At 42.1% G+C, this 228991-nt stretch overlaps 2 protein-coding genes across 3 annotated transcripts; one reads left to right on the top strand and one right to left on the bottom strand.

Annotated features, from left to right (window-relative positions):
• The first annotated feature begins 76903 nt into the window (after window positions 1-76903).
• LTK (leukocyte receptor tyrosine kinase) lies at window positions 76904-181143 on the top strand. Its single transcript, XM_086614181.1, is given in 32 exon segments — window positions 76904-76965; window positions 76967-77205; window positions 77513-77515; window positions 124778-124888; window positions 129171-129326; window positions 129969-130191; window positions 137092-137231; window positions 139240-139377; window positions 140284-140436; window positions 140846-140946; window positions 142828-142994; window positions 148222-148316; window positions 153183-153284; window positions 155190-155367; window positions 155903-156053; window positions 158098-158164; window positions 158167-158228; window positions 158766-158922; window positions 162333-162515; window positions 163048-163146; window positions 163649-163801; window positions 164579-164689; window positions 165352-165538; window positions 166362-166452; window positions 168852-168916; window positions 171444-171573; window positions 174023-174120; window positions 176767-176859; window positions 177475-177576; window positions 179035-179169; window positions 179536-179626; window positions 180367-181143. Coding segments are annotated over 32 exon segments (4620 nt in total).
• A 5024-nt stretch (window positions 181144-186167) lies between these two features.
• ITPKA (inositol-trisphosphate 3-kinase A) lies at window positions 186168-226412 on the bottom strand. 2 transcript variants are annotated; one of them, XM_086613507.1, is made up of 8 exons: window positions 225909-226412; window positions 225470-225520; window positions 201467-201563; window positions 199554-199767; window positions 197625-197829; window positions 192883-192984; window positions 191759-191830; window positions 186168-190328 (listed from the first exon to the last, which is right to left on the bottom strand). In XM_086613507.1, the coding sequence occupies exons 1-8, from the start codon at window positions 226410-226412 to the stop codon at window positions 190125-190127; spliced, it is 1449 nt and encodes a 482-aa protein (XP_086469633.1). In that variant the 3' UTR covers window positions 186168-190124. The 2 variants fall into 2 exon arrangements, with proteins under 2 accessions (XP_086469633.1, XP_009981219.2); XM_009982917.2 differs by lacking the exon at window positions 225470-225520.
• Window positions 226413-228991: the final 2579 nt, after the last annotated feature.

Below are 228991 nucleotides of genomic sequence, written 5' to 3'. Positions count from 1 at the left end.
ATTTTTGCTCCTTCCTAGTTCTGCAAAGTTCTTGAAAAAGTCTCATCAATGAAGTGGTGCTGCCTCCAGCTGATAATTAAATTTGAGGCCACAACACATTTTCTTTCAGCTTACAGAAGCTCATACAAGCTCTCCATTCACAAAGCTGGCCCTCTGCTATCCGTTGTAAAAATAACTTTACAATAATTTACTGGCCTTTGCCCTAGTTTTTAAAAACTGCCTTTCTTTCCACTCTTTGAATGGAGAATGAGCTGTGAAGACATGCTCTCAGAACTGCTGTCGCTTTGCGTGATGAGTGGTGGTGTAAGCAGGGGTGAAGTGGCCACCGCATGCTCCCCTCCCTCCCTTTTTTGGTGGTAATCTTGAGTCTCAAAAACAGCTGTTGCAAAAATGCTGCATGTGGATTTCTGGCCAGCTCCAGCCCAAAGAGGAAAACAAAAGCCTGAAGAGAGCAAATTCAGCCTGACTGAAGTTGCCTGGTGTGAAAGGACCAGATGCTGCACTGGTGGTGCTGTGGAGAGCCTCCAGTGGACTCTGGCCCCAAGCAATAGCCCTGTGCAGGTTGCTAACCAACAAAGGACGTTTTACAGTGACACCTGGTCTGTCTTGGGGTCTGGTTCTTTATTTTCTTCTGGGGCATAACTAGCAGATACTGGCAGACACCTGTGGCTCCAGAGACCAGAGCAGGATCCTTTATTCTGGCCCAGGCAACTTTTTTACAGTACTCTGTTGTCTGTTGAGCAACCAGCTCAAAAGTCCTGTCAGGATGATGGATGTTTCCAGAAAGTACTGTATATGGTGATGATAGCAAAGTCTAAGGTATATGAGGAAGGCCAGGGGCATCCCTCTATGTCCCCCTGCCCCGGTCTAACACAGATAACAAACCGGATCACTGATGGTGTTTGTGAAGCAGCAGCTTTTCCCAGCCACAAAGAAAAGGGGGCTTGTGTGACCTAGAAGTGCAACCATGTTGAAGCATGGCCACGCGTGTGACAGGAGTGTGTGCTGAAATCTGAGGCGGGTGCATTAGTTGCATGTTAGGCTGGAAGGAATTTCTCCGGCAGAGCCGGGGTGCCAGGAGCCTGCCCTGTGGGGCGGCAGCTGTGGGAGCGGGAGGGGACGAGGGGCACCTGGGTACAGCCTCAGGCAGGATGGGCAGCTCCAGCCGTCAGAGCTTGTGGAGCGGCGACAGCAGCAGTGGCAGGGGAAACATACTGCGTTCCATCCGTTTATCTGTGTTCCTGGAGTGCCGGGTGGCTGGCAGGGACCATGGAAGGCCGCAGACCAGGTGGGTGGTGCTAAAACACGTTCCGTGTGCTGGGGCCAGGGCTGGTGAAGTCCTGTTGGGTCGAGGCTTTTGCCCAGCCGAGGCGGTTGCTGTGTTTTTGGGGCTACACTGATGGTTGCCTCATGCTTCCCCCAAGGAGGGAAGGGAAGGTCAGCAGGGTCTGCAGCCCTGTGCTTGTCTTGTCCTCAGTGGGGCTTTGCTTTGGGGTAGTTTGTGGTGCACTGAGGGGGCTCTGACAGGCCCCAGCCTCCTCCAGCCTCTTGGTGTGGAGGTGGGAGAAGCTCAGTCCTGGTGGTAGCTGAGGAGATGGGGGAGTGGGAAAGCAGGTACTGGAGGTCCCACGGCAGCACGATCTTGCTCCCCAACTGCAGTGACTGGTCTGAGGCTTTGGGGATGGACAAAGGGAAGGATTGGGCGAGCTGGTGAATGCAGAGGGTGGCTCAGCTTTTGGGTGCTGTTGTCTCTGTGCCTCTCATGTTGAGGTGAGGTTTGTGGTTTGCCCTCTCTACACAGTGTCCCCTTCTCCTAGTACTCCTTTCATGGGTTTTCTTCCGTGTCGCCGTTGTCCTTCACTAGGCTCTCCTTCCCTCCCTGTCTGTTTGCCTTTCTATTTTGAATTTTCCCCCATCATAGTAACTTCTGGTTCTTATCTTTTGTTTTTTCTCACTCTTTTGGCTGCTTGCAGAAGCAATCAGTAATTTAATAGTTAAACCAGAGAACTGAGATGCTGCCGCTGAGTTTGAGGTGGAAGCTTGCTTCTCTTAAGATGTTCATCTGAACATCTGAGCAGATGTCCATAAATAACATGTGTGACATGCCTGTTTGGAAACCTTACAGCAAAGAAGGCTATAACTTTACTTTTAAGACTCAAGTTGCCTGCTGCGTGGGTGGTGTAAGCACACTATGCTGTTTGGGTCTGATCTGTCAGATATTTGATGATACTTTAGCAGTTAATCTATTGGATCTGTCAGCAGAAAGGAAGACTGACACTTGTGTATCAAGTGACTTTTCTTCACTGTTAATTGCTTCCACCATGGTAAGTTTTTGCCTCACAAAATTAACGAGCATGTGTCTCAAACAATATTCCAGACTTCCTCAGCACAGGTGGGCTTCTGTTAGCAGTGTTCATAACAATGCATGTTCAGGGTGGCCCTTTGATCTCTTCAGAGCAGCAGGAAGTGCAAAGAACTCTGAATTAACTCCAGGTATCGTGTTGCTGGTAATGAATTGTAGTTTTGGAGGGGGATTGGTTTGTGTCACACAACAGTGATCCAATGACAGCCACACAAGTGTGCTGTGCAACTGTGAAGATATGTTGTTAGCATCCTTCAGGAAGAAGCAGCTTGCTACTCCTGGCATCAATATTTCTTTCAATATAGATTATGAAAAATAAATTTAGAATGATACAAAAGTTTCTGCGAAAGTATCATGCATCTCTTGTCTCTAACATGAGTGTCAGCTCACTCACGAAATGTTAGTTTTGCTGCCACCCAGAAGACGCCACAGATGGTGGCTCATTTTTGTTCCTCTTGGTACTGTCTGCCATAAGATTGATCAGGTTTGGATTGATGAAATTATTTAGGCAGAAGCTTCCATTGCTCTCCTATCTGTCCACTATGAAAAGGAGTGGGAGGGAAAGGAATGTAAAGTACACTTTTGAGTGTGTTTCTCTCTCTCTTTCGTACTGTTTCGTGAACACTTAAAATCTTTATGGAGAAGAGTATGGGCTTGCTGACCATGCTTCTTTGCAATGAGCTCCTATCAGCAAGTTTTATATTTCATAGCCATCTCTGAAGCTCAAATTTTGGTGGTGGTGATGGGGCTTATCCTTTTTGTAACGGTACAATTTGCAAGTTAAAAATAGTACGCAGAAGTTGAGTATTTGTATTCCTCAGTGACTGTGAATAGTTACTCCTGTGCATCATGAGTCAGCTTAATTCTCTGTGTGCATGGGTGCCATGAAGGCCCTGCATTGCACTGTCAGAAAAGTTAGCAGGTGTTCCCATGTGCATTTTGCAGACCTCCTCTAGAATTATTATGTAATTGCCAATATTATCTTAGGGACAATAAATTGTTTGTCTCCTTGTACTACCGTCTTCTGCTACAAAGATACTCTTAAGGTTAAGAAACTATTTTCGGTTTTGCAATGTAACTTTCCTTTCGAACCAGCAGTCTTTGCTCACTGCTTTCTGTAGCTATTTATTTCGGCCATTCCTATAACTAGCTGCAGATCAAAGAAAGAAGCGATAAGCTCGTAGCCAGCATGGAATTCTTGGCCTTTATATAAACAGAAAATGCGATTTTATAGTCATACTAAACCCTTGCCAGGAATATTTTCCAGATTGAAGTTTCTGGCCTAAACAAGAGGGGAAAAAATGATGCACCCCAAAAAAACAATAGCCTGAGGTTAGGATAAGCGCTTGTGATGTGGGAGATCTTAATTGCTGGACTAACAGCTGTTCTGATGTGAAAAGTGTTCCAAATTTTCCATGTTTCCACTTTGTTCTCCTGCTACAGTGAACCTAAATGTGACAGTGTCAAAATTGTACCCAAAGATGAATTCTTACTTTCTGTTTCATCCTCAACAGATTACTTGTGAAGAATTAATTGTTATAGGAACAAGGTTCTTAAAGTATGATAAATGTGGTTTGTGATTTAGTCAGTAACTGGAAAATGCTCCCACAATCTCCTTACTGCATACTGTAAGCTACACTTCACTAGTAGCTTCACTTTTTGGCTTGCCAGTTTTGTTCCCAGTGTGAGAGGAACCGGAAAGAGTGAGCTTGAGAGTCCTACTGGGGTTGTGCTCTCTTGACTTCAGTGCACAAGGTTTTACCAGAAAGTTGCGTGCATTAAACTGTCATATGCTCTTATTCTGCAGGCTCATCAAAGAAGCCAGCTTCACCATGAGAAACATCTTGTTCTGGGATTCTTTTTCTTAAGTTGTGTTTGGCTTTTGGTTAGGTAGTGAGACCGTTCAGGTAAATTGATAGCAAAGACCAGGAAAATGGTAACCTAGAAGGCTTTCCTGGTGGAGAAAACTTCAATGTTCTGCTTTGGGAAGATGCAGGTGAGAACATCTCTGAAATCACCTGCAGATTAGTCTTGATCTTTTCCCTAGGAAATCTCTTCTTAGATTTTAATGGGAATGGAATCACAGCCTCTGTTTAGTAATGCCAAAGGGTTATGAGAGGTAAGTGCTGTAAGTAACCATAATTGAGTGCTGCTTTGATAATGAGCTCTACTTTTTGTCTAGCTGCAAAATAATAACCTACTCGCCTTGACAGTTGTGAGTAGAGAGCTCAATTCAACATCAGCCTTTGCTGTTAGTATCCAAAGGCACACCCTGACCCACGCGTTCTTCTATGTGTGTGCAGGCATGCTCGTGCTAAGGCACTATGTCTCTCAAAGCTTCATCTTTCTGGTGACAGATGTGATTGCCCTCTTAAATTTTTATTAGAGTAAAAAATCCACATTATTTTACTACACCCATATTTCATGTCTTCTGTAGCTCACGCTCTGTGTGCCTTCAGGATTTTATTGCTGCTTTAGTCCTCTAAGAGATAATTATTGAGTACATTGGGAGACTAACTCCTTACTGAGTAGCATAGCTGATGCTTCTGTTTTTTGTTTCTTGTCTACTCTTTCATCCACTCTTACGGTTTTCCATTTTCAATGAACCCCAAGGAGTTTTGAGACCCCTGGTGGTGCTGTTTGTAAAGAAGTATTGAAAATGAGACGTGCTTATGAGCATCCTGGGTGGAAGCTGGAAGTTGTACTTGGAATGAACCTGTGTGTATTCCTTTAATGCCGGTCAAAAAGCCCTATCCTTACATTTTGAAGATTTACTGGTTTGGAGCACCCCTCATTTCACCTGCTGACCATCAATGTGTTCAATGCTGTAATTCGGGCAATATTGAGCTGTCCTGGTCTTGTCTCTGTCTCTTTTTGAATATTGTCCGATAGGCTTGTTCAGTGGCAAAGGCGTAAGCATTCTACTCTTCTGCGTTTGTAGTTTATCTGTTAGCACTCCAAATTTGGGAAGCTCCAACTACTCTACTGTGGAAAGGGTTTAGTGAAAATTGAACTGTGTTGAACATGTAATAAATTTATTATCCGTTGTACTATGCATCTCCAAGTTCCTTAGCAAACGTTAAGGTTCATAATCCCCTTGTAGTTGCAGCAGTGAGTGCATATACAATGATTGCTTCACCTAACGCTGAGACAGGGAGGACTCTTTTAGTCATGTATTAGAGCACACAGAAATGCCACATGCTGTTTTAGCCTGGAGAACAGAGAAGAATACTGTATTTAGATGAATCTGAAAGATTGATTTAGGTAGTTACCTAAATTGGATTGTTTCCAGACCAGTGAGATTAACAACCCTCGTTTTGCAAAAAGCGTTGTGAGATCTTTAATGATCACACAAGGTCAGAACCCGGTTTTATGTCTCTTCTGAAAGATCATGAACTTATAACTACTGATCTGTCATTGTCTGATCTGACTATCTATTCTAGAGATTGCTTTATTTTAGAAGAGATTTGTGTAGCCAGGAGTCTGAATGCCATCAAAGCTTTTAGTTCTTGCTGTATTCCTTGCCTGAGGAGGTTTTGAACAAGTTTTTGTTATGATGTATCTTTTTGATTTGTTTTTTCCTTTCCATGGCAGGCCTAAGCGAGACTGCAAAGAATGTTTTGCAGTTCGTGTGTCTGTCATTTGGTGCTATGCACAGAACCGCTAACTGATCTAGACCTGAAAATCAACTAATTCCTGGGTTGTCCAGGAGGGTATCGAGTTCCCAGTGGTGGTTTTTTTTGGGTGAACTTGTCTTTCTGTCTACATGGCCACCTCTCTGAAAGGCCCCTTATTCCCACTTACTGTAAAACTGCAGTCGTAGCAAACTCTAAATGCAGCAGGTGTGTATTCCATGCCAGTCCTGCTTCGAGCATTTCACAGTTAACTGTGTTTTGTCTGTGCATGTGTACACACATTAAAAAGCCTCTAGGAATCTTATAAGCAGAACCTGTTTGATACCCTAGCTCCACTCTGAAGAGGCTTATACTAGGAAATTAGAGGAGCTCTCCCTCCCAACTATTCTTACCATATTATGTTTAACTTAGCAAGGTGGTGTTCTTTATAGCAGAGGTATAGAGTATGGACCCAGCTCACAACTTCATTGTATGGTGTGGTCATCTGATTTCCACCTCCTTGCATGCACATTCATATGTGACTATGTGATTTCCATGTCACCCACAAAAGCACACTCGCTGTAGTGTTGTTTGATAGCACAGAAGTGTGTATTCATGTGGTTGCTGTCAAGGGCCTGTTTGGCCTGCAGCAAGGAAATGTGTCTCTGCAGTAAGTTCTCTCTGACCAGGCTAGGTGTTATCTGAGATGGTGGTGAAGCACTGAAACAGGTTGCCCAGAGAAGTTGTAGATGCCTCATCCCTGTGTTCAAGGCCAGGTTGGATGAGGCTTTGGGCAACCTGGTGTAGTGGAGGGTTTCCCTGCCCATGGCAGGGGGTTTGGAACTAGATGATCTTTGAGGTCCCTTCCAACTCTAACCATTCTATGATTCTATGAGATGGGAGAAAATGGACAAAGGGAAATGCTCTCCTATTTCAGGATGCCCAAGGAATGAGCTGTGCCAAGTCCTTCTATCTGTTTATTATGAAGTTTTTGTTTAACCCGAGAGAACATTGGTGCACGTCATCTGTGCTTTTAGCAGCTTCATTTCAGCAGCAGCAGAGGAGGTGAAATGGAAATCAGAAGGTCTTAATTTCAGAGAGAAATAAGTTTGTTCAGAGACAAAAGGCTTTTCTCTCTTGGCTCACCAATATATTATTACCCTTGATTTGATTTGGAAGCTATTTAGGATGCTGTAGTCGTATGGTTGGCTGACAGTCTGGGTAACCTCATCACTGATGTGCCCATGAATGCCAGACTGTGAGTTGGTCACACCATACTGTTTGACTCATGGGCTCTGAAGGTCAAATGCAACAGCCTTGTTTGAGGAACTTGGTTGGCATCAGCAGTGAAAAGAGATTCATGAGGTTGTAGTGATACTTAGAAGCAAATCAGTCCTTTCCAAAGAAGTCGGTAGAGAAGGAAGGCAAGTACAAAAAATGAAGATATCACTGGTGGTATTGTATATGAGTCAGAGTTTCTGAATCATTGGGGAAGGTAAGTCAGCAAGGCCTACTTGTCTAGAGGAAACTTCTTGTCCCAAAGTTCTGAGCTGGCACAGCAGACTTGAAAGGCTCGCTTCATGCTTTTGTTGCCTGTGTGCTCTGCTCTTTAGAATAGACTAAACTGTTTCAGTTGGAAAGGACCTACAACAATCATCTAGTCCAACTGCCTGACCAGTTCAAGGCTGACCAAGGTAAAGCATATTGTTAAGGGCATTGTCCAAATGCCTCTTGAACACTGACAGGATTGGGACATCGACCACCTCTCTAGGAAGCCTGTTCCAGTGCTTGACCACCCTCTCGGTAAAGAAAAGCTTCCTAATGTTCAGTCTAAACCTCCTCTGGTGCAGCTTTGAACTATTCGTACACGTTCTAACACTGGATACCAGGGAGAAGAGATCAGCACCTCCCTCTCCACTTCGGCTCTTCAGGAAGCTGTAGAGAGCAATGAGGTCACCCCCTCGGCCTTATTTTCTCCAAACTAGACAAGCCCCAAATCCTTAGCCACTCCTCACAGGACATTCCTTCCAGCCCTTTCACCAGCTTTGTTGCTCTTCTCTGGACACATTCAAGGACCTTCGCATCCTTCTTGAATTGTGGGGCCCAAAACTGCCCATAGTATTCAAGATGAGGCCACACCGTTGCTGAATACAGCAGGACAATTGCCTCTCTTGACCGGCTGGTTTTGCTGTGTTTGATGGACTCCGTGATGTGATTTGCCGCTTGGCTGCCAGGGCACACTGCTGAATCATATTGAGCCTGCTGCTGACCAGCATCCCCAGATCCCTTTCTGCAGGGTGACTCTCCAGCCATTCCTCTCCCAGTTTATACTTGTGCCCAGTGTTACTCCATCCTAGGTGCAGAATCTGGCATTTCAACTTGTTAAATTTCATCCCATTAATCATAGACCAATGCTCGAATCTATCTAGAACCCTCTGCAAGGCATCTTGACCCTCAAGAGGGTCAACAGCATCTCCCAGTTTGGTATCATCAGCAAGCTTGCTAATGGTGCGTTCAGCACCTACTTCCAGATCATTGAAAAATATGTTGAACAGAACTGGCCGTAAAATTGAACCCTGAGGAACACCTTTAAAGTTGATGCCTCTGAATTTCATCCTCAACCCTTCCCCCAAGGTTTTGGGTTTTTTCTCCCCCGTCAGTATATCTCAAAGTGGTCTACAGACGCTCATGCACCAAGCAGCCTGATGACTGCTTGAAATGGTCTGTTTCTCTTTCTTGTTTGACAAATGGGAAAATACAGCACAGACTACAAAGGTAGATGGCCAAGGTCTCACTGAAAGTATGTGTCAGGGGAGAATAATCCCTGTGCAAGTCTTTCCCTCTTTTCCTCTCCTGTTACCATGACCAGTTCCCCCTCACTGCTTTTGTGGAGGTTCAGCCTTCACAGCTTTTGGGTTTGCCAGTGACTGTTAGGCTGTGAAGCCCAAATAAGGTCTTTTGACACCACCTTACCTCAACAAACGTTCACCTTTTAAAATATATTTTTTATCCAAACTTTAGTCCCTGACCTCGCACAGAGCTTGACTGCAGGGACCACTCTTGCTGAGCCTCTAGGATCAGCCACTGTGACTCACCCTCAAATGACTGTTGCTGCAAGCGCACACATATGCAGACTAAGGCAAATATGTTTTTAGGCTGGTTCCTTCAGGAATGAGGTCTTGGGGAATCCTGCTACCCTTCAGACCTTCTCTAGTAATATATGAACCCACAGGTCAATTTGAAGCTGATGTAACAGAACAGAAAGCAAATATATCAAATTCCTGTGTGTTTCATGGGAACGGGTAGCTGAATGGAAGAGAAGTGGGCATCTGTTAGTGCCTCTACTGAGACAACAGCTCAGCTATTTCTGCTCAGTCTGGTTGGAGCCAGCTGGCCAGTTAACACATGCCTACTGGCAGGCCATTCATTAGCTCTGTGGGTCCAGACTGGCCATGGAGCATCCTGCCCTTCTGGCATGTCACTCCATGAAACAGGGAAAGGTGCAAGAGCCTGAAACTACCAGGTTACGTTTAGGAGATGTGGATGAGAATGTAGCAGGAGATAATGCCAGAGAAACTGAACTTCCTCCACCCCACTGTTTATGAAATAAGATTTTTTTATTATTATTTTTTCCGTAGCAGTAACTGCTATATCTGTGCTATTTATATATATATCTCAAGGAAAACATGATGCTATTTGATTGGCTGGCAGAAATAAAGAATCCCAAACACTTGGGATTCTGTTAAAGCGTTTTGTACACAGGGAAAGCAATGAAATATGCATTTGCATTTTGTATGCATGAAGGTGCGATCCCATGGTCTGCGAGTGAGCAGGAGGGCTGTATATGTAAGAAAATGGTGAATGGTAGCAATGAAGCTGAGAAGCAGCGTCTGTGTCCTGAGCAGAGATGAGTATTGCTGAAGGGCTTGTTCTGTTCAAGGCCTTGACTAATGATCTGGGAAATAACGAATAGCCCATTAGTTCACTGATGCTGCTAATGTGCAAAGTGTTGTGAGCACCAGATAAATACAAAGGCAACTAAAAGTCTCAAAATCTGGACAGAAGTCAGTACAGCGGAAGTCAAACAGAGGAAATCATATGAAACATGGCGTAACTGGAGAACTAAACCTGTACAAAAGAGGTTGAGAGAGATCAGCTCGGGCTCCTTGGGTACAAAGTGCCAGTTGGAGTTGTTGGGCTTGAGTGTGCACAGACAGGGGCCTCTTCCCAGGGATCAAGGTGATAATAAGCTGTATCACTTTATATGATTTGGAGCTGACTTCCAAGTGATGACCCATGGCAAAACTCCCTCAAACAAATCTACCCTCTGAATGAGTGGAGTTTCAAATGCAGAGTGCGGTGTAATATTTGAAATGTGGTGATGCGATCTTTAGAGCAGAGTTCAGAAAAGAGTCAGATAGATTGAAGAAACAGGAAGACCTGTTTAGAAAGGCTGGAAAGAACAAAGGTTATTGCTATTACAAAAAATAATGAAAATAAAATGAAAAGAGCAGCTTTATATTAGCTTGTATGCAAAACGGGGAGAAATAGTAAAGAGAGAAACTGTTTTGGGAGAAGTGTTCCCAGAAGAGTGATGGGGATTAATAGGAGGAAAGTGCACACAGAAATCATCCCTGTTATTTTGTTTTGAATAATAGACTTGTACAGAGAAGGCCTAAGGCATCCACACTACAGTGGTCAAAGATCCAGGAATTCTCTGCTTAGCTTGGGACTCAGAGGAAACTTGAAGATGCGATTTCCTTATGTGCTTGGAGGCATTCTCCTCTTCTGCTTGAGGAAAAAAAAAGAGCAATGGCTCCTCTCTGATCCTTCACGTTTGCACTTTGATTGCGTTTGTTTTCAGTCTCTTTCTGGCAGGAACAATTCCTCACCTTCAGCTCTCAGTATATATTTTGTACACATGTATTTTCCCAGAAAACCTCAGGCATGTCAAGATGTACCATGCTGTGGTACCAGATTGTGTGACACTGAATCCTTTCTGGACTGAAGTACACAGTTAATGCTAATTTGCCTGAATGGATCCTGAAGGCAATCCAGAGTCTTCAGAGAGTGTGCTGGTAAGTTAAAGCACTTCATCTCTTCAAAGAATCATGGACATATTTGGTTTTATAACAAGTTATTTTCTCTCACTAGGAAGGGCAGTGCTTTCTTTCCTTCCCTCAGCTATTGGTCGATTCCTGGCAATCTGTTTCCCAGAGATGATCTTACAGCGCTTGGCCCCTCTCAGGTTTCTCTGCCCCTTGTAGTCTCCTCTGTGGAGTGCCAGGATGAAGGATAGCATCTTTGTGCCCCCAAATACCTTTCTTTCTATCAGTCTGGTCCCTCTAATTGTTGCAGTTGTTTTGTTTGATGGAATAATTTTGAACTCACTATGCCTAGGGGAGGAGCAGGAAGAAATCAATCTTTTATGTCATTAAAAGTACCGACCAAAAAAAAAAAACCCCAAAAACAGATTCCCTTGCGGGTATCTGTGGCTTTTAATGTCCTTTACATGTAGCTTGATTTTTGCTAATGAGCCAGCTGTTTGTTTAGGGCTCTTAAATAAAGCTTTAGCTTCAAGGGTTGCTGCTGAGAGAAGGGATGAGAGAAAGGAAAGGGGTGGAAGAAGAATGTGTAATGCTATGAGGACACTCTTATAAATTGTAAGTTTGGTGTGGGTTTTTTTTTTTTTAAAGCTATTGGAGCTGCTCTACTTTGTGATCCTCAAGCAGCTCCTCTGTCATTTGCAAGGTCAGGATTTTCTGGCTCGCTTGGAGAGGATGCTCTCTGACCAATGAGGCATGAAATAGCACTTGGAGAAGGGCTTGATAAATATTGATTCAGAAATTGCCATGGCTGCTGACTCTGCGATTGGCCTGTTTACCCAGCAAATGGAAGAGGAATGGAAAGAAGTTGTCCATTTTTCAGGGATGGTGGCACATGCATTTTTCAAGACTGTCCTAGATATTTAAGAGGAAAGGAGCTGGAAGCTCAGCCCAGCGTGTTTTTCAGGACAGCATTAATCCATTACAGCAAATTAGATTTTGCAGTCCTTTCTCCCAGCAGGAGCCTTCCCTTCTCAGTTTCGTTAAACTCCATAAGGATGGTTACACTGTCCCACCAGGAGCAGGAAAGTTTTCCAATGCAAGCAGGATAGGCATTTTGATCCTTTGGGGATTATCTGTACAGCTTTTGGACAAAAATGAGTACATGCTGTCTGTGCTCTAAACTGAATGAATTATGTCTCTGTTAGCCAGCTATGAGCCTGAATCTGCAGTTCCCCACTGAGTAGTCTGTGCCTCTTACCCTGCTGGGTCTCAGCAGTATAAAATGTGAACTAGCAGAGTGATATCATACCACTTCAGTATTTTGCATTGTGCGTTTGTGCCACTACTAACCTGCTATGAGGAATAAAAAATTCAACTTTCTTGTATTGCCAACCAAAACCTGAATTAAAGCCAGAATTGGGATAATTAATTCAAGCTCAGTGCTGTGCTAATGCAGTTACCAGATTTTTGGGTTGTCTCAAAGTACAGGTAAAAATGAGCTCAAAATCTGCCAGCTGTACTCAGTGGAGGCATCCCCTGGGTGAGCTGTTCCCAAATGCCACTTGAGCTTAGGGGAACCCTGGCCAGTGTCACAGAGTTGCCCCTTTCCTATACACTTGAACGGAACCCTATGCTTATGCAGGACTTCCATCCATGCTTTTCCTTTTAAACATCAGGTTTGAATATGTGTTCTTTTGAAAATACCTACCATCGAAATTGTAAGAGACGATCACTGAGTCTCTTCTGGCACAGGAATTTTAACACCTTATCTTTCTGATGGCTGTACTTTCAGTGGCTTCAAACCTCTGTAAGGTGAATAGGAGCTGTTTTGTTTCCTTTTAATTTCTGTGGCTTAACAAAGTTACTTCAATTAGAGAGGTGCCTGGGGACTCTTGTCAGAATCAGGAGCCCTCCAGGCTAAGTGTGGTGAATGCATGTAGTACTACGGAGAAGGCTGAGAAGAGACAGCTTTTTTTCTGAAGAGCCTGTGGCCTAGGCAAAACAAAAGAGAAAAGGAACGGGAGAGAGGAGGTATTTGATAAACTGAGACCTAAGTTCAGCTGTGTGGAATCTTTTTGTGAGTAATGAATTTGTTGGAAAAAAGTGCATTTTCTTTATAACATCGTAATTAGTCAGCTTGTCTGAATTTGCCAGTGTGTTTTGACTAGATTTGTTGTTTGAAAGCCCTAAATTCACAAATAACTGACAGTGGTGAGGTCCGAGGGCTTGCTCCTCAGCACTCTCCCATCCAATAGCTTGGTTGTCCTGTGAAAGCGGTAAGTCCCATTTCCATCTGTTTCTCTGTGCTCTCAATGCCGGAGCGCAGGGCCCAGAGAAGAGTTCTTCGCAGCAATCTGTGCGTAGCCCTATGACAACTCTTCTGGCTCAGAGTAACCATGGACTCTTCACCAGTCTTCAGTAGTACCAACTCACATGGGCCTCCTTCTGAGCCAGTCTGGCCCTTTCATGATGGGGCCCCAGCCCCACAGGGACAGAGCTGAGGTCACTTCCTTTCACCACAGCGTGTCAGGATGGTCGCAGAGCTCCCTTTGCTTAGCCCGTTTGACCTGGCACACAGGTGTTCCCTGCCTCTCCCATAATGGGTGTTGTCGGCAAGGCGCTGCCAGTCTCTCTGCCCTTGCACCTTGCCTCTCATTGCCCAGGCAGAGTTAGGGCAATAGACCTGCAGGGAGCTTCATCCTGACCCTCCGGGGAAGAAAGACAACTGAGGAACGAAACAGCTTAAAGCAGGTGTTGCCTGCATAGTGACAGGACTCTACTCTGCCACAAGCATCTCCTCATGACCTCCTGTCTTGGAGTAATAACCTTCACAGGTCACTGCACAGTAATACTGCCTTTCTGATAACCTCCTCAAACTTGCTTGGGGAATGAGTTGCTTCTACAGAGGGACACCATTTTATTAACATCTGACTGTAAAAAAGTATTGCTGTGGGTGGGGGCAGAGGCAGTGGTGTACGGTGAAAACGGATTCAGGAGGCTTATGGATGTGTCATTCAAAAAAGCACAGGGCGTACAAAATTACCACTGGAATAAATGACACATACATTTTTGGGAAACCCAGGCTGTTAAAACATAGATGCTGTGACACTGCCTGGCTCCTGCCTTCTAAAAGAATGATTTAAAAAAAAAATAAAATTTCTATTTTGCATTGCCCGGAGGTCAGAACACTATATTCAAACCAAGCTATCAGTTTTATTTGAGCTTTCTAATTTGCTTCACATTTAAGCAGGCATGGTTCTAGCTGATATATGTTGTACTCAGCTGTGTGAAAAATTAATATAGTATTGTCCTCCATCACTACTAGTCTGTGCATGCTGAGTTCTTGTGTGGGTTATGCTGTACTTTGTGTTTTAAAAAAAAAAGATCACTGAAAAAACAAAAGAAATCTTTACTTTCTACAAAGCAGAAAGAATGGAGCTGTGTATTGCTTTTGAAATTGTCTGGTTACTTTTTTATAGCTACACTAACATGTGTCCCATAGTTGGTGTTTTTGTACGTGAGCCTGTTAGAGGAGAGGTGTCTTACGACTAGGTATTTCTGTAAACCAGCTAGGTGATGTTTTACAGCTTTCTAATATTGCTTATCAGATACTGTAATATTGCGACACCACTTCTGATCCAGTTACTTATTCTCTGAAATGGAAAAGAGAGTTTTGGGACCCTGGCTGATACAATGTTATGGTCTAGGAACAATGGTAGGAATGGATTAGTCTACTTAAGACTTCCTGCCTGGAGGCTGCGAGACTACAGACTAAGCAGCAAAAGCTGAAGAAATGGCCTCTATCAGACAAAGATGGTTCAGATGAGTTGATTATTCCTGGAGTGTAAGGAGAATGGTAATACAAGAAGTGGAGGACCTTTCTAACCAGGGAACTAGGTGGTTCTTGTCTTCATAGCTGGGACAGTATCAGATTTGTTCTCAGAATCTGTATTTTTCCAAGAAGTTCCTGTCCTTTATGCTAAAGGCTCACTGGAGTTATAATCTCCTGTCCATTGCTTTCCATTCCTTTCTTTGGAGTTGTTAGTTCATTATGAATAGGGTAACAATGTGCTGTTCCCTTGACAAACTGAGACAGGAAAATGAGGAAGTGGCCAGAAGCTGGTTGTCTCATTGGACCATAAAGGTTGGGACCTTACTCAAGCTTTTGACACTAGTAAAGATTTGTGTGGTCAGTCTGAAATGGTCACCTCTGAGAAAGAGACACTAGAGGAGAGTGAGTGGGTCTCTCTCAGTTCTGGCTCAAAGCCTCATCAAGGCACTTGGTCATTCCACACTTTGAATTGATTTTAAAACCTGGTATTGATTTGCCTGAGCTCAGCCCGGTTTGAAATACGAGGTTTCCCACCGGTTGCATAGCAGTGCTGTTCTGGCTTGTTGTCTCTGCCCGTTCTACGTCTGTAGTAACTGTGGTCTGAAGGGTCTCAGCAACTATGCTGACTCTGAATGCATACATGCTGAGTGGACGGTTATGTTGCAACTAATGTGTTCCTCGTTTGCTACTGTGCGTACCTGAACATTATACCTTAAATATACATACATGAACAACGCTATATGTCTGTTAGGAGGGTGTGCTTGGATATGCTTCCCAGGAGTACTGTTATTGGACACTTATTATAAAACACTGATTTTCAGTATATCTCAAAGAATTTACAAAGGAGGTTGGTTTCATCATCCCTCTTAAGAGCAGGAAAGGGACCTGCCTATAGTTACAGAGGAAATTGAGGCCAGAGGCAGGCTTAGATTTCCAGTTTTCCTCATGCAAGTTCACCGGTTGATCCAGCAGGCCTTGCTGCAATGGATGGTGTTTCTATGGATCAGTCTTTCTGGGGATCTTGATCATTTGATTATTGTGATCTAGTTGTTATATTAAAAAGAAACTCTTATTAGTATATATCCAAGTTCCAGATGTTGTTCACATCAAGGACTTCATAGCACTAACCTTTCTGAAGAAGCTCTGACAGATGCCTGTGCAGTAGTACTGTCTCTGCTTTTAGAGAGTAGGAAGCCAAGGCAGGGAATAACAAAGTGACTTCCAAAAATCAGGTTTGGAGGAAGTAGCAAGTCAGTGCCGTTTGCTGGGAGTAGTTTCCAGGTGTAACACAATGACGTGCTTCTTCAAGTGAAGTGTACACACTCACTTCTACCCATAAGAGAACCAAAAATGGCAGATGGTGATGGAGCACACATGCTCACAGACTGTGGTGGTGCTTCCTAATCATTCTTAACACACAACAAAGAGGAAATGGTGGAAGGACCATGGAAACAAAGGAAAAAGACTCTGACTGGTGTATGTATCAGAAGCACCTGGTCCACGTGTCCAGCTGGAGGCTGACTGCATGTCCCTGTACTTTGGGACAAGGCAGCGGGGAGGGAGATGTTAGTGCTCATCAATACTGTACAGCAGCTGGTTCAATTTCGACCCTTGATTGCCTGTAACTCTGGAGCTGTTGAAGCGTGTGTATGTTTGCACGCAGCCTAATTAGTGCCATTATAATTGTCATTAATGGCTTTTAATGAAGAACAGATGGTTCTGTCAAGGTTTCAAGCTGTGAAGTTCACTGACCCATTTTGTGTTAAAAAGAGGGGAAAGAAAAAAAAAAAACCCTTCATTCCAAATTGTGGTGGTAGAGAGGAGTGAAAGCAAAGATTGCCCAAAGGTAAACCTTATGCTTTCCTATGCAGCTTGATCTGAAGGCATGTGCAGATGCTTACAAAAGTCCTGCTTTCACTGGGGAAAACAGGATTTCCTGGCGCGTGTCCTCATGAGGCTCCGAGGCGTCAGTTATCTTTTGATAACCAGTCGCGTTTGAACTGAGACTTCCCTGAAGAAGAATGGAGGAAGGGAAGGGATTAATATGAAAAAAAAAAAGCCTTGGAAAGGGTCATCACTAGCAGGACAGGTCAGTACTGGGGAATAAAGGAAGCAGAGAAGGGGAACATATATTTGGAAAGATTCTCAGTAGTGTTCAAGTAACCCATGTCAAGAATCTTTAAGAATTTTAACTTTACCTTCTTATTCTCTTTCACCGTTGCCTTAGGTTTGACTGTCACTCAGACATAGAATCATAGAACGGTTTGAGTTGGAAGGGGTCTTAAAGATCACCTAGTTCCAAACTCCCTGCCATGGACAGGGACACGTTCCACTACTACAACAGGTCGTTCAAAGCCTCATCCAACCTGAACGCTTCCACAGCTTCTCTGGGCAACCTATGCCAGTGCATCATCACCCTCAGAGTGAATTTATTCCTTATCTCTAGTCTAAATCTCCCCTCTTTGACTTTAAAGCCATTGCCCCTTGTCCTATCACTACACACCCTTGTAAAAAGTTCCTCTCCAGCTTTCTTGTAGGCCCTCTTTAAGTACTGGAATGCTGCTCTAACCTCTTCCTGGAGCCTTCTCTTCTCCAGGCTGAACAACCCTAACTCTCTCAGCCTGTTTTCGTAGGAGAGATGTTCCAGCCCTCAAATCATCTTTGTGGTCCTTCTCTGCACTCGCTCCAGTCCTTCTTATGTTGGGGACCCCAGACTTGAACGCGGTACTCCAGATGGGGTCTCCTGAGAGCATAGTAGAGGGCAGCCGAGGATACAGTTGGCTTTCTGGGCTGCAGGCGCACATTGCTGGCCCATGTTGAGTTTCTCATCAACCAACACTCCCAAGTCCTCCTCAAGGCTGCTCGCAATCCATTGTCCACCCAGCCTGTACTTGTGCTTGGGATTGCCCTGACCGATGTGCAGGACCTTGCACTTGCCCTTGTTGAACTTCATGAGGTTTGCATGGGCCCGCCTCTCAAGCCTGTCAAGGTCCCTCTGGATGGCATCTCTTCCTTCCAGCATGCCTCCAATAGACACTTCTCTTCAGGGCTATAGCTTCAGCTTTTTATTTCAGAAGATGGAATGCTGCTGTTCCTCATTAGGAATTCAGATGGTCAGCAGTAAACATGGGATCATGGTGGAGACCAACTAGAAAAGGTAAATCTCAAGCACAAATAATTTGGCATGATGTAACTGTCTGTCCTGTCCGCAGCTTTTTCTCATCTCCTAATTATTGAGCAAAAGGGGATGTATACACTATAAACTCACATTGATCAGTACAAAGTCTGGCTTAATGAAAATAAATTAATTTTCTCATTTAATTGTGAGGGAAGCTTTTAGTCTGCCTGTGATTTAAGATTAGCTGTCTCCTTTTAGCATGGTGTTCATCTGGATAAGCGCTGTGTTATGTGCGTATAGTATGGGGTGTATTTTTAGTATTTGCTTCTGTCTTCTGCTATTGAATGTACTCCTTTTATATGGATCATTCCAGAGTATCTGCACAGCACCTGAATGGCCTGATCAAAAATCTTATCAGCCTCTTGGTCACATTCAAAAGGTTTCCTATCACAATTCCAGTTAGAATTGCCAGTGTAATGAGCACAAGTCATATTGGTACTGTTGTAGATGAGTTTCATATAGGACTGACCATGTGTTTGTCACACCAGACCCATGGAGGTCCTACTCTTAGGTGTGGATAGATTGGATTTTGGGTATGAAATAGATATTGGCTCAACTTCAATGTCCTTAAGTTGAACTGGCAATCTCCCCATTTCTTTGAGAATTTGGAAGAGTTTAAAGAGATTCGCGGGAAGTATAATAAGTAAGAATAATAAATAATGTTGTCATGATGTTGGAGGAATATACCACAAGAATAAACAGTAGTTGGAAATACTTCTTCCCCCTCTGCCACCCTCCCCAGCCCGCCTTTTTTTTTTTTTCCTTTCTATCTTCATTTGGAAGAAAGAAGACATTAAGTTCATTAGCACTGATCCAGTGCCATATCTAATTAGCTGCAGTATGGGGCACTTCTGTAATCTTGTGTCATGAGTACAAATATCTAAGAGGTTTTTTTCTCTTTCCTCTGCACCAGCATCTAATAAGGATAAAGTAGTGATATGCCTGATTACTTTACATTGCCTGTATCAGGCTGTGGAAATAATTATCTCTCACTGGGAGAGTTTTCAAACAAACACGGTCATGTCCATGAAGTAGTCTCCCAAGGAGGCTCTCTGGAGCTGCAAAAGGATATTTAGAGTAATAAGAAGCACAAATTCTACTTCTCTTCCCTGGCTCCTTCCCAGCAGTTTCACAAAGCTTCACCTGCCCTCCTGCCTGGTCCCTGCCTACCAGGAAGAGGTGAGGCTTGTACAAATGAAGACCTCTTATTTTACTAAATGGGTGGGTGACTTGCCGCAAGCCCTTAAGTGTGCTGTGTTTTAGATGTGTGCTTGGGAGAAGTCCTCTGGTTGTAGCATGCCCTTTAATATAGTCTGTCCTGTGGAAGTTTAGAGAGGGTGGTTTGGGAAGGCAAATGGAACCAGCAAAAAAAAAAACGGAGAAAAGGCACAGTACTTCTCCCCATATATCCCAATACAAATACAAGTTATTATTTGGGTCCCTTAGAGACACAGATATACAGTCCCAGCCTATACAAGTACACTCCTCTCAGGTGCCTCTGAGCCATTCAAAGATGCTCTGCTCTGGCGCAGCATCTGTATGCGATTGCTTTAGGTGCTTAAGCTTTCTTATGCAAACACGCATAGGAAGTGTGGCCAGTTATCTCATTAGTTCCCATACAAGGCAGTAGCTGAAGATGGAGGGTGAAGAGGAAGCATGGCAAGCTTCATTAGGCTGAGTGGAAACATTTTCACAGGAGTTTATGGGGAGTGGAAATGTCATACTGGTTCTGCAATCAGCAAAAGATTTAAAAGCTGCAAATGTCTGCCCATGGGGAAAAGGTCCACCCCTATCCCATCTCAAGCCAGGCTGGAGGATTCTTTCTTTCTCTCCTTCCTCTTATTTAATAGATGCTTTGTTATTTATCATAGAATCATAGAATGGCATAGGCTGGAAGGGACCTTAAAGATCGTCTAATCCAACCTCCCTGTCATGGGCAGGGACGCCTCTCAACTAGACCAGGCTACTCAAGACTCTGTCCAACCTGGCCTTGAACACCTTCAGGGAGGGGGCATCCACAACTTCTCTGGGCAATTTATTCCAAAGTCTTACCACCCTCGTACCGAAGAATTTCTTCCTAAAATCTAATCTCAATCTGTTCTCCTTCAACTTAAACCCATTTCCCCTTGTCCTATCAGTGGACACTCTTGTAAAAAGTCCCTCCTCAGCCTTCCTGTAGGTTCCCTTCAGGTATTGGAAGGCAGTTATTAGGTCCTCCCAAAGTCTTCTCTTTTCAAGGCTGAAAAATCCCTGCTCCCTCAACCTGTCCTCGTAGCAGAGGTGCTCCAGCCCCTGCATCATCTTTGTGGCCCTCTTCTGAACACGCTCCAACAGATCTATGTCTCTCTTATGGTGGGGACACCAGAACTGGATGCAGTATTCGAGGTGGGGTCTCACAAGAGCAGAGTAAAGGGAGAGAATCACCTCTCTTGACCTGCTGACCACACTTCTCTTGATACATCCCAGGATGCAGTTGGCCTTCTGGGCCGCGTGAGCGCACTGCCAGCTCGTGTTGAGCTTCTCATCTATAAACACTCCCAAATCCTTATCTTCAGGGCTACTCTCCACCCACTCTGTGCCCAGTTTGTATTTGTGCCTAGGATTGGCCCGACCCAGGTGAAGGACCTTGCATTTTGACTTGTTGAAGCTCATGCAGTTTGCACTGGCCCATTTCTCAAGCCTATCAAGGTCCCTCGGGATGGCATCTCTTCCCTCAAGTGACTCCATGGCACCACACAACTTGGTGTTGTCAGCAGACTTAGTGAGGGTGCACTCAATGCCATCATCCATGTTGCTGACAAAGATGTTGAACAGCACTGGACCCAGAACAGACCCCTGAGGAACACCGCTTGACACTGGTCTCCATGTAGACATTGCGCCATTGACCACAACTCTTTGAGTGCGACCATCCAGCCAGTTCTTTATCCACCGAGTGGTCCATCTGTCAAATCTGTGTCTCCATTTTAGAGGCAAGGATGTCATGTGGGACAGTGTCAAACGCCTTGCACAAGTCCAGGAAAATGACATCCGTTGCTTTATCCATGTCAACCAGTGCTGTAGCTTTGTCATAGAAGGCCACTAAATTAGTCAGGCATGACTTGCCCCTGGTGAAGCCATGTTGGCTGTCACCAACCACTTGGTTATTTTTTTATGTGCCTTAGTACAGCTACCAGGAGAATCTGTTCCATGATTTTATCTGGCACAGAGGTAAGGCTGACTGGTCTGTAGTTTCCTGGGTTGTCCTTGGTCCCTTTTTTAAAGATGGGGGTTATGTTCGCCCTTTTCCGATCTGTAGGAACCTCACCAGACTGCCAGGACCTCTCAAATATGATGGCTAGTGGCCTTGCAACTTCAGCTGCCAGTTCCTTCAGGACCTATGGATGTGTCTCATCAGGTCCTATGGACTTGTGCACCTTCAGGTTCTCTAGGTGTTCCTGGACCTGATCTGCTCCTACCCTGGGTGGTTCTTCCCTCTCCTAGACCCAGCCAACATCCTCTGTGATTTGGGTGGTGTGGTTTGAGTGGTTGCCAGTGAAGACTGAGGCAAAATATTCATGTATACAGCAAAGCTTTTTAAGGCTTATTTTTAGTATTTCCTATGCCTATCTATTAATTTTGGTTTTCCTGCCTTTTGAGGCAGTCAGGGGTGTTTGTGTGTTTTTTAAGAAGCGTAGCCCATATGGGAAAGTGAAACATTTTCCAGGCAGGAGCCTACAGGAGAGACGGACAAGGAGATCTTGACTGACAGCTGTGGCCGGAGGAAAGCAACGTTGACTCCCGGTGGCAGGTAGGAGCTAGCCAGGAGGAGAGGGTTAGGTCTGAAGTGAGGGTAGCAGTCTTGTCCATGCAGTGTGAAAAGAGGACAGGCTGACGTGAGACAGTTTTGAGAAGCATCTGCTTGGATGGGTTGGAAAGTTCAAATAGGTGAAAGGAAGGAAGGATTTCTGGGTGAGACAGCTAAAGAGGTGGAGGCTTCCTAGGAGGGAGGCTTGGAAAGGCAGGAGAGAGAGAGAGGTGGGTGAAAAGGGGGTTTAAGGAAAAAAGTTTGGGAAGAGTCAGGATGAAGGAAGCTCTTGCATGGGGTAGTGCAATGTGTGGAAAGCAAGGTAGTTCCTGAACAGCTTTGGATGGATCAATGCAGGAGTGTGACCACAATTTTTGTGAGAAATTGCTAGCTCTGTTCACTGGCATCAACATGTGGTGCTTTATTTCAGTCTCAGGTGCTTTTGCTTAGGCATTTTAACATCTTAGCATTTGTTCTGAGAGGCTTTCCCACCCCTAACTAACGCCTGTATTCAAAAAGCATATTTTCAGTACGCTGTACTAGTGGTTTTGGATTAGCATTTGGTTTTAGTCCCAATGTGAGTATTAGGAATATGATTTTAAAGTTTAACATTACTTAGTGTATCAACACCAGTTATGGCCTTGATTGTTCTTTAGTGCTGTTTGTTCTTTAGTACTTAAGCATTTAGACAAGAGTGTGAATACATGATCTCCAAAACTTGCTCTTCCAAGGATTCATCACTTTACAGTGTCGGCAAATCGCTTTTCTAAAGTATATCCTAGGGCAATGATTGTCAGTTAAGATCTAGCTAGCTTACGCCATTTATTGTTTTAGATCTTTGATTTCTTTCAAAACTATGCCATCATTATCGTTTACCACATTTAATGTTAAAAAGATGTTCAAATACATAATGGTCTGAATGTAAATGTGTCCTCTTGTATTTTTCTGCATTTTCTCTCCTGCTTTGAAATGCATAGACCATTAGTTTCAAAGGAAACAATTAAGTTTTGATGTAGAATTCATGGCTTTATAGCAGTTTCCATAGGAACCAAGTATGAGATACAAAGGCTGGACATTTAGCTCACCTGTCAGCTCTATCCAGGGAACTTGTGCAAGTGACAACGAACAGACAATGCCACTTGACTGTCCTCGCATCAGGATTTAAGCTATAACCAGGCACATGCAATATTTACAGAGAAATCTGAACCCAGAACCAGTTTGGATGGCTTTGTATTTTGTTACAAATCAAATTACCCACCAGTTTAAACTTGCCAGTTTCATGTACAAAAATGTCAGGTTACAGCTGGGTTCGCAGAATTGCAATAGGAAACAGCACTACTAAAGCTGTTTCTGAGATTTACTGAGATACTGAGATTGTGTAACTGCAAATATCATTTGATATGTTTAAGATACTTGACATTTTTTTCAGGCCATCTGTAAAGTGCATCTGAATGTCCACCTAAATTTAAGCCATCTCTTGAGAGCCCTAGACCCAGTTTTCAATGCAGTCCTATTTTAAGATGTTGTACTGTAACTTACATGCAAATACTATCCACATCCCGTTTTGAAGGAAAATCCAGGAACAATCTGACAGTGGTCAGAAAGGTTAAGCATATGGCTTGTATTTAGAAATCACTGGAGTTTCATTTACCTGTACTTGGTGCCTCTTATGACTGTGAAGTGAGTGAATAGAAATGTGTGTGTAAATGTGAGATTTAAGGTTATGCTTTTAAGGTTATTCCATGCTGAAGTGTAGGGTCTACAGTGGAAGGAATTTTCCTCTTTTTTTTCTTTTCTTTTTTTAAATGAGAGTATGCATTTGCAGAAACTCTTGTTTGTTAGCCTCCTAAATTTCTTTGGTTTCAGCTGCTCCTCTTTGTGGAGTGCCATGAATCTTTGTTGAAATTACATCTACATGACAGATACTCACTGATACTAGACCATCCGTATCAGCTTGCTTTACCATCCGTAAAGCTATCTGTTTACGCCTGCTTGGTGTTGGGTTCTTTTCGTTGTGTGTATGTTGACTACCTGACTCAATTTAAATACTGGGTTTCTTTGCCTTCTCTTTCATTCTTTTTTCTTTCTATGTTGGACTGTACATCCAAACCAGCAGTGTCAACATACAACAGAGGTGACAAATTTTGGTACTCTCCCACTGAAACCGGGCCATTCTAGATAACAGGCCGGCTCCATCTATGGCAAATCAGTGTATCAGGGGAAGGGCCATAAAGTTGTCTGGCAGGGTCTGTGGTTACCTGGAGCAGAAGCTGTTCTACCTTTCCCTCAGCTTTCGCTGTGAAAGTGGCTGAGGACTCCTTAGCAGGAGTCTGATAAGTAAAGGCTCTTCTGCTTATGTGAACACAGAAAACATCCAAGAAAGTAACTGCTGTGAAATTTCTTACTAATTTCCACTCTCTGCATTATCTATCCTTTGTCCCTTAAGCAAATGGCAACTGAGTAAGAAAACTTTCTTTTTAACTCTGTATCTGTTTGCAGTTGACTTGTGGGAGTCACTGTGGCAACTTTAAAGGGAGATGGGACACATTTGAGAATTTGGATCACAGCATCTTTCAATCCCTATCTCAGGATGCATCAGATATTCTGCACTGAAGGGCAGAATAACTGCCTTAAGGTCCCAAAGCTATAGACAGTGCCTGTTGTGATATCGCATGTGTTTCAGATGCTCACTGGGACAAGAGTGAATTGGAAAGCAGTGGGAGCAAGCTGGTGTGCTGGGGAAAGGGGTTTTGATGGGTTTCAGAGTAGGAAGATGCTGTGCAGAACAGAGCAAGGGACAGAGCCAGCACAAACACGAGATATTTGACTACGAGGTTGAGGGATAAGCTCATTGCTGGAAGAGCAACAAGAGTTAGAAGGAAAAGGAGAGAACAGTCAAAGCCATAAGGACCAAAACCGTGGTTTTGCATAGAATGGTTTGAGTTGGAAGGGACCTTAAAGATCATCTAGTTCCAACCTGCTTGCCATAGGCAGAGATGCCTTCCACTAGACCAGGTTGTTTAAAGCCCCATTCAACCTGGCCTTGAAAGCTTCCAAGGGTGGGGCATCCACAACTTCTCTGGGCAACCTGTTCCAGTGCCTCCCTACCCTCATAGTGAAGAATTTCTTCCTTGTTTCTAATCTAAATAGTAACAGACTTGCACAACAGGTCAGAGAGAAGTCAGAAGACACAAGAAACACAGTAGAATTGCTTTAAGAAAAACAAACCCATACAAGTAACAAAATCCCTTCATCATTTTCCCAGATAAACAAGTGTTGTGGTTTAGCCCAGCCATCAAGTGAATGCCACACAGCTGCTCACTTGCCCTCCCCCACCCCCAGGGGATGGGGAAGAGAATTAAAGGAGAAAAAGGGAAAGAGACCCATGGGTTGAAATAAGAACAATTTAATAATAATAATAGTAATAAATGAATATATATATGTATAGTGATAAGAATATATACAAGCAAGTGATGCACAGTATAATTGTTCACCACCTGGTGACCAAGTCCTGTCCCATCCGGGCTAATGATCCTGAAGCAGATAAGTCCCAACACCGCAATCCTGGACAAGCAAGAGGCCTGAAAAGAGAGCAAGAGAGAGACAGCACTCCAAGAGTCCGAGTCCCTGGAAGAGCAAAGGCCTGTCTTTCTGTTCAACCCTCATCTATATACTGGGCATGACGCTGCGTGATATGGAATACTTCATTGGCCAGTTTGGCCCTCAATCCTAAATCTAAGCTCAAATCATAAGAGGAGTTGTGGACCCTTTGTCCTGGCTATGCTCCCCCCTATCCTGTTGTGCTCCTGCACACTGGCAAGAACACGGCAAGCTGAAAAGTCTTTGTGGTCTTTCTGCCAACTAAAAACATCAGCGTACTGTCAACATTCTTCTCATAACGAATCCCACAATGAAACCAAAACACAAAGCTCTTCTAGCTACTAAAAAGAACTAACACTGTCCTAGCCGAAACCAGGACAACAAGCTTCATGGGCACCTGACTCAGAATTCCCATGTTCTGAAGTGGGAAGCAATGGGAGTCTAGACTTTGCCCATTACCAGCAAATTGGAGTGTGTGGGATTCAACACAGCGGTTCTCCAACAACTGGTGAGTGTCCGGCATAGGGGGAAGGCAAACAAGTCTGATGCAGGACTCCTCACTGCTAGACATAGGCTGAAATTCTGACAGAAACATTGCAGTACATCACGGTGAGCCACTGAACCCATGCATACTTGTGTGAATAACCACAACCATACTTGTGTAATCAACTTCTAAACATGATATTCGAATTGATGTCTATCTTAATTAGTGTCAAAGCTTGAACCAGCCATGTTCATCTTGTCAGCCTAATGGACAAGCAGATGTGGCAGCTGTGATATGTCTTGATTTTAAGTAAGGCTTGGCACAGTGCTGTGTGGCACTCTTAGCTGCAAACTCAGGAAGCAAAATCCACGTAAGATTGGCACAACCAGTGGAAAAACTAGCCTGAGTAATCTATCAATAGTTCTTTGTCAAGATGAGAGAACATTCAAGAGTGGTCATCAGAAATCTGTCCTGGGTCCAGTACTATTCAATATTTTCATTTGTTATTTTGACAATGAGAGGACAAGTGTGCTTATAGGATTTGCAGATAATACTAAGCCAGAAAGGACTGTCGGTCTTTTGGAGGACAAAATTAGAATTCACAATGATCTTGGTAAATTGAAGAAATTATATAAAATCCAATGAGATGAAATTTAGAAAAGACAAATATACAAATACAAAAATATCTAGTTTTGGCGCCATGTTTTGAGAGTGATAGGCAAATGGGGGAGACACCAGAGTTTTAGAAAATATAACCTATGCAGAAAGCTGAAACAGACTGAGTGGAAAAGAAAATAATATGATTTAAAATATATTAATGTATGCCAGGTAGTTGCAGTGAAGATACTGATCAGCTAATTTCAGTATCTAACAAGGTAAGAATGTGATGAGTTGTGTTTGCAAGGAGAGATTTGGATTAGTTTTTAAGGGAAAGCTGTTTGTACAGTTAGGAAGATAGCACTAGAAGAAGAGCTATTTTGGGAGGTTATGAAATCTGAGATTTTTGAGTATCAATGAGATGAACATCTGTCTATGGTGATTTTTGCCTACCAGTCCTGCCTTATGTGAGGAGATGGATTAGGTGGAAGTTCTTTAATGAATCTATGCTAGACAGGGATGTAAAAGGGAATGAGAGTGTGGGAATGGATGGGTAAAAAATTTGAACTGTCTTTTTGTCTTGTAGTGTAGTTTCACCTTTGCTTTCATGCTGTTCCTCACGGGAGGCTGTCTTGTGTGTGTGGTCTTCAAATAATTTGGGGAAGACCCTGAGCAACCTTATTTAGCTTTGGAGTTATTTGTGCTTTGAGCAAGGTGAATTAGTTAACTCTTTCAGCCTCAGTTATTCTGCGAATCTGTTTTGTGCAGCCCAAGATCTACCAAAGGTCTTGCTGCCAAAATTATGAGGAAAAAGAGCCGACAGTTTCTACTGCCAAATAGGTAACAAGTTCTGAAAGGTTGATTTTGCTTGAGGTTGCTAGAACAGCAAAAGATAAATTGATGCTGAGTGTTTATCTCCTTTGTATTGTATGATAAATTTGTATGTTTTAAAACGCATAATTCCATTAGGAAATCGTAATGAACATTCTTTGAATATCATCGGCAGAGGCTGTATACAGTATTTGCATAAAAATTGACAGGTTCAAATTAATTCAGAGTTGTTTAAAAGATTTGGTAACTTTGCCAGCATGGAGAGAACATAGCAGTGGACAGTATGCAGAAATCATACTTGGTTGCAATTATAAGAAATGTGATGGCGTTCACTTGAGCACGTCTGCAGCAGATCAGGCAGTGTCAACTACGACAACTATATGAAAATGGTTGTACTTTGTGACCAGCTTTTTTCCATTAAATGACTTGAAGCTGATCCCGGATCAAGAGTATGTATATCACTGCGTTGGTGGACAGCTAAGTGTCTCCTATTCTAACGTAAATAAGGAGATTAAATTTATAGCAGGATATGGCACAGCACACTGTGTTGTGAGTCAGAGCAAGACAATGCATGAAGAGCTTGAAGGTCAAGAGACAGCAAAAATGTGTGATGGGATGATCTTCGTTCTTAGCTTACAGCTGGAGAAGTGAAAATTGCTTTTGTTTCTAAAAAACTATTTCACAGAGCTGCTTGAACCAGTAATACTGTATCTTTGCTTGTCGCTTCAAAAGGAAAATTGAGTTACCTGGGGACCTGTGTTTTGTGCATTCTCACACTGATCCACTGGCTGCGTAAAAGGGTTTTCTGCTGTGGCAACTGGCTGATTTCCTGGATAGCCGATAGACTTCTGTGACACTTCTTACCAGTGCACAACCATTAGAAGTTTTAGAAGTTTGATCTAGACTTTGAAGTTCTGAGATGGATAGTTGAGTGATTGTCTCATGGTGGAGAATGGCCTGCTCATCACTGCCATGCAACTTCCAATGGGGAAGCTCCATTTTAGTTCCCTGGGGAGGTTAAGATATTGGATATCATTGCTGATCCTCATGAAGAATGGAATAAACACATCAGTCAGTGGACTACACACCCAGGTGCACAGTCTCTTAACCACATGCAAATGAGAGACTTGACGTATTCTGTTGTTTCCAAGCAAAGGAGTTACAGGCCCTGTGTGCTGGTAGATAGCACAAGGTGAAAGAACAGTGTGCTTGGGAATGCAAGGCAGACTGCGAGGTAGAGAGACTGTGGCCTACGGGAGCATTGGAAAGCGGTGTTCATCTTGTCATATGTGTCCACCTGCAAGTTTCCTCTCCCCACCCCCATCTTGTTTCCTTCAAGGCAAGTTATAGGTCTATGAAGACCTTTTCAAGCAGGATATGGCTCAATTTCAAATCTTTTCTTTATTATGAATTGTGAGAAGGGAAACTGAAGGCAACCTCCCTACATGACTTTTGTTCAAGCAATACTTTTCCCTGACTGACTGCAGATTTCTCTGTCTCCCTGTGATATTTCCTTTTCCAGTGCTCCATGTAAGCTTTATTTAAGCTGTAGCAAGCATGGCAATGCATAGGTCCTTCATTTTCTTACACTCGTTGCTGGCCTGTAAGACAGTCTGCACTGTCCTTCAGTTGTGCTGCTCTAAATGTCTGTTAAATGTGGACTGTGGACCAGATGTACAATGTACAGTGAAGAAGTTAAACATTTATAAAAGGTGAGAGGACTGTATATTTACTTAGTATGCTGGTCCACTTTCAAAAACTTGCAAAGCTTCCTTCGTCCTGACATGCTGATGCGCCTCACAGGGGCATTAGTGCGGTTAATTAATCCAGACTCTGACTTCTTGAAATTATAGACAGTGTCTTTGTATTGCTTTTGCAGGCAGCTACGAACATCTCTCTATTGATTTCACAAATATTGTGCATAGTATCCAACACAGAGAAAACAGTAAACCACTGGGACTGAAAAACAGGGGTTTGCCCCAGCTTAAGGGCTCGAGGTTATGAGGAGGACATGAGAAGGCACAGCCTGCCCCATCTGTCCTGCAGTCTGCCACCTGACAGTAAGTTTGCAGAGTGTCTGTCTCCTTGTTATCATTGCTACTCTTTGCCTGTAGTAAGTTGGTGGCTTCACTGGCTGACCTGTGAACTACACTGATTAGGAGAGGCATGCACTGAACATTTTGTGGGATCTGCTGTGGGGAAGGAAATCACGGGTAGAGAGATATGGTAACAAACTGGAGATTGCTGTCCTTGTCACCACAGCTAGATCAATGTGAGTTTGTGAATCGAAGCCCTGTGCTAGCTTAAAGCTAGTGCAGTTTTCTTGTGTAGCAGAACCCTTAGGATTGCTTGCTTAAAGGCGAGTTTGTGGTGGCTTTTAAGTGGGTGTGAAGGTGTTCATTGTGGAAGACTGACTCCACTGTTGGATTTGCTAATTCAGTGCGTTTCACATACGTAAACAAGGCCTGAGTCTGTCTTCTTACTACACAACCTCAAGAATGTGGGAAACTTCAGTTCAGGAACTGCCTGTCCGCCCTATAGAGAACATGTGCTGCAGCCTCCAGTTGTTGTAACACAGATTGCATTCACGTGCTTACGTTGCTGCCTTGCAGTAATAAGCAAAATATGACTCGTCTCTCAAAGACTAGGTGAAGACATGCATTGCAAATGGCTCTAACTGGAACTCAGCTAAAATAGGGTTTGGTGGGATTTTTTTTCTTCTTTTCATGCCTACTGAGGGTGAAATGTTGTATCATTTCCTCTGTGTAACAGGACAACCTTGAGAGCACTGATTCCCAACATGGCTTTGCTTGCATTTGCCCCTTTAAGTTTAAAACCTCATTTCTATGGAAAAGAGGAAGAAAGTGCTGAATGGTGAGATGCTATGCTGTCAAAATGCTGACACAGGTGCAGATACCTGAGTTTTCAGCCTTGCTGCTGGCTATGCGGTCTCTGGCACATCATGTAAAATTGCAGCGTCTGCTTTGTGAAGCTGTGTGACGAAGCTGTGGTTTCCATGCCCCCTGTTGTCTGCCTGTTTTGTTTGTTAAGATGTTGCATTTTAAGTTCATTCTTTCTAATACAATTCGACATCTTGCATTCTTCCTGGCTTTGTGTCTCACTGCTGTTGATTACTCCTCTGCTTTCAGCTCCACATGTGGACATGCACATAGTATCATGAGCTGATGGCTGCTCAAACTAATAGGAAATATATTTCAAAAAATCCAGCTAGAGATTAAATTTTTTCTCTTTATCTATTTTGCTTCACAAAGCAACATTGAAACTTTTCCACAGCAAATTTATTGATCTCTTTCTGCTACAGCTTCCAGGCATGGGTATGAAGAAGAGCCATGAAAAAGGGAAGAAATCAAAGGAAATAAGAAACATACAGGACCAAAACAAGCCCCCAGAAATGCCTGGACTGAGGTGTAGCTCTGTTTGGCTTCTGGCCCTGAGGTTATCACTCCTACCAAATAAAGTCAAACTCTCGGTGGGACCTTTCCATAGCCTTGGCTTATATTTTGTGTAATATTTCAGTCTAGGTCTCATTTTACCTCAAGCCAGCATACCTCTATTTTCAAAGAACAGTTTTAAAGCAATTTGCTGCAGTTTTATAGCTGTCCTTCCTGGAGTTTGAACCACAAGCAGATATTTGCGTATCGTGATTTGGTTTGGTGTGTTTTGGTGTGGAAGAGAGTTTCTGTGTGTCAGGTGACAGAGGTGGCTGTGTGGGTTTGTGTTTACCCATCACTGTCACCCTGATCACATCTCCATCTGGGCCTTTTAAAACAATGCCCAGCTCACTGGCTGTCTCACTTCTTTGCTGACTCTCTCCCATGGCTGTAACAGCAGTTACCAAAAATTCAGTTTTCAAAACTGCCGTTTCCTGCCGGGTTAAACTTTACATCCCTGTGTTGACTGGCGTCCATCTGAATGAGGGGCCATTGACATCGGCCTCACTCTAACTGCATCGGTTGCTCCAAGCGCAGTAGTCATCATTCTGCCTGTTCCTCACAGCCCTTTTCCCAGCCAGCGTCTATTTGCTTAACCAGCCAGCACAGCTTGGCATTTGCATACGCATATCTGAGGGCCAGTTGCTAATTTCACTGCTGGCCCTGTCTAATCTCCTACACTTATTTTCAGTGGTGGTGAATGGGAAGAGGACAGAGAAATAGTGGAAATAAATGAAGCTGGATGGTGCCCCATTTTGGCCACTGGCAGTGTCCTGTTTGCAGGGATGAAACTTTCATAAGCTGTGAGGGTCTCCACTTGCAAGAAAGAGGCCTATGTGGTGGCAGAGTGTATGAACAGTGGAGAAAATATCATAGTTTTTTTAATGGTGTTTTTTTTTCTTGCTTGCTAGGTCTATAACACTGTATGCTTGACTAGTGTTTAATGTGGTAATACGCTTAGCTGATTCTGCGGTTTTTAAGCATTATGTGGAAACAAGGGACTGAGAGAAGCTCTCAGACTGACTGTACCGAATTTCTGAATGTCCGTACAGTTACTCTGGTGCTTTCCTCTGATGGTGGAAACTCACTGCTATCAGTGAGTCCTTCAATTTGTCGAATTCTGTATCATAGGTAGACTAATTGGGTGCTCAGCTTCCCCAAGGAAGAAACTAGTTTAGAAGAGGCCGATAGTCGTACTCATTGCCATAAGCATCTTTCTTAGTGACTCCTCACATTTGAATAAAGATGCTGTTCTCTTATAGTTGTCCTTTGAAGCACAGGGGAGCTACTATAATGTACATTTTACAGGTGAGAAAATAAAGGGACAAAGAAAGAGTTTTCTTTCAAAGATCCCATGACAACCATGAACTGAAATTAAATCGGAAACTTGGAAGCAAGTAAAACTCCCAAACTCTCAAGTGTTTCTGTTGCCGTGAATTTTAAACTAATAATTTGATTTTTTGGCAGCCCTGAGGGAAGTTTAGGACTTAAAAGATAAGACTTCGAGTCAGGAGATGGGATTTCTGCTCCTGCTTTGACCATTCTTTGTTGAAAAATGGGTTATATACAACTCTGTCTAGAACTTGCATTGGAAATACTACTTGCATTTTTCATCTGGAGAGAAGACCTCTCACTCATCCCATGTCTCGTTTCCATATAGAAGACTGGCATGTTACTACACATTTCTATGGTGTTTTAGAGTTGCTTCGTGATTGCATTTGGGAAGTAGTTTGATGTCATTGAAGGCAGAGAGACACAAAGTCATGTATTTTAACTTTCACAAGGACTAGTTTCTGTTTTGTCACTGCCTTGGGATGACTGACCAGAACTCCCTTTGGGTTTAGTTAATGACAGTCTAGCTGGATCAGCAGTATGATGTTTCAACATTTTTCCTTCCTCTCTCCAGGACTTGGATGTACTACTTTGTTCAGTAGACCTACGTTTTTACAGGTGGGGGAATGGGACAGGCAGACCCAAGAGCAAAAACATGGTTGGTTGACCAAAACCAAAAGTTATTTTGAACAACTCTTGGTGAAGTGTCTCAGTTGTAGGGGAAAATATATTTAACATCACCACTGCATTGGTGGTGATGAGAACAGAAGTGAACTCGTAGCTTGGTATCTTTTACCTAGGTTAGTCCAATACGCAACTCTGAGTGGGCTTTCTCATGAAAAGTGAGTGACTTAGTAATGAAATTCTACAAATTAGGAAGAAGGAAGGATCACAGGAGCTAGAGGTTAAGAACAGACAGCCAAGGCAGCTAGGGAGTGGGGCAGCATGATTGGCGTGGAAGAGGGTGGGCTCTCAGCATGCTGGTCTCTGGCTTAGTACCTTGCCTAACAGTGATTTCTGGCAGGATGGCAGGTTTCACCAGAAATCAGCATCAAATTGATGATTCATAGCCACTGCCTTTAAAACAGCCTGCTTGCTTCCAGCTGGAGTACGAGGAGATTGTGGTCCCTCTGTGTTTCCCTTCCTTGCCTGCAGGCGGGTCCTTCCTAACTTCTTACTGCTGGCCCTCGCTGACAGTGCAGCGCAGCGCTTCAGTCCCAGCCTAAAGTCCAGCCTAAAGACCACTTTCTGCCCCCTCTCCTCCTCTGTTACTTTCTTAGCCAGATCTCAAACTGTAAGGTGTGTTTCCTGGAAAAGTCTTGCTCTTTCCAGGCCTCTGGCATCTCCAGCTTTCAGATTGTGGCTGTTTTAAACTTTTTTTGGAGAGGGACTGTGCAACTGGGCCACACTGGGTCTTTTCTTCCTGCTCAGTTGGGGTGGAGAGGTGGTGTCTGGTAACGGACCAGCAGATCGCTTAGAGATATTGTCCATCACACAGACACACAGAAAACCTGCAGATTTTCTTACAGGGCTAAGGATTTCAGATGACGCTGAGTACATCAATGCTAATCCTGCACTGGGCAAAATGCCAGAGTCTGCCTAATGCCATTGCAGGTCTGACGTTTGAGTCTCCATCCTAATGGATGCCAAAGCAGATCCCTCCACCTCGCAGAGCCATTAATTAGAGCTTAATGACTTTCTGTGAGAAAGGCCTCGGAAATGAGATTCAGAGAATTTCCTACCGATAATACGTGGCGTGCATACCAGGTTGGCCTGCTTCGATTAGACTCTAAGGTCTCTTAAGCCATATGGTCTGTGATTCTGTTTACAGTATCTACCTTTTTTTTCCCCACCACCATCACCTAAACTGCAAAATCTGTCCTATGTAGTGTGACAGCTTCCCACATATCTGAAGCCATTTTGGGTCTTCTCTGGGCAGAAAATGAGTTTTAAACTCTGCTGATACTGGCATGGCTCTTGGAATGGCAAGTCTGTTTACATCCTGAAACTCTTTTTGGTCCCAGTTACCTGCAGTAGTGGTTTCTATGCATTTTTGCTTTATCCAAAGTTTGCTCTGATTGTACAAAGAACCCTTTTTTTATTATTTTTGAGAAAACAGCACGCCCTCTTTTTTTTTACTAGACATTAAATTCAGTGTTCGTTTTCAACCAGTTTAACTTTGACCTCATTTTCTTAGCAGAACTGGAATAGGGGCTCTCCAAAAGGTGTTGAGAACAGTTTTTCCTTCTTGATTTTGAATGTATCTGTTTTCTTTCATGTATATTCATTAAGATTCCTAGGCTTTAACCTCTGACTGTGAACTGCACTTGTGTGTTGATTGATGGTGGAGTATATTAATATGAAGTATCTGTTTTGTGAGAAGTCTGACCATGATTATGAGAGTTGGACAGTTCAGTGTTTCCTTTCAATGTCTTTGTAAGGTGATTGGAAATTCTGAGAAGCTTGAGCAGCACTGTTAGAAATCAAATATGTTTTCCCAGTAATTTTCTTGAAACTGGCGGTGTGCTCATCTACATAATGCTTTTGTCAGATCTCCATTTGGTGTTGCTACAGTGTGGTTAGTATTGGCTTGCACACGAGTTGGAGGAAAAAACTCCGAGTTTGAACTTGTTGGCACAATCATGTGCTTTTGCTGGTATCACCAGCAGTGATACTAACTTCAAAGTGGTTTTCCAAGCATTTGGGTTCAGTTAATGCATCAAGCCTTAATGGAGATTTGGCTCCTGAAGCAAACCTATTGCATTTTGGTTTACTCTGATTGGGTACACATGTCTAAAGGTTGGGTACAGTAGTGTCTCTCCTACAAGGCTATTTAGGACACATTATACCTCTTACACCATCCTCTGTTAAGAGTATGGAAGACTTTTGAATGTGTAAGACTTTTTTTATTTTCTGTACTTCAGTGCTTCTACCTATATTACTTTTGCCAAGCCAGACTCTTCAGTTTCATTATAAAGTGAACCAAAGCTGAAGAAAATTTGAATGATTACGGCTTTGTATTTTTTCATCATAGGACATTTTTTAATGTGAAAATTAAAATAAAGCTTTTTCAAATTTTTAGATTTATACTGAGAATAAAAAGATTTTTTGAGCTATTTTGAAAGTCCTGGTATAATCTTACAGTTGGAAAACCGGATAGGAAGAGAGGAAAACGAGAATGTTTTGCCCTTTTGCAGTACATTTTACATTTTGGCTAGTGCTAAACTTAAACTCATAAAAGAGAGGAAAGCTGTGTAGGAGCCACTGGGCATGCATGTGTGTACGTGTGCAAGGGGGCTGATTTAGCTAGAAGCAGAATGGGAGCTTTTAACTATGGGTAGGAGAAGAGGAGGTTCTGGGATATTTCTGAGGGTGTCTGCCACCTCCAAAATCCTCAAGGAAGGACATGGAGGTACCAGGGAGTTGTACCTTCTGTATCTGAATGATTCCTAGCATGTAATGCTAGGGGTCCCTCTTCTGTCCCAGCACTGCTTTGTGATTGCAAGGCTCAGTTTTACTGTCATCTTTGTTTCCGTCACCCATTTATTTCTTTTTTGTATGAATTAATCTCTGATTTTTGAGCTTAGGATGCCATAAATTTACCAGCGTGACTCACAGAATTAATGTCCCTCTCGGTGCTCTAAAGAAAGAGACTGGCGCCCCACAGCTTCAAGGCAAAAGGCTGATCGGACATGATGTCATGGTTTGATGTGGAGCGGGGGGTGGTTCTGGTGGCAGGAGAGGGGTTTTGGTCCCTGTGACCTCCCCGGTTTTGGAACCGGGTTAGGCTTAGTTCTGGCCACCAGATCAGACTGCCATCCCCCTCGGGGTTGAGCCAATAGGGCACCTCTGCGAATTGCCCTATTTAAGTCAGGACAAAGGAACCGGAAAAGGTGCTTCGCCCAGGATCGAGCAGAGAAGGGAGGAGGGCACTGCCCCCGCTCCCTGGCTCCCGGCCGGGTGGCTGCCTGCGTCGGGCTGGCTCCGCCCACGGAGAATGGCGGCGGTGGAGCCAGCTGGGGAACTCGGGGGCACCCCACTCCCGGGGTGCCCACTGGGCTGAGTTCACCTGGAGAGGACTGAGATCTGAGAGAAACAGCCGCATCGACAGCAGGTCAGTGAGGATGGAGCGGGAGGAGGTGTGCCGGAGCCGAGTTTCCCCTGCGGCTGATGGTGAGATAGCAGGCGGCCCCCCTGCAACCAGGACGGCCTCAGTGGAGCAGAGACCCACTCGCAGCCCGTGGGGAGAAGATGCCTGAGCCTGAGGATGGTCGTGTTGGGGTGCACGACAAGGCAGAGAGGCATCTGGAGTCTGCGTGACGACCCACGCCGGAGCGAGTGGCTACAGCTCCCTAAGTACCCGAGACTGTGGTAAAGCCCACACCGGAGCAATCTGTGGGGAAGGATTGTTTCCAGTGGGCTGGACTCACGCTGGAGAAGTTTGTGGATTTTTCCTCGTGGGTAGGGGATCCATTGGAGCAGGGGAAAAGGGTGTAAGGACTCCTTCTCCTTTAAGAAAGAAGCAGCAGTAACAGCACGGAATGAACTGACCTGCACTCCCCCAGTCCCTGCCCCCTGTGCTGCTGGGGGGAGGAGGTAGAGCCGGGAGGAAAAGGAAAGGGAGGGGGAAGGTGTCGGTTTTAAGATCTGGTTTTGTTTCTTTCTGTCCTCTCAAGTAATCGGTTTTTTGTTTCCCTTTGTCCTTCTAAGTAATCATTAATAAACTGTTTTGCTTTGAGAAAAGCCCTGTCTGTTGCCCAGGACCATGGTTGGTGGGTGTTCCCTCTGTTCTTGTCTCAACCCTCAGTCCCTTTGTTTTTTTTCCTCTCCTCTCTACTTTACTGGAGAAGGAGAGACTGTGTGAGTTTTAGTTGCTGGATCAGCCTAAAACCACGACACATGGCTTCATGGTGCGTTTGACAGGACACTGTGACTACCATGCACCAGTGACGGCCCAGCACACGGCTGACTGGAGAGGGGGCTGGTTCAGCAAGGCCTTTGGTTTCAGGCTTAGGAAGCAGCCTGGATGTCCAGGCTGTTGCTCACGTGTGTGTTCATCAGCTACATTAACCATTTTGTTGACTGCTGCTTTTGGTAGTGAGGTAGCCTCACTGTTTCTTTGGGCTAGGATAACTCTGTGATGGAACTAGAACAGAACTTGGTTTTTGAAGGCTGAATTGGTTCTAGGACTGGAAAACTGTAAATTTTGATTTGGTGTGTGTATTTAATAAGGATGGGAGACTGATTATTTGATAAGGATGGTAGATTGCTTCTTACTGAAGTCCATACAGACCTTTCAGTTTCCTAACGTGTAACACATGTAACAGATTGAATTGTTCTCATTAAAACCCAAGAAATTACTGGGGCTCACTTTTACTACATTGATACTGGGTCTATCTGAAATGCAGTGGTAAGCTGCGTCTGACCTGTGGGCTCTGAATTTCTCACCCGTACAATGTGAAAGCAGGGAAAAGCTCAAATTTGAGATTTCATGGCCCAGATCTATTTTGATCCAGTGATAGCAGTAGGGCCTGTTGCTGTGCAACATTTTGTTTGGACAGCTAGGAGTCAAAGTCTTCAAATTATATCTTCTGGCGGAGGGAGGAACAGATTGTGTAGATGTATGATTTTAATCATGTAGGAAAGTGGCAGGAGAGGAGGTGTTGTAAAACCCCAAACTTTCACACGGTTTCATTTAAAGATTGTAGATTTGACCAAATTTCTCTCTCTCCCTCTTCTCTTAGATTTTGAAAATAATATTTATTATTTTTTATCTCCTTTTCATAGCTTATTTTATTTATTTTTCAGCAATCCTTGAAAAATATTCAGGTTGTGTTTAAAAATAAATGCCTAATATTGTCACTTTGCTGCATTGTTGTAAAACTACAGATGAAGATGAAAGTCAGATCACTTGGAAGGACTGATGTCAGACTGGAAGTCTCTAGTACTTTAGATACTACTTGGGAACCCAGTATAAAAGTTAGGCTCCAGTCTCAAGGCTGGTGCCTTGAAGGACTATGGCTGCAGTGTAACTACTTCCTTCGAGGAACGTGAAATAATTCCTTCGGGGAAGAGAGAACATGAAATGATTAGACTGTGTTTCTTTGGTGTGGGGTGGGAATGGTGGGAACAGTTAAGTGCATACATACAAGGCCCTAATTCTTGGACTTTCAAATCCTTTAAGCTCAAGGAAGTAAGCTGGAGTAGATGTCATTTTAGAGAAGCATATGGGGGAGCGTTCACCAGGGACAACTTATACAAAACATTAAAACCAGTTTCCGATTCCCCTTTGGAAAGGGGAGAGGCGAGGGGGAGCAGAAAAGCTAAGAGAGGGTAGAGCATGGCATCAGAACAAGGTGAAGGCAGCAATTCACCAGTCAGCACTTCCCCATCTCCGGAGGCTTGCATTTAAGCACACCCATCCAGTGCAGCTGCAGCTTCATTTTAGGATTCAGGAAATAAGCTGAGTGGCAAAGAAAGATAGGAACTGACAGCTCTCACTCTTCAGGCTCTCCCCTTCGCACTGGGAGAGCAAGTAGAGAAGAGCTTTTCTCCTGCGGAAGTGTATACCATTCACCGTCAGGCATCATTGCTTAGCTGAGAAAATGGTATATATAGAGAGAAGGACTTGTGGAAGTGTATGGTCCCAGCTGCCTGGGTGAATTAAGCACGGTGCCTGTGAGTTTTGCTGACTGTGCCTCTGGGGCTGGGGGTGACATGGGATGGGAGAGCAAATGACAGGTGTGAATCTGCTGACATTTTGTTTCCAGTGGCTTTGCTAAGCTCATGCTTTCCACTTTAACAAAACCCTTTTAGAGTCCCATTAGTGCTGCCTTTGTTTTTTCTAGCCTGTTTCATATATAATTGTGTCTTGTTTATGGAAAATCCTGAGGTGAAGTGGAAGCAATTTCTCTTCATTCCAGGTGGCAGCAGAGTGGAAGCCAAATCCTGCTCATGCCAAAGACCAGTATGTTCCCGAGCCTTCGTGCTTCTTCCTTTTTGCTCTCCCGTTGTGTTGTTGCCAGGGCCAAAACCAACACCAGCTTAATGGGTAGTTCATCTTGAAATAACTGGAGATGGCCTATGGGCTCTTTCACACCATTTTGAATTGCACTGCCTTTTGTGGAGCCTGGGGTGAAAGGGGCCACCTGTATACAGGCAGATCATGTCCTTGATTGTGCTGTAGCAAGGTGCTGCCATCACATCTCTGCTTTTACAGTAGAATTTTTGGCAACTGTACATACCTATGCTCTGAGCATCTCTCTCTGCAGCTTCTGGTCTTCCGTGATTATCTGTCAGAGGTTTTTAAAAATGATAGTGATGGCACTATCAGCAGCCAAGGCTGATTACAAACTGTGTTCCCAATAGGTAACAGGTTAGCACTGTAGAAGTTTAGCACTCAGTGATACCTGCTCCTTGACTTCTTACAGCCTGTACATGGGCAGGACTAGCTACCTACCTATCTAGCTGTCAGCTAGTCCATAAATAATAAACATGTGTGAGACATTGAATGAGATATTGAATGTGCAAGCTAACTGAAGCGTAACCCCTGCCCTGATAATGCTTAGTTACAACAGCAACAGTAGAAATACTAGATTTAACATCTTCTTCTTCCTATGTTACTTTTGGTCATTTAGTTGGCCGTTAGGAAGTGCTTGTGTGAATTGTGAGTTACGAGGCTCACAAGAGACCAAAGAGGTGTAGTCTGCTCATCACGTGTATAGTGGCAGTGGGATATCTGTGTTGCTTCACTGAGAACCCTATACAATCCTGTAGTTTCTAAGAAGTGGTGTATAGAAATTGGCCGATTGATTAACACTGTTTTCAAATCCTAAGTCTCATGAAGCCAAACATTGGACTGAAGTAACTTTTATTTTTTCCCCACCCTACCCCCCAATTAGAAAGATAAAAACATTCATTTGGCTTCAATGTAATGTTTCTTTTACAACAAAGTATTTCATTTTCAGATAATGAGAGAGCTTGAGATTCAACTTGCTTTTCTGGATCAAGCAGATCTGGACTCAAAATTGCATTCTCTGCCTCTCTTCCCAGTACTGTGTTTTTAAGTTCCTCTGAGTTACTATTGCTGTACTTCAAAACTTTGGTAGTCTCATCTTCATTCAAACATGATCTGTGCTGTGAAGAGGCTTGCTAACCCTACCCTAATAGCTGTTTAAAGCCATGATACTCTGCCTTGCATGTGTGTTGTTTTTCGTCTTCCTTATAGATTAGTCCATCAGGAGCAGTTTCCCTAATGACTTCAGTGAAGCTAAAATCAGAGGAATGTTAATGTAAAGTGATTGAGAAAGAGTGATGGAATACCCTGGAGTTGTTAATCTGCTTTAAAAAAACAAATAGTCCTCCTAAACAGCCTCACTGCAGCTACTCCAACATCTACTTGTCACCCTGCTTCCCCTGCAGTCCCTTGATTTTAGCCCTGTTTGCTTCAGATTCTCTTCGACTTTAGGAGCATCTAAAATAACAGGAAAAATCCTGGAAGAAGTTGTGCCTTCTCTAATTACATCTTTTGTTCATACCTTGCCACCTCCTGTTGCTGCCTGACTTAGTACGTTCCCAATAGATCTATTTGGGAGACAACTTACCCTGAGAGATTCCCCGATACCCAGTATCAAGTCGTTATAACTGACTGAAGAAGAAACGGGGAAGCTCTCCTGTCTTGGGAGGGGAGTTCTGCAAGTACCTCTAGGAATTACTAGAATATCTAACAATTTCTAGAGAGAAACCATGTGCAGGGGATTAAATGTTTAGACATACTATGGAGACTCTTACACATAAAAAATTATGCATAATATGTGTATTTGCGTAGAGCATTTGAATGATAGAACTACTAACTTCCTTAGGCCAGTTGCAGTGCTGGTATATGGACAAGCACATGTTACCATGTGCTTCACAAGAGAGATGCTAGCAGAAGCAAGCTGTTACATAACGATTTTCATTTTCTTCTTGTGGGCAAACTGGCTAAATTATTGATACTTGACCTTGCCACCAACAGCTCACGTTATGGAGATGCAATAGCAGCTTCTCCTGCAGGTCACAGAGAAAGAGATCAAGTATCTTCATCTTCAAGAGATAAGTTTACTGTTTTGTCCTTTCCAGGTTATGTTTTTATTGCTTGATTCATGTGGGTGTCTGGTGTGTGCTGTACTGTCCCTGTTATTCTGTGTATATTTTGAGGGCTATCTTTACATTCAAAAAAGCCAGACTCGCTTTTCTTTTGTGGTGCACATACAAAAGTGCATGAACAAGAGTTCTGGCTTTGCAAGAGTGGATTTCCGTGGGTTGGTTTTGCTGTGTGTATCTGTATCATTCCATATTGCTTGCAAGTACACTGGTGCTTGGCTAGAGAGAAGTGTGTGCTTGCGTGTTTCTTATACCCAGCTTTGCTTCAGTTTTCTCTTTTTCATGTAATTTCTGCAGTATTGACCTCTCATCCCACCTGGTATTCTTCCATGCCCCCTTCTGTTTTGCATAGTCTCCCATCAGTTTCATCTCCCATCACGGTTTCCCCTCCTCTTGAAAGACGCTCACACTTTCTGTTCACTTGTCTGAACTTCTTCACTGATTTTAACTTAAAAATGACCTCTATCCCAAATAATTTTGTCTTAATCTCTTGACTAGTATTTTTTATTGGCTTTACTTTGGATTTATGTTGTGTTTGCTTGAAGTGTTTATTTTTAGTCTGTAATCCTATTCAAGGTGGAAAATATGCCTGCATTTAAAACCCACTGTGTAAATCCACAGTGCTATGTATACTTGATTTTAAGACTTGCTCAATATAATCCATGGATTCAATAAAGGAAGGCGGCACAACCACTGGGGCAAAGGCAGCAGCAGAAGTGTTCTGCTTCCAAAGCATATGGGCATAAGGAAAGGGACAAAATCAGTACCTCTGCTTCTCTCTCACTTCCATTTATGTTCCTTGGAAGTTATTTAGATTCATACTACAGCTGTGCAAGGGAAGGATTCAGATGATACTAATATGCTGGTGGAAACGCAAAAGCTGTCTAGGAAGGCTTCTTTTGCTGTCTTTTTATCATTACTAATTCATTACGTAGCAGATGCCAACTAAGACACTACACATCTGCATTGTGAATTGAATAAACCTATAGAAGGACCTGTGCATTGTTAGGGAGTAGACCTTCCTTTCTATAAAAGCTGGAGAGTATCTAGGACAGCATGTGCAAGGGATGGATCAAGGTAAGGACCAAGACACTTGACCTCCTTTGGTGAGTGATACTCCTTCAATTGTAGCCTTCAGACTCTTTTAAGGATTCTTTACTGTTGGTAGTGTACAGTGCATGACAGAAGTTTTCATAGCTGAAAGTCTGGAGCATGAGCTGGCTTCTTTAGGATTTGGAGTCTACTGTACTCCCCATTTAAAGTGCCTTTTTTGTGTTGTGGCTTCTTGTACTATGGGTAACCCATCAGCACTACCTGCCTGTTCCCCCAAGGCCAAATAGAAAGGGCTCGCGGTTGCTGTTGACCCATCCTGGATGTCAACTTAAAATGAAAAGTGAAAGCCTGATAGCCTGTTAATGATACCCTGGAATGTCTAATTATCCCGTGCATCATTTTATAGTAGTATCACAGAAGAAGTCTTGAATGTGTCACTGGCACCACTCAGAGAGGGTGCAGAACGAGATGATTCTGACAAGAACTGTGGCATTTGCAGCCCTGTTATTGTGACCTAATCGCATGATAACATGAATCATTTTAATGGAGATGTCATCTGCAGTTTAAGCTCTCACCATCCGGTCTGCCCCATCATTACATCCACCAAATACAGCAACATAACTCAATGATACTGTTCAAATTATACCAACAAAAAATGATTGAAATGTTGCTCTTGGTTTCTACTTTTACGTACGGTGTATTCATCTCCTCCAGCACAGACGTCAAGCAGAAGAGGATATTGAGGCTAGAGGTGCTGCTGTTCAAGAGCAATTCTTTTTTCCTGGCCAAGTAGTAATGGTTTCCCTTTCTTAGGGTCTTTCACTGCAATTAAAGGACAGAATTTCAGCTGTATGTGATTGTAAAATGTGAAAATTATATCAAAATGCTGGATACCACTTATTTTCTTCAATGAATCATTGGGGTATTTTTCCTGCTTTGTTAAATCTCCTGCCACAGTGGAAACTGTAGCAAATGTGAAAAGCTGAGTGATTGTGCATCAGTGTTGCATTTAAAGTCTGGAAAAAATAAAATAAAAGTAAAACCGAGATGTGCAATCAGATGAGAGTAGCTAATGGTTGCTACTGGAGGATCTCTGCAGACAGACAAAAGGGAGGTAGCTTAAAGAAAATGAAAAGCAGAATTCCACTGATCTGTGGCAGAATGAGATTCTCTCTTTTTCTATGTATATTTATGAGGTTTGCTTTTAAGAAGCTGTTCCTTTTAAGGCAAGAGAAAAGCTATGCTTTGATCAGGGAAGCAGGTAGAAGAGAATTTTTCAGCAACAAAGCGAGCAGAGATATGTTATTTCTTGGCTAATAAAACTTCCCCCTCTGAAAATAAATCGAGGTTCAGTTTAACTCTGTGTTGGTCGTGTGTCCAGAGAGCTCTTAGCCCACAGTTTCCACTGACTGACATTCTCATAGTCAGCCTCAGCACTGATGCTGGGGGCTGAACAGCCTCATACGCCAAGTCCCTCACCGTCATTTCTGCAGTTCTTTCCCCTGGTGAGGATTGAGATGTTTCAATATGAAGCAAAGAAGGTTTCCCTGATGATGCCTACTTTTAAGTGCATCTAGTGTGCATGTGTTTCTTGGGAATATCATAAATATCATACAGCTAGTGACTTGCTGGATGTAGAGTAATTGGAGAGCAAAGGTGATCTAAGGATGAAGCAGCTATCCAGGATTTCAGAGACCTTGAGCTCAGTTACTTACTCCACTACAAGCCATGTTCCTCTGGACTGCGTTGTAGAGATGTTTTGAAGATGACTTCGATGCTGCAGAACAAATAGTTACAGTCAGAAGTCTTTAATTAAGAATTGATATTAAAGAACTGAAAACTATTTAATACACTTTGTTGTGATGAGCCTGGAACTAATTAAAACTTCTGTCCTAGCATACACCATTTCTAGTTTATATTCCTCATGACAAAATAAATCTCCACTTCTCTTAAATGAGTGGTCAGGAATGTTGGGAAAATATTTTCAAGGCATTACAGCTTGGAAAGAAGGCTTTTTGTAAAGACTGCCTTCCTTTAGGGCAGACAGGCGTAAACAGTGTTAAACACCTATTTTATTATTACTATTACCATTAGCTGCTTTTTCTCTAAATTTAGCATAGGACAGGCTAAAAGTTGTCTATCCAGAGACAAGGCATGCTGTTTTTTGGTTGGGGTCTTTTGGCTGTACTAATTTTTGTAAATAACAGATTTTGTATTTGTTCCCATTAGCATGAAAAATGCTTTCTAGAGAGAACACAGATCTTGGAATAAAATTATGTCATTAATTCCAAGAGCCCAACAGAACACACCAAGACTGCATGGATGCTGTGGACTGGCACTGGTATTAAGCCAAACATGGCTTTAGGCTGAGTTGGAGCTGGTGTAGGTGCCTTGGACATCATTTTGGCCACTCTAACTCTATGTAACCTTGTGTTCCAATTGTAGAAGAAACTGTTCTGTATACCAGAGCAAAATCCTCTTCAGGATTCTGACAGTGGCCTGAAATTTAGCAATGTTATTTTCTTTAAATCAGTTTATTTTGTCTTCAACTGCTGGTGAACTAAGGTGTGGAAAACCTGACTCTAATCCTAGAGATGTTTATGAAATGGGGTACCTTCCTCTAACTGCTTCTCTGCTTCTAGCTCCCTCTCCAACAACTTAAAGGTGATTATAATTTAGAGAGTATGTAAGAGATGTTCACTTGTCTTTGTATTCTCTTTGTATTTGATGCATTGCCAAAAGTCAGGAAAAATCACAGAATTTGTTAATATAAGTGTTAAATGATTAGGATCCATCCTCCAATCTTCAGGAGTTATCTATACCCAGTTAGTTTCATTTACATCAATGGGATTATTTACATCAGTAATAGTTTCAGATTTAGATAAAGGCTTCAAATTATAAAAAGAAGAGGTTAGGAATAGAAGAGAGTGATTTCCTACTGTCATTATCAGTGAATGGGACAATTGTCATGAAGCATGGATATATAAAAGATCTGTTTCCTGTAGCTGGAAATGCAGAAGAGAGGGCTCTTAACACACACGCTCGCGCACGCACAAAGACAAGAAGGAAAGAATGATAAATAGAGTGGAAGCATCGGGAATGTGAGACAGAGTGTGAGAAAGTCAAGTTGGCTGCTCTGTGTACTTTCTATTGCCCTTCTCCTTTCCTTCTTCCTTGGTGCTCCGTGGATAACCAGGAGAGAATGAAACTGGCACCATAGCTGAAGACTTGGGGAAACTGGCCTGAAGGTTGCCGTGTGCAGTGCTCTGTAGGATTTACTTCTTATCATTTTGGTATGGTTATCTGCTCATGCAGGACATGTTATCTTGAGCTGTGGTGTCCTCTGGAGCAGTAGTCTGTGGAAAATGGCCAATTGCTACAAGTTATCTTTAAATTCTAACAGGATAGAGAATTGATGTGACCCAGTCTTTTTTCCCTGTGTTTAATTTATTAGCAATCCCTTTAATGGAGATGTTTAAAGCAAATAAGGATCTTGAAATATGCTACTGAATTTTGAGATGAACTCTATTTTTATTGCCCCTTTTTGTGGTGTGTGAGGATGAGAAGTCATAAAGTGTCTGTCAATCTTAGTTCCTTTCTGTGATAAGGGGAGAAAGTTCTGATAAGAACAGAGAAAGAGACCTTTAGCTGACAAAGAGATTTATATTTACCTATAGTCTTCCTTAGCCTCTTACAATATCCGGCATGAGTTTTGAAAACTTAGCGTATCCACTCCCAGGTGCAGGAAAATGTGCAGCCATGATTTCAGCTCTCACTGGAAAATGACGGATCAGTTTTAGTGCTTCAAAAATAAGGAGGGGAAAAAAAAAAAAAGGCAACTTCTCTTTAGCTGTGCCATTATTGCCATCCAGAAGGTGGCAAAAAGGTAATTTGGGAGGGAGGATGTCTTTTCGGCCCCTGCAGAGAGCTAGCACCTATATTTAAGCATTTCTACACTTCTGCTTCTTGGTGAACCAAAAAATGCAGCTAGGCCTTGAGCTGCTTTTGGACAAACAGCATATTAAGTTCTGCTCTAGGGTTGTTTGCGTAAACTAATTAAGCCCCTGAGACTGTGCAAGCTATGACTGAGTACAAATGCGAGCATCGAGGTGGCTGTGTGGATGGACGGGATTTCAGGATGATGGGCAAACTGCATGCCTGAGTGACTGTACATTCTGGAGACAAGAAGGACCCTCCAGGTTATCACAGTCCATCACTGGCCATCAATTCACTACTTTGTTGGCCATGTCTAGGCTATATTGCTATGTGGATTAGTTCAGGACGTGCATCTTTTCTTCCCATAGGCTGCCATGTGGATATTTCTGACCACAAAGTCCAGCAATTGTCATGGTTTGATGGGGGGAGGGGGGGGAGGGGAGGTTCTGATGGCAGGAGCTGGCCACCAGATCGGACTCCCATCCCCCTCAGGGCTTGAGCCAATCAGCACCTCTGCGAATTGCCCTATTTATGTTGGGACAAAGGAACTGGAAAGGTGTGCCTTTGCCCAGGAGCGAGGTGAGGGGAGGTGGGCACTGCCCCCACTCCCTGGCGCCCAGCTGGGCAGTGGCCCCCAGGCCAGGCCGGTGCCACCCACTGAGGATGGCCGCAGCGGAGCCGCTTGGGGAACTCGGGGAGAGCCCCACTCCCGGGGTGCTCACTGGGCCGAGTTCACCCAGAGAGGACTGAGATCTGAGAGAAACCGCCACACAGACACCAGGTCAGTGAAGATGGAACGGGACAAGGTGTGCCAGAGCTGAGTTTCCCCTGCAACCAGTGGTGAGACGGCAAGCGGCCCCCCTGCAGCCAGGCGGTCCCGGTGGAGCAGAGACCCACTTGCAGCCTGTGGAGAACCCACATTGAGAAGAGATGCCTGGGCCTGAGGACGGTACACATCTAGAGTCTGTGGGATGACCCCCGTCGGTGGGGAGGTGTTTTGTTTAAAGGAGATGCCTGAGCCTGAGGACAGTTGTGAAGCATTGGCACAGGTAGAGACGCATTTAAAGTCTATATGACGACCCACGCCAGAGTGAGTGGCAATAACTCCCTAAGAATCCGAGACTGTGGTAAAGCTCGCACTGGAGCAATCCAATGGGGAAGGATTGCATCCTGCGGGTAGGACTCACGCTGGAGAAGTTTGTGGATTTTCCTCGTGAGTAGGGGATCCACTGGAGCAAGGGAAAATGGTGTAAGGACTCCTTCTCCTTTAAGAGAGGAGTGGCAGTAACACCATGGATGAACTGACCTGCAACTCCCCCATTCCCTGTCCCCCTGCGCCACCTGGGGGAGGAGGTAGAGCCGGGAAGAAAAGGAAAAGGGGGTGGAGAGGTGTTGTTTTTAAGATCTGGCCTTTTTTTCTTTTTATCCTTTTAAGTAACTGGTTTTGCTTGTCTTTATTCTTTCAAGTAACTGTTAATAAATTGTTTGCTTTAAGAAAGCCGAGTCTGTTTTGCCCAGGACCATTGTTGGTGGGTGCTCCTTCTCTGTTCTTGTCTCGACCCTCAGTCCTTTTATTATATTTTTCTCCTCTCCACTTTACTGGAGTGAGAGACCGGCTGCATGGAGTTTAGTTGCTGGATCGGCCTAAAACCATGACAGCAATAAACTGGGTCTAGTTCCCAATAATGCTAATAGCAGAAGTTGATCAGGCAAGACTAGTCATTATACAGATATAAGAGACAGCATGTGACCATCCATCTCAATTTAGGCCAAGAAGTTCTATTTCATTAAATTCAAAGATTGATGTTACTGATCCTGATAACTTGTTCTCAAAATATTTATTATGAGCAAGCTTTCTAACACAGATGTTTCCACTTGCATGGCAGGGAAAGCTAGACAAAACAGGATGGTATTATGCAAGTAAGAAAACATCAGGAAGAGTAGCTCCCTATTAGCATTGCTAATTTACATCCCCATGAACATCCAGTGTGGTTTAACTTCTCAAGCCAAGGAAATCTGAGAAATGACACAGCAGGTGTAAAGCACAGCTCCTCACCTCAGCTGCTGCCTCCAGCTTCTCTGCCAGCTGTTATTACAGCTTGGATCAGGTGCTAAATGCTTACCTTGACGACTTTTCTATTCTCTTCCATTCACTGAGCCTCTTGCTCTAGAGAATAGCTGCAAGTGATGTTTGTTTTGCTTGTGTGACTCAAGGCCAGTAAAAGAATTTCTCTTTACAAGATACGATTCTCCCTAACAACACAGAAAATGCAGAAATAGTAGAAGGGACAGTGGAAACTATTCTTAGGTTTCTTGGATGCAATAATCTTAGGGAAAGGGCTTGGGAGAATAGTTGTCTCCACATCTGCATAGAAAATAGTCCACAGAAGTTTCCACCAAGCTCAGCTGATTGCAATGATGGTGCTTTCAGCTGTTTGCTTTCTGTCTTGGGCCGGGTGTGTCAGTGGAGTGGGTGTATACCTCACTGTACTCCCTGTTTATCTCAAAGATGGGAGAAGCTATGTCTCTGCTGACACTGAGGCCAAGTCTGGGCTAAGAGGGCAATTTGCACCTCATCCCAGAAACGTGGTCTGTCTGTTGTGATCCCTCCCTGCTTAGAGTTTTTGCCGCTGATTGTCCTGCCTAACTTTGTCTGTAATTGGTTGCATTGGATGAATATTTGGAAAGTATTCCTGATTTAATTACAGTGCACTGCAACTGAACAATTGCATCAAGCATTGATCTTCTTAAAGTATACAATAAAAGCTAAAGCCTGCAGGTGATACAACCATTGACTTTAGAATCAATGTCTCTAATGTGATCATCAGAAATATTCCCTGATTTAAAAGATCTTTCGCAAAGTTTCACAGAGGTTACATCAATTTTAATTTTTATTTAATTTGATTTTTGAAAGGTCATCAGATGCTACAGTTTTCTTCTAACTCACTAAGCTCCACTGTGATTCTTTGTGCACTTTCAAGCCTAGTTTTAGCTTAATTACTTTTTGTGAGAGGGTCTATGTAGGCAGAAAAAAGGTCAGTAAGTAGGCTGAGCTGAGGCTTACTTAAGTTTCTCAATTTTTGTAATTACGGTTTTCTAAAATTATTCCATTGCCAAGAAAATAAAGAAAATTGGGTTGTGCCTAAATTAGTAGAACTGTTTAGTAATCTATGTGCAGTGTGGGCTCTTACTTAATGAGTTAAAGATGTCCATGAAGAATTTAACAATTGATACAGCCAGTATTAAATAAAACCCATGTTTGAAGAAAACTCCATTCCTTATAATTGAATAAAAATATTGAGAAATGTCACTGCTTATCCCTATTTGTCATGAATATGCCTTTAGGGGTTTGGACGAATAGCAAAAGATCTTCTAAAGGGTGAAGTCATACACATGCCTATGAGAATGTGTCTGTCTGAAGGCAGTTTTGTTACTGATACTTAAAATTTTTGGTAATTAACGTTTGATCAATAGTTTTAATTACAAACTAGTTAGTAGTTGATTTTAATAATATAGAATTATAAGAAATCTTCTAATGAAAAGTGTGCTCGTATAGTAAACACATGCTGCTATGAAACTGCTGCTATGGAACTCTTGTATAGCCCTGTACCAGGACCAAAGGGATCGGTCAGAATCATCCAGTAAGGACATGTAGTACAAAGCACAAGTTGATTTGTAAACTGATTTATGATACCTACATAGAACTAGAAGAATGCATGTAGCTATCGAGATCTAGATTAATGAAGATGAGGAAAGCCAACCGTAACGGTTTCATAATGGTCTATGGGTACCTGCCAGAAAGTGTGAACTTAAGCAAAAGGTAATTCCGGCAGGGGGAGATCGCGACCACCAACTCACAGACCACCTACCTATATTGCACCCCAGACTCATTTCTCGATGATTCTAACTTTGATGGCACAGAATCAGAAATGGGAGGAGAATATGCTAATGATTTTCGGGAATTTATATGTTTATGTATGATTTCCTAATGGATTTGCATATGTCAGCTCTATATAAGAAGTTTGACTTCGGTGCAAGGGGCGCACGTTAGGAGGAGATATCCCCCGTGCACCCGGCGCCGCAATAAAGAAGTGTCTGCTTATCTACATCCCATTGGTGTTGATAAGTTTCTTATTCCGGATTTTCGGTAACAGTTTTAGTTGCAGTGTGTAGTAACTGGTTAATTTTAAACCTTGCTAAAGAGTAACTCTTAAATGAATGTATGAGAGAAATAATCCTGCCCATGACACGGGAGTTGGAACTAGATGATCTTTAAGGTCCCTTTCAACTCAAACCGTTCTATGATTCTATAATATTTTTATATTTGCTAGGAAGAGTTGACATTTCAAGCCCACAGGAGACAGTCTTTAACTATTAAGAGCTAAAATAACAGCATGCATAACCTTTCAGGTAACAAGCTAATTGAGCACAGTTTCATCTTGGAAATACTATTTTAGGGAGAACCAGTCTTTCATAACAGCTTTTGTGTTTTTTGTATGTGCAGCTCCGCTGTCAAATCAGGCATGATACTCAGTGTACAAGATAATATATTAGTTTTAGCCAGCACTCCGGCAGGAGTTCTTAGAGCCAACTGTTTCAATCTCAAAATGCTCAAAAAAAATATTTTTCTTTAAAGAAGAATTTTCCTTCCTGGAAGTGCATTTGAGATGTGCACCCCTCATGGCAAATCTCTGTTTTATACAGCAAGTACTTTTACAAATTTCTTTCAAAGGTCCAAAGTATTGCTATTTAAAAAGAGCAAAAAATGCAGTAGTCAGCACGAGAAGAAGCTTAAAATGTAGCTGTCTGGAAAATGTGTGATTTAGATGAGCAGATGAGAATCCTGTGATTGATTGTTTGATTATGGGCATCTAGGAGTGAATATCAATATGGTAGACTGTGCAGCAGCTTAGAAGATGGAAGACCTAATTTATTTGTGTTTGGGACACTAATTGCTGTGTGCCTTTGGGAGAAATGTCAAACTGTGGTGCCTGAACATGCCTATTGCTTTGAGTTGAACTTCACTTTGTACCAGATAAAGCACTCCATTTCCAATTCCAAAGTTGATATTACTGAGCATTGGGCTAATATCAGAGTTTAAGGGTAACTTTCTGCAGGCAGCCCTCCGCTGCTCGAACACTCTTAAGGGTTTTTTTTTTTGAGGACTGGTTATTTTATTTGTTCAATTTGTGTAGTGTGCTTTATTTGATGTCTGTAAGCTACTGAACTGTCTGGTATTTCAGCCTCTTCTACAGATACAAACATTATTCGAAAATAATTTAGTGAAACACCCTCCCTTACATGTATGTATTTTGAATGATGACTGGTTTCTGGGTTTGAAACAGCAGCCACTGTTCTCACCACTCCATAGTGTACCAGAGAAGCTGTTTTTTTATCACTGCTTTAACCACAGTTGACATTGGAAGCTGGTGGCTTGTGGAAAGCCTTAGATTTTGTGTATTGCATGTAGCTTTTTTTTTTCTTTTTTTACTTGAGTATGAAGAACTTTTTTTTCATATGCATCTTTTATAAAATGTTGATACAAACATAACCTTAAAAATGAATTAACTCTGCTCATAAGTGTTTCCTAAGGAAATAGAAATAATGCCACAATTTCAAAATTTGATGGCAATGTTTCGGTAAAGAAAAAGCAATAGTGTGTATCTTGTTTTGATTAAATGTGGTTAACTGGATTTTTAAATGCTAACAGTAAGAATAGGTCTTATTGATCATAGTAGTTTCACCAGGTGAACATGTAGTCCAGTATCAACAGTTGTCCTGAAGATAACAATAGATTTTAAATTAAAGAGATTTCAAGCCCTTATTCTCTATAGCTGTTCCAATGAAAACATCTGATTTCGTTAGCACTACTTTTGTTGGTGGAGAGTTGCAATCATGAATAAAAGATTATCGTGTCTGAAAAAGTGTCCTCAGGTAGAAACATTGTTTCTCAGCTCACAAAATTAGTTTGTAATTTAGTTTCATGTTGAGCTTTCATAGATTCTGAAAAAGTCACACAAGAACCGGAGAAAAGCAGCTGTTTGCCTCTCACTGGAGCGCAGACTCTCGGCAAGGTATTCCCTAAGAGATTTGTTGTGCAAACCTGTTAATAACTTAAATGATTCATGGATGAAGTTTTAGGAACTACCATTTAAATCAGACTGATACGAGAGACAAAAAAATGGATTTTTTTTTCACGAGAAACCATGTCAGTATGTTGTTAAAGATCCATCAAGTTTCTTCAGAGCAATGATACAACTGAATCTGCGTCCTTTATGCTTTAGAGACAAATTCCCAGTAAAATGAGGACCAGTGGGATAGCAATAATATCAATTGCACAAATTCTTTACAATTTAACAGGCTTTTTAAAAAGGATAATGTTCAGTGAAGGAAATTGTTCTGTGATGGTGTTGGACGATCTGGATGTACCTTATACTAATCATGTATTCTTGAGAGCTACATTTTCAAGTAATTTTCACAAAGTTGGTAGATGGTTTTATTTGTCTCTTCTGAGCTCATAATTGTACACTTCATATGCAAATACTACTCTACAGTGAAAGTCATTGAAAAAAGGGTGCATTAAATGAAAAAAGTGGGAGGGTTATTTAGAATGATCGATGAAATTTTCATCTTATCTCCTACTTATTGTGAATGATAGTGCTTGTCTTGTGCTTTTCACCTGCAGGTGTCCTCATCTTTGTAAAGCACATTTAGATATTTAAAGGAAAGTGATACCTAAAATTGCAGGCAGGATAAAGCTTAATCTTCAAACATGGATTGCAAAGGTTGATTTAAATGCCTCAGGTGTATAGTTCTCTGGTATATATGACCTTAATGTGGATTTCCCAGTCAGTGAGGGCTCTGGTTGTTACTTGTCACAGAGTGGTGCTGTTTTATTTTATCTTATCTTATTTTTCCTCCAAAAAAGCTGGTGCTGGCTCTGCACAAGCACTTGGCTAAGAGAGGCCTGTCTGGAGGCGAATGAGGTACCTGTGGTCCCTGGCAACTCCACCTGTTCCCAGAGGCTTAAATGACCTCTTGTATACAATGCACAGCATAGTCTACAGCCTTTTGGCCCAAGCCAAAGGGGTAGACTTTTGCCTTTTGGTAGACCAGGGGTACAATGCCTGGATGTCTGTCACTTCAGGCTGCTACCATGTTTGCCACCATGCCAGGAGCACACACAACATCCATGACTGGGATTTTTGTCTCTCAGAGGTGATGAACATGGTGTTGCTATCACCTCAGCCTCCTTTCTTGTGCAGCAGGTTTCAGCGGTGCTTGTGTGGAGCCCGCACTGGTAAGCCTGCCCAGCTCCAGCATGCACTGTGCCTCGTTCCTCATGTTGGCTTTGCCCATTGACTAGTCACATCCTAGGTTAGGGGCGTTGGACTTCTTGACCAGCTGGTAGGGAGCCTGGGCTTTTAGTAACGATAACTCTATTACATCTTTCTCAGTTTCTCAGGCAAATCAACAAGCTTTGACTTGGGAAACTCTACAGCCTTCAGTGTATGTGACTCATGAACATTTGCATGCTACAGGTTTCTGGGACCTTTCCCATGGATTCAGGATCTTACTTTTTTTGACATCACTTTGTTTTCAGTTTTGGTGGGGTCTGAGGTGTTTTTTTTTTTTTTGGTAGCCAGAAGACTGGAAGCTGGTCCCAGGGCTCAAATTCCTGGATCTTGGCTTCAAATGTGAGCTTTGATTTGAAACTAAGAAAGGAGGTAGGAAACCAACTGAAGGATTGGTGACGTTTCCCACATCCATGAAGTGATGCATTTTAAGCCCACAAAGATGGAAAACTGTTTCATTTCTAGAATATTTTCCAGTGCCTATTGGTGCTGAAGTGATCTGTTAAATCCTTCATCACCTGTAATAACCAGAGTCCTCTTTTTCAGAATCCTCTTTGAGACCGTTACCATAATCTCATTGTAGTGTTAGATGGTTGTACTTGCTCGCCTTGCATTTGCAACAATAATTCACTAAAATAAATGGTCCTGAACCAAACTCTGTGGTCTGGGGATTACCCCATGGATTGTAGGAAAGAGTATAGGCTCCAATGGCTGTGTTACACTGAGTCAAAGCTGTCAGTGCAACTTTCTTTGGAAGCAGATGTGTTTTCAAATCCGAGGCTTGAGAAAACAAACAACTTTAGGCTCTCTAAACAGATTTCCCTTGTCCTTTCCATTGTGCTACTGTATTCTTTTATGCCTATTTTGAGTGTGATGAAAAGTGATAAATGTTTTCTGTAGGACTGAGGCACAAGCACGTTTTGCTCTGCCCTGAACTTTCCAGAAGGAGAATCTGGATGGAGAAAAGGAGGATGTTGTCAAGGAACAATTCCCAGCAGTATTGACCGGCTTTAACACAAACTAGCTTTCAGAGTGTCTTTACCATCTGCACTATCACACTTTTTACTTTGTCTTTGGACTAATAAAAGTGTACAAGACTGTTTTTTATATCTATGCACTTGAATGTTAACTACTTTTTAATTATGCTGATTAGTAATGTATTGAATGATGAAAGTTTTCCATATCCTTTCTCAGGCCTGTTCCCCACTCCCCCATTTTTTAAAATTATGTCTAGTTAATTTCCTTATGTTTCATTATTAGAGTGATTTTATTTTTCAGCAAATATTTTATTCAACAGGGAATATAGCTTAGGTTTCCATAAATTTCAGTTCAACTCACTAATTATCTTTGGTCTGTAAAGAAAGATTAAAAAACAAAGGTTGGACCAGTCATAAACATAAAAATAAAAAATTGAGCCAGGTAGTCTGGGAGAAGAAAGAGGTGCTGGAGGTGATGGTATTGTCTCTCCCAGCTTTTGAGATATTGGAGACCTGAGACCAAATCCTATATTTGCCTTTGAAAGTGTGACTCTATGTCTCTCACAGGAGTGTTGTGACAACTGTACTACATCATATTGAGTTTGTTTCTCTGAGAATGTTATTGGGAGGATGTAGGCTGTTGCCTCCTCCTCACAGGGTCTGTGGCTGTTGCTGAGGATAACACAAAGTATACAAACTTAAGGGATGCCCCAAATCCAAACAGAACACTTTTGGAACTACTTGTACAAAATATTTTATTCTTCATAAAACAAAAAGTGCTTAAGTTCAGTGCTATCCAGATCCAATGTTTTCTTTGACAGGGAGTGAGGAAGAGTGGAGAGATATTATTTTGAAAAAAGTTAATTCACTGTGATAAATTAGAAACACCATCCTGTGTATGTCTTATTACTGCACTCCACTCACTTTTGGGACTATGTTGGTGCTTTGGATTTGACTCCCATTGATGTCTGGGAAAGCTTGGCACTAGACTGGAACCTCAGAGCTGGAGTCCTTCCTTCTGGTTTGCTAGCCATAGGCACCAAACCCAGATACTTCTGCGGTCTGGGAAAATGCAGATAGCTGCATCTGAATGCTGTAGCAATGAAGAGCCCTTGTCTACCACAAAGGTGCATTTGTGGACTTGTTACACCTGAGAATCTGGTTGCAGGAGAGACAATCTTTGCCAGGAAAGTTCTTTCACATGCTGCTGGCTTGCTAGTCTCCAGTGGTATTGGAAGCATACCGGTCACAGGTGAGTCTCTCAGATGTAAAGTCAACTGGCCTGATGATAAAATTAGGTTTTTCAGGGAGGTATCCACTATTTCTTGATGCAAGTAAAGCGGAAACTACCACAAGTAGAACATTTCTCGCAGTATTTCGGCATTTTTGCTTCTAATATTTTGTTTAGAATTTGGGTGAATAAACAGCTTAGGTTCTTACTACAGCCAAGCATTTCTTAAACAGTGAGCCTAATGATTTAGGGAAGTTGTTGTGTTCCTTTTGTTCAACAATGAGAGCTTAAGAGAAAGCTGGAGACAGCAGAGAGGTGAAAAAAAACAGTAATTTATTCTTCCTTGCTGGATAAGACTTAGTGGGATTCAGCTAAAGTAGAACCATCTGTCATACGCTAAACATTGAGAACATGTGGTTATAATTTTGCTGAGTATTAAGTGGGAAATGACCAAAAAATAAATGACCAGATGACCTTTCTTACCTAAAAACAATGCTTATAAACTTTACACTCCTAATAGAAAAACCTCAAACCCCAAAATATTTCCTTAAGCAGAAGTTTTACTCCCTGTTAGAAAATTATGAAAGACTAAAAATCTGACAGGACCTTTCCCATCTTTCCTGTTATTACTGCTTTTGCATGGGATCCATGGCAGTAATAGTGGGCTGGAGCTTGATGCCCAAACCAAATTAGAGACAATTTGGGAAGTCTCTGTTTCTGTATTCTCTTCACTGTCCTTTTGTCAACTGTTATTTGAGCTGGGAAAAGCTATTTATGATCTCTACGTGGTTTTGTGCCTGTCTATGTAAATGCATTAAAGCTATGTACCCACCTTACATTTTCTAATAGTGCAAAGCTTCCATGAAGTGTGAAGTTTAATAATTTACGAAGAATATACTTATACTGCATTGTGGTTACATGGGTTATTTGCTGTACTCCTGCAAGATAACTTCTCCCCTTCTGCCTCTACTGATACGAAACAAAACAACTCACAGTCTAGTTGCTCCCCTTTACTTCCCACAAAACCCGCTCACAAGGGCAAAAAGAAGGCAGATCTGGTACATCTCTGGTGGGATTTTTTGTGTCAGCTGTAGAAAAATTGCATCAGAAATAAATTTGGCCTTAGGAGACCCAGGGACACGAGGAGTAAAAGCTGCAATGTGAGTTTTACAAACTTGTAGTATAACCTTGATTTGCCACCTTTGGTTTATTTACTTACAGGCACAAACACGCACACTACCACCACCAGCAGCCTCTGACTAAAGTGGGTATCAGGAGTCCAAAATTCTGGTGCTTCTTTCTAAGCGGTGAGATTTGGATGTGTTATTGCAAGAGCTGTTGCAAAAGATGTGAGACTCTAATGTGAGAAAAGAAAAGCTTACAGATGTAGAAGCTATAGAAGAAGTTGGGGAGGAAACATGGCCAGCTGTTGAAGCCAATTTTTTGGGACCATAATTAGATTTATGGGGACAGAAAACTTGTATCAAAGTCAGCTTCAGAATAGAATCATAGAATCATAGAATGGTGAGGGTTGAAAGGGACCTTAAAGATCATCTAGTTCCAACCCCCCTGCCATGGGCAGAGAAATCCTCCACTACACCAGGTTGCCCAAAGAGAGGCCTTTGGTATGAATAAACCTATACTATAAGAATAGTCCTTACAAAATGAGGTGCAATCCATCCTAAAGATGCATTTAAACACCTTGCTGAAGGGAATCATTTGCAATAACAAGGAACCTTGGTTTTTGCATGCTGAATCAGACAATTTACTTTTGTAATTCTATAAATATTATCCACTGTGCTATCCTTCCATACCAAATTTTAAGGGATTGCAGGTGTACCTATGGTCTTATGCAGTGAAGTATAAAGAATCTTCAGAGAAACTGATAAGAAGCTTCACTCCTGTTTCAGTTAGTCCTTGGTTATGCAGGATCAGAAAAGTTCAGCAAAACCATCTCATTTCAGCTACCTGTTGTTGAAAGAAGTTTTGCTGTACCAAGTCTCTAGAAGTTTCTGCACTGTTTTCTTCACTGAGTCTATGTTCCCTCCCTTGCCTTTATTACTTGAGCAAGCTTATACCACATTAGTATGTTCCTGCAACTTTCTTCCTTAGGACTGACTTGGGAGATGGTTTTCAGTGGCTTATGTCCACAGGCAGCAGCTGATGCAACCCCTCAAACTGTTGTAGCTTCAGATGCTTTAACTTGCAGCAGGGCATACAGGAGATGATTTGGCATTGCTTGAGAGGTGTGGATTTTCTACATATTCAGGTGCCGTGGCCACAGATATCTTTCTGCACAAAACACTTCCAATTTTTTTTTTGTCTGTATTCCTTGTCTGCTGCCATTCACTGTGGAGCAGTGTCTTCTGGACAAAGTAAAGTCTCTGGATGGTTTGGCCTTTGTAAGTGATTACCTAAGTGATGCTGAATAATTATTTTCTCAACTGGCCTGAAATGTGGTGTACTTGAGTATCGTCTAACTTTAGTACCTGTAATGTACCTAGGCCACTGTCATTTGCTCATTAAAAGATGATCAAGAAGTTATAGGGTGTGGGTGCATGGCACTTGTGATCAAAATAATGAAGAAGATATAATCCCAAGCATTTAAGGAAATGCTTAACCCAAGATATTCTACCATTGAGAGGGAATATCATTTAAGCAGATAAATAGAGTTTCTGAGGATATTTTCCAGCCACTATGGCTTTTCCTAGTATTTGAAACCTTAGAAGACAGCACTGTATTTGCTTACTAATGCACGTGCTTTCTCACCTGACTTACCTACACCGGATACTTTTTTGAGGTAAAGCTATTGTTTGTGGTTCCTCAGCGTGAATGATGGTCTGCTACTTCTTGCTAATCAGATAGTCACCTTCAGAAAGCAATATCAGTGCATGTGGTAAATTCAGTGAAACCAAACTTGCAATGCAGACCCCTGTAATGTCTGTGGGTACGCAGAAAGTTGCATTTTAAAAGATGGAGTAGGAGCAGGCTTTATTTTCTGAGAGAATTCAAAGGAGGCAAGGGGGTGGTGGTGTATGGCCTTGCATTCTTCTGGTCCTCAAAAGGGAACACAGAGAAACTCTTATAAAGTCAGGATTATACAAATTTAAAAAATATTTTTTCTTGGCTATAGCCTGAATCTATGCCAAAGCACGTCTTGTGCAAGGCATCTTGCTCTCTGAGGAGATGGACCTGTTGAGTATTTGACTCTTGGCCAAATGATTTCTTGCTTTATAGTCACAGCTTTTGGGAAAGACTGTGGCTGATTATTCCATGCAAAGCACAAACCAGCCTTAACACACATTTTCTGCAATATATCTGAAAATGAAGTTGAATAGAAAATCATGAAAAAACAGAAGTTACAACAGAAGTTGACCTTATGGCCAGCTACATTTTCTTTTTGACACTTAAGTCTTTTTCTGGCGTGATAGAAAATTCTGGAATTCATTTAATGAGCTTAAGCATCTCATTTTGGTAAAATAAGCATGTAAAATATAAACACATGTCATTATGCTCACCAAGCACTTGAAACATAAGAGTAATTACTGACATCTCTTTTAATTCAGGAAGTTGCCAGGTTGTTGTAGTGACTTACCATAAGAATACGTTACAATAACTGTACTAATAGCCAATCTTCCACATGTTTCCAGGTTTCTCCACTGATTTAGGGGAGATATACAGACAATGTCGTTATCTCTGAAAACTGGAGGCCTACAATGGAGAGCAACAACAGTCAGTTTTTGCAGCTCACTAGAAGAATGCTGGAAATTAGCTTTTGGCAAAATAGAAAGTTGCTGCGGTACAGAATTATCATAGAGAAGAAGGTGGTTCTCTGAAAGTTTCTACTGAAGGAATTGTGCATGTAAACAAAGACAGATACATCAACTGTCAGTCATTTATATTGCATTCCAATCTTTACTTTTATATTTATTTTCAAGAAAGCCTATCTTGCATTATGCACGCTTGAACTCAAGAATTAGGATCCACCAGGAATGTATGCTCATATAGGGCAGTTTCTCCCAAGTAGGGAAACAGGGCCATGAAGGGATCTCTAACACAGCATAAAGCTTCGAGAGAGCTTTGACAACGCTGAAGTAAGGATCAGCTGAGAAAAGGTTTAGGATCTCAGTCTTGAAACTGAGTACTTTTCTCTTTCTTGATAGCGTATTTAGCATAGTCATGTGATACAGTCTGTAGTTTACTAGCTACATATATAGAGACTGTCTGTTACAATAATGTTGTTCTTCATCAAAGTGAAAATGAGTATTCTCAGCAGACATGAAAACAGCTATTGTATGTCAGACTGATGTTCTGCGTCCTTCAGTGTAGTGTCAATGAAACATTGACAGCTCTGTTAACAGCCAACCACCAGAAATCTGGTGCAACTCAATGTAGCGGAGGCATACATGACAAGCTGCAGCACATCTGTGGTGGATGCTCCAGGCCTTCATTTATGTAGCCTGGATTTCCACCCCTCCCCTAATTTAGCACAGCTTTGTTTGATGGCTGCCTCGCCACATTTACCTCTATAAACAAACTGTTTCAGCCTACCTGTGTACTATACAGAACAGGGACAGATGGAATGGCAGCAGCTGTTACTGCTTTTGGATGCCTTCCTTAGCATGAATTTATCATGATGCCCTGCATCAATTTATACTGTTGAAAGTTTATTTAATTTGTTTCTCTACGTGCACTTTTATAGTATAGCTGGTATAGCACAGTGTTCAAAATAGAGACTTCTCTCTGTGTCATGGTTTTCTCTGCAGTTCTTAAAAGTCATCACACTTTTAACCCAGAATATTCCCATCATCAAAGGCTTAGTGTAAATCATTATGGAGTTTGTTGGTGCAGTAATGTCAGTCAGTACCAGCTGAAGACATTAGACTATGTTCTCTGAAATGCTTATTCCAGAGTGGGCTTTCCTTTGTGAAAAATAATGATTAGCCATCTGTGAAGAATGATGTCATGATGAAAATTCAGAATTGGCTCCCAAGGTGCCTCTAGCTAGAAATTAGATGTCCTGCTCCAAATAAAGACCAGAAGGAATCTTTTAGTGCCTAAATCCTTTTAGGCCAGGATGAAGATAGCAGGGGTTTTGCCTAGATTTCCTCCTATGGCAAATAGGGGAGATTTGAGAAGATAAATGGACTCATGCTTGCCAAGTGTTTTGAGCTCCCACAGTGGAAAGCACCAAAACGAAGAGAGGTGAATAGAAAGTTTCTTTGTTTTTAATAATGTAAGAATAAAATATTTCAAAAGAAAAAGGAAAGAATGTGGAAGAGGTTAGGAAACACATATCAGAGAGAACCAATTATAAAAGCTTAAGAAGAACTAGGAGATATAAAGCTATACAAACAATGCCAAAAGGAAGAAGGTAGGAAAAGCTTGCTGTACAGCAGGTAATACAGCAGAAGCCCTGGGCTCCTCAACACTGTGGTAAAAAATAAGAGGAAAAATAAATGGGAGAGAAATTGCAAGTTAGAAAAGGCAAGGGGAAGAAATAGTACACAAAAAATATGTAGGGAAATGAACTGAGCAGGTTATCTATTATTTGCTGTGCAAGCCAGCTTAGCATAATTTTTTTTAGGCTGGTTAAGAGGAATTCTGAGTGCAGAAAACCTAGAGATTGTGCAAGTAGCTTGCAAGAAAGCCTTTGATTCAGTCTCAGACTCAAGGAGACAGAAAGCACTGAAAATATGTTTCATTTTAAATAGAATCACTGTTTTTTACAGCTTTTACGATGGTCATGGGAAGGACACATCTCACCATTCATTGTCAGCCTAGTCACCTTTATTTCCTGCTAGGATAGAAGCTTATGCATAGATAGGCTTCTGTAGCACAACTTTTTGTTGTTTGAGTCCTGCCACTCTCTTGAAAAGAAGTCCATCTGTGTAAAACATATCAGCTACCTCTTCTACAGTTACATGTTTTTTGGGGATTTCCTTTGACCTGTCTGGTCATGATGTGAAGCTAAGTAAACATCCTTTTAATTGTAAATCTTCAAGAAGAAAATCATTAAGTTATTGTTCTAGCTGAGCTATGAAATTCTACCTGAAATAGAAGAACAAAAGTGCTCCAAGTATCAGTTTTTGGAATTAGAAAGGATGGAAGGTAGTTCTGATTATGAAACATCTTGGGACTTGTCCAAGACTATGAGAAGTTGTATAAGTTCTACAGTCTTCAAGACTCTTGTTACTTTGAAGATACTTAATGTGACAACATTTTCAGTGCTAAAGATTGGGACATTCCAAAGCCAAGGACAAAGATGGCCAATCTGTACTCAATGACACCAGTTTGTAAGATTGTGATGAGAATTAAAGATTAAAATACAGGAAGAAGGGAAAAAACAATCAGGAGAGCCACAGTGAATAACACTAAACAAAACACAGAAAAATTTGCAGCAGCTAAGTTCTGTGGGATTCCCTCTATTGTGGTGTAGATCGTTTCCAACTCATTTCATGCTAACTGGTTCGATAATTTCCGTTAGGTAACTAGACTTTCTGAGCTAATTAACTAAAAGCATGTTAAATGAAATAGGAATGATTGGATCAGATGAATTCTTAGCAAATGTCTCTCTCTTGGAATTGCATATTGTTTTTTCAAAAATAGTATCAGGATTGCCTCTTTCCTCTGCCCTCTGTAAAATAAAGTACTTTACGTATCAGCAGGATAAGATCACTTTTGCTTGCATCCATCATATTTGGATCAATCTCACTCAGTGCTATTCTGAGATGCAGTGTTTCTGTCAGTTAGAAATGGAAAACAACCACCTAATACTGCAAATCCGTTTTATTCATTGTTGCTTACCTGCTCACATGGCCTAGATACTTAGCTGAGCCAAAGGAGGTCTTGTGAAGCCAAGACCACAGACTGTGAGATCCAAGACCATCTCTGCAAGGGGTTGATTCTCAGTGTAGATGAGAGCATTTTCGTGACCGTATCAAGCTGAAGGTCACCAGAAATCTCTACAGCCCTTCTAATGCCCCATGTGATTGTTGTAGTTAAAGCAGACAGTTTAGGAACCAAAAGACAACTCAATGCTCCAAGAGGTGCGAAAGAGGGAACTGATAAAAATCAGTTGTTTTAAAGCTGACGCTGTACCAGGAATCAAGCACAAAGCTGCATTCGCAGACTGCAAAAATAGCCCTATGTCTAGTCTTATTTTATAGAAATTTTGTAACAGATGAGATTTATTCTCTGTACTTTTGTGTGTTTGTCTGTGTGTATATACATACATATATAATAGCTTTTCCCTCAGAGGGAATGCAAACAGCTTAAAGGATAAGTATAGAAGATGGCTTTGAACTTACTTGAAGAGTGACTGAAACTCGTTGGCATCTGATGTCTGCTCAGTGCGGACAGATGCACATTTTTCCATCCTTCATCCTGTCCCAGGAGATGAACAGGACACGTCATGTAATGGCAGGACTGGATAGGAGTTTATTGCACCCCCAAAATGTGCATATTTCTCCATATTTAATTTCAGGTTGCAGAGCTGTGCCTTGCATTTAGAATGGAAAGTGTAAAACATATCTATGACTGATTAAAAACCACAGTAACCACTTAATATATTACCAAAGACTACATATTTACAGAGTAGGCAGAGAGGCCGGTGGTTGGATGGACCTAGAGACTAACCCTACCAGTCACTCCATCAGCATGCCTTATTATCACAAAAGTCAACAAGTTGTAAGATGCTAGTGTTGTTCAAGCATGTCTGGCAGGGTAAATCCTTTCCCAGTCCTAGCATCTGTAGAGAGCTGCTCTCTCCCAGGCTACCAATCCAATGCCCTTTAATTCAAGATCTGGCAGAAGCTGGGAAAATCCAAGGAGTCCTTCCATCAACGGACAGTAGCAACACCTGAAGGGTCCATTTTCATTGCTTGCCTTTTCTAAGGCCTAATTCCTGTTGATATTAGTGGGACCACTTCCATGAACAGTCATCTGTTTGTCTAGGTGTCTACATGCCTTTAAAACTTGGTTGTTCCTCTCTCTCTGCTCAGGTTCCTCTTTCTTCTAAGGGGCAAGAAAGAACAATAAGCACTTTCCTACCACATATTTAAACATCAAAGTTCTTGAGGACTATGAATATTTGCTTCTATTGGTGGAATGAGGAGGAAAAGAAACAAAGGAGGAAAAAGAAGCTTTTGAAGGACTCCACCCAGAAATTAAATATTTAAAAATGCTTTTTTTTTTCTAATGTCTATGCAGAGAGTGGGCTCTGTGATGTCAGTAGGAGGTGACTAATGAGCAGTCTGAGTCTACTCAAGTGTTGTTATAACAGGTGTATTAACAAACTCTAGAGGAAGAAGTCTGTAAAGGCAGAGAGGGATGTGTGTGTAGTACCAAAGCTACTGAAACACTTGTTTGAGGCAGGATGTTCTAGAGATCTCCAGGAGCCACCTCAAAGCCACCCTTGAAAATCTCAATAGTAACAGGTAGGCATCGCTTCTACATGTTTTGCTCTAACTCAAGAGGTAGGAGTGACGAGGATCTGGCAAGGAAATAACTAATCCTTGCCCTCACTGCTTTCTGCTTTTTGCTGATCCTCAGCAAAACAAGCTGTGAATACTGATCGTCTGCCATATCTGTCTCCTGGCACAGCCATGCACTTGATAACATTGCAGCAAATTGAGTGCTAATGACTCAGTTACAAATATTGAGCCACACACCTAAGAGTGAAGTGGCTAGTTGTCTCCTCATAGCCCAGAGAACAAATACTAGAAGAATTTCTGGAGGAATTCAGACATGACATAGATTAATAGCTATTCTTTAAGAAAATTTCAAGCATCAGCCTTGATTTCTTAGAACAGTGTGCAATTACAAGCCACTTAGCCACATAAACAGTTCAAAACAGCAAGTTTATGAAATCCTTTCTCTCTCTCTCTCTCCTTTTTACTACCATCATTGGAAAGTCCTTTTCTATCTTTTGGCCTGCAGTCACCAGATGCAAGGAAGAACAGCTTTTCCTTGGACCATAATGTGTCACACTCATAGTTGTTTTTTTCAGTCACAAGGCAGATAGGCAGGTGGACTCATATCAAGAGGGAGAGCGAGCAAAGACTTTCTGTTGTCTGCCTCCAAGCTGGGCTTGTACAACCTTAGGACATCAGCTTTTTGTAGTACCATGAACCCAGACACACAGCTACTGTATGTCTACATTACCGCTGATACTTTGCTATTGATAGTCTGATACTTTGCTATTGATAGTCTCACTGAGAAAAGTCTGAAGCTATAAAGTTTGTTTTACTCACCTGCTTAGACCTTTTTTCTGCTCTGCACTTGTGAATAAACAGAGTTTTGTGGGCTTTTCAGTATAGAAGCTGAATCTCATATGTGTCGTTAGACCTAAAGGAATAGATTGAGACTAAACCCATGGGCTTTAATAAGACATTTAAGGGGCTTAAAATTTGAGTTAGCAGCCTGCTGAAGGATAAGGGACTGACATGATTTTTTAGTGGAAAACCAAAAACCTGCTGAAATAATGAGCAATAAAGGAAACACAGTGCCATACTGTGAAAAGCATTTAAAGGAAATACTAATTCCTATAGCATGGCATTTATTTCTCAGGTGTTTTATTTTTATTGCCTTCAGGTATAAATATGGAACATATAAATTCAAATATAATCTTAAGTTTATTATTTAAACTGATAAATATCAGCTTGAATAAATTTTATTGTATCTCTTTAAAAAAACAAATTACTGAAATTTAACAGAACTAGAATTTCAAAGCAGACTATTGAACTATTTTGAAAAATAAAACAAATTTTACCATTAATCTTTCATTAAGATTATGTGTATAAGAATGCATTATGTCATGAACTTCAGTGTCTTTGAGATCTTTTTTTTTTCTAATTTTAGGATTATCTTAAAAATGTTTTTAGCACACTGTGAAAGAGAATAAAAGAATGTTTAAGTCAGCACAGTGTTAGCATTTACCAGCCTGGAATTTAGTGGAAAGTAATGATGCTTACCTGTTTAATTAGTAACATATGGAATCAATTCAAGAATACCCAAAGTTGGAACAGTAGATAAGATAAGCATGCTGGAATGTTGGAAATATGCATAAAATCTCAATAAATTATTAACATAGAAGGGCAATGGCACTACATCATCTGAAACTGTCAAAGATGCATGTGAAATACTTGAACAGTAATATGACTGGATATAGAAATAACTGACCGAATATACATGAAATTTTGTGACTGTATCATAGAGAAAAAAAATGTAATACAAATTCTCTTTGAACTCATGTAACCTGCCTAATCCACGCTGTTAGTCAACAAGACCACTTGGCCAATGTTGCTAATGAAATGCCAGTTTTGTTTAGAGTCACTGCATAGTCACTGTCTGCCTATTTAAATGGTTTTACAGCAGGTCTTGACAGTGTCTCTTTTTTTTTTAAAAAAAAAAGAAGTAAGCACAAGCAGTTAGCATTCATCAGTGGAAAAGTCTCTCCATTGTTACTCATCTTCAGTGTTCTTAAACAACTTCAGGGTTGCAACTAAGCCATATTCACTCAATATGAAGAAAATACATCTTAATTGCGGAGAAGTGTTTCAGTATCTTTTAAACTGCAGGGTATAAAGATTACAATTTTCAGGGACATGCCCCAATTTTTTATGTATGTAAGGCTGACAAATCGAAATCTCTAACTCTGATGCTCCTTTCGTAAATGAGGAAATATGACATAATGTCTTGCTGCACAACCTTCAAGAAAAAAGAATGGCTTACCTGTTGCTTGGTTTGCATGGATGTCCTAGGCAGTAAGCTGAAAGTAATTATTCATTCTCATCTTCCATTAATTTGTAGATGGTGTTGTAAATTCCACAGATAGAATTAACATTTATCACTATCATTTACAACATTAATATAATTGTCGGGCCCAGAGAAGTTGTGGATGCCCCATCCCTGGAGGTGTTCAAGGCCAGGTTGGATGAGGCTTTGAGCAACCTGGTGTAGTGGAGGATTTCCCTGCCTGTGGCAGGGGGGTTGGAACTAGATGATCTTTGAGGTTCCTTCCAACCCTAATCATTCTATGATTCTGTGATTCTATGAATTTTAGTTTAACATATTATTTACATTTTCATATGTTCTTAATGCAGTTCTATTGCTGTCTTGAGAACACTCAAGGAGATAGTGGATTATGCTATTTCGTCTGTGTGCTGACGAAACAATTAGCACAGATATTTTAATACTCTGTCACTTGAGAGATCAGAGGCTAAAGAGAAAAATACTTATTTTATGCAAATTCTTTAATTGTTTAATTAACAACAGAATGAGGAGTCAATCTACTGTCTCTAACACATTAAGGTTTTGATCTATCAGCTATATAATTTTTGTTATTGTTGAATTATATGTGCAAAAACATATCATTTCCTGCTACAATAATCTATATGAATAATTATAGATTATTTTATGGTAAACATCCTTTACTTTGAAGTGGCTACCAAAAAAATCTTTACGAAATCTTTGCTTTGCAGCTGTGCAGGAGTTACTGTCATGACCCACTTTGTATCCTATCTTTTCTCTGACAATCCACAAGGAGCAACTAGAAAGTTGTTTTCATGTGGACTGTAGTAGAACTTATGATATTTGTTGCTATCTTGACCACTCCTTGAAAAATCATTTCATCACTCCTGACAGAAAATGTCAAATCTTGTTTTCTTTTTTTTTGCTCCATATAACTGAATGGTGCACTGAGACACTGCCACAATAAGCATAAATCAGCTGAGGTTGTAAATATAACGCTTAGACTCAACCTAAGTCACAATTATTCTGTCTTATCTGTACTTCATATGCGTTGGGCCAAGAGATCCCAAAAACTGTACTTCTTACAACTGATGTTCACATCATAGTGGGTATGTATTAAAAAGATGAGATGTATAAGATACTTTCAATAATCTACAGGTATTCTAGAATTTTAACTGATACATTGTACTGATGACTAATATCACCTATATGTAAAGTTTGTAGAGAAAGTTAGGATCCTTTGGTTTTAAAGACATAGCTTAAATAGATACTGGTTTTGTTTGGGAAGTGTCCATAAGGTGGTTTAGAGAAATTAAATTGCAGATACCTGAAATCCAGTTATTCAGAATCCTACCAGGCAAGTCCGTACTCACAGTATATCACCAAAAATAATGTTTGGACAGGAAGAGTCTCAAACATGTAGATCACAATCGTGCCTTCTACTTGGGTGTGCAGTTCAGCCTCAGAGCATCAGAAAGACACCACTTTTTGAGCTCTGTGCTTCAACTTTCTTAACTGACGAGAGTTCCTTCAGGCTGAGTCCTGTTGTAAAAATACTGAATCAGCACTTTACCACTGCCTAGTGTTGTTCCACAAAGGTGTGTTTACTTGATTTAATTTTTCTCTTATTTATGATACAATTCCTAAAATAAGGAGTGAGTCAACAATCAGCATAGAATTCTCCTTCCTCCTTTATCCTGCTTGTAACACAGTGATGGAAATATTTGCAATGAAATTGCAGACTTGGCTGTTTTAGTTACAAAATAAATAAATTCCTCTGTAACAGGACTTTGAGGTGGAACTTTCTTTGAGATGGATCCTCCTGTCGCTTTTCATTACTGTATGGTAAACATGAGAAGGGCTTTCATGCAGTCAGATTATAGTAGAATATGAACTAGAAAAAGATGGTTTTCAGACCACTTAGATATATTTCATCAGACAGATGAAAATTAGAAGACTTCTAAACAAATTTCTCCTCATCCTCACACGGCCTTTCAGTGCCTTTCCTTCAGGCTTTCTCTTAGTCTGGTCATTTTTAGTCACTTTCTGAATTATAACAAAGTCCACAGAGTTCCCCAGATTGTTAGTAAATATCATTTTGCAGCCATCATTTCTGAGGCTTGCTTGCATGGTTTTTCAAACTGAGCTTCTTAGGGATCATCGAGCCTCTTCCCATATCAAAGACTCCAAGTTTGGGGCTCTGTTTCTTTCTGCCTGGCCTGGAATCCAGAAGGTTGCCCAGCTCCTCTGCATGCTCATTTTGAATTTACTTCTCCCTTAAGGTAGGGCACTAGCAGCTTGGATTTGGTCCTGCAGGCTTGTCTAGGTGGCATGAACAGCAATAAAAGTCTGCTAATTTACAGTTGGAGTTACCTCATAGACTGGATGTCATCATATGCCAACTGGTAGCCATGAGAGAGAGTATCCTGAGAAAACAATGTGAATTTGAAAGAAAGAAGTGAGATATCTGGACACTGGACAGGAACTCTGCTGCCCTGCGCAGGGAAGGATAAGGATGTTCAGGAACTGGAACACAGTTTATGTGGCCTCATGGCTACAGATGAAGTTTGTATGGGTATAAGGATCTTAAACTATTTTGTTTAACTTCATCCTGTTTGGAAGAGACTGTTGTATAAACATCAGATAGTCATATATCTCCTAAAATGTTGAAACCTCTAGGAGACGTGGTGTGTGAGAGCAGGGAGGGAGAGCAAATCGAAGCTCCTGTGATCCAAGAGGAATGGGTCAAGGATCTGCTTCTTTGGCTGGATGCCCACAGGTCTATGGGGCCTGATGGTATCCACCCGAGAGTCCTGAGAGAGCTGTCGGATGTCATTGCCAAACCCCTGTCCATTATCTTTGGGCAGTCTTGGCTCACTGGGGAAGTTCCACTGGACTGCAGGCTGGCGGATGTTACCCCCATTTACAAAAAAGGGTGGAAGGAGGATCCGGAGAACTACAGGCCTGTCAGTTTGACCTCGGTGACGAGCAAAGTCATGGAACAGGTTATCTTGAGTGCTATTAATGAGCACATACAGGTTAACCGGGTGATCAGGCCCAGTCAACATGGGTTTATGAAAGGCAGGTCTTGCCAATCAAACCTGATCACCTTCTATGACAAGGTGACCTGCCTGGTTGACGAGGGAAGGGCTGTGGATGTAGTTTTCCTTGACCTCAGTAAAGTCTTTGATACAGTTTGTCATAGTGTTCTGGTTGAGAAACTGATAACTGCTGGCCTGGATAGGTACACCCTCCTTTGGGTTAAAAACCGGCTGGATGGCCGGGCCCAAGGAGTGGTGGTAAATGGGGCTAAATCTGTCTGGAGGCCGGTCACCAGTGGGGTTCCCCAGGGCTCAGTGCTGGGTCCAGTTCTGTTTAACATCTTTATCAATGACCTGGATGAGGGGATTGAATGTACCCTCAGTAAATTTGCGGACGACACCAAGCTGGGAGGCTGTGTCAATCTGCTTGAGGGTAGGGAGGCCCTTCAGAGGGATTTGAACAGACTGGATCGTTGGGCTGAGGCCAATGGCATGAGCTTTAATAAGGCCAAGTGCAGAGTCCTTCACTTGGGGTATAAAAACCCCAAGCATCGCTATAGGCTCGGGGAGGAGTGGCTGGAGAGCTGCCTGGCGGAGAAGGACCTGGGGGTGTTGGTTGACTACCGGCTTGATATGAGCCAGCAGTGTGCCCAGGTGGCCAAAAAGGCCAATGGGATACTGGCGTGTATCAAGAATAGTGTGACCAGCAGGAGCAGGGAAGTGATCCTGCCCCTGTACTCGGCACTGGTGAGGCCACATCTGGAATATTGTGTCCAGTTTTGGGTCCCTCGCTTTAAGAGAGATATTGAGCTCCTGGAGCGAGTCCAAAGAAGGGCAACTAAACTGGTCAAGGGGCTGGAAAATAAAACTTATGAGGAGCGGCTGAGGGAGTTGGGGCTGTTTAGCCTGGAGAAGAGGAGGCTGAGGGGAGACCTGATTACAGCCTACAAATACTTAAGAAGGGATGGTGGGGAGGTAGGGGAAGGGCTCTTTACATTAGTGATGGGTGATAGAACAAGAGGAAATGGGTATAAGCTTAGTCAGGGGAGGCTCAGGTTGGATGTTAGGAAGTATTTCTTCTCTGAAAGGGTTGTCAGCCACTGGAATAGGCTGCCCAGGGAGGTGGTTGAGTCCCCATCCCTGGATGTGTTTAAGAATAGGGTGGATGATCTACTTAGCGATATGGTTTAATGAGGATTAAGGACAGTTGGACTCGATGATCTCTGAGGTCTTTTCCAACCTAGAAATCTATGAAATCTATGAAAATTTTGGCCTAAAAGGCAGAAAGCTCCATGCAGACATGACAGGAGAGTTTCTCATCTTCTAAAGCAGTGCTTCCAAAAAGTGCGGTAAAAATAAGCAAAGTGAAAGACAGTAATCAGAGGAACATAGAAACGTCTTCTTAAGCAGTATTACAGAAAGGGTGAATAAGGACTAGGGCATAAATCAGGCCTGTTTATGGCTGTTGGATCATCTGAAGGTTGCAGCCTTGACCTGGAGGGTCAGAAACAGCAGCTGGAAGCAAAGACTTATTAGGACACAAGCAGAAATGGGACACCTGCAATAGATCACTGAAGAGGGGAAAAGAGGCAGGTAGTGAAAAAAACAGGTGAAGCGGTGTCCAGGTTTAAGAGAAGGATAAATATTGATTCCCATGCCACACTTTCAGCTCCCTTACAGCTCAATGAAAAGTTGTTCTGTGGCCGGGCTTTGGTACATCACTGAGCTCCGGCTATCCCCCGCACCTGGTTCCTGTACTAGGTAACATTGGGCCCTTGTAGGAAACACCAAGTGCCTTCTCATGATGTTGCTGCAAGAGCAGATGGTCCAGCTGCTGCTGTGGGAGATGTCTTGTGATTTAAACCCAGGATCTAAATAAGAAATTGTGTGTCTTTCAGGTGGTCTGTGAGCTCAAGGTGCTATTGAAAGAAGAGTGCAGTGCTTTTGCATCCTCAGGCTCTTAATAAGTTGTGGTCATATATGTTGTCAGGCTCGTTAATTCTAATCGTACACAGCGGGCACTTCAGAAAGCACAATTTCCTAGGATTGTTACACAACAACTGACTCACAGGGTGGCCTTTTTCTTCATTGGGTTTCTTGTGTGACACACTCCTGTGACTTTCAAATTGTCTTGGCTGCCATCCTGCTGTTTTGCCTTCACAGTTATGAGCTTTCTGGCTTGGGCAAATGACAGGAGTTCCAGGTACTCCAAGTCATTTTTGGATTGCTGTTTTTCCTCATCTGTCTCATTAGATATCTACAAGTCCCTAAGGGCTCTTGACGTCCATTTCTAGCAGCACAGGCACTCTTGTTTTCAATTTTCCATTGAATGAAATGTCAGCACATGACAAACCATGCTTTGCTGGTGCCGTGCTCTGATTTAACAGTGCTGAATATGGCCTCTATCATTTTTCATTAGTAGGTGCTTTATTATTTTGACACTGCTTTCTACCGACCTGTTGTACTGGAAATAATGGGGACTTGTAGTGACATGTCTTGTACGTACTTCACTGCAAACTGCTAAAACTCATGTTCATTAAGGGTTGTCACACATTACTAACACAAGTACTCTAAAAAAGAGCAAGCATAGTACTGACATGTACAAACGACTCCTTAGATATATTTTCTTCTACACAGGAATGAATTTAATAGTCTGGGAGATAAATAAGTTGGTTTTCTCCCAGCCAGCAGTGACAAATCTATGCTTACTTTGCTCTGAGGGATTACTTCCCCCCGCCCCCCCCTTATACCACGTACATATTTACCTGTCCTTCTGGCCTACACAGCAAGCATAACAACAATTTCCTCAAACTTGCTGCTTATCTGAGGCTGGTGTAAAATATCACTGGTCCTACTTTTAGATTTTAAATCCCTACATGATTCTGTGCATGTCCTTTTTAACATTTTTTTCTCTGATGTCTGAGGTTCTCATATGGATTGAAACAAAGTAATATTTAACAGTTAAAAGTATCCCTTTGTTACCGATTATAATTTTAAGGGTTAAAGCAGCTCTATTAGCTGTTATGTACCATTTGGAGCAACTAGTGTTGTCTGTGGCACTGGCCATAACTACTTTCTGCAGGGGTTTGCACTCAGCAATGTCTCCAGCAATCAAAGTTCCCATTTTGTCTGACACCAGATAGATACTTTTTTTAAAGCCCTGTGTGTGTAACAGATATAAAATCTAGTTCTGGATATTTTTACTTCATAGTTCTTTTGTCAAGTACTCCAGGGACCATGTGTCTAACCATCATCAGATCTTGCTCAGTTTTTATGCAACATTGCAATCATATATTTGAAACCAAAATACTTCTGTAGTCTTTTTGCTTGTGGGAAAGGTTAGGATGAGAATTGCCAGGTCCCTTAGGCTGTAAAGCTGTTTTATGATCAGTTTTAGCTCACACAGCTCTTCCATGCATGAAGACGTGAAGCATTAATGGTTATGGAGTAAAGCCAAAGCTTCTTTATTTATGTACACTAACACCCAATTTCTTTTATGGATAAGTGACTGCTCTCCAAGTCTGACTATACAACTTCGAAAAAATTACCAATATTCTCAGTAGAAGAATCTGAGGATGAGTTAGTTTTGTATTTAGTTACCATAGCTCTGACTGGGCCATCTTTGGTTAATGCCTTTGGATTTCCATATGTTTTTGTAACAGATAATTCCTATATTTGTTAGACAGTTTTGTAGAGCGGCATTCAGGATGCTGAGGCAGGTAGACTGAGCACACATTTCTTTATGTACTTCATGTTCAAATGAGTCTGTACTCTTTTGTCTTAGTGTGGCTAGTCTGTATCATCTTGCCACACTCACCTTGCTCTGCTGGATATTATTTCGATGATAAGAATTTACGTGGTATTTGTTTAGCTGTTGCCCTACAGCTTGCTTTCCATGTCTTGTTTATGAAGTCTCTGATTGCATTTTTCTCATATTTTTCTCAGATCAGAGTGTCATGATACAGACTTTTGTACTGTATGTGCTATCAGAAACATGCTGTATCTTTCTATGAAGTGCACAGTCCTAACGCGAACAGTAACTCCCAAAGGTGTTGAAACTATGTGACCATTTGCTTTGCTTTGTGTCTCATGTAGAAATGCGTTCGGTATCAATCACTTCTCCAATGCTTTCTTCTGATATATGGGGAATATTTTCCACTGTTTAAAATTTGTATCTCCTGAGTGTACATGTGTCACGTGCCGGTCGTAGACTGGAGCGAGGTTTTTGCTCATATTCTCAGGAACAGAATTAAGACTCAAAATGGAGTCAAGCGCCAGGGGACTTTATTTGCCCGACAACAAGTTTGCAAACACAGAGGAAAGAAAGAAAGAGAGAAAGAAAGGAAAGAAAGAGTTAGTTGCAATAGCTACCACCACAGAGCTGCAGCGTCCTGACAGTCTGATTCATCTTCAAGTCTGATGGGGGAACGTTCCATCTGATGCTGGTCATTTCTGCTCTCTTATTGGGATTCATTCTTCTTCCAAGAATCACTTAGCATATTCCAAGAGCTGTTTTGCTTAACTGCACCCACCACCTGATGGTGATATGCATGCCCAATACTGTCACTAGGAGGTCTTCAGGGGTCTCCAGGCCCCTCTGTCCTCCAGGCCCTGGGTCTGGACTTGTGCGTGGGGAATTAAGTTAAATTTGTTAGAATCTGCTCCATCTTCAGGTTCATAAGAAGACAGGTGATCCAACTGTTGCTCCATTGATATGGCAGTGATATCAGTTGGCAATTTTTGTTCCAGCAATGTGCAATGTTGAGATAAACATTATGTCAGTTGGCAGTTTTTTGTTCCATCAATGTTGGGACAAATGTCTGACACAGTCCCTTACAACATATAAGTGAAAACTCCATCTTTTTTTCTGGCAGTGAAAAGATCCCCCATTGCTAGAGCTCTGCTTTCTTTGTTCTTAAGTGCTTCCACCTCATCTCCCTTCAGTTCTGAGGAATTTTCGTGGTAGCATGGTGGGAACTTGTCTTGCAACCCTGTTCTGGATGTTTTTTAGATGTTACAGGGTTAGATCACAGTTCTGTGCTGCCCTCTGTGTTGTGTCTGTAACAGGACAACAATGGATGCCCTCAGAAGAACTTAAGAATAGGATAAACATATCTGCATCCCTCTCCTGAGCTCCAGCAGGTTGTTCCTGAGTTGCTGAGTCAGAGATGGTATCATTATTTAAGACCAGTGGGTTTTCTGGCAGTGCTCTAGCTTGTGCATCAGTGCCCAACTTAAAAGCATGTAATCGTCACAGTTGCTTCCAGACTGACAGTTCAGTTCTCTGCTGATGCAGCATTGTCCATTGCTCCTAATTACTTCTACAGAGATTTCGTCTGAATTAGTGATGCTGCTGTCATTCTCTTGTTGTTGGGTTTTGTCTCTTGCTGTACATGCTCTTGTACCACTTGCAAACTGTTGGTGAGTGGCATTTCCTTGTAGTTCATGCACCTATTTCCAAATGCTGGGCATTGTTCTGACTTCCGTTGTTTTCACACTCGGTATATCTTCTTGTTTTTTTTCCATGTCTTGTCATTTTTCCTTAAAATCATCAGTTCCCTAAAATATCAGGTTTTGTCTGGATTGAGTGATTACTTTTGCTTGACAGATGTGGATTACCTCGCAGAGAATTAACTGCGGACCTTCCAGTAGAGCAAGGTTTACTTTTCTGAGCCAGGACTCAAACCCTCAAAACTGGCTAATGAGCCAGTTGGTCAGAGATTAGTCACCTTCTCCTCTCCTTTTACTCTCTGCTTAAAAGCATCACATGCATCTATTTCATTTTTATAGAATGCCTTGCATTTCTGTAATGAGCCTCAGAATTAATCTGTCTTGGCAAAACAAGCTGAAAACCCTGGAAAATATGAACTGCTTTAAAACTAAGTATTGTCAGAAACATTGTTATTTTGTCTGTCTCTGCTGCTGCTACCAGCTCCCTGGAGATACAGATTTTTTACATTTCTGTTCATAGGAGGGTTTAGGCAAATATAGAAATTCCTGGGGTGCCTCTACTTTTTTACCAATTGGAGTGAAAAATTACCTGCTTTGCAGTCCTAGAGCCTCAGCCAAGAAAGTTATTTATGAAGAGATGGCAAGCTGACAGCGTTTTTGGGGTTTTCTTGTGTGGTTTTTTTTGTTGTGTTTTTTTTTGTCTTGTGTTGGAACACCCACTATTTGTGGTCTATTACTTTGCTTGAGGGACAGTTGATATCAACTTAGTTAATAAGCAACCAATAACATCTGTTTTTCTTGCTACTATACTTTTGTAATTGATGTGGCCATAGAGGAAAGCCTCAGGATGATGCGTTCTTCCAAATCATCCAGTTTGTGTTCGGAAATATGCATCTCTAAATCTGTTGAAAATGGTAGTATGTTACTGAACAAAGCAAATTCAGAGATCCAAATGTATAGTTATGCATAACGGTTAAGCAAATTCTACCCTTGAGCAGCACATACTTTTTGTAGATATCAGTGGAAGATTCACAGAATGTTAAGTAGATTCACCAAATTTTTAGTCTAATCTATGAATCACAATTAAAATGGAATGCGGGCCTCTGCCTTGAAAGTGCCAGACCCTCCTATCAGGGCTTTATTTCTTGTGAGATCCAAATTTCTCCAGTGCCTACAGCGTGAAAGATATTTTACTCAAGACTCGGGTACTACCTGTTAAATTCACAACAGTTTCCAATCTGAATTATTGTAGCCCACAGCCACAACAAATTATGCTAATCTGGACTAAAGCACTCCTAATCCAAAATCAGAACAAATGTATTGTGATTATAAAAAGAATACCTGTTTTAAATAGCAGTTTTCCTTCACTCCCTGTGAAGGAAAAACCCACATGCAAACAAAGTGAAGGCAGAGTGAACTAATGTAATTGAAATGCTGATGGACCAGAAGAAAAAGGAGTTTAACAAGTCAAGTGATTAAAGAGCGAGTGCACAAGCTTACAGGCAGAGCACCTACGCCTGTGTTGCAGGTCCCCGGTGCTTGTCTCACCAACGGAGCCTGCCTTGCTCGGGAGATAAGTAGTTAGAAGTTAAGTTAAGCAAAGAAAGGTGGGAACCTAGGCCGTGTAAATAGCTCCGGTTTCTCTTTCAGGGCAACCAGTGAAAGGACTTCCAGGCCAAAGGAATCTTCTCTATCATTTAAATACGAGCTGAGTTTGGTCCAGGCAGCAAATGTGTCTCCTGTGTGTCATTGAGGCAGCTGTAAGGGAAGACTGAGAAGGGGGAACAACCCAGTAAGTTGCTGAACTCAGCTTTTCCTAGTGAATACTAACGCCTAAAAAATTTATAGATAGATGTGTTCATGTCTGAAGCAACTTCCTCACTGATTTGCTGATCTTAGAGGCGCGATATGCAAAGAACGGAGGAGGGAAGGAAGGGAGGGTGGATCTAGGACCCAGGCGAGCCTTCCTGAGCAGGAGGTGGGAATTCTCTTCCAAGGCAGCAGGAGCCCGAGCCCAGCCTCAGAGCTCCCGCGGAGCCCGCAGGAAGAGCCGGGCACGTCCCCTCCGGAACCGCGCACCCGGCTGGGACCTGCCCGCACCCCGCAGAGCCATGAACCGGCTCCCACAGCTCGTGCTGTGGGTCACCATGGTGGGTAAGTAACTCATTTTTCTTCCCCCATCTCCTTATGGTGCAAATTCCTTCCCATGCCCAGGAACTCAGACTTATTTCATTACTCGTTCCCTTTTACCGTTAAAACCAGGAAAGCATTGTTTTCAAAACAGTGGGGGAAAAAGGAGAGGGGGGAGAAAATACTGACATGAAACGTAGATAAAGTGGGTGACACGTGGGAAGATAAATCTTGATGGTTATTGATTCTGAGTAAATTTTGTCTGCTGAAATGGATAAGTGATCTGTAGTTTTAGAAAGCCTTCTGCTGGCCGAGGCTCTTATGCTGGAAGCAGGTGCTGTCATTGTACAAGAGTTCAGCATGAAATTAACAGCTATACCCCAGGACCATTCTGCTCTGATTACTGGATTACTTTCCCTGGGACTATTTTGGAGAGGTGGGACAAAGTAATGCTCCAGGAGTAGTGAAGGTTGCTTACAGGAAAAAGTGTAGTCTGGAGCAGATGCTTTGTCTAAGGAGAGAAATGAGGGAGAGAGATAAAGGGAGAAGAAGGTATCGGGTCCATGAAAGATGGAGTTATGAGCTCCCACCTAGACAGTGGTGCTCAGGCTGTTTCGAAAGGGATCTTTGTGCTGCCCTATTCGTCATTGTCAGCTTTGTTTCTGAAATGCAGCAAGAGGAATGAAATAACAGTAGAAGGAGGGAGATAGGAGGGAAGCTGCAGCAATAGGAGAGAAGTTGGGAAGAGGCAGCATTCACGCAAGCAAAGATGGGAGAAGAAGGTAGGAGTGGGATACATTTACTATATGTGCACAGTGGCAAGTAAACTCGTTATGAAAATTAGGAGAGAAAAACCGTATCAGGACATGCTGAACTTCTCAGAGACCTGAAGTTAAAATAGTACCCCCAGCACACAGACAAGGACATCACCTTGACCTTTAGAAAAGGATCAGGAGACATTTTTATATTTCTCAGTGTAACAAATCATACCATTTCCAGGCAGGGAAGGCTGTAAGGCAAACAGGCTGTTGGGTGCTACAGCTTGCTCTTGCTAGTGCAGTGAAATGCTCTGTCTCTGGCTAAATGCTGGACCTGTATATATTTTCTTTCATATGAAGACATGCTGAGACATCAGTTTTTAAGCAAGTTTTATCATTTAGTTCTATTTACAATTGAATGCCAAGGCATAGCACAGAGTTCTTGATTTCAGGCTTTTTCTGGCCTGTTATTCCTATTGGGAAGAGGTTGCTTTACTGTCAAAGGGTCCCAGGACAAGTGTAGTCCATGCAAACAGAGCTGTGTGTCTCCACAGCCTCGGTTCTCAGGGCATGTGGTCTCATCAAGAGCTGGTAAGTATCATTCCAGTGGTTTTGGTGGAGTGACTTTCAACATGCAAGTAAGGTTAGTGTAAGGAACAGTCATTATATTTGCTGTATCTCCGAGTCTCTCATTTGAGGCATGACTGTATGAGGATGGAGATAAAAAAAAAGGTGTGATTCAGAGAGAGCAAGTAAAGAACTAAATGAAAACAAACGTACGTTTTACAATCTCTGTCCATTCTTCTGCCAGAAATAATCTCAATCACCCAGGGAGAGACTTGGATGCATGAACATTTAACTGTGTAGCTGCTGTCACAATCTTCACATGGGGTTTGCTTGTCTCACTGAGTTGCTATGGTCAACTTTAAGACTCTGCAGTCAATTATTTTAAAAACCACTTGTGTTTCCACTGAGAAAGTTTTCCTGGAGCATATTCTCCGAGTGGCTTTACATTGCCTTCTTTATTTGGAAAGGCTGAGGTCTCAGTGATGAGGGAATTTACAGGTCTGCTTTTCTCTCTTTTGTTTTACTGCCTGGCATATGCCTTTCTAATGAGCTGTATCCTAAAAGAGTAATTTCAGAGTTCCCATCCATTGAAAATTTTTGGCACACCAAAACACTGGAGGAGGTCACAACTCCTTTTATTGCAAAAGGAAAAAAAGAGAAAATTCAGAAAGTTGTAGACAACAACAGCAGAAAAAAAAAACTCAGAAAAAGAACCCTAAAACCAACAACAAACCCGGGAAAGGACTCAGTGCACAAAGGTGCATTGTTCAGTATCAAAGCAACTTCACACTCATTCGGAGGCTGAGGTTGCAAACTGGCCTCGAGTCTCAAGAGATGGCTAGGAAGAAAGTGAAAAAAGCTACCAGATGAATGTGTGGAAGAATTTTCCTTTTATTTTAAGCGCAAGCATTGCTTTGAGTCTTCATATTGAATGATTTTCCTTTGATTACCTGAGCTCAGTGAAGGGGGTAGGTCAGTTCTTTTCTCCTCCACGAAAAGAGGGTTGTGCTTGACCAGGTGTTGTGCTCGGCCAGATTTTGTGCTCTTACCTCTGGTTGTTTAGAGCAAACTATCTGCAAAATTAAAGCAAAACTTATGTTCCGGGCAAACCTCAAACACTTTTCCAAAAGTGCAGTCATGTTCATGTCATTGTTCAGAGTTTAGCTATTGAGTATAGCCACGCTTCTTGAGATAATGTTAGTAGAGGCATTTTGTCAAGTCTTTCTTTACAGCCCTTTACAATGCTTGTAGTGGAGCTGTCACAGAATAAGATGTCTTCTGTTTAATTTCAGCCTGAGGAATAGCTATAGTTTTGGGTTTCGTCGAATCCTTTCTAAGGTGGAGAGGCATAGAGAGGTTGATGGCAGGTTTAGGAGTAAGATAGCCAGCCGTTTGTTTATGGAATGATATATCAGCATGGCGATGGTGAACGCCCCATTCCTGGGTGCAATTTCCTCCTTGCATTTGTCTTAACAAACTGTTTTCAGAAGCCTGTAAGGTTTTCTCCCTCTCCCTGGGTTTGTCTGCCTCTCACAATTGAGCTGGCCTGGTTTAGAGAGTGAGTATAAGCTGGTTTGAGTTTAATCAGCCCACACATGCATGAAGATGCTTATATAGCAGTACCTCATTTTGTTGTAAGCCAACTTAAAATAATCCAGCACATCTATCTCACTTACACAGAGCAGTGAAAGTTTGTCTATCCCTTTGTCTGTCTAGAGGAGAGCATGCCAAGCGTGGAAGGGATAGAGCCCTACATTCTCTTTCCTTCTTCAATGAAGAGCTTCCCTCTTACTTTCTTTTCCTTGTGCCTGTCTCCACTGAGTTCAAGTAGTGGTTTTAGTATTTTCACTTAAATAGTTGCAACCAAGACAGCAACCAAATGATCCTTGAAATTTTGGGAGTTAGGTCCATGGTCCTTTACTGTGCAAATGGCAGCATATCTACAGATACTGTGCCCAGTCTGCATATGCAATTCAAGGCACTATGACTGTCACTCAAAGTCAAACCTTGGGTGAATGCCTTGAAACAAAAAAAGACAGTTCTTTTCAAGTCACGGACATTACAAAGTTGAGGACCCTTTGAAATAAAATGGAAAAGGATAGGATAGACATATGACAATCCCACACTAAGGGAGCGCATGCAGACGAATACTGGGGATTTGTGGACTGCATCAAGAGGGAGGACTTAGGTGGAGAAGGAAGAAATCAGGTAGTGACCTGTGTATAATGTTACTTTAGAGCTGGAGACAACTTCTTGGGATCAGCCGTAAGAGAAATCCATCTTTCTGTCAGTCTTACATAGTTCACAGTTTCTAATTGGTCTGTAAGATAAAAATTGGAGAAAAGGATGTCCTGCTCCAGCTATGTTTCAAAAGCATTCCTCTCGTGCCCCACTGAATCCTAAACAGATATGCAGGAAGGACCTCATCTTGTATGTGTGATACGGTGCACACTGGCTGTGCTGGTGTGTAGAAGCGCATCTGTGATGTCTGTGACTAGAGTGGACAGAAATTTTCGTCTTGAATTAATTTTAGTGAAAAATGCTGATGTGACGACACTAAAATGCCTTATATAGCGGTCTAGGTTTTGAGCTGTTACGTATGGGGGTTTGTTTTGTGTGTGCACCAGTTCGTTCACATTGAGACATTCAAATGAGTCTACCTGGTTTAATATGTTGGGTATTTTTTCAAATTGAAACTTTTCCCTAAAGAAGTCTGTTATTCAAAAATCTTAAATCTTTGTTTAAAAATCTTAAAGCATGATTTAGTATCAAATGTTCAGTTTTGACTTGAAAGGTAGTTCAACTCTCCCTGAAATGTGTCGGTCTTTGCAATTTTATAAAACTTCTGAACAATTGTCAGGTTGACCTGTAACAGTTTTTCTTTTTTAATTTCTTTGAGCTTGATGGTGACTTGGAAAATACTGTATTAAAGCTGCTCAGTTATCTTGTAATATCACATAGCAATTTGTACCTGGATTTGTGCATGCAGGTGGTCGTCCTCAGGCTGATGTTCATTACTGCACATTTACACAGTTGCAGCTACTGTTGTTTGTAGCCTGGTATTGGATTGAATACCTCAGAAATAAAGGAAACGAAGACAACATGAACTTTTTGTAAACCTCTAGTAAAAGCAGAAGCACAGAGCAGCTGCTGAGAGGAGAGGCAGGTGAGCTCTTTCCAGAAATAAATGGAGAGGAAGGAATCCATGGGGTCCTTAGTTAATACAAATTGATAGATCTCTATAGGAGTACAGTTACAGCACTGCAACATCTTGCCTTCTGTATCTGGAGACTTTTATCTGAGACTCTTCCGAGTAAGCATGATTTCTGTATTGAATGCTTAAATCAGAGGAGGAAAATAATGACGTTAATTATGTTAATTAATTGGATCAGGCTTATAGTCTTTTCCTGTCTCTCAGCATCAGTCCTTCCTCTTACAATTCCTCTTCCTCCCATTCCATTATAATTGCTCCCCTGCTTTCTCCTCTCCTGGCAGGTAACAAACCCAGTGCTTTGATGTAGCCTGCTATCAGCAGGACAGCGTGTGCACAAAGATGAAATCCGTGGCAGATAGGATGGCAGGCCAGCTTGGAAAAGTGGTGACTTGAGGCGTTTGATAAGAGGTGAATTGCAGCTGGTCTGACAGATGTACTCTGAGTGAACAGGGAGAATCGAGATCTCTTGTGAGAGTGGTGGCAGATCACACTGGTGAGTTACGTGTGCACAAGAGGAATGTGTAGAGTGTTTGCTTCAGATTGGGACTGGTTCAGCACTGTTAGGGGTCAGAGGGGCTATGCCCGGGGGATGCCAGGTTCCTGCCTTTTAATGCCCAATGTGCAAGAAGGGAGCTCAAGGTGTAGGACCTTTACAACCAAGCCAATGTGGCATCAGGACATCCCTGGGTCTCTGCACTGCCTAAAGGACTGTAGCTCCTAAGCAAGTGGCAGGGTCTCACTGAAGCATTTTGCCTCCCTCAGGTGTGCTGTTTCTAAGACCTTTCTGCAAGGTGGTGTACCACCACACTGCAGCTTCTTCCAGTGTATGATAGCAGCACAACTGGGCCCATTAGGAATAATGAAAACAGAGAGAAATGACATAAAAAGAAACAGAGAAGATCTTCCAGTCTTCCTCACCTAGAAAAAGCAACTCTGCCATATGTGCTGATGAAATAAAGAACTTAGAATTTCAGTAAGATGTTCATCCACAGGCCAGGTTTTATCTTTTTGGGAGAATTTCAGGTTGATTTTTCTCTAGGCACTACTTGACATAAAGCTGGCTGGAAGAGCATGAAACTCCATGTAATTCTGTATGACCTTTTCTTCTATTTGTTGGTGAAAAATTCGTTAAGATTTCTAACTGGCTTTATATTTATTTTAGGCAGTTGGACTACATGATCGTTGTAGGTCCCTTCTGACTGAAATATTCTCCTCTGTATGAAGGAAAGATACTCCCTGAGAATGGCACTGACAGTTTAAAAAACCAGAAGAGATGCCTGTTAACACAGTAGGCTCATCAGAGTTAAGGGTAGTCAAGAATGAGACTGAAGTATAGAATTAAAAGCTGAAGTCTTTCCAAAAAGCACAAATCTATCCTCGCAACTCAGCTTAACTTTTGCCCTATCTAATGGGAGAGCCATGTCTGTTAATAAGACATCACAGATTTTCCACTAATTGCTGTCTGAAATCCCATAAGATTTGGCATATCAGCCAAGAATGATGCATTTATTCATACATTTCTGTTGCTCACTTAGTTGCGTGGTTTTGTTTTGTTTTTTTTCTTTTTTCCCCAGTTTGTAGGACAGCATGTGTTTGAAGGCATAGGCAGCCAAACTTTCTGGAGTTAAAGCATCCACACCTCTCCCCTATGTCTATGTTTATGGAGATACATATATAAATATTAAAAACATAGAAGTGATAAAGTAACTGAGAGTGAGCCACACTAGGATGTTGATGATACAGAGGGATGTGATGGTGTTTTGGTGCACAGAATAAAGCGCAGGAGTGTACCTGCATTGCTATGGGGAAGAGTTTTGTGCTATCCAGGGGCCAAACGAAACCCAAACTGGAACTTTTTTCCCACCTCGAATTAGAATTGAACCAATATTGGCAGTTGTACTGGAACCTCCATGAGAACTGAACCCAATAGGTTACTGGTTCAAAGTCACAGGTCGCTACAATCTTGCTTCCCACAGCAGAGATGTCATTGGCATGGGAGCAATCTTGAACCTTGGTGGGCTTCTGAGCAGTTTCACATCCAGCTTCCTCCTCCCCATGAGACCCTCACAAGTGCCTGCTTCCACACAGCGATGCAAAGCTGGTTTTGGATTTGGGCTGTCCAAATTCAAAGAGAATTCAAGCTGTGCTTTGTAAGTGCCTGCTGCATCTTTCTTGAGCTGGCTTTTGGTGGTTGCACTGGCACCTCTGCTCCTGCTGATGAGTGGGGGATGTTCAGTGTGCCAGAAGAAGTGGAGAATGCTGGAGAGATTTAGCTCCCCTCTCCTGCTACCCCATCACAGTGCAGTAATTCCCTGCTTCCCTTTTTAGCTCTGCCCCACAACTTTTGCTCCACTTTCCTGGCCTCGGGGAGGCAGGAGGAAGCTGTGGGGATACACAGAGGATAGGAGACGGCCAGGGCTGGGCAGAGTTGCAAAGGAACTCTTCCAGTTCAGACTATGTGCCCAGCCAGTGTGGTTTGGGATTACCAAAAAAAGTTAGCAGCTGTCAGTCTGAACCTGAGCAACTTCAGGCAAAGCTGAATTCAAACTGGAACTGAACCGAAAAACTGGTTTGCTTCACTGAGTAGTTCATACGACAGTTTTGCAGACTCTGGTGTCTTGACTAATATTTTAGACAATATAAGGATAATTATACTCACACACTTCTAATACCTTAGATGTCTTGATTTTTTTTGTTGTTTCTGTTGTTACATTTAAATGCACTTTTAATTTTCCAAGTATCTGCTATTTATATTTTTTTTTCCTGCTTAGCTCTGAATGATTAATACATATTTGCTACTTTGACTTCAGCAAATAGAGTGATAGAAAAGCAGGACTGCTTGAAATTTCCTTGATCTTTAACATGTTTTTAGAGTTTGCTCTATGGCATTTTGGTGTGTACTGTGCTGAAGTCCAGATCTCTTTACAAGAGTAACACTTTTAAAGTATGTAATTCACAACAGGAACATTTTCTCTGTTTACAATCACTACAGGAGTCTGAATCATATTTAAAACCTCTGAAAGAAGCTTTCTTTAACCCCATGCGGGCTAACATTTCAGCCAGATTTTACTGAGATACTGGACTTTCTGAATCTGATAAGCCCCGATAGCATAGGAGTTGCAGAATACTTGATATCATCGTGGGTTTTTTTTCGACTTTCCTGACGTCCCACATGCCTCCTGGCTCTTCAAGGTCCGTCAGGTCCTTAAGAGTTTAAACGTTCCCAGAGTTTGACAGAGTGTGTTTGTCAGTCTGTTGCAATCTTAGAGAGGAAATTTGAAAGTCAGTAAAAATTATAAAAAATAACTCTGTGAATTAATTGTAAGCAAAATGTGGTGAATAAACCAAGCTGGCTTTTATCTGGTCATTTCAAAAGGGCTTATATTGTGGCTATTCAGGTGGGTAGAAAAATGAAAGAATTAAGCATATCTAGCTCTTTTCACCTCATCTAGAACTGTGCTAGATTGGTCTCATTAGACACAAGCATTTAGCTTTCCCTCTAAAAGCTATTTTCGTTTTTGATTTTCTGATAAGTTTTGGACAGAGTGTAGCTTTTTTTATTCCTTCCCTCTCCACTGTAATTCCCAAACATTTTTTCCACTCTGTGTGCCTTCCTGCATATATGTGCATGAAAATTAATGAAAGGAAAAATCTGGTTAGTTTTTTCCCTGATGGAGAATACTTTTTTTCACTTATTTTAGGACCTGGAAAGATATGGAAAAAACCTTTGCTTTAAACAAGCTGTCTTCCACACTTTCCTCGGGGGATGCAGTTATCCAAAACTGTACAATACTCAGGGGTTGCTCATGACTGTTTGTGATAATATTTTAAATATATATTTAATATATAGATTACCGTTTTGCAGGGACTTACATGGTGTGTGTCTGTACAGGTTATCAGCTATGGTAAATCTAGCTAATGGTTATTTTTTAATAAAGCTTCAGCAGAATTTACATTCACTGCAGTACCAAGGTACATGTGGAAAAAGCTAGGGAAGTTATTTCACTACTGATAGAAACTGCTTTGTGGCTGCAAGAAGGAGGATTGACAAGAAGCAACAGCCCACTTAATAATGTTGGTGACATTCTTCCATTGAGAATGATGTCTAGTGCCTTATGTCAAGTAAATATAGAGTTTCAAACTTAAAGTGCTGATTCTTCTGTTAGATTTCTTAGGGCTCTTGAAACTGAGTGAACATGAAGAAGGTCAATGTTCAGGCAATGTTTAGCTCACCTCTCCAGTATTCATGCCCACCTCCCAAGTGGCAGCATGGTCCCATCTTAGCTCTATCAGTCAGACTGTAGGGATGCTTTGAAACTATTCAACTAAAAAGCTAGGTTCCTTTTTTTTTGTAAATCATTTTAATGGTACAGTTACAGTGTGACCCTTGACTGGCCAATACAACCCTGTACAGCTTGTGTAGGTACAATTAAGGAGATGGTGATTGCTAATGGGCAAGGACAAGAAGGGAGTCAGTTTTCCAGTGAGGCCAGAGGAAGGCGAGGAGGGGAAGGAAGTGTTTTGGGAAACTCTTAAGGTGTTGTTTTTTTTCTGAATCTCTCCCCCAGTCATTGAAATAAGTGTCTTCTGAAACTAACCCACAGGGTTAGATGCCCTAACTTAGACTATGTGAATACACCCTTATCTAGCTGAGTGATGTCTGCTTTCCATGTCTGCAAGGAAGAAATTGCTCGATCTCAGCCTTGTCAGCTAGATGTCAGTGAGCCCACAATCTCCATATGAGTTTATATCACTGTGAAAATACCTACAATCCTGTTTTACTTAATAGAAAAACATATTTATTAGCTGTCTAATTTTGTTTATGAGAATTTCTTATTTTTGGACCTTCTTAGTTTTTGGCATCCAATAATCAAAACTTTCAACAGTTTTAGGGGACACAAAATTCAGACTAGTAGTCTGAATCCTATCATTGATGCTACAGTACTGAGGAATAAGAGATATACCATGTTGTTGTGTGGCCTTCAAGTTTCCTCTTAGCCCTTCAGACAAAATAATCTGTTTTCAGCTTTGACCCATACCACGTGCAGACTGTTAGAGGAGGTGCTCTGAAACAATTAGGGATATGACTGAATCTGTTTTGAAGGTGGAGAACTGAGGTTTACATTTATCATCTAAAAGGGAGACAGTAAAATAGTTTTGAGGCCAGGCTTAAATTTTATATGCAGAATGTTTTATAAGCTCTAGCATGCACGGAATTGCTCCCCTGAGTTTTTGAAAAAAGGTCAACTACATTTAAGAGCACTCTTAAGCATATCCTTTTGTTCTTGGTGACCCAAACACACAAAGGAGCAAGAAACAGCTGGTGAGAAGTGACAGCCAAAAGCACCTTGCTTAGTCTTTCTGAGCTTGGCAGAGCGTAAATGTATAGAAAGCACTGTTTTTATGGGTACCTAAACTCTACAAGCTCAAGTTTCACATCACAAGACAGGGTTAAAAATAATCAAATTAAAACAAACGTATTTATGAGCCAGCTGGTTTCTGAGTCTTTCCATTTTGTGTTTTCTATCCTGGTTAATTATTAGGCAATTTTTGTTGCTGTAATTTTCATGTCATTACATGGCTCCAGAAACTATATGTTTAAGAAAAACACTGTAGAGAACTGAATTCAGAATAGAATTATAAGCACTGGCAGCACTGGAGACATTTGTCACTCTTTCAATTGTCCTAATATACTACTAAAAGTAAATATACAGAATAAATCCATTTTTCCTTTTAATGTGACTTTAAATTTAAGTTAGGCAAAGCGAACTGGAAGATTGTATTATCTGGCTCTTTTACAGTATGGTAAGGGGAGTCAGATTTCCTAGGGCTGGTTTCCAGTTCTGCCACAAGCTTTCCGTATGATTTGGGGAAGTCTACTTCGTCTTGGTGCTTTAATCCTTGTCCTATTTTACCCATTTTCTCTCACTTATTCAGATGTGGTGAGGCATAAACCAGTATGTTCTCATTCTTTTAAATAGATCCAGTGCATAATTTTTTTTGGCCTTTTTTTAATGAAATGTAATTAAGTAAAATCTATAATTCAGTTGGAAAAAAAAAAGTACATTTATTCTTTCACATTGAATGTTGGGTTACTGATAAGAGCTTTCTGACAGCATTGGCTTTTCCATTGGTGGAAGAAACAAAAGTGTTCTCCTTAAAGGTGTGCATTTGTATAATAAATAATGCATGGTTATCTGCTCCTGAGAAGGCACAGCACTGATGAGTAGAGGTAAAATTCCCTCCTTTCTCTAGTGACATGACTGATACTCTTCATGCCAGCTCAGTCAGTTATGACATTGAGTCAATTTTCAGAGCATGGTTTCATCTTAGGAAGCAAGAAAGGAGAGACTAGGTATAATTGCTGGTGTTGGGTTTCTAGATGCAACCTAGATTCTGGTGCTGTTCAAAAGTAACACGTTTTGAATGCTAACTAAAGTAATCGTTGTCCCTTTCTCTCTCTTTCTCATCTTTTTGATAGAGCTGTATGCTGAACATTAGCAGTTTTATTAAGTCAAATTTGTTTTTATGGGCCTTGGAACCTTTCTAACCATTTTGGCTGCTTTGCAAAGCTGTTCCTGATCCCCTGCACCTCATCAGCCCTACTGCTGCATCTTGCACTTTCTCCTGTGGCTTGGTATCACTACAACACAGTGAGTAGGAGCACCTGGCAGGTTGAGCTCAGTGAAGGAATGCACCGGTGTCTTTAGGTCTTGTAAGAAATACACAGCTTGTTTCTCTGCTTCTGTTACATCTGGTATGAGCCTTAAAAGAATGCAAAGCAATCACCCGCTGTCTCTATGCCTTTAGTTTCAAAGCCCAGATTCTCAGATGCATAAAGAGGAAGAAAGAAGTGTATGCAAAGAATAAAGTAGACATTACTCAGGGTGAGTGTCCTTTGGAAGCGAGCATTTACTTACAGCAGTAGAGAATGCTAGCCATGATGCAAGGAAGACATTTGAAATCTTGGCTTCTGAACTGTTAAATACCTTGCTGAAATCTGTGCTCAGTTTTGCATTCCACCTTCTTAGCCTCCTCTGAGTGTTTGTTTGACTGCTTTCCTCTTCTGGAGTCCAGCTGGCATTGAGAGGCTCAGGTGTTAGGAAGCCATTTGGGAGTCTCAGCTGGCACTGACAGACTCCACACACTGCTGGAGCACTTGCTGGCAAAGTTGCGGTCCCTACCTTGGAAGCTGGCAACAATTTCTAGCTGAGGCTGTGAGCAAGATGTTTGAAAGGTGCTTGACTCTTGCCTAGAGCTGACAGGGCTGTGCTGGGGAGATGGGAGTAGGGATAGGTGTTTGTCCACCTTTGCTGGCACGATAACCGCATCTCTTCTTCAGAGACACAGGCCTGGGCACTGCACTGTGTGCCCTCAGTGTGTTGATGTGGTGGTACAGCAGTGGCCACGACTGCCTTCAAAGCCAAGTGCAGGACTCCCTGCACCCAGCATGCTGCAGCCTGCTCCTTCACAGGGCTCCATCAATGAAGCCTACCTTACTAGTGTCCTGGTAGCTGAACTGGCTTTCCACCATGCCTCAGAGTAACTTTATAACCTAGTCTTGCTCTGAGTAGAAGGCAGTAAAGTAGGAATTCAGTGCCCCAACAGCAACTACTTTCTACTCAGTCCTTCCAAAATGTTGTGATGTAGAAGGATACAGTAACAGATTCTAGCTTGGATGATACTTCAGGTGTGGTTATAGCACTATGGTAGTTTAGATGGCTCTCTTCTTAAAGCAAGATGAAATTACTTCTTGCCAAAGCCATTTCTAGGTGAAAGGCAATGCAAATGCTTCAACATCTGCTTGCAAAAGAATTTGCTGTCTTCTATGTGTGCAGTTCCCTCCAACTGCATGTGTTGTACATTCTGTTTCACACTTTCTCATTACTGTAGATAAACTGGAGTTCATTCTCTGCTTGTGAAGAAGCAGAGGCTTTTATTGACCCAGTAGCTGACTGTTGTGGTGACAGGTATTCTTGGAAATGTTTGGGACACTTCTGGTATTTACAGAATCATTTGCAATGTCCTGATGCAGAGGAGTTGAGGCTTCTTCAGGGGGAGCTGGCGTAGAAGGGATGTTTTGAGATGTGTGATTCTGTGAGAGTTCTGGAAGAAGCTCTGTTGAGCACTGATAAGAGACTGAAATGAGACCAATGATTTTTCTGTATTACTCTCTCCTCCACTGGGATGATATCTAGTGGAGTACCAGGTGGGCAGTGGGAACTCTTGACAATGATATATAGAAAAGAACAGTACTACTCAAATATGTATTTGATCTTTTCCTGTGGATGATAATCTGCTAATTACAGCTACAATTTCAGGCTGTTTACAGCTGAAAAGGTAAAATGAGATACCGGATAAGCAGTCCAAGCATGATCTAAATGTACAGAAACCATGACAAGTGTGCTGCATTTGGTGGGCACAGTGAGTCAAGGAACCCATGCTTGGTCTGGCAGCTCCTTTCTGGATGTCAGAAGAGTGTGCACTGAAATTGTAGCAACTGTGTGAAATTAAAGAACCTTTCAGGCAGTCCCTGTGTTAACCGTTAAAAGCTACTAGCCACTGTGAGGCGTTTTGTCGCCTTGCGAGCTGCCTTATGTAAGGGACTCCACATTGATATACTGCACTGGGGGCAGAGCCAGGTTTGCTTTAGGACTTGTCATGATTCAGGCTTTTACTGGGGGCCAACAGAGAAGAAAACTGCACAAGCTTTTGACCTCATGTTGTTTGTTTTCCTCATTGTGCTGGCTCATGCGTGCTGGCTGGTGTCTGGGGAGCAGAGTGCTAAGGCTCTGTCTGATGTTCATCTTAGCTTGCTTGTTTGAGGGCTAAGGAATAGAAACCTTATTTTTCTCCCTTGTGTGGACAGATCTGGAGTGACTCCTTGCCAGTGAAGAAACTCCAGCCACAGGCCGCCAACAGTAGTCAGGCACTAATCTTTAGGGAAACTCTACTGATATATGTAGTCTCTTTTGTAATTCTCTGATAAAGACCTGGTTAAAGTGAGTAATTACTGAAAGGAGCTGATGGTCTCACACCATTTCCCTACTAACCACTTCCAGAGAGTTAGTGTTCTTCTCGTGATTCCAAAAGAACTTAGTACTTCAGAAGGTAAGTGGTGGTGGAGTAGGTCTGGACTCCAGTGGCCACATTGTTTCATGAATTCACTCTAATAGAAGATGTTTTTATTTTCTCTTGAACAAACATAAGAGCTTGAGTTGAGATATCCAGAGAATTCAACATTCAAGTATTCCATTTGTATCCAGTGTTTTTTGTGTGCTTATTTCTCCTGCATATAGACACTTTCCAGATATATCCAGAAATGCATCCAGTTGTATTTCCCTACTGTTTGCAAATGAAATAGCTTAGGACTGGTGGGAGGGACTGTCCCCAATTATTTTCCTTCAGGCACAATTTTGTTCATTAGTGTTTAATCAATTTTTTCATGGTCTAAAAGGAAGTCAGAAATTTTCCCAAGAATCTTTGTTTGCAGACACTCATTCTGGTTTCTTCTGCTTTGATGTCTGTGCACTGATTTCACACTAGGGTGGAGGTTTTTTTTTGTGACATTCTCATCTTCAGCATGAAGCTTAAGACAGGCTGAAACATCTTTGAAAGGAATGAATGAGAGGCCCCCTTGTCTTAAAATGGATCGTATCAGTGCTGGTATGATCTAGCTATCAGTCATTTGGGTTTTCTACTACTCATTCCCTTCCATAAAGCTGTCTGGATATAAGAGCTGGGGATATTTTCAAAGCGCAGTTTGTGAGTGTTGAGAATATCAGGATAGCCACAATACTGTTGGCTGTGCCAGTGTGCTAGACTCGTTCATAAAGTTGTTGAACCGTGAAGCTCATCCTTGCAGTAATGACAGAAAGTAATCTGGGGCCCTCTTCCTTGGGAGGAAAGAAACTGCTAATTTCACTGTTTCTATTTTGGCACTGATCCTGAAGTGGCCCTTTAAAGGAAAGGAAGGGCTCATTATATTTCAGGACTTCGTGTCAGAAGTAAAATTAAAACCTTCATATGAAATATCACCCCTCAGCTGCTTTCTAGTTGGGAAGCGTGGTATAGTAGCCCAAAGATCTCCTCTCTAAACCACACCTTACTCTCTTGGAAGCCAAAAATAAAATAAATGAAAAGGCAAGATAAGGAAGTAGTCTTCTAATCATAGCAATTCTTTACAACACAACTGTCTGTCTTCTGTTTTATATGTTCTGAGAACAGTGGGATCGTCTAGCTATCAGCCCCGTTTTCTTGTATGTTTTTTTACGGGAGGGGAAAACAAGCGGAAAAAAACTGAAATGCAGGTGACGGCTCTTCTGTTTGCAAAGTCAGTTTCCTACCAAAAGTGGACTGGTATGATTCATAAAACTTGGTTATGATGTTGTTTTAGGCCATGATCAAAAACTGTGTTGTGCTTTTTAAACCCAAAGGTGATTTTTTTGGATGCAAAAATAAAGTTCAGATCTTGGCACAAATGACAGAAACGTCTTTGAAAATGAAGAAACAATTTGCCAAACAGCCATAAGATAGTCTAAGTCATCCCTGACTTTTAGTCCATTCAGGAAGTCCTGAATACCAGGGCTCTCCCACCCACTGAGAATCTGTTACACAAAGTTCTTTGCTCACAACAGTGATCTGAGCTGCAGTTTGAAAAAAAGATTCTGCACCTCTTACATTATGCTGGCTGCAAGTTAAGGTATTTGTATGGGAGAGTTGTCTCTCAGGTGGCAAATATTTTGAACAGTGTGAACAAGCTTAATCCTAATCCTTTCCGTGAGAGGGATGTGCAGATTTTAGGAGACTGCCCAGACTCACCTTCCTCCAAAGGCTTGGCTTTCACGTTATTCTGAAACAGTTAGCAACGAAAACGTCACTCTTTTTAATGTTCAGCATACCATCAGGCCTCCATACTTATTAAATTGTCTCATTATTAAGAAGACGGTTTCTATGGGTGCTGTGATTTGAGTTAGCGTGCTAGCCCTCTCTGCACAGATTGATTTCCTGGTGAATACGCCAAATCTCTCCTTTTTTTCCTCAAGGTCCTTGGTAGTTCACATTTTTTTCTTTCTAACAAGCTTTTGCCAACCTCCTACATAGTATAACCTAGAAAGTGCCTTTCTTGCCATGTCACTGTGGCCTCTCAGGCCTCATTGACAAAGGACATCAACTGTGATCCCTAAACCAGTCTCCTACTTCTTGTTTGTTCTGTTGCTGTTCAGGAGCGACTTCTTCTTGGTCATTGCTGTCCTTCTCTAAGACACTCTTCCCTCCGGCTGAGACCTTTTCTTTGTCTTTCTGATTTTTGACCTCCTCAGTGTGGAAATGGTACCTGCCTGCCCCAACACCGTCATTGTCTTCAGTTTTGTCTGCATGGTTGTTTGGAGTCTGAGGTTACCTTGTAACCTGGTAATTGCTGCCTCTCACCACTGGTTTCTGTGGGCTGTTTTGTAGCTGTGCACAGACCTGCTCACGTGCATGTGGTATACTCGGGTCCACAACAAAGCCATGGTAGCGTGGCATCAGGCTTCTTGTGTATGCTGGCACTTCCCTTTTTTAAACTCTCCTGGGGTCATCTATTTTCCCCCTGGGCTGCAGCACACCGTGCCCATGGGGAGCAGGCTCAGTACTTTGGGACACTGATTTCTGCTCTCTACTTCTAAAAGGGTACGTTGTGATGATACAAAAATACCAACTAGTAGCACCCCCTCATTCTCATGTCTCTTTTTGCTTTTTGGTCATCGGTTTCTTGTCTCTCTAGTTATCTGTTGCTTTTGGAGCATCTTTCTCTAATTCTCTCTTGCAGTTAAATCAGTAGTATTTAGGACTAATGTGGCACAGTCTTTAATTTATTTGTGGCACTTTTTTTTGTCAATTGTGCTAGACTGTGCATGCAAAACGTTCCTCCAATTTCTTAATTATAATTCATGCAAATGTATCCAGTTCTGGAGAGAGGCTGGAGTAGCAGCCCATGGTGCTAACATAATTTCTGTCATTAAAAATAAAAAAAAACTAACCCCTTCCAACTTTTCCAAGCGTTGCGTTGGGATTTAAAGGGTTTGTAAACTGTTCTCTTGTTTGACGATTATATTATTTGTCTCTTATATTGTTCCATTTGTATCTTTAATAAAATACACGTGTCTGTATGTACACATTAGTCGTACTTATGTATGACTTTAAACATCTCCTCTCTCCTCTTTCATCCTTTCTTTCCATTCTCCTTCTCAATTCACATATTTTGATTTAGTCATAGCCTACCTTTCAGGGTTCTTTCAGAAATCAATAGATGTCTGATCTGGGGAGTCTCTATTCTAATTTTCAGCTTATGCACATGCTTACCATTTGTTTCTTTATGTCTCTTTGTTAATTGTCATGACTGGTTTTCATGATTCTGGTTTTTCTCTTCCTTGACATAATTTCCATCCGCTTCTCTTCATTCAATCAGCAGGAATGTCCTGGCTATTAGGTGGTTAGGGGTCAGTGTAGATTAACTGGAAACACTTTTCACTGCAGTTAACCCAGTGATCTACATAGTCATAGTTCACTAGACGTTATGTGAGCTCTTTTTCTTCCAGGTTTGCTAATTCCTTTGCTGGAGGCTGTGCCAGTGCTGATAAAACACTGCATTTCTCTGGACTGCATGTAGAAATCTTTTTTTAACTTCAAATTGCTTCCTAGACATCCATTTCCTTAGAAACCATTCTTTTTATGCCATGTGACTGCTGGACAGGGTCTGGTCCTTCGTCTACGTCTTTCACCTTCAGGAATATTCTTCAAAGTTACTAGTTGATGCCAAAGTTCTCCACAACGTAATATAAACATCCTCTCCCTTTTCCATGTCCTGATTATTTTTCTGTGGGGGAGGAGATGGCATGGAGAAAAAGAATAGGAAGTGATCCTGAAGAACTTACAGGAGACACCAAAGAATGAGCAGAACAAAAAGTTCTTCTGCTCTCTTTTTAGAGACGGCAGCCTGGGCACTAGCAGCACAAGCCTCAGGTAACACAAAGCATTGGTAGCGCACTCGGTAATTTAATCCAGGGTCCTGATCATGAAGAATGCAAGGGATACTGCCAGAAGATTCTGGTTTTAATCTTGTACTTTTCTCCAACCTAGTTTAGCCACTGAAGGGCTGATGCAGACAGCAGCCTTTTATTGTCGTGTCAAAGATTTTTAGCACATGTTAAGAGGTACAAAGTGAACTCAAGACTAACCAATTCACTGTGTAGCGCTTAGAATAGGATTCCTTTTGGCTAACTTGAGCCATTTTGTAGGTGAGCAGTTTAAGTGAGTCTTCTAGACTCTTCCTGTTATGCTTTTCTCTCTATATTAACTAGCTTCGATTTAACACTTAAGTACTAGGTGGCTGAAGTCGTAAATCCCAGTCTTATGTAAATACCGGACAATTTATGGTAAGAAATAGTTTAATCTCTTAACGGTACTCTTGTGCATCCCACCTTTTTACAATTTATGCCTATGAAAACTAAATTTTGGCATGAAGCAATTGGAATTTCTCCTTCTGGAACGGAATTTGGCAGATACTGAGGGGAGGCTTGTGGCAGTACTTCCATATTTTCCTGGCGATATTGAAGAGAAATTGTAGAGGATGGAATCTTCCATGCTGCTCCATATAGCTGCTGCCAAGGTGCTCATGGTAGGCATACTGTTAGATGAAGTTTAACAAAAAAATCCTATATTCATAATCTCATACGAAAATATAATTTGAGAAAGATGGCCCTGTCTGACAAAGGAAAACCACAAGACCACGAGCTCTGATACCACTGCATAAATCTGATCTGTTGACTGGAAAGCTAAATTAAAAATTGAAATACTTGTGGTGTAAGTGAAAAGTAGGATGAAGCAAGTTACTATAAAAATTGGCCGAGCACTAGAAGGAAAGTTAGCTAGCTGTTTGTAAGGTTGGTAGAAGCTGTATTTCCCTGATATTAGAATCAATGGCACACCTATTAATAACCTGTCCCTGGCACACAGACTGTAAACCAGAGTATGTAAAGGTCAGTGATCAGATTGTTGCAAATATGATGGCAAAGACTTTCCTCAAAAAAAAGAAGCAGAAAATGCAAAAGTTGTGTGCTTCTGAAACCTGCTGTCTGTGGACAGACCTAGAAGGTCCCTGTCAAAGGACTTCAGCTTATTATTCTTTTCTATTACATGCAAACTAGCTGAATATCACTGTGGAAGCCAGGCACTTGCTGCATTAACACTTCCCAGTCTATTCTCTGGAGACCTAGCATGTTCTTTAGTACCCGTACCACACAGTGGATTGTAAAGAATGCAATACCAACAAATAAACCAATGAATGCTATTAAAAAGAAAAATCCATGAAGGAAGGAAAGATACATTTTCATACAGATTTAGCCAAAAAGGTCGCAGAAGCAATTTTCTCTTGTGTTTTGAAAGCTGATGGAGTTTGTCCTTCCCATTAAAACCACACCTGCAGCTGGTGATTTTCTAAATTGGTGGGTTTGTTGCAATTTTAACATGTTGGAAGACTGAAAAGAGTTCAGAAGATGTAGGGGATGTTCATGTGAACAATGCTATTACAGCCTCTAAAGAACCATGTGGGTTTAAGATAACTTTTTATTCCATGAAACATTGTCTTTTTCATTATATTCCTATTATTAATGAATCTTAATAATTTTTTTCCATTATTTTGCTCACGTTCGTAGTCAGGATCCAGTGTATTATTTGGTTCCCCTTTTGCCCTTTTTAAACATCAAGAAAATGCTTGCTTTCTTTTCATACTGAGATGCTTACAACATTCTGAGTCTTTCTAAACTGAGTGTTATGGCAGAGGTACCACCAGCCAGTTTAAGGACTCTTGGGTTCAAGCTGTCTAGAGCTCTTGATTTTTAAATTGCCTATGCCTGAGGAGGTAGTGCTCTCACATTCCTATATGACATACACGTACTGTGTTGTTCCCACCTCCCCCCTCCTTGTAAAAACAGAATATACTGTTAATGGAACAATTTGCCTTTTCAGTATCATTATTGAGAACCTTATGATTTCTGTTTAGCAAATGGCCATGTCTGCCTTCCCTCTTGTGCTAATATTAAGCCATGTGCATTCAAATCCTGCAGGACTGAGGTAACAGTGGTGTAATATAGCATGTCACTGATTCATCTCTTCTTTTACACAGGCTATCCTTCCTATGCACATTTATAATCTCATAGCTTCCTTCATACCTCAAGGGTACTGGAAAGGTGTGTACCAAGATGCTAATTACAGAGACAGATATACCAGTTGCTGGTTCACTGGATATCTGTTAATAATTTGATACTTCTAACCTGACTGAATGACCTCAGATTCTCTTTCTTCTCTGTATTAGAGAACATCCATCCACTTCTTTTATTTCTGTACTGTGGTTATTTTATTGCTCATCTATACCCTTGTGGTTATCTGATATATATCACTGTCATATGAGAATAAAAGCATGGACCATGACTTCTTAAAATCAGTTGAGGAAATTTTGTGCATACATCAGCAAAGAAAAGGGTGAGGGGTTAATAAAAAATGTTGGTGGATTTGACAGATAATGCTTAGAGCTGTTACATACGTGATCAAAATAGATATCGGAATTGTGACAGCCTCTGAGGTGCGCAAAAACACCAGGTGTCTGATCGCTACAAGCTGTGCAACATGGAAATGAATGTTGATTCTTGACTGATGTAAGGAGGATGAATGCTGAATTCTGCTCTGCAGCATGCTACCCAAAAAGCTTTAAAGTGACTAGAAATGGTTAGATAGTACCTGCTATACTTTGTGACAGCAAAGTTGAAAAAACAGAGTTTACATTGAAGCAGCTGAATCATAGAATCATGGAATGGTTAGGGTTGGAAGAGACCTTAAAGATCATCCAGTTCCAAACCCCCTGCCACCAGCAGGGACAATCATCTCCACTAGATGAGGTTGCTCAAAGCCTCATCCAACCTGGCCTTGAACACTTCTAGGGACGGGGTAGCCACAACTTCTCTGGGCAACTTGTTCCAGTGTCTCACCACCCTCACAGGGAAGAATTTATTTCTTTTGTCTAATTGAAATCTCCCCTCTTTCGGTTTAAAGCCATTGTCCTTTTTCTGTCACTGCATGCCCTTGCAAAAAGTCCCTCTCCAGATTTCCTGTAGGCCCCCTTTACGTACTGAAAAGCTGCTAGAAGGTTTCCCTGGAGCCTTCTCTTCTCCAGACTGAACAACCCCAACTCTCTCAGCCTGTCTTCATAGGAGAGGTGCTCCAGCCCTTGGAGCCCTTCATGGCCCTCCTCTGGACTTACTCTAACAGGTCCATGTCCTTATGTTGGGGAGCCTTAGAGCTGAACACAGTACTGCAGGGGGGGGATCTCACAAGAGCAGAGTAGAGAGAGAGAATCCCTTCCCTTGAACTACTGGTCACACTTCTTTGGCTGCAGCCCAGGATACGGTTGGCTTTCTGGGCTGCAAGCGCACATTGCCAGCTCACGTTGAGCTTCTCATCAATCAACACGCCCAAATCCTTCTCCTCAGGGCTGCTCTCAATCCCTTCTCCACTCAGCCTGTATTTGTACTTGGAATTGCCTCAACCCATGTGTGGGACCTTGTACTTGGCCTTGTTGAACTTCATGCCGTTTGCACAGGCCCACTTCTCAAGCCTGTTAAGGTCCCTCTGGATGGCATCCCTTCCCTCCAGTGTGTCGTCTACACCACACAGTTTGGTGTCGTCCACAGACTTGCTGAGTGCACTCAATCCCACTGTCCATGTTGCTGAATTAGCAGAAAGATCTTAAAAGGAGGAGACAACAATGCAATGTGTGTTAACATATCTAAGTATGTTCATTCTTGGGTTACCATAATCAAAATTCCATAAAGAAGGATTTCAGACAGCACATAAAGGCTTTGATGTGACTGATTAAAGAAAAAGTTAAGTGATCTCTTTATTATTTTTTACAAAACTTGTGTAATGGGATAATTTTGAAGTTAGGGGAAAGTATTGAATGGATGATAGGGTATTAACTGTTTACTTCTTCATGAGGATAGGATTGTGACCAGGCTGAGAAAAGAAAACTTTAGAGACTGATTGGTAGGATTTTGTTTATGGGTAGAAATCACATAGCAGTAAATACTCAAATCCTATATTACAGCTACTGTAGCAGCACCTACACTTCAGAAAATAAACGTAACGTTGCAAAAGTATTTGCTGAGAATAAAGATTGTAAGTTCTCTTAGAGGCATGCTCTAAGAGCATTGTGTAATGAGGTGTAACCCCATCTTCTCCTTCCCAACCCCCAGGTCTGCCTCTGCCTCCCAAAATATATCGGTGTCTGAATGATGGAAACAAGCAGTTTAAATAGAAGACTTGGAAATATGGTTATTCCCAGCAGTACCCATTTCTGGAGAAAACGGCACCAAAAGAAACACAAAGTGATCAAACATAGGAGTTTAAGAGAATATTTTATGCAACTGGCCCCTTCCAAGCATGAAAACATAATGTGCCTGGCACTATTAAGTTGCTGAATGTTTAATGACGGTATACATACGATATGTCAAAATATAATATAGCATGCAATCAAAAATTTCATATCTCAACTTCAGTACCCAACTTATTACTGAGAAAAAGACGGAAACTTCTGAGTTTTGTCAGTGTAACTGTTGCCATTATAACTAAATATCAAGGTTAAGAAATATGTAGCCAATTCAGGAAGCTACATTAAATTCCTAGCAGTGTTAGCCCATAGCGAGTGTTAGTCTAATTGAAATAAACAGGAAAGATTTTCTTTTATTAGCTGTTATTCCATTTTTTTTTGAAACCAAATTGGAATAACTCTTATCCAAATGCATCTGGGTAAACTTTAATTTTCATAAATTAAATGACACTCACTGAAAAAGTTGAGGGCAAAATTTATTCTCATGCAATTCAGGTGAGGCTTTCTCTACTTCTCTCATTTTCTCAGAGTGCAGTGATAGGACAGTAGTTAAGAGGTTTATGAATGTGTATATGGGGGTTTTGGGTTTTTTTTGTTGCTTATTTTCAGAGCTGCTAGTAGACTATAAATTTGGGTGAGGAATGGAAAACAATGGTTCAGCTGTGAGTTATAGCTATGAAGATTCCAGAATCTTTTTAAATTAAGTTGGTACTGCCTGTACTGTCCAACCATTACCCCAAAGGGAGGAAAGGAGGGTCCCTGACAGTGTGTCTTGTTCACCTCAACTGAGTAATGTTATTATAACATTCAGTTCTGCTGGTTGCACCGTGGGCTCTTTTGAGTGTCATTGTCATTGGGCTTTGTTGTGGTGAAACAGGCCAGATTCTGAAAGGCAAATGCCAAGGTACTGTGGTTTTCTTGTTTTCAAATGCATTTTAAAACTCTGGCTAAGGTAGCCAAAAGCATGTGTCTTACAAGAGAATTAGACCACACCGCCTATTTCTGGGATGCAGAAGTCACTTAACTGTCCCTGGATTTCTGATGTAACAGGGTCCCTCAATCCCTGAGTAAGTGGAAGTCCATCCCAGTCCTGACATTTTTAATTTATTTTTATTTTTAAAGGAAAAAATAGGATTATTAGGAAGAGGGGTTCTTTCTTATGATTCACCAGTCCTATGAGCAGAAAAATATCTCCAATTCGCTTTTGAGTGGCTGGGAAGTGAAGACACTTGTCCTTGGCTATATCAGTGTAACAGTTCAATCCTGAAACTCTGGGATTCATCCCATATCGGCCATCCAGAGAGGATACAGTTCTATCACAAACCCACGACTGGTAGACATGCAGTGAACTGCTGTTCTTTTCTCTTCCTAGTGTCTATATGGGAAGCTCCTATACAGACCATGTCATTTGGACACCTTTCCATTTAGAGAAGAGTAGTCTCATTTTATTTCCAGTTTTGTTTGTTGGTTTTTTTTTTTTTTTTGGTCTTAACAAGCTGCTGCATTGTTTGGTGCCAGTCATTGCAGTCATCTGCATCAGAGCTTCCAAGATGTCAAAGCAAAAACCAACCCCAAATCTCATTCTCTGTTCCTTTAACCTTGAAGGAAGAAAGCTTCCTTGTTCATTACTCTATAGAATACATAGAGTGTGGGCATGGTTGAAATGGTGGCAAATAATGCTCTTAATAGTTCCCTGCAAATAAATGAGAACTGGATAGAACTTTTTGAAACTAGTAAGCAGGTGAAGAAGTGTTATTCAGAGCTATTACTGAGAGATACCAACCTGTTTCAATAATGACTTTAATTAAATGTTTGAGGTTTTGTATGTAAAATCAGAAGTAAGACTAATGGAGTAATAGTGTGCATAACAACAATGTGATGCAAGAAAGAAGCTTGCTGCACTCTATGGCACTAATCATTCTTATCCAGCTGGACTGAGTTGAGATAATGAACTACTAATGAACTAATTAACTACTCAACTCAAGGTACCTATCCTGCCCACAAGAGGCAGGCCATTTCCTCCTGGCTGCGGAAGATGCAACAGCGTCCCTGGTGCCGCAGCCCAGGCTGGTGAGCAACAACTGGTGACCCCGACGTGATACATCGATGAGACCCTGGAAAGCCCTGGGAAGCCCCGACTCCCTCGCCGAGCCGAGAGCCCGAGCCTAAGGAGCCCGAGCCAAAAGAGCCGGAGCCAGCGCCGGAGCCGGGAGCTCGAGCGAGAGTCCTTCGGGGAAGAAGGTAAAGCCGCAAGCCCCGACATGGTATTCGCGGAAGGGAAGCGTGCTGGAGTTGGATGAATGGGCCGGGTCTCTGCTCACCCTTAAAGCCTTTGTGAAAACAGAAAAAATGGTAAAACAAAAAGGGGGAATTATGGCACCAATCATTCTTATCCAGCTGGACTGAGTTGAGATAATGAACTACTAATGAACTAATTAACTACTCAACTCAAGGTACCTATCCTGCCCACAAGAGGCAGGCCATTTCCTCCTGGCTGCGGAAGATGCAACAGCGTCCCTGGTGCCGCAGCCCAGGCTGGTGAGCAACAACACTCTATTAAAACTTCTTTAAGAGTTTAAAGTCAGCCTGGAATGTCATGTCCCACAGCAGCTACACCAAGACCACTGTGCTTGATTGAAGCTGAGATGCAGCTTCAGACCAAGGGAAAACAGCCATCACTTTCAATCTCTTGGTAGAGGATTGATGAAAAGCAATTCTGTCTGTTCTAACCTTGTGATTTGATTTTATTAGCTGATGCATTCATTTGATGATTTCAGAATTTGATTATTTAAGACATCACCATTAACCCATTTGATTTATTGATCCAAATCCTTTGTGACCTAGACTTGGCTACAGTTAGATTTTAATTTAGAGAATTTAAACCAGTTTTGGCCTAGTGATATGTTGGTTTGTTCTTAATATTTTCTTGCTAATTTTTAGAAAGAAAGTCTATGCAGAGTGCACAGATCTGTGTTTTATATATTCTTCGTTCTTTTAAACCCAGAAGTCTTGAGGGAAAAAATGTAATTTAGCTTTGGTATTTGAAAGATATTTGGCTCACTTTAAATCCCTTTCCCCCATATATTGCACAATACTTCAAGCAGCAGTGAAACAATACCCTGTAAGTTTTAGTTTGCTCATTATAAGATCCAAAATTAGCTAATAACAGGTACTCATCTACAAACTGCTAGTTGCTCATTTCAGCAAATCTCTCCAATACATCAGTTCACATACGTGAAACAAAGTCCTAACTGTACTGTGAACTGAGTTAGCAGAAATGTCCATATAAATAGTAAAAGAAAAAACACCTAAACCCCCAACATTTAACTCCACTGAAGTATCATAATATTGTTCACAATGACTCATCAAATTCACATTCAGGGACCTGGTTGGAGGTCAAAAGTTTTTGTATTTAACAGGCTGCTTCAGTGAAAGTCAATTAATCCTGAAATGGTTATGACCAAGTACAGTGTGCTAAGGAGCTAGAAGAGAGGGAAAGATACAATAATGTCAAACTGTGGGCAGGAGTCAAGACTGGATTTTGGTAGAGAGGTGAAAGGCTCCTATAGATGAAGGTCTGTTCTGCAGGAAGCAGATATGAAATATCTAAACAGCCCAGGAGGACATCTTGACTCTCTATTGCTTGAGAAGATCCAGAACACTGTTGAAAAACATTACTGTGTCAGTGGTGCTAGAGCAGTCTTACAGCCTGATTTCTTCATGACTTTTTGTCTGGTTTAGTATTCACACCAGACTACTTGGACTTATGTAATGGTGGTTGTCGTGGTTTTAGGCTGATCCAGCAACTAAAACTCACACAGTCTCTCCTTCTCCAGTAAAGTAGAGAGGAGAGAAAAAAAAAACAACAAAAGGACTGAGGGTTGAGACAAGAACACAGGGAGCACCCACCAACCATGGTCCTGGGCAAAACAGGCAGAGCTTTTCTCAAAGCAAAGCAGTTTATTAATGATTACTTAGAAGGACAAAGGGAAACAAAAACCGATTACTTGAGAGGACAGAAAGAAACAAAACCAGATCTTAAAACCGACACCTTCCCCCCCCCCCGCCTTCCTTTTCCTCCTGGCTCTACCTCCTCCCCCCAGCAGCACAGGGGGCAGGGACTGGGGGAGTGCAGGTCAGTTCATTCCGTGCTGTTACTGCTGCTTCTTTCTTAAAGGAGAAGGAGTCCTTACACCCTTTTCCCCTGCTCCAATGGATCCCCTACCCACGAGGAAAAATCCACAAACTTCTCCAGCGTGAGTCCAGCCCACTGGAAACAATCCTTCCCCACAGATTGCTCCGGTGTGGGCTTTACCACAGTCTCGGGTACTTAGGGAGCTGTAGCCACTCGCTCCGGCGTGGGTCGTCACTCAGACTCCAGACGCCTCTCTGCCTTGTCGTGCACCCCAACACGACCATCCTCAGGCTCAGGCATCTTCTCCCCACGGGCTGCGAGTGGGTCTCTGCTCCACCGAGGCCGTCCTGGTTGCAGGGGGGCCGCCTGCTATCTCACCATCAGCCGCAGGGGAAACTCGGCTCCGGCACACCTCCTCCCGCTCCATCCTCACTGACCTGCTGTCGATGTGGCTGTTTCTCTCAGATCTCAGTCCTCTCCAGGTGAACTCAGCCCAGTGGGCACCCCGGGAGTGGGGTGCCCCCGAGTTCCCCAGCTGGCTCCACCGCCGCCATTCTCTGTGGGTGGCGCCGGCCCGAGGCAGGCAGCTGCCCGGCCGGGAGCCAGGGAACGGGGGCAGTGCCCTCCTCCCTTCTCTGCTCGATCCTGGGCGAAGCACCTTTTCCGGTTCCTTTGTCCTGACTTAAATAGGGCAATTCGCAGAGGCGCCCTATTGGCTCAACCCCGAGGGGGATGGGAGTCTGATCTGGTGGCCAGAACTAAGCCTAACCCGGTTCCAAAACCGGGGAGGTCACAGGGACCAAAACCCTCTCCTGCCACCAGAACCACCCCCCCCTCCACATCAAACCATGACAGTGGTGTAACCTGCCAAGGTAAGGAGTCAAGCGTGTGACTTACTGACAGCAGGTTCACTTGGACAGCCAAGCATGTTGCAAAAAACAGAGGACTATAGGACAAATTGGGTCCCTTGGATTCATGAGTACAGCCTGCCACGGTCCCAGGAGGCCCTGTCATGGGAATTTAGATGAGAAAGGACCACAAAACATTCACCCTGTTCTAGCAGTGCTGGAAACAAAAAAAAAAGCATGAGCTGACTGTGATGCTAAACTCTTAAATCTGTGGCAATGGAGCAGAGCTTTATTATGGGTTTTCTGACCCAGGCCAAGCATAGGAGCCAAGGATTAAGTCTGATCTCTTTTCCGTGTGCCATTTGCATCATTCCACCTGATAGCTGATATCATTAATAGATAGTTGCCTCATTAAGCGATGGCTTGGTTTGAACTGCATCACAAACACTGCTGCAGTGTTGCAGGAGGATCAACTGAAGTGGGTAACTGAACATGTGCTCTGTTTAATGCTTGTGGGACAAGCAAAAAGTAGTAGTATAAGTCCTTTTGCCTAGCTTGATCTTTCTGAACTTCTAAATTCAGTTTTGGACAGCTTAGATAACAGTGTACCACATGCTAAGATTCCTCCTGTTTAACAGAATATGCTGAAAGGAAATTACTTTGCTCAACATCTAAAATGCTGGTTCTAAATTTTCCAAGCAAATTGTCCTATGTACCAGTCCTACCTGCAAGGAAAGGAAGTACTAACCATGCAGTATGACTGCTGCCCTGATTTTTTTAGGTAATAAAGAGATTAAGGTCATTGTTCTTTGCTCCTCTAACTTAGTTATTAGGTTGATTTCTGAAGAAAGAGCGGAGTTAGGTTCTAACACCAATAACTATATTTCCTAGGGATGCCTCTACTAATGGCATAACACCATGAAAAGGTAACGTACTTTTAGGGTATTTGCTGATCCCCTTCATACGAGCTGCAAGTTCAATTGGATGTTCACTGATCTGCCTCTTTCTTTCTGAGTCTCAAATAGCCATATCACTGGAAATGACAGAAGTATGGGCAGAAGATATTTTGTTCAGTCTTGGCTTATGTGTTGAATGCAAAAAACATCAAAACAGGTCATTGTCCACAAAGTCTTACAGACACTAACAGATTGTGACTTTCTATTTTGTCTTAAGGTAGGGTCCTCTCTCGTTTCTAGTTCATCTAACACTGGTGTGCAATTCGTGAATGAAGCAGATGTGCAGAAAACTCTCCATCATGGACTCCAGGACCTTCTTTTATAGTCATTGGCCTTGTCTCCTCTGCTGATTCACAATAACAGAGCTCACAAGCTAGGTGGGAGAGGACATCTTTTTGAGAAGATATAGGATACAGGGTTGACTCTATTTTTCATTTCTTTCTTTTGCAACACCTGCTACCTTTTCCTGTCTTCTGGAAAAAACAAAACAAAACAAAAACCCAACTAATTGAGAAATAAAGCTTTTAAGATTTTCCTAGCTTATTTGAGGGTTTTTGAGCCTAAGACAAAGCAGTAGGTTTTCACACACACACAAACATGTCGGGAAAGGTAACTGAAGTGGTTGTTGAGTGTATATAGATTGTAGAGTGAATTTAAAAAGATGCTTAAGAAAATGAAGAGAGAAAAGCAATCCATTAAAAACATTACGACTTCAGGGAATGTGGGCAGAACAAGGGCTGCCCTTTTCAGGAGAGGGAGAGAGCTTCTTGGCCTGTCAGACATGTGATGGACATTAGCAGCAGGAATTACAGACAGTGCCCTGGAGAAAGAATCAAATTGTCTGTTGAAGAAGGGCATAAAATGTATATCCTTTCTTTTGACAAAAATAACTGCATTTTTCCTCCAAAAGAGCAAGCAAGTCAAGTGGCTTTAGTGTCTTTTTCTATCTATAGCCTAAACCAAACTTTCACAACTGCATGTAAAATTGGGAGACATTTTCTCCCATGATGTAGGGGAGTGTATCCTGTATATTCCTTCTCCTTTTGTATTCCTGGGCGACCATTTTCGGTACAGTGTTTGGCAGATTCTGAACATCTTTGATCATGATTTCAGTCAAGAAGAGAAATGGGATTTGTACCTAAGACTCCTGTACTCTGCAAACAGATGTTTTTTTCTAAGATTCCTGGTAATGATATATCCTTTTCTAAGAACTAGGATAAAGCATTCCAGGGAAGAGCAAGTCTGTCACACTTCAAAAGTTCGTATTGCCATCAAAACTCCTCTGCCCTCTTTCCCACTGCACAGTTCTTCTGTATTGTGCTATTCATATTCCAGCTTTGTTTCTTAAATTTAGCAGTATTTGGGCAAGCGTTTGCCAAAGACGCTTTTCTTGGGAACAGACTATTTCATATAAGGAACTGTTGCAGTCTCTGGCCCTTTGAGAAGAGCGGGTAAGTTCTTTGGAGCAGACAAGAGCAAGAGGTAAGGAGAATATGCAGTAGCAAAAGAGTTATTCTCTGCCCCTTGTGTGTTTACAACTTCTAAAACATGATTTTATGATATAAAAACTTATCTCACCCATAAAGGTACAAACTTTCTGGAATTAAGACCTTTGATTAACTCTTACTATTTCTGCTTAGACTTTCGGTCCACTTTTTTGCTGCCTTTGCTTATTGCCTTCACAAAAGTGAGCTTTTCTCCCTGTAGATTCAACAGCCTGCCCATCACGCACATTTGGGCCACATGGCAAGTGGAACAGCCAGCCAAAGATGCGTGGGAGTTGCACTAGGGCGGTATGAAAACAACTGAGGAAATCTGAATCTGTTACCTGAACTCCTAGTGAGACATACGTTGTAGTGACATAAGTTCAAGGTCTGAGCTTCTTGCCATAAAAATGCCTTGAGGAGTTTTTAAAAAATAATCAGTAAGGCTTTCCTAACTCAAAAAAAAAAAAATAAAAATCCTTGCACCAGCACAAGAAAAGTAAATTTTATCAGTCAGGGAAGCGTTGATCACATGACTAATAATAATCTTTGCATAATTGCACATTTTCATGACTCTCTCTTGCACAAAGTAAATCAAGTCCCGGTCACTAGTATATGCAGGCACACACACGTGCATATCCACATGCATGCTCAGTGGTACCTCTAGGTAAAGGCTGTAGTAATCTGTGTGAGCTGTAAGTATCAATATATATACTCAGATACTGCTTTTTTTATGTGGAAGCCCACCATAATTATGGTATGATGTATTTTTCCCTTGTCAGTGGGTTCAATAAAGAGCGGGGAGTGGGGCTTCTGGGTAAAATAATTGAGGAAGTCACTCTTTGATGGCAAAACACTAGTGCTGCTCCTCAAAAACGGCATAGGTCTTGTACTCCCTTGTGTGGTTACCCCAAGATGCAGCTGCAGCCTTTGGCTGCTCGTGAATGACAACCTAAAGAAGTGGCTTTGCTACAATGTAATAATAAGTTTTGTTAAGTATACTTTACTGCTGACAATCATGTTATATTCTCTAGTTTCCAGGAGGTACCATATCTAGTCAACTCAGTAAAGCAGGAATTGACAGCACAGCTCGTGACAGCTGAATACTTGCTGTCGGAGCCCAGTGACATTTCTCAAAACAATGGGTACTACCTAAGGTTGATAGCTTATTTCTCCAAGTTCTTAAAAAAACAAACAAACAAACCACATTTTGAGTGCAACTCATTTGTTTCTGTTTCTTCTCTCCTAGCATAAGTGTTTATTCCTCTTTTCTCCATGTGTCTTTATTTGCTGCGACATTTCTTCATTGTCTCTCATCTGAGAATGTGAGATCTTCTGATCAGGGATTTTGCCTTCCTCTACATTGGATAGAGCCTGGTCCTATTTATCTGTGTTATCTATGTGGAATGCATCACTGATCAGAGCTTCTTCCCATACCTAAACTGTTAATAATCAATGGAAGAGCTGAAAATTAGACCCAGTTCTTCAGGTCGTGAGGGTTTCTCTTCCCTTCCTGAATTTCATAAAAGATGTTTTACACAGCTCTAAGAAACCGCAGCCTCATATAGCTTAAAAAGAGGTGGCCAGCAGCCAACTTTCAAATAAACACTCTCTGCTCTTTCATTAAAAGAAAACATTATCATAATATTAAATTACAAGTCAAATGGTGGAGGTATCTTTCCTTGTGTACAAGATATTATCCTTTGAAGTCATAGAGCCCAGAGTGATTTTCACATAAGGGTGACCAAGTAGGAAAAAGGGAAAAAGTAAATAAAACAGTAACACTGGTTATTTTTCAAATTCCTCTCCTGGTTACAGAAACACATGTGTTTGGATAACGAGTTTCTCATTACCCACGACTTTTTCTTTCCCTGAACTCTGACACCCCTTATTCTTTATTCACTGTGTAGGATATGTTACTTTTCTGATATGCCTCTCCGTATTGACAAAAAAGGCTAACATTACACCTGTACCTTTGTGAAACATTTTGAAGTCAGATACGGTATTCAAACTCTTGTTGACTCTATTACAAGAAAGAGTAGGATGCTTGCCAGTGAACCTAGTTGAGGTAACAGAGAAATTTCATGATAGAAAAGGTCAGTTTTTGTCCTGGTCTATACTGGGTTTGTGTGGTGAGGTTTTGGTAGCAGGAGAGAGGCTACAGGGGAGGCTCCTGTGAGAAGCTGCTAGAAGCTTCCCTGTCTCCAAGTTGGACCCGCCTCTGGCCAAGGCTGAGCCAGTCAGCGACAGTGGTAACAGCTTTGTGATAATGTGTTTAAGAATGGAAAAAAAACCCAAAGCAACAAAAACCTGCTGCAGAACCTGCAGCAGAGAGAGGGGAGAGTTGTGCGCCTCAGCCCCGGCCTCCCGCATGGGAGCCACAGTGGTGCGGCAGGGGTGCCTTGCACGGCCCCAGGCTGGGGAGCAGCTCTCTGCAGCCCGGCAACGTCAGCCAAAGGCCTTCATTCCCCCTAAATCAAAACTTGAGAGGAGCGGGACGTGAGAGAAACAATTCTGCAGACACCAAGGTCAGTGAGGAAGGAGGGGGAGAAGGTGCACCAGAGTGGAGATTCCCCTGCAGCCTGTGGAGGTTAATGGTGGAGCAGAGATCCACCTGCGGCCCATGGAGGACCCCATGCTGGAGCAGGTGGCTGTGCCTGAGGAAGGCCATGAATCCATGGGAAGCCTGCACTGGAGCAGTCTATTGATGAAGGACTGCACCCTATGGGAGGGACCCACACTGGAGCAGGGAAGAGTGTGAGGAGTCCTCCTCCCAAGGAGGAAAGAGTGGCAGAAACAACATATGATGAACTGAATGCGACCCTCGTTCCCTGTCTCCCTGTGCCGCTGGGGAGGGAGGAGGTAGAGAAATCAAGAGTATTGAGCCCGGAAAGAAGGAAGGGGTGGTGGAAGATGTCTTTAAGATTTGTTTTTACTTCTCATTGTCCTACTCTGATTTGATTGGTAACAAATTAAATTTATTTTTTTCCCCAAGTCGAGTCTGTTTTGCCCATGACTATGGCTGGTGAGTGATTCCCTCCTTGTCCTTGTCTCTACCTGCGAGCTTTTTGTTATATTTTCTCCTTCTCATCCCACCAGGGGGAAAGAATGAGCGAGTGGCCTCGTGGTGCTTAGTTACCAGCTGAGCCTAAGCCATGACGTGGCCCTATAACAAACCTATTAGATGAAAGAGACTGCTAACAACTGGTCCTACTGCTTATTTCTATTTTTCTTCTTTTTAAAACAATGCAAAGGAAACTTCTCACTCATCGACTAGCACGCTAATGTTTTTAGAATGCAGAACTGAATGGTCAAGATGGAAAGTCAGGAAAGTGACCTGGCAAAGCAGCATGCGAGTCTGCCTCATTTTACGTTTGCGCCAACAACTATCTTTGGACTTTGTGATTACAGTTTCTTGTGCCCTGACCCCTTTCAGCTCAGTTGGGGGCTTTATCTGCTGCTGACTGGGGTTTTCTTTGGCAGCTGCTGACTGGCCGTCACTATCATCATGTATCACCATGTATTTAGCATTCTAGATGCTGCAAAAAACCCACAAAAATCTGTTTTGTCCTTGAGTTTACTTTGAATTTTTTTATTCTGAGCTCTCTTAACGAATTCCAGACAGTTACTCTTCATACAAATTGTGCAGTTGCTACCCGTTAAAGGTTGCTATTGACTGTCTCTTGGAAGTTCTGATGCTCACTCCTGCTAGCTTGATAACTGGGTAACATTCTTGGTGAAGTCTTGCTGTTCTGGTTTCCCAGTATGTTAGTGTTTTAACTACTTCTTGGTTAATTTGTCTTTAGGTATAAAGACATCAAGCGTAGGCGGTAACAGTTGCGTTCTCCTCTCTTTTGTGAGTCTGAATGAGTAAGTGCTGAATGGTATATTGTAATAACTAGTAAATTTGCGGACGACACCAAGCTGGGAGGCTGTGTCGATCTGCTCGAGGGTAGGGAGGCCCTTCAGAGGGATTTGAACAGACTGGATCGTTGGGCTGAGGCCAATGGCATGAGCTTTAATAAGGCCAAGTGCAGAGTCCTTCACTTGGGGTATAAAAACCCCAAGCATCGCTATAGGCTCGGGGAGGAGTGGCTGGAGAGCTGCCTGGCGGAAAAGGACCTGGGGGTGTTGGTTGACTACCGGCTTGATATGAGCCAGCAGTGTGCCCAGGTGGCCAAAAAGGCCAATGGGATACTGGCATGTATCAAGAATAGTGTGACCAGCAGGAGCAGGGAAGTGATCCTGCCCCTGTACTCGGCACTGGTGAGGCCGCACCTGGAATATTGTGTCCAGTTTTGGGCCCCTCACTTTAAGAGAGATATTGAGCTCCTGGAGCGAGTCCAAAGAAGGGCAACTAAACTGGTCAAGGGGCTGGAAAATAAAACTTATGAGGAGCGGCTGAGGGAGTTGGGGCTGTTTAGCCTGGAGAAGAGGAGGCTGAGGGGAGACCTGATTACGGCCTATAAATACTTGAGAAAAGATGGTGGGGAGGTAGGGGAAGGGCTCTTTACATTAGTGATGGGAGATAGAACAAGAGGAAATGGGCATAAGCTTAGTCAGGGGAGATTCAGGTTGGATGTTAGGAAGTATTTCTTCTCTGAAAGGGTTGTCAGCCATTGGAATAAGCTGCCCAGGGAAGTGGTTGAGTCCCCATCCCTGGATGTGTTTAAGAATAGGGTGGATGAGCTACTTGAGGATATGGTTTAATGGGGATTAGGGATGGTTGGACTCGATGATCTCTAAGGTCTTTTCCAACCTAGAAATCTATGAAATCTATGAAACTATCAGGTCAAATTACTCACTATTTGTCCAGCTCACTTACCTTGATACATTTGGACTTCTTTTTCAAAATAATTAACAAAAATGAGAACTGTAGCCATTACTGTAGTAATCAAAATGCAATTTACAGTGTTTTCTATGTTATTACTGTGAAACTCCACTTCACAAGAAAACTTAATAGTAGTAGCTCAGTAATAATACGTACCATTTCTGAATGGGTCTATAACAGCATCAGACCAAGAGCAACCAGCCATATTGTGGTCCTAGCAAATGTCTCTCATTCTACACTCTATGCTCTGTACCTACTGCTGACTCGTCCTGTGGATGTTTTTCCAACAGGATTATGTGTGTTATGTTAGAATAAGAGATTTGAGCCTTACATTTTCATACTCGGATCAGTACTTTAAATCACACATCATGCTTCTGATACTAAACTGCATTTCAATACTAGGAGGAAAATAACTGGGAGCTTTTCCTGCTGCAAAAATTTTTGCCACCTTTGCAGAGGCTCTTTGTGTACCAGCACAACATTAGAAGTAGCCAGGTAGTTGTAAGTGTCCTTATGTAATTGATGGTTTAACAGTGTTTTCCACAGTAGCCAAGGAAAAAATCGAATAGCTGGTACCTCTGCATCTTCCCCCCTTTATTAACTACCCTGCTGAAGTTGTATGTGGGTTGGTTGTTTTTTAAAAGTTGGGTTTGGGGTGGGAGTGGTTTCTTGGATTTCATTTGCTTACTTTTTTTTTTTTTTGATGATGAATTTGCAATAACTCCGAGTTTTCTTTTTGATAGATTTATTTAGACTTTTCCTAATCTCTTGCTCCTTCTTAGGTTGACACAAACACATCTCTGGTGCAGTCTCAGAACTGTGAAATAGAGGCTTTTGTAGTAGAACCAGCTAACTAGCGGGCTCTTTCAGTCTTCTTGTCTTTCTATAGGGGTGGTGTAACTCTTTCTTCTTTCCTCTTTATTATTCATTAGAAGGAAGCTGAGAGCAGAGCCTGTTTTAAAGCGAATAGGTAAAAGCAAGGATAGCCTTATCTTTGTAATAAAGCAGTCGATCATTAGTAAGGGTGTTGAATGAAAAGGAGCTAGAGGAAGTTCACAGTGTTGTATGTTTACTACTGGTTCCACAAGAGGGTTTTGTGATTTAGAAGAGAAAGTACAATATGCACAATAGCAGGAAATCACAAACAATGTTCTTGAAGTTTGGTATAGTCAAATGAAATGGGCCATTTACTGTTTGCAAATGACATTATGTGTATTAAACTGTCCCTTTTTTAATTAAACATGAGTTTTTCAGCTTAAAACATGGCATCTGGTGCTTTTCCAAAGGAGTAATTTCATTTTTTTCTGCTACATTTGTCACTGCTACATATTGGAAACCATGGTATATATTAAGCTGGTTGTTTTACATGTTCTCAATTTAATATCTGAGAGTTTTCTCATTATTAAAAATAGATGTGGCGAAATATTTTTCTTGTTTCACTGCTGGGCAGACTGTTGTGTAAATGGCTTTGTGTGTGTGAATACTACATTTGTGTGTGAGGGCACAGTGCAAAACCGTGCGTGCTCTCTTCAAGGCAAAACTATCTTGAGAAGCACTTTGCGTGCAGTTTGTAAACAGGGCTTTGAGTATTAGCATGGAAACCACCTGAAAGCATGCAAGTTTTTAGGTGTTTCTCTTCTGCTACCAGTAGCATCTCAGTATTGCAAAATTCACTGGTGGTCGTGTGCTCTTCAGCAGAGAGTGGATTTTGGTAGGTTTTAATGAAACTAGAAGATGACATTGTTTCTGATATGAAATTGCGAAAAGATGGAATTACCTGCCGTGTACGGATTAGTTTCCGATCCCTCAATAATCTCCTAACAGATTCATACAGAAGCTGAATATTGAAGAAAAGCTTGTAGGATTCCATGGCCAAGAGTCTTGGAGAAGGAAATGAGTGTTGGCTGTGATAGTTCTTCCTTCTCCTTTAGGTGAGCCAAGAGGGTTGATAACGAAGTCTTTACATCGCACTTGGTTTTGCTAAAAGCACCTTCCCCAAGAGGTTAATCCCACCATCTGTGTTGTTATACACAGTGAGTCAGGGCTAATAGCAGAGCAGGAATAAGAACCTTGCTCATGAGTCATGTCTGTACTAGACACAATGCTGTGACATGAGAGCCTCTCTTCCTATCTGGGAGGAGTTACCAGAGAAAGATGTGTATCTAATAAAACTGCTTTTAACGATGTGTGGAGCATCCTTATAGCTGATTTATGCTGGTATGCAAGGGTTAAGTTCTTAAAGGGGAATCCTTAGATGATGAAGAGCTGTTGGCAGTCATCCTTGTGTCAAAAGTAGATCAAAGAAGAAAAGAAATGCAGGAAATGTGCCTTTGTGCTTGGATAACCTCTGTGAGCAGAGCAGCCCCTGAGGGATTCTTGGAGCAGTACAGAGGTTTAGAGCATTCCTAAAGCTGCTCCTAGTAAAACTAGGATGGAAAGGATCATTAAGTAACCTCGAAAATCAAGGGAGCTCAAGGACAGCTTAAAGTCACTTTTATCTTCTCCATTTAAGTTATGTTGTGTGAAATCAAGTAGTTGAAAATAATTTTCTTTTTACTAAATTGAATTCTACAGGGTCAATTCCACATTCATTGTAATAATTCGTTCAAAACCTGGATCTGAAAATTATGTTTCTTTCATTTTCTTGCTGGCATACAATTTCTCTTTTGCTTCAAAGTGTTGCACTGCCATGCCATAGGAGCCAAAGTGCAGGGACACTGAACTCCTGCCACAGGCCACAAAATGCAGAGGCATCCAGAAGCTGGTAGCTGAACATCTAAAGTCTAGCAATTATGTCTCCCATCTCTCATTTGCCTAATTTTGTCGGTCACTCTGGGCAGCTCTCAGAGGGGTTTTTTGGCATCTTAACATGTGAGTTTGTTGAAAACTACATAGTCTGTCTCATAGGAAACTGATTTTGGAAATCTTGTTTCATTTCTAAGCATGATGAAGACTCAAAATCTTAACATTTTTCACAAACCAAATTGTTCCAAATTTATGCTTTGACTTAATCAAAATGAGTCATTCAGTATGGCAAACAGCTTGTTTTGAAAGCATTAAAATATTTTCTTTCAGCTAGGTATTACACTATTTTACTGTATTATTGTTACAAACTCTGAACTAGATTACAGAGTATGGAAGACGTATTCAATCTTAACAAAACACTGTAATAGTTTCCACGTGAATGTTTGGAAGATACTGGTATTTCCTATTAAGTAATAGAACTGGCATTTTCATATAAAAACATGCCATGAAAAAATAGTCACTGCTTAGCATTTTACAGTCATCAGCAGAAGGTGAGGCTATGGGTTGTCTTTTGAGGGAGCCCTTCTGTTCTGCTTTCTAACTCTCTCTGCATCTACAGTCATAATATCTTCCTTCACCTTCTCTTGTGACTAATTATGCCTTTCACATCTCTATATTTGAATTCACACATACATATCTCCTTTTAAGCTGCAAATGAGAAACTCTAATGAGTGCATTTCTGAGGGAATAAACCATTATATTTCTTTCTCTAAATTGATGCACAAGAGCACAACAATTTTGAAGTACTGTTCCCTTGGAAGGCAAAATGTATTTCCATCATATATTCCTTCTTGGTCCTTCTTTGGAGCTGCTTGAAAACCGCTATTAAGAGTTAGACACATGCTCCTTAATTTTATTCATCTCAGAGTTAGGTATCTAGTGCAAGCCAGTCATGCAAGCTATGTTCCCTCTGTGATGATGGCTTTTTGACAGTTTGTTTTAAAACAGATATCTTAGGGAGCAATTTCACATCCCTTTTCTCTAATGACAAAGCCACCTTGAAAGGCTTGCATCCTTCCTCTCCTTCAAACTTGTAATTCTTCTGGTTTTGACAACGTAACCATTTATGTGGCCTGACTGTAAATTAGATTGAAAATATTGAAAGGTTAACGTAAAAAATTTAGCCAGTGAGAAACGAAAATTTTCCTTAAGAATGGATGGTGGTTTTATTGCAGAGAAATGGAAAAGTGTTTTAAGGTTTGAAAAGGGAGTAAAAAAATTTTTTTTTCACTTTTTGGTTCATTGAACATTTCTGATATTCATCTGTCTTTTTTTTGGTCTTTTTCTTTTTTTTTTTTTCTTTTTTCCCTCACCTCTGTTTTGGCCAGTTTTTACAAGCCCAAGAAGATCTATATTCCCTGTGAGGCAAAACACAGTTATGGCACTCTCAAGTTATTTTAAATATTTGTTTCTCCATTAATATGTATGGAGGAGCAAGGGAAGAAGAAGTACCAGATTAAGAGTTCAGGATCTGTAATTCTGCTGTCTCCAACACAGATGTGATATAAGCAGCAAATGTGTGTTTTACATGCCATCAGTCTCGGGAACAGCCAACGTTCAGATACAATGCTGTAGTTCAAACCAATTAAATTCTACCAAGAAAAACAGAAGTTGACTTCCAGTGAAGCTTCAGGTCATTTGGACAAACCCCTCTTATTCAGAACCGACATTGGTACATGCTGTGTTAGCTGTCGGTATCATGTCTGTACACAGCTAGCAGAAATGGAGTAGATGCCTCTCCTGCTAGCAATCACTGCAGCCTGAACAGAGAAGAGAAGAGAGAGAAAGGAGACCAGACTGGATCTGCCCTGAACAGTGCATCAAAAAGGTCTTTGGAAAGCCTTCTGACAGTTGGGTAGCATAGGATTGATTCCTGGCAGCTTTAATAGAGGTGAGAGACAATGCAAAGCCAAGCCCTTGTTATCTGTGAGTAGTAAGCAGTTAGTATTAAAAACCAGACATACGAATAATGAGCAGCTGAGCTCTAAAAAGAGAAATCTTTCTATGTGAATGTGACAATATGTGCACACGTGAGTATGCGCATGTATACACTACGCAATTAGTAGATTAGGAGGATGCAGTAGATGGCATATTTTTGGATTTCAATAAGTGTTTTTGGCATGCTATTTCTCAACTGGAATTAAAATAGTCATTCAGATCTGTTTCAGTAGATGTACATGTACACTGGAAACTCAATAAGAAATTATAATTAGCAAGTTGCTATTCAAAGGCAACATGCCAAGTTAGGGAAGCAGTGTCAAGAGGAGAACACAAGAATTTCATCTTGTTTTTTATCTAATTGATGAGGCTTGTGAGAAAAATGTAGATGGCATGGGCAAAACTTTTTGGGTGATTTTGGTCTAATAGTTGTAGCATGGTGGTGGAAACCTGTGATGTACTGTATTTGATGCCAGAGCTTAAATAGTCTTTGTTTTTTAAGTGTAACATAGTGATTTTATTAGAAAGAAAGATTTGAGGCTTGAAAGGATGAGTATACACTCTATAAAGCATTGGAGAGGATAAAGTGTGTTTAGACAACATGATTCAGGAAACTTCACTATCCAGGGAAGGAACTGGCCACTGAGTGACCAAATAGAGAAAGCGAGGAAATGAGACACAAAGCAGCATTTTGTGTAACTAGGGGCAGCCAGGAAGCAGGCATACTGTGAGCAGTGGGAAAGAGGACTGCAGGAATTTTGTGCAACTGTAATTGTTTAGTCATTCTGTATGTCATGGAAACTACAGATGATCTTTGGCAATCCAAGTGAATATTATAATAGGGAGTTGCTCAGTGCCTGGTTGTGAAAAGCTCTTCAGACTGATCCACTCACCTCCTTAGAAGGAAGATTCTTGTCAGCAGTCAGCAGGTGGGCAAGGAGGTGGCATTCTCTCTTTTGTGGATGAGATACCAGATAGGATTGCAACAGCTGAGTAGGTTTTCTGAAGTAAATAAGCAAGGAACTACCAAGGATAGTCCTTACTAGCGTAAATAACTGATTTTAGTTTCGCAGAATGTAACTGTTTTTTAGAAATCTTCTAATGGTGCCAAAGAAGTATGTACAAGGTATGTTCTTAGAAGCCATTCCTGTTCAGCACATAAAACAATACAGAAAGTTAAAAAAAAAAAAGTCTAGAAGTATTCTGCTACCCAGAGAAGTTGTACAAGACTTGAGTCTATGAAATGCATGTCTATATTCTCTGGGGAAAAGAGGCTGTATGGTTTGACTGGCCTCCAGCTCACTGGAGGGGAAGTAACCTTGTAGACTTGCTAGGCCAGACTTGTTCGAACAGTGTTAAATTAGCAACCAAGGGAAATGATAGAAAAGCGAGGAATAAAAATCACTTGTTTAGGAGAGTCAAGGTGTTGAAAATAAAATTAATCAAGGCACCAAGGACTGAAAGAGGAGTTCTTTAATTGCCTACTGCTGACGTGATGAGGTTGACTAATAAACAAGCGGCAATGGAATGGAATTACTAATTTCTAAACCTAAATGCTGATAAGCTGGAATTTCTCAGACTAGGAGGGAGAATTCCTGTGATTAGAATCAAAGGACAGAAGTAAGTTGGGAACAGCATCGCATGGCAAAAATGACATTTCGTCTTTTCCCAGTCATTGAACTAAACGATTTTTAAGGCCAAAAGATCAATTATTACCTCAAATAAATGTTGATATGCTTGCTGATGACTGCTATAGACTGCCAAATCCAACTAAAGACCTGGATGAAATACTAACTAGCCTGTTGTGTGTAAGGGAAGGAAAAAAAGCTCTTTCGTGTGTGTGAGTGTGCAGCTTTCGGTACAAGTGGCATATTGGAGGCTTCATTCTGCCAGCATGAAAGCATATTTGCAAATGTTGAGTAAATGACAATATCTGAATGCAAATCCTCATATCACATATTAGGATATTGTCTTAGACCTATTCTAAGCAAATAAAAAATAGAGGTAAGAACTGAGCTCAGAACTAAACCCAGATGTTACACAAGTGGAAGTGATTGTGGCTTGAATACACACTTCTTTGAAATGGAATCAAATCTGAAGTGATCTGAGATGTACTTCAGCCTAGAGACTCAAATAAATGGAGTTTAGTGCCTCAATAACATCTGAATTGCTATATCTTGGTACTTCCAAAAGAGTTAAATCTTCCAAAGTTTAACACAATGTCATGCTAACTCGGTTGAAAGACTCTGGACAGAAAAATGCAGATAATAATTGGGTTGCTTGTATAAATGGCTAGAAAGCCACAAACCTATATCTGAAAGGGGAGGCTATGCTAGTGTAAAAACTAAGGAAAAAAGCACATTGTTTGCAGGAAAAGAAAGTTGAAAAGTCAAAAATTTAACAATAGATGAAGAAAACAGAATAAATTAAGAAGAACCCAGCAGCAGATGTAGGAAGTCTAAGGATGTTTTCCAAGTGCATTAGCAGCAAAAAAATATTAGCAATTATATGAGTCTGTCATAGATGTGTGTGGTAAGTTTGTCTATAACAGAAACTAAAAGAAAGAGAGTTCAATAAATATTTCTCTTCTAGGAAAAAAAAACAACAATTGATACTTCACTGTCACGTAGAAATAATGCAACAGTTTTCATAACAACACAAAGATGTTGTGAAAAAGCAGTTATTAAAATGCCTGTTTGTAAAACAACTCATCAAGATAGCTTGCATTCAAGAATTTTGAAAGAACTAACTAAGGAGCTTTAAAAGACATCCGTGTTGAATTCTTCAGTAAGTCTTGAGATACTGAAGAAATTCTGGAGAACAGGAAAAAAGTTAATGTTTCATTAGTATTTAAAAAGGGTAAATGGAATATGCTGGATGGCTGTATTTAATTACATGTGCTGATATACTCTCTACTCATGTGAATAAGACTACTTGGTAATACAAAGATTGCTGCCTTAATATTGGTCCGAGTAAAAATATCAAAATACTTGATATAGGATCAAAGAACTAGAAAAGAATTTAAAATTGCATGTCAAGCTAAAGGGCTTATTTGAAAAGACTTCTTGTTGCAGTGTCATTTTTTAAATGGCTTTACAAGTTTGACAAAAGTCATAGTAGGACATTCCGTCTTCAGTCACGTACTTCCATCGGTAACTCTTAATACGTAACTTAGTGCGTGCCTGGGCTGGTACAAATCACTTTGTTATATGTAGGTTTAAAACTAAAGTATAAATAGGAACAATTGTCGATTAACTCTGCCTGTAAGTTTCCTGTAAGGGTAAATTCTGGGCTATGTGCTTATTAACTGTTTTAGCAGTAAGTCAGAAGACAACATAAATGCTATACTGATGATCTGCTGATAACACAGAGATTAAAAATCTTTATTTTAAAATAAGAAATAAATAAGGTAGAGTCCATCTCACCAATGTAATAAAACCAGGTATCTCGAAGAGAAATAATATAGATAAAGAGGGTGGGAATACCTGTTCTGGAAGGAAATATGCCAGAGAGAGACTTGATGTTGTGGTGGATGACCAACTAAGAGGATTTATTTTGGCCAAAATGACTGATGAGATTATTGCATGGATAAACAGGAAGATCTCAAGAGGCAGCAGAATGGCCATTCTGCATAGCATGGCATTAGTGTGCGCTGATGTCTGCCTTTCTGCAAGAACCCTGAAAAAATAGAGAGGGCTCTAAGAAGATCCTAAAGTATCATCTTATATAATGAGTTTTGGCAAAACTACATTTTGTCATGTTGCTCCCCTTTTTGTCCATCACCTGCAATTTATCTGGACAAAGAGAGTGATGAAGTAAGCAAGGGACATGAGGACCAACCAACTAATGAGCAAAGAATAAAAGAGTTGAATAGCAAGCAGCAGGAGATCACAATGACATTTTCAAGGTGGAAGGTTAATAACTTAAAGCTGTAAATACTCATGAAGGAGATAGATTATTTATTGAACTGAAAGTGGAAGGTTTAGGAGTAATCGAAAAATACTAGGAGGGGTAGTAGACAAAGAGTCTTCTTTTTGTCTAGTCTGACTTCCTGACAGTCAGTTCTATTAGTCTGTACGTTAGTTTATCTTCTCAGAGAAGCAGTGAGAAATATTGAGTTGCTATTTTGATATTAGATGGGGAAAACACTAGAAAATGCTCTAAAGGATATTCCTGTTTTGGCAGGAAGATGGCTTGGCTAACCTGGATTTGATTTCCCATCATGAGTACTATAAGTACTTTCTGTAATTTTCTTCTCTTCTGCAAAGTTACATTAGGATTCAGGAAAAATTTCAGCCCTGCAGATGTCTGAATGCTTTTTTCTGTAAGATAGTGAAAGAAATGGAATTACCTTCTGAGTGCTGGAGGCTTCTGGTTTCACTGTGTTCAATTACAGAAAAAGCAATGGATTTGTGCTATGCTGTTGAAAGATCCCGTATTTTCACTGTGACAGTTGAATATTGTTACATTTACTATTTCTTCCTGATCGTTTTATGTTCCTTAACGGCAGACTTAGGTTAAAATCATAGATCTCCTTTCTCTCCATCTTTTATTTCTTTTCACTTAAATCATTGCGTTTTGCAGATCAAGACAGAGAAATCATGTAGTTGACAAGAGATAGTCATTATTATTTGTTTAATGCTGAAATTCATGTCATACAAGAATTACACACAAATGTGTGAGAGAGTATGATGTGGGGTTATTGGAAGCGTCTCTGGAATTCAGAGTTTCAAAAGGAAGTGAAGAAGAGTTCCTGTGAGTGACTGTGTGCACTAGGTTTTCAGTTTAATCAGAGAGGTTGTATGAGTGAGCAAGAAAAAAAATCCATAAGTACAAGTGTAGGCTGGACTAGAGTGTTACAAAACCACTATTCAGATCTCATGCGTGGATTCATCATACTGTGAGTCCTCTTCTGCCCAGTCATAGACAGAAATTCTTTGCTATGAGGAAATAAAAGAATGGGGGCATATTTCTGTGGGGGCAAATGAATAAGTTCCTTGCCTATCACTGGGTCTAGGGTCTCCTGTCCAAGTATATTTTGTCTCTCAGTGAACTCAGCTGTAATGGCGGCCTTTCCTTCCTCTAACATGCCCAGTTCAGTAAGGGGCATCTTCCCAGGGTAGGTGAGTAGGGTTGCTACCAGGCATTTGAATGAATCTTCTTGGCTTTTTGCCAAAATTGAATGGGATTGTGAGAAACGAGCCCACGTAAATAATTTTCAATAGTTTATTTGGGGACAAAGTCAGTGGAGCAAAATCACAGCGCTGGGCGCATGACCATAGCCAGAGGCACGCCGACACAATCGTCAGTGGGTGATTTATACTATAAGCCATTACGTGCTCATAAATGTTTTTACATATTCATTATTATCTCGGGGGACAGGGAGGAGATATTACAATTAGTATTTACATAAGTCGCCTTACTCCCCCCTCCCACCAGTCATGCGCAGTTTGTCCTGGTGGTCGTCCCGGGGTCGGTGTGGATGAAGTCAGGAGTCTTTGTCAGTGTGAACTTTTCACCATGGATGAAGTCAAGAGTCTTCATCAGCATGAACTCCCCCCCGCCCCCTCTGGTTCCAGCTGGCTTCAGTCCGTCACTTTCTTATCTCAAGTAGGGAGTTTACCATGCCGTCCCTCAGTTTCGTACCTCTGGTAGGGAGTTCACCGCGCTCAAAGATTTACAATGTACTTTCCACCGCTCTGGGGCATTATGTCTATTTTTATTTTTTTATTTTAACTATAACTGTCCTTGATGTGCAGTCTTAATTAAATCTAGGTGAAAGCAAAATTTTTTAACCACTTCCTTACTTCTCACAGGATGTTGCTGACAATCTGCACAGTGGATAATTTAATTAGCGGATCAAGTTTTATGCAGTGCTCTTTGTGGCAAAGCAGTAATTAAGTTTTAATATATCTTAATACCAGACCAGCAAACTTCAGAGACACTTATCTGAACAGTACAAAAAACGTTTGTACCCTGTTTGTCTCAGCCATCATCAATGGCAATGGCTATTTTTTTCATACTAAAGCAGTAAATTCATGTTTCAAGTAGCTTAGGCCTCTGTTCATGGCAGTCTGCCACTGGAACTTGTGTTTGCTAAGAGAAAGAAGAGGAAAATCCCAAAGGTGTTTATGTAATTGGGGGGAGGGAGGGGAGTGCAAGTTAAATGTTTTGACTAAGTTTTAGTTTTATCAAGAGGAATGTCTTTAGCAGAACTCCTGCCATGACTGTACTATGTTTTGTGGTTCCCATGATATTCAGGCTATTTCTAAAATACATGAGCAGCTTGGAGCATGTGAGGAGGTGAGTGGGTGGAACAGACTTTACAGTAAGCCCTGAGGGAAGGAAATACTAAAGCTGCTGCACTGCTTAACAAAGATTGGGAGATGAAGAACTGAACAACATCTCAACAGATACAAAGCATAAGTTGAGAGGAGCAGACTCAAGTTGTCAAAAGGCCTTGTTCTCTTTCCACAGCAGAATTTCTTTCAATGTGGTGAAATAGATCTGTTTGCAATATATGATTGATTTTTAGCATGAATTTTTTTGACAGTTTTATGAAGAGATTCCCCCATTGTTTTTCATAAGGCAAGCCAAGAAAGACAAGCCTTTCATGAGGCTGGCCAGACAAGAATTCACTTTCTTTTTGAGGATTTCGTTCTGTTGTTGAAGATACCTTACTTAGCAGACCAGTGTCTTATGTACAGTGCAGAATCAGCCTTTCAAACATTAATGTCCCTACATATTTGAACACAGAGGCAGGAAAAAAGTATTGTTTGACAATTGCTCTATGTAGACCACAGGCCTGTCATCGGTACAGCATGTGTCTGCTTCAGCATGATGCTGTTATGTTCGAAAGTTATCCTTTCCTTGGAATCCCATGAAGACTGATGCCTGTCTTTAGTATCATAATAAAAGATGGAAGAGTACAGCATTCTCCTGCTATGAAACATTTCACAGCATTTTACTCACTGTGTGATGCATATTGTCGTATGTATTAAAACGAAAATCATTTTAGCAGTTTGAAATCAGACCAGGTATTACTGAAAAACTAAAAGCAGTGGTAAGTTTGAAAAAGTTGAACATATGTTCAGGTCTGTTTTTTTTTTTTTTTCTGTTTTTCTTGTTCTAGATCCTTCTGTATGTTTTCATAACATCAGTGCTTGAATTAGTTCTGTTGAGAATCTCTCAGCTGTTTCTAATAGCATGTATATACATCTTTGTCTCAACTGCAATTCATGTGAACAGGATTTCTGTCTTCTTTGACATTATTTCACTTTTTTGTATTGGTGAGTTCATAACCCATATGGTTGAGGTTTGATGACAACTGATTTTTGCATCTCTCTGTCTTTGAACAGCTTTTGAAAACAAATATGTTTGTTCTGGTCAACTTGCTTATGATTCCTAGGAAAGAAAATACCTGGGACAGTCTTAAATAAAGATTATTGCATGTTTAGTTTGGGACTTATATATCTTCACATGCATGGATGAAATAAATAAAAAAGCCATTATTGGTATGAGTAGTTCCAAAGAGAAATCAGAAGGTACTAAATCTTTAATTGTCAGAAGTACCACAATGAGTAATAATTTTGGTAAATTTGTTTTACTTTGAATAACAAAAATTTGATCCAGAAGAACATCTCTATTTCAAATCAGCTAATCTTAGCATGCTGGATTTAATATTCACATTAGTGAAGTAGAAAATAATTTCCGTAGCCTTTTATATCTTCTTAGATTTTGATCTTTTTTTCCAGCACAGCCAAACTTTACATCAGGACTCTAAGATTCGATTTGAATAAAAATGCACAAATGTGTATATATTGGTGTCATAATTATGATCAAATATCACCATTACCAATGAAGGTTTTTATATATTTATGACAAGGAGATCCCTGAGATAGAGCAGTGCAGGCGGATTAATAAGAAGAGTGTTGGAGAGAGTATGTATTACTAGATATCAGATACAAGAAAGTTACCTGATTTGTTTGAAGATCCATGCTTCATGCCTGGCAGTAAGAAAGAAATCTCTTCTCTGAATGTGTGCAATGATGCAAAGACTTCATTAGCATTTGTTTCAGATGAGGGGTTGTTCTTCACAAAAGATCGCTGATAAATCCATGTCATGTATTGTAAAGCTAACATATTTTACAGTTGAACTCTTCTTCTAATCGTGGAATCATAGAATGGTTTGATCAGAAGTGACCTTTAAAGATCATCTAGTCCAATCCCCCTGCCATGGGCAAGGGCATTTTTCACTAGATCATGTTGCTCAAAGCCCCATCCAACATGAATGCTTTAGAGGTGTAGTTGTTGGCAGGCAGCTGGATGTACTGTTACTGCAACAAGGGCACTACCAGAATTTACAGGCTCTTTAGAGGTTATATACTGGTAAAATTGGAGGTGGATAAAGAATAGCAAATAACATATTAGTAAGTAAAGTATTTTGTTGTAGATACATTTCTGGAAAGTGGTAGGGCTGTTTTGAAGCATCATCAGGACATTACTGCACCGGTATGCTATAATGAGGATGGGTGTAATATAACAGGGCTTTGTTGAATATACATTCACTTTTAACAATATGGGAGCAGAGTTTTGTATTGAAACACCAAACTCTTCACCTGGTCTTTTTGTTTTGTTATAGTTGCCTCCTGTTCTGGATCACATGAAGAAAACTCTTCTTCACCAAATCCACCTCAGAAGATCTCCCTGTTAAAAACCAGGATTGTGTCATTGCATCAGCCTTCTGAACCAGGTACTACAAGTCCTCTTCCTTACATCCTTCTTATTTCTGCTTCAGAATCTAGGTGCAAAATAGATGCTGACAGTCACAATGACCCTTTGCCAAAAAGCCGTGGCATTGGCTTTCTGACTGGAAATGGAGCAATGACTCAGAAAGGCCAGTGTAACCTTAAGTGAATCCTTATTTCCTATTAAAAAAAAAACTCAAAACAAAACACAGAAAAAAAAAAAGAAAAAAAAAGGAAAATTAAAAGAATAATCTTCTCCATCAGCACAGTGAAAGGTTTGGGAGTTCTTGAAATAAAAGCTAATCAGTGGAGCTGCTTTCCAGCAACTATAGAAGATACTACCTTCCTTGATACCGAATTAAGTTTTTTTCCAACTGGAGTTTGCTTTTTCTAGGCATTGTAAAAGCCCAGTGAGCTGGACAAAAACTTGTGATATAGGAAAATTTTGGTCTTATTGTGGTGCCAGGACAGATGTAGCAAGCACTATACTTTGTCAGTGCCTAAAGAGAAATGAAACAGTTGCTATCCAGTGGTGCGGAAACTTGGAAATTGAAGTGACACCTTTTCATTTAGTGAGTTAATCAGAGAATGGTTGAAGTTGGAATGGGCCTCTTGAGATCATCTAGTTGAACCCCCCCGGCTCAGGCAGAGACAGCTAGAGCAGGTTGCCATGACGATGTCCAGATGGCTTTTGAATGTCTTCACAAATGGAGACTGCACAACTTCTCTGGGCAACCTGTTCCGGTGTTTGGCCACTCTCTGTGGTCAGTAAAGTGTGGTCAGCTAAGTATATGAGTGTTTTCTTGTGTTCGGGTTGAATTTCCTTTTTTAAAAATTTGTGTCCATTGCCTCTTGTTCTGTCAGTGGACAGGCACTACTAAGAAGTGTCTGGCTTCCTTTTCATTCCTTCCCATGAGGCGTTCGTACCACATTGATGAAATCCCCTTGTGCCTTCTCTTACATGGGTTGAACAGTCCCAGCTCTGTCCGCCTCTCCTCTTATGAAAGATGCTCCAGTCCCTCAATCATCTTTTTGTGGGCCTATGCTGGACTTGTTCCAGCAAGTTTGTATCTTTCTTGTATGGGGGAGCCCGGAGCTCGGCACGGTACTCCAGATGTGGTCTCACTGGTGCTGAGTATAGAATAGAGGAAGGATCACCTCTCTCAATCTGCTGGTAGTGCTTTTCCTAATGCATCCCAGAAGCTGTTGGCCTTCTTTGCTGCAAGGGTGCATTGTTGGCTCATGGACAGCTTGCTGCCCACCAGGACTCCAAAGTCCTTCTCTTCAGAGTTGCTTTGCAGCCAGTCAGCACCCAGCACGTACTGGTGCCAAGGGTTATTCCTCTCCAGGTGCAGGACTGGCATTTCCTTCTATTGAACTTCAAGAGGTTCCTATTGGCCTAATCTTCAGCCTGTTCAGGCTGCTCTGAATTGGCAGCACAGCCATCTGGTGTTTCAACTGCCCCTTCCTGTTTTGTATACTCTGTGAACTTGCTTGAGGTGCACTCTACCTCTTCTGTCCAGATCATTAATGAAAATGCTAAACAATAAAGAAAGGCCTGTGGATGCTGGAAAAGCCACATATGTTCCTCACAGGAGGCGACAAGGTGACTTAGACTTGCCAGAGAGGAGCTCCTTATAGTAACATCTTGCAGATGGTATCTAATTCTTTAAACCATGAACCTCCTTTTGGACATGCCCTGTCCATGACTCTCCATGAGCTTTCTTCAATCTAAGCTTCTTCAGAGCACTTTTGTAACACCTTAAAATGTCCTTTGCTGATTCTGGTAACACAGATATATTTCTCTCTCTATTTTACTTTTTGTCTTTTAATTTCTGTCACATTTTGCCTTTCTGTTGACCTGCGCTTGAAGTTCTCCAGGTCCATAGGTGCTAAGCAAAGTTGGATATGAAGCTTCTGTTAGGTGGTACCCAGTGATGTCAGAGGCTGCAGCTTTCAGTGTTCTCTTATACTGTGACCACATGAGGGTACCCAGTTCTTTTGCTCTGCCATTTATGCTAAACAACAGTTTCTTGCTGATTGATCTTTCCATCACAATGCATTGCACATGACCTGTTACCAGAAACCTCAGAGGCCCTTTTTTACCAGATGTCAACAACTTCCCTGATCTGTTTCAGACTCTTCATGCAGATATTCAGATCCTCTCAGGTCTCCAGTTGTGGCAGATAGGCTTTATATAACCTGGAGGGTATTGGAATTAGGTGCTTTTGAAGGAGAATGTTGTGTTCATTTATCTGAGCAGTGAACTGCCTTGTTATGTGAGGCGTGTTCTAAGGGTTAAGTCTGCATTGGTACAGTCCTTGCTGCTACAAGCAGGGGTATTGGTAAGATTTAATGAAATGATTTTGTCACAAATATTAGTTTCAAATAAACTTCTATTTAAAAAAGAAGAGGATTTTTTTTCTTTACTGAGCTCTCACTTTGCTCTCTTGCACTGTCCTGCTGTTGTTAGAGAAATTGCTTTCTGGATTTTATGACCAACTAGTTTTTTACCTGATAAAAATATTACTACTACTGGCAATAAGCCAGTGAGTACTGAGTTAACCTGTTGAACTTTAATAAATTTGAAACAACACAGCAGGTCTGGATCAGGACTCTTTGTCTCGTATAGCTGCGGAGTTTCTGAGCTATTGAGAACCCTAAAGCTGTTCTACTGGATCATCAAAACATAGCCTGAAGCTGCACACAGACATCTTTTCCTAGATCCAGCAGAGACAAGATAGTGGCTGTTATCTTCCTTTCCGTGTCTTGCTGGAAGCTGGCATTGTGTACACACACAGGTGCACATGCATATTTGCCAGCTCATCTGCTTGTGGCTTCTGTTTAAAAATGATGGGCTGAACGGTGCAGTAGAGCTTTGCTAAGCTGTATGGATTTGATGAGGTGGGCTGAGAAGCTGTTCAAGTGGTTGGCGCAGGTGTTAGGCTGAGAGAGGCGGTAACTACCAGCAGCGAGCAGGCCAGACAGGGCTGGGAAGCGTACGCAGGACCTGGAGGAGCATGTGTGTTCAGGTGGGAGTTCGCAGCCTGTCCCAAGGCAACTCTGTAACATCCGTGTTTCTCTTATCCCTGCACACTGGTTGCTGTTTTATAAAAACATAGTTACAATTAACTTCAAAAATTAGGGAAACTTGTCTACTTCAGCTGTTGCACTCAAAAGACGCTTCCGTTTCTTCTTTTTCTGAAAGTTTAGTTAAAGTACAGCCAACCTTCTGGAGGCTCTTTTTTTTGTTTGTTTCTGTCTCACCTGTGTTGCCTGTGCAATCACTTGTCCTTGTTATACCCTTGACCTTAATTCTGTTCTTTATACCTGTCTTTTTGCCTCCTCAGGAATAGGGCTACCAAAGGAATAACATTTTTCGCATGATCATGTCATGTTTGTCATTCATGTTTGCAAGATCTGAATACCGTCTGAACATCAGCATCCAAAATACGAATGTTTAGTCTCTTATTATTTCTCATATGGCCTGAGGGTCCCCCAGTTATTACTGTAATATTATTATTGCTACTGAAAATAAACATCATGCAAGTTAGTTTCAGCTTACCATATCTATTCAGCCCCACTCTGTGTGGGAGAGCTTCGTGCAGCTAACGTCCCTTCAGGGAGTTTATATTAGATTGATGAGAGAACAGTGAATTACTTCTTGTCTGGTTTATAACATGCTGATTATGAAAAATTGTGGCCAGGATGATCTAGTGTTCTCCGTGCTGCAAATGGACTCTGGAGTTTGTTAAGAGGATGTTCTTGCCCATCCTGTGGGAGGAAAGAAAAACTGTTTAAAAAATAATAACAAAATATGTAAAGCTTGCATTGCTCAGCTCTTCTGCTTGAGACTCTGTCAAGCTCTTTCTGTTGCTGAGATATGGTTGACTTTAGAGTTTCATCTGTTTCTCTCTGGCAAAATGCTGAATCTGTACGGTTTCAATATCCTTGCTGCACTAGGTGTTATTCTTATTCAGGATTTTATGTACATATGGGCTAGACCTTCTGCTGATGCAAATTCACTGTTGATACCACTGGGACAATGCTGATTTACACCTGCCAAGAATTCGCAGGATTGGTTTTCTTTCTGGTATGTCCCTTCACCCACCCTGGGAGAGACTGTTGTTATTGCACAAGACAAGCTTTCTTTTTTCCCTTGAACTCTTCCATTTCTTGGGAGAGAGAGCCCCAATACACTGTACATCTGCTCATTCATGTGCCTGCATCACCCCTGCCGCTTAAACTGGGGAAGGCCTCAGTGAAACCTTTGGTTTCTCATAACAGAGGTCTCTTGTGTCATCGGCTCAAGCTGTTCATGGGTGACGTCTACAGACAATTTTGGAAAACCGGACTGGGTGTTATCTTCAGTTGATGTCCTGGTGTCTCAGGAGAGGCAGCAGCTGCTTCTGGAAAACAGTTCCTCCCGTGGAGATGTTGAAGGTAGGCAGAGTTACAGTTCCTCTCAAAAGGACATCTGCTTTCTCCCAGCACTAGCAGCAGCTGTGGGTGGCAGCAGCAGGCTGAGACCTCAGGCAGATGTCACTAAAAATACTGTCATGTGCTGGTTCTGCTGTACAACTCAGAAGTATGCTGTCAATGCCCAAGAGTTGCTAAGAATCATATAATGGATGTGTACTGGCTGAGTTGCGTATGTATGTACCCTGTATACGGCCAGCACCTTTATATACTTAATTTGTATCTCTGTTTTAGGATAAGCTACTTTTGCTTACAGAGACTGGATTTTTCTTGGGAAGCTCAATGCTTTACAAACCAGGGCTGGCTCCACATGTCTGCTGTCTTACTTGCAAAGTCTTTGGCTTTTGGTTTGTTGGACATGTCTTCACTCTGCTTTGTTTGGTTTCTTCTCTTCTCATTCCTTCTATCACTTCTTTACTTATTTCTGTCATTTTTACTTTATTCTACTTTCTCTACTTTCTGTTATTTTTTGGTTTTGTGTATAGTCCTCTCCTTTCTTCTCATGATTCCTTTCTTCAAACTCCTTATCCATTTTCCTTGTATTATCTCTCTTCCATCCACACTGTATGTCTCTCTTTTTTTTTTTTTTTTTTTTTTCCCTCACAGGGGACATTTTCCTCCTGAACACCAGTAGGCTCCCAGACAGATGTGAATTCAGCCTACATAGCCCCATCCTGCCTGGGAGTTTGGACTCTTGCTTGCTGGAACTGGCCATATATTCACAGGATGCTGTTCCTCTCCTCCAGAGGTTCACAGTTGAAATCAGATATGTGGAGACAAACAGAAATATAATAATTTCTCTGAGAATTGGCCATGAAGAGGATGCCGGGTAAGACAATCAATTTGCAGCTGTTTAGACTTTGAATTGCAGGGTAGGGTGGAGTCGCTACAGCTTTAGCGACTATTACCGTTTAGCAATATGTTCTCCCTTCTTGAGATCCTTGCTTCTGTTACAGCAGAAAATAAAGGTAGAACTGTCAGGAGTGAAGTGTGCAGCTTCCTGACAGGATGTCTGTAACACAGCAGGTTTTTTGTATGCCTTTTGCAAAGAACACACTTGGTTAAGACTTGCTCTTCTTCCCTCACATTTGGAAAGGTCAAGAGCGGTTGGCTCTCTCACTGATGCTAGGACTGTAGCTGTAAAATTCACTCAGTCCAAAGACTTGCCTTGGCCACGTGACCGATATCTCTAAGTATTCAAAGGGTCCTGCCATTGTTACAAGGGTCACGTTTCTCATTTTGAGGTAGGGTTAACTTTACCTATTTTGTAATTTCCTCTTTCTGTCTGCAAAGTTCAGAAGCATCCTCTTTTGCTTCATTTATAGAGTTCAAGGAGAGGAAAACAGAAGCTGGAGGTGAGAAGAGTTGAAGACAAAAAAAAAGTGCAGCAACCCTGGATCTTGTCCTGTATTCTCTTTGATCTTCACAGTGTTTTACTTTTTCATTCCTGCGTGTAGCAGAATGCAGTAAGGAGGAGAAATGAGAAAAGGGAATGAATCACAACAGGAAAAGAAAGAGAAAAGTTTATGTGTCATCTGATTTTGCCATTTTCCATGTGCTTGTTCTTCTTCTGCTGCAATCTGCCTTGTAAGAACCTGGGTCAGGCACACAACAGAGCTTTTTATTTCCATCACCTGACTGACTCCCATGGAGAACTTAAGCAATAGATCCCAGGTCTTGTTTTCTTTGAATTCTTTGGCACTCCCCAGGCTGCCATGGAGATCTGTAGCCAAGACTTCTGATCAGCCAAAGATAGCAGAGTTTGACTGGAAAAACTTATTTATTTTCTTTCAGATCCCTCTCTCTCCTGCTTTTAGCTATTGCTCACTTCCTTCCTGACTACTCCTTCCTCTTCTTGCCAATTTCCCAAGGAATCTGTTGCCTTTCCTGGAGTCAGTTTCTAATGTCCTTTTTTACCTATAACTGCCCTTGCTGCTTTGAGTATTTGAAAAGCCTTTACAAGTGCAGCAACAGCTCCGTTCCCCTGTATTTATAAAATCTCTGGAGTGGATCATAGATGTTGCTTAACAGCTTATTGAGCACTGCAAAACAATTCTACATGAAATCAAGGTTATCATCTCTCCAAAAGTGATGGCATTTAGATTCATTAGAATGGAGTTAGCTTCTCTGGAAGTTGGCATAGACACTGGTATTACTTTTTCTTGCTGAGTGAAATGAAGCACTGGTAAGCTCTGAGGGTTTAGTATTAAGGTTTTAAAGATGGAAGGTGACTGATTCCTGATTTAAATCAATATAGAAAGGAGGGGAAGGAACGAAGACATAACAGAGTTAGGAACCATGTTAGGTCAAATATCCTTCCTTATCCCCCTATTTACAGGGAGACTCTTTAAAATGTCTGCACAACTCCTGAAAAATCTGAGCACGCAGGCAGGACAAAATTTATTTCTCACACAGTGGTGGAACTGCTTCTTACTAGGTGGATAGTCTGAAATGAACGTTCTCTCCATGATTAAGATTTTAACACCATTGTTTGTTAAGAAGAGAGACCATCCTGAAGCACTCCTGCTTTCCAGGGGCTTTCCATAGGGAGTGGGAGTTCTACAAGCTTTTCTGTGTTAATCAAACACTGCTGCACATTTTAGAGCAGAACAAGGAGCAAATGACCTTGAGGTAGATGCCTATGTGTTATACGTAGGTTGACCATTGACAATTACTACCAAGGGATTGTCTTGAGATCAGAGTAGAAATTCAGATATAGAAATAAGGCTGGATAATCAGGCATTCCAGGAAATGTTGCTTCAGTCCCTTCTGTCACCCCTCAATGCTAGATTAAAGCTATACTTCATGATAAATTCCAGCTGCACCAGACCACTTCAGTGAACTGTCCTCTTTCTGTACCTAGAAATCTTCTCCTGATGATGTTTCCTCCTCCAGGATCCACCAGCTACACAGTTCCCAAAAGCTTAAATGTAGATTATGATAGATATAGATGTGATATAGAATATGATAGAGATATACAGAATATGATGGATATATAGATATAGATATATAGATATGTCATGCATGAGAGAAAGTTACTGTCCTGTCCACCTCACTTGCTACTAGGATTTATCATAAAATCAATAGTATTGAAGCTGCCACTCATTTTTTCACACATGTACCTTATTAAAAGAACAAAGAAGCGGATGAACCTTCAGACACCATGTCCTCTGGACAAGTGGAGCAAAGTCACAATATTTATTGTTATATACCACACCTACAGGGCGTGATATATAACAATACCCTGTATTGTTAGAGGGAGAACCTCTACTGTTAGAGGGAGAACCACTGAGGGAGTGAGATGTTTGAAATTCTATATATTTACAAAATATCTAAAAAATTGTATTTCTCATTATCTCAGTAAAGCTCAAACATCAAGACCCTGTAGCTCTGCTTGCAAGTCCAAACCTTGTTCATATGGCACTTGGCTCAGAAAGCTGTCTTCACTTTCTCAGGGTTACAGTTACGGTGCTTGTTGAGGTCACATCTAATGTCTTTTTACTGTGTTGGTTATCCTACCTTTTCCCTCTTTACCATTGCAGACCCAGAAACAGTCACAGCTGAAAATTCTTCTGAGTGTGCTTTTGTTTTGAGTGGTTTCACATGCTTGTGCTGCTGACCACAATTATTTTAGTGTTGTCAGCCAAAGCTGGGTTCAGTAAGAAGTTCGTTTCGTTCAACTCTAAGTACTCACACTTCAATGAAAATAAAAAAGCATCACTTGGAGCAGGGACAATCTTTTCCCTTTCTGTGGTCAAAAAGCCAAGCTGGTTTTGTTCTGTTTTCTTGCTAAAGTATAAGGCGCTGGCCATGATAATCTTGGTAGGCCAAAAAGTAAAAAGTTCACGACCATGTACACACATGGGTTTTCAGTTAGCCAACCGCACAAAACTATTATTTCTTGGTTCGTTGTGCCTTCTCTCCTTTTTGGGGTGATGGTGGCCACTAAAATGCCCTGCCAGCTTCTAAGACGCTCACAGATACTTACCATCTTTGACACTTCTCCTAGGGTCATTTGGGTTACATAAATTAGGTGTCCAACTACATAAGCTTTTGACAGAGTAGCCTGGTAAGCGTCCCCAGAAAATGCCTAATATGTACTGACAACAATAAGCATAGCCATTTCGATTAAAAAGTGCAGCTAGAAAAGGAAAGGCTGCCCAGCTGTTATATAAGACAATGATTTTTGAAAACTAAGCTGGGAGTATAGTTTATTGCCCCTCATGCCTCTGTTGAAATTGCACCCAAAAATACACTGGGTCAAATACGAACCCGCTAGCTGGTTGGTGAAGGCAAGAGGGGTAGGCATGTGTTCTGCTCTCTCATCTATTTCCTGCTAAGTCCAATGACTAGAACTGAATGTTTGCAGAGACATGCAGATAACAACTTCCTGTATGCAGAAAAGTAATGTAAAGCTTCTAATTTGTATGTTCACTGACTGAGCCTAGAAGCATTTAGCATACATGCCTTTGTGCAGTAACCCATGCAGTGAGTCCCTCTAATTCAGAAAAGGTTTAAGCTTTCCTGTTCATCTTTGTTGAATTTTTCACTCTTAATGAAGAAATTGTTGTTCTTGATGTTAAAAGTCTTTCTTAAGATTCATGATGAGTTTCCTTTGTTGGATATGGAAAGGCATGGCATAGAAAGGATTGGTAAGGAGAGAGAGGTAGATTTTTGCTCAGCAGAGGAGATTGAGACACAAATGAAAAGTTGAAAATACAAATCAAAAGTCAAAATTATAGCAAGGTGAATCTTGAATTCTCTTGCCTTAAGCATCAGGTTGCTTGCAATTCCAAACTTTCTATCCATGCAAATTTCTCAAAATATGTCAGACTCTGATACCCCTTCCATACTTATAGATCGATTTTAACATCTCTATTTAGAAGAAGAGTAATATTACCTCATTACTTGAGATCTGGTTTGACGTAAAATCAATAGGAAAAATTTTGCCAAGCTTGGCTTATCTGGAAGCCTGCTGCAATGATCCATCTTCTGTTAGATCAACAATGGGCTTTGTTCCCAATTCCATTAAGAAAATGAAATTGGCACTGACTAGTCCCTGTTTGGATAGTGGGACCAAGCAAAGAGGGTGTAATTATTTACAGCATTAAAAATCTTGCTGCATTTGTATCTTGGGATGGAGGCTTTCTCTGAAAGGGAATACCTCAATGATGATGAGACTCCATACACAGAAGTATTCTGCATGATGCAAAGCCACTTGTCATTTTTAGCAGACTCTGGATGCTTGCCAGCTTTTCCTGTGGTGTTATAAATGGAGTTAAATTTCAGTACTAGAGATATTTCAGTGCAGAACTGGAATTTTTCATGGGACCTTAGGGCTCTGACTTAGAGGAGCTGCCAGTTCACACAAGTAGTGGTTTGAGATAGTGGCCTGGCTCTTCTACCAGATGCCACAGTTTTCCCAGCAGAGATGGCTGAATGCATAGTGTGTCTTTCTCAGCTGTGACGTTTCAGAGTTTGGTTTATCGACTTAGATCACCAGTGGTTCTCATTTATTTTGCTATGCCAAGCTATAAACAGCAAGTGCCAAAGTGTCTGGCTCATAAACCATATAGGATTAAGGTGCAGCCGATGAACTAGTCATTGTTTTCAGCTGTGGGGCAGTAATCTTTTTAGCTGCTACCACTAAATGTAACGCTGGCTGCGAATCAGAGGCTGTGTGCTACCGGTTCCTGCACTCAGGGGTGTGGTAGCACTGGCGGTACTCTGATGTCTCAGCTGGGAGGTGGGTTGTAACTTGGTGGAGGTACTAAAACTACGTCTCAGGGATTGGAAAGAAGTTCTAGTACACTCAACAGGAAAATTCAAAAGATTTAAAGACTCTTCTTGCCATCAGTGACTTGTTGAGCCAATTTGTTAAAGGCCCATTGATTTTTGTGGTCAACAGGATGCAATGGAGTGATGAACAAAGTTATGTCATGTAGAAGAAGTGACTCAGTTCTGGGTCAGTGCTGAATCCTCTCAGACATTGTGCCACAGTGTGGTAGGAGAGGATCCATCTATAAGTTTTTTTATAAGATATATTTGTAAGTGCTGGACATTCCTGAAGCTGCACTGTCATACAAAATGAAAGCAAATCAGTTGTTCTCCTTTGGGTAGTAGAGATGGTGCAGTTGTTGTTCAGGGTTGGAGATTTAAATTACATTAAACTATTGAATACAATATAATGGAACAGCGAACAGGAGAAATAGGGTAATCTTGATTAGATGAGCTCAACTTCAGATGAGTTTAGGATATCTGTGGGTATTTATGTGTGTATACAATGGTGAAAGTGAAAGATGGGGGATGCTGTACAAGTGATAGTAAGAAACTCTCACCAGAAAAAGGTATATAGTTCGTTTGTGGAGGGAAGAATGGGTTAGGTAACTAATCAATGACAAGCAAAAGTGGAGAGGATGATAAACGAAGTTGCTTTGAGTTTTTTGCAAGTTGCAAATTAGGTGATCTGTGATTTTCACATTGTGTCTGGTAGAGATGTGTTTGTTCTCCAGAAGTTGCCTTCCAATGTGTTTCTGGGGCAGGACATGGTCTAGATGATCACTTCATGGCAGATGAAGGCATTTTGCAAATGAAAAAGTAATACTAGGAGCAAAGCCTGAGGAACACATCTTAACTTTGTGGTCTGGCCTCCTTATCATCCCACTGGCACTGACTTAAAGTCACTCGGCCAGGGCGCCCCCAGCAACATCAGCAGTATGTAGGGTACAGGTAAATTTGTCTCAGTCCAGTACTCTTTTCTGAAAGGAGCTTAGAGCAAGGATTCCTTTGTCACTGTCCTTGCTGCAACCCTTTTACAAAATAATAACATATAGTTTTAACTGTATTTTACTGTCTCATTAACATGAGGTAAAAGGACAGTTTTTAAAAATAAAAATAAAATAAAATAAAAATATTTTTAAGAATCCTGCTGGATTTTTTTAGTGACACTTGGATACCCTGACTTCTGTCAGTCTGAGTGAGGTACTTTGAAAATTCTCATTTGGTATCTCTTTCTAGCTTTCAATGCCTAACAACCACCTTTAAAATTAGAGTGCATGGGACCATCTTTCTCTGAACTGCCACAAGTGCTGCACAGTTGAGAAACCTTTGCTGTCTAGGGGCTATGGCATTTGTTCTGTGGTGAAAGGTAAATTGCCAAGCAATCTGCGTTTTCTGGAACACCACACCACTTCTTCTCCTTGCTTTGGGGTGCGCTCTAGCTTGTTAAACTGGGAAATTAGATAGAGAATGCACAGAAAAAGGTTCTCACCCTTGACACAACCAAAAAACATTCAGGGCCAGACATTTACGTCTAGAACATACAATGTCAGTCTTAGCTTGAGGAGATCCAGAGACTTGTGCAGCTGCTTAGTTGACCTGTACTTGTAAAAGCAAACAGAACACAACAATGTATGTGGAAGGCACATATGGCAGTGTATGTCCAAAATTTTGGATATTTTAAGCCCCATTTTAGCTTAAGAATCATTAAGAATGGTCGAATCTTTTCATCATTAGCAATAGGATCTGCAGCAAAGATAACTTACCGTGAGCTTGTTAGGCTGGACATCTTAACTCCTATTTGCTATGTTGGAATTTACATTCATCAGTATTATATTCCCTATGTGAATACTATTACCTCTATTTGGTACAGTGCAGAATCTTTATGCTATAGACTTCAAGGATTCCAGCATGCTGTGTGTATGTTTGATAGCTACTTGTTGTCTTGTAGGATGAAATGGAAATCCCTGATGGCCCAGATTGGCCGAATAGAAAGACCATTTAAAATCACCTTGCTGTATTCAAACTGTGGATCACAAGAGGTTGGAGTACTGGCCGTGGGCTCCTTGCAACTCAGGAACTGCTTTCATGGTATGTCATAATACAGTCAGATTTAGAATAACCAAACGCAGTCAGAAAAGTGAACAGCACCCTCACCAAAACTGGTGAGTGTGATCAGAGAGTTGGTCAGATGAGAGATAAACGAAAGCTGAGTTTCCTCTGGGGTTTCTAGCAGAGCTTACTTGTCAAAGGTCACATTTGCATGTGCTTTATGTGTGTGCACACACGTGTACACATGTGCTCTGAAGGCAGGGTAGAAGCTCAGAATTATAGAACTGATTTAAGCGATATTCTCTGATTTCAGATTTGTTTTGCTTGATCTTTGTATGAGAAAACAAGGGGGCTTATGCTGCATGCAGCAACAGGGATGGAGAAAGTCTTTGCCTAGCTTATTTTAGCATTTAATATTTTTCTTTCTTAAATAATCAAGAACAAAAAACTACCCTGTGTTACCAAAGCCTTTTCCATACTGGGGGTCCATCTCCCAAATCTATAAAGAAAAGAAACATTGATCTGCACTCCATGGGGTCTGTTTTCTACTGCCAGGCTGAGAACTTCTGTCTAAAATGAAAATAATCAGAATGTGATAATTTTCTCCAAAATACTGAGTGCTCAGCTCAGAAATCCCCAGTTTTACCTGGCACTTACAGTTCTGTTGTGAATGTCTTGCAAATGATCCTCAGTAGCTGTGCAGAACCTTGCTAATGTCATTTAGACTTCTTGGAAGTACAAGAGTCTGGCGGCACAGGCAGCCTGCAGGTTGGAGACATAATCATCTTCACTTCCTGGTTTTCATGCTTTAATATAATGCTATTGCTTCCTTTTGCAGACGCTGTAGAAATAGCTTGGAATGTAAATGTAAAAAGCTTCAAATGTGAAAAGAGAATACTGGTTTCACAGAGCTGTTTCATAATATGTTATGAGACTGGTTTTGATTGTATTAAAGATTTAATTTAATTTTATTGCAGTTGTCAACCTTTGAGTTTAACAAACATTATGTTTTTAATGCAATGAGTTTTTTGACAATCATGGAGTTCTGAGGGGATGCATACAGTCTGAAGCACTATGGTAAAGCACCTCAGTCTCTAAATAAGCTGATGGCATGTACCCAGCACAACACAGTGCCATGAAGAAATACTATTTCAAACTGCGTACTTGAATTACTGCAGAGGTATCCTTTTCTCTTGCTTCTGGAGTTGGTTCCCTGACTTTTGCATTTTTTCCAGAGCAGTAACAATCCCAGTGGAACTTCTGTGCAGAGCTCTGCTAAAGGCGAGCAGGTCCAGAACAGACCTACAGAAACCTGCAGGTCCATAACAGGCTCTTGCACATACACATCCACAGGACAGGGTGGGTATGTTAAGAGTCATGCTTTTGGGAAGTATCCAACTTAAAAATTGTGGTCAGCCTGGTCACTGGGTACCTAGGCAGCCAGTTAAGTGCTCATGGAGTATAGCTGACTTGACTAACTAGGGTGCATGAGTGAAGTTCCTGTACAGTGAGCCAACTTGCTGGGGAAGCAGCTCTCTTCATGGGCTGGATGCCACAGAGCTGACACAGAAGTGTGTCAGCAGCATGAGTGTCAGTTAAGCCTGAGTCTCAATAGGGCATAGCAACATGTCTGTCGGGACGGGAGCTAAGTGGGTATCTCTGTCGCCAGCAGCAGGGTGTCATGCAGCATGGCGCCACTGCATGGCAGGTGCGGAGTCATGTGTGCAGAACTGAGGGGCACACCATAGTAGGAAACCATCAGGTCCTTCATTAAAAAAAAAAAAAGTGATTATCTAAAAATAACACAAACACAGCGGAAGACACTGCATGAGAGAGAAAGCGGCAATAAATTTGGTCTCCGTGAGAGCTGAAGTGATCTGCAGGAATCTCATGCTGCATAGAAACCTACATGGTAAAAAGTAGAGATGAGTACCATTTATCACCTAAAGGACACTTTCTCGGGTCCTGCGCATGAAGGCTGATACATGTGAAGGGTCATACACATTCTGCCAACTCATCTCTCTGGGCTTCTTTCTCTTTCCTTTAGATAAAGAAAACCAAGATCTTTCTATATATGACAAAGGCTCCACCTTCCCCTGCTTTCATGGAGTCTGTGTCAGCCACCTACAAATCTGTGAATTCATCACTGATTGCCCTGCCAAGGAACAGGAAGGAGTGAGGTGTGGTGAGTATGTGTCATGGCACTTTGTGGAAACCTTCATCTTGTTAGAAGAAATAATTTAGAATGAAAAATAAGTTAAATTTATTCTCTCTCTAGATTTATTCAGTATTTTGCCTCCTGAATTAATTTAGCCTATTTACATTAATTGGATACTAAGAATCTCTTTGAAAATTCACCCTATATACAATAAAATGGATTTGGACTTCTTGGTTTGTTTTCGTTTTTTTAAATATTGCAGTAAGGAGCTCAATGACGCGCCTTTCATAGTTGCTGCTACTTCAGAGAAAGGCAAAACCGTATTTACATGTCTGCAGCTGGGTGAGAAGTTCCTTCTGGAGCCAAGGTCTGAACTTCTCTTCAGTGGAAGGTGCTGATTGTGTTCCTAGTGCCAGCCACCAACATGATCAGTCACTAATCTGTCCCTCCAGGATCCCAGTTGAGAGCTCATCTCACACATCATGACTGAGAAATCCACTGGCTTAGTGTATGTGGTGCAAAGAAGCATTGAGCTTTGTTGCTAGCTATCTAAAATAGTCGTTGATTGGCCTTCCTTTAACTGAAACACAGAAAACTTTGTGATGCTTATAATTTCATATACAGCAAAGCCTTTACAAACATATGGCAGCGATTTACCATCCTTTAGCTTGTGGGAGCTGCAGTTTCGCGCAGTATCTATAGCAGAACAGAACTGCAAAGCCTCAAATACCTCCAGAAGCAAAGTATTGGCTTTCTAATGGTGACTCTGGAAATAAAAAAATGAGATCAATTGGTATTTTGACATGGAAAAACCATGTAGTGGAAGTTGGGTAGCTTAGCCAACTACAATGAATTTTGATTTTTGCTGCTGTTTGTGTTCTTCCATAATCAAGTTTCTCCTGTTTTCCTGCTTTTTCTTGTTCTCCATTGTAGACAGTCTCCCAGAGGGCTCACATTGCTCTTTTGAAGAGGGTCCATGTGGCTGGACACTGAATGAAACTGCAGCATCTCCTTGGTCTATTCGGAGCTTTACTGAAAAGACTCAAGATGACTCATTTGTAGGGTCTACCTTGCAAGCCACGGGAGGTAGGTTCCTCATAGTGTTCTTTCACTCTATCTGTGTATAAATAAGCTCTTCCAGGCCAGTGTTTGTCTCAGCAAAAGTCATTGATGCTAATGGTGTAAGAATTAGGGCTGATCAGGAGTTCACTGTAGATTGATGTGAGCCCCTGTATGGGAACATACTTGAGTAGTGTCTGAGATTTATGCACTCATGTTCCAGGAAAGGGTTTGGAATGTTGACTTTTGTGTTGCTGAAATCTACCAGAGTGCTTATTATATCCAACTTAACTGCCTCACTAATAGATTTGCTCTCAAGCAATGCTTGTCATCTTACTTAAGCTGTGCTTCAACACAATGATGTAAAATTTTTTCAAGAGAGTACAAAAATGGAAAACATCATCTTGTCTTTTCTGATTTGCTTTTCTGTTTGCAGGACATTTCCTCTACCTGCGAACACACAGCAATCAGACGAGTGGTGTGGCCAAGGCTTACAGTACCATCTTGCCTGCCAGTATTGCCACTGAAGACTACCAGGTATATCACTCTGTCTTAGCACCTTTGTGGAGTTAATCATCAGGCAATCTTTGCACAGTACATCCATTCTCCTGTGCCTCTGCACACTCTATGAAACACTGGAAAGCTGAAGAGCTGACTATATCACCTAGCTAGCTACTTGTTGAAGACTGGAAAGCAGACATGAGGTGCACCTCCAGTAAGTGAAAGCAGGAGCCCCAAAATAGCTCCTTGGTATGGAAAACTTCCCACCGTGGCTGTACTGGCCATTCCTCTAAAGGGGACCCAGCACCTGGATTGTATGAGGTGGCCTTGGTTTTTAGGACAGGGAGTGGGCTTTCTGGGCTGTTGAGACATTCAGTATACCTGCTGATGCTGAGACTTCTCTTCCTAAACTCTGCAATACTTTCATAGGAGTTAACAAACTTAACAGTTTCACTGAGAACAGAAGCGTGAAAATAGTAGGCATTAGATTTTTCCAGGAATAGATGAAGATAATAAACTTTTGTTCATATTCTTCAGAAATTTCAAAAGCTGAGGGCAGCCTGGCATGGATAAAACCACGTAACCTGCCTTCAGCTCAGATCTCTACAAAGAATAAGGGGAACTATGAGATGCTGGATTTAAAAATATTAAAAAATATAGCACACATAACACTTAGGAAAATTAGCTGCGAGTTTGAGTTGGAGTCCAGCCCTGATAGGTGAAAACAGAAAGCTTTGATGCCTCCTCATTAGAGCTGGCAAAAGAAATACAGTGCAGGTGCCAAAAATGTAACTTCAGTATTTATATTTATTTATAAATCCAGGTCAAGTTTGCTGGGTGGTTCCAACAAAATAAAATGTGCTTGGAGCTAGATTCACAAAACCAGGAAGAGAAAAAGCAGTAACTGTTAGTTATGGTCACAGGAGATCTGGACCCATTCTCTTCTCCACTGGCAAGGATTTGAACCCACATTTCAGGAGCAAGGAACCTCCTGTGGTTGTCATTTGCCTGTGTGTGCTCCCTTTGCTGCTGGTGCTCTCTGTAATATAAATAATAGCTGAGTGCTCAAAGAAGTGATGGAGATAGCAGTGCTCTCTTGCTCTATGGCAAAGTGGAACTGATTGCCCCAAAGAAAGAGGAACAAATCCTGCTTCAAAATATTCTTTGACTTGGTGATCAGGTTGCTCTCCTGTCATATGGGTGCTACAGTCCAGATGGTGCCTATGACTTGGAGCGAGTATGTGGGTTGAGGTTTCCTGCCTCTAGAGACAGCCTAATTCCTCATTTCAAGGACATTTGGGGCAGGGCAGCTCTCACCCTGGAGTACTTTTGTGATATATATATATATATATATATATATATATATATATATATATATATATATCAGTGCCTGGATATTGAGCCATATCAGTGCAACACATTAACCTGGGTGGTTACAACTGGAATCCTTAAAAGATTTAAACTGTGGTTCAAACCCTTTCACAGGAATCTCTAAGCTGTGAGAACACTGAAGAGGAATGCGGTTAGGATTGTCTTTCTGCAATAACCAAACTCTGGTGGAAGCATTGAATGATTAAGCATTTCTTGAGTTTAAGCCTGTGTTCCTCTGCTTTACTACTTTTTGTTCTTGAAGGAGACAACAAGGAAGCCAGTGCTGCCTCTCAGATGGTATGTGAGGCCATGGATGCCGTTTGTTAGTGGTTGGAGAACAGCTGCCTAACAGGAGTGTCAGTCAGGGTGTCCAGCGAGAACAATGAGTAATATACAAGCAGTGGGGTCCTTAGTGGTGTGTGTGATTAAACAGTTTCACCCAGGATCAAAGGCTTGGTGCCTCAAATCTCCAGTGAGAGGAAAAGTGAGTACCTTTCGCTTTTTATCACAGGATACCTTTCTTTTTCTCTTCTTCCACTATTACAGATCCAATTCTCAGTGCATGTTTTTGGCAGCTACAATGGTACCATCTCCTTCTCTGTCAGGGAAGAGATAAAGGGAGCTCCAATCACCTTGCCAATGTGGGAAAGAGCAGGGAGCTGGAGCGACCACTGGTTCCTCATCACCTTACCAATGCCAGTGCTTCAGAATCGGTAAGAGTTCCACTGGCAGCATCCAGGGTTATCCCTAAAGATTTACTAAATTGTTACTGTCTTTGTTGTGAAGCATCACTTTCATTCTTGCTTTCTTTCATGGCAATTTCTACTGAAAAAAATACAAGAGTCCTGCAATTCTGCTTGCTGAGAAAGCATTCTGTCATACATGCATATCTTCATGCACATACACAGCTTAGCTCAGCACAAGCACATACTGTGTGTCTGCACATACAAGCAGTCTTCAAACAGTGTTTAGGTATTGGGAATAGCAAGTGTCTGTACTAGAAACATTTTACCAATCCTCATGGTGACAAAGTGCTCCGAGTAGGGAAACAGCTGTATTAGCATAGCTGCACTTTGTACTCCCACAGCAAAAACCATGTGAGTCAAATGAGTGGTAAAACCACAGTTCAGCCAATATAACTGTCTAGCCTAGGATCTATACCAGCGCAGCCTAGGCAACTGGAGATCATTCATTGCCACATCACTAACGCAATAATCTCAGGAAAAGACCATTGCCCAAATCAACCTTGCACTAAAGTTTTCAGTTTTAGGTGTGAAAATACAGCGTGAAGTCAAATATTGAAGATCCAAAGAACTTCAACCCAATCTAAAATAATCAGATATTTCTCCTCCCTCACCCAGTGTCATTCTGTCTCAAGCCATGTAGCTGGTATTGGCAGCTGGTTATTTTACACAACATGAACGATTTTTAAATTACTCCCATCTGATTTTTTTGCGTCTTCCTCAGGAAAGCCTGTTTCACAAGACACTTAAAAAAAATCTCAAAGTCTATCCAGTGACTATTATAAATGGAAAAATATCTACATAATAATGTCTCAAAAAGTAATTCATGGATTAGAAGGTTTGAGGGGATTCCTTTTAACTTCAAATATTCTCTGCATCTTTGTGTAAAAGGCTAAAGGATGGAGTCTGGAAGTGATAGCAATTCAGACACAAGCAGCAGTAAAACTCAGAGAGAGAATGTTGTTCTACCCTCTTTCTAGTTTAATTTCACGGTTACCTTTGGTCTCAGCATTATCATGTGTTCACCATATGCACCTCTGCCATGAATTATTCCTTTAGAATAGGATAGGTCTGCATGCTGGCAGTGTATTTAATATTCCTGTCTGATGCAGTCTGGAGCCCTGTGGATTAGCATCTGTTTAGTTCTGCATATGTAAAGTGTGACCAGTGAATTTGTCCAGAATAGCTCTTTTCCCTAGGCATTTTCATGTGTGGGGACCACAGCAGAGTCCTAGGGGCTCTTCAGAGGTGTTTAAGACCTTCTGTCTTCTCTGATATGTGGTCCCTTATGCTTGTCCCCTGAAGCCTCTGATTTTTGCATGTCTCAGTTCTGAAGGGAAATGGATCTTCTGTGGCAGGAGGGAATGGATAGCAAGAGGCTTTAGGGAGCACTGGCCAGCACTGCATGAAAAAAATTGGTATTCAAATACTGTAACGTTTTAAAAAGTTGAGCACCTAGACAAAATGAAAGAAGTAGGTAGGTCATGCATACCTGTATTATCACAGTCTCTTTCAAGTAGTTCTGTCTTGTTTCACTTCATGTAACCTTTTCATATGCCATTTTCAAACAAATTTAAAACTGATGTGACACAACAGTGGCAATCACTGTGAGTGAGGCTGGAACTATTCGATCTAGCAAGCAGACCTGTGCTACCTGAGCTGGCCAAGTGACTGACAGCAGTAAGAAGTTGTCATTTGCTGCACTGATCTGTAACAGAAGCAGAAGCAGTGCACACTTTGCAGGAAGTGTTGCTATTTGCCCCAAGTGAGAAAACACTGGTCTTTGTGCTCCCAGGACACTTGGGCTCCATCCCAGGCCTCTTGTCTTGTTCCTTCCATGCTCTGTTCCTTCTGTCCCGTCTCACCTGCTTCTGTGAGCACTCAGTGCCTTTATTCTGTGTTTTCATATACTTGATCTCTCTTCCTTCTCCTTCAGGCTCTCATTTATGAACCTATTTATCTGTCTTATGCTTCCAGTCACAATTTCCCTCTCTGAACTCCTCCCTGATTCTTGTTTCTATCTCTCTTTCAGCAGGTGCTATGTCTGTCTGTGTTGGTTTTTTTATTAAGTCTGACTCCCTTCCCTGTGCTTCCATTCTCTTCTCCCAGTTGTCTCTTGTGCACTTTTATTTTGATGATCCTAGATCTACAGTAAAGGTTGATTTCCAGTCTTCGTGGTTGACTGGATATTTCTTTCTGTAGATCTCAGGCCCAAACCCCCGCACACCACGTCCAAACTCCTTAGCTGTACATTTCCCAGGGAGCTCCTCAACCCCTCCGAGATACCACCTTGTTCTCTTGGATTCAGTTTAGGCAGCTTCTCCTATTTGGCCAGGATCAGCAAAAGAAAGAAGGACTGGAGAAGAATGTGTATTCATTAATTTGGAAGGGCAGTCCTCAGTTCATGTAGCTGAAGCAAGACCTGACACAGTTCATAACAGCACTGCCATGGAAAGTATCATTTAGCCACAGATTTTAAGGTATCCAGGGAAGAGGAGACTTCAGGATGAAGAAAATTCTACCAGTCATAGAAGTGTCAGGGATTTAAAATTTTTAAGGACATTTTACTAACATTTGAATAGATTCTCATTCAAACGGAAAAAAAAAAAGCTCATCCCTGCCATGTGAGACTCTTCACAAATTTCAGGTCACGCTTCCAATACCTGGTAGCACAAAGCACTTAAAAAGTTGTCAGCATTTTCAAGCATGGTCAAAAATGATGAATCCCTGCAGTGCCTTATCCTCAACACTGGCAAAACATTTTGACTTCTAGGCAAGTCATATCAAATCACTCAAAATACAGAAGTTCAGCCTAAATTGGTTTAAGGTTGATGAAGTTGCAAACAATTGTAAACAGTGGTGTATGGTGAACATTGCTGAACAATCTTAGTACAGTTTGGTATAAACCTCCATGAGTGACTTTTCTGTATATTTATGGGTGCTACCTGCTTTCCTTGGTAATGGAAACTCCAGCAATGCTGTGCTTAGGGAAATTTTTAGTACAGAGTTTGGGCTGGCGTGTCATTTTCATGCATCCTGAATCTTCAGGAAACTCCTGTCCTTCTCTTGCTGTGTAAAAGGACTATATTTTCCCTTGAATCCTTGAAGGGATGATAGCCAGTAGCAGAGTGAGAGGGAGCAGGTCACACAAGGAGAAGGGATAGACATGAATTGCAACACAAATAGTTGCTGTAGCAGAACATGAATGGCTTGATGGCGCCAGAAATAGAGAAGCCTTAGCAGATAGAAGGAGGAGGCCATGGAGGGGCTACATAAGTAGTTTTTAGAAACAGCTTCCTCCAGTGAATTTGTTTCTTAGGAGAGAAGGAAGACAGACTATGCAGTTTGCTGATCAGCCTCCCAGTTGGAGATGCTATTTAGCATCTAGCTACTTGGAAAACTGCTTGTAGTGATCGGATGGCAAATTTATTCATTTGGTTCACACACAGAGGTAAAAAGGCTGCTATCAGAAGAAAATCAGACAGGCAGAAGATGACACATCAGATAGCTGGAGAGTGTAATACACTGGAATCAGCAAAATGAACTCAATGAGCTGGAACTCTGGAAACCCCTCTGGCTAGCACAGCACAGAGTTTAACAGGCAAATGCCTCCTCTTTTTCTGAAGTTATATCAGAAAGAGGAGGTATACGGAGCCCAGAGTTTAAGATGTCTGTTTTCATGCACTGGGGAAGGGAGGTCATTCCCTAGGCTCCCGCTTCTACTCAGCTGATACCTTGTAGTGCAGTGCCGTGGATCCTCTTCTGCTCTGACTCCATGGACCAGATACAGCAGATAGACCTGACCAAAGTCACGATCCCATGTGAGTGCCTTAAGTAAGGAGTAGGCTGTGGTGCTGTATCTATGGCTGTTGATCCTAGAAGTGCCCTAGTCCTGGGCTCAGGGTGCTGTGACTTTCTTTTCCATCAAAAGGCTGGAGGAATTACTGTCTTGTGTCAGTGGACTTACATACAAAGTCTGAAAAGGCAAAGTTATTGCTAAACCTGCTAATAAAGAGGCAAGTTTCTGTAGGAAGGGGATCTAGTGGCAAATTCCCCTACTGACCCCATAGCAAAGAGAGTGATCATTCAAGAGACCCTTGGTTTACATTTGATGCACCAACATCTACTCCCAGAGCACACAGGTCCTGTAGGCGTGAATGCTCTCGTTAAAGCACGAGGGGCCATTCCTGAGCTGGGGTAAAGCAGCTTATCCCTAAAGATTTTGATGCAGCTATGCAATGTTATATTAACTGTGGGTATGGACCAACATTTGGCTGGTGGGTGGAATATACACACATACTTTATTGCCACTAATTTAGGACAAGTGTGTTCCTAGACTGAATGATTAATGTGTTAGGCAGGTCAGTGCTTGATCTCTCATAAATCATCATTGAGCTTCACCAGTGACAGCAGTAGAAGTCCTCTCCACATGCTTTTAATAAGGTCTAAATGGACTGGGCATCAGACACATGTTTATTTCCGAAATTTAATGAAAAACAATTCAGTCCTATCTGTTAGAAGGAGATCCTTCAGCCCATTTTCTTTCCTTCTTGTGAATTCAGAACGTGGCAGCGCACATGACAGACCTCCTAGATAAGTAGCTAAACAACTGGTCATGGTGGATAAAGATGAGGTAGTACAGAAAGCAAACACTTCAGGGAGTTATGGCTGAAATTTTAAATGTCCTGACCTTCAGCTGAAATAAACTCATGTCACCTTGGTGAGTTACATTGGCTGAGGATCAGGCCCGAGATTCCTGTCTATTTGAATATTGTTGTTCTGTTTAGTTTTTATTCTGGCTGTCTCTTTGGGGATGGAAAGAAGGGGATTCTTTTTTCCCTTCCATTTTGCACATGTCTAATTCCCTGACTGTTTATAGCAATTGAATAAGGATGGTTGTCTGTGTGTAACTATTAGTGAGGCACAATAGCTTGTATTTCTATATGTGTGTGCAGATAGCAGGGGAAGTAGGGCTCTCATTCTTGTTGCCTATGAAATGTTGCACTATATGAATGTTGTTTGGTCCTTACTAACTGTTGATGTGTGGATAAGATTTCTAGCAAGCCCTTTTGTCTGTTCAGCAGGGCTTGTCTGGAGGAAACATAGTGATGATAAGGGAACACTGTACTCTCAAGGTTTGGTTTTTTCCCCCTACCCCTTTGTCTGTCTTCTCTAAAACTTCTGTCTTATTGCAAAGGTTTCAACTGCAACTCCTGGCAACCTGGGGCTGGAATTCGCAAGCAGACATTGCTATCGACAATATTACATTTGGACTGGACTGCTCCACTGATGGTGAGCCACAGATGTCGCAGAATCCTTAAAGCATTTGGGTAGTGTAATCAGCATCCCACAGATTCAAGACACATGCACACTCTGTTGCCCCCACAGAGTGCACATGGATCATTTGTGTTAGCTTTTACAGCACAATGACATTTTATCTCAGACCTACTGAAGATTGCTAGTAGAGGCAATTTTACAGTGTGTCAGAGTCTCCTAATGCTCTTTTTTTTCTCTAATCTGGGATATCCTGTATCACATAGTTGAGACCTGTCTATGTGTCTTGGCAAGAAACACTAGACTTATTCCTTAGCCTCTAAGTGGAAAGATTACATCACACTGCTCTTCAGCAGTCTCTGCTGACCTATGCACCCTGGCAATTGATAGCTGAAGGGAATTTGTTGAAATCAAAGGGGAAAGTCACTATATTTTAGTGGAGGAAAGGAAGAAAAGGAAAGGATAAAGTGACTCTCTGACAGTAAAGTTTAGATTATTGTGACAAGTTTGTTTTACCCTGCAAGGAGGTACATCAGCTGTCACTGCCAGATACATAATAGGCATGCTTTCCTTTGCTTCATTACTGAAAATGCACCTGATCATAATATATTCCACTGAAAAATTGAGCCATTTTTCAGAGGGTGCTACTCTCTGGAGCATGTTTGCAAGAGTTGTATTTTCTTAGACAAGTAGAAAGAGCTTGGATACTTGAAGAACTTGCAAATATTAGAAACTGTCTTCTTTTTGTCCCTGCAGAGAAGACTTATATGCTCTGCTGTAAAGGAACTGGAGAATATGCAGCACTTGAGTTGTGACTTCTGTTGCAGACAAAATGTGCTACCCTTCATGTGTCACTGCACCCAGTATGTCAGCATTTAGGGTAATAACATGTCCCTAGGGAGGCTAGCTGTAGCCTAACATAAGATGTGGGAAGGCTTATGTCAAAACAGATGTGTGAAAAGTTCTTCATCAGCAAAAGGTCCTTTTCCCTCCTGCCTTTGTCTGATTTAGTCTCCTGTACTCTTCTGTTCTGTGGGCACTGAAAACACTCTTCTATAAAATGCTGAGCATGCACATTTTCATTTGAAATTAAGAGAAAGAGATGTTCCTTAATGGTAATGTCATTTGTTCACTCTAGTTCCTTAACATCCCTGGTTCTCAAACCCTTTGGGACCTCCATGCTAACACTATGTTTTGAAACCTTTTGAGGAAACTAAAGGGAGTGATTCCAGATGTTCTTGTGCCAGCTGATATGAAGTCAACTGCTGGAGTTTACTGCCCTCCTGAGAGCAAATACAGCCCCCAGTTTACCTGCAGACACTTTGCTGGCTGTGGTGTATCCATTGACAAATATATGGGGCATGAATGCCGCTGCAGCAATGTTATCAGAGCTTGTCCATTAGACTGCCCAAGTTACTCCTCGTTTTCAATTAGTATAAATTGTACTGATGTCCAGGAGCAGCTGGCACTTACCCCATCTGAAGGTGTGACCCAGAGATGTGTGACTCATGCAGAAGACAGACATCACAAAGGAAACATGTTTCTCGGAAGCCTTGTGCTTGCCACCGTTCCTTGAATTCTCTTTGCAAATTGACGTTTTCTCGCCTCTGAAAGCAACTCCCTTGCATTTGTCTTCTCATGACTTTAATTCAGTTAGGTTGCAGAGGAGCCCAGCAGCTCTGCTGTGTTTTCAGTAATGAAATTATTTCTCTCTGGCAAGGAGAGGTTTCAGATGTCAGAGAGAGAGCCAATTAAGATCCAAGCAGTGAATTCTTTGCATGAGGGCAGCAGGAAGGATGTATGGCAGGAAGGAAGAATTCACTGCTTGCTAGGATCTATATATTATTTTCTCCATCTATTTCAATCCTCTCGTTCAATTGCTCGACCAAACCCAGTGCAGGCTTTGAAAGCACTGCTTGTCTGTATGCAAGCTCAGAAAGAAGGCAAGATTTTCAATATACCTCAAAATCAAGAGGAAAGATTCATTAAGATTTAGGAGGAAAACAAGTGGGTAGTGAGGGCGACTCAAGGGACATCAATAACGACAAAAACCAAACAGACCGTTCTTTGGATGGCAGATCCTGAGCAGTGACAGATGTTCTCCTGTGAAAAAGGGGAGATGAACCCACCTTCTGGTTAATACAATCACCTTGTGTAAGACAGTGGCAAAGACCAGATGACATGGGCCTGGTTTGTTGTGAGAACTTTTAGGGACAGGTGTAAAGGTATTTTATCGTTATAGTTAATTAGAGCTTTCATAGGAAGAGGTCTGAATTTTGAGTGTCTAAATATAGAAAAGTGGGCTGGCACGACAATTAGAGTACTGCTGCGTGATTGTTGCCCTCAGTGCTTGTGATCACTGCTTTTACTATTTATTACCTTTTGGTGCTCTGAGCATTATGTTGTTCAAATTAGGATAACAGGTCTGTGGTCTGTCAAAGTGCACTCTACTGCCCTGACCTAGAGATAACATTTTATTCTGTGCATCATTTACAATTTCCCAGAATACTGCTTTATAAATAGCAAGATTGTCCAAAGAGAGCACTTGTATAGCATATCTCTAGTTCTTGACTTTGCAGTCCCCCACTCAGCGAAGTCGGTTCTGTTGACCTGTCCGTCTCATTGCTTGAGGTGGACAGTGGGGGGTGGTTCAAGCCTCATTACTGCCTCATTTCCCTGATTTAAGGAGGTGTTGGCCAGAAATGCAATAGATCAACCACAGGGATGGGGAAGGGGGAAGCTGGTGCAGTTTCCTCATTCTCTGTCCCACTCCAGGACAAGGTGGAGAGGCTTCCAAGAATGCCCCAACCTGCATCAGTAAGGTGAGATCTCTGAGGAGACCATGCATACTCTGAGGATCCTGTGGGGCACCTTATTCTGATTAATCCTGGCCCTGAGATCATTATATCTTTTATCATTACAGCCCCAGAGACAGAAGTAGGAGTGGGTTAGGCTCTTTCCCTTTAGGAGATGCCCTGTCTTTCTTCTTTACACTTTGTTCTGTTCCTTTTCAGTGTGAAAATAAATAGCATTAGCTAAATCTTGGAGAAAGGAGTCCTGTGCTCTTCATATTTTTCTGATATAGGTACACCTTAATTTGAATTGTCTTGTTCCCTTCCGTTCACTTAGAGTCAACACGTTGGCTGTCAGAGAAGGAAGTAGAAGCTAAAATAGCTGGAGCACCATGTTTGTAGAAAATGCCACCTTACAAATTCATGTCTGACAGTGCATAAAATATCAGTCTTCTAAGAGTTAACAGCTCATGTGGACAGAGTGATGCTCAGCTTGACTTGCAGCTTGTCTGCTGCTGAGCAAGGAGACAGAAGCTTTCTTCCAGTGCATTGAGGGTTTGGGACTGTTTGAAGAAGGAGGAAAGACTGTTTGTTTGGAAGTGAGGCATTGCCTTAGGGATGCTGCAAAAAAATCCATGCAGACACACAGACTGACTCTATTTCAGAGAGTGATTTACATTCCTTCACTCTGGCAAACATAACTAGACTTCTTGTATGTCTCTAACTATCTGAAACTGTTGTGACCTTTGAGATTCATAATTCAGTGCAGGGCTTGGGAGACCAAGCATCTTTTCTGGCCATGCATTGTCTTTTTCATTTGGTTCTCCTTCTTGTCTTTGATCCAGATCATTTGTTTTGGGTTAATGTCTTGTTTTGGTCTGTACAAAGCTCCCTTTTACTTCCATCCATCAATGTGCTTTCAGCCAGACCTGGGGGGAATATTCTCAGGAGTAGAAGCTCAGCAAGGTCTCCATGCTTCAATTAGTTATTTGGCCTTTCTGACGCAGCTAACAAGGGTGTTAATTATCGTTCTTTGGAGCAGTGGCTTTGTGGCAGAGATAATTGTCCAGCTGGAGCTGAGTGAGTCTGTTTTGAATAGAGCATCAAACAGCTGTTAGATTCTCACAACTGGAACAAATTGAAATATTTGTAATATTTTTTGACTAATGAAAAATGTTAGGTATTAAATTAACTGAGGGCTCATAAAATGGAAGGAAGCGTCTCCCAGAGATTTTCCAATCAGAGATCTGCATCAAAATGGATAATTTAACTATTGAAACAAGATGCTTGCAGATTATAAGACAAGGGTTCCGTTATTACTTTTTCCTGTTGTAAGGGAGCTTTGGTTGTGTGGTGTTCTCAATGCATTCAGATGCTTTAGATCAGCAATTGCTTTGAAGTCCCTCCTCTCTGGGAAAGGACTTATTTCTAAAGACCTGTTTCACTGGTCAGAAATGTAGCATTTCGCTCTGTGTTTTTCCAAAAGGTTTGTTCAAAGATTTATAATTTGTGTTAAGGATATGCTACTGTTTTTTAACTGTGTATGTTAGTGAGACGTGATTTTATTCAGCGTTTTATTCTCTAAGCAAGGTCTGAGGTGTTCGAAGTTGGTTACTGAGATCTGTTTGGCTGGTTTACTTACCATGACACCATTCAGAACCAAAGAGAACAATTTTTCTCTCCTTTACACCTCCACCGCCTGTCCAGAATTGTCACCTGCGCTTTGACCAACAGAGCATCAATACCTGGTATCTGTTCTCCCTCTTCTGAAAGTCTCTTCTAATCACAGCCAGAGCAATTTGTTGGCCAAGGAGCTTATTCTGCAGCTGAACCTGCATGGGATAACATGGAGAGTTTGTGTTTGTGTGAAGACCCATCGTTTTCAGCACAGTTACAAGTAGCTAACACAAGACATGGGCCCAAAAGAATAATAAAAAATTATGATTGTTTAAAACACCTTTTCTGTGCAAGGTATTATTTATTTATTTTAACAAAATGGTTGTACTTGGTTCATTTATGTGATCTTTAAATTTTCCATCTCTCTTTTCTACCACTCTCCTGTCTCTCTCATTCATTCTACGAACTATTACAGGAAGACAACGAAATCATTTTGGTGGGAAACGCCAGTATCCACGGGAGGTTAGCATCCCGGATGAACATCTTCTGAACCCTCTGGAAGAGCCTTCCCTCCCAGGTACATGGAAAACCTGTCTCTTGGCTATAAAAGGTGTCTCCCTTCCCATCTTCTCGATGTGATCTGCCTACCCTACAGCAACGGGGCAACTAAATGTAATCCATCCTAAAGATAAGGAGACTATGTCAGGTTGTCCCTCTTTAGCTATAGGGCAGCAGTTTGCTGGAGCCCAACTCACCAGTCCTTAAATAGCAGGATGTCTTTAAAGAAAAGCAGAAGCTTTAAGTAAAAGCAGAAGCTGCTCAACTCAAGTTCGGAGTGTGCAAAAGCCAGCTCAGGAACGGGATGTGTAGACCGGTTCAGAAAGCTGGGCATAGAGATGTACTGGGACTTGGTGAGCGGTGAAGCTGAACCTAATGAGTGGAGATTAGGGATGTAAAGATAAAGATTCCACTGAGGATCTGGAAATCCACTGAGGAGAAAAACTGGATGAAAAACTAGGAGAACAAGAAACACTGAGGACCAGTTTACTGATAGAAGTAGAAGTTGCCACTCTGGAGGACAGTTAACAACTGTGTGGGTGAGAAGAGCCTGAGGAGGCTGCTTTGCTGCCAACAAACACCTGTGTGTGACTGCACCACCTCCTGAAGACTGTGTCCACTTGAATTGTGACAACCTGTACTGCTGTTAGTTCCTGCTGGCTCAAGAGGCAGAGATTTCTGTGATGTAGCTGACACTCTTACCCCAATAATGCATCTGTGTGTTCGCAGGATGACATATGTTGAGGATAGTTTTTCTTGACTTTTCCTTTAAACAAAATTAGAATTTTTTTTTAAAGGTTTGTGATTTTTACTGCTATTTTAATCATTCAGCTCTTGAATAGTTCTACTCTGACATTGGGCTTTGTGCATGCTCTGCATCATACAGTTTTCAGATTCTTAGGCCTCATCTCATTCACTGGACAAGACGGATATGTTTGGGTCTTAGACAAACGTTGTGAAATGGAGGAGACGGTTATCTGCTGCATTGTTGTAGAACAAAAGAATAATGCTTAATGAGAGCCAGGAAGAAGTTTGCTTGGAGGGAAATGTCCCCTGCTGAAAGTAGCAGGAGACTGTCCTCTGACTGTTGTTGCGGCCGCAGGGTCCTTGCGCAAGCCTGAGACCAGTCACTTCAAACTTTCACCATGTTTCACAGCTAGTCACTAGTAGTAATAGCAGATGTTTTCAACCTTTATTTCTGTGTATATGCTTCAGTTCCCATCTGGAAATTTAAATATCTCCTTGCTTCATACTGGCACTGAGAAGAGGAATTTGATAATGTCTGTGAGGAACTTGGATAAACCCCTCCTCAGAAGCCCTCTCCCCTCCTCCCCCAATTGATGGGGTTTATCTGCAGTCCATGATTTATTAAATAGTGTGCAGGAAGTAAGGTGAGAGGAGGGAAAAGCAAACGATGACTATATACAGAGCAGTAGCTGTGCTATGACTAGAATAAAGTTGGGATAATATAAGTACTCTGTGATCATATAATTAAGGTTGGTATTATATAAGAGCTGCATTAAAGTTGAGCAGATAAATCTAACTTTAGCATTTAAATTTAACATTTAGCATAAATTTAACTTTAGGCTTTCAAGTCCTCAACATTGTAAATGCAAATTTAAGCATTTTTTGGTACAATTATAATAATAAGCATTTGATCAAACTGACGTATTGAGTTTTAAAGCCTTGTGTATAGCATATACTGCTGCAACATGATCTTTCTCTTCATCATCATCTCATTTTTAAATAAAAATCATTAATATTCTTTGTGAATAATAACGTGAATTTGGTTATGGAAGGAGCATTAAGGAATGTATCAACAGGAACAGCTGTTTGTTTCAATGATACTTGTCCTTTGGTTATATAGTTATTGTGAGTTATAGGAAGCTCACATCTGCCCCACCTCTTGCTGTTTTGGTCACAGGAGACACATCTGTTGTTCTCTGGTGGTTCACAACATGTGGTGCCAGTGGCCCACACGGGCCAACTCAAGCTCAGTGTGACAGTGCTTATAGGAACAGCAACGTGTCAGTGACTGTGGAGAAAGAGGGCAGGCTCCGGGGAGTGCAAGTCTGGCGGGTGCCAGCTACAAACCGATACAGGTGAGTACCAGTGTGTGCTGGACAGGCAGCCACGTTTAACTGCTTCTTGTTCGTGGAGTTTCAGAAAGAGTGAAGTGTGGGACCAGCTGTACTGAATGGGTGGAAGGGCAGTGAAGTAAGAGAGAAATAGGAGCACCAGCTGTAAGCATTTGTCTGAGCTACTGTGAAGCATGGAAGGGTGGAGGGATGATTTAGAAGAGATCAGAACAGGAGTGACTGTGGGCACGCGGTCAAGTGGAAATGCTGCCATTATTTCAGCCTCAAAGCCTGGGTCTTCCAGATTTGGCTATACCAGGTCGTGCTGTTTGCTCCTGAAGTCTCTGTCTGCAGTGCTGTGGTGTAGTTGGTCTATCCTCTTGAGCAGCCTTGGCTGCATGGGTCTCAGACAAAGAATAACTGTGAAATGATGCAGCAGGGGAGCCTGCTCTGAAACAATGTCTGTTTGGGAGTGCAGGCTGGGGAGAACTTGCAGATGGAGTTGCTTTGGGGATGAGAAGTGAGATTTGTCTCTTTAATTGTTTCCTTTTTCTTCCAGGATTTCTGCCTATGGAGCAGCTGGAGGGAAGGGAGCCAAAAACCACAATAAGAGGTCCCATGGGGTCTTCATCTCAGCCACCTTCCAGCTGGAGAAGGATGAGCTGCTCTACATCTTAGTGGGGCAGCAGGGAGAGGATGCGTGCCCTGGGGTGAGGGCTGCACAAGCACCTGTGGGCAGAGACTTTGCAGATACAATTCAGTGAGATTCAGTGGGTGGCTTGGGGTTTGGTGATGAAAGATAGAAATCCCTGGATCCAGCAATGAAATCCAGTCAGGAGCTTGGGAAGAACCAATAAACCAAGTTAGAAAGAATCTCAAAACAAATATAAAGAACTCTGAAAAGAAAAACAATCCCAATATGCACAAACAAATGTGAAGCCCACAGGAACTTTGCTTTAAGGTCCTGGTATTTAAAATAAATTCCTCATCAGCTTTCTTCTGCTTATTTTAAGCAGGGAGCTAGTAGGCGATAGTTGCGTGCTACCTCTCTTATTATTCCACAGCCTAGGTTTCCTTCTGTCTGCCAGGATTTCAGATAATTTACTGTTATTTATGGAAGCATCCAGCAGCGTGGTGGCTGCACTGTTTTACTTTCTAAGCTTACAGACTAAGGTATGAATCCAAAGCCTATCAAAACCAGTGGGAATCTTGCCACTAACTACAATGACCCTTGGATTAGGCATTTGTAATGACGAAAAGCGCACTCATGACAAACCGAAACTGGTGACACAAATGCTTATATGTGTGTCCTCTAATGCTAGACCAAAAGATTTGAAAGTCTTTTTATCACTTAGGCTCAAAAGTTGCTTCTTTTCAGCATGAATTCTTTGGTATCGCCTCTTTCCAGAGGTGTAATCTGTCAGCCCATGACCAGGAACAAAGCTGTTTTCTCTTTTCCGCACAGATAGACTGCTGAGTTTTGGGACACATACGCTATTCTTGCAGGCATTCAAAGTTACTGTTTACCTTGCCTGGACGATATGATGCCTTACCCAGATACTGCAACAGATCCTAAAACGAGTCTTTCTTTACTTTCGATAGTACGAGAATTATATCTATCTAAAACATACATTTTTATATGTTCAGTTCCCCCTCCAGTGTACTCTCTAGGCCTAGGTCATAATCTGCAAAGTTGTCCATTACCCTCTTGCATTTCATGACTTGTTCTCCAAATTGCAAAGTATAACCCAGCACTAACTAGCTGTCTTTGGCAGATGCCATTGAAAAAAGCTTCCCTTCATTTTTCCCACTTCCAAAGCTTAGCTTTCTTTGGCTTCAGAACTCCTGCTGAATCTGTATGTTGGGTTACTAACGTTTGTTTTCCTTTCTCTGAAGAAGTTCTGTAGCTCCAAACCTTTATTCTCTCTCCTTAGATTTACCCCAGTTGCTTTTCCCTGGTCCTCATCTACCTTGTCATCTTTTGTCCTCTTCTTTGAATGAGAGGGCACAAGCAGTAAAACTGGCATCACGCTTCTGGCCTAGATACATTACATGACCCACGCAAGTAGGGATTTCACTTGCACTGAGACAACATAGCATTCAGACTTCATCACCTGAGTGAAGCTGGGCAGATTTACAAAGTCATTGAAACTCATGGAACTCAGTGTCACAAAAAAATAAAGTAAAATCTAAGATGACCAAACAATCATTACTTTTTCAACTGTTTCACTTTTCTCTAGTATTTAGCAGGAGTAGGAAGCTGAGACTCCAGATTTCTGTTCCAGGGTGTGTCAGTAGTTCGCTCTTAACTATTTGCAGGTCATTTCTGTCTGCTGTATGTGTTTATGACATTAAGAAATACCTAACAAGTACAGCACTAAGGAAGTTCTGAGAATTAATACATAATTCAACACATTTAAATGTTCTTGCGTATAAAAAGTTCTAAATATGCAAAATATGAGTTATGTGATATCAATTATGAGTTATTGCTGTATTGCTTTGTTTTTTTCTGTGAGCATTTGTATTTTTACTTGCATGTGTAATGTGAGTTTGCAAATCACAGATAATGGATCCTTCCCTCAGCTGTTGGTCCTTGTAGAAGAGTTCACTTTCCACAAAAATCATATGTATACTGATTTATGTATGCCTGATTATACATCTCAAACAATACAATATTATTATAATGAGATATGCAGACAACTCTCAAGAACTGGACTTTGCTGATATCTGAGTGTGTCTCTTGTCTCCTTTCAGGGCAATTCTGAAACCCAAAAGATCTGCTTAGGGGAGTCATCGCTCATTGAAGAAGATTACAAAAAAAAAAGGACCTGAAGGACTGGGCTGGAGGAGGTGGGGGTGGAGGAGGAGCAACCTACATCTTTAGAGTAAGTATTTCCTCTTTGCATCCTGCCTGAGAAGTGTCCAGCAGAGCAACTAGCTTTCATTGTCAATCATGGCATATAATAATCAGTTCTTGAAAAAAGATGATGAAAAAGGAGTCTCCCTCTCCTCTCTTTCTCTCACTCTCCCTCCTTATCCATTTCTCTTTGATTTTTTTGAATTTAAATTCTTTATCTCTTTTCATATCCTTGATTATACTTGTCGCTGTCACTAAGCTAGCTGAACTGGTTCCTCAGTTCTCAACAGCTCAGGTCTGGGAATCACACCAGGATCCTACTTTAATACTGGCAGCAGTCCTACCAAAAAAGGAGAACCCTGGCATTCAGTTAAACAGTTAGGTTTTGTACACAGAAGCACTGTTCAAAACATTTTTTGAATGCAGTTAGGAAACAAGCAATAGCGTTGCCCTGGCCTCAGGCCACTCTTCTTTGGCATGCTTTCACACTTTTTTATGAGTTTATGTGCGTTGACATATCCAAGGGATGTGAAGTTTTTCTGATGTTTGATGGGGGGTTTTCCAGCAGAAGGATGGGATTTTCGAACCTTTGCTCATCGCAGCAGGAGGAGGAGGAAAAGCCTACCTGAAGGCTCAGGAGAGCTCCCTGGATGACATACCCCTGGAGCAATTTGAGAACAGCACTGCAATACCTGGAGTCAGTGGGAGGACTGGAGCAGCAGGTGAGACACTAAAACCACACAAGATCTGAATCAGATGGCTGAATACACATTTTGTTCTGTAGGCATGAAGTGAGGAGCTTCTTTTTGATCTTTTGGAATTTTTCTGTGGCGGTAGTTGTTGGAAATATGGTGGTAGTCTATAAAGGATTGTCGTGGTTTTAGGCTGATCCAGCAACTAAAACTCACACAGTCTCTCCTTCTCCAGTAAAGTAGAGAGGAGAAAAAAAAATAAAAAATAAAGAGACTGAGGGTTGAGACAAGAACAGAGGGAGCACCCACCAACCATGGTCCCGGGCAAAACAGACTGGGCTTTCTTAAAGCAAAACAGTTTATTAATGGTTACTTAGAAGGACAAAGGGAAACAAAACCGGTTACTTGAAAGAACAGAAAGAAACAAAACCAGATCTTAAAACCGACACCTTCCCCCTCCCTTTCCTTTTCTTCCCGGCTCTACCTCCTCCCCCCAGCAGCACAGGGGGCAGGGACTGGGGGAGTGCAGGTCAGTTCATTCCATGCTGTTACTGCTGCTTCTTTCTTAAAGGAGAAGGAGTCCTTACACCCTTTTCCCCTGCTCCAGTGGATCCCCTACCCACGAGGAAAAATCCACAAACTTCTCCAGCGTGAGTCCAGCCCACTGGAGACAATCCTTCCCCACAGATTGCTCCGGTGTGGGCTTTACCACAGTCTCGGGTACTTAGGGAGCTGTAGCCACTCGCTCCGGCGTGGGTCGTCACGCAGACTCCAGATGCCTCTCTGCCTTGTCATGCATCCCAACATGACCATCCTCAGGCTCAGGCATCTTCTCTCCATGGGCTGCGAGTGGATCTCTACTCCACCGAGGCCGTCCTGGTTGCAGGGGGGCCACCTGCCATCTCACCACCAGCTGCAGGGGAAACTCGGCTCCGGCACACCTCCTCCCGCTCCATCCTCACTGACCTGGTGTCGATGCAGCTGTTTCTCTCAGATCTCAGTCCTCTCCAGGTGAACTCAGCCCAGTGGGCACCCCGGGAGTGGGGTGCCCCTGAGTTCCCCAGCTGGCTCCGCCGCCGTCATTCTCTGTGGGCAGCGCCAGCCTGACGCAGGCAGCTGCCCGGCCGGGAGCCAGGGAGCGGGGGCGGCAGTGCCCTCCTCCCTTCTCTCCTCACTCCTGGGCAAAGCACCTTTTCTGGTTCCTTCATCCCGACTTAAATAGGGCAATTCGCAGAGGCGCCCTATTGGCTCAACCCCGAGGGGGATGGGAGTCTGATCTGGTGGCCAGAACTAAGCCTAACCCGGTTCCAAAACCGGGGAGGTCACAGAGAGCAAAACCCCTCTCCTGCCACCAGAACCCCCACCCCCTCCATATCAAACCATGACAAAGATGTCTTCTTATACAGTGTGTCACCAGACAAAAGAGAATGCATAGGACAGGTGATGAGTGCTCCGGTAGAGGCTATTCCGTAGGAGGACTCCTCTCTTCTGTGAAATGACTCAGTGAAAATGATGTTTAGGGGAATGGAGCCCACTCCTGCACACTGTAACAATGGCCTTTGAAAAGAAGACTTTTTCCCTGTTACTCCTCTGAAACTCTAACAAGAAGAATGATGGTATGGGAATTATACCAAAAATGGAAGCTTATTTATAATCTTGTAACAGCTGTGCCTAGAATCGTAGAACCCAATCCTAAGAGAGAAAAAAATTCAATGGTTCTCCATCTCCTGCTGTAATAGCCTTATAGAGGGGCCACTAGAGGGAGATGAGGAAATCCGGTTTATTTTTTATTTCCTTGGGGGAACTCAGCATTTCACATGGCTTAAAGACCTACCAGTTATCCAGAAGGGGAGTAGTGGGCTCCTTATTTCCCTAATGCCACTAGAAAGTAGTGCTAAGGTGCTGGTTATGCAGCATGTACCACAGGTTGTGCATTAGATTTTTAGATTTCCACTTTGTTGTTATCTGTGTGTTGTGGTTTAGCCCAGCTGATAGCTAAGCTACCAGTGCTGCTTGCTCACCCCTCCCCCCAAGTGGGGTGGAGAGGAGAAAATCGTAACAGAAGGCCTGAGGGTTGAGATAAGAACAGGGAGGGATCACCCACTGACCATGGTCCCAGGCAAAAGAGACTGAGCCTGGGCACAAATCGATTTAATTCGTCAGCAGCTACTTCAGAGAGGATAATGAAAAACAAAATCAGATCTTAAAAACATCTTCTTCCTACCCCTTTCTTCTTCCTGGCTCTACATCCTACCCCCAGCTGCTCAGGGGGACAGAGAATGGGGGTTGCAGGTCAGTTCATCACATGATATTTCTGCTGCTTCTTCCCCCTCAGGGGAAGAACTCCTCACACTCTTCCCCTCCAACATGGGGTCCCTTCTTACAGGAGAAAATCCCCCACGAACTTGTCCAACATGAGTCCTTCCCATGGAATCCAGTCCTTACCCATCAGATTCTTCCAGCATTGGCTTTTCCCAACAAAGTCATGGCTTAGGGCACAGCCACCCACCTCAGTATGGGGTCCCTTCCCACAGACTGCAGATGCATCGCTGCTCCACTGCCAATCTCCAGCAGCATGGGGTCCTTTCCCACAGGAGACAGTCCTCTATGAACTCCTTTGGGCACAGGCATCTTTGCTCCAGTGTGGGGTCCTCCTCGGGCTGTGGGTAGATCTCTGCTCCTCTGTGTCTCTCATGGGCGGCAGGGGGGCTGCCTATCGTCCCACCACAGGCTGCAGGGGAATCTCAGCTCTAGCACACCTCCTCCTGCTCCGTCTTCACTGACCTCGGTGTCTGTGTAGCCGTTTCTCTCAGGTCTCAGTCCTCTCTCTGCTGCAGCTGCCCTGGGCCTGACCAGCCTGACGAACCTCAGCAGTCCCAGCAGGATGAACTCCGCCCAGTGGGCACCCTGGGAGCAGAGTGCTTCAGAGCTCTCCAAGCTGTGCCACCGTGGCCATCACCAGTCAAGTGGCAGCAGCCCAACATGGGCAGCCACCCACACGGGAGGCTGGAGAGGGGGCCAGCCCCCTTCCTCCTCCCTCTTTTCACTGCAGGTCCCACATGGCACAGGTTTCTTTGTCACCTTCTTAAATATGTCATTCACAAAAGGGCTGATTTGCTTAGCCCTGGTCAGAGGTGGGTCCAACCCAGCCAGAGATGGGTCTGACTGGTTTTGGAGCCAGGGCAGCTTCTCACATCTCCTTACAGAGAGAGCAGCCCCTCTCCTGCTACCAAAACCCCACCACATAAACCCAGCACATGTTGGCAACAAGGAGCTTGTCTGTGTATTCTCTTAACCTTAACAAAAGAGTTAACTTCAATCCAGGCACTTAAGAAATTAATAAGGGTCAATCTCTGTCTCTCTACAGTAGATCTCTTACTTTCCTCTGCTTGTGCTTCCCTCACCTGTTCTCGTTTTGTTCTCTCACTCTCTGACTGAAGGTGGAGGTGGTGGCTGGCAAGGTGATAGTCTGCTTCCTCAGGCTGGGAAGTCCCTTCTGGAAGGTGGAGAAGGGGGTCAAGCTTGTTCTCAAGCACTAGCCAAGCTCCAGTGGGCCACCTCTGGTGGTTTTGGCGGGGGAGGAGGAGCTTGTACTTCTGGAGGAGGAGGCGGAGGCTACAGAGGTAAGTCTGCTGGAGTCATGCTGTCTAATTTTGCAACCTTCAGAGCACCTGCAGTTACGGGCTAGAGCTGTTAGTACAGAGGTGCACTGCTGCAACAGGTGATTCACAGATACTTCAAGCTGAAGAGTATGAAACTCACCTTACTCTCTGTTATCTCTCTTTAATTGGGGCAATCAAGGTTATAGATATGTTCTACATGATTTAATATTTGGAAGGTGTGCTGGATCACCCCTTCATTCGTTCCCACGTTGCCTAGGGAAAATGTTCCATTTCTTTTTTCTGTTTAAAGCAAATATATTTTTACCTTGCTGAACTGAGAAACCTACATTGGAATAAGTCACATCACTAACCTTGGTACTGGCTGGGTCAAGTGAGCATGTATTCACTAAGGACATTGTACATACAAGTATCCCTGGAAGGCTGCAGAGTGACTCCAGGTGATAAGAGCCAGGAATGGATGCAACACTTCAGAGGCATCACATTTTTTGCAACATGCAGGACTGCTCGGCTAGCCATACTCTTCTTTCCCCAGGGGGGCATGCCTCCGATAATGATGATATCACAGCCAGTGGGCAGGATGGCATCTCTTTTGTGAACCCCATTGGAGAGATCTTCTTGCATCCCCTGGCAGGTACAATATACTTCTTATTGCTCTTAGTTCTTTTCTTCCTCCTTTTTCCTTCTTCCTCTCTATTTCCTCTTTCCTGGTCCCTCTCCTCCTGTCTTTGCTTTTTATGCATTTCATTCAGGCATGTTTCACTCTGCAGAGCAGATACTTAGCTGTGGACCTTTCTTTAAATATTTCTGTAGTGCTCTGGGATCTTTTTCCTCTCAATCTCTAAGCCAGGAGAGAGACCAGTCATCAGGTTCAACTGCACATACTCAGTCCCAGACGTTTCCAGGTCAATTAACTTCAAGACCTCTCTGTTTGCTTGAGGGACCCAATACCTTCTTGGACCCAATACTTTCTTTCCTTCTGGTCCCCATCAGATTTCTGACATGTCCACACTGTGTTGGACTATTTGCTGTCCTGCAGAGGCAAAAAGTCATAGGTGCCTGCTGGGTTTTGTGGTTTTTTTACCTTACTGGAACAAAATGGGAAAAACTGCTGTTGTTTCTGATTCCTTGTTCAGCCATGGAAAGTCATGGTGAGGTGGAGGTTCAGATCTATCTTAACTGCAGCCACTGCCACTCAGACAACTGTAAGCGGGATCCTGACACAAACCTGCCAGTCTGCCAATGTGAGATGGGGGCTGTGCTAGCCAACGACAATGTCACCTGCACTGGTAAGATGGGAAGTCTTATCCTCATTGGATAACGTCGATATTCTTTGTATTGTCTCTCCTCCTGACTTTTTTCATGGTCAATTCCCCAAGTTACAGCTTGTGGCTCCAGTGAACACAATGTTGTGAGAAATGTCAGTCAAATGTAGGACTGAAAATTCCTGATGTCCTTTCCTTACACGCTGAGCTGCATCTCTGTCACCATCTCCAACATTCAGGTTTGGATTAGGTAGAAGGTAAAATATCTGTAAAGAGACACAGTGTAAATGTCCTGAATGGGCACAGTGTACCAGATATTTAAGTGTAAATACCTCTCTGGTATGTTATACCACCTGCTGCTGAGTTATTTCAGCCACAAATTACTTCCTTTCACAGCAGTTTCCCACTGCGCCTGTTCAGCTGACGCCTGGTATTCACTGTTATTTCTTGACACAGTCTCTTGGGACTCCAAAGCATCAAGGCTGTAGACAGTTTTAACTTGTGAGCAGTGATGTTACCTATTCATAAAAAAATGAAGAATGGAAAAGAAATCTGTGTTTTATCAGTTAGTTTTTTATCTTCACAAAGTTTTTAAAATTATATTGTTGTTGGCTTTGTTGTTTGGTTTGTTTTTTTTTTTTCAACCTCCAGGGCTGTAGAGGGATTTGCTGTAATTTTTATAAGATGGTCTGGCCATGATCTCTGTGTTGTTTTCTGAAATAGGAGCAACCTTCAGAGGGATACTTTACAGCAGGTCTGGTTTTTTTTCTGATTTATACACCTCTGTTTTTCTTTTTCCAGTGCCCCAGGGTCCTATCCCAGAGGGACACCTGCCTCTTCCACTCCTCCTAGCTGTGGTGGCTGTGATTGTGGTGCTTGGAATCATCCTCACTTGTGGCAGCCTATCTATCAGTAAGAAATACTTACTCCTTACCCTTTGACTTGGCTTTTCCCAGTTAAATTAGACAAAAGGATATGACCCAATTGCATGCTACTACTTTTAATGCTTGGAGCCAGAGTGTTGTGGTCTCTCAAGTGGATCAGAGGGACCAGGATAAAGAAGTGATAGAAAACATCACCACACACCATAGCTAGGCACGAGCGTAGTCCCAAAGGATAAGGACTGTTCTGTCCTGGTATTTGCTACGGAGAAAAGAGCTTGGAAAGCCCTCTTAGCAGGCTTTTCTTCAGCAACCACTGTTACATAGGCTGAAGTCACAGTCTGCAATCAAACATGTAATTCATTCAGGGAGATGGTATGTATGCTTTTTGGGACTCGATGCCAGCAAGGTGTCTTGTGGAGCAGCCTTTCCTCAGCCGATGTACACAGAAGCAGAGGAAACCTAAGTTGCCCCCAGGTGATTAGGACTCTGCAGTAATAACATGGTTTGCATATCCAGTATTAAAACCCTATTAAAAGCATGGAGAAGATCCTGATACTGCGGAGCTAAAGATACTTCTTGAGCATTTAGAATTATGGAGTTGGTTTCTTTCTGTTCTGTGTGGCCAGCATTGTCTTTTCTCTCTGGGCGTTGATCTTGTTTCTGTATTTTCATTTGTTTCCCCACCCCCAGTTTATCACCTTAAGAAGCAGCAGCTGGAAGGAGCCAGAGCACGACTGCAGAGCCCAGAATATAAACTGAGCAAAATCCGCACGTCAGCCATTATGACAGATTACAACCCCAACTACTGCTTCGCAGGGAAGGCCGCTGCTCTGAGCGAGCTGAAGGAGATCCCACGGAAGAACATCTCTCTGCTTAGGTAAGGCTTGTGGCAGGGGTTGCACTCTGGCACGGGAGGGGAAAGGCAGCCTGAAGCGAGGGCAGAGGTGGGGCTCGCATGCTTGTTTTACTCATCATCAAGTATCCAGGACAAGAAAACGAGGGCCACATGTCTGACTAACTGGAAAGCACCTAGTTCAAGCCAGACAAAATATGACAGATGTGACGCTTATTATGTTCTCTAAGATATTTTGATTCCATAAAGTTCTTAAGCATAAGTGTAAGCTCATGAGTCTCCTGTTCCATGTTCCCACACAGAGCATAGGGTATTTCACCTCTGTGGTTTTTGTACTATGTGCTGGTTTACACTTGCCACCTGGCAGTAACTTCCTTCCAAATCTATAGCAGTATTTCTATTTCAGCATTTCCTGTTACAAGGAAATACATGCTAGGTTGCTCTTTGGCTCTATACCATCCAGATGATATTGAACAAAGTTATGTAAACTTCAGAAGGAAAAACTTAATCATTCTTATGTGCTGTCTTACACATCTCCTGAAGACATTAGCTTGCGGCCACCTTATTCTGTCGTTTTCCAGTTCTTTCTTGCCTTACTTGGTGAAAGGGACCTAAGATTGAGCAGGCTGCTTTATTTGTTCAGAACAATTAAGGATCCAACCTTCATGCTTTAGTGACAGTGACAGAAACTACTGCAAAGTTATTTTCAGAAGCTTTGAGATGAAAAAACACACTGTTATTGATTCCATCTCTTACAGAAGATTCTACTCCTATTCTGGATGAAGAGCTCAGCCAATGCTGGATCCAGAGGCATAGTAACATCTGTTTTCTCTTTTTTACCTTCCAGGGCACTAGGACATGGTGCATTTGGTGAGGTTTATGAGGGAACCGTGGTAGGCATTGCAGGGGATCCCAACCCTCTTCAAGTGGCTATCAAGGTCAGTACCGACAAATTTCTTATACAACAATAATTACCCAGAAGAGCCATATTATCTTATTTCTATTCCAGTTGGAGATTCACGTTCATCACATGCATAATGGTATATGCATGTCTATGATGCAGGTTTCCACATATTGCTGCATCCAGGAATTATAAACTTTGATTTTTAAGCTGTATGGCACTAGCAGCGGGTTGAAGTAAAGCATTTGTCTTTGCTGCATGCCTAGTGACTGTAATTTGTGATCTAACTAGGAGAAGAATCTAAAAAAGAGAATCTCTTTTGTGGGTTCCACTCCCATTGCTCAGGAGAGATAGAACCAGTGCCCTTAGACAGAAGGTTGTGTGAATTAGCCACCTAGAGACTGCATAATACTATCAGTTAAAAAAAAATAACAAGTTCTCTATCACACAAATAAATATAGCTCCCTTGAAATCAACACAGAACCATCAATTCACTCCAGCAGAGAATCTGTCACAACAGTTTTTCTGCCCTAATGATTTATAGATCTGAGTAGCCAAGAAAAAAAAGAAACTTAAGGGGAAAAAATAGCAACAAGGGGCATTGTAGACTAGAAGGAGATTTCTAAATCTTGTATAAAGAAAAAAAAGCCCTGGCAAATATTAGTATGACACATTTATGTGACAGCAAACAGTAAACGTTTATAGTAATGTGTATATATTATTACTTCACCATTTCAGTGATTTTGAGTGCTTTCTCCTAAGTTTTTCACATGACATTACCTTATTTCAAAAATTGTATTGTTTCTCAGTTACACTTCCTTTATGCAGAGAGTAGTGTTTGTCTACTATATCTGAAACTTTCAGGTAGTCTTTTAGTATTGCACAGTGTTAAATATGATGCTATGAATATATATTATGATATCATGCTGATTTCCATGTCATTAATAGCCAGAGATAACAGACTGGTTTTCGGTGAAATTACTGCTGTTGCCTCAAGATTTGTCAGTTACTCAGCCCTGAAGTTAAGGATACTCATAGCCTGCTTTTGTTCTTTTATAAGCTTGTGACTCAGCAAACCAAATCTATGAGTTCAAGCCAAAATGTAGATTTCCTTAACAAAAATAAGTTATATTGTTATTTGTCCAGTCTTTCAAAACCTCTTTTTAAAGAAAAAAAAAAAAAAAGGATCATGTATTATGGCATTTTGTTATGAACTTCACTGTGCCACTGAATGAATATGTATGAAAACCCAGAACAGACACTAGCAAGCTGTTTTAACTGCTGAACCCAGTTTTACTGCCCAGACTGGAAGAAGCACCACAGCACAGTGGCAAACAGAAGCAAATTGGTGTGCTGTCCGGTTGTGATAACCCAATGAGGATGTCACCAGTTTGAAAGTCTCAGCAATGATGGCTACTTGTTAGGGCGCTGTCTGTCCACCTGCCCACTTGTTCACTCAGTTCCCTGTAACATCACCAAAAAGCTGCTGTTCTGCTGACTGAAAACTGTCAGAATACCCATGGGGCCCAAGCTGTGACCGTGCTTGCCTTGCTTCATGATGGAGCGTAGCAGTCCTGAGCTGACTTTGCAGAAGAAGTAGGTGCAGACTGAGAATAAATTAAGAAATAGATTTGCAACATACTCCACGTATTGTTTGTGGGTATTGCGCCAATTTAATAGATCATCCGCACTGTCCTGTGTGAAGTAATGACTTATCTGAGATAGCAAAATGCAACCCTGTCTTCTGTAGCCCACACTACTGACGACAAGAACTGTTTCCATGCCAGCCTCACCACACTGAGCAGCAAGCGTCCCACCTCTCTGCATGCAGTTTGGCAGCAGGCACCATGCACAGCTGTGGCCAAACCATCCTGTGATGTTAAAACAGCGGGCACAGCAGCAGGCACTGCTTCTACTGCTGCCTGCGCTCTCAGTTCATGTTTATCAGGGGCAAATGCTGCCCAAATCTGCTGGCAGGAGACAAAGCTGTAAGGCCATGTGACCCAATTTTTTAAATCATTTGGCTGTATGTGTCATACAACATGGAAGCATATGCTGCAATGTGGATATATAGAAAAGGGAGAATAAATTAACATCTGTCATTTTAAAGTGTTTACTAGGTCTGTAATTCCCCACCTAGTGTCTGTCTTGAGGTGTACCTGAAGCTATTTTGCTCCAGAACACTGCATATAGTTAAATGCACACAAAAAATCTCCAAGTAGGTCACCAGTTTCCTGTTCTAACTTTAACTACCAAATGGGTCACATGCAGTCCAATAAACTGGACACTGAAAATAGGAACTCCTCCTCATAGATTCCTGGATTCATTCACGTTACGTGCTTGTTCTGTTCTTTTTTTTTCTTTTTCCTTTGGTGGTCACCTAAATGTTCTCAGTTCTTTGGCAGGATGGTCCTCACTGTCTTTATCTCTCAACAGACCCTGCCAGAAGTCTGCTCTGAGCAGGATGAAATGGATTTCCTGATGGAAGCATTGATTATCAGGTAGAGTTTAAGGTTTTTATGCTGATAGTGGGCAGAGGCAAAAAGAGTAATGCAGGTAATAAGAATCATTAATCCACTTGATTGCGTTCAGAAAAGAAATCCAGCCTTATTTTTCACCAGATGGCATTTTAGTAGCATATGAGTTACTGGTTTCAGCTACTTGATCATCTCAAACAAGGTAACGGAGATGCACATCTGTTGTGGTTTAATGCCAGTAGGCAACTTAGCCCATGCAGCAGTGGAATGGGGAAGAGAATTAGAAGGGCAAGAAAACTCATGGATTGCGATAAAAACAGCATAGCAGGTACAGCAGAAGCTGCGCACTCAAGCAAAGCAAAGTAAAGAATTCATTCACTATTTCGCATGGGCAGGCAGGCGTTCAGCCATCTCCAGGAAAGCAGGGCTTCATCATGCGTAACGGTGACTTGGGAAGACAAATGCCAAACTCTGAATGACCTCCCTCCTTCTTCTTCTCCAGCTTTTATTGCTGAGCACAAGTCATATGGTATGGGATATCCCTTTGGTCAGTTGGGGTCAGCTGTCTCAACTGTGTCCCCTCTCAACGTCTTGTGCACCCCCAGCCTACTCGCTGGTGGGGTGGTGTGAAAAGCCGTAACGTTGTATAAGCACTGCTCAGCAATAGCTAAAATATCAATGTGTTATTAACACTGTTTTGATCACAAATCCAAAACATAGCACCATATGAGCTACTGTGAAGAAAATTAACTCTATCCTACCCAAAACCAGTAAAATATCTCAACAAAAATTTCTGCTCATCGTGTTCAGAGGAGTAAAAAGACACATTTTTGTACAAACATGTTCTGCATTTGAAATGTTTTCCTTTTCAAAGAATTCCATTACCCTTTCACTAAGTATAAATCATGTCTCAAAAATAAATTTTCAATGATGAAATGGAAAGCAATAGGAAAGGTAAAGATTAGAGCCACCTATGCAGTGATGCAGAAGTTCAGCCTCTGCAAGACTAGCACCAAGGTGGTACAACACAAGCTGTGTGCCAGGGATGTATGCTTTCAGGATTGGATGCTAGCGCTTAAACTATATTACCTCTTGCAAATAAGAGTTTTTGTAAGAGCAGGTTTTGCAGCTGAAGAAGCCACAAACGGGAAACGCTTTCTCCTTTCAGTCAGTAGCTAAGCATACATGCAGCCTTTTTGCTTTTCCTGTCTGTAGACTTGCTTGCCGTAAGTAAATGCTTTTTGCAGTCAAGATCCTGGGCTTTTACGCTTTCTTTGCACAAAAATAGCTGAGTGGGACACTCTGAAACCTCTGCAGGGATAAGATAGTGAATAGGGCTCTATGTGTGTAGCTTCAACAGATGGAACACAGCCCTTCTCCCAGTGTGGCCACTTCTCTTAGATACGTTCTGGCTTTTGGTATCTTTGCAAGCTTGACAGAACCTTTATAATGTCTACATAGCCTTCTGACAGTGAACTATGAGATCTATAAAACCTGCCTGGAAAAGATAACAGATAGCCATTCCTATTACCACCTGTACTTTAAGTATTCCAGTCTCGGAATTTACTTTATTAACCCAAATCCATAACCTTAAACCAACAGTATAGTCATAGACTTTAAAACAATAATACAGTCAGAGTTGATTGTCAGTGATCAGAATGTATGCATTTTTAATTTTTGCAACATGAAGTTCCTCCTCTCGTTATCTGGCCCAGCTCATACCTAGATGCTGTTTTTCTGGTATTAAAGAATGAATCTCATGACAAACTGCCACTTCCTAAAGTCTGCGAGAACTTCGGCAGCTGAGCAGGAGGTAACACTGACACAGATTTTTTTTTAAAGGCAATTTCAATCAATTACAGAGTGCTTTGATTCACTTAGTGGCACATGACTCTTTCTTCTTCCCCAACTTCCTTTTCGTTTTTAGTTCCTGTATTATCCAGGTAGTCACAATCCAAGGGAAGATACTGCTTTCTAATGACTTACTGAGCTTCTTGACAATCTCAGCTTTATTTTGTAAGAGGCAGAAAGTCATCACATAAGCAGCTGCCGCAGTAGGTATTAGCTGAGTCCCTCTTTAACAGACCAGATACTGAACTGAGTCCACCAAACTGGACAGTAGTATATTTAAAATTATCAATGCTGAATTAAAATCCTCAATAGTCAGGATTTTGTTCCACAAATGCAATAATATTTCCATGTTTGAAGTGCTTAACTTTCCTTTCTCTCTTACATCACCCCCATCTTTCAGTCAGTGTGTCCATTAAATTCTCTCTTCACAGACAGAAGGCTGTGCTTTACTTTCAGCTTTTCATACCTTCTGTTGAAAGCTTTTCATGGGCAAAGCCTGGCATTATCCTGATCTTGGGACTGTCATAACCAGAAGGGCATTTTGATATGACCAAAGTAGGAATTTATTTGGTAACTTGCACTGCATCAGGATTTGCTTCAATCCAGGTTGTCAAAGCTCAAGGCACAGTGAGTGTGATGGATACTGGGCAGGTACTAATGCTGTCTTTCTCTTCCATATTGCTGCAATCTTGGCTTTCAGTAAATTCAATCACCAAAATATTGTGCAGTGCATCGGTGTTAGCCTACAGACGCTGCCTCGCTTCATTCTGCTTGAGCTCATGGCTGGAGGAGATATGAAGAGCTTTCTTCGGCAGAATCGACCCAGGGTGGTGAGATAACATCTCTTCTAGGCTTGTGGTTGATTTTAATGTGACTGTTTTTATTATTTCTATGAATCAGATAAAGGCACTGAAGCCAAGCAAGGCTGTGTATGTGTCCCAGTTCCTACAAACTTCTGGATACTGCTTGACGTAAGCAGATGTCAGAAAGAAAAAATGAAAATGGTGCCAGAACTCCGGTCTATTAGTAACTGAGGAGGAAAGAGTAAAATCCTGTCCTGTCATTCCAGAGTTCTCTGTCGACTGGACTACAAATTAAGGGGCTTTCTTTCCTCAATGTCTGCCTTGTTTTCTGTGCTCTGTGATGGTGTGTGAGGAGCTGAAGTTATAACTGATATGCAGTAATGAGAATTTGTAGCACTAGGTCCTCAGCAGGCATGCATCAGCACCATATGGAGATGCACAAATTTATACCAGTTGAAGAACTGAGCCTGCATGTGGCACTGTGACAGGGATTTAAATCAATGCAAGTGAAATTATCAAGTCAAATATTTTTGTTAAAAAAAAACCCACCTCTATAAAAACCTGTCATGTGGGTTTTTGCAAATTATCTCTGATCTCTAATACTATATCGATGCCAACCAAGTACAGTGAATATTTGGAATTAATTAGTTTCAATGTTCTTACAATAAATAGCTGATTCCAGATATGTGTTCTTGGTTCTTAACAGTGCGATCCTGGGCGCTTCTGTTAAACAAGTGTATATCTCTGCTTGAGTGGAGACTTTAAAAAAAAAAAAACAAAAAAGAAGAGGAGTCAGGACTGATTCTGCATTATTTGTTGTTATATTGTGATGCCTGTGCTGGCTGCCTACAGAGGCAGGAGGAGGCTGACCGATGCCTCATGTACTCCTACACCACAAGATGCAGTTGCACAGCTTCTCCTCCACACACACATACACTCCAAATAGTTATGACAATACAGTTTTATGTGTATGTACTAGTATGCTGGTGTTAACATGTTGTTTAAAGATCGAGCTTAATCTCTTCCTCATACAGGAGTAAGTATACTAATTAAATGCACTTACAGTGGTATAACAGCACCCAGATGGAGGAGTTTGTATATCTTAATTTTTGGCATTTATAGTGAAAGCAGTACAATTTCTGTGAAGAGATAAAGTCTGTGGGCAGCAGAGAATAATAAATACTCTTATTTGAATAATATGTATAGTTGTAATGTAAAGAACAGTTATCTTTTTTTTAAATATCATGTGAAAACAAACCTGCTGCTGTGTTAGCTGGTATGCTAGCAGACAGCAAATACAATAGTTGAAGTCCCCTTAGTCCTCAAAAAAATGTCCCTGTACACCTTTTCTGAAAACAGAACTAGCCCCATCATTATTTAATGACAAGTTTCCCTTACTGCAGAGAAAATGCATGTCCTTCACAGTCTTCTGACAGAGGGATCCCAAAGCAGAGATAAGGTCTGGAAGTCTGTGGTTATATTTCTCCTCCTTGCTCTTTGTTTCCTCTCCAGAAATGCCTACTTTATAACTACAGTAATTCTCCCTGGCAGATGTCCAAGAGCTTTGTACAATAATTTGCCTGGCCCGTAAAAATAGTGCTCAATAGCTGTAGTATATGTTATGTGGTTTGAGCATGAGAAATTACAGTGATAACAGCATCCATAAATAAATAAATAAAAGCATTAAGAAGAACAATTTATTTAATATCTCTTGGACTTTTGACCAGCAGTGTAGTAATTTCTCCCCACCCTTCCTGAGAGCAATACAGAAGCTCCTGGAGAAACACCGAGGAAATTTCCCTACGGGGAAATAAATGACAGGATGAAAATAAGCAGGAGTCCTGGAGAAAGACTTCTTTATTGTTCTTATTTAGGGAAGTGCAGATGGTGAAGGGCTAGTACCAGTCCCAGAGTCCTGTGGTAAAGCATGCCTTTCTGGCATACTGGTCCTGAGGGTAATCTCTGTCCTTCCACAAGAACGGATAAGTTGATGAATGCTGACTGCTGGTGCAGAGATGTGCACTCGTGCATCCTTGCTCTCTCTCTGAGTTCATGTGCTAATTTCTGTTGATAATTTATTAACTCACTGTTTAAAAGTGGGTGGGGGTTTTTCTCTCCCATCTCGCCTTTTAAACCTGCTTCTCTTTTGATTTCACAAAGTCTGACTCCAGTAAGGAATAGTTCTCTCCCACCCCCTTTACTAGGCTATTCAGGCCAGGCCAGTAATCTCTCACCAGCTTGCACTCATGCACTGTGCTCAGAAGTGAAATCTTCTGAAAGTTTTTTGGCTTAAACAAGAGTTTACTCATTTTCTAAATCTTTATTTTGCTCTGCTTATGTTCTTCCCCAACCCTCTATATATGTCTTTCCCTTTCCCTTCTTCTGCCCCTCTCTGATTATTCTTCTATTCCCCTATTCTTCTATTCTTCTATTCCACTATTCTTCCCTTACCATTTTCTGTGTGTCTTTTTTCCAGAATCAACCATCCACGCTAACAATGCAAGACCTGCTGAACATAGCTAGGGATATTGCCTGCGGCTGTAAATATCTGGAAGAGAATCATTTCATCCACAGGTGAGGAGAAATGGTCCCTTCTGATGTTTCTCAAGGTGCTTGAAGTTCACACAGTTTCTGTTTCTGATGGATTAGACAGAACTAATCTTCAGAGGAGAGGCAGAGATGTCCTCTACCAATACAGGCCTGTGCTCAGATGTCCAGGGTGATCTCACTGGTTTTTGGTAGAAGTTAGGCTCTGCACTGCTCCTTGAACTGCTGGGCAGAAAGGAATCTTCTGTTTGCAGTGAATGTTTTCAAGTGTTAATTTTCAGGTACCTACAACGTGTAGACGCATTTGAGATTAGCCCTGAGGTCCACTAGATGGTAGTGTCACTCTGTGTTAGCTTGTAAGACAGTAAGGTACGATTTCTCTCTTTTCTGAGCTCCCTATCTTGACTTAATGTTTTCCCTATCTCATCAGCACAGGACAGCCCATAATATTTGAGTAGTTGACTAGAGAAGGGTAGAACAGGGATAATAGGAGAAAAAAAAACACAACTCTAAGGCTTCCTTCCCAGCTCAGTGGCTGAACTGCGGTGTGGTCTTGGGGAGCCTGTGTTTGTTCGTACCTGTTTTCCTCTTTTGCAGAGCAGGAGTGTGTTGATATGGCAGGCTTCAAATAAGAATAAAATATAATAGAAGAGGTAAAGGTTATTATAGGTAGCCTTTTAAAATTCCCAGCTGGATATTGGACGCCTCTGCTTCTGACTAAGAGCTGTTCCAGCTCATAGTGTTCCCAGGCATAGGACGAAACTGAATTCCTTCCTGAGTATGAACTCCACGCTGAGTTCAGCCCTTGTGTGCGAAGGGAAGGAGGGGCCCGCACAGAGGGTCACGCAGGCTCTAACTAAACCAACGCGCAGCCTGCGGTTATGCAAGCGGCAACTGATGCACCCACATGCACACACACGGGTACGTACGCGTGGCATTGCACAGGGCAAAGAGGCAGAGCTAGGCGAGAGTGGGGAGAGACTGGAGAAACTGAGGGAAACAAGTGGCAAGTTGCAATCAGAGCAAAAAGCCACAAGACTGAGATATGGGATATGTTATGGCTTTATGATTAGAGCATCTGAGACGGTTTTCAGTCTCCTTTATACCGGAACAATAAATAAGTTCCTTTGAAAAAGAGATTAGAATTTTCTGTCATTAAAAAAAAGCAGTAAGAGTGTGCAGCAAGTTTTGATTCTTGGATCTCTTAGTAAGTATATGAGAGGATCATTATTCTAATTGGAAACTTCAGAGTTAATCACTACAGCATTATTTTTTAAAAATCCTTACTGTAATAGTAATACCCTTCATCAGCCTCCACCCACCCTGATCTATTTATGATAAGGGCCAATTTTTGCTTGTGCTGCAAGAAGTCCAATTGAAATGCAACAGAAATTTTCTCCACAAGTGTTTTATAAAACTAATTTTCATTTCTCCTGTCAGCTAGATATTCCCTGGTTTTCTTATCGTATGCCACTGAGCCAAGCAGTCATCACATAAAGCTTCTAAAATTTATGTCAACAAATGGACAGGCCAGCTGTTATTGCTCAAGTCCAATCTCCATTTCAGGAGAGAAATGGAAGAAACTAGTGCTTGACTCTTTTAACAGCAGCATATTACCTTTAAAAAAACTCTCTGAATCAGTTTTTGCACTGTTAGATATCTAATATAAGCAACTGGGAATGGACTTGTTTTCTTTTAGTCAACAACTCAGAAAATCAGTATAGAAGGAATTTAGTTCAGGTTCTGTATTAGTATTTGTTAATGATGGCAGTATTACTGGGCAGAGTTAATAGGGAAGGGAAGAAAGTTATCATTATAGATAACAAGTGTCCTAGGGGAAAAAGGTAGGGTAGTGGGGTTGTGGACATGTCGCTAAAGGCAGATCTTGTCATCTAGGAGTCACAGCTGATGATAGAAGAGAAAGCCGAGCTTGATTTCCAAATCCTCAGGAACTTTTTAAGGCTGGCAGTGGGAAGAAACATATGAGTTGTTCAAAGAGCTCATATTTCTTGGCAGTCAACAGGACCCCCATAGTGCTATGATTTTTAATGAGTTCCTTTTCCGAACACATTATTTAAAATGAATACAAATCCTTCAGTCTTGGCCATGCAGTCGTCATCGCCATTTGTCACAAGCTAAACCTGCACCCAGCAAATGGCTGCTCCCATATGTAGCTTTGCTTGATTCCACAGGAGATATCCAGAAGCAACAAAGCAACAGTTTAATGTGTCTGGTCCTACATTGACTTTTCAAGCAGTCGACTAAGACTACCCAATAGCATCACATCTGTTACCAATGGAGACATTGCTGAAATGCCACTCTTAAAAAAAAAAATAATAGAGCAAGAAAGAAACCTGTCATAATGCTGTTGAAGCAAAAGAGGTTGGATCTGTACCTGGTCTGACACTGACCCTGTTTTCTGCCTTAGTGAAAGGAGGTGGGAGTGGGGATTGCTTGGAAAACGCTGGATAGAAAATAAAATGTAATGCAGTTTAAGAATTGTGGTTAATAGAATTGATAATGTAGCTGGCATTATTTCTCATTTTCAGTCAGGCTCTTCTCATTTGTGTAAAGAAGAATCAGCTAAGACTTGCAGGACTGGGTCTAATATTCTTTATTTCTTTAGCTACTTAAGAGTTAGAATTAGAATTAATAATTATTTTTTTTTTAAAGAGATATAGCTGCAAGGAATTGCCTTTTGACCTGTACTGGAGCAGGACGAATAGCCAAGATTGGTGACTTTGGGATGGCCAGGGATATTTACAGGTAAGTGAAAGACCGTTACAGTCCTGTGAATAACTCAGTAGTATCATTTTGACCAGTTTGAACTGTCTCATGGAATCTGAAGCAGTGAAACCATCCATTATGTGTCTGAATTTGATTACCAGTTAAGTAACTGGAGTTAACAGACAAATTAACACATCTATGCCTGCTAGCCAATACACTTCAACTGTTTATTCCACACTGGGCCCAGGGAACATTGCAAACACACATGGACAGTGAATAGGCAAATTTATTAGCTAGTTGATCATAAATAATCTTGAATTTAAAAAAAAAAACAAACCAAAACAAAAAAACCCACCATAATTCTCAGTTTATGATGTTAAGAAGACTTGCTGCATCAGCACCCTGTGCAAAGCATCAGCAAATTTGATGTCTTCAGCTACACACCTACAACATCCTCAGTTTCCATCCCAGTTGCAAAGAGGATATAAAATACTGCTTGAATGCATTATTTGTGTTGATGATTTCTCCTTTTTCTCACTTGGCCCCCATTGCCACATGCAATCCCCAGCTGCTGTTGCTGTGGTGACAAGACCTTTTATGTATCTGAGCCTTTTCTGACTGTGTGACGTTCTTCATGCATGTTATCCTTTCCAGAGCAAGTTACTACCGCAAGGGAGGAAGAGCCATGCTTCCTGTCAAGTGGATGCCACCAGAAGCTTTTCTAGAGGGCATTTTCACCTCCAAGACTGATAGCTGGTAACATGTCTTTTAATCACTTCTGCTACTCAGTGGTAAGGGTCAAGAAATGTACTGCTCATGAAAAAAAATATAGTTCTCCTTAGCAGGAACCTTAAAAATGACAGAATTTACCAGAAAAATATTAGAAGTCTTCCCTCTGCATTCAGTAGAAGCATGGCTAAAGCATTTTGAATAAGAATTAAAAAAATCTAATGTAAATGGAGGTCATAAAAATTCACTATAAATAAATGTAGAGTATCATATAAAAGCAATAAAGAAGTGAAAAGAGAAAGCAGTTTCGATTCTGAAGAAGTCACAGTTAGAAATCCATCAGACACTTCCCTCAACCCTCAGCATCTGCCGCTCAGTTTCGGTCAGTGACAAGGCCTGCTTATATACCTTGTAAATGACTCTCTCTGCGCCACCCAGGATTACTCTTTCATACTTTTTTTTTCTGTTGTATATAAAATAACAGTAGACTTAATCAGAAGTGCTTTCTGGATGCTGAGGAAACTGTATTTATATATTGATTCCTCATGTAACTTCATCTTCCTTTAAAATAAGCACCCTCTCAACAGTAGCATATTCATGCACAGGTGCTGAGGAATGGAAGCTTTCCAGTTGCTTAACAACGCCTCTCTCCTTGTACAGTAGATTCTTCAATATACTGTACTGAGACATTCCCTTAAATGCCACACTGACCCAGTTTCCTGAAGTTGTCAGTGATGCCGGAAGACAAGGGATTGCTTATCAGCGCCTAGCTGTGAGCAGCCGGTACTAAATATTTTCAAGGAAAGTGCTACAGTTCCTGTGATAGACTACTATAAGTAACATGTGTGTACTGGAAATTCCTTCCACCTTTGCAGCAAATAGTGATCCTTAAAATTTTCACCCTGCCAAAGTCCTGGCAAAACCATCTTTACTCCCCAGTGTCTAAGTCACACGTTATTTTCAGTGGCACTGCCTAGCTGACCCATGGATGTAGAAAAAGGAAAACAACCGTACCATGACAAAAAATAAATGCTGCTGCCTTTCGGTTTCACTGGATGTCTCTCACTTGATTTTATTTCTGAGCATCCTCTTCCCAAACACTGATTCAAACATCTCAAGCCTTCCCAAGTAAGGTTGGATTCTCCGTGCCAGATCTAACAGTTCTTTTCAGTTAGACCATACCATAGCAAAGAGGAGTCTGGCATTTCCTGCTCCAGAAATAACAAATGCAGCAGAAGGAACAATTTCAGAGTTACTCAAATATTTTGAAACCTCTGCAAAGCTAGTTTTGGAGCTTGAGCAAAGGTTTTGATTGATCGGGTTTTTTCTACCAAAGTTGACTCATAATCATGCTAATTGCACGTTACTGTGGTTGGCCTACAGCTTTGAAAGGTTGTTGCTGTGGTGTTACCTACACAGCTTCGTGCCAGGTTTGCAGAACACAAATGAAACCTAATTGGTATTGTTGGCTGGTTTCTGACACAGGTCCTTTGGTGTGCTACTTTGGGAGATTTTTTCTCTAGGCTACATGCCCTACCCTTGCAAAACCAATCAGGAAGTGCTGGAATTTGTCACCAGTGGAGGAAGAATGGATCCACCAAAAAACTGTCCAGGGCCAGTGTAAGTATTTCCTCACTCGTGCAAGCCAAGGGATGGTGGATATCAAACAGGTTAGACAAAGGCAACCAGACACTTTTAGTCAGGGAATGGCGATTGTCCCCAGTGTTAGGAGGGTGTCACTGAATGTCTCTTGAGCCGCTGCCTCTTGTACACAGCTTAGAGCACTGTAGGATTTGCTTTAAGTAATGGTCTCCTAATGGCTCAGGATCCAAGGATGCAGAAATGACGTCTCTCCTCTTTCAGGCCATGTACTGAGTGCAGTACACTCATGGACCTCTGGACTCATGATTGCTTCATACTAAAACACATTTTACACAATTATCTTTCCTGATCAATGCTTTTTTTTCTTTTTTAAATTATTTTAAGGTACCGGATCATGACACAGTGCTGGCAGCACAGCCCAGAGTATCGGCCAAACTTTTCCACCATCCTGGAAAGAATCAAGTATTGTACACAGGTATTTGTGCATGCCTTTAGTATCCAGGTGGATGATAATCCACGGAATGCCAACTATCCAAAAGCACAAACTTTAATGTCCAAAACAAGTGAAAAGTCCTGGCAGACTGATATAATTACTTTCCCAATTGTAGTAGTGCTGTTAGCTCAAATGCTCTTTTCATTTGGGTTTTCCAGTATCCATCCTCCCTCTCCCATCTTCAGCCCAACAAAAATGAGGTTATATTGTTCCTGTGCAAGTGAATAGTTTCAGCTCTCAGCTTGTTCAGTAGCAAAATGTCCTTCATTTTATGATGGAAATGTGTTTAGATCAAAGTCCATATTCTGACCTTGCCTGATGTTGCTGAAAAGCCACAGCTGAATAGGTATGGAGTGGGGAGGGTGGGGAATGAGACAGCAAGGTGAGTTCATCATCTGGTAGCATTATACAGCTACAGGCCTGGATTCAGCCTCTCGAGGGAGAAATTCTATACTGGTGACCCCCAGCTTAGCCACTCATTTCAATAAAGCATGGCCTCTGCTCAGAGGAAGTCCATAAACGAGAGAGCATTTTTGCAAATCCTAACAGCATGCGATATCCAGATGGCTCATAGCACCTTGTACGATGTGCAGGACTAATGCCCAAACCTGATGTCAGCCTCTGCCAAAAGCTTTTTCGGTCTTGTACTTCTGTTAAAACGCAGGTGCGACAGTCACCCTAGAGATGCTCGGAGTGTGACAGATTCTTGTCTCTCTTTTCAGGACCCTGATGTGATCAACACTGAGCTGCCCATGGAGTGTGGCCCAGCACCAGAGGATGAAGGGAGTATGGTCACGCGCCCAAACATTTCCAGTGGGATAGTGCCCCTGTTGGTAAGCCCTTCTCTCACACCTCAGATGACGCCTAAAACGCTGGCCTCCCACCATGCTGCACATAAACTTGTTCAATGTCCACAAGAGCTACTGGTGGAGAACCTGAGCAACCGGACTGCTCGAGGGCCCAGCCTGCCATGCCTTAGCAATTTCAACAGTGAGTCTTGGTTCCAGCAGACCTCAAACCAGAAGTCGGAGCACAGCAATCCACCAACCCACAGACTTAAAAACAAAACAAAAAATCTTTGGAACCCAACCTATGGATCATGGGTGCTAGAGAACATCTGTCACTTCAGCCCCAGCTCTAAGCTCAAAGCAACTCCAGAGCGGGAAGATTCGGGCTTTGATGGGAATTGCAGTTCTTCTCCTAGCTCTCGGGCATCTCCAGCATCTCCAAGTCGAAGCAACTGCCCTCACCTGGATATCGGTGGAATTGAACTGGTGAAACTCCAGACTTTCCCCTGCGGCAATGTAAATTATGCTTATGATGACCTGTGCTGTAGCACTGACCACCAGCCATCAGCTTTGGCAGAGGTCAGAGCAGCTGTGCTAAGGACCTCCAGTCTGCATAGAGATGAAAAGCCTTTTTATAAAACAGAGAAAACATCAAGAGAGAGGGACTCTGGTCTGTCTTTGTCAGATGACCTGAGTGTTACTCCGGTGTAACAGAAGCAGTTCTTCCACGGATCAGGGAATGTGTCTGGAAGGACTGCTTCCTATTTCACTTACTTCCTCCATTGAAGTTCCTTCAGATGGGTGGTGTTTCAACATCAGCAGAGTTCTGCTTCCTCCTTCTACTTGCTGTGTCCCCAGATCATTAAAGACAGTTGCGTTTCTATCTCCGTCCATCAAATGTGTCCCACTGAACCAGCTTAGCAGTGGAGAGCAATGGCATTGCTGCTGATTCAGAACACACTGCTTAATGAAAGGACCCCTCCTCAATCTGCTCAGGTGAAAAGAAACAGACTTACCATCCAAGCGCAGCATTTGGATGGAAATAATGACCAACACAGACTGCGCTGCTTTCTGACCGAAGAAACCAAAAATGCATGCTGTGCCAGCAGCAACAAATTTGCAAAGGCAGCTATATTCCTGAGAGCTTTTTACAGTACTGATACTAATGATGCTCATGCACTGTAAGGGAAGTAAATAAAGAGCAGCCACACTTACATGTTTTTTTAGCAGACCCTGTGGAAAAACATGAAAACAAAGCTACTGCTCAAATTGGAAGCAGCAGGAAGGATGGAAAAAAATCCAGGCTCCTCTGAGCATGTGCCATGAAAACAAATTTAGTATTGAAAACAAATTTAGTATTGAAAACAAAAATAGTTGGTGGAGCAGAGAGTATCCCTTTGAACACTAGAAGGAAACATGCTGCTTGCCTCCCGGTGTTGCTTTCCTCACAGCTCCCAGTGTGGAAGGGACAGGTGGTTTTCCAAGAAAGGGTGAGCCGCGTAGTGTGATGAGAAATGGACCGTCTTTACCTTTTAATGGACTTTACTTGGGATGAACTTCATTTTTGTAAGTACCTCGATATTCAACAGTAATTTCCCGTGCTATGTTGATAAGCATTAAGCTGTGGTTCTCAAGTAACTGTCTAGCATTTGGCACGCTGGAGTTCTTGGTTTTCATAGCTGCTCCTCTGAGGTAGAGACCAAGTAACGCAAGGGAGGGGCAGAGGGAAGGGGAACCCCATACATACAAACACCACCTTACAGTGCCCTTTACGCAGGAAGGTAAAACAGCTCAACCATTTTGAAAGCTAAAATCATGACTTGGCTTCACACACCTGAGCAGGTCATCATTTCTTCTCACCTTCCAAGCATACGGACTTGCTGGTAAAGGTAGTTGTGTTTGTTTTGAAGACAGTTCATTTCTAAGGCTTTCTTCTGTTGCTTAGGATCTAAACTAATAGTTACTTGTTAAAGCTTGCAAAATAAGGCTACTGAAAAAGTAAAGAACATGGATTCAGCTTGAACGTCTCAGAAGCAGTTTGTCCTTGTCCCACTCCCAAATATTGCACTGTCAACCTATGGTGGCAAATCACAGGCTGTGTTCGTATCTAATCAAGTTGTACGGTGTAATGCCATACAGACTCCGTCTGGTTCCTTTCTGAGGGAAGAGGTGCTCTGGTACAAGCTCCATGCTTAGTGATCAGCTGCAAGTACAGTCTGAAGATGTGGGCTGGCAGGAGAGGGTTTGCTTTGACGTCCTGTCCTCTGCATCATTCAGGGATGGACACCACTGAGACATGGTACAGAAAATCACAGAATGAAGAGTTTGAATCCATCTTGAGTGAAATGTATCTTCAGCCCAGGTTTATGCTTTGTTGGTCTGACTTTGTTTCTATTCCAAGCTTCTTATAGCTTCCTATAGAATGAATAGTTTTATAGACCATCGTTTCCAGACCTGAGTGGTGATAATGGCTGCCTTTCAGTAATGACCTGTATAGTATGGGAATTCCAAATCTATGTTGGGAAATGACAGGTGGTCAGAAGAGAGGGGTCCCTCTGTGCGTGAGCAGATTCCAAGAGCAGTGTGGGGACTGATGGACTAGCGACCAAGAGAGATGGTTGCCCTTGCTTCATGCCCTTCTTTCCATTTCACTTTTGCTTTAGCTCTCCAGCTTCTCTCCAGTTTAGCTCGTTGCCTGTCCTACCTTATGTCCAGGATCTGCTACAGCCCAATTAGATGAGGCAGGAAAGCCCAGTTTTCTCATTCTTTCCTCTTGCAGAGGCTAACATGTTTTGGCCATGTTTCAGGCTGCCCACCTCTGGAACATGCTAGTGAAGAATAAATAGATCTACTCTTAGCTAATAGTAAGAACATCAGATTATCTTCAACAGTCTTACGTTTTGGATTATGTTAGTCCTATGGTTTATGCATTAGTAGTTTTTCCCTGAAGACGAGCTATCAAACTCTCCAACAGTTGTGACTGGGCAGCAGCAGCTCAGCCTCTTCCTCCCTGTGTATGCAGTAAGGCCACAGCAGTGTAGTGATCCTGGTTCAGCTGCACCAGGCCTGACTCCAACCTTTGTTTGTAACAGACTGTTCTGAGCAGAGCACTGGTGGTCATGACCATGCTTTTGCAGGCCCATTATGACTCTGCTTTCAGTTCTCCTTAGCCATCAGCACCAGTGGGAAGTTGGTGGTGAGGAGTGAAATACTGACTTGTTTGGAAGCCATGGAAAGTTCACTACCTCACCTTTCCTTCCTGCAGACTTTTTAAAAAGTAGCAGGCACAAGGCAGTTCATTTTTTCACATGGAAATGACTATACAATCCCCTAAGATCTCAGTGAGAAGCAGGTAGGATCCCTGCTGTGCCTGTGGTTACTCAGCTTGAGCTACCACTGTTTTCCCCATATGCAGCACTTGCCTCAACTTAATTCACAAATTTAGAAAGGCCAATAGTGATAAAAATAGATAAGCTATTGAAAAGTGAACTGAGAGCACAGTTCTATCACCAAGGCACAGGCAGTCTTGGCTGCAGCTATGCCTACTCCATCCTGCCCAGGATGATCTGAGTGACCAACAGCGGGGTGTGGAAGGGCAACTGTAAAAGAGTAGAGTGAGCATGTAGTGAGTATTTATTTCCTAGACATACTTTGCTGGTTTACAACAGCAGGTAGCTCAGGGATGTAGTGAGCCAGATCCAGTGTCTTGTAACAAGACAGAACATGGAGCTGCACACACCAAATGGGCACTAAAAGAAAGAGCCAGGAATTTTAAAAGAACTTGCGTTAGCAACCTAAATTATATATAAACTCTTAATTCCCTCAAATGGAACTAAATGGTCTTCTGTCAGCACAGGTGCCGTGAACCTCTTTGACTTGTAACAGTTTTAATGTGTGTATCTGATCTCTTAGCTGCTTTTTAAAAACCCTCACAGATGATGAATTTTTAATTAATATTCAGAGGAAATAATGCTAATATTACTCCTGTTGTGATGCCAAGATGCGACATGCTGTCCAAACCATAGTATCTAAAAAGAAAAATAACTGCAATTATGTACATAGTACATCAGTCCTACTATTTAGAGACTGAAACTTACTCTGTTCCTACAATCACCAATTTCATAGTGCACAATTGCTACCATTTCACAATAGAACTTGCTTGAAACTGTTTTTTAAGGAGACAATTTTAGTGCATAATCAATGAATTGAACCCATAGTGTCAAAATTAGGTTACTTTGGCAATTGAAAGCCAAAACTCAATTTTGTTTCCTAGAGGAATGACATGAGCTGGAGATCTGGGCTTAATTCAGTCCTGTAATCCACTTGAAGTCTTCAACACATCCCCCCTGGAGAATCAGCCATTTATAGAGTATTATAAATTGCTCTTCCCGATGGGTGTCTGTCTTTCAACATGTTATCACTTTGTATTTAGATTTGCGTGTACATAGTTTTTGGGGTTTTTTTCTTCTGGGCTCAGCATTAGTATTTTATGTTGCTTTGTACAACCTCACACCTATGTTTTAAAGAGGAGACTGAACAACGAAAGATGAAATAATAATGCAAACTTCAATTCATCCATCTCTGCTTTCTTTTTGCATATGTTGATATTCTTGCTTCTGAATTCTTTGTTATACTTTTTCCCTCCTCAACTTAGATGTTATGTATCTTCATTTTCCCTTTCATGAAACAGAATTTTTTACTACACAGATTTAAGGTGTCCCCCTCATATCAACCCTTTTCCTGACGTAAGTTCTCCACTAATTTGCCAACAGGCAGGTGCACACTAAGAAAACTTTGCAAGTCCACTGAAATAGTTCGGGCTTTTGTAAGCGTAACTTATTCCACCTCCAACACCCTCCCCTGCTACTTACCCTAAAGAGAAGAAAACGCTACCACCAGGAGTACAGTATGGTTTTCCCCGAGGTATTTGCATCTCCACAAGTGTGTCAGCCAGGGACCACGCTTCCTCAGACCCTGGAGCTGCAGAGCTCCATGAGACAGTTTCTCGTGTAGACATGGCCTTGCTCACTCTCCTGGCTGCCTACCCTTTTCCATCTGATGCAGAGACCTTAGGCATGACATGACTAGCATCTTCCCATCTTGTCACATGACTTTTTCCATTTAGTTGTATTGGTTTGGATTTGACCATGGCAGCACTTCTTGCCAACTTACCTTTCTGGGTGACTACTGTACATAAGTAAATTGCATAGAAGCAGGCGTGTCATCTAAAGCTGAACAAGTGTACACTTCTACATCTGCAACACAAAATAAAGTGACACTAGTGGTGGCTATTTGTTTCCCTCTGTGCTAAATACTCTTTGCATACAAGTAAGAAGACACTGTCTCTTGCTGAGAAGTGCTGCCAGTCCCAGAGGGTTGACAGCTCGTTCCCTGCTGTCACACAAAATGCCCTGTGAAACAGCTAACTGCTCTGCATCTGCCAAGTGCCTTTTGATGCATAAATTTTTTATATACTGTAGGCTATGAACTTGAGATTTTTGAGACAGAGCTTACCTCGAAAGAAGCTGTCAAGCTTTGTGTGGATCAGGTTCTAAAACAAATGTAACAAATGGGTTTTGGAACCAAGTTCCAACATTAGCTTCTAGATGTTTTAGAACTCGTTTTGTTTTAGGAAATATTAGATGCTAAAGACTAAAAGCACAAGAAACACTGAAATAAACAGGTTTTTCCCCTTCCCTAAAGAAATTCTTGAAGAAAAGATATTGCTGTCCAGTGACCAAATCACAGTGGATGTTTTTTCCTTCAGTCTCATTTATTTAGTAGCATACACACTTCAGAGTACAAACACTCAACCAATACAGTCAATGTCAAAAGTGACCATGGTCAGCATTGCATTGTAGTGTTCAGAACGGATGCACTGTGTATGATACAGGCCATTTGATCTCAGTACCTTAAGAATAACAAGTAATAACAAGAGCAATACAAAAAAAAAAAAAGCAAGAGCCCTCTGAAATACTTAAGGGTTTGGTCCAACTCCCATTGACATCCTTCCCTATAACAGGAACTGGATCAGATGTTAAGTGAATTTGCCCCCTGTGTAAGATTAAAAGGGATTTAATTTTTACCACTTTCGTTAGCTTTCATCCAAATTCATATCCTTGTGGGGCCCCAACACTCAATTTTTAAACTTAGCTGATGTATTTCTTTGTGCATGTCTTGCTATATTGCACCTTCCTCCAAAGAATCTCACAGCATCTTGCAAGCAGTAACGAAGGACAGCCTCGCACCATTCCTGTCAAGCAGGTACTATTCCCATCTGCAAAACAGGAATGAAACTGAGGCCTAGGACAGTTGCCCAAGGCCAAAAAAACATGTCACTGACAAAGCTGAGGGAGAGAAGTCCTAGTGCTAGATTCACACAGCAATGCAGCAGCTACAGTCGTAAGCATTGCTGCATCTAACTAGTGACTTTAAAGACCTTGATGCCTAAGTCAGAGGTTAGCTGTTCAGCACCAAAGTGCCTCTGGGTCAGCATGTCTTACCATGCTGTGGAAACACACGTGCTCCTGGTGTCTCCAGAGTGAGGCAATACCTCAGTGGAGGCATTAAAGAACTACATTCTGGACTTGTATGTGAACAAGTACCTTGGTTATCATTCATCAGCTCTTCTATGTTACATGCCTGTGCAAAGGCATCATGTTGACCCTCTGGTAAATCAAAGCTTATTCAAGGCAACTTACCCCATAGTGAAAGAAGGCGACGCTGCTTCCTCACACTAGCAAGTGAGCGTACACACTCTGGGCCATCCGCTGTGAATCAAGGTATCTAACTTACCCTGTAGTAGTGCTCATGAGCTCGTAGCCTCCAGCCCCTTAGAGCTCCAGTGTTCAGTTACAGCTCTACACTTGCAGTTTGCTAATGAAAAGCTGCCTCCTTTTCTCCTCTTCTGTAACAGCAGAAGATGATTGTGGCTTCTTCCCTTCTAATCCCATAGCAAGCCAAAGGGCCATTTCAAAACTAACTTGCTAGAACTATTTATTATCTAGAATGAGTTTCCAGACCAGGGTGTGCTATAGTAGAGGATTTCTTTTCTTCCCTTGACCTTTTCAACTACTGCAGAGGAATGGATCATTCGCCATGTTTTCCCTCAAGGCCATGTGCGGCAAACCATCCAGGTGCTAGCAGTAGTTGAAGCTACTGGTACCACATTGCTTCTAGTTCTCCTTTCGAGTGGACAGTCATTCTAAAAGTTTGTCTCAAATTCTCAACTGACATGTGAGCTTTACCCTCTAAATCTCCCCTCTAGAGAATAAGTTATGCTGGTGCAAAAGATTCACATACGTGGTAAAAGAAGAAAGAAATTTAACTCTGAAGATTAACTGGGCAAACCACTAATGAATTCTATCACCTTAACAGTCTCACTTCTAACTTCTCTAATTCATTTTTTTTTTAATTATGGTAAGACTGCTTGCAATTGCAGTCTCATAGAAAAGGTATTGTTATAAAAGTCCTCTCCTGTGAGACCTATTTAATTCCTATTCTCCTGCTGCTAACCAATGGCTTATCCTGTTGGCTGCAGGAAAGGAGGAAGACTTTCTTTTTTTTTAAACTGTATGAAATTCACCACAAATTTGTCATCTCATAGCAGGTCAAAAGTTAGGAGGCACCTGGAATGATAATATCTGTGCTCATTATTAAAGGCTTGTGGTCACTTAAAAAAAAAAGTGTAAAGCCTCTGAAATATCTAAGTGGGAACTTGATTAACATACTAGCATGAAAACAAAACTGAAAGGGACTCTGGGAGGCCACAGAAGTCATCTAAATTTGCAGTGAACTACAAAAATAATTACCAATTTCAAACAACTTCTGTTTTAGGATGAAATGTTTCCATGTGTCATTACTTCCTACAAAATACTCACTCTCATCTAAATGTTAGGTAACAACTGAGCTTGAACTTTTAATACTGCTGTTTTGTTTAGAAGTGATGAAGAAGTCATTAAATCTGACTGATGTCTTAGTACAGTAGTGTGTTATCTAAAGTAATTCCTTTTAGAAGTTATTTTAGGCTCTTCAATTCTAATTACAAATGTCTAGATAGATTTTGTTCCAGATCTGGACTCTACAGTCATTTTTTTTCTTATGATCACAATTATTATTGCAATAGCAGTTTCTCGAAGCATGAACTCACCTTCATATATCCTAAAATTCTCAGAATCTCTCCTGAGCACAGGAAACCAGCAAAAGATGGCAATTTCTGATCAATGCGCACTACTAGCTAAGCACGTTGAAAGGGGATTAACAATCAAATAGTAACATAAGTCTCGTCCTCATTTTGAAAACTGCATCATCACGTTATTAATGTTAAAATCTGGAATGTGAGTGAACATGTGAATACTGATAGTATTTATACTGCTAGTATTTAAAGAACTGTTCAAGTGACTAGAGGCAACCAACAGAGAAGGTATGTGAAGCCATTAGAAGAAATCACTTCAGGCTTTCTTGATTTTAACCTGACCACTGTGAATTTTCTGCGGCCATGCCTGGGCCACAGCAAAAGAAGAATGAACCACAGATGGCCTCGTGATTCCAGACAGGGACTAGAGAATGTCATATATTGACACTCCTTCCCCCAAACTGCCCTGAGTTAACAGTTGATATACCTGGGAGGAAGAAAGCTTGGGAATTCTCTCATCATTAGTGTAATGCTGTGAATGCAGAAACATTACCTTCCTGATCGCTGCGCCAGTCTATACACTTAAGTGACAGCATCGTATTTGGAACAGGAACATGGCCAAGAAGTCACATGCATTAGGAGACAGTCAAACCACGATCTCAAGAGATCACATTGGTTGCTGGCTACTGGCTTTTGTGTGTATGTGCACATGTATAGAGGTTTTATCTTTAAAAATAAACAAGCCTTGAAAAAAACCCTTAGTTCCCCGCTCTGTGTGCGAAAGAGTCATCAGTGATTTCAGAACTGCAGTTCAGCTGCAAGAGGCCAAACTTGCCAAGCTAGGCACTTTCCAACAGCTCATCCAGTCTGAAAGTCAAATGTTTTTGGAGACAATAGGCTGCTATTCTCTCCCTAGGGTATCTGTAATCTCCTGAGAGGCTACACAAAAAGCAAAGGCTGTTCTTGGATAGAAGTGAATCCAGGCTAGGGTAGGGAAGAGGAGGGATGGTCAACAGCAGTTACCGCATCCATCCACTACAAACTGCTGTCTCCCTTTGCTCCAGGTTTCTTGTGATTATCACCCACTTCCACCTTGTGCACATTGTAACACAATGCAGCAGAAGTTGTTAGTCCAGACTATAGTGTACGCATGAGCAAGAAGACTTGAAATTAGGGGAAATGAAAAAAACCAACACTCTTGCTGGTTTCAAAACTACGCAGTACCTTGAATCCCCAAGCACTTGCTCTTGTTCACTAAGAGGTCATCTGGAGTCCCATCTGTTTGCCAGAAACCAGAATCATTCTGGTTTACCATACAGACCTCTTGCCTCATGCGGATGTGATTCCTGAGTATGGAGATCTTCGTTCTCTGAGGACCAGTCTGAAGTTAGGCTGGCACAATACAGACCGATCTGGAGTATTTTAGGTTCATACAGGGACGATGCAAAGTCCTTTTGATCACTAACTGCCAGGTTCTGGATGCAGCTCCCTCTGCGCTGATGACCCAGTAGAGTAGAAAGTTTCAGAGCAGCCCTGCAAGTTTTGTGCCATTCTCAGTTCATCTTTCAGTGATACTTTCCAAGATGCCAATCAAATTGTCCAACCCTAACAAGTACCCATCCTCCCTGTTGCCTTCTTGCCAGGGGATCCTATGATCCAGTGTCTGCCCATCAGGGAGAAGCGTGGTCTTTCCAAAATCGATCAGCCACACATTGGCATTCCCACTGCCATCATGTACAAAAAGTAGTGAACTTCCAACGACCTGGAAGACAGATTGAGATGATGTGGTTAAAAACAACTCTTTAGCTCTCCCCCATCACTTAACACTTCCCACTAAGGTGACCTCTTCACTTGTGACTTGGGCTGCACTTACTCATTGACAATTTATATGCCCCATTTGCATAACCGTATCAATTAGTAAATGGGCATATAGATGGGAAAAGGGACCCAGTAGACAAAGGGAAGAAAGGCAATTCTCCAGCTCACTTGGCAGCAGGTCTCAACTTGAGCAGTTCAGCAAAAGTCAGTGACCATGACCCATGGTTAACAAATATGCTGCTATTGACAAGAGGAAATCAACAAGATAAAATAAAGTGTCTGATTTCAAAATCTGGAGCTGTAAAAAGCAGAACTTACAACGTTAATGATGCCTTCTCCACAGCAAAGCATACAAGGATAACATATAAAGTAGAATTACACAGTGTTTCAACATAAATCCAGTATAACTAATAAAGCCTTCAGTATCAAACTACAATTCAATGCTACTGTACCAAATGCAAGCTTCCACGTTACCATTCCCCTGTAAGATTCCCACTGGAACATACCAAGATTAGAGAAACCACAGGAAACTGGTACTAATAAAACATTCTCTGCAGTGGCCCAGGGCTATAAGTTCTGGGATGTTCTAAAGATGGGGGGATTTATTATTCCTCAACTGGTTTATTCTTCTGCATCGTTGTGATGGAGGTTTTGTGGTATCTGTGTTTTCAACATAAATTAGTTTTCTTCTACTACAAACTCCTTTCTACTAATACAGCAGGCTATTCTGAAGTACATCTGAATGATCAGCAGGTCGAGGGAGGGGATTCTGCCCCTATACTCTGCTCTTGTGAGACCCCACCTGGAATACTGCATTCAGCTCTGGAGTCCTCAACACAAGAAGGACATGGAGCTGCTGGAGCAGGTCCAGAGGAGGGCCATGAAGATGATCCGAGGCTGGAGGACCTCACCTCTGCTATGAAGACAGGCTGAGAGAGTTGGGGCTGTTCAGCCTGGAGAAGAGAAGGCTCCGAGGTGATCTTATTGCAGCCTTCCAGTACCTAAAGAGGGCCTACAGAAAAGCTAGAGAGGGACTTTTTATAAGGGCATGTAGTGATAGGACAAGGGGCAATGGATTTAAACTGAAAGAGGGGAGATTTAGATTAGATGTAAGGAAGAAATTTTTCACTCAGAGGGTGGTGAGGCACTGGAACAGGTTGCCCAGAGAAGCTGTGGATGCCCCATCTCTGGAAGTGTTCAAGGCCAGGCTGGATGAGGCTTTGGGAAACCTGGTGTAGTGGAGGGTTTCCCTGCCCATGGCAGGGGGGCTGGAACTAGATGATGTTTGAGGTCCCTTCCAGCCCTAACTATTCTATGATTCTATGATCAAACAAAGCAGCAATGCACCTCCTCAGCACTACACTCACTGCTCACCTCATGTCGCTTGAAGAAGTCTGAGGATTCAAGAATGATATGGATTTCCTGCAGACGCTTGAGGTATTTTTTCTGGAGGAAGAGGAGAAAACAAAACAACCCATAAACATTTAAGTAAAGAATGAATGAAGATACTCTGTTTACAAGAGTCAATACAATAAAGAGATTATGTTAATTTTAGGCTAGAGGTCTTTCAAAACAACAGGTTCATCATTTGAAAGTCGATCTGCAAATAGACTTCAACAGGCTTTCACAGCGAATAAACAGACTGGGGTTCCTCTGCTGCATGTGTTACACCAAGCATACTTATTTGTCTTGCTTTGTATTCAGTGAGACTTTCTGCATCTTTTTTTTCTTCTGTTTCAATAAAGAGAAAAAAATTCTCAAGCAATTACAAATCTTTCAGTTCTCCACAGTGAAAAGAGAATGAAATGTGTTAGAAAGACAAGCAGTTCTAACCAGGGTGGAGGGGATAATCAAGGTCTAATGCATAAAGCTCTAGTATACATTTTTAATGCTGCCCTGTGTTACCAAGCATAGTGCTCCTGGAGGGCTCTTCTGTCTTCATAATGGCTTCTACACTGCAGCAAAACTCTACGGCATCCTTTGAAGTTCCAAAGACAAGTGACATGTTATGCCATCTACCACATGCCTGCTGTGCTACCCTGCTGTGAAGTAGTGTACCAGGATTGCTCTTTGAGGCGAGTCTCACACATAGGAGCACAGCCAGCCATCAATCTCACTTCCTGCCCCCATGCTCTGGTTTTATCCTCTCCAGACTGAATTCCCAAATCACAAGTTTTCCTGCCAACACAATCCTTGCTTAGACATCATCCCTCTAATGCATCTAACACCCATGGCCTTAAGTTAGCTTGACTGATGTTTTGCTAGCATGAGGAATTTGGGGTGAACTCGTGGCAAGAGCCGACAGAACTGGTCTCAGCCAACTACTTCTCCCAGCCTACCAAGTACCCCTGTCCACTCCATCTGCTGGAAGGGGACTGAAAGTTGAAACCATTTTCTCCCTTGGTAGTTTAATTCATTTTTCTTGTATGAGAGGAAGCACGGCCCTGAAGCAAATTCATGGGGTCAAAGATCAGTGAACCTGAAGAGTTCAGACTCACCAAAATAGTTGTGTTGCCCTCAATGAATTCCACAAAAACTTGTAGAACTTGCTCCTGTGTCTTCGTAGTTTTGAAGTTTGTGTTACATGTTCCATCTGCCTTCTGCACAAAACACACAAAGACAGAGACAGTCTATACTACATGCATATCATTACCCTCATCAGTCAATCCTCTTGAACCATCAGCAGCTCAGCTCTTGCTAACCAGATGAAAGCAAGTAGTTGAACAGGAAGAGGGTAGATAAATCAAGCAAGAAGTGGAGGAGAAAAGATACAAAAGCTGATTGGATATCTTTAAATGGCACTTCATTTCCTGTTGAATGCAGTTAAAAAAAACACATCTCATGATATTACCAGCCTGCAGGAGGGTTTTCTCACATGTCAGTACTAACAGTGCAAAGTTCAATGGGGCAAACCACAGTGACCTCTTCAGTTGCTCTCTCATCCTACTCTTCAGCTTAGTGTAGTCAAACCCTGGCTGGGGGCATAAGGTGACATTTTCAAATCCAATTTTACTAGTACTTTTTGTTTGAGGCTTTTGGTTTTGTTTTTCAATAGGGGAAATCAAAGAATTGCAGTCAAGACTCAGTTCTCAATATACCTTTGCACACTAATGTGGACCCAGAAGTCACAAAATGAAAAGTTAGCTGCAGACAATCACATGGGATCTGCAGTGCCAGCAGTGACACAAATGCTAGCAGCGACAAAGCAGGTGTGTCAATTTGGGCAAAGGACAGTGTGGGCATGCTTGTGTCCAACTGGGTCCTGGAGAAATTCACACTGTTTTTATGTTAGCGGTACAGGGCATTACAGAAGCATCCTGCTACTGAAAAAACAAGCCTTTTTATGTGCTGGTAGTGGGTGGCCAGTTTGTGCTTGTGGAGCTACAAGTAAATAAAAGTGGTGCATGAATTGGAGATATCTGTCAACATAGACTATTCAAATATGCCTTTCTCCAAGAACATCCCTGTTGCTTCAAGAGACACAAATATGAGCTTTTAGGACACGCATGTAAAATACAGCAATTATTGCAGTTGGTAGCCTGTATCCACTAAAAGCCTGCAAGATTATCGAAGTGTATTCCTCTCCATTGTATCAGTCCAATAAAATCCCTAATTTCCATTATAACAGTAAATCAACAGGTCATCAAAATGTGTTCCCTCCTATGTGTTAAAAGTCACTGCACCAAAACTGGGTAATTCAGCTCCAGTTTCAGCAGGTGAAACACTATTTGCTCCACAGCCAACCTTGGCCTCTAGTATATAGATACAAAAAAAATATCTGATAATGCTAAATTTCCAGATTTATCATGCAAGAGAATGAACTGACTGAATGGCAAAGCCATGCAGAACAGCCTCCCACCTACCAGACTTTCTAGCAGCAGAATAAACAGAATTTTATTCCAAAGCTGTGGGCCAGATACAAGTGTGGCATGTCAGTCTGATGAGATGTGCAAGTTATGCAAGAGAAGTTCAGCAGGTAGGCAGTGAAAGTTAGGAGCCATCTGATGTACGACAATTTAGAATTTAGTCCGATGCCTCGTACCTCTTCACTGGAGTAAGGTTGTTTTAAAAATAATTTCTCTCCATGCCCCAAATCCCAGAGCAAAGTCTGAAATAGCTGCTGTGCTTTCCCTCTTTTGTCTGGACAGACTAGTTGCTTGCTTCCCTGTTGTTTAGAAACACTTTTATGATTTTGTTCCTTTGCAGTGGTTGGCAGGAAACATAACTGCTGCCTGTCTTTACCTGCTGTAAAATACATCCAGATTTGAAATGGCACTATCCCTCATATTCTATATCAGGTGCTTGCAACAACTCTGGATGTACCTGATCCCCAGGAGGCACTTGCCTGACTCACTCCTTGAAGTCATACCTTTGTCAGGGCCTCCACATGCATTCCTGCACAGCAGAGCAGTCCGTTTCACAGTGCAGCTAGCGGGCCACTTTCAGCACTCCTCATGAGATGTAACTGACATGGCTAGCTGGAGGGCAGGTTTGGCCACTCCATAAAATAGTGCTACCTATCTTAACCTGTGTGGTCTTGCTCAGATTCCTCTGCAGACTTCCCTTAAAGGGTTCTGGGTTAAGGTCATGACCTAAACAGATTCACAAAGATTTATGTATCACGTCTGACGTGCTCCTGGGAAAATGGCTATCCTTAATCTACAGCTAAAGGAATGGTACCAAAGGAAGAAGTAACTTCCCAATCTGCACAGAGATTCAGTGAGAGTGGGAATCCAGAACTGCTGATTCTCAGCCCCATGCACCTCTGCTCTGCAAAACTATTAGTTTAGTATTGTAGAGACAATGTTTGTGATGCCTGCCCTTCAGACAGCCCCTTCCAGAGAGGAAACTTGCATTCTGAATCTGGCAGGCAAAAGAGACAGTGTCAGGTGCCAGCTGTAAGGAAATTCCACAGTTCGACCTATTTTTGCTACTGGGAAGAGGGACAAATCACATAAATGAACCTGTCTTGATTTCAGAGATATGGAAGCAAGGCAAGGAAAAGAGATGGATCAACCTAAAGAGAAAAGGCACCCCACTGATAAAGGAGGAGTGCATATGGTGAATCAGATCTCATTTATTGGCAGCCACTTCACAGAAGGGCTTCTGTGTTTTAAGTTTCTTTGCTTCCACTTCTTACTCCAGCAGCAACCAGGGAGTAATATTTCTGAATGACCAAACCCAACATATGTGCTCAGCTAACTCCTGGAGTTGCCAGAGTACTTGGGGAAAACAATCCCTTTTCCCCACCAACCACTATCTGGCACCACTGATCCTCACTCAAAATAGGGATCTCTGCAGCACGGCTTCGCTCCTCTGCAAATACACAGAACTGGATGTACAGTTCAGCTACAGTGAAACAGTGCGAGGAGTATGGACTAGCTGTATTGCTTGAACAACTCACTTCCGTCACCATTTCTCCATGTAAAAAAATAAAAGAATGATACCTATGTCCCTCATAACAGCACAGGAAGACAGAGGAAAAGGTAATGTACTGGAGTGCTTTATTAAGCATGTCAGGTGCTTAATAAAAGATTAAGTATTTATGCCTTGTTTTGTACAGTTACAGCATTGTCTCCACAGAAGGAAATATCACGCAGTCCATGTGCCATACTGCTCCTACCCACCTCTGATAATCAGCCAAACCACAAAGAACAAGTCAGGATGTTTTACTGGAGATCCGCTGTGCTCCCTTAGCTCAGTCACTCTCCAAGACCTGACATAAATCTGTAAGACTTCTACACTGACCAACTATCTTTCCAAGACCTTCCAAAAGGTCTTGAAATAATCTGGGTTTCTGTTTCCATTACACAGAGCATCCAAAGACCTAAGTGGTTTAGGAATAAAACAGGTACCTTGATAACATCATTAGACGGCTAAAGGGTAAGACAGGAAGTGTCTTGGCTGGACGGGAGCCAGATGATCTACTACCCAGACAGCTCCATGCACGAGGATGCCTGTGTCTAACAGCCAGGAGTGGGCGGCACAGTGTACAAGGGGCCAGCACAGCATGAGCTGGAAGCCCTAGTTCCTGTACCAGAGCAGCAGAATCTGTGAATGAGGAAGGGAGAAGACAACATAGGGAAGCAGAGAAGAAAGGGGTGTTTAAAGAGTCTCTGCTTGTCAGCGTCACTCTTTTAACCCTTTCTTCTTCCCATGTGCTTGAACTACGAAATAAAAGCAAAACTGACCCAGGTTATAATTTAAAATGTCCTAACATACAAAAATTATATATATATGCTCTGGGAACGCCCTGAAACCGTACAAGGTAACCCATGTTAACTTCTTCACAGCTGTCCTGTCATGGGCTTCAGGTAACAAGTACCCATCCAGGGCGCAGGTGGGTTTGGGCAGCCCTCACCATGCTCTGTGCTGGTACAGGTACACCACTATCTAAACCCTAGCAAACCAGTTTAAGGCTAGCTGTGCCGGGCCTATGTAAGCAGAAAGCTCACTTCTGGATTGCACCAAGTGTCAACATTCAAGTAACTAAGTCAGGTGGCTGATATTCTGAGAGTAGGGTCCTAATGGGTTTCTGAGTAGGTATCTGACATTGCCATGGGACACAACAAAGAATTAATGGGTAGGAAAGAAAATTCGTTCTTCTGTGGCTGTAAGGTAGTATCCTAGGAATGGTATAGGGGCACAAACTTCTCCATTAAGAACAGCAGATGGACTTTGTTGATGGAGAAATTTTATTCTTGGTTGTTTTGGCTTCATTCCAGCTCCATCTATACCAGATATTGTCATGTACTTAAAAGAAAAAGGGGTTTCACTGATCCCAAGAATACCTAAGCTAATGCTTTTAACATGCCTTGCAAATAAACGTAAGTGAAACAAAAACATTTTACTGAAATTCACTTGGATTAAGTATGTATAGTTACTGGATGAAAAAAAGTAATTGCATGAGACAGTTATTTCTTCAGTTCTGAATTCTTCCTTATAACAGTCTCATTTTCATTCTATCTACACTGTGTACCTGCTTGAGTCCTTCCTGCAGTGTCTCTGTGGTTAAACTAAGTATGGCTGATGTGCATTAGATGCTTAACTTCACTGACACTACTCTGTTATAATTACAACGGATGCTTTAAAACCACAATACACTGAACTCTGGTTTCAATCAGTGCATTTTCACATAATCCTTTGGAAAACCTGGCTACTGATGTGCACTAGCTTTTTGATTAATCAACAAATCAAACAAAGTTTGGTCTCCAAGAACATGCAGAATTGAAACTATTACCTTAATCCCTTCAATCCTGAAGCCCAGGTTGGCACTAGAGCTGATGGTTTCCCTCCACTGCATATATCGGGGTTTGGTGACAGCATGCTGGGCATTCTCTTCAGCCGTGGGAGCCAGAGGATCCACTTCAATCATTTTCTTGTACATGTCCTTACGCAGCTTTGGTTTCTCACGAGCCTTAGTCAACTCTTCCTCCAGATACGTCCTGCAAAAACATCACATCCCAACAAAACTGTAATTACTCTCCAAATACTTCTTTTTACAACTTATAAACTGGCCTCAAGAAACATCAACCAGGAAAGCAAGTGTTATCATGACCGCAGCTTTGCATATGGGCAAACTAACGAACACAGACTAATGACTGCAGAGGCACGTTTAGTGAAACAGTCGCAGGAATTGGGAATTGTGTCATTCACTTCCTGTTCTAACCATACCTTCACTTACTGTTACATGTTATTGCTATGTCCTGCTTACAGAATGGGAGAAATCTAAATTCCTACCGTGCCATGCAATAGAGCTGTATTTTCAGAGGACAGTTAGGAGAGATCAGTTACAATGAAATCAAAAGCAAATAGGGCTGCTGAAGTCTTACTCTTTCCTCTCTCCTCAAAAAAAACTAACATCAGTCATGTCTGATTTTTTTTTAGACCTCAGAAAGCAATTAAGGTTTTACTTAATGCATCAGACAGTAAGAGACAGAATCACTCTTCATATAGTAAAAATTAAAGAGTAAAGTAGATTATCTGAGCAGTTCTAAACCAGGAGAGGTAACTAAGAATAGGAAGGTGAAGGGTGACAAACCTTCCACACTTTGCTATTATCACTCAACCCACTGATCTGGTAACCATTAGAAAGGCACTATCCACGTTCTCTACATCCTACTGGACTACTACACCTTGTCTCTCTCCACAGAGCTTGCACTTTGTTAGGCACCCAGAGTGTACACTCTTCTTCACAGTGTAATAAACCAAGCTGGTGTTAAGGAGATGCTGTCACTCATTACCAAAACGTCACCCACTTTGAATAAAATATGTACTGCTGCAAATCCTTCTCCTCTTTCTTCTGGGCATACCAGTGCTACACATTTCTACTCTAATTTTGATGACAATTCATTCAAGACTGCGTCTATTTGAAAAGGCTTATCTGCACTCCTGTAAGTCGAATAACTCATTTATGACAATGACTCTTCAGCATCTGAGCTGGCACCCAAAAAGACTATGACAGTTCATACCTCTCTATACTGTTACTCCAGGCTCTCAACAGATTCCTTATCTATTTGTTATGCACAGATAACATTTCTGAGGTTTTCCTCAATCACAGACAAGAAAAGGAAAAGAAATTGAGAATCTGGAGAACAAGGTGAGAGCATCGTGGAGATTCAGAGTAGGAAAAACACAGGTCACTCCTGAGCAGATAGTCAACTCTTTTCTTTACAGAAAAGATCAATACCACTGAACACTCATTCAAGCGCTGGAAATGGGCTTTCACACTACTGTTCAGTCATTCACATCTGGAGATGGGAATTTTACTTGTTGTGAGGTTTTTTGAATCACTGCATACACAAAGATTAAATGAACTGGCAGTGAATGATTTATGTAATTTTTTTTCCACATATTATCAGGCCACTGCAGAGAAACGAAACTTGGTCTTAAATCACCCCTGAAAATTTCTTGATGTGGATAGTTTTTGAGGGTATAGATCAGTTAAGTTTCCAGAATCCATGTACAATCAGGCAACAATGGGACATTCTCTCCTCAGGTTGTCCAAGGCAATTGCCAAACCAACAATAGGTTGTCTGGACTGAATCCAAAGACTCCAAAAATGTTACCAAACTCCTCCAGACAGAGCATGACCACATCCTCCCTCTCCTCCCCCACTTCCTTCAAATGTGTTTGGGTTAGAAAGCACTTTCTCTTTCATGTACCCTACCTGATCCCCATCTTGCAGTCCATCACACAAGGCCCTTCAAAATCAGTAAGCAAGTCATCCAGCTGAATGTAGCTCTCGCCATCTCTCTCCACCACACCGTGGAAGCAAGGGACACAGGAGCGTAGCGGGTCTTTCATCAATCGCTCAAAACATTCCTTTTCATTCTCTGAGAAGCGTTTGAGAATCTTCCCGCTATCAGCTGCCTTGAAACTCCCTAAAAAAGAAAATCAAACACATGCTGACAAGACTGACACACAAAAAAGAAAAACACCTTCCCCCACCACTCCAGTGTCATCTACCTCAGCCTCATGACACCAGTTAAAGATTTCCCCTGAACAGAAAAGATAACATGCTTTTTGTAAAAAAGTTGGCAGTGAAAGTCCATTTGGATACATTCCGATGTCAGAATTTATAGCTTTAAGGAGTTCAGCTGCTCCAGGCCATCAGGATTTTTTCCACACTAAACTCTTTGTTAGGATATTAAACACTACCATACTTATTAAAATGCACAGGAAGAAGCCACAAGCCAGAATTCATTAATCCACCGACAGCCTATTTTAACACTGCATAACACTGCCAGTGGTGGCTTTGTCCTTAATCCTCACGCAGGGTACACCTGCCGAGTGTGTACTCACCAAGGCAGGACAGTCAATCCGTGGTCATTAAACAGCCAAGACCAGGCCAGAAGCCAAGCACCGCCCTTTCTACACACACACCTTGTGACTGCGCACGCGTGTACCTCCAGGTACTGCCTCTTCTCCTGAGCCCTGCTAATCTGCAGGTTTGTTTGGTTTTGTTTTTTTTGGCTTTTTTTTTTTTTTTTTTTTTTTTTTTTTACAACCTGAGTGATATCCAGTACAAATGACAGTCTGCACAGGCCAAGACTGGCAGTAATTAGACTCCAGCTGTCTGGAGTCTCCTGTCCAGACACTCTCCTGTCCTGCAACTTGCCAATAACGTCTGAGGAAAGTACACGTTTCATTCAGAGGTACCCTTTTTAATCTACATGACATAAAACAGGTGCCAAGTAGGAGCCTCATTAATCCCAGGGCTAACGCTCAACTTTTATCGCAACAGGATCCTTCAGTCATTGCAAACTCGTTCTTCTCTGACAAATCCTAGAACTGGCACTGTCACAGCACAAAGGCGAGAGTGGTGACGGCTCAGGAGGTTTTAGTTTAAAAGAACCTGTCATATCAGAGAATAACAGCAGCAAAAAAGAGGGACTAAATGCGACTGCAGAAAACTATCTAAAGCAAACTGCAACAGTATCTTTCCTCGTCAGCTTCTAGTAACCTCTTAACCCTCCTCTTCCACCTTACTACCCAAGCCTCCAGAAGGGTTATGATTACACAACCAGCTCATCACTCCACACAGATCGAGCCAAATCCATAAAAGCTGTGATAAAAACCACACTAAGACTTGGTCACCTCAGCAGCACTCAGCGTGATACTAGTCAGCCCCACCAACACCACTGCGCAAAACGCAGCTACTCCATTTCTAGGACTAAATAAGTTTCTCTGCACAGCTTTGAAGCGCATCATGTTAGTGCATTAGCATATAAAGAGGTGGTTCACGTACTGCATTAAAGCACGAGGCAGCGTAGGTGCCTGCCCACATGTGTACTAATAAACCCCGCACTAATGCTTTAGGGACAAGGGCTGCATAGGAATTAAATGAAGCACAAGAGAAGCAAACCTACTTCCTTGCTTATCTCATTGTTCAGGTATATCACTCCCCGTTCCCTATCCCTGCCACAACTGAAAGACAGACGTTCTAGTTCACAGATTTAGGTGATGTTGCCTGCTTCCTTTTAACTTAAAGGAAGGAAATAAAGAAACACTGAAACAGTGTTTTCCTTGCTGCTGCCATCCCCTCTCCAGAGACAAACACATTGAAGATATCCATCTCACCTGTATGCCCAGCCAGCTGCACCCATGAGTAGCGTTTCTTGAAAGGGCTGATGACTGGTAAGTTAACCATGGTTTTAATTGTATGCCATGCCTTTTTCTGGAATACAAAGAAAAGAAATATTAAGTTGGGCACAAGCTGAAATCCTGACATGCCACAAACCTACCACATAGCTTCATGCACATTGAATCGTTCCTCACTAATTTGTAAGTGCTCAAAAGTGGAACCACAAAACAGACACTATGATCATTGTTGGAAAAACATGCACATAAAACCAAGAATTGACAAATACTTCCAATATAATACCCTACTATCCACAAGAAAGCTGCCTCCAAGAAATTAAAAAAAAAAAAGTCATACTGCACGTCACTGGCCTGTTCTTAGCCACCCCTGACCCTCTCTGCGTCTGAGTCATGCAGTATGCGGAGAGCAGATGCTGAACAAACACTTACGTACATTTAAGTTTCTATGAGACATGAACACGAGCTGTTTGTCACTGTCAGCAGTACTTCCTTTCCCAGAGAACTTCAGCAACACCTTGTGATTAACGGCTTTCTCCGAGTCAGCAGGTGAGTCTTACTGTGACAGATGCCTAGAAAACGTATCTCTAGTTGGACACGGAAGTTGCCCAGGTCCCTTAGCACCCATTGATAATGTGCTGTTGAACCTACTCCTCCAGGTCACAGATTTTCCTGCTTCCTCCCCTCTTTCCCAATCTTGTTACTTTTTAACAAAGCTGGGCATTGCTCTGGCCACCTTAGGCTGCGGCACAGCACAGCTGCGTGGATATGGCTGCAGGCCAACAGGGAAACAGAACAGCTGCTCACACGCAGCAGCTGAGTGCCCTCTTGCAAAAGGCAGAAAAGGAGGCGGGAAGGCAGAAAGTGAAAAAGTCTCAAGCTCTGGTGGGAGAGAACCACAGCTTACTGGTGTTCTTATTACACTGAGGGATCCCAAAGTGCTTTACAAACTAGGATAGCAGGCTCATTTCTTCTGTCACTAGAACAAATATCCTGCTGGAGAAAAAAAATGAAGCTGCACAATATTTGTGCATGACAATATAGCACTGAGGGTTTTTTGCTGAGCTCAAGTATAGTTGGGAATTAGTCTGCATTTACAGAAGTGCTTATCAATGGCCTAACTGGGAATCACCAAAATCAATGGGAGGCATTGATTTCACCAAAAACAAGTTTAGGTCACTGCTCAACACCTGGAAAATCCACTGTCAAAACAACCATGTCATCTCAAGCAGGAATATTGATCTGATGATTTAGGTGCTTAGGATACCTGATTTTTATTGTCTTCTACGCTATACTGATACAGAAGTGAAAAATACTAAAAGGGAAATTGCAGGCAACGATATACAGGCAAAATGTAGCTCTCCAAATCACACACTGACCTGGCCATCCTTCTCCAAACTTGTTCACTTATACCGCATTTCTTGCAAGGCATCCTCTAGCAACGTTGGTCACCATGTGGGGGCAAAACCCTGTAGCTATCTTAGAACACATCAAGAGGATATGTGAACTTGCAGATGCAAGTGATCTTTCTTTTAAGGATTTGTCTTCAAAAGAAAGTTTTAAGTTACGCTGGAAATTGAACTGACATAACAATATAATCACCATATAAGCATACTTATTCTGAGATAAGATTGCTTCTTCCTATTTAACTTATTTTGGTTTTGAACACAGTTCAATCTGAAATGAAGTCACACTCAGTCTGATATAAGTGTCCCATGCAGCAGTAATACTTTTGAAAACATGGTGTGGCAGTGAGAGGAAACATCCAAAGAAAGTCTTGGATGTTTGAGAATCATGAAGACCCAATTGCACTTACTGCAACTCCACAGATGTTACTTGCACTAGCTAAAATCCAGTTTCATAAATAACCTTCTGCAGGTTTAAATGACCTTTTCATAGTCTATATTTTTTTGATTTCATAGTCTATATTATTGGCCTTAACTCGTTCCAAACTGAAACCTTGCAGCGCTAAACAGCAACTTGGCTCTATCACACAGCTAGCTGTTGTTCAGCGAGGATGAGTGAGACTCTTGTACACCACTTACAGATGTCCATAGCCTCCTTCTGGCGGAAAGTGAAATGTAAATATTGTTACTCAAGTAGCAAAGATAAATTACTTTTGTGTAGTCTATTTGCCAGATTTAATTGATAGCAGAAGCCCTTCAGCCTACTCTGCTGTTTCTACTCCAGAGGGACACAGCCCCAAGTTATTTAAAGAACAGTTGAAAGTAAACATCGTGCCGAATTAAAATGACCCCTTTGAATGTAACTCCTGCCAAAGATTTAGTTTTTGAAGATTCTAGGCCCATTTTCAGGGTAACATTGCTTCCTTCCCCTATCCCTTAATCAGAAGTCAGTATTGTTCCACAACTCTCCCATAAGGTCCTATATTCATCATAATATCCCACTCCTAACAAACTGCACCCTGTCTCCCATGACTTGTCATACTGCTACATCCAGAAGTGAGGAGAAGCTCAGATTTTCAAGGAATGCACATCAACTGTCAATGCAGCACCACACTCCGATGGCTTTCCTGCCTCCTCCCTCCCACCTAACCCTAAGAAGCAGAAGCTTTTATTTGTACTGTGGGTGTGAAGGAGAGACAATAGGCCAAATTCAGCCCCAGCTCAAGTGGACTTTGGCTGCTTAGGTTACAGCTGCCTTGGATAAGTATGTTTAAGCTACTCATCCAATAAGCAGACACTGACAATTTTTATTATATTTTTTCACTATTTTAAATAATCTCTTCACAAACCTTTTTCCCTCCCTCAAGACAGGAAAAGCATGAGGCTCAAGCTAGGAGGGAAAGGATCTCTTCCAGATCCATCCTCTGAGGACTGCTGCCATTGGCAGGGGTTCAGCAGTTGCACTTTCCTCTACTGCAACTTCCAGTCTCCCAGCTCACTCAACCCAGGATGCAAATTGCCAGGATGCACACAGGGCTGCATGCTGTTGCAGCAGTGGTGTGAGTGGGAAGATGAAAACTTTGTGTGCCTGCTGTGGGAGGAATCTTTCTCACTTCTATTTCTAAAGCAACACTTCTTCCTCTTTGTTAGCAATGGTATTATGTGCTTTTCAAATTACTGCTTTATGCTGCAATGGCAAAGAGGACCACTACCACTGCCCATCTGTATTTACAGTCCATATCTCTCTCAGTCCCTGTTTCTTCTAGATTCCTGCTCATTTTTCCTTGATCTTTTGCTCTGCTTGGGTTTTTCCAAGCCTTCATTTCTTCTAGATTCCCAATCAGTGTATGCTATTCACATATATTCAGGGAAAATTCAGATATCTCTGTATCAGGACTGCCTGAAACAAATGCCCTTGACATCACTGATGCTGTTTTATATGCCTTTTGATAACACTATGCTCAAGAGTTTTCCAAGAAGAAGCCATTCCAAAAGGACCAAGAGGCAAACATGAGAAACATTAACATATTTAGATTCAGCATATGTTCCTCAATGTGAACTGTAATTACCACAGTATACATCACTCCCTAAGCAATAAAAGGTGTGGGATGCCGAAGAGGGGAAAAGATAGTTTCATGCCAATGGGGCAGCCTGTGTGACTGGCTATGCCACTGGAACTGTGTCTGTGGTAGCAAAGGAACAACAATTCAGGGGAAAAGAATGGGAGAACCAATTCCCACAATGCAGCCACAATGCATGGAAAGTACTGTGGCTTGGTATCTGACATTGATCTGTGCTACCTGCATTACTCTTCTGAATTTGAAGCACAGCACTGAAGAGAAGCACACATCCATGCAGCAGATGTGGCAGACTTCCTCTGCATTAGCACTGGCATATGCAGAAAAGGTGCTGGCCAGATGAGGTATTCCCAATCTGTTTACTCCTGGATACAAGTAGCTGTTGCCATCATGCCTATCCCATAAAGAAAGAGCAAAGATGAGCAGCAACAGAGAGCCACTGGTTCCTGTGAGCACAGCTTTCTCCAGGCCCTTTCTCATGATGGGAGCACAAATTCATACATTACTAGTATACAGCAGCATAGCCACAATGATCCTGCCCAAATACACCAGCAGGACTTCGCTGAGCAAAACCCACTAAACTCACTGGGAGGTGTTTCATCCATTTTAAGGGGTTTTAGCTCAGGCTTCACTGTCCACAAGAATTAGGCCACAGGAACTAACCAGGTTTCCTGAAACCCTCCCACCATTTCAAGACAAGGGCTACGACATCCTAATAGCCAAGCTCACTGAACAGATTAGTGCAGACTCCCTGAATTAGGTGGGGTTTTTTGGTTGTTGTTGTTTTACAGTCAGTATAGAACAACAGAAATCTCTCTCTGAGCATATGCTGAATTCCTCAGAGACAGGTGAGCCACTCTGACTCCTAAGGGCAACAGAGGATAGGGACCTGAACCTTCCACTGCTGTTCTGTGGGAAAATAAATTACATCTCTCCCTTATTTAAAGGTAAAATGAAAACAAAGATCTCAGCTCTATGAACACCTTGAACACATGTGACTACCCTCAGGCAAGCACTGACAAACAGGTAACATACACAGGAATGTGCAGAACTGAGTCCTAAGTGAAGCAATTACAATAATTAAAACCACCAATCACATATAAACTAGTAAGTATTGGGGAGGAGGGAATAAGAAAAACTTTTCCTCAGAAAAAAAATCCATCAGTTTTAATAATCCTAGCATGTTACTTGAAACTATAGGGAGTTAAAGGACAAAAGTACACTGAAATGTAACATGAATCAACAAGGCTCAAAAAAAGTTAATTTTTCCATCAGCAGCAGAGTAGAGAAGTAGTTTCTTGCTTAAGCTGGTAAATTCTGGAAAACTCATGGAAATTTCATGGAAAATTTGCGACACCATAGTAAACAATGACCCTTGAATCCTTTTTCCAGGAAAATTTCAGCAGTTGCTTTATTCACAATCCTGTTGTCTTTTTTTTTGTGCACTAGTACAAAGCCTACACAAGTCTACAAAGAGCTATTATGACAGCAAGAAACAAAAGGATAGCGAGAAATTTCTTTGTAAGCTCCCCCCCCCCAAAGGCTTTAAGAAAGAGTACTTAATTGCCAGTCATCATAATCTACTGTTCTCTTAAAGTCTTTACATCATTTAGGCGAAATTCTGACACTCTGGAAGACGGGGGCTGAAATCTGATCTGTAATGCTGGTTGCCACTGCCTACTCAGTGTCTCACTAACTCCTAGAAGGAACAAGGTTCCCCACAGGGACTTGCAAGGAGTACAGAAAACTGTAACTATCAAAAAAGTTACTACATGTGTTTCGAAACAATTCTGCAAGAGCTGTGTGCCCAAAACGCGAAAGCACCGAGCAACACCTTGCCTGGCAATCTCAGCCAGCGCAGTGCAAACGAGCAAGCATGAGCGGAGGTGATGGGTGTTGGCTTCTTTCGGGGCACAGTAACCGTAACAATAGTGACTGGAAAAGTGACGCCTGGGAATCCATCAGACCAATAGCTGGAACTGCTTCCTACGAGCGGGCCCTAAGCTGACGCTACGCATTACTAAGCCGGGTATCAGTTATGACTTATCCATGCACAGTGTTAGTCATTCTCCAGTGGCTCACCTTTCTACTATGGTGTTTGGGTTGGTTTTTTCCTCCCCCCTTCTCTTCCTCCTTCCTTCCTGGGTCACACACTAGCACCCATAGTACTCTGAGTGATACAACAAATCCTCACGAGGTCTGTAAGATTATTCACAGAGCTGTCGTAAGCATCAGTGTAAGCAGGTGGTAGAGTCTAGTTCTGCAAATAGCCCCCTGTTAATATTTGTTCCTTCTAAACTCTGTGTATGTTTAACAGTTTTATTATTGTTTCAGTTCTACTTTTTATAGTATGTACATTTACTTAACTCAATAAAATGTTTTTAAAACCCTATGAGTTAATTTTATCTATGAAATCCTTGATTGTTTTATTTAACTTAGTTTATTAAAACTGAAACAGCTTGAAAGCTAGTTTGTTTTCTTAATTCTTTATGCCATTTTACTCAATTATTTAATTCAGTTTTGAACACAAAATTAATATATTCAGATTTGTTGTCTATTTTCAGTATGGTTTGTCACTTTATTTGAATTGGCTTTGACCTGATATATTGGATCTGCCCAGACAAAGAACTTAAATGGAGGTCCAAAGCTACTAACCATACTATTTTAATGAACTAAGCCTAGCCTGAAAAAAACTTTGCTTTCATCTGTCTCAATGCAGCCACTACCTGCTGTTACCATAAAAAGCTTCCGTAAGAAATCATTTTGAGCAGATCACAACTGTGACAATTACTAGCCTGATTTAATTACCCTGTATTTAGATATGCTTCTCTATCTGCGTAAGTACTATAATCAGAACTTAACAAAAAAAAAAAAAATCACAAACACTTTAACAAAGAACCTACTGCTTTGTCAAAATCACAATATGCTACCAAGACAAGTTGTTATCAGTGCAATTCCCACCAAACCAATGAGTTTTCCACGGGCACAGTTTCATAGCAAGCCAGCTTCAAAGGTTATTAGAGATTTCATTTTTTCAAGGCAGTGCAGCTCTGGGACAGCCAAGCATATGGTTTCATCTCATGCAGAGATCTGGGGATTTGAGTGATGTTATATAAGGAAAAAAAAATTAAAAGATAGTAAGAGTTGCTGAGCAACACAGTATCTTTCCAGTTATAGTCACAGAATTTGCCTACTGAGGGATTCTGGTTTTGAGTTCTTTCAGTTTGAGACTTAGTGTAGTTGTCTTTGCAGACCCAAAAGAGGCAAGCAGTTGACTTGGTCAGATCCAGATCCAGGAGCAGCAGACATTTTTATGCTCCATATAAGCAAATGACATATTTACAGAGATAATAGATACATACTTTTAAAATATCTAAAGCAGCTAATAAAATCTTTTCATTAATTGTCCAGGCTGTAACAACTCCTAGGCTTGAGACTATTTGGTATTTGAAGAAACTTTGAAGACCTAACAAGGCATCATACTGCAATGGAGAAAGCGAGGCATACATGTAATTTTTCCCTTATTTATTGGGATAAACATAACTTAAAATATGCAAAAAGGCTCTGTATAGGGAAGCAAGGTGCAAGACTTGCCCATAGCTAAACCAAAAATTATCCTGAAATAACAAAAAAAAACCCTGAATTTGTCATATAAGGCACTTACTTTATACTTTCAGCAGCTGGTTTCTGTGCTTTTGCCCCTTATTAAAGGTTTCTGGAATCCTCAAACTAAGGAGGTTCTCGCTGCCAAGTCTACTACCCACTTGGCTGAATCAGACATGAATCACAAGTCAAGACAAAGATCTCAATGGGTGGGAGGTGAAAGAGCAAGTCAACAAGAAGAATGCTCCCCAAGCAAGCTCCAACAGGAGTATGTAAGCAAACACTCACACAAACCTTTATAACTAAATTTCTGAACACAAGACTTGATTCAGCTCCCAAGACAGGGTGAGGCTCTTAGAGCAAATGACTTAGTCCTGTTATTACCATATTTCATCTTCTCTTGTCACTGGGCAGTAAACAGGTTCCTGATGCACACAAACACCACTCTGCACAGTAGTGATTGTTCAGTGCTAGACGGAAAGGTATTTAGGGTCAGAATTGAAACGTTGCTCTAGGATAATTTACATCAATGGATAGCCCAGCCCAGAGTCCGGAGATTTGAGCACCTGCTTTAAGAAGCCTGTGCCCTGACCTGATATGCAACAGCATCATTCTTCAGACTGACAGAGGTGCTATGCCTACCAACATCAACTGATAATTTGTCCAAATCACTGCAACTGGCCTTCTGCCAGGAATACTGTGTTACTTCAAGTGCTACCAGCTGTCACTCATGGAATACAAACAGTGTAACCATCTCCCTGATCAAGGAAATCACTGAACAATCTCCACATGCCAGACGCCTTGGGAACCTTGACCATCCTTGTGTCTGCTTCAGTCCCCAGGGGAACTAACACTCACTGCTATGTCATACAGCCGACCTTCCTATGGTGTACGAGTGCCAGCTGGAGCTGTAAGACTGATGATCAACAGCACGGGAGAACACACGTTCCTGAAGAAGAACGGCAGTTTGCATACTACACGAGCAACTTCCTGATCAGTACCTCTCATCAGACTGCCAGGCAAACTGTGACTACACCTTCATCTCTCCCTCCCTCTCTTTCACCATCCAGCCTCCAATGCTTGGAGAAGAAACGGTGCTCAGCCTGTAACTTAGCCCTTGACGCTTCCGGCTGTGCACTCAGCCATGGGTGAGGGCTACAGCTGCTAAACCAGCGTTTGGCAGGTGTATCCTCTGACTGCAGGGCTTTCGTTTCCTGTTTGTACCACACTCAAGATGGGCTAGGCTAAATCTTCAGAGTCATGAGAAACACTTAATGCAATAAGCAGAAACAACACTGCAAGACACAAGCCTCAGGGTCCTGTGTTTTCTCCTCTGCCATGTCTCACCATGCAGCAAGATGCATACATCATATGGCTCGCTACTCTTTAGAGTACTTGGTAAGCTTGTTGGATGTTCACTATGTCTGGACTAAAGGAAGAAGTGAAGGAAAGAGAAACAGATGGTCAGAATCAGACTGAATTACTAGGAGCACAAAATCCTATGTCCCACTCCACAGTTGGATTCTACTTGTAATTCCAGGAGAAGTCCCTCTCCAAATCAGAGGAAAACAGAGTACCAAAAAGTGAAAAGCATTGCTTGCCTTTCTGCAAACAGCACCAAGAGCCCCAGTCTGATGACTATTCTGTAGGAATCAACATTGCCATTTTGTTTCTGATCATTATCAAGTGAAATATCTACAATCTTTATGTCATTCCCAGGCCAAAAGCCAAAACAGTCAAGGAATGAGAAGGCTTTAAAGATGCACTGTCACAAGGGTTTCCTCCACTCTTCTCACAACAATGTTCTAAAAGCCAGTACTGTTGACTGAAAGACAGATTTTATTTTAATAAGAATCAACATTTTCTGTTTTAAGGGATACTGAAATGTCTACCTTTGATAGCAGGCATTAAATATGGCCATTATCTTTACCTTTGCAGCTTGTGCTCTGCTCTGAAAGACACCGGTTCTCTAACAGGATGGAGCTCTGCCACCTGTCCCTAATGAACTCAGGAAAACTGAACCAAAGAGGTTCTGCCCCTAGCAGGGTTCTTCCACAACATTAGTCTTGCTGGAAACCGAAATGTTATTATTCAAGAAGTAAATGGAAACTTCCTCACCACAGGAAAGTTGACTCATTTTCAGAGCCCAGACATTTGAGATTTATCCAGGCTGTCCATCACCCAGAGCAATTTTGTGGTAAATCAAACATCACTTTAGCAGATGGTGTGGGAGAAGGAAAGGAATCTTTCTTAACCTCCAAAACAACTGCAGTTTAAGTCTTCACAAACCTCCTGTGCCACAGCTTGGCAATTTCAGAATTCTTTGCCCATTCTCCACTTGTCATGGATCACTAATTGACATCATCAGTCATGAGAAAGGGACATCTAGAAAGACAACACTCTTTAGATGAAAAAAAGAGCCTAACATCCTATTAGGTAGGACATAGAATCACCATTTCCAAACAGGATGGAAATATGGGAATACTTAAAAGCCAAACACATCCACAATTCTCTATATATAGACCAATAAATAGGTTCAGCCTAAAACATAAGCATAATTTGTTAAGGCACAGATGTGTCATTTATGAACTGTGTATGACCTCAAATCCAAACATACTACAAGAAGTGTCAATCCATTGAAATCATCTGTGGTTTCTGCATAACATCAAGAGAGACTGTGTTCTGGCAACAAGCCAGGAAACAACTTCAAGAAAGCTAATCTCCCCTGAGTGAACTCCAGGCACTTGGGAAGGAAGCTGAGCATGCGCGCCATCTTATCTGCAAAGGTGGCACAGTTACCTAGACACATCCTGCCTGCCCAGCAGCTCAGGGCTACACTCATGACCAGTTTAACACCCCAGAGATTCAGTGCCCACAGGAGAATCTCCAGTCTGAACAGATGAAACGACGGAAGTGTTAACGCTTACCCTTTATTAGACTTCCCCATTCACCACAAACCACTACCATCAGACAGAAATTGCAAAATTGTCTTCTATTAACTGGTCCAAGACTCCTCTCTTCCTATCCTTAGCAGTTTGGGTAAGTGAACACATGTTGAAAGCTTACCATGCTTTCAATGTATCCTCATGTAAGAGTCCCAGAAGCCATATCCTTATAACTTTGAGGTTCTGCCTGAAAGGAATATAACACTGTAACAGTGGAAGATTGTTGTGCTATAGTTCTTTTTTTCCTGTAGGAAAGGATAGGAAGCACAAGGATAGAGTTAAGATTGCTGTAAGAACCTACTGGTTATCTACAACGATTGTGCTTCATTTTGGTCACTATTCCATGAAAGTTTTGACAAACTGGAGGAAAGTTCAGGGATGAATAACAAACATCATTATCACTGAGGCTGAACGAACTGTTTGTTTATCTTGAGAGGACCAAGCATGGCAACTGTCTTTTAGTACAGAACAAGTTTTCATAACTGTAAGAGCAGTCAATTGTTCTCCATGTCCACTGGGAGGGACAAGAACAAATGGCTTTAATTTGCAAGAAAATCAAAACATTCAGATTAGATATCAGAAAAGGGCTTTCCAGGGGTATCAGTGATTTTTTCAAACAGGCTTGACAAATGCCTGTAAAATCATAGTCTAGCTCAGTCACAGGGGACATCTGCCACCAAGACTGAATTGGGCTGATCCCAGTGACAACTTTTAAAGAAGTTCTAGTCACAAGCACCAAAACAGTACATCATCAATGGTCTAAAGACACTTGTGTCATGCAGGACAGCAAAGAAAGTTACGTGATCCCCTTCTGTGCTTTATTTCCATTTCCTAGTAAGTATTAAAATATCCAATTAAAAAATTAAGTCCCTCCCACCAACACTTGTCTGCAAATCAGGATTTCTGAAATTATTGTATGTGTGCGTGTACATATGCACGTACATATAAAGAGGTTACTGACAGGTATTTATTTTTAAAATGTACTTAGAAAGCTTCTTTCTTTTCTACCATGATAATTCAACATCCTCAAATGTTCGGCAAAAGATCTGAGCAAACTCTGCTGCACACTCCATTGCCTCAGTATGGGATCTAGGTCCAGACACGTGCCCTTTCTCTGCTCCAGTTCCCACAACTGCAGGCTGTAATAGCTCCACTTCAGAACACTGTTGAACAATTTAAGTAATTAATGCTTGTACACTAAATTAGAGGCGCTCAAATAAGGCATTCAAGTACTCAAATAAGCAGCAATATAGCGTTAAGTGAAAATTATTATTAGTCTAAAAACGTCATGTAAAAAACAGATCAGACACAAAGTGACAACAGCTTGCCATCTGCTCTTCTAATCTATCACAAGACAAAGTCCAGCACTCCGTCTCTCCTCCTTTGTCTCCTCCAAACTCACACCTCCATTTTCCTCTAAAGAAGCATAAGCAGTTACCACTTCACCTATCACGTATGCCACTGTTCAAATATGGCCCACCCTTTGCAAAGGAATGCAAGTGTCAACATGCGATAGGCACTGTTCTTTAGTGGGGTGTGGTATTTACCTAGGGGAAAGCCACATCCTTCAGCAACCACTTTAATAACTCTGAGCATTAACATAGTAAATGTGAGATCATTCCAAACCACTGTGCTGAAAGGATTTTTTTTTTAAAAAAAAAAAAAAAAAAACACCACACCCAACACCACCAAACCAAACAAAAACCACACTCCTATTTGGGTTAGCATCAGAACAGGCGAGGCCAGTATCCTAGAGAGGATGAGTGCCCATAAATGGAAGGTGGCAATGGTAGAGAAACCCAGAATTAAATGGAAACAGGGACCCTTCAACTTCCCCCCCAAGAAGCGAGAGAGTCTTCTGGGTCACGAGGTAGTTGTTTCGTTTTGGAGCAAACCTAAGATTAGAGAAACTCTTCCTGCCCCAAGTCAGCACTAGCAACTATGTAAGGAATCCAGAGAAAAGACGACTTCTCCCTTGAGCAAAACTACAGGATCACAAGAGAATTTCTGTTAACAGAACAACACAAGAAAGGCAAGTTGAATTCCTCCTCCGTATCAGAAGCAGGTAGTCCCAGCAGACAAGGGATTACTTAAGATTTTAATTTCCATAATGTAGCCTTAAGAGAGAGAGTCAAATTCAGATCTTACATAAGCAGGAGTGACTCAACGAAAGACTGAAACTGAAACAAGGCATCTGCCTTCCTGAAGAGTTGTGGGTGTTTGAACAATAGTGAATGTGTTGTACAGATTATGTTTCCTCTGCTCTGAAGGTAAACAAATGTGTTTACAATCAAGATCCTGGAGATCCTACCTTTTTAGAAGCACAAACATCAATTGCTAATTATTAAGACGCAAACCTACCTAAAAATAAAATAAACAGGGTGTAGTTTACACATAGATCATTTATCTACCAAAACTTTTATCTCATAATAAAAGAGAACAAAAAACACCATAAAACTTCAAAGATTTTCATACTGTTGGTTCCTAGCAACAGAACTGCAAGCTACGCTCCTGTATCTTGCACAACCATCTGCATCAGCCTTCTGAAATATGCAGCAAGCAGCAGTTTCTATGCAAGATTGGAAGTAGGTAGCAGAAGCCAAGAGTGACCAACATCAATACAACAGGGCTCAGTAGACAAAGCAAAAACAGACATTTGAAACGTCATTTGCAGGTGGTTTATGGCCTATGCTGCACCCAAGGGAACAAGCCAAGCAGAGAAGTTACTTCACAAGCCAAGACTGATTTTGCTGCCCTGTCTGGTCTTTTGCTTGAAGAATGCAATGTAAAATGAAAACTGGCAACTTGGCTACGTTCACCCTATAGCCATCCCCTGTCACAGACAAGATTGCTGCCTATACAATCAGAGGACTGAAAAGGCAGACTGGGATCAAGACACACAGCTATAGCAATGGGAGAGGATGTATTTCTAGAGATAACACAGAAAATTCCAATGGATGAACAGGGATGGAAAAAAAATCATTAGTTTTCACTCCTGTTTTAACATTGGAATGGGAAACCATGCTCAGAACCATCACCCAGTCCTCCTGCTAGAAAAAGACCTGAAGACTGTTGGCACAGGGTTTAACAAGCTCAGGACTATTAGACAGCACAGGACTTCCTCCCTGCCTGGTCTCATTGCTGAAGGCAGTCAGTCACACATTCTCTTTGGTCTTGCTGCAAACTTTGAGGAAAAAAAGTAACAAAACTGTTACAGGGGCCTGGTTAGTGTCGAAAAAGCCATGCAGATCATCATTTGGCCAGAGAGAACTCCAGAGACTCACTTCTTCCTAACTTACTTAAAAATATGGCTTCGCTATTTTTCTACTGAATGCCTTTGGTAGCCATGCTAGCATCATGAGCAAGTCATAGGCAAAAGCATCTGAGCCAGGAATTTCCACTTTAAAGTCGTCTCACAGGATTTTCAATAGAACGGCAGGATCTGTCCTGAAATGAGTACCTTGGGATGTAATTGCTTACTCTTTCTGGGTTAGCACAAAGAAGGCCAAAAAGTTCCTTATCTAAATTCCACAGAGCAAGACAATACAAAATGTATCCAATTAGCTGCCCAAAATTCTGATGCTCAGCATTTTGCACTATGAAAAGTGAAAGCTGGAGCGTAGGAAGGTTTCCTAGTTTCTTCAGATTACATTCTCCTCTGAACAAAGCTGACCCTTTGTGGAACTGGCGCCGCTGTTCCCACAGAATGCACATGGGTGGGAACGGCTGAGGAAGGAGCCCACAGCAAGCAGAGCTTATCATGATTAGAACATTCAGGTCAAGTGCACTTAGCCCACAACCCACTCAAACTCGGCAAAAGATAATAAACAGCCAATCTGCACACACAAACACTCTTCACGCAGATTTTTATCCTTTCTATCACTGCATCACATAAGCATACAGCAATGAAGAAAAATACAGAGGCCACCTTTTAAGACTTGCTCTAGCTCTGCCTCTTGTAGGATATCAGGGTCTCAAACCCCTGATTTCCTAAATAGCCACTAAATCACCAATGCACAAGAAGTCTTTCCGCTGCTGTGTCTCATTCTCCTGAGAACTGTTCCACGTTACTCACCTCAAAGAAGTGCAAAAACTGTTTGCTTCAGACTGAACAATTCCAAAACTTCAACTGTTTCCAAGGCTAAAAAAAGACATATCTTGATACCATGACAAGAGTTCTGATGAATTCTCTGAAAAGCTTTTTAACCTTGAATTTTGAGGACAGAGCCTGAAATCTGGAAAGAGGAGAGTTCTCAAAGCAGGAGCAGGCCACAGGAAGAGCACAAGTCAACCTGACCCAATCTGGCAAATTGTAAGAACTTCAGGTTCATTTGCAGTAGACACTCAGTCTTTAGAAGCTGCCCTCTGTGGAGATTGCTGAGCACAGCACACGCAGGGGACAGATGGAGCTCAGCTGTGAAGGGTGTGGTTGGCCATCCCACTCTTAAGGCACAGGCCAGCTTGAGGGGGCCCAGCTGCACACCAGGCAGCTGTGACTTGGGTTTTCCCAATACGAGAGGGCCATCTCCCACAGGGCCTGAAGAGCCTCTCCGAGTATAGCACTCCTTTGAGTGCCCTCTTTAGCATGGGGGTGTTAAACAGGACAGCCAGCTCCGGCTCACTCTGCAGCACGCGCTTTGGAAAGGAAGGGAACATGAAACACTGTTGTCATGTGTCAGCGCCTTCCGCTACTGGAAAGCATTCAAAGGGAGAATTATGTTTGTGTTGGAACTTTAACAATGTCTTAAATGCAAAATTGAGCACTCAAAAGTTACAAATTTTCAGAATTGAGGTTTTCTGTGCAATCTTAAGTTATCCTTTTTATGTCAACGCTTAGCCTCTTCTGCAGAGCTTATGATATAGTCTTTAATTATATAATAACATATTGTGGTTCCAATTCATTCAGTGTAAACAAACAATTCTGACTCTATAAAAAGCAGTATTCTGTCCTCACTGGCTTTACCATTTTTACTTCACTTACTGGAAACCTACTGTAAACATAGCTACTGAGTTTTGTGTGGTAGTTTTAAGACAGCCATCACTCCAGTAGCAGAGTGCTTTCCAATTTTTAATGAATTTGTTTTCACAATCTCTGTTACACAAACTTTTTTATTCATATAGGGAAAATACCAAAGGAAAGACAGGCTAATATGAAAAGTACCCACTAATTTTGAAAACCCAAACTGAGGTGACAATTTCTACTTTTCCTAATATCTAGAGTTATACAGTACTGTAGAACAGCTCCCATTAACTTTGGTTGCAGGTACAAACATTCAGCGCTTCTGCTTATAAGATCCATACTCTCAAGTTGGTTAACAGGAGAATGAGAAAAATACAATTAGCAGCCGTGGTGAAAGTCTGAATAACTGGCTTGCCTAGTCTCTCCTAGGGATGCTGTGAAAGGCAAGCTGTTCTCCAGATCTGCATTCAGCAGCATTAAAATCGGGAAGTCAGTCTTTCTTATTGTGATCTGCCTGATTCGTTGCATACAAATTTGTTTGCTTCAGTGAAGAAACAGAGGTCTGGAGCTGGCTGGCCTGTTTAACACCCCCATGCTAAAGAGGGCACTCAAAGGAGTGCTATACTCGGAGAGGCTCTTCAGGCCCTGTGGGAGATGGCCCTCTCGTATTGGGAAAACCCAAGTCACAGCTGCCTGGTGTGCAGCTGGGCTCCCTCAAGCTGGCCTGTGCCTGAAGAGTGCGATGGCCAACCACACCCTTCACAGCTGAGCTCCATCTGTCCCGTTTGCACTATATACAGGTTTCGAGGAGCACCAGCACCTCAAAGTTGAGCAGCAGAAAACTCCATTTGATTCAGCACTCCACCACAGGAAGCAAAGAAAGTAGAGCACAGAAATGACACGCTGTCCACAGTGAATGTCACTGAGAAGAACCACTGCAGTGTCCTCAACTACGTGGAGCTGCTTGAAAAAAGCTAAGACACAATGAAAGCTGTGTTCTCTGTAGCAGCTCAGAGAAGCGAAGGCAGCTATAGCTAGGACTGAATCATTTTATGTCAGAATGTGGTAGAAACCAGAGGACAGAATCAATTACATTGACAGTGAATGATTATTTCCTACTATCACTGGAAAACAAAAAGCATTCTCTGTTTATTCAGTGTTCAATGCAATATACCAAGAGATACTACCCTTGTCGTACAAAAGCTGTGTGAAGATTACAGCAGTTTGCACGTTTCTCTGATACAGCACAAGTGCACTGTGCCACTGCCACTAGCTTTCTTACTCGCAGTTCTGTGACATCCCAGCTTCCTGTTAAACAGGTAATCATTTGGTAGACTGACGAATCATACACATTTCAGTGCCAGTTACATGCAGACGTAACACGTATCTATACCTATTTTCTATCACCTGTAACCACACCTCTGTTATCAACATGGCTCAAATACTGATGAGGTCAGAAGGCTGATGAAGAATGTGAGTAAAATAAAGGTGGTATCAGTGGGCTGGGGTAAACAGTTTGAAGAGTTTGCGTTCACTGCACTACCTTACTTGGATATTTCAGCCTGTAGATAAGGAGCGTTCCCGGATTCTGGGTTAATGCCAAGCTCCCACAAAGCAGCATCTGTGTCAGGCTTGCTATAGTCACCAACTGGCTTGGAGATTTTGTCCCAAGCTCTAAATCTGCACCATGCTAGGTCTATGACATTGCTTCAAATGAGCTGCCAATTGGTTGATAGCTTGCAAACTGCTAAATTCTTCTCAAGCTTGCCAAGGAATAGAAGGTTTGGTAACAGGCAATAGTAGCCAGGGTGATGAATTCTGATGGGTTCAGGGTTAGGTTTCTATAGCATCAGTCTCACCCTTCCATGTTTTGGAACTGAAAGGAAAATTTTATCCCTTGTGGGAAGCTCAGCATTTATCAATACAAAAATCCACACAAACGCTGCTGGCTATGTGTTATCCCAGAAAGCATTCTCCATTACTGACAGGAATGGATCAGCTAAGCACTGGACACAATATACCAACGTGTTTGCTAGTCTGACACTGGATTAACAGGTAGCTTCTCCCCATTCCCTGTGCTTTCACTCAGAATGAGCTGATGGAGACTAACACCTGCTCCTTTTTTTTTCTTTCCTTTTTTTTTTTTTTAAAAATGTCTGCTGGTTTTGGCTGGGATAGAGTTAAGTTTCTTCACAGTAGCTACCATGGGGTGATGTTCTTGATTTGTCATCAAAACAGTGTTGATAACACAGGGATGTTTTAGTTACCGCTGAGCAGTGCTTACAGAGTCAAGGCCTTTTCTCACAATACCCCACCAGTGAGTAGGCTGGAGGTGCACAAGAAGTTGGGAGGGGACACAGCTGGGACAGCTGACCCCAACTGACCAAAGGGATATCCCATACCATATGATGCCATGCATCAGTATATAAAGCTGGGGGAATAAGTAGGGAGGAGGGGATATTCAGAGTGATGGTATTTGTCTCCTCAAGTCACCGTTATGCATGATGGAGCCCTGCTTTCCTGGAGACGGCTGAACACCTGCCTGCCAATGGGAAGCAGTGAACGGATTCCTTGTCTTGCTTTGCTTGCGTGTGCAGCTTTTGCTTTACCTATTAAACTATCTTTACCTCAACCCACGAGTTTTCTCACTTTTACCCTTCTGATTCTCTCCTCCATCCCACCAGAGGGGAGTGAGCGAGTGGCTCTATGGGGCTTAATTGCCGGCTGGGGTTAAAACCATTACATTATGGTATTTTTCCCCAGGCATGCTCTACTATGGACAGACAACACCATCTTGCTCAACTTAGGAGCTTTTTAGAGGAAGCTCTGCTGGTAAAGAAAGTTGAGAAGAGCGCTTAAAAATGCAGTCTAAACCTACGCTATGCAAGATCCAAATTAACATGGACTGACAAGCCAATTCTTTAAGCCTCAGCCCCCTTTCTCTGCAAAAGCTACACTGACAGAGAAGGTAGATGAGAGAGGCAGTGACTCTACTGGTACTGTACATAACACAAGACCACTTTTTCCTTCCAAGATGTGCGAGGATAATATTACCTTTTCTGCCATCATGTTTTATAGATAATCATCACAAAATGCTGTATGAATATCCTTAGTTCTTCTCTCAGTCACTGCTGAACAAAAGTTATCTGACCACATGAACATGCATTCTCAGCTTCCAGAAACATTAGTTGTACTAAATTGCAGCACATTGTGAGCATTTAATCAAATTGATTTACTTTAACACATTTTATTTACAGTAAACCTTAGCTGTGAGTTGAGAAGCTATTTTTGTCTACTTTCAATTGGAAAAAAAAAAAAAAAAAGAGTTCACCCTCATCAAACCAGTCTAATAGTGTAAGAGTGTCAGAACCCAAAAACATACATAGGCATGCAAAATTTCCAAACTACTGCTCCAGCCATTACCCTTATTCCTTTTCAGACTGTCATGGGTTTTCACAAATAAATCTTCAACTCTGCTGAGTCGACAATAGCTTGCGAAAAAAAGTCTGCTTAGGTATGCCCTCCTTAAACACAAATGCATCACCCGATGATGAGTCGCTGTTACTTACTTTCCCTCTTTCCAGATGTAATAAGTGTTACAAAGTGATGTGAACTTTAGAAGTGCACATATAGAAAAACTTCTGTAACATACCTAATCCAACAGGTCCATAACAAAAAAATTGTAATAGAGCTCTTCCAATTTTAAACTGTACACCCAAGCAACAACATGTCCTTTAACATACAAAAAGTGAAAACTATCAGAAGGAAATTGATTCAAAAGAGAACAATCTTGTAACCTGTAGGTCACCAATTTCAGATATATCCAGGATCAGAAACCCTTACCTGATAAGACATTTAGCTCTTACCAAATCAGTTGAGAGAAAGGCAGTTAACTGATTTCCTAACAGATAAGAATCTACATTACTAATAAACAGTCACCACTAGAAGTGATACTGCTGATCTTTCAATATCCTCCACCATTCGAGTGTACAGTGGAGAAGAAACCATCCTCAAACTGAGAGAAGGCTCCCAATTCAGAGTTTTGGCCCAACAACGGTGCAACATAGAAACATGGAATGTACTCTACTGCTGTTCATCTCATATTTGTTCAGTATAGAATAGAAAAAAATCAGTATACAGGACTGTTGTTATAAATCAGCATTTTTTTTTTTTTTAGAACTATGAAATGTATTCCCTGCAGCAAAATAACGAAGCCTGGTTTCTACTTGACTGGTATCTGCTGCCTTGCACCCTTATCAAAGTACCTACAGCTTATCACTGTCCTCTATAAGGTTGCACCAAAAAACCTCCAATCCCTCTCATATTTCCACATCTCCCCACAATCTCCTCACCTTCTTCCCCTATCCCTCAACTAGTGCCTTCCACATTCCCTAACCTCACCAGCCCACAACACTGTATATTCTCCCTCCCATACTTTCTCCTAATTACCCTTAGGACAAGCAGCATGATCTGCTGCAGCTGGCACAAGCATGTAAGCACTGATCAACTAGCCAGTATGCACACGCCGATTCACTAGTTAACAAGCAAAACAGAAGACAACGGTTGAACTCATCCTGCACCTTCTCTTCCTGAGAAGAAAAGGTATGCACTTATTTTTGTTTCCTCTCTTCCACCCAGAGGCTGATCTTTATGGAACTTTAAAGAGCTCTCGAAGAAACTTTGAGATGTCTATCCCGCTGTTGAATTTGGCTGAAATCTACTGAAGTTGCTAAAATGGAACTGATAGAGTGATTACACAAGCTTTTTTTCCTTTGGAAAGTAGGCTAAAACCCCATTAACAGTCTTACTTATGTCATCCCTTCGTTCCCATTCTTCATTTAAAAATAACAATTCTATTCTACTGCATTAGCTTATGTAACCCACCCCTGAGTTGAAGTAGTTGAAACTTTCGATCTGTATTTTTTAAGTGTGTGCATCTCTCTATGTTTGTCCATTTTAGGGTGCTTGGTACTACGAAAAATAATGGCAAGAAGATCAGTGAAACCAAATAAGCTTCACTAACGGCTATCTCTCAAAGTTCCTGGACTGGTATCACTGCAAGCAAGAACTGAACCGCTTTTTCTCTAGCAAGCTGTCAGCTGTTCTCATGGTTACAGATCTAGGAATTCGGAATGACAGGTCACAGTTATGAGAAGGAGTAGATTTATTTGGCATGTTTCTACCTAGTAAATAACATTCTCTTTATAAGAGAAGAAGAGGCTGCTGTACATTATCACGGTGTTTATTCTCTGTGAAAACCACTTTTTCAAGTCTCTGTCCCAACAAAGAAGGTGCTAACCAGACTTACGTTATTTTTAAAGTTGCTCACTCACAGATTGAGGACAAAAAAAAAAACAAACAACTTTTGCACTCTCTCCTTTACTATAAATGGACCACTGGTGCTTTCACTGCAACATTCAACTCTGTGTATACACTTCCCAGATGGCATGAAGCAAGGGTAGAAAAGCACATTTCCTGTCTAAATGCAAAGGCAGGCAGGTACGGTAACTGTTGTCACAGGGTAAAATCTATTCTGTCAATTTGCTATTTAAAAAATAACCAATATTTTTTGATTAAGTTAACTGCCAAGATTTGTGAAGCTCCAGCTACAGTGATATGCAAATTACAGTAACACAGCTATGCACAATTGGTTTTCACAGAACCACAAGTTCAGCTAACAGGACAGCAGCAGAACGAGCTGCTCTCACTACTCTTCATTGCCGGAGGAGTCTTCCTCCAGGAAAGCCAGGGCCGCACAGTTTCCAAAGCCTCTACTAAATACTGCAAAATGAAATGCGGAACTTGTGCTGAGGAACTGGAACACCTACCTGCTGAGCTTCTCTCAAAGGTGGGCCTGCCCAGATGCCAACAGTGTTTTGTCCCTGCTGAGCCAGGCTGGAACTGCACTGTAATCATCAGTCCCAAGGTATTCACTCACCCAACAGAGACCCTAACACGTCCAGGGACATGCCCACATACCACACTCAACAAGAAACAAAAATTTAATGTTGTCAGATATGCCAATTCATCCAATGCAGAATGCTCTGAGAAACACTTAACTGAACCACTCACCCTCTTGGAGAACTCTCTGTTCACCTAATGAGCTGCCATGGAGAACCATCCTCCCATCGGGACGGTCGGGGACAGCACTCCCAGGCTTACCATCCCAGGATTTAAGGCCTGGTAACTCCAGGGCAGTAAGCCCTGTACACAGAGGAAGGACTCTAGAGTTCCCCGTCACTCACGCGGGCCTGCACAGGTAGCTTGAGAGCCTACAATAATTCAAAGGACCAACTGAGTCTTGATTTCCAGGTCAACAGCAGAAGCCTCCAGCGGGGAGTCCTGGGAGGGCCTTCTTCAGCTTAGGTCTCAAGTTTCCTGGTCTGCAGATGGAAGCCTTGAAGCCCTGATAACCAGAACATTATCAGAACTTCTGCTCCTGCAGTTGAAGACCCGGGCAAATTTCCAGGGTTCCTGCTAGGCACTGGAGAGTCTGGTAGGCTTGACAGTCCAGCAGTCCTCTGAGCTTAGTCACAAGGTGCCAGGCTCCAAATTAATTTCTAATATTTCCAAAGACAAGTCTAAGGAAATTCTAACACAAGGGAAATTTCAAAACGTCACTATTTCCCACGAATTAGGGAACACCAAGTTCGGCCCACCTCTGATTTCAATTTCCTTCAGAAAAGTCTCTACCCTTTGCTCCACTCTGAGAACAGGTCTTAAAATACGTACACTAAAATGTGCCCATCGGCCTCTAAACAGAATCTTCAAAACATAAAATCATCCCTTAGAATATCCTAAAATTTCTAGTTATCTTCACATGTATGTGTCAGCCTTGAACCGAAAGCGTTCCATTCTAAAACACACTCATTCACCCTGCCTCAAGATTAATTAGTAGAAAGGACATATCCTGTAAAGTTGAGTCCAGAGAGGTTCAAAGCAGAGACTTCTACTTTGGCATGCTACGTACTCACTGCTTGACTGAAGAGACAGTATCTGCAAAGACTGGACAGCTGACCGTAGGGATTGCTGGTATCACAGCATTGAACAGTCCCAAAAGACATCAAACACAAGAACAAGCCTGTCCTGGTCACCTCCAGGCATCAGCAAGCACATCTGAGATGAAAGGCAGTGTGTCTGACCACAGGGAAAAAGCAGATTCCTTGGATTCGAGCTCTCGGTTGGTAATGTGGCAAGGAAAGAAAGGATGAATTATATGAGCATGCATTAAGCAGATAAAAGATTTGGCCCATTTAATTTATTAGGCAGTGTCATCAAGTTGGTGATACTCAGTTCTGCTGTGTTAGAGTCCTAGGTACAGTCCCAGCTCTGGGTTGCCAACTTGCCACAAAAGTGGTAATGAGATAAGGAACATCAGTCAGAATGCAGGCTCTTGGTGGGCAGTTCACCCCATCCTCCCCTACGCTGGAGGTATAGAAAAGCAACTCAGCCATTAAAAACATGCAGTATTTTACCATTTGAGTGAATACTTATTTTACCAATGAGACATTAAAAAAATCCTGCAGCCACACTAAACTTGGGAAACCTACAAAAACTTCTTCCAAAAACTTAATTCTCCTAATACTACTGAAGTTCTCGATTTTGAAGTTTCTTGATCAGAGTTTTGATCTCTGAGGTCCCTTCCAGCCTATGCCATTCTATGATTCTATGATTCTCATGCACCTAAATGAATAGGACATTCTCTCGGAGTTTGAAGTACTTAGAATATAGCTATGTTTAGTTTGTCTGTCTATCATTGTTAAAGATCATCTTCTTTACTTTTAAAATTTTCTCCTCTTGTCATTAAAAGGTGACTAAAGCCTTTCCAATTTTGTAGTGCCTAGAAACGTCACATGATTTAAAACAAAGTAATACCACTCACATCCACTTACGCTGTATGTTTTAGATACACGCATTTTGATGCACATGTATTTAAAGCGTGCAGTTCTAATGAATTATTTAGGATTTAATGTTGCATACAATATCATGACTTCAGAGATACAGAAGCAAAACCTTAAAGGCAGTATGGCTTCTTGCCTGAAGAACAGTTTTTGCATCAGCCTACATTCACAAAGTAACCAGATGTCACAATGCCATCTCAGAGTTCTCTGTTTTGCTAAAGTGGTATCGCTAAATTCTTTTCCCCATTAACCACGCATACAGCCCACTGCAATAGCAGCGATATTGAGTCAAATGATCCAATAGCCCTTTTCCACCTTTAATTTCTATTCTTCTGCTACTTTCATAAGATCCCCACTACCACAGCATGTATTTTAGAAAAGAAAGCCAAACAGCAATACAGTAGTAATTGTTTCCCACATACACCAGATTCTATCTCAGTATCAGAAGTACGAATTAAGTAGTATTATTATGAGTTTCCTGATACGCAATACCACAAAGTACAAACCTTCCTTTTTTTTTCCCCCAAAAAAAAACAGGCCACAAGTTGATGCAAACAAAACCAATATTGCGCACAGCATTTTAGCTCCTGTACTGTGTGTCCTCTAAAGTAGTAAACCCACAATTACCATGAGAAAAGTCCAGCTGGAGGTATCACCTACAAGTTGCATTACTTCTTGCTTATACATTTTTTTCCAAAACATATGTTCTGCCTGAAAACAATTCCGTGCCAATGAGCTGGCAGCAGAACAACAATTTAAGTTGTGGTCTCAATAAAGGTAGGAGGGGGAATTCACTAAAGCAACATATTCATTTACAAAACCCCAAGAAGCATATTTTAAGGAGTGAGGCAAATATATATTAAAGATCATGAAAAAGCAACTAACTATATGCCTTTAAAAGCACGCTTCATGGATGAAAGCTGCCAAATTACAGAGGGGATTTACTGAGAAGAATGTGTTACTGCCAGAATGGACAAAAGCATGCATTCTATCCATTCCAAGCTCCTCCCCATCTCCTGTCATGCTCACAGCAAGAAGCAGCTCCAAAATTGACAACCACAGACTCCAGGATTGGAAGAGACAAAAAAATACCTGCTGGTAAATGCCTGGAAGAATTTTTTTTTGAAGATCTGATAAAGGAGACTGGAAAAAAAAAAAAAAACAACACAAAAAAACCAACACAAAACACAACAACCCACTTACGATCAAAAAACGTCCTCCCATATTCTAGGGACATCAAGCAAAATTTCACAGCAGAAGGGAAACAGCGCACATCTGACTGGGTTTTAGAAGAGCCAACATGCAGCAACGTTTTTCAAACAGGCACAGCAACCCGCATACGGTATCGCCCTGTTGCTGGCCCCAAGACAGGAGTTTCCCGGAGTTTGCGTGGAGTTGGGTCACGAAAACCTCACTCCAACCGGGAGCGCGGGGTGAACCCCAGCCACCCGCGGGACACCCAGCAGGCCCGCCTGGCGGCGCCGGCCCGGGGAGAGGGACAGCGCGTCCCGGGCGACCCGCGCTCCCCTACCTGGTTGGTGTCCTCGCCGTGCTCCAGGTGCACGATGCCCTGGCTCCTGCACTCTGTGTCGCTCAGCACGTCGTCCTCCGAGTCCTCCAGGAGGGACGAGGAGCCCGTGGAAGAGAGCGAGGAGGTGGAAAGCCTGCGGGACTGCAGGTGCAGCGAGCTGTCCGTCCTCAGCCAGCCGCTCTCGGGGTGCGGCGCTTGCGCCTGGGGGCTGCCCTGCGCCTCCTCGCTCTCCTCGGCGGTGACGGTGAGCCGCGGGATGACGGGCGGCAGCACCCCGTTGGGGGGCCGGCAGCCCCTCTTCGCCGGGTCGGGCAGCTGCCGAGCGGCGGCGGCGGCGACGGCGGCGCAGCGAGCCTCGAAGAGGGAGCGGAGCTCCCCCACACTCAGCCGCTTGCCCCGGCTGAGGTCCGGGCTGCTGTGCAGCTCCGCGCGGGGCTCCATGGCGGGGTCGGCGCCGGGCGCCTGCCGGGCAGCGCCCCAGAGCCGACGGCCGGGGGCGTGCATGGGGGAGCGCCGCGCCGCCGCCGCCACCACCGGGGAAACTTCTTTGTGGCTCAGTCTCCGGCCGTCGCTCGGAGCCCGGCGGCGAGGCTCATGTCCAGCCCTCCCTGGGCAGCTCTGACTCACCCGCGGCCACAGCCGCAGCCGGCTACCGTGCCCGCTGACCGGGCGCCAGGGCCATAGGGGCGCGCTGAGCCCGCCCGCTCGCCCGCCGCCACCGCCCCGCTCAGCCTCGGCGCCGAGGGGAGGGGAGGAGCGAGCCGCGCCGCGGGGAGCCCCTGCCCGCCCCTTCCCCGCCGCCACCGCCGCCGCCGCCCTTTTGGTTTCGCTTTCCCTGAGGTGGCCCCTGGCGAGCGGCGGCTGCCTCGGGCTGTCCCGGCGGGGCGCCTCCCGCCTTACCTCTGCGCGCGCCGCCCCTCCAACGGCCGCTGCCTCGCGCCCGCCGCCCCGCGCCGGGTAACGGCTCCCCGGGCACCGCGGCTGCGCAGCGCGGGAGGGCCCCCGCCGCCCGCGGGCCGGAGGGGCGGTGCGGCCCGCCCGAGCCCCCTCCCAGCACGGGGGGAAGGGAGGAGGGGGGAGGTGGCTTTTGACGCCCTCCCGGGATTCCGACCCCCGTAGGCCTCCCCGGGGCGGTCTGAGGTCCGTGTGTGACCCGCCTCCCCCCCGCCCCCCGCGGGACGTACCTCGGCGCACGCCCCGGCCCCCATGGCGCCGCCTGGCCCCGGTGCTAGTGCGGCCACCGCGGGACCTCGGCATCCCTGGGGACGGCTCAGCTCGCCCCGCGGGGGCGGGGGGCGTGACTGAGCTGTCGGCGGCCCGCGGGGAGCGGGGGGTTGTGCGTGAGTGACCCGCTCGGTGAGTCAGCCCCGCCGAAGAGCGCGGTGCGGCAGCTGACGGTGCGCCCGCCCCGCTGCGTGGGCCGCGCTCGGTGCCTCTGGAGCACCGGAGGTTCCCACCGACCGCGCTGGCCGGGTTTCACGTCTCGCGTGTAACACCCTGCGGGGGTTTGCGAACAGGCTCGCCTGCGGGTGGCGGAGGCTGCGGGGCAGAGCCGTCCTCCTGCAAAGCGCGAGTTTTCCGTCAGTCAGCGCTTTACCGGCTGAGCTGTGCTTAATCGGGTTGCCTTCAGCCCCAGGTTGCCGAGATACACCAGCCCCCCTTTACTGAATGAGTTTCAGCAAATAACAGCCCCCACCTCGGTACTGCTTCCCTGCTTAACTCCCACTCTTCGCCTAAAATGTAACCCATGCTGGGCTGCAGCATGTGTTGTAATTGTAGCTATTAAGACCTTTGGAACAGGAAAGGCATCCTACCACAGGGTTACATCAGCTGAGATGATTAGTAAAATTAATAATTTTGGAACCAAATGCTGAAGTCTTCAACTTAATTTTTGCTCATTTATCTCATTGTTTCCTTGGACTCTTCCATCTGTCTCTCACCATCTGTTGTCTCTTGCCTCGTACTTGTGCTGTGAGCTCCTTGCAAACGGGGCTGTGCTTCCTCAACACGTAATGCAACATAGCCCAGGCCGCGGCTGGGGCTTCTCGGTCCTGTGATGCTATAAATAATTTGTTAACTTGTCCTCACTCGTTCAGATTATTCGCTTGCAGTTGACTATTTTACAGCCCGATCTTGCAGGTAGTCTTCAAAAAAGTCTGTTTCAACAGGCACCGCTCAACATGCCTTCTCCTGAGGCGACTGCCGAGCCGCTCGCAAAGCCCACAGCTTGCAAATGCCCAGGAGCAGACAGGGAGGCAGCTGGGGAACTGCATAAATAAAAATTCAGGCATCTTCAGGTGCTTTTCTAGAATTAGGTGGTGCCTAGCCAGGAATTTGGACAATCTGTATTTCCAGCTTAAATGGCCAAGTCTTGTGGTGGATTTAGTTCTTTGTGTCAAAGCAGTTTTGGGAGTTATGCCAAGGAGCTGCCAAGGTGTATGTGGTGGGTGAGGCAGGGGTGACAGCTACCACCAAGTTAAGTAAAAACACTAGCAGTAAAGTGCAGAAGAAAATAGTTAGCAGTGCAGCTTTTCACCAACAGAGAGAAAACCAAAATGCCTGTAGGACTGTATTCCCTTCATGGCTTCAGTTCTTTCTTAAAGAAGATACAGACTCACTACTTTCATTATTAACTTTGTAATTAGTTTCCAATTTTATAATGCAGAAATTCTCAAAACATGAAGACCAATTAGGCCTAATACATACCTAAAGTCAGAACAGTTTAATCAAAAGCGCGATTTTATAATTGATGGCTTTATAAGAAGACTGACAGTGATAAATCTATAGATAACAGCAGAAAACGCAGAGGCCAGTTTTAAACAGGTGTCCAAGATTCCACACACACAGGTTGGACCCGCTTACCTAACATATGTAGCTGTGACAGCTTCCGTCTGTAGACAAGCAAGATAGAAAAAGAGTTTATTGACAGGAGAGAGGTTAAGTGCGAGCTTTCACAGGCCAAACCGGAACCCCCCAGGAAGCCTTGCTGCATGTGGAAGGGCAGTTCGGTTTCCAGCCTCTTTTAGCCGTTGCTCTGTCTGCTGATTCTGCAATTACAGGATTATGTGCAGTCTATGATTAAG

Source organism: Tauraco erythrolophus, chromosome 6 (assembly GCF_009769465.1).
Source record: "Tauraco erythrolophus isolate bTauEry1 chromosome 6, bTauEry1.pri, whole genome shotgun sequence".
NCBI classification, from domain to species: Eukaryota; Metazoa; Chordata; class Aves; order Musophagiformes; family Musophagidae; genus Tauraco; species Tauraco erythrolophus.
The sequence above is the reverse complement of the archived record's forward strand: the minus strand, read 5'-3'. Positions and strand labels throughout refer to the sequence as shown.

Coding starts and splice junctions, on each gene's coding strand:
- ITPKA (XM_086613507.1), bottom strand. CDS start 226,412: ATGCACGCCCCCGGCCGTCGGCTCTGGGGCGCTGCCCGGCAGGCGCCC. Junction 197,830..199,553: donor GACTGCAAGATGGGGATCAG/GTAGGGTACATG, acceptor ATGTTTTTGCAG/GACGTATCTGGAGGAAGAGT. Junction 192,985..197,624: donor TCAGGATTGAAGGGATTAAG/GTAATAGTTTCA, acceptor TGTTTTGTGCAG/AAGGCAGATGGAACATGTAA.